The 288358-nt window shown below is 42.7% G+C and overlaps 4 protein-coding genes and 1 long non-coding RNA gene across 12 annotated transcripts; 3 read left to right on the forward strand and 2 right to left on the reverse strand.

Annotated features, from left to right (window-relative positions):
- Positions 1-102974: 102974 nt before the first annotated feature.
- On the reverse strand, positions 102975-135993 carry abhd5a (abhydrolase domain containing 5a). 3 transcript variants are annotated; one of them, XM_055634695.1, is made up of 7 exons: positions 135874-135993; positions 121116-121201; positions 119433-119805; positions 111235-111389; positions 110642-110756; positions 106740-106926; positions 102975-103501 (listed from the first exon to the last, which is right to left on the reverse strand). In XM_055634695.1, the coding sequence occupies exons 1-7, from the start codon at positions 135879-135881 to the stop codon at positions 103412-103414; spliced, it is 1014 nt and encodes a 337-aa protein (XP_055490670.1). In that variant the 5' UTR covers positions 135882-135993; the 3' UTR covers positions 102975-103411. The 3 variants fall into 3 exon arrangements, with proteins under 3 accessions (XP_055490670.1, XP_055490669.1, XP_055490668.1); XM_055634694.1 differs by lacking the exon at positions 135874-135993 and adding an exon at positions 126570-126644; XM_055634693.1 differs by lacking the exon at positions 135874-135993 and adding an exon at positions 125988-126100.
- A 388-nt stretch (positions 135994-136381) lies between these two features.
- Positions 136382-179182, forward strand: ano10a (anoctamin 10a). Of its 3 annotated transcripts, none has more exons than XM_055634692.1 (13): positions 136382-136510; positions 138551-138703; positions 142345-142527; positions 143049-143183; positions 144984-145103; positions 148604-149173; positions 153699-153754; positions 155275-155349; positions 156743-156922; positions 160996-161187; positions 162685-162813; positions 171653-171769; positions 178683-179182. In XM_055634692.1, exons 2-13 carry the CDS (start codon positions 138565-138567, stop codon positions 178758-178760), a joined length of 1974 nt encoding a protein of 657 aa, XP_055490667.1. In that variant the 5' UTR covers positions 136382-136510; positions 138551-138564; the 3' UTR covers positions 178761-179182. The 3 variants fall into 3 exon arrangements, with proteins under 3 accessions (XP_055490667.1, XP_055490665.1, XP_055490664.1); XM_055634690.1 differs by having other exon boundaries at positions 136451-136590; XM_055634689.1 differs by lacking the exon at positions 136382-136510 and adding an exon at positions 136605-136623.
- A 5014-nt stretch (positions 179183-184196) lies between these two features.
- snrka (SNF related kinase a) lies at positions 184197-219248 on the reverse strand. The gene is made up of 6 exons (XM_055634696.1): positions 219168-219248; positions 206011-206719; positions 195700-195841; positions 194919-195131; positions 190267-190398; positions 184197-187193 (listed from the first exon to the last, which is right to left on the reverse strand). Exons 2-6 carry the CDS (start codon positions 206597-206599, stop codon positions 186014-186016), a joined length of 2256 nt encoding a protein of 751 aa, XP_055490671.1. The 5' UTR covers positions 206600-206719; positions 219168-219248; the 3' UTR covers positions 184197-186013.
- On the forward strand, positions 217866-242152 carry LOC129696631 (uncharacterized). Its single transcript, XR_008723374.1, has 3 exons — positions 217866-218971; positions 238796-238876; positions 241589-242152. It is a non-coding gene; the product is annotated as an uncharacterized LOC129696631 (long non-coding RNA).
- A 13908-nt stretch (positions 242153-256060) lies between these two features.
- Positions 256061-282808, forward strand: pomgnt2 (protein O-linked mannose N-acetylglucosaminyltransferase 2 (beta 1,4-)). Of its 4 annotated transcripts, none has more exons than XM_055634700.1 (4): positions 256061-256301; positions 266519-266618; positions 278826-278928; positions 280044-282808. In XM_055634700.1, the coding sequence occupies exon 4, from the start codon at positions 280140-280142 to the stop codon at positions 281871-281873; it is 1734 nt and encodes a 577-aa protein (XP_055490675.1). In that variant the 5' UTR covers positions 256061-256301; positions 266519-266618; positions 278826-278928; positions 280044-280139; the 3' UTR covers positions 281874-282808. The 4 variants fall into 4 exon arrangements, with proteins under 4 accessions (XP_055490675.1, XP_055490677.1, XP_055490674.1 ...); XM_055634699.1 differs by lacking the exon at positions 256061-256301 and adding an exon at positions 256674-256760; XM_055634702.1 differs by lacking the exon at positions 278826-278928.
- Positions 282809-288358: the final 5550 nt, after the last annotated feature.

Raw genomic sequence — 288358 nt, forward strand, 5'->3', positions numbered from 1 at the left:
TGACTTTTGCCCTTTTGCACTTGACCTTTGTCCCTTTGCACTTGACCTTTTGTCCCTTTGCACTTGACCATTGTCCCTTTGCACTTGACCATTGTCCCTTTGCACTTGACCGTTGTCCCTTTGCACTTGACCGTTGTCCCTTTGCACTTGACCTTTGTCCCTTTGCACTTGACCATTGTCCCTTTGCACTTGACCGTTGTCCCTTTGCACTTGACCGTTGTCCCTTTGCACTTGACCTTTGTCCCTTTGCACTTGACCATTGTCCCTTTGCACTTGACCGTTGTCCCTTTGCACTTGACCGTTGTCCTTTTGCACTTGACCTTTGTCCTTTTGCACTTGACCTTGGTCCTTTGAGAGACTCTCTGCCCTCTTTAGTTCAGGCTCCTTGCCTCTGGATACCCTTGGAGGTTTTGGCGAGAAATGAGCCATTAAAGCCTCCTTACACTCCTCATACATTTTATCTGTGGGTTTTGCTGGCAACAGTAACATACGTAAGGTTTGATAACCCTCTCTTCCTAAGCCTAATATGAACCATGCTCTCTTCTTATCCTCTGCAGCAATATCATTGGAAATGAAACAAGCCTCCAAGACTTTGGTCCATTTCTCAAAATTACACCCAGAATCTAACTGGGGCACGTTTCCTACAATTTGAAAAGCGATGCTACCTGTTGCTATTCAGGTGCACTATCTTCTTTTCTCTCACTGTGTATTCTGCACTAGACATAATCCTTCTACACACTAAGAAATGATCCAGCCCACTGATTATTACTAATTCTTATAATAATAGATTTATACTATTAACCAACATTTCATGTTAATAGACATTTAGAACATTTTAACCATATTCCTGCTATGCACACAGATTTACTATTAATAACAGTGACCAATGCATTACATCCAAACAGTCCCGCTTTTACTGTGAAGGAATAGTGAACAACGCATTACATTCTACAGTCCTGCTTTTACTTTGATGGATTTCACTGGTCCAGCTTGTCAGCCTATGGACACCGGTGCCTTCTCGACCTCTCGAGCTGTCCCCACCGGTACTTTTGCTGCTGGCCTCGCCAGACCTCCACTTTTGCTGCTTTTGCTGGCTCCTCCGGGCTTCACCGTTACTTTTGCTGCCGCTGGCTCGCTGCCAAGTCGACTACTGCTGCTCTGCTGACTTGCCTGCCCGCTGTCTCCACAGCCCTCACGACCGGGCTGACTCCACTCCCGACTGGGCTGAAGTGCTTGAGTGCTGTCCTGCTTCTCTCGTGCGGACTCACTCTTTGCTCGGGGCTGGACTTCCTCTCACGTCCGGGCTTTCCCCCTCGGCCAGTCCGCTTCTCTTGCACGGCTGGACCCTCTTTTCTGCTCATGGTCGGGCTGACTCTACTCCCGACCGGATTTTCTTTCACGACCGGTCCGCTTCTCTCGCGGCCAGTTTTCGTTTACTCTGCCGGTCCGCTTCTCACGCGTGGCCGGGCTTTTTTTCCCCTCTCTGCTGGTCCGCTTCTCACGCGGCCAGCTTTCTCCCTCGACCGGGTTGACTCTTCTCCCAGCCGGGCTATGTTTCGTCGGTGGCTTCACCGGACCTGTCCGTGACCTACCCGGTACTAGGCCCTCACTCGACGTCGTTGGCAGCTCCTGGGCCTGGCTGTGGGCTACACAGCCCTGGAAAACGTCCGAAGTCGGTGGTTGCTGCTGGGCCTCTTCTGCCCCTTTTGCCTTGGCTACACCGCCCTGGAAAATGTTCCAGGTAAGTTGGCACCGTCGCTGTCCTGCTGGTTAGGCTTCCAGCTTTCGGCTGCTTTCTTCGGTGACACTTTCTTACTGCCCCACTTGTTTTCCTTGCTTCCTGTTCCGACCTTGCTTTTCTTTGGCGCCAATCCAAAACCATTTGGCGCCAAATCTTTTGGCTTGGCGCCGTTCCACTTTGTTTCCAAACACAACCTTTTTTTTCTGACAGTCCTTCTTCTTTCCTTTTCTGTTCTTTTATCCTCTTCGTGCTGTTGTTGTGTGTTTTGGTGTAACAATTCACCTAAAACTTATACAAAGACTATTCAGCTTGAGGAATTTGACAAAAAGAAAACAACTCAGTCTAAAATGAGTAACAATCCGAAGGACGACATCTTGCCACGTAGACACAACATAGAGATAGTCTGACAAAACCCGCCGACTTGTACAGCTGATGTTTTAAATGCAGTCCCCGGCATAGAGGGATCTGCAGGCCTCTCTTGTCCAGCTCGCAAACAACTGCGACACAACTCCGTATCTACAGTTTAAATTGTTAAACAATCCTGCGTGTTGCAAAACAGTCCTGCGGGTGAGTTCACAAACTCTATCTCATCCTCGTCGCCAATTGTAGTGTATTTTGGGTACTTGGAACTGACTCAAAAGAACTCTCAGATACAGGAGTAAACTAACCAGCTTCTTTATTGCTGGACGCCACCATGAGTCTCCTCTAGCGCATGCGTCCCCTCGCACAAGACATAACGCATGCTAATTACATTATATACCTTACACATGTTAAATGAGCAATTGTATACACTGCTTCCCTGGAGACTGTTCTTGAAAAGAATGAGTTTTAGACTCAGCACACCAGTGAAGCAGCAGGAGAATCAATCACATAGTACACCACTGAATTATATGTTTTGCTCTACTTTAGCATTTAGCATTACAGTCAGCAATAAATAATTGCGACAAATGAAGCAAAGTAATCGCGGAGGAATTTGAAATTGATGTTTTTTTCTCCCATTAAGAAGCTATTTACTGAATAGAACAAAGCTGGCACAACATGGGCAAAAAGCAATCAGTCCACCTGGTACACATTGGCTCCAGTTTCTATTAACTCTTCTTCAGTCACCAACTTCTCCACGAGAGAGTCTTCTTCCAAGTCATGTTTTTCATTCAAAGGTATTCTGCGTTGAGTCTTTAATTCTAAAATATATAAAAACGTACTATTTAATCAAATACTATTGGAATCTTGGAAATAATTGGCTGAATGGATTCCTTCTGAATGTATGGCTTGAAATGTATTCTCAGATTTAAATTATCTGAAATATCTTTCCGCTTGCCACTCTCTCTCCAACCACCATGAACATTTTCACCCCCAAATATTGAAACAGATGTATACTCTCCTATTGTTGAATTGAAAACTGTTTTAAATAGAGGAAGAGTTTTTTAAACTTACCATCTTGTAGATTGGTACAATTTGACAGGTTTTCACAAGTATCATCCTTGGTCACATAAGAATAGGCACTGTGAATAGAGAGAGACTATCTTATTTAGAATGGAAGTTTCGAAATATAGTTTCCATTTTATGATTCTAAGATATTCACAACTTTCAAAAGTGATAGACTTTCTTTTCAGATCACTGAAATGGTTGTCAGATCAAAAGCACATTATGGTAACAATACACACAAATCGTACAGAAGAGTTTTAAGTAATTCTTGTCAGTATTTCAGTGGTTTCTACATTTTGCAGAAACTATTCCTATCTATATGGTGGCACTGAAAATCTCAAGACAGACAGGGTACCATTTAAAAATTCTTCAATCGGGTACCCCTGAAGTTTAAGACAATTTGGAGAGCAAGCAAGGAGACAAGTGAAAACAAAATTGTTCAGGAAGTTAAGAGTCAGTCCTCAGTGTCTTGCATAATTAGGAGTTTAAAATGGTGTAGCTGTTGCTGGGAGGAGGCAGAAGCTGGCAGCCTTGACGGCTGAGAAAAACTTAACTTTCTTCCTGGTCTTCTTTTCTTCTCCACTGCATCTAAACATTAGATGGCAAGGATCAACATTACACTCAGCATGTTTCTACCCGTTGCCTCACAGTCATACACCAGAAAACATGTTTTGATATTGGAAGATAAGTTCACGTTTGCAACTCCCCTCAGTCACACTGCTTTCAATGTGATTTGACTAAAGTTCTTTCAACGTCAAACCCTAGTAAACAGTAGCACAAAGTATAAATTTGGGTCCTTATTGAGCCAGTTGGCATTCGACCGCTGCTATTTCCATTATTAGCCAAAACAGGCCCTGGATTTAAGTCGTGGAGCACAATGTTCATTATTAGACAATACATGCATACAATCTTTAATAAACATCCATTTCCACAAAGTGGCTCTACAAAGGAGATGTTTATGAAACTTCCAAGTTACTAACTACTCAAACACAAATGATTTCTAATCATTCTCAAACAAGAGGACATGATTTCAAAATTAAGGGACAGAAGTTTTGGGGTAACATGAGGGGGAACTTCTTTACTCAGAGAGTGGTAGCGGTGTGGAATGAGCTTCCAGTGGAAGTGGTGGAGGAAGGTTCATTGGTATCATTTAAAAATAAATTGGATAGGCATATGGATGAGAAGGGAATGGAGGGTTATGGTAGGAGTGCAGGCAGGTGGGACTAAGGGAAAAAAGATGTTCGGCACGGACTTGTAGGGCCGACATGGCCTGTTTCCGTGCTGTAATTGTTATATGGTTAAATGGAAAGGGTGAACTGTATTTGTTCGCATATACATTCAATTTAAATCTAGCTGGATGTTGAATAGAGCTAAAATGAGGCTGGGTACGAGTGATGTTAGAATCAGAATTTAAGGCATGTTCCATTCCCATATTGGTGAAGCTCTTTCAGTAATCAAACAAATCAAAACTTCCACTCGGCTTTCTCTTCATGAGGCTTTAACCTTTTCTGCTTTAAATATTTATCTTTCCGTTCACTCCTGCCGTAGCTATATCCTGCAACATTTTTTTTCAGGTTCAAGCAATTCGCTGCATGCACCCCACAGCAAGGTGAGAAATGTCACCACTGACTATTTTTTTCAGTTCAATAAAATGTTTTGTGATTAAGTGTTGTTTCATAATTCAATATTCTTGGTTTCATCTGGCTATATTGCAATAAGACCAATTACAACTGTAATATAATTTCTTAAGAGATTTCAAAATGAACACACGGCTTTCCATTATTTCATGCTAAGTTACAGTAGCTATTTTATTCTTGAACTCAATCAATCAAACAGTTTTATTCATCACATACACATATAAGTGCAGTGAAATGAAGTTGCCAGCAGCGGTACAATCAAAAAACACACAACACACAATAAAATTAAACACAAACATCCACCACAGCATTCTTCACTGTGGTGGAAGACACAAAGTAGTCAGTCCTCCTCCATCGTTCACCCATGGTCGGGGCCATAAACCTCCGTAGTCGCCGCTACGGACGGCCCGATGTACAGGCCGTCTCGTCGGGATGGTTGAAACTCCGATGTCGGGACGGCGACTTGGAGGTCCCGAATCGGTGCTTTCCTACCAGAGGCTGCGGCTTCAGGATGTTGTAGACTGTAGGCCGCCGGTCGGAGCTCTTCTCTGGCTTTCCCCGGAGAGGGAACCCAGACTCCAGATGGTAAGTCCACGCCGCGCCCGCGGCTGGGTCTGCAGACCGCGGCTTCAGGACGTTATCTGCCGCGGGCCAATAACCAAATAACCTTGTTTGTATACGCAATAACCTTGTCAATAACCTTGTTTGTATACGTATGTGCTCCCAGTCATACTAAGGTTCTTTCCGTTGCTAGTCACACTTAAAAGGAATTATGCTTTCCACACGCTTAAGAAAATTTCAACTTTGTATTCCTGTTCTTTTATTTTCCATCCAAAATTAGAAGCAGCACCAAGATCTGGGGTTAACCATTTTCAACCTTTCCTCAATTTACATAATTAACCCAAATTATTTATTGCTTATCTGGTTGTGGGTTTTCCATTCACAGTGCCACGTTTCATTTTACACTTCACATACTAACACATCTCAAAGATGTTAAAAATGTAAAACAGTCAATTAAAAATGAGCCAAGAATATAAACACATCTGTCTAAAGTTGGAGTGGGGAAGTTACACCCTGAAATTATCCTTATCACATAATGGACATAATGTATCTTTCAATGCAATTTCACCTCAGTGTAAAAAAGTCAACAACTAACTTTAGAAATATGATGAGGGTATATTACTGCAACTGAAGTCATTTCATCAATATTTCCTGTAATTCAGAATAAAAATGTTTTAAAATATTTGCAGAATTTCATGCAGCTTTTTAAAACGTTGGTTAGTTCTGTCTTTTTTTTTGTGAACTACATCCCTCATAATCTTTAAGTATTGCCATCAAAACCAAATAGAAATCTCTCACACACACCTGGTGATTCTGTCATACGATTCCTCCCGCTGCATGTAGGTGTGCTCATTTGCAAGTTTATCATCTACAGATTCTACCTCCATTTCTATACAATTTGCCTCTTCTTGAACCACCTCAGAGATACTGCTTGAACTGCCAAATAGATCTGGGTCATCTTCAATCACATCAAGCACAAGAGCATCTTCCTTGTAGGCCCTTATGATATCAGGTATCTCCTGAACAAAATGTTCCTCTTTACAGCAGCTGAATTCATTGTCTTCTCTTGCTTGTTTTATAATAAAAGGCTCCCTTGAAGATGGAAGCTCTTGATGGTTTTCCAGTGAAGAAGTGCCTTGAGCAATTTCCTTCCAGGGAGAATTCAAGAAGTTTTCAATATTGTCATTATTGGCTGGACACAGAGATACAAATAAAGAAGGATAGTTTTCTCCCACTTTTTCTGATTTGTTCTGAATGTTTTCTGGAGTTAATATAGGACAAACTGCATCAAATCCTTCACTTTCAGTTTGTTCATTGGGTTCATGGTGACACTGGATATCTAACTGACATCTCAATACTGCAGATTCATTCTGGTAAACAAGGTTCACCACCGGCTGTACATCATTTATTTGCTCCAAACATCCTTTGCTTGAAGTAGTTTTATCCCAAACTATCTGGTGCTCTTGGCAGTTTAAGGTTTTGTGTCCATCTGTAGCATTGCACAAAGGAATGTGGACTTCTGGTCTTTTCATCAATTCTATGGTTTCAGCAAGATGAGCAGATATATTTATCAAATTCCATTCACTTTTCCTGATTGGACATTTTATTTGTTCAACGATATCATGTGTCATTTTGGAGGAATCTGGTACATCAACTGCTGCAAATGTTTCCGCATTATCATGTGTAACTTTTTGCACTCTACTATGTTCTATTACCACAGAGAAGTGCTCCGGTGGCTGTACATGAGTACCCTGATCCTGTTCAAAAGATGCACAACTGCAATCATTTTTTAATATTGCTTTTTCTTGTGAAATATTTTTGTTAACTTGCTTTGGTTCCGGAACATCCAAGGATAACATGGCAAATAGATAAACAACATTCTCAAACAATTTCAAATATCCTTGATTGCTTTCAAAATTACTGGCAGCTTTGCAGTGTAATCCTTGATAAGATTCTGCTCGTGATTTTGCCTTGAGATTTGGTGCATCATAATGCTGTTCACCCATTTCTCCTTGTTTGCAAAACCATGCTGAACAAAACCAAAACTTTGTGCAAAGCTTTGATCTCCCAAACGGCCTAATTCTTGCACAAGTATTCAGAGAAATGGGAGTTGTTCTGGCACAAGCAAATTGTGAAATACAAGTTTTAAGGTGTGTAAGGTCACTCACCTTTTGCTCCGAGCTTTCAGAGCGTCCTTTAGGCTCATCAAATATAAAGGCATTAACAGGTTCAAAGACAGCAGTTGGTTCCACTGCCCTAACATCAGATAATATAGTTATCTCCCGTTCTTTTGAAATTCTTGTCATATCTGTTGAATTCTCTTTGCTCCCAGCTGTAGTTTTGTGGCAGGTAGATTGCCGAGCAAAATGTTTGGTAGGCCAAGATAATTCTAAAGATCCTGTTTTAGAAGGAACTTCGGAAATTTTACACTTACCAGCCTTTTCAACATCACCGGATATAGTATCAGACTCCAAACACCTATTATCAAGAGCTTTAAGATTCCTTATTCTTTTCTGAATTACTCTGGACAACTCTGATGGTCCATTTTCCAGCAGTATTTTACTATAGCCGCTGGATAATCGATTTTCTGCTGTAATCTCTGTAGCAGATTTGCTCTTGACATTACTTTTTTTGAAACATTTTAATAATTCTTCTGAAGAATTTACTTTGCTATATCCATTTGTTAGGTTACCCTGAAAAGATTCAATGGTTGATTTGATTTCTGTGTTCTTCCAGTTTCTATTATTCATATCACCCACTTTACAAACTTCGCTGTTGTGTTCCTTTTGCTGTCTCCTTGCTTGGCATCTTTTGTGTTTGGGACCTTTTAATGACTGACTGGGCACATCACCTTGATTAAAGAGGTCATATTTAGAAGACTGTGGGAGACATTCAAGTTCTTCAAACATAATACACGCGTTCTTCTGCATATCAATAGTCTCATCTCCCTGAAAAATACAAATGCAACATTACATACTATTGAATCTTACATTTCATCACACAACTCAACTTCTTTCAAATATATGCTTAATTCATAAAAATGTTAAAAATACAACAGAATGTTTGCCATTCGCAAATATGTTCCATTTGTCGACAAATCATTAATCATTAATGATAATAATTTTTTTTTTTTTTTTACATACAGGTAGTTCATGTCATAATGCATATTTCCATAACACTAGATACAAGGAGATCAATGAATTAGGGAACACTATTTGTATTACACAGGCCTAATTGGTTATAAAGCAATTTCGATCAGAAATTGGCAAACTATTTAAAAGCTACTTCACTTCTATTGACACATGAGCAACCTTATTAAACAATGTAACATACAGTCTTTAGCAATTCTAGTTTGCTGTAAATAAAATAAAGTTATTAAGAAGCCCTTTATTTTTGAAAATCCTGCAGGGAAAAATAGGTTATTGTGAGTCTGAAACTCCCTAGCTCCAGCCCTCTTTTTCTCACTGAAACCAATTTTTATAATGTGCTTTCATATAATCTGAAGTTTCTTGTAAATCGAACAACCGCATAATCATACTCCAAAATACTTTAATCATATTTCAAATTACAAACTTGGGGTAAGTCATTATCTTCATCTCATTTACCAAACAATACAATTCTCTCTGAAAACAATATATAGTCATTTAGAATTTGTCATCCTTAATGACTACAATAGTAAAGTGTTTGAGAGGCTGTTACACTAGGCTCAGCTTTCAGTGTTTGCTGACAATGCCAAGCTTCAGCACATCTGTCAGCATGTACATCTGTAATTCGGAATTTCCATTTGCCTGCAGATATCTTCTTGGACAGGAAGAGCAAAATTATATTTACACAGCCCAAAGTGCATCTTTTACTGTGCAGATCTTCCTGCAGCTGCCTATCTTTGCCTCAGTAAACATCCCACGGAACAGCACATAGCAAAGATCTATGACACACAGTTGATTGGGATGAATTTTGTCAAAAAAAAACTGTACACCTTTCCAGACCTCAATAAACACAGAGGTAAATGGCAGTCTCTTCCACACTGTAGCCACCTCAAGGGCAGCATGCATTAGGATTGAAACTCCAGCTTTCCAGGAAGGACCCTCCTCACAAAACTGTCTAGGCACTTTGAAAGTCTTTGTGATGAGATAATGTGCCAAATGATTGCGAACCGGCTCAGGAAATCATTCAATTCGATCCATCATCTTCTCCCACAGTTTCCAGGACATTTCTTGTGGACTACCCAAATGACATGGTCAATGGTATTTTTCCACATGATTTTTTCTCTAAGGGCAAGGTGACATAAACTGCTGTGATAAACAAGGCCAGGATCATCCTTTTTAAATCCAGATACAGGAAGAACTTCAGCACATTTAGTTTTTTTATTAAAGAGTCTGGGCAGCATTTACACACAACCATATAACCATATAACAATTACAGCACGGAAAACAGGCCATCTCGGCCCTTCAAGTCCATGCCAAACCGAACTAAAAAAGAAAGGTGGCCATCTGGATTAGGTACATTGTGTACATTCTCTCCATCTTCCTGTGAGCTACATTAATTTTACATCTCCAGATGAGATGGTCCAATAGCAGGGTATGGTCTTCTTCTTCTTGCGAATGAAACATAAACCAAAGGAATAGTTAGATGTCAAGCTGGGTGTTGAGCAGCCAGATTGTTGTCTCTGCGCCAATGTTTGCCAGACCCTGAGCTCCATTTGGTGGGTGCTAGAGCTGTCTGTTGTTCTGCTCTGCATTCACAGACTGGACTCTTGGCGAAGTCCCCATCTCCACATGCTGGCATTGAAACGCTCAACTCCAATACAAAGTCTGTTGAGCTTCACCCATGCTCCTCTGGGGAGGTCAGACCCTGTACAGCTTTTATCTGGTGAAGAGATGTAGGCTGTGTAATGGAGATGAGGTTGCCTTCCACTCCTGTGACCACTTGGTGGCTATCCAGTGTGCTTTGTCTCAGTTGGCTGGATGAATGCTAGGAGTTGTTTTCCATGTGGAGCAAAGAGGTGACGGGACTTCAGTCGGGGTGGCCTCTGCTCTCTGCTGATAGCCTGAAGGAGGAGGTGATCTGGGTCCATGGCACAACGAGATAGTGCCTGAGTTGCTACTTGCCTTCGGATCCCTGCAGGCAGAACGCCTGCAAGTATAGGGAGCTGCTTGATTGTAGTAGATTGAAGGCACCCAGTGATGGTTCGCAAGGTGCTGTTCAGGCTCGTGTCTACCAGGCTAGTATGTCTACTCCTACTCCATACGGGTGCGCAGTACTCAGCTGGGGCATACACAAGAGCTGAGGCAGAGGTGCGAAGAGTTGATGGACTGGCTCCCCAACTTGTTCCGACCAAACGTCGGATGAGGCCGCTACGTGCCATGACCTTGTCACGGAGAACAGCCAGGTGTTGACAAAATGTAAGCGACCTGTCCAGCTTTATGCCGAGGTAAGTGGGTGTTTGTTGGACGTCCACGCGCTTGTTGTTAACAAAGACAGCTAGCTTTCGCTTAGCTTCCTTGTTGTTTAGATGGAATGCTGTTGACACCGTTTTGCCTTCGCTCAGCTTTAGACACCACTGTCGAAGGTATACCGCCAAAGTCCCCATGTCTTGACTCAAGGAGCTTTCGATTGTCTTCCACTCTTTGTGTCTCATCAGGATGGTTAGATCGTCAGCATACCCATATTTTCCAGCGTTGGTCTCTGGGAGGTCATGGATGTACACGTTGAAAAGCAGCGGAGCCAAGACAGATCCGTTTAGGACTCTTCAGTCAACGTAACCTGCTGTCCATCACTTGTCTTAAGCACAAAGCTGCGGTTTAATATCAGCTCCATGATGTAGCGTACCATGCGCCTGTCTGGCAGCATCCCGAAGTTGCTTTGCAGTTAGTCCCCGGTGCCACAGGGTGTCATAGGCAGCTGTCAGATCTATAAGAACAGCTCCTGCCTTCTCATTTGCCTCAAAGCAGCCCTCGATGTCTTGGGTGAGGAGGGTTACCTGGTCCACAGTAGATCGACCTTAGCAGAAACCAGCCTGCTCATGGGGTAGTTGAAGGGTCTATGACGGGGTTGATACACCCGTGGATCAGCCTCTCAAGGAGTTTGTATGGGATGCAGAGGAGCAAAATGGGCCGGTAGCTTTTAGGATCATCCTTTGGCTTGTTTGGCTTCGGGAAAGCGATGAATGTTGCATGACACCAGATCTTTGGTATTTTGCACTTCTCCATGGAGGTCGACAGGTACTGTAGGATGCAGTTGGTAGCAGCGTCTCCAGAATGTAGTAGAAACTCCGGGTGCATGCTGTCAGATCCGGGGGCCTTTTCCTGCTTTCAACATCTTGAGTGCTGTGGCCATTTCCTCGGAGGTGAAAGCCATTGTTAGGTCCATATTCACTCTGTCAGTATTCCATGACTCGGCCACCTCTTTGCTCACTTTGCGCGAGAAATCACAGTCAGAGTTTGTGAATCGACCATTCTTGACTAGTTGAGATGTGATTGCATTGGTGGTCACTGGGCATTTGCTGGGTTTGGATGTAGCTGTTAACTGTGTGCCATGTTTTGTGGCTCGAGTGGGTGAAGTTAATCGATTCAACCGTCTCAATCTGGTGTTGTCGTTTCTCATCCAAGCTTGTGAGCAATGCAGTGGCAGTGGTTTCAGAATCCTCTTTGGTGCCAGCAGCAGTATGATCTTCGTATGGCTGTTGACACTCATCATCCCAACATGGAATGTAATCCCTCTGGTAGCCACGGGGGATGGTTTTCTTGCCTGCACTGATAAGCGTGTTGCAGTAGGCTTGGTAGGAAGAGTCCAGGTTGGTACTGTCTGAGGGAGGAAAGCCCGAGGCGGCTGTGTTGGTAAGTTGGTGGAACTTGTCCCAGTCGACCTTGCGGATGTTCCACTGCTTCACAGGTTTGCTCAATGTTGGTGCAACCAGTGGTGTTGTGGTGATGAGTGATGGCCGGTATTGTGACCATGAGAATTTCTCCAGAACTTGGTTCTTCGTGTTACTGGCAAAGGCCAGGTCTGGGTTTGTACCAGTGTTCCAGCAGGCTGAATGGAAGCTGTTTGGCTCCTTTGGATCATACAGAAGCGTGACGTCATTGGCAGATGCCCAATCTATGAGGCCGTTTCCATCACTATTACATCTTGAGTAGCCCCATTTGGTATGGTGGCAGTTGAAATCACCTGAGTATACACAGGGAGGGGTGAAAACTGATATGGATGTTTTAGCCACACACACTGGGGGAGGCTTGTACACATTGATGAATGGTTACGTCCTGGACCTTCACTGCAAGCCATTCCTGATCTGAGTCTTCTGCAGACTGCCCTTCTATAGCCAATGAAGTCATTGGCTATAGAAGTGTCATCTCTGATGAAAGTGTCCAGACCATATTTACTACTTGCTGTGAAAGTAGCTAGTGTGAATTCAGGAATTGCGAGTTTCTCCACTGTTTCGCAGTGTGTCTCGTGCAGGAGGATGACAGTCGCTTTGTTGACATATGCTAACTGCTCAATGATGGATATCTTAGCACTGGTGAGACCTTCGACATTCAGCTGCAGTATCCCAGCATCCTTGCCTTTGACGGCAACTGCGTCAAACGAAAAGAGCGCGAATCTTGGCTGCGACACTCAGTCTTTGTCCTATTCATGGTTTGGTTTCGTGTTATCGTCTCCACAAAGTACTCCACGAGGCAAGATTAACTGGATTAACAGGACTTACTTACTTACTGCCTATTATGCCTCCTGGCATGTAGGGCAGCAACGAAGATCCTCCACTTCTGTCTGTTCTGGGCTAACTTCTGGACACTACCCCAGGTCTGGTCCATTGTTTTAATTTCCTCTTCTACAGTTCGATGCCTGGTGATTTTTGGTCTCCCTCTTTTCCTTTTTCCTTCAGGTGTCCAGTGCAGGGCTATTCTTGGGATGCTGTCTGGTTCTCTCTTTCACCATTGACATTCGTCCTAGCATCTGTCGATAGCCCTGGAAGTCCACCACGCCCAGTAGTGTTGATTCCTTCAGTTGCTGTTTCCGTAACATATTTGTTTTACGAGACAGGGTTGTTAGCCCTGTGCTCAACTTCTAACCTGGAAGACCAGTGGATTGCTCTTCGTCTCGCCTCTACCCTTCGACCTGTCCAGCATGGGAGACCCTAACAGGAGACGAATCATAGCTCTAGGGGTCACTGAGACACACAAGCTCCCCGACCACGACAAGGTTGCAATCCAACGGGGAGGGATTAACAGGAGAGACCACGAGAAGGTTGCTGACATCTTTCCCAAGGTATGGTCCACACTTCATCACATATAATGACACAGACCACCTTCCACCTGATGACCAGGTTGTTTTCTGCTCCTACTTTAGTAGTAAGACTTGGATATTTCCATCAGCCAAGTCTTACTGTATGCCCTGGCCTCCCCAAATTAGATTCCCAACACCTTCAGTTAATCAATCCTCACAGTAAACGGAACAACGGATCAGTCAGATCAATTGCAAAAGATCATTATTTTGCTTTTTCTGCAGGTGACTCTGGTCCCCAAGGCAAGTTTAAGTTGGCAGCATATGCCAATCAATCTTCAGACCTTTTCTGCACAGAAAACAGTAAACAGCTTCAAATCAATTGCCCCATTGCCTCGTATCATCATGCTTCTTAGGTCCTCATACTTTGACTGATTGAGCAAGACAGGCTGAGAGAACAGATTCTAAATTATGAGGTAACTGTCCATTTTGTACCTATTCATTTGTTTTGAGCTACTGATAACAGCTGTTTCCAACTGTGGATTCCCGTCTCAAATACCATTTTTGAGAACGTCCATCATGAAATTTTGTCAAAAGGAATTTTCCTGGTTTAATTTGACTAAAGAAATGGCCAATCCCTGCCTTGCATGTAGGTGATCATATCCATGAGCAGCACCAGAGATCTCCATGTCAGTCATGGCACATATGGTCCAGATGCTCTAGAGCAAGTTTGATTCAATTCCCAGGCCAAAATTTTGTAATTCACATTTATCAATGGGAGGCACAGTGGCGTAGCAGTAGGGATTACTGCCTTCCAGCGTCAGAGACCCAAGATCGATCCTGACTACAGATGATTGTGTGTACAGTTTGTACGTTATCCCCGTGGCCTGCCTGGGTTTTCTCCGTGATCTTCGGTTTCCTCCCACACTCCAAAAACGTACATATTTGTAGTTTAATTGGCTTGGTATAAATGTTACAAAAATTGTCCCTAGTGTGCATGGGTATTGTTGGTCGGTGCAGACGGTGGGCCAAAGGGCCTGTTTCTTCGGTGTATCTCTAAACAAAACTAAACTAAATGGACGACCAATTTCCGATTTCCTTCTCCCCCTCTTCTGCTTGTGGATGGTGATGTTGTCCTTCCTCGTAGATTCTAACATACTCCCACCCAAAGCATAGGACTATGCACTTCCAGCAGATGTGGACCCTACCAGCCTGTTGGCTGGTATGCCTTTGTTTCTGGGAATTATATTCCTCTCAAAATAAAAGACAGATCTCAGCAGGCTAATTCTGTGAGGCTGTGACCTTTGCATCATGCAGGCCAGCATGAAAGGATCTGCGGATCCTAATATATCCAGCTGCTATGCTGCTGATCCCAGAACTCCCTCTGTGAACCTTTTGCAAGAAGCACAAGCACATCTCATCCTGCTCCATGGGAGATTCCCATTGAAAGATGATCTTGAGGATTCCAAGGAAAAAATAACGACTTGCTGGCTCTTTACTTCCTGGAGTTATTCCTCTACATGCAGCTCATCAAACACAGCAGCAGCAGATTCAGCATTTATCCTGAAATTGATACAATTGCTTCCGACTCTCGCCTTCTGAACATCTTTCAGGATCAAGAGTATTTAGAAGCACATCTTGATTGCTTTGCAGCGATGCAACTGGGAGGCAGATGTACCTGGTTCTCCTAACTGTGTATGACCTCTCGTCCTAGACAAGTCAAGTTTATTTGTCACATACACATATGAGATATGCAGTGAAATGAAAGTGGCAATGCTCGCGGACTTTTCTGCAAAAAGACAAACAACCAAACAAACTATAAACACAATCATAACACACATATTCTTTTACATAATAAATAATGGAAGGAAAAACGTTCAGTAGAGTTAGTCCCTGGTGAGATAGGCGTTTACAGTCCGAATGGCCTCTGGGAAGAAACTCCTTCTCAACCTCTCTGTTCTCACCACATGGCAACGGAGGCGTTTGCCTGACCGTAGCAGCTGGAACAGTCCGTTGCAGGGGTGGAAGGGGTCTCTCATGATATTGTTAATATTCTACCCCATGTAGGAGCAGACTTAGGCCATTCGGCCCATCAAGTCTACACCGCCATTAAATCATGACTGGTCTATCTCCCCCTCCTAACCCCTTTCTTCTGCCTTCTTCCCATAACACCTGACACTGTACTAAAACCAATTTTACTTCAATACCATCTGCAGACTTACTAATCATGCCGTGTATGTTCTCAAGATGAATAGTGTATTCAGAAAGTATTCAGACCCCTTCACTTTTTCCACATTTTGTTGTTACAGCCTTATTTTAAAATGGATTAAATTCTCTTTTTTTTTACCATCAATCTACACACACCCCAGAATGAAGAAGTGAAAACAGGTGTTTAGAAATTTTTGCAAAGTAATTAAAAATAACTAAACTATCACATTTACATAAGTATTCAGACCCTTTGCTATGACACTCAAATTGAGCCACGGTTCATCCTGTTTTCATTGATTATCCTTGAGATGTTTCTACAACTTGATTGGAGTCCACCAGTGGTAAATTAAATGAATTGGACATGATTTAGAAAGGCACAAACCTGTCTATATAAGGTCCCACAGTTGACAGTGCATGTCACAGCAAAAACCAAGAAGACTGTTCAAGGACAAGCTTTTCCAGTAAGTAAAACTCCTACGCATGCCTGGAATCCCTGCGCATGCGTGGATTTTATTAAGTCGTTAAAGTCACATTACATATCATAACATTCCTTCTTTTTCCAAAAGAGAAAAACGTACAGATGTACAATGTACGCTCACGTCCCACTTCGATCGCTGGAGCCGTATGGAGTTGTGTGGAGCTGGTCCCGATATCACGCGGGGCTCCGAAAAACTGACACTGTCCAAATAATTCCGCGCGGCAACGGCCTGTCGGCCCGCAGCCGCATTGAGGCCGTACACACCGCCTCGACGGGTGTGCGCAGCGTCTCGAGGCCGTACACAGCGTCTTGACGGCGTACGCCTAGTGCAAACTTACCGCAGACTTCGCTTGAACTTACATCAACTTGTACGGGATCACTCGACCTCCGCGCGGCCCCCGCGCTCGCCGCATTCAGTCGCATGCTGGTGGGACAGGTCCTGTACGGGAATCACTCGACTTTCGCACGGCCCCCGCTTCCGGTTTGGTCGCGCTTGCCGCAGACTGCATTGCTCGTGGGACAGGCCCTTTAATTTGTTTTATCATACTTGCAACCCCATACAGACATAACACTTGATAAGAACTAAATCAATGGGTCACATAGTCTCCAAAATACTTAGACGGTCTCACAGCTCGACTTGAGCGAGTTCTCACTGTTTTGTTTATGTCAATTTCCTTGTTTTTATCAGTTCGCTCAGTATCTGTTTTCTTTTCAGTAGGTGCCGGCTACTGTTGCAATGCCTGTGTCGCATTAGTTATGGTCGGTGTTTGATGGTCTGGCCGCGCTTTGCGTGTTGACGTGCGACTCGCTCTTCTGGTCTTGTGGAGATGTACGCGATTGCAGTAGTATATGCCAGATGGGCTGTGATCCACATATGAACGCTTGTCAAGCTGTCGAGAAACGATGGCTTTCTCCCAACTCTTCTTTCCTTGAATGAGGGGTTGCATTTGCACTGTCGCCCTCGTGAAGTGTCGAAAGGTCGTTAGCTGACTTATTGTAATTGTCAACTTGCTGCTGAATGCGCTGCTTCATGCGTTCATGCTCGTACACAACTCTGGTTCAAGTAGTCTCGCTGTCGTCGGCAGAAGCAGTGGCGGATATCCCCCCCCCCCCCCTGTTTTTTAGAGGTGGGGGACGATCTCTCCCCCCCCCCCCCCCCCCCCCCCCAATTTTTTGTAATCCGGATTTTAAAACCGGGTGAAATCTCCGCTTTCCATGAGACAGTGGGGGTGGGACTGCTGATCGAAGGCGCCGATTGGACAAGAGAGACGTCGGTCAGCAGGCAATGGGGGCGGGACATGATGATTCAGCGCGATGATTGGAGGAGGGAGGTGTCGGTCAGAGGCAGAAGTAGGAGGGTGGAACTGAGGATAGAGCGTGGTGATTGGAGGAGGGAGACGTGCTCAGGTCATAGGGTCACAATGGCAGTCCTGGACACAGACCTGCGCCTCATCCACAGCCAGGATCGATCCCGGCTGGCTCTCCGGCGCCGCAATCGCTGCCAAACCTCCACTGCGCCATCCCCATCCGAGTGCCCACGCCAGGGGGTGGCCAGAGATGTCGGGAGTCAGACGGGAGCGGTGCCCCCAGGCCCACAGCCAATGCAGAAAAGCAACACTAAACCCAGCTCAAATCTGCCTCTCCTGCTGGGTTAACCTACAGCCCTGCCTGGACTTACGGGAAATATGGCCCTGGTTTGCAGCCAGCGCGGAGAAACAGCCCTAGCTCCACGGCTTCGGACTGGTATTCTGTCAGTCCAGGCAGGGCAGTAGCTTAACCCGACGAGATAGGCAGAGTTGAGCTGCATTTAGCGCTGGATTGATATGTAATTACCGTTCACAGGGCCCACGGCTGAAGCCTCCGAAGCCTCGCGTGTGTGTGAGTGTGCGCATGCACGCGCGGCCACCAAGAAATTGTGTTCCCTCGTTCCCCCTCCATATTTTTATAGCGATTTCCGTCACTGGGCAGAAGTGCACCCTTGCGACGACTCATGAGGCGCTGAGCGGGACTTGTGCTCAGCCCTTGCCAAGGCGTATTACGATGATCCAACATAGCTAGATAGGGGTCGGATCGTGATTTGCTGCTCTTAGTCGTGATTCGCTTCGCTTCACTGTTTTGACGGCTGATTCTGCCTTCCCGTCGCTTTGCTATTACCGGGACTGCTGCACAGGTGCTCAAAATCCCATTTCCTCGCGAACTGGCGAAATGCGACCGATTATCGCTCACAACTTGTGTCGACCTGCCATATCTCGCGAAATGAGCTTTCAACTTGCGAATCACGGTTGGACTGCTCGTGTCTTTCAGCTGGTCTACTTCGACAAAGTTGCTATGGTAGTCACGCTGGCGAGATAGTCTTTCCCGTCCCATGTAAAGAGATCTGTGCCGATTTTCTCCCATGGCCTTGTCGGTAGCTCATGACTCATGAGTGTCTCTTTTTGCTGGCTCACCTCGTAGGTGCGGCACATATCACATGTAGCAATATATGCTTGATGTCTTGCCAGGCCAGACTGGGAATTCGCGTGCTCGTCGCAGGCAGCCTTCGATGCGTAGATGTGAAGAGTGTATCTTTTCTGTCATGTCTCTTAAGCATATCGGTATGATCAAACGCTCGCCCTTGAAGTTCAAACCATCTTGGACTTCGAGCTCATCCCTATAGCTGTAATAAGGCGTGAGCTGCTCTGGTAGCCTATCTCGTTCACTAGGCCAACCACTGATGATGACACGTTTCAGCATCTGTAGTGTGTCTTCTTACGCTGTTTCATCGCGAATTTGTTCAAGACACTCATCTCAAATTGGCACTGTGATACCATGTTTACGTCCTCGAATGCTTGCTCTCGGCTCTGAGTACCACTAACTGCACGCGACAGTGTATCCGCAAGGTACATGAGCTTCCCCTGACAATAGCTGATGTCAAAATCATAGCTCTGTAGGCGAAGTAGCATTCCTTGAAGACGCTTCTGCGCTTTCACTAGCGGCTTCTTTGCTATCATTTCCAGCGGCTTGTGATCGCTGATCACGTTGGTGAAACGACCAACTGTATACTGATAGAAACGCTCCATTGCAAATACCACGCCGACCATCTCCTTCTCAATCAAGGCATATTGCGATTCGGTGTCAGTTATTGCTCTGCTCGCATATGCGATGGGACATCTCTTTTGGAGCAAGGCTGCCCCCCAGTCCCTTCTTGCGCGTGTCACACTGAATCATCAGCTCCTCCTTGGGATTGCAGTATGCTGAGATCAGTGCTTCAGATACCATCTGTCAGATCTTGGACATCGCTTTGTCCTGCTCAGCAGACCACTCCCATGCTATGTCTGGTCTCGTCAGCTGTCTGATGGGCTCAAGGGTATCAGACAGGCTGGGTAGAAAACGGATCAGGTAGTTAACAAATCCAACTAGCCTCTGCACACTGTACATCTGAGGGTGCTGGCATATTGACGACATCTGCGACCTTTTTGGGGTCGGGTTACAGTCCTGTGCCAGTGATCACATGTCCTAAAAAGGGTATCTCAGTTGCTCTGAAGACAGACTTGTCCTTGTTAAGTTTGATGTATTGGTGTGCACATCGCTGAAGCAACTGCTCGAGCTTCATGTCGTGGTCGATGACCACGTCTTCCATCGCCTCCTCCTTATCATAGATGAGGATGTTGTCTGCAACGCAGATCACTCCAGGTAGCCCTTCGAGTGCTTGATGTGATTTTCGCTGGAAGATTTCAGATGATACACTTAAACCGAACGGCAATTGGTACCGGAAAGTTGAACGTTGTCAGATTGCACGATTCGTCTTCAAGTTTCACCTGCCAGAAAGCTGACATCATATCTAGCTTACTGAAGATCTTTGCTTAGTCGAGATCTGGCAAGATGTCCTCAATAACTGGGAGCGGATAGTGTTCTCGCTTTAACGCTTTGTTTAGCGGTCGTGGATCAATGCACACCCAGAGATCGCCATTCTTTTTCTCCGCGACCACGAGCTGGCTGACCCAACTTGTCGGTTCGTGAATTGGTCCGATCACGTGGTGCTCTACCATGTGCCCTAGCTCTATCTTCACCTTCTGCTTTTTCGCATGAGATAAACGTAGTGGCAGTAAGACTATGGGTTGCACTTCCTCGTCAATCTGCAGATGTGCTTCACCGGGCAGCTCTCCTAGTTTACCGTTGAACACTTCTGCATAGCGTTCTTCAGTCTTACCCGCTTTCTCTTTTACGACCGTCGACGCGTGTACACGGTGAAAGCTGTCATCATTTACAGTGATCAAATTCATTTGCTGACTAGCTTTGCTTCCTAGCAGTGGTGTGAAGTCATCACTGACCACAATCAACTCAACCTAATATTTGTGGTTTGTCTGGGGGTTGAGCAGCTTAACCCAGCAAACTCCTTCCGCGTCCAGTGGTCTTATTCCACATCATGAGCTTCTTTTGATATGGGGCTAGTGTGTGGTCTACGTCGTGTAAATATCTGCGTGGCAAGATATTCACACTCGCTCTGCTGTCCACTTGGAAGTCGAGCTGCTTCCCATTGACAAGCATCGATGCAGAGACATCATCATGTTAATTGTGAGCGTGACACTATCAATGTGCTCAGTGCTCGTGTCATATGCAAATGATATTGGCCAGTTCCAGGCTCTCCTCGTCATTGGCGAACACAAAATTGTCGTAAATCTCCAGTCCTGACGGGCCAATTGTATGGAGAAACAATGCCGTCTGGTAGGGTGGTGTTTGCCTGTCTAGCTGTGCGACCACGCTGTAGTTTGCCCAGATCCGACGCCATGTTTTCCAACCGTGGTTGATGGTTAATGGGGTCGATGGTCGTATACCATTCACGGGAGGAGGACCAGAAGTGTACTGTGGAGTGCTACCGGTGGCCGTCTGCGTCGGCTGCTGGTCGTCCATCTCCTCATCCGTCCTCGGCTCAGCTTGGTGCTGAACGGGCGTTTGCCCCACCCTTCGGGGAGCCATGTCGTTTTCCGGCAGTTTTAATATTTTCCGTGCCTTAAATGCTGCTCACTCACCAATCCTACGGCGCTTGACAGTTTCACTAGTCCTTAGTTGCTGACTGTTCCAGCCGAGAGCTTCAGATTGTGGCAGAAAAATGATTCTTTAGGGCACCACCGCTGCCACCATGTTCAAGGAAAAGCTTTTCCAGTAAGTAAAACTCCTATGCATGCCTGGAACACCCGCGCATGCGTGGACTTTATTAAGTCGTTAAAGGCTCATTACACATATCATAACATTGGAAGGAATTCGCCGTAGATCTCCGAGACAGGAATGTGTCGAGACACAGATCCGGGGAAGGATATAAAACAATTTCTGCAGCATTGCAGGTCCTGAAGAGCACAGTGACCTCCGTCACTTTGAAATGGAAGAACTTTGGAACCACCAGGACTCTTCATAGAGCTGGCCGCCCGGCCAAACTGAGCAATCGGGGGAGAAGGGCCTTAGTCAGGGAGGTGACCAAGAACCTGATGGTCACTCTGACAAGAGCTCGGAGTTCCTCTGTGGAGATGGGAAAACCTTCCGGAATGACAACTATATCTGCAGCACTCCACCAATCAGGCCTTTATGGTAGAGTGGCCGGACGGAAGCCACTCCTCAGTAAAAGGCACATGACAGCCGCTTGGAGTTTCCCAAAAGGGTTGTTTTCTCTGGTACTCTGGTCTGATGAAACCAAGATTGAACTCTTTGGCCTGAATGCCAAACGTTACGTCCGGAGGAAACCAGGCACAGCTCACCACCTGGCCAATACCATGCCTACAGTGAAGCATGGTGGTGGCAGCATCATGCTGTGGAGATGTTTTTCAGCAGCAAGAACTGGGGGACCAGTCAGGATCGAGGGAAAGATAAACGGAGCAAAGTACAGAGAGATCCTTGGTGAAAACCAGCTCCAGAGCGTTCTGGACCTCAGACTAGGGAGGAGGTTCACCTTCCAACAGGACAACGACCCTAAGCAGCCAAGACAACGCAGGAGTGGCTTTGTGACAAGTCTGTGAATGTCCTTGAGTGGCCCAGCCTTGAACCCGATCGAACATCACTGGAGAGACCTGAAATTAGCGGTGCATCAACGCTCCCCATTCAACCTGACAGAGCTTGAGAGGATCTGCGGAGAAGAATGGGAGAAATTACCCAAATACAGGTGTGCCAAGCTTGTAGCGACATACCCAAGAAGACTTGAGGTTGTAATGTGGAAAAAGTGAATGGGTCTGAATTCTTTCTGAATGCACTGTATGTGGTAATAAAGCTAAATTGAACAGAATCCGGCCATGCTGTCCATATGCCTCCGTTCACATGACAATAAACTTTCCCCAGAAAAAATAAATAAGTTCAACAAGCATTAAAGAAATTGCAGCGAATTGTGGACACAGCCCACACCATCACACAAACCAATCTCCCTTACATTTACTCCATTTATACCTCACGCTGCCTCGGCAAGGCCAGCAGCATAATCAAGGACAAGTCTCACCCTGGCCACTCCCTCTTCTCCCCTCTCCCATCAGGCAAAAAGTACAGGTGCTAAAACACACACCTCCAGATTCAGGAACAGTTTCTTCCCAGCTGTTATCAGGCAACTGAACTATCCTACCACAACCAGAGCAGTGCTGAACTACTATCTACCACAATGGTGACCCTCGGACTATCCTTGATCGGACTTTGCTGTCTTTACCTTGCACTAAACGATATCCCCTTATCATGTATCTGTATACTGTAAATGGTTTGATTGTTATCATTTAGTGTCTTTCCGCTGACTGGTTAGCATGCAACAAAAGCTTTTAACTGTACCTCAAGTACACGTGACAATAAACTAAACTGAACTGAAACTGAAGATAGACACAAAATGCTGGAGTAACTCAGCGAGACAGGCAGCATCTCTGGAGAGAAAGGAATCTGAAGAAGGCTCTCGGCCTGAAACATCAAAGTCAAAGTAAATTTTATTCATTGCATGCACATTACATGCAGTGAAATTAATTTGCCAGCAGCGATACACTTAAAAGAACACACAATAAAATTTATTATCACATACACCAATTGGTGTAGATAATTTCACTGGCCAGGTCAGTCATATAATTTTAAAAAGCAACACTCAAAAATGCATTTTAACATAAACATCCATCACAGTGACTCCTACATATTTCTCACTGTGGTTGAAGGCGAAAATATTCAAGTCCTTCCCTTTTTGTTCTTCCTTGGTCGAGGGCCTCGAGCTCCCTGTTGACGGGACGGTGTTGAGTCCCGTAGCTGGCGTCGTTGCGGACCCTCCGTGTCGAGGCGTTCAGCTCCCGCATCGGGGGGATGTCAGCTCCCCCGCGCTGGGCGATCGAACCTCGCGTTGGGGCTGGACGAACCTTCTCCAGGAGAGGCCGCTCCAATCCATGATGTTAGGCCGCGAGGGAGGCGACATGGAAAAAGTCGCCTCTCTGTAGAGTAGGAGGCCGAAAGCGGTTTCCCCCTTTCCCCTCCCCCCCCCAAATAAGGCATACCGAGAGACACCCAAACTGACACTAGACACACCAAGAAAAAAGTATAAATAACAAACACGCTGCTGGCAAGGCAGTCGTCTCGTAGCGCCCCCCCCCCCCCCCCCCCCCCCACCGCCTATTCCAAATAAATATTCCAAATCACCCATTCCTTCTATCCAGAAATACTGTCTGTTCCGCTGAGCTACTCCAACATCTTGTGTCTATCTTGACTTTAAACCAGGTTCTGCAGTTTGTTCCTACACATAAATTGACACTGTACTGAACTATCATCATAAAATATGCCTAACCTCTGCCGTCTAATCTCACACATTGCCATGCCGATAAAACTCTGTTGCTGCAAAGCAGCTACACACAGAGAGAATTTCAGCACGTACAATCATATAATCAGGCTCAGTAAGGCGCTGGTAAGGCTTCATTTGGAGTATTGTGAGCAAATTTGGGCACTATATCCGAGGAAGGATGTGCTGGCTCTGGAGAGGGTCCAGAGGAGGTTTACAAGGATTAGCCCAGGAATTTGTATGTTGATCTATGATGAGCTTTTGTCGGCACTGGGCCTGTACTCGCTTAGAAGAATGAGGGGGGACCTCATTGAAACATACAGAATAGCGAAAGGCTTGGATGGAGTGTATGTGGAGAGGATGTTTCCACTAGTCTAGGACTAGAGGTCATAGCCACAGAAATAAAGGATGTTTTTTAAGGAAAGAGATGAGGGGAATTTCTTTAGTCTGAGGGTGGTGAATCTGTGGTATTTATTGCCTCAGAAGGCTGTGGAGGCCAAGTCAGTGGATATGTTTAAGGCAGAGATAGATAGATTCTTGATTACTACAGGTGTCGGGGGTTATGGGGAGAAGGCAGGAGAATGGGGTTCGGAGGGAGAGATAGATCAGCAATGATTGAACGGTGTAGACATGATGGGACGAATGGCCTAATTCTATTCCTATCACATGACTTTATGACATATATATTGATGCATAAGAATATAAATAACATAATTATTATAGAACAGAATATAGCATATTGTTGTAGAATATAGCCTTTGTTATGGAATAGAATAGGACATAGAGTCCAGCACAGGAACTGGCCCTTCGGCCGAAAATAGCCGTTGAACATGATGCAAATAACATCCAATTTCTTCATTTTATTCAATGTTTCTTCGTAGAGACATAAAGCATGGAAAGAGGCCCTTCGGCCCACCTTTTCCAACTTCACAACATCTTTCCTATAATACGGTGACCAAAACTGAACACAATACTCTATACTCAATGCTCTGACTGATGAAGGCCAATTTACCGAAAGCCTTCTTGACCACCTTGTCTACCTGTGACACCACTTTCAAGGAGCCACGTACCTGCAATTGAATTTGGATCACAAACAATAACCTGTTTTTAAAAACACAGGAGGCATCTCTCCCACTTATTGAAACGTATAAGATTTAGACACGCTAGAGGCAGGACACGCTAGAAACATGTTCCAGATGTTGGAGAAGTCCAGAGCCCGGGGCCAAAGTTTAAGAATAAAGGGTAAGCCATTTAGAACGGAGATCAGGAAACGCGTTTTCACACAGACATTTGTCTTCTTCTTCTTCTGTCGTATGGCTTTTAGACCTGCATCTCCGTTGAGGCGAGCCAGGCCAACGTGTCATTGTCCAGGTCAATCAGACCTCGTTCACCATCCGGTGGACGGTGTTTGGGGCTACTGGTGACGATGTGCTCCACTGTCTGTGTTGGGTCCCCACACTCGCAGGAGGCGCTGTCCACGAGGCCCCACCTCTTCATCGCTACTCCATAGCGTCCGACGCCTGTCCTCAAGCGGTTGAAGGTTGTCCACTGCTTTCGGGGCAGGTCCTGGCCAGGGACGTCCATGGGGTCGTTGATGTAATGGTGTAGCCTAGATGGTTCTGCTGACTTCCACTGGTCTCTCCATCTCGTCTTGACCTAGGCGGCCTTGGAAGTGTCAGCCGCTGTTGTGCAGAGCAGCTCTTGAGCTTGCGTGGCAAAGGGGCGCCGTGACTTGAGGCGCACACGTCGTGCTGTTTCTGTGATGATCTGATGGAGGAGGCGGGATTCACTGGTCTGTGCCTTTCAAGAGAGGGCCAGCGTGGCTGCTTCTCGTCTGATATTGGCCGGCGCGATGCCAGCGAGGACGGGCAGTTGGTTTACTGGGGTGGCTCGTAGGCATCCGGAGACAGTCCGCAAGGCGCTGTTGAGGGCAGCATCCTGCTTCTTGGCGTGAGGGCTATGGCACCAGACCGGGGCGCAGTACTCGGCGGCTGAGAACACCAGCGCAGTGTCTTCGTCGTGGCTCCCCATGTGGTGCCGGCTAGGCGGCGTATCAGTGCGGCACGGGCACTTGTTTTTGCCTTCTCTTTCCAGGTGTTGTTTGAATGACAACGTTCTGTCGAGCTTCACACCGAGGTACGTGGGGACCGGCTGGGACCGTAACCGGGCGTTATCCACCATGACGTTCATCTCGCGGGTCGCTTCCCTGTTGTTGAGGTGGAACATTGAAGATGTTGTCTTACCCATGCTGAGCTTGAGGCGGCAGTTCCTCAGGTACGAAGACAGGATGTTCATGTCTTCAGAGAGGCCCTCTTCTGCTGCTTCCCAGGATGGCTTAGTGAGTAGCATGGCCAGGTCATCAGCATAGCCATACTTCTTTGACTGGGTTGCAGGCAGGTCGTGGATATAGATGTTGAACAGCATTGGTGCCAGCACTGAGCCCTGAGGGATGCCGTTCTTAAGTTTCCTCACCCTGCTGCATTGCCCGTTGCTGGTGTGTACCCTGAAGCTGCGGTTGCTCAGTATCTCCATGATGAAGCTCACCATGTGCTTGCTGGGATGGTTTCCAGAAGCTTCATGTGTAGTCCACGCAGCCGGACAGTATCATATGCAGCTGTGAGGTCCAAGAAGACAGCGTCAGCCTTCTCCCCTGCCTGGAAGCTGTCCTTTATGTCTTGGCACAGGAGGGTCACCTGGTCCACCATTGACCTACCGCTTCGGAAGCCAGCCTGTTCTTTAGGCAGCTGGGGGTCGATCACTAGATTGAGACGTGTGTGGAGGAGACGTTCCAGGAGCTTGCATGGAACGCACAGTTGTGAGATGGGTCTGTAGAGTTGTGAGTGTGGAATTCCCTGCCTCAGATACTCTGGATACTTTCAAGAGAGAGCTAGATATGGCTCTTAAAGATAGCGGAGTAAGGGGATATGGGGCGAAGGCAGGAACAGGGTACTGATTGTGGATGATCAGCCATGATCACATTGAATGGTGGTGCTGGCTCGAAAGGCCGATTGGCCTACTCCTGCAGCTATTATCAATTGTCAATAAGTGGATGATCAGCCATGATCACATTGAATGGTGGTGCTGGCTCGAAGGGCCGATTGACCTACTCCTGCAGCTATTATCAATTGTCTATTGTCTATTGTCACACGCAACGTTTAGGCCAATTATCCACAATAATAGGTGGAGTGGGCAAGAGACTGTGCATGTATTCCTCTCATGATTTTACTTATCACCCCTCATGCTCCTGCGCTCCAAGGAATAGAGTCCTAGCCTACACAGCCTCTCCCTATAGTTCAGACCCTCTAGTCCTGGCAACATCCATGTAAATCCTTTCTGTGCCCTTTCCAGCTTGACGACATCTTTCCTAAAATATAGTGACCAAAATTAAACACAAAACTCTAAATTTGGCCTTACCAACGTCTTATACAACTGCAACATGACCGCCCAACTTCTATACTCAATATACTCTTACTGATAAAGGCCAATGTGCCAAAAGCCTCTTTGACCACCTTATCTACCTGTGATGCTACTTTCAATGAACTAAGTTCCTGTACTCCCAGATCCCTCTGCTCTACAACACTACCCAGAGGCCTACTATTCACTGTGTACGTCCTGCCCATGTTAGACTTCCCAAAATGCAACACCTCACATTTCTCTGTATTAAATTCCATCAACCATTCTTCAGCCCTCCTGGCCAATCAATCCAGATCCCACTGGAATTTTTCACAATCATCTTCACTATCTGCAAAACTACCCACTTTTGTATCATCAGCAAACTTGCTAATCTTGCCCTGTATGTTTTCATCCAAATCATTGATGTAGATGACAAACAGTAATGGGCCCAGCACCGAACCCTGAGGCACACCACTAGTAACAGGCCTCCAGTCCGAGAAGCAACCTTCCACCTTCACCCTCTGCTTCCTTCCTTGAAGCCAATTTTCTATCCATTCAGCTATCTTTCCTTGGATGTATTGACAGTGGAACAATTACATTTTTACAGTGCAAATGTACAGGCCTATTGACCTAATATACCTAGATACCATGCAATAACCAAAAATTCAATAAATTAATAACACTAGTACTATTGCATAAAATTGCCCTACAAGTGCAAAAGAAAAGTTTAGAGGAATAGTTAGAGTGAATAGTGTAGATGGGGCATCGAAACATAGAAAATATGTGCAGGAGGAGGCCATTGGGCCCTTCGAGCCAGCACCACCATTCATTGTGATTATGGCTGATCATCCACAATCAGGAACCCGTGCCTGCCTTCTCCGCATACCTCTTGATTCCGCTAACCCCAAGAGCTCTATCTAACTCTCTTTCAAATTAATCCAGTGAATTGGCCTCCACTGCATTCGGTGGCAGAGAATTCCACAAATTCACTTCTTGGCGAAAATGTTTTTTTCTCATCTCATTTCTAAATGGTCTGCCTTTCATTCTTAGACTGTGGCCCCTGGTTCTGGACTCCCCCAACATTGGGAACATTTTTCCTGCATCTAGCTTGCCCAGTCATTTTATAATTGTATATGTTTCTATAAGATCCCCTCTCATTCTTCTAAATTCCAGTGAATACAAGCCCAGTCATTCCAATCTTTCCTCATATGACAGTCCCGCCATCCCGGGGATTAACCTCGTGAACCTAAACTGCACTGCCTCAATAGCAAGGATGTCCTTCCGCAAATTTGGAGACCAAAACTGCACACAATACTCCAGATGTAGTCTCACCAGGGCCCTGTACAACTGCAGAAGGACCTCTTTACTCCTATTCTCAAGTTCTCGTTATGAAATTTAAGGCCAACATGCCATTAGCTTTCTTCACTGCCTGCTGTACCTGCATGTTTACTTTCAGTGGCTGGTGTACAAGGATACCCAGGTCTCGTTGCACTTCCCTTTTTCCTAATCTGACACCATTGAGATAAGTTGCCTCATTGTTCTTGGCGCCAAAGTAGATAACCTCACATTTATACACATTATACTGCATCTGCCATGCGTCTGCCCACTCACTCAACCTGTCCAAGTCACCCTGCAACCTCCTGGCATCCTATTCGCAGTTCACACTGCCACTCAGCTTTGTGTCATCTGCAAATTTGCTAGTGTTACTTTTAATTTCATCATCTAAATCATTAATATATATATTGTAAATAGTTGCGGCCCCAGTACCAAGCCTTGTGATACTCCACTCGCCACTGCCTGCCATTCTGACTGGGGCCCGTTTATTCCTACTCTTTGTTTCCTGTCTGCCAACCAATTCTCTATCCATTTCAATACACTACCCCCAATACCATGTGCTCTAATTTTCCCACTAATCTCCTGTGGGACCTTATCAAAGGCTTTCTGAAAGTGCAGATACACTACATCCACTGGCTCCCCTTCATCCATTTTAATTGTCACATTCTCAAAAAATTCCAGAAGATTAGTCAAGCAGGATTTCCCCTTCATAAATCCATGTTGACTTGGACCAGTCCTTTTACTGTTATCCAAATGCGCCGTTATTTCTTCTTTAATAATTGACCCCAGCATCTTCCCCACCACCGATGTCAGGCTAACTGGTCTATAATTCCCCGTCATCCCTGCTTATCCAGAAATGAGAGTAACAGCCACACCACCCACTCAGATCTGCGTGGAGATACTGTTCTCCGCACTGAAAATAATTAAATCTGATTTAAGGGCTTCGATGAAAGAGGATCTGGCAGAAGCAATTTTGTTCCTAAAGACAAGTTATTAATAAATTTTAGGTATGTACTTTTGTAGCAAACTTAACTACCTATGCATTTACTTTTAATTTCTATTGCACGAGAACAATAAAAAATCCACAATAGCATAGCTACAACCATTAGACTAAAAACTTTAAGGACATGGGTTTAAAAGGTAGCCTGATGATTCATGTGGTTCTTACGAATGCCATCTTGTGCAATATCAACATAGCAGATTTAGAATTATTATACCTAGGGATCGGAGTCGGGTGTTTTGGGTGTCGACTCCACAGCCCTGATTAATACCATCCAGCTTTTGTCTCCCTATACAAAAAGGAACATCTTCTCAATTCACATTAATTTGTAATATTTCTTGTAATACATATTCATCATGTTCCCAACTAAAAATTCTTACTTCAGTTCCTCGTTTAAAACATGTCTGTTGAACGGATCTTCTGATTATCTTCTTTGCAGAAACCACATTGAGATCTCTGTTGGGATCCATCATATTAATGGAGTGCAGAGAATCACTCACAGTTGAATTCCTTTGCACAATCTTCATTCTTTGTTGAATTGCTATGAACAAGGACAGATGGAAAGATATACTCAAGACTTAAGAACACGAGACAATTCAGACAAATATCACTTTCTTACCATGTATGTTTACTCTCCAGAATATTAGCTGTCAGAATATTGAACAAGCCTAATTGCCCTTGCAACTATTTTAAATTTAAGTATATTTTCTATCCAGCAACTTTTGTAAAAATGTGCAAATTAATGCATGGGAATGGGGGAAGTTAAACAGATGGGTGCCCAGCCAGACCCAGAGTAGAAAGTGGACTGAGATATTCATAATTCTAAGTTAATTGATTTGAAACTCCATATTGTGGCAGCAGTTTTCCATTCACCTCAGACAAAATAACAAAAGCCGAGCACATAAGATTGCAATTTTGGTCATAAAACATATTTGCAGCTATTCTTGTATGTATTGTAATTACAATAATTTGTACCATTTTGCCAATGTTAGAAATTTAGCATAGTTAGAAAGCTTGAATAACCTCAATAGTAAAACATCTGATCCCTGCCACCACTTTAGAGTTTTCAGTTTCATCTTCACCATAGATGTACAATTCCTCTGCACCTCCATTTCACATCATTTACATTTCTCTCACACCAAAGAGTCCTTACATTGTCAGGCTTTCACACCTTCCTCCACACGACTCCTTCACTTTTTTTGAGCTTCCATTTTGAGCAAAAAAGAACTAATGGTTAATAAACTCCAGTACATCTGGTTCTAAGCTGCAACACCCAAGATTTTTGAGAAATTGACAGACATGTCACGTGGTAGATAGGCTAAACTTTGATGCAAAGAAATGTAATGGCGAACCTCTATGTCAGCTTTAATACGTACATTTTAAGTTAGGGTTCACAATCCCATGCAAGAATGTAAGAGAATTAAACCATAGGGAAGACACTTGGCCTAGAGTAATCAAATGGTGCAGAGACAAAGATCAGCCATTTTCCTGCATTAGTCGCATGTCTATAATTTCCTTAATATCTAAAAATTCACTAGCCTCGGACTTGAATATAGTTAGTCACTGAAGCTCCACAGCTCTCTTAGCAAAGAATTCTATAAAAGTACCTCCTTTCGGGCAAAGAAACATCTCACTCCTGCTATCCTAAGAATGTGAACTCTAGTTGTAGACTAGTTGTCATCCAGGGAAAGACATCCCTGCAACCATCCTGTCAAATCCCAGCAGAATTTAGTACATTTCAATGTTATCACCTCCTCTTCAATATGCTGAATCTCACCAAACAGGATAATCCCCCCCTTCCTGCCATCTCAACTCAAGAATCAATTTGGCAAATCTTGATTGTACTCTCTCTATCACAAGAATTTCCTTCAATAGCTTGGGAGAGAAGATGTAAACAATATACCACATGCAATCTCACCAAGGCCCCATATAAATGTCGCATTACATGTTTATTTTCACACCCAAATCTTTATGCAACAGCCAACTTACTGACTGCCTTTCTAACTACTGCTATGCATGTTAACTTTCAGGGTTTCTTATAACCATATACCAATTACAGCACGGAAACAGGCCATCTCGGCCCTACAAGTCCGTGCCGAACAATTATTTTCCCTTAGTCCCACCTGCCTGCACTCATACCATAACCCTGCATTCCCTTCTCATCCATATGCCTATCCAATTTATTTTTAAATGATACCAACGAACCTGCCTCCACCACTTCCACTGGAAGCTCATTCCACACCGCTACCACCCTGAGTAAAGAAGTTCCCCCTCATGTTACCCCTGAACTTCTGTCCCTTAATTCTGAAGTCATGTCCTCTTGTTTGAATCTTCCCTATTCTCAAAGGGAAAAGCTTGTCCACATCAACTCTGTCTATCCCTCATCATTTTAAAGACCTCTATCAAGTCCCCCCTTAACCTTCTGCGCTCCAGAGAATAAAGACCTAACTTATGCAACCTTTCTCTGTAACTTAGTTGTTGAAACCCAGGCAACATTCTAGTAAATCTCCTCTGTACTCTCTCTATTTTGTTGACATCCTTCCTATAATTGGGCGACCAAAATTGTACACCATACTCCAGATTTGGTCTCACCAATGCCTTGAACAATTTTAACATTACATCTCAGCTTCTATACTCAATGCTCTGATTTATAAAGGCTAGCACACCAAAAGCTTTCTTTACCACCCTGTCTATATGAGATTCCACCTTCAAGGAACTATGCACGGTTATTCCCAGATCCCTCTGTTCCACTGCATTCTTCAATTCCCTACCATTTACCATGTACGTCCTATTTTGATTTGTCCTGCTAAGGTGTAGCACCTCACATTTATCAGCATTAAACTCCATCTGCCATCTTTCAGCCCATTCTTCCAAATGGCCTAAATCACTCTGTAGACTTTGGAAATCCTCTTCATTATCCACAACACCCCCTATCTTGGTATTATCTGCATACTTACTAATCCAATTTACCACACCTTCATTCAGATCATTGATGTACATGACAAACAACAAAGGACCCAACACAGATCCCTGACGCACCCCACTAGTCACCTGCCTCCACCCCGACAAACAGCCATCCACCATTACCCTCTGGCTTCTCCCATTCAGCCACTGTTGAATCCATCTTGCTACTGTTGCATTTATACCCAACAGTTGAACCTTCCTAACCTTGTCAAAGGCCTTACTATAGTCCATATAGACAACATCCACTGCTTTACCCTCGTCAATTTCCCTAGTAACCTCTTCAAAAAAGTCAAGGCGATTAGTCAAACATGACCTTCCAGGCACAAATCCGTTGACTGTTCCTAATCAGACCCTGTTTATCCAGATGCTTATATATATTATCTCTAAGTATCTTTTCCATTAATTTGCCCACCACTGAAGTCAAACTAACAGGTCTATAATTGCTAGGTTTACTCTTAGAACCCTTTTTAAACAATGGAACAACATGCGCAGTACGCCAATCCTCGGGGACTATTTCCGTTTCTAATAACATTTGAAATATTTCTGTCATAGCCCCGGCTATATCTACACTAACTTCCCTCAATGTCCTAGGGAATATCCTGTCAGGACCTGGAGACTTATCCACTTTTATATTTTTCAAAAGTGTCAGTACTTCTTTTACTTTGAAACTCATAGTATCCATAGCTACTCTACTAGTTTCCCTTACCTCACATAATTCAATATCCTTCCCCTTGGTGAATACCGAAGAAAAGAAATTGGTCATTATCTCCCCCATCTCTTTTGGCTCTGCAGATAGCTGTCCACTCTGTCTCTCCAATGGACCAATTTTATTCCTCGTTATCCTTTTGCTATTAATATAGCTGTAGAAACCCTTTGGATTTACTTTCACCTTACTTGCCAAAGCAACCTCATATCTTCTTTTAGCTTTTCTAATTTCTTTCTTAAGATTCTTTTTACATTCTTTATACTCCTCAAGCACCTCATTTACTTCACGCTGCCTATCTATATATTACTAAAATTCTGTTCTTGACCGGTTTTACCTTCCTGTGCTGCGATTTCCGAGAGAACACCGCCACCTACGGCCGTCATTTTTGGCCACCTCGCTTAGCGTCCCCCTCCACTGCGTGTGTGCTGAGGATTTTTCCCGTCGATGAAATATGACAGAGATATTAATGATTTTACAAAATTCCCCATTCTCTCTGCTGCCCCCGCTGGTGGGATGGGGGAGGGACTATAAAACCAGGAAGTGGCGTGCCCCAATCAGTCTCTGCAAGTGGTGTGCCTCAATTAGTCTCTACAACATGGAGGTCTGAGCTCTGGATGACTGAACAAATGTCTACACAGCTGTAAGTACCCTTAATTTGGTTTGAAAATGAAAATATGGTTATGGTTAGTTTGAAGGGAAAAAAGAACTGCCTGCAAATGGTTGTTTGGGGGGTTTGGGTTGAGTAAAAAGGCATTCTCTCTCTCTCTCTCTCTCTCTCTTTCTCTCTCTCTCTCTCTCCCTTTCTCTCTCCCTCCTCTCCTCTCTCTGTCCCCCTCTCCCTCTCCCTTTCTCTCCTCTCTCTCTCTCTCTCTCTCTCCCCCCTCCTCCTCTCTCCCTCCCTCTCTCTCCCCCCCCCCCTCCTCTCTCTCTCCCCTATTCCTCTCTCTCTCTCTCTCCTCTCCTCTCTCTCTCTCCTCTCTCCCCCCCTCCTCCCCTCCCCCCCACCGTCCCTCCCCCCCCCCCCCCTCCCCTCCACACCACCCCCTACCCCCCACCTCCCCCCTCCCCCCCCCCCCCCCTTCCCCCTCCCCCCCCCCCCTCCCCCCCCCCCTCTCTCCTCTCTCTTTCTCCCTTTTTTCTTCCACTCCCCCCCTTCATCCCCTCCCCCCACCGTCCCTCCCCTAAACCCCCCCCCCCCTACCCTCCACCCTCCCTGCTCCCCACCTCTCCCCCTCCCCCTCCCTCCCCCCCTCACTCTCACCCTCTCTCTCTCCTCCCCCCCCTTTCCCCTCTCCCCCTCTCACCCACCCTCCCTCTTCTCCTCCTCGCCACCCCCTCTCCCTCTTGCCCCTCTCTCTGTGTCCCTGCCCCTTCTCTGTGTGCCCTCACTCTCTACCCCCCCCTTCCCAGATGTGACTGCAAGTTGGGGGCTATGCGTCAGTAGATAGGGTGGTTATGGGGTAAAAGGAGCAAATTAATAATATTCATACAATATCAAGGGGGGTAATTAGTGTGAGTGCGGGGGGGGGGGGGATAGTTAGTGTGTGTGACGCTGCATGCTCCCCGCCCCCACACACAACCGCACATTGGGGGTAGAGACCCAACGGGTCTGCACTTGGTCTAGTAATTATTGTAGATCTCAGCAATTAAAAATTATGACTTCCTTTTTCTTCCTCATTATCACATTTGGATTCCTCTGCATCATTAACGCACTGCTATCCATTTGTATTAATACCTTTCGTCACTCATAGGTTGCAGTGCGTACTTTGGACTGCACTATTATGGTCTGGTTAACTAATGTGTGATCATCTCAATATGAAGATTGGTGGATATTAAGAGAATTAAATATAAAATTGATGTAGGTAATTGGTGCAGAGATAAAATATTGTTCCCCATTTTACTGACTTCTCCTCCACACATTCTGCCTGCTGCACAATTCCATCATTTTAAAACCAAAATAGTAATTCTGTCCATTGAGCAATCATTAATCCATCCCATTACATTATATGCAATTCCACGTTACTAGTTTTGTTTAATAGCCCCACTTAGGACTTTATAGGCTTTCTGAAAGTTCAAATCATCACTGGTTCCTCACTACCAATCCGGCTAGTAACATCGTCAGGTCAGTCTCACAGAATTTTGCTAAACATTATTCAAGTGTCATATGCACTGGAAACAGAGCAATTAATTTTTTACTTGCTGCAGCTTTACAGTAACATACAACAAATTCAATAAATGACCATTTAAACTAGTTAACCAGACCATAATAGTGCAAGCCAAAGTATATAGTCGACCCACAGTCCCGTTTATATCAGCAGGTCGATGGTGGGGAGGGTCAAGAGCTTCAAATTCCTGGGCGTGCATATTTCCTAAGATCTCTCCTGGTCCGAGAACACTGATGCAATTATAAAGAAAGCACATCAGTGCCTCTACTTCCTGAGAAGATTACGGAGAGTCGTTATGTCAAAGAGGATTCTCTCTAACTTCTACAGGTGCACAGTAGAGAGCATGCTAACCGGTTGCATCGGGGCTTGGTTCGGTAGCTTTGGCGCCCAGGAGCGGAAAAGACTACAAAAAGTAGTAAACAGTGTCCAGTCCATCATCGGCTCTGACCACCCTACCATCGATGGGATCTATCACAGTCGCTGCCTCAAAAAGGCTGGCAGCATCATCAAGGACCCACACCATCCTGGCCATACACTCATCTCGCTGCCACCTTCAGGTACTTGAGCCCGAGGACAGCAACGTCCAGGTTCAGGAACAGCTACTTCCCCACAGCCATCAGGCTATTAAACTCAACTGAAACAAAACTCTGAACATTAATAGACCATTATCTTTTTATTTGCACTTTATCTGTTTATTTATTCATGTGTGTATATATTTATATAATGGTATATGGACACACTGATCTGTTCTGTATTCATGCCTACTATATTCTGTTGTGCTAAAGCGAAGCAATAATTTCATTGTCCTATCTGGGACACACGACAATAAACTCTCTTGAATCTTGAACATAGTGCAGCTTATTAAATGTCCACAGTAGTTCATTGCCAAGGCAAGGTTGTGGTTAGGATTGTGTTGTGTGGTTAGAGAGGAAAATGGTTGAAGAAGCTATTCGTGAATCTGGAGGTCATAGTTCTCCGGCTCAAATGCGTTTTTCCTGATGGTAGAAGTGAGATGAGCGGTGTGTGTTCATTGTTTTATTAGCTGATTTCTTGAGGCAACGCTTCCTGTAGATCCCTTCAATGGTGGGCAGGTGAATACCCATTATAGACCAGATAAAATGAGCCACTTTCTGCAGCCTTCTTCATTTTTTAGCAGGTTGCTGAACCAGGTCACCATGTAAGCTCTCTACCTGTGGAAGTCCGATAGCATAGAAACATAGACATAGAAAATAGGTGCAGGAGTAGGCCATTCAGCCCTTCGAGCCTGCACCGCCATTCGATATGATCATGGCTGATCTTCCAACTCAGTATCCCATCCCTGCCTTCTCTCCATACCCCCTGATCCCTTTAGCCACAAGGGCTAAATCTAACTCCCTCTTAAATATAGCCAATGAACTGGCCTCAACTACCTTCTGTGGCAAAGAATTCCACAGATTCACCACTCTCTGTGTAAAAAATGATTTTCACATCTCGGTCCTAAAAGACTTCCCTCTTATCCTTAAACTGTGACCCCTAGTTCTGGACTTCCCCAACATCGGGAATAATCTTCCTGCATCTAGCCTGTCCAACCCCTTAAGAATTTTGTAAGTTTCTATAAGAACCCCCTCAATCTTCTGAATTCCAGTGTGTCCAAGCCGAGTCTATCCAGTCTTTCAAGTCCAGTCATCTCAGGAATCAGTCTGGTGAACCTTCTCTGTACTCCCTCTATGGCAAGAATGTCTTTCCTCAGATTAGCATATTCTGCAACGTGACAAATCTCCTCAAATTTGAGGAAATAGATGATGAGCTTTCTTGGGATTTCATTCAGAAACTTGAATTCAGGAACTTGAAGCTGTTGACTTTCTCTACCACCATCCCGACAGTGAAGACAGATTCATGGACCTTTCGCATCCCTTTCATAACTTAACATAACTCCCATTATTTATAAAGGCGGGCAAAAGAAAAGAGGGCACCATGTACCAGTTTGGCTGACATAGGTAATGGAGAATAAAATATTCTAATATTTTCCTTCCCATCTCTGTCAAGCTAACTGGTCTATTTCTCTGCTTTCTTAAACAGCAGGATTATTTTAGCAAGGTTCCATTCTAACGGAACATTTCATTATTATATATTCATAATGTTATCTTTGCTACTAATATTTACTTATTCTGCATCATTTACTACAAATTTGGACACAATGTGGTTGCTTTTGTTCCTATAAAAAAAGGTTATGCTAATCATTAAGCTTTAAGCTTTAAATGTCAATCGTGGCCATTTACTATCATAACCTTAAAAGTAATTTTCTATTTTTATAGGCAACTCATCTCGTACCTTAATTGCTCTCAGTGTTTCAATATTAAATTCTGGTTTCAGATTGATCTTCAACAAAAACAGAGTGTTGGAGGAACTCAGCAATATATCATTAAATATACTATTAAGCACCCCAGCCATCAATGGTGTGAAGTAAAATATCAGTTGCCAATAAATAAATTCAATTGTATATTTTCCAGATTATATCTCTGTCCCCCTGAACTCTAGTCTGTCTGTCATGATTTAATATTGATAGCAATACATTAGAAAGAATGTTCCAACTTAGCAGACACCCTTGAACGGGTACATGGAGATGAAAATACTTGAAGTACAATTTAAATGCCATCTCTATATAACTAAGAGCTCTCTCTCTCTCTCTCTCTCTCTCACACACACAAAATCTGGTTAATTCCTATTTTCTTCCAAACGCCAGGCCATAGTAGTTTGGTTAGGTTAGGTTAGTTTAGTTTTTGGTTTTAGCTTGTGTTTTGGGGGGGGGGGGGGGGGGTTGAAACGGGGTTTCCAGTCTCTCCCTGCGGGGGAATACGAACTTTTTGTCGTATTCCCCTTCTCTGCCTCCGTCTGTGCTGAGGCCTAATGGAGCTGACGACCTCGAGGCTCCGGAGGCAGAGCACCGTCGGGACCCGCTCTGAGCTCGCTCCCGTGAGGATGGTCCGGCTCAGGGCAGGAAGAGGTTGGGACGCTCCCGTGAGGGCGGCCAGCCCGAGGGTGGAACGAGGCTTCCGTCGGAGCGGCCGAGCTCGGGAAGGTGCGGCGCTGGCAGCCCGGGGGAGGTTCGGCGCCCAAGTCCGGGGGGAGAAGCGACGCCCAAGTCGGGGCGGCCCGGTCCGGGGGGAGAAGCGACGCCCAAGTCGGGGCGGCCCGGTCCGGGGGAGGTTCGGCGCCCAAGTCGGGGCGGCCCAGCCCGAGGCTGAAGACGGCACAGTACTCACGTGAGGGTGGCTGGGACGGTGTTCTGGCGGCGGTGGCCTGAGTCCGGGGTTCGGCCGCGGGCCAGCAGCTGCTTCTGCAGGACTGGTGGGCGGCAGCTTCAACCACCCCGGGCCGCGGTGTTTGAGCCGCGGGACTATTCTTAACATCGCCCGGGGGGGGTATCGCCCCAGCGCAGAGGGAGAAGAGGAGGGAAGAGACTGCGACCTAAGACTTTTGCCTCCATCACAGTGAGGAGATGCTGGGTGGACTCACTGTGGTGGATGTTAATGTGTGTTTATTGTTGTTTTATTGTATGGTATTATATGTATGACTGCTGCAATTTCGTTCAGACTTCGGTCTGAATGACAATAAAAGGCTATCTATCTATCTATAGCCTTCCCATTTTCACTCATCCTACTCACATTTTTTCCGTGGAGGCGATAAACATCTTCCCGTCGCATTTCCACCTACATTCCCGAAGTTATTGATCCTTTAAATTTTAAAAACAGCCCAAACTCACCCACTTTGGTGGAAAAAAATCGTCACAACACACTCGCAAGGCAGGACGGGACACTCCAAGAGGGAGGGCACTCCAGCGCTCACGGTGAACGAGGAGTGGCGGCGGCTGCCGGCGCCCAACGGGAAGGGTGGTGCCGCGGACCGAGCCTGGGCTGGAGCCCAGCCTGGTTCTAGTGCTGGAGCTGGAGTGAGGGCAGAGCCCAGTCTTGGGATGGGGTCGTGACCGGGACTGAGAAAGAAGCTGCCGCTGGAACCAAGGACGAGCTTGGGTCCGGTGTCAAGGACGAACCCAGAGTGAAGTTGCGGCCTGGACTGGAGCCCAGGCAGCGGCCATGCTAGCGGCTGCTGTCTACAGCCAGTGCCGGCCCGAGTACAAGAACTAGGCCGAGTTCCAAGTCCTGGCGCTGCTCTACGACCTGGGTAGGTGCTCGGGCACAGAATGGGACTGAGGGGAGGAGGATGATGAGGGAAATGAGGGTGAGAGGAGGGGGTAAGGAGGGCAGTTGCCACGTCCCTCCACTCCTACCCCTCTCTCTCTCTCTCTACTTTACCCCCCCCCCCTGCCCCTCACCCTCTCTGCCCATCTCCCTCTACCCTCCCTCTCTACTCCTCTCCTCCCCCCCCCCCCACCCCACCCCCCATCCCTCTCCCACTCTACCTCCTCCCCCTCCCTCTCTACCCCCACCATCCCTCTCGACCCACCCTCGCTCTTTAGGGATTGAAGAGGGAGAGTGAAGGAGGAGGAGGAGGTGAGTGCTGGGGGATGAGGAAAAATGAGCCGCATCTGCGCAATTGGGGGCTCTGTGTGAGCGGTGCAATTTTGCGTTGAGGGAACAGGTTGTGTTGGGGGGAACAGGATGTGTTGGGGGAACAGGTGAGTGGTGGAATCATGCATTGGGGGAGCAGACCCAATGGGTCTGCACTTGGTCTAGTGTATAATAGAAGCGAGGACCATCCCTCTTTAGCAGTGACCCCAGCAGTGACTAGTGGGGTGCCGCAAGGCTCGATGCTGAGACCCCAGTTGTTTACAATATATAACGATTTAGACGAGGGAATTAAAAGTTTGTGGATGACACAAAGCTGGGTAGCTAGGATGCTATGAGGCTGCAGGGTGACTTGGATAGGTTTGGTGAGTGAGCAGAAGCATGGTAGATGCAATATAATGTGGATAAATGTGAGGTTATCCACTTTGGTGGCAAGAACAGGAAGGCAGATTATTAACTGAATGGTATCAGATTAGGAGAAGGGGAGGAACAAGAGATCTGGGTGTGCTTGTACATCAGTCACTGAAAGTAAGCATGCAGGTACAGCAGACAGTGAAGAAAGCTAATGGCATGTTGGCCTTCATTGCGAGAGGAATTGAGTTTAGGAGCAAGGAGGTCCTACTGCAGTTGTACAGGGCTCTGGTGAGACCGCACAAGGAGTATTGTGTGCAATTTTGGTCTCCTAATTTGAGGAATTGCAATTGAGGAAGTGCAGTGTTGGTTCACCAAGTTAATGCCCGGGATGGCAGGACTGACACATGATGAAAGAATGGGTCGACTGGGCTTATATTGGCTGGAATTTAGAAGGATGAGAGGATATCTTATAGAAACGTATATAAAATTCTTATGGGGTAGGTTATTTAGGACTGAGATGAGGAAAACCTTTCACCCAGAGAGTTGTGAATCTGTGGAATTCTCTGCCACAGAAGGCAGTGGAGGCCAATTCACTGCATGTTTTTGTTAAGAGAGAGAACTAGATTTAGCTCTTAGGGCTAAGGCAATCAAGGAATATGGGGAAAAAGCTGGAACGGGGTACTGATTTTGGATGATCAACCATGATCATATTGAATGGTGGTGCTGGCTCGAAGGGCCTAATGGCCTACTCCTGCACTATTTTCTATGTTTCTACCTACAACAATATAAAATTGTGGGAAATGGGCACTCCAGTATTCTGCTGCATAGAAGCACGATGCACCGTGAAAAGAGGTAATAACAACAAATAGACACGTCATGGGGTCAGAGTACTGTGGTTTGAAAACAGAACATTCAGCACAATTCAAAGCCCACTTGCTCGCTTTTAGCACAAATCCCACTAAAGCTGTCCTATCCATGTACCTGCCCAAATGGCTTTTAAAATTTGGCATAAGAATTTGCACATGTTGGATTCCATTCCGACCAGTCTGTCCTTAGCCTCATCCACTGCAAAAGTGTGGCTACATGTAAACTAGTAGAACAGCATTTCATATTCCACTTGGGTCCCCCACAACCCAACTGCATGAATATTAAATTCTCCCATTTCAGGTAAACCCACCAACCTCCTCATCTGTTCACCTTTCTCTCTCTCCCCCCTCCCCCCCCCCCCCCCCCCCCCCCCCCCCCCCCCCCCCCCCCAGCAAACACTTTTCCTTCCATTCTCCACAGTACCTGATCTGCTGAGATACTCCTGCATTTGATTTTTTTTTTGCAAACCAGCATCTGCAGTTCCCTGTATACCCGTCCTCTTTTTATTTTTTTATTAGCGGCAATTGTACAGAGATAAAACATTCGGCATCTAAAATTATACAATTATTGTACAACTTCATTTTGAACCTTATAGGGAGGTTTCACGGCAGTCGGGTCATGACCCATGACCTATGCTGTTGCTACGCTACTCCAAATAGATTACACGCAATGAACTGCAGGTAGGCACTTACCAGTGTTTCCAGCATAGCGGGCCCGTTAAAACCCGCTGAAATTGTCAATTTTTGCGCTGTAAATAATTATGGAAATCGGGTTAAGCGTGTGAGACATTTAGCCTACTTCAGAATTCCAAAAGTGAGGAGAAGCGAGAGCAACAACAGCCAGAAGGCTTGGCGAGCATTGGCCGTTTGCTCACTGCACTTCTTCAACCAAGGCATTATTTATGTTTTTTCTTGATTCCTTTGGCATCTAAAAAGTTTCAGAAGTGATAAATCTGGCTGTAATTTAAAAAAAATCGCCTATGGTTCTCAAGTGGGTTTTTACATACAAAATGAAAACACATCTGAAGAAAAATTTACAGCCAGATTTATCACTTCTGAGAATTTTTAGATACCAAAGGAATCAAGAAAAAATACAAATAATGCCTTACTTCATGAAATGCAATGAGCAAACACGATAATTCCCAATATTTTCAATTCCGATATCTGCACGGCCAATGTTTACCAAGCACTTTGGCTGCTGTTCTCCCTTCAGTTCTCGCTTCTCTATACCTTCATTTCGCTTCACTTTTGGAATTCTAAAGTTGGGTACATGTCTCTCACACTTACCCTGACTCCCACAATTTTTTTCAGCGTAAAAATTCAACATTTTGGCTGTTTTTAACAGGTAGGAAAGTACACGTTTCTTGCATTAATAACATATACCGGAAGTGACGGATGTCCTCCAGATGGATTTAGCGGCTCCGTGCGTCGAGCCCTATGACCCAGTGACCTTACGTGCAACCCCCCTATAATCTGAACTATGAAAATGAAAAAAAGAGAAATAAACAAGAAAGAAAAAAAGTAGAAAGTGAAAAGATAGATCGAAAAAGAACAAAAGAAAGTCCCCTAAACTACCAAAGTAGTGTGGCAGAAAGATATAGAAATAAGAAAAAAGAAAAAGGCGGAGATATACCTTGCCCCTCGTCCCCTCCGCCTTACCCAATCCTGCATCGGATTTAAATTTAAATTTGTGTTGCACCATGCTATTGTTGTAAGAATTCGGTAACGGGTGTCCATGTCTCAAGAAATTGATCTGGTTTTTCCGCCAAGACAAGTCTAATGTTTTTCAAATGTAGTGTCTCGAACATTTTTGTGATCAACATCTTCACTACATGGACTGTATACCCATTTTCTCCCCCTTCCTGCATCTGCTCATTATCCACCCCTCCCTAATTGTGGTCCCACATTGATCTTACCGTTCTGTGTTCCCTTCTTCCTAACATATTACCCACTGGTTCTATACATCACTCTCAACTTAATTTCTTATCATATTCCACCATTTGTACCTTTTTGTCTCCATTCATCAGGAGGCAGACGAATGCCACCTGCCATGGTTACTGTCTCCATCCTTCGGCCACCCACCTGACTCAACCATCAATCATGCCCTCTTTGCCTTAGGCACCGCTACTCTGGGGAAAAAGACCATGACCATCCACCTTATACTGACCCCTTATTATGTTGATAATTATCCGTATTTGGCAAAGAAAGTTCCACATGTGCCGCTCCTGATGACGTGATTCAGATTTCTCCTTCTAAAGTGTGCCCTGATGAACCACTGCCTCAAAACGAAATCTCGGCCACTACCACTCCCAACCGACCTCTGAGAGGGCCAATACTTCAGCTGGGGATAGCGAGCGATGTTGGGAGACGTTACCACTACCTCACGCCCTCACACTCCGCCAGAACGCTGCCCTTACTTGATCTGCGGAGTTGGCGCCGGCAATCGGCGGGCGTCGGGCTGGAGGTGGCAGCGTTCCGCGCCCGTTTCTTCGCGCAGCCCCGACTACTCGACATGTCCGCCGGCGAGCAGGGGCGTTTCCTATCCGCTCCAGGCTGAGCAGCGCGGCCCGCCGACATACCGAGAGCGAGGTGGCGTGGGGATGCAGGAGGCGGGGTGGGTGGTGGTGTTGGTGGTGGTGGTGCAGGGCCGGGGAATCGGGGTTGAGGCGAGAGACGAGAGACTCGAGGCCGGGCTGAGGACAAGGAGCTAGACAAACGGCGGGAGGCCGAAGGCACCAGGACGTCGACGGCAGAGGCAGGGCCGGCGAGCGAGCGAGCCCACGCACGCGGCGCATTGTGGGGTTGGGCGGGAGAGTGACGTCAGTCACTCGGGCTGGGTGGGTGGACTGAGTGAAGCCGTTGAATCTTTGGTTGAACCTGCGCCATGGCCATGGCCGCGGACCGAGTGGTGGGTCTCAACAAGGGGGTGATCCATCACTTCCTGAATGGGTAAATATTTACGCGATGGTGACTACACTACTGAGTAGGTAAATATTTACGCAATGGTGACTACACAGCAATATGTTTGTGGCTGCAGGAGTCAGTACTTTAGAAGCTATCCTAAGACACCACATGTATAAATTCATTTGCAGGATAAATTACTCTAAAAATGTGCTTATTGTGGCCTTGTCAAACATAAGGGTTAGCACTACACGAATCCCAGCTGTGGAGACACTGGTATCGTCTCGTTGTAGGACATTGATCATCTTTTAATCTGGATTTTTAACTTATGTATTGTGTTTTAAAAAATATATAAATTATGATGTTTTTATAAGTGATATACCAAGATTTTATATGTATTTATGATATTTGATATGCAATACATTTTTAATGTAATGTTGCCCCTTGTCTGGACCTTGAGTCCGTAATAAAGTTTATCATTATTATTACTGCTGAGTAGGCAAATATTTACGCCATGGTGACTACACTACTGAGTAGGTAAATATTTACGCCATGGTGACTACACTACTGAGTAGGTAAATATTTACGCCATGGTGACTACACTACTGAGTAGGTAAATATTTACGCCATGGTGACTACACTACTGAGTAGGTAAATATTTACGCCATGGTGACTGTACACTACCTGCGTGGTAAATATTTACGAAAATTACGTAAGGACACACGAAGGAGGTGGAAAAGACATATTATCGGGTAGATGCGCAGAGTCTCGTGCCCAGAGTAGGGGAATGGAGAACAAGAGGACATTGATTTAAGGTGAAGGGGGAAACCTGAGATGTATTTTTTTTCCAAGCAAAGGGTGGTGGGTGTTTGGAACGAGCTGCCAGAGGAGGTAGTTGAGGCATTAGTATTATCGCAACGTTTAAGAAACAGTTGGACAGGGTAGGACAGGGATATGGGCCAAACGCAAGCAGATGAGACTAGTCGTATATGGTCCATGCTGGCAAGTTGGGTTGGAGGGCCTATTTCCACGCAGTATGACTCTTTGACTCTGCAAGAGAGGACATGGGAAAGTAAAGCGATTAAAGTGTTGGGGGAATAAAATGGAAAAGCGAACTGATGTGGGATGTAATGTCCCCCCTTCTTTCCCTCCCCTGTTCTTTCTTCTCACTCAGCTTCCCCAATATTTACAGAAAAGGGACATTTGGCCCATTGTTTTCACAACCATTAAGAAAATGAGTTGCCCCGTTTAAACCCTTTTTTACGGGGTGGGAGATTGCAACCTTCACATGGTCCACCCTGTTTCAACAAATGTAATCAACCTGGCGTGCACAAACAGAAGATCAAACAGAACAGGTTGTCCTACAACTTTAGGATGTGCACGCCATACGCAAGAAGAAGAACCCTTTTTACAGCGCATTTTCCAGGGCAGATAGTTTCGGGTTAGTGCTGTAGATCAGTGCTATTTCTTCGAAGATAGACACAAAATGTTGGAGTAACTCAGCGGGGACAGGCAGCATATCTGGAGAGAAGGAATGGGTGATGTTTCTGGTCGAGACCAGGTCAGGTGATCGCTGGTGGGTGCAGACTCGATGGGCCAATGGGCTTATTTTCACTCTGTATCTAAACTAAATTCCTGAAACTTGTGTTATTCAATTTGATTATTGCAGTGCTGTGATGTAACTTCATCTAAAAGGATTTGAGTATAGGAGCAGGGAGGTTCTACTGCAGTTGTACAGGGTCTTGGTGAGACCACACCTGGAGTATTGCGTTCAGTTTTGGTCTCCTAATCTGAGGAAATACATTCTTGCCATAGAGGGAGTACATAGAAGGTTCACCAGACTGATTCCTGGGATGTCAGGACTTTCATATGAAGAAAGACTGGATAGACCCGGTTTGTACTCGCTAGAATTTAGAAGGTTGAGGGGGGATCTTATAGAAACGTACAAAATTCTTAAGGGGTTGGACAGGCTAGATGCAGGAAGATTGTTCCCGATGTAGGGGAAGTCCAGAACAAGGGGTCACAGTTTAAGGATAAAGGGGAAATCTTTTAGGACCAAGATGAGGAAAACCTTTTTCACACAGAGAGTGGTGAATCTCTGGAATTCTCTGCCGCAGAAGGTAGTTGAGGCCAGTTCATTGGCTATATTTAAGAGGGAGTTAGATGTGGCCCTTGTGGCTAAAGGGATCAGGGGGTATGGAGAGAAGGCAGGAACAGGATACTGAGTTGGATGATCAGCCATGATCATATTGAATGGCGGTGCAGGCTCAAAGGGCCGAATGGCCTACTCCTGCACCTATTTTCTATGTTTCTATCTATGTTTCATATTTCCACCTTAATTTTATACTACAAATCCCTTATTATAAGAATCTGATCAATCTCAAATATATAATTAACATTTAATCCTGTTTCATGTTTGCTTAATGGAAGAGAGTTCAAATTTTCCTTCAAGCTTTGCCTGTGAAAGTATTTCTTAATTTAAATCCTGAAAGGCCCATCATGATCTTTAAATTATTGACTCCTATTGCCATGATACCCAAATAACAAAGTATTTAGTTTAGACTAAAACTGCGTGTTCATTTGATGGTTTTAAGTGATCAAATCACCCTTAAACTTCTATATCTCAGGGAATATAATACATTTGTAGAATCTCCAAAACGTTTATCCTTTAGAGTCCAAGTATCTTTTTGATTAATCGACACACTCACATCTTATCATATTTCCATTTATCGTTTTGCCTATTCTCTGTGCTTGCCCAGGGCACACATACAGATGAATGCCAAAATCTCTTTTGAACTTTTACTGTTTCATACATTTTATCAATTAGGTATTTTGTATTCTTTCCAGATCAAAAAATAACTCACATTTGTTGGTCAATTAATACATTTGCACTTCACAATACCCACAGTTGCGTCTGTCTATGACATTCAGAAACCTGGATGAGTGGCTGTGACTTCTCTCTTCTAAGTTGTTAACAAATACAGTGAGTAATTGCAGACCCAGCACAGATCTGTGCATGACACCCTAAGAATTGGAACAGTCAGTCATTGTACCGACTCGATTTTTTTGTGGCTCAGCTTTTTGCCCACTATGCCAATCAATTCTGTGACCTTCAACTTGAGTTAATGGTATCTAAACATACTTTACCAAAAGCCTTCTGGCAGTCCATTGGAATAACATTGATAGATAACACCTTGTGTTCTACTCAGTGATCTCTTCAAAACAAAAATCCAATCAGGTTATTTTAGACTTGACTTTCGCTTTACTAACATATGCTAATTTTCTCAGATTAATATAAATTAAGGTGTTCAATTATATTACTCATAATAATAGACATGCTAATAATTTCCATAGATATTAGGCTAATTGAGCTATAATTCCCTGGTTTCCCTCTTGTCTTTCCTGAATAAAAATATATGATTTTACCTTCGATGTTCTCATCCTTTAAATCTTTGCTAGTAAATAATTTGATCCTGCGAAATTTGTCACGCATTATCTTCATAACTGTTACTTTGATTATGATATTTTGGCGTGCCAATAATCCTCATCGAATATATTAATTTCAAAGGTTCAGAGGCGATCGAAACTCTCGCGTCGGCGCGATCGAAGCTCCTGTGGCTTGGAGTTCCCGAAGTCAGTCTCTGACCCGAGACCGCGGGTCCCGTGATGTTAAGTCTGCAAGCACCCACGGCTGGAGCTCCGAGGTCAATCCATGGCAAGGGGATCACGGGCCCATAGTCATCCGCGGTGGAGCTCTCAAAAGTCGGTCTCCAGCAAAGGCCGCCAACTCCTTGATGTTAGGACGCAGTGTGAATGAAGATACGATACGGGGAGGGGGGTGGGTGGGGGAATCGCATCTTCATCAAGGTAAGAGATAAGAAAAAGTTTCCCCCCACCCCCCTCATAAAAAAAAAAACTAAAGAACACTAAAAACATACATTTAACACATACTTTTTAAACACAAAGAAGGAAGGGACAGACAAACTGTTGGCGAGGCAGCAATTGCTGGCACCACACGGTGAATATCCAGGATATGGTATCCTTTTCCAGCATCATAAACATCAATGCACAGCAATTATTTCAATGGATCTATCATTTCTTTATTTTTATTTGCATTATCATTGTTTAGCGATCTTCACATGGCCCCTTTGCTACTATTTTAACTCATTAAAAAATGTTTACGATGACTTCTGTTACATTTCAAAAGTAATACAATCAAATTTAAATGTTCCAATATCTTTGAATGAGGGTTATTAATAGGCAGGATGTTTCATTCTATAAATGCAAGTCCAATCCTTTTTGTTTACAAGGATTGCGCCAGAAATACTAATCCAGAGACAATTTCTAGACCCAAAAAAACATGTAATATGCAATATGTAACAAAATAAGGTTGATTTTCAGAATAAATCATTAGTTATTTCTTTAAGAAAAGTCAAAAGATTAGATAAAGCTGAGGTGCGATTCTCTTTATTGATAAAAATATTCATGTAAACCATTCGGTTTGATGCCTGTAAAATTGTTACTCTTTATAGTAACAGTTTGCACATCAGATAATCTTACAATTTTTTTAATGTTCATCCCATGAACGCGTCTTCCACACCCAGGCTGGATGTATGGTTAGGATTCTTCTCAGACCTTCAAAATAATACCCATTTTCCTTCGCAGTTGAGATTCAAGGCATCACAACCAAAGCAACCACCACTGATTGCATACTTACACATGTGGTCACTGTTGTAATGAAGGAAGCACAGTAGCCAGATATGCACAATAAATGGTAATGTGGTTATGACTGCATTATCATTTCATAAATGTTAGTTCAGTAATAAATATAGGCTGAAACAATGGAGAGAACACAAATTATAACACCACCACCAAACTGTAACTTTTCAGATCTATTTTCTTTTACTCCTGTAAAATACATTTCTTAAAAGTAACCAGTACAAACCCGGTCGTGAAGTGGAACCTATTTCCTTGTACTCCGCTGGCTTTGCATTACAAACCACTAAAGTACTTGAGGGCCATTTTTATTTTAACAGGAATTTATTAGAATTTTTTAAATAATTAACTTCCCACAAGCTGTTCACATTTGCAAACCACAAAAGAAAAAAAAGTAAAATCATATTAGAGGAGGTAAATTACCTAAAATCTTCAGATGTTCAAGGTTATTAATTAAAATTAGGGCATAACTAAAATAATTCTGCTTCTCCGGTCAGGGGACATATATTTTAAACAGGTGTGAATCAGGAAAGGATATATTTAAAACCATGAACTTTATTATTTGAACTATAGTAAAAGAATATTAGCATTGAACATACTTCCCAATGCACTGATGTATTAGTGTTGCCAGTAGTCTGGTGCAACCCTGGTGTTATGAAGTAGCCGGATGCTTAGTGGTGACGGCCTGATTCACAACACCAGCTGCAACACCTTACCATTTAGTTGCACATCACTCACGATTCCTTGACAATGGTCATCTTGCAGTCACCTTCACAAATATCAATGGAAAATAAACTACATTGTTCATTAAACCTAATAACAAGAAAAGGTCTCTGCTAGTTTCATATACAGAATAGTAAAAGGCTTGGATAGAGTGGATGTGGAGTGGATGTTTCCACTAGTGGGAGAGTCTAGGACTAGAGGTCTTAGCCTCAGAATTAAAGAATGTTCATTTAGTAAGGAGACGAGGAGAAATTTATTTTCGTCAGGGTGGTGAACCTGTGGAATTCTTTGCCACAAAGCGTTGTGGAGGTCAAGTCTGGATTTTTTTAAGAATAGATTCTTGATTAGTAGAGGTGTCAGAGGTTATGGGGAGAAGGCAGGAGAGGGGTTAGGAGGGAGCGATAGATCAGCCACGATTGAATGGCGGAATGGACTTGATGGGCTGAATGGCCTAATTCTACTATTCCTTATGCCCAAATTGAGGGCTCTATTTTGAATCGAATTTATTTATCATTGTTCATAGACTATCTTATAAACCGAGAGGTTGACTAGCAGAGGCAACCAAACAGAATGCGTCTTCGCAGGAGAGCAGGAAAAAAAAAATCTATTTGGCTAAACTTGATTATCAGATCGTCCGCAGTATATTCTTGGGTCCGATTCCGGACGTGAAAATTATGCCCCAGACGCATGTTGCAGAAGCTTTGAACAAACATAACTGGTGATATATGGACAAGGATGGTGCATTAACATGGTACTGCGGGTTAGGCACAGGGTGGAATTGGTGGGTCTTGGGAGAGAAAAACAATGGCAAGTTGAATAGTTTGATTGCTATCTGGGGTAGAGTTCTATTAAGTTGTTTTGCATGAGATATTTATTTGTGGGATAGAGCAATTGCAGTAACATCCAAGAAATAATGAAAAATATCCAGAGAGTATTTCCTGATCACAAATGAGGTTTAGAGAAAATAAGTGCTCTTGTGAGATGAATCCAGTAAGAAATGCTATCACATGATAGACAGGTACCAAGTTATTTCCTTAGTTACCAGGACCTGCAATCCTGGAATGATAATTAATGTTTTTATAAATGTTGCATGATCAATTGTATTAGATTAGGATATGGACTGACCATTCCTGAAACCAGTTTGCACGTTCACAATTTGATGTCTATTACTACTCTCTTTCCCCCCCCCCCCCAACCCCGTCAGAACCATCACGAGTATACAAACAACTTTGAAATGTTCATCTTGTATCAGAGATTTGTCTGATATTCACTGCCGTTTGGTTCTCGAAAGGAGAGCTGCAAATAAATAAAAACAAGATTTAGCATGAATACACGGTAACAATCCTGTTGACATAGAATTGAATCTCGTGCAGGAACTGGGACATTTTAATTCATGCAATTCAATAAATCTAGATTTTTTTCCTTTTTGAAAATGCTGGTTTAAATGATAGTAGCCATAAAACTATGGGATGGTTGTAATAAAAAAAAATCATCTGGTTTACTAGTGTCCTTTCAGGAAAGATATCTGCTTTCCTTAACTGGTCTGCCCTATATTCAACTCCAGGCCTATCAATGAATTTTTACTGCCTCAGAGGCAATAAATGCCGCAATGCCAGACTTCCCATTTTAGGAGTGAATTTTTTTCAAATGTGCTTAAAATACAGTAACCAGAAATTTGAAGGCAATTATCTCTGCATTGTAGCAGAGTACCTTTTTGCTCATTATTTATAGAAACTACCGATGAGACATCACTGAACTGAATCGCCCGGTATTTATTAATCAGCTTTTATGGAGTTTAAATGTGGCTGCGTGCCATTAGTCTGCAACAATGCAGTTCCCACATTTCCTTGGTAAAGACATAGTTAACCAACGATTGTTCTAGAATAATATTAGCAGGCTTGATTTTCAATGATACCAGTTACTGAAACCAAGAATAATGTGGTCATTATTCTTGTGGCTTTTCCTTTTGAGTTTCATGAATGACACATTTGATTAAGCAATATCCTTTAAAATATTTTATCACACTTTGTTAGAATTATCAAAATCGCTGTTAAATTGCTGCGGTTTCCAGTGAAAGGGTATGCGAAGGACACTGCTTAATCCTACTGATGCACCAAGTATTTCTGGAGCCGCTTCTGCAGTGTCGATGCAACATGAAAATAAATAACAGCCATTGGATGTTCAGTACATTCAGAAAGTATTCAGACCACTTCATTTTGTTAAGTTACAGCCTTATTTTAAAATGGATTAAATTCATTTTTTAAATCATCAACTACGCACAATACCCCAGAATGAAGAAGCGAAAACAGATGTTTAGACATTTTTGCAAAGTAATTAAAAAGAAATAACTGAAATATCACATTTACCTAAGTATTCAGACCCTTTGCTATGACACTCAAAATTGAGCTTAGGTTCATCCTGTTTCCATTGATTATCCTTGAGATGTTTCTACAACTTGATTGGAGTCCACCAGTGGTAAATTAAATTGATTGGACATGATTTGGAAAGGCATGCACCTGTTTATATAAGGTCCCACAGGTGACAGTGCATGTCAGAGCAAAAACCAAGCCATGAAGATGAAAGAATTGTCCGTAGATCAACGAGACAGGAATGTGTCGAGACACAGATCTGGGGAAGGGTATGAAACAATTTCTGCAGCATTGCAGGTCCCGAAGAGCACAGTGGCCTCTGTCATTCTTAAATGGAAGAACTTTGGAACCACCAGGACTCTTCATAGAGCTGGCCACCCAGCCAAACTGAGCAATCAGGGGAGAAGGTCCTTGGTCAGGGAGGTGACCAAGAACCCGATGGTCACTCTGACAGAGCTCCGGAGTTCCTCTGTGGAGATGGGAGAACCTTCCGGAAGGACAACTATATCTGCAGCACTCCACCAATCGGGCCTTTATGGTAAAGTGGCCGGATGGAAGCCACTCCTCAGTAAAAGGCACAAAACTTGGAGGCCCTTGTAGTTTGCCAAAAGGGTTGTTTTCTCTGGTGCTCTGGTCTGATGAAACCAAGATTGAATTATTTGACCTGTATGCCAGGCGTCACGTCTGGAGGAAACCAGGCTCCGCTCATCATCTGGCCTATTCCATATCCAAGTTGAAGCATGGTGATGGCAGCATCATGGTATGGGGATGTATTACAGCAGCAGGAACTGGGAAAGTAGTCAGGATCGAGGGAAAGATGAATGGAGCAAAGTACAGATAGATCCTTGATGAAAACCAGTGTGTTCTGGACCTCAGACTGGGGTGGAGGTTTATCTTACAACAGGACAACGACCCTAAGCACACAGCCAAGACAATGCTGGAGTGGCTTTGTGACAAGTTTGTGAATGTCATGAGGCCCAGCCTTGAACCCGAACGAACATCTCTGGAGGGACCTGAAAATCAACGCTCCCCATCCAACCTGACAGAGCTTGAGAGGATCTGCAGAGAAGGATGGAATAAATTACCCAGATACAGGTGTGCCATGCTTGTAGCGTCATACCCAAGAAGACTTGAGGCTGTCATCGATGCCAATGGTGCCTCAACAAAGTACTGAGTTAAAGGGCCTGTCCCACTTAGGCTATTTTTTAGGCGACTAGGCTGTCGCCACATTGTCGCTGGGGTGGCGGCTGTATGGTCCTGAGTAGTCTCCTCAGTTGCCTAAAGAGTCTGTCTAGTTGCCGCTGGATTTTCAACATGTTGAAAGTTTTTCTGAGACAGTCGGCGACAGTGGGTTTGACGCCAATGAGCGTAGCTTGACTTCTTCTGAGGTAGGTGCTATCGTAGTTGTTGCCAGGTTAACGCAAGTTGTCGCCGGTGCTGACTTTAGTTTTTTGTCTTGTTAAAGTAATGATTCTATTTTAAATTTTATGTCGAAGGGGGATCCAGTCGCCAATTTTCAGCGACCTGCTACAACCATGACAGTCGCCTAAAAATAGCATGTGGGACAGGCCCTTAATGGGTCTGAATATTTATGTAAATGTGATATTTCAGTTATTTTTTAATTACTTTGCAAAAAGTTCTAAACACCTGTTTTCGCTTTTTTATTATGGGGTATTGTGTGTAGATCGATGATAAAAAAAATAATAATTTAATCAATTTTAGAATATGGTTGTAACACAACTAAATGTGGAAAAAGTGAAGGGGTTTGAATACTTTCTGAGTGCACTGTACCCCTACTGCTGGAATGGTGTAGATCAAGGGTAAATTCTGCCTACACTTGGGGTAAATTTGTTGATTCTGGATTTGTACATATTTTTTCTCATTGACTGACTGTGTTTGGTTCTGGTATACTGATATCTGTTCACCATTTGTTCATAAATAACTGAAATAACATTGTTATGATACTATTAAAGTTGCCAGGGGTAAACGGGATGAAAAAGGTTGGGAACCCCTGGTGTAGACGTTGTGCATTTGATGAGTTCCAGTATCGTTCCCCTCTGTGATACTCTGTAAACTGTACTTAAACAAGAAAATCTTGTATGTCATCTAGTACCTTTCATCTCATAAAATATCCCAGGATACTTTGCAGAGGAATTTTCAACCATGAAATTAGGACAGATGATTAAAAATTTAATCGAAGAGGTAGGTTTCCAGGTGTGTCTTAAAGGAGAAAGGAAAGCCCTGGTTTGATGGTGTGCGTGGACGTTGGGGAAAGGGTGGAGGGAAATTTCAGAGTTTACTGAACTGAAGGTTTAGACGCCAGTAGTAATAACAACTGGTTACACAGGAGGAAAGTTTAGTTTACAACACGAGAAGAAGAAAGCGAGGCAATGGAATAATTTATAACATCCCAAGAACGTTTCCCACATGGTTATTGCTTGAAAAGATTAAAAGAGAAATCCACTAGAGAATCGATTATTCACTTTATCAAGATATTCTGTGATGTTAGCCGAGAGATAAATATTGGACCTAGGATGCCATTTTGAAGTAATAGCACAGGATCAATGTTGTCTGCCTGAAAAACCTCAATTTCATATCCTATCCAAGATTTGGTATTTCTAACAGTGCAGCACTCCCTCTGAATTTACTACAGCTGACACTTCAACTTGCTGCTGCAGTGAGTGCTGGCTTTAATATATTTGCTCCATTTCTAGGACAAAATCTCCTAACTCGGAGGCACATCTCCTTTCCACTGCGAAAGGCAGATACGGAGAAACAGCAGGCTGCATTTACAGAAACATTTGACAGAGAATTTCCCAAAGCACCACCCATTTAAGATAGATTCAAGATAGATTTAATTGTCACATGTGCCAGATGGCACAGTGAAATGAATTCCCATACAGCCATACAATAAAAATAAACAGGACTCAACACACTATAGAATTTAACACAAAACATCCCCACACAGCAGAATCAAAGTTTCCCACTGTGTGGGAAGGCACCAAAGTCAGTCTTCTTCCTCCACTGTTCCCCGTGGTCAGGGCCTCCCCAAGCGCTCCGCAGTTGCAGCTACGGGCAGGATCAGGATCAGGGTAAAATTAAGAGTATGGACCTTGGGCTCTGAAGGTGTAACCAGATTGAGAGATAAATGGAAGAGGTTACACATATTGCAGACAAAAGGAGAGGTCTTGGGGGCGGTGGGATTATAGAGGTGGAGGAGGTAAAGCTGTGGAGAGATTTAAGTATTGAATCAGCATTTCAGGTATTTGGACGTGGGGGTCAATGGGAGTTGGTCGTTGATGAAAACTAGGAGAGTGTGAGACGATGCAGACAAAGAACCTTGAACTGACGTATACATACTGTATAGGGCATGAGGATGGCTAGTAGAGCAGTGATGTACTCCAGTCTGGAGGCTAAAGGGGTGAAGGAGTGGCTAAAGTATTTGAGATTCTGATGCAAGAGCAGCTGAAATTTCCAAAGTCGTCTTGGAGTTGGATAGAACATTTTTATTCATTACAATTTACGTTATTTCACCATTAACAAAGCTACCATGTGTAAACAATTATCAATATAGTCACCAATAACATAATTAAAATTATATTTGTCATGAATAAATGATAATTATCAGATATAACATCAGTATATTAATGCAAATAATACATAATAATCATTATCAATAATATTGCCCCTATGTGTTGCCAATAGTGTTATCCAATGTTGTTAGTACCAATCATCTTCTTTATTATTAATGTTAGATGTATATTAATTACCATTAATGTTGGCACCATATCCATTATCACTTATGCTAACCATATATTTATTACCATTGATGATTGGCCTGTAATTAATACTGGTCCATTTACAAAGGCAATAATGCAGAATTTGCTATAATTAATGTTTGTATGTATGGCCATGCAATAATGCAGATACTAAATACAGTTCATTACACTGTATTTAGTATCTGCATTGGTCCTAGATGCGCCAGCAATAATACCAGCTGTGTGTTTGCTGCAATTAATGCTACCATCATTAACCATTAGCACTTCCCCTATATCCATTGTCCCTTTGCAAATAATACTGGATGTGCACTCCTATCTAACAATTTTGGACATTTTTATTACTGGTTCTGTGTTCATTTCATTATTGCCAACCCTTTCATAACTCTGAATGATAGATTCATATAAATAAATTGTCCATGTATTTGTTACCAAGAAGAGAACTGCCATGTTTGTTAAAGGTACCCTCACATTTCTTATTATGAAAGCAATTATATTCATGTTAGTCTTATTTATCGACCTGTAACAAATATAAATATCCATTAATGCAAATCATTCAATTATCAATAATAGTTCTGCACGTTATCATTTTTGCTAATCTTAAATTAATTATCAATGGATATTATTCTATATCTTTTGCCATGAAAACTATTCTGTGATCGTCACAAAGTGCATCTGATTTTTATTAAGGTCCTTTGTTCATTGTGTATTACAACTAAACTAACTAATATCTATTCTAGCTTTTTACTGATTACTAATAGTGCCTATTTATAGTTATTTATAGTTACTGTGAAATATTATCCTCACAAACTATGCTGGCATTATGCCCATTGGGCAGTTCATTTGCATTAGCTTTTTATATCCTTTTTATGCCAATGATTGATCGCCAGCTGTTTCCTGCTCTGTAGACCAAATGAATAAATTGATTAACCGTGAGTTAGCAGTTCCAAACTAGATTGGAAAACTGAATCCCAAACAGTTTTAAAGTGTGTCTTTTAATCCAATACTCTTATATATGTATGCATGTCTTCCAGCTCCAAATGTGGGAAAAGTAGGATAGATTCATACTCAGAATTTACTGGAAAACATTCATGGTCTTTGGATTTCTCAAGGCCTTCACAAACAATGAAGAACATTTTGTAATATAGACTCTGTTGCAATGAAAAAAGCAGTCTGTAGACAACAAAGTCTCACAAATGACATTAAAGTAATGACCACATTTTTATAGTGGTGGATAATAAATATTGGGCAGAAGTCTAGGCAGAATTGCCCCATTACATTTCTGAATCGGCCAGTTCCAAAATGAAGCAAGAAAATTATTGCACTGCCACAGAGATGCAACCACTCTCTGGAAGGTGCGAGATGAGAAATCTGTTTAGCCTTCAAATAGGTTGAGTAATGAATAGCCATTCATTTTGCTACAGATGACTGCCAGCTCAAACTCATTCCTGCAGTTAGAAAAGGAAACAGCACAAAGGAAACCTACAGGTATCCACAGCTGTCCATGGTTCTACTTTTCCCTGTTATGCCAGATTTCAATTGAAACCCAGCAAATGTACACTCCAGGCAGGAATCTGATAAGCCAATCCTGATAAATGTCTCAAGTAGTGCAGCCACTTCATTTGCAATGCGTTATTAATTTTGTTCGTCTGCACTTGTCAGACTGAGAGTAAAGCAGTCATGATTTATAGGGTGGGGCAGGATGCAAGAAAAAGCTGTAATGAAGGAATACACACCCAAAATCATTGCTTTTGTCTCGTATCTCTGCGGCTGCTGACTGGCCCACTGTGTATCTCTAGCAATTATACAGTTGTGAAAGAGCAAAGGGAAGAGTCTGCAGAGACTCGTACTGAACTGATGATGCATAGAGAACATTTTAGAATTTCTTCATTCTTGACCTACTTGTACAATTGCAATTTACATTTTGAGGTACCACATTTTAACAATTGGCTACCTAATAACAATAGAGGTTAGCTTTAATATTGCAATAATAATTAAAACATAATGTTGCTGTTTTATTTAAACATCCCATAGTGATTGTAATTTAATCACTCTTAATTTTAATAAACATCCCATAGTGATTGTAATTTAATCACTCTTATTTTAATATAGTTATTATGACTAGCAATATGGGTAAGTACAGATCAACAGCAGAGTGCTTAATTGGGCAGAGTGTGTGAAAAAGTAAAAAAAATCTTTAAAAATTATTCAGTGGTGAATATTGCATTTTAATCCAAAATCTTAAAAAATAAAAAAATACTATAGCTATGTACTTGAGGTCTTGGACCAGTCTTTTTTAATGAGACTCACCTGTGTGCTGTTCGACATGATCTTGGCAGTATCTTCTGATATCAGGAACTACATGCCGCTCTGCCTGCAGAATCAGATGAGTTTGCTACACCCTGGTACTGCGATCAGAGTGACACAAGGAGCATTTTATAATCTGCTGGCCTGCACCAAGTTCAGTGATGCCGAGGGGGAAAATAGCAGGCTCAGAATAGAATCTTTGCAGGTTAACCAGCTATACATCACCCTTTCTAAGAAGTGGTTCTGATCTTAAATCATTCCATGAGCAACCTGATTAGAATTGCTCACCTCCCCCATTTAAAAAAAAAAAACCCAACATGATACAGCAGAAAGGGAGGGCTTGCAAATTGATTTCTGAAATTTTCCAGCAATTTACCCCTCCCTTTCCCAGAAAATGCAGGGTTAGCTGTTTAATCACGCCACTTTGCATCAGTTATACAAGGTTTGGAAGACTGGTAAGTGGGAAATAACAGTGTCAAAGGGTGTGTGTGATCTCAGGATTTAAAACTGTTAGAACTGCAGTCTGTGTTTCAAGCAGAAGGAAATACTAAGTACTGTGCACATTTTTGGCCTCCATATTATAAACCAGATACTGACGCACTGGAGAAGATGCAAGAAAATGTTTTGAAGTTAATATCAAAATCAAGGGGTTACAGCTATTGCAAATGATTGAAGACCAAGGGATAATTTGATAATGGATTTTGACATATTGTAAGGGTTTGATAAGGGTAGGTAGGGAAGCTGTTTGCCCTTCTGGGGTAGTTCAAAACTGGACCACATAATATGTAATATATATACCAATAAATGAATATATTTATTGTACAGGAGAAACTTCATTCCCTTGAGAGTGATGAGAATGGGAAATTCCCTCTCACAAAAAGTATTTGAGGCAAAAAGCAGAAATCAATTGATGAGAAGACTAGATATGCACATGTGGGAGAAAGAAGTGGGTTGAAGAGGATTGGGAAAGGCTTATGTGAAGCATAAACACCAGTTAGGCTGAATGGCTGATTTCTGTGTGGCAGCTGCAACTCCTGTTTTAAACAAAGGTCCTTTGGAAATTCTGCTGCTATAAATGTACCAAGAGGGAAGGTACCATGTAAGAACACGAGAGAGAATTTATATCTTCATTGTGCTCCAGATGTGTCAAATTGGGAAGCAAAGTAGTAAGTTTGGTAGACAACGTTATTGCCAGCACATTATGTGGAAATCAAGAGTACGGGGCTTCATTGTGAAACGAGGAGAAGCCATTTCATCCTGCATGTTTTAGTCCAACGTTGGGTCTTCTAGAATGCCAGATCCAAATAACTAACATGTTAATGAATTCCCAGAATAACCATCAGATCCAGTTGCACTCTAGTAAATTTAAAAGGCTGAAGATGAAGATTCAGTCAACAGTTTTATGACCAGTGTGTATTTATCATAGACATGGAAGTTTGTGAGTTCAGGAGAAGAATTGTGATATTCTGGAGCAAATCAAAATTATGAAGTAGTTCATTCAGTTTTTAATTTCAAAAGCAAATTTTATTAATAAAACTACATATACAAGAAATATAACGACCAATGCATGGCTTTCTTTACATATATAGTACTGCCAGTCTACTTATTGTATTGTTAGAACATTATGTATAAGGCACCATTGCAAGCCATGGTGCCCCTTTGAACAATACACAATTATGTGTTTGAGAGGGTTTTTATTGAGCAGCATTGCAATCTTCACGTCAATGTGCTTTGGATTCAAAAAAATATATTTGGATTTAAGTCTCTTCAGTTTCATTGAAGAGACTTAACTGCAGTAATTTATGCTGATGCTTTAAACCACCACTGACTGAGTGCTTCATTGTTAGAATCCCATCTTTATACTCTAAGATAGATATTAAGCATCTAAAGGCACGGTGCCTGGCTGTATAATAATCAACATCACGAAATATAATTCTCGGATCGTTATCTGATTTAAATTGATTCAGTTAATTATATCTACAGGATCAAGCACAGCAGTGGTAGTTTGCACCAACTTGCAACACGAGGGTACACTGGAATTAGGTTGGTGTACGTGTATGGGATTTGGACAACTGGATCTGAGCAACAGATATCTTCTCATTATCTTCTTATCTTTCCTCATGATACGGGAGGTCATTTAGCCCATCGAATCAATACTGGCTCTCAGAGGAATCCTATCTATTCCATTCCTTCACTTATTTCTGTGCAGCCTGTTGTGTCTTGCATGCCCATTAACAACATTATCTCTCGCTCTCTCTCTTTGTCTCTCTCACACACCGGTTCACCTACCTGTCACCTGTAGTTGCCAGCTTACCTAACAATCATCATGTCTTTGGGATGTGGGAGAAAACCAGAGCATGCCAGGGGAGCCCTCAACACCACACAGTCATGATTAGAACATGCACACAGACAGCATGTCAGGATTGAACCTGGTTACAGAAGACCCCACTGCATATTCTGCATTCCTCCCAGATAGCAAAGATGTAATGATTATTGGTAAACTAGTGATTAGAATCCCACTCGTACATCACCAACCTAACACCAGTATACCCATACTTTCGTCTTTAAAGTACTCATCTTCCCATATGTGCTCACCCAGTGCTCTCCTCAGATGCTGGCTGACCCACTCAGTTATTCCGCCTCTTTGTCTAAAACTAGATGGTACAGGTTTAAGGCGAGGGGAGAAAGATTTAAAAGGGAACTGAAGGGCAACTTTTTCACGCAGAAGATGGTAGTTATATGGAATGAGCAGCCAGAGGAAACTATAGCTGTGGCAATAGATAGGCTGTGGCAAGTTAGATACTGTTTTGAGTGTGGGAGATTATGGTCTTTGGAATGGGATGGAACTGGGGTCAGAAGCTCAGCTTAGAATCAAATAGGATGCCAAGTTTATAAATTGTCTGCTTCCTTCAACCTCACGCAGTGGTAGGGAAGAGGAATATGGTGGAAGTCAAAGACAACACCTCTGATTTTCTCCACCTTTATCTTGTTGAAGTTAAGCAACATCCAAGAGTTGATATTGGATCCCTAAACTAGATAGTGGAAGGGTTGAGAGAAATATTAAGGAGGTAGAGTTTAGTGTTATCAGTGAACACAGGGAACCTGACTACCATTGTCTACCCCACTCCCTTTTTCTCTAAAGCTCAGGAGCTGAGAGGATGAGATTTTGGAAGTAGTCAATGGGTAAATATTTCTTCATTATTCTTCATTATTTTTCATTATTGTGTTGGTGACCCATAGTGTCCAAAGGCTTCGATACTCTTTCATCCAGTACATACTGCATTCATTTCTCATTGAAATCTCCAAACATAGCATGAGGAACAATCACCTCTTATTGAACTCCCATATCTTTACCACATTAAAATCCTCTGTATATAGTTTTAATCAATCCAATTCTCAAAGTATCTAGTCATAGAGTTATTTGGTTTAGAAACGAGATCCTAGGCCCACTGAATCACCAACGTGTACTCATCCCATTTTAGTCTCCCTACATTTCTATCAATTCTCCTAAGATTCTGCAGTTGTACAGAGCCCTAGTGAGACCACACCTGGAATATTGTGTGCAGTTTTGGTCCCCTAATTTGAGGAAGGACATCCTTGCTATTGACGGAGTGCAGCGTAGGTTACAAGGTTAATTTCTGTGATGGCGTGACTGTCATGCTGAGAGAATGGAGCAGCTGGGCTTGTACACTGGAGTTTAGAAGGATGAGAGGGCATCTCATTGAAACATATAAGATTGTTAAGGATTTGGACACGCTAGAGGCAGGAAACATGTTCCCGATGTTGGGGGAGTCCAGAACCAGGGGCCACAGTTTAAGAATAAGGAGTATGCCATTTAGAACAGATACGAGGAAACACTTTTTCTCACAGAGTGGTGAATCTGTGGAATTCTCTGCCTCAGAGGGCGGTGGAGGCAGGTTCTCTGGATGCTTTCAAGAGAGAGCTAGCTAGGGCTCTTAAAAATAGCAGAGTCGGGGGATATGGGGAGAAGGCAGGAATGGGGTACGTATTGGGGATGATCACATTAAATGGCGGTGCTGGCTCGAAGGGCCGAATGGCCTACTCCTGCACCTATTGTCTATTCAACCACTCACTTACAAATTTTACAACAGCCAATTAATCTACCTATCCACATATCTATGAGTGGCCGTATTGTCACCTTCCCCTCAGCTAACAATGAACCATTTCCTTATTAGCATCTACTTTGATCTGCCATTTTCATATCATACCCTTCCATATCTCTAGACTCCCCTGTCCTCTGATTTTCAGTCTGAAGAAGGGTCTCGACCCAAAATGTCACCCATTCCTCTCCAGAGATGCTGCCTGCCCCGTAAAATTACTCCAGCATTTTGTGTATCTTTGGGAGGATACTGGAATGAACTCATGGGGTCACAAAGGGAATGTGCATACTGCACACTGAAAGCACTGGAGGTAGGTGTTGGTTGATCCAGGTCACTCGAGCGATGGGGCATCAGCTCTACTAGCTGCAAAAACTAGCAAATAACTCTTCATATCAAGAAGATGCAGGAACAGGGTTAAATTATCAGCACTGGTTGAACAGAATAGGTTGCTATTCCCATTAGTGCATTAGATTAAGGGATGACCTGATTAAAATGTTTAAGATGATTAAATGATTCAACAGGGGATGGAGAGGAGTTATTTCCTCAGGTGGGAACCAAACTTTAAAATTAGACCATGGCCATTCAAGAATGATGTCGAGGCAGTTTTTCATCCAAAGCATGTGAAAATCTGGATGTCTCCCCCAAAGAACCCTTGTAGTTGAGGGTCAATCGGAAATTGCAGAACTATGGTTGAAGGATTTTATTGAATAAGGCTAGTGAGGATGTCAGAATTAAGACTCGTAATTGGAGAGAAGATGCAATCACAATCTTATTGAATGACAGAACAGACTCAAGGGACTGGATAGATCTGCTCGTAAACAGCAGGATGTTTTAAAAAACAAATCAACAGCCACGCATTTCTGCGTTTATAATCTTCACGTAGATCACTGTATTATACAAGCTCAATATTTCATTAAGATTCCTAACCCTCAGATGTATAGAGTTTTCAATAAAGACATTATCATATATCGAGAGAGAAGGTGAACAGCCAGCAGTAGTTGTGCACGTAGGCACAAACGGCATCGGGAAGAAGAGGAAGGAGGTTCTCCAACATGACTTCAGAGAGTTGGGAAGAAGACTGAAATGCCAGACTTCTAGGGTGGTTATCTCTGTATTGCTTCCAGTACCACGTGCTAGTGAGGACAGGAACAGGGAGATAGGGGATCTGAATGTGTGGCTGAGGGGCTGGTGCAGGAAGCAAGGATTTCGATTTATAGACCACTGGGATCTCTTCTGGGGTATGGGGTGACCTGTACAAAAGGAATGGGTTACACCTTAACTGGAGGGGGACCGACATTCTGGCAGGCAGGTTTGCTAGGGCTACACGTGCGAGTTTAAACTAAATAGTGGGGTGGAGGGATTGACAAATTGGGAGTATAAAGATGGAGTTGAAGGGGATTGGGGATGATCACATTGGATGGTGGTGCTGGCTCAAAGGGCCAAATGTCCTACTCCTGCACCTATTGTCTATTGTCATATATAATTGATCAACAAAAGATCCAGTCCTTCAGTGTACAGGAAAGGAATCTCACAATGAATCTCACTGGTTGAACTCCCTCTGAGTACCAGGCTAATTCCAGACTCCACACTTTAGGAAATAGACAAGCTTTTGAATCAGCCGCAAAAAATACTCCCCTTTTCATTGTGTCTCAATCGTATATTAACGCACTCAAAATCTTGCAACGACTCCTACAGAGCCACAATTACCCTGTTTACGTTATGGGTTGAATTGCAATCTTTATCAAACTTTTCTTTTTGTGTCTCTGCAAAATGTGATGGCAAATTGAAACCAAAGATGCAATTGGGTTATTCTGTTTACTTAATTGAAAATGTACTTGCAGCCATGCGAAATGTAGTATTTTCTGTTTCTCACCCGTTTCATGCCACTCTTGAAATTCGATTGGATATTTCTGCATTGAGTTGCATTTTTGTGCTCAATGTGGTTTTGGTCACATGTTGATCAAATTATGTCATTCTGTACGAAGCACTCCTTTTGCAGGGAAAATTAATTAGCTGTTAGTCACTGTGGACTGTGTAATGTTGCACCAGAGAGGTCAATTAGTTCTGGGTAATGTGGCACCAGAGAGGAACCCCTCCGAGCAGCATTCAGACTCACTTTCAACAGGTCTGCTGAATATTTCCAGCAGGGATTTTATTTTAGATTTCCAGCAGTTTTTATTTAAGTTTTGTATTTATCAGTTCTCTTTCAAACAGCTCTTAACAGTACCAATCCTACCCACCAATATCCCCAACGGACTCTCGTTGGGATCATCCTGATCCTCCCAGGTCCAATTAGATGGATCAGGCCGTGACTCCCACACCCACTGACTTCCTTTCTCTGGAATTCTCTACCCCAGAGGGTTGTGGAGGCGGGATCATTGAAGTTATTTAAAGAAAATGGAGATATATTTTTGAAACACGGGGAATCAAAAGCAATAGGGAACTGGCATAGAAGGGGAGATGAGGCATGGGGAAGACCACCAATGATCATATTGAATGTTGGGCAGGCTTGAGGAGCCAGGTGGCTTCTTCCACTCCTATATTTCTTCTTTGAATTCAAATATTCCACTTTGTGTAGCCATGGGAATGATGCACATCCTTGAACATCTTCCTTTGTCTGATTGATAAATTCTTCCCACAACAAAGCTTGGGATAGTCTTTTCTCAAGCATGCAAGCAATATAGTCAGCCAAGTGTGGTTGACTGAGATTAACTATGACCTCATTGCTGGGAATGTTGCACTAGGAGAGGGTGCTGATGTGATTCACATATTTCCTGTAAACTTGAAAGACTTCGTGAAGCCAGTATTCTTAGTATCTTTGCAGCGTTTTGAGATGCTTGTGAGCAGTCCAGGGTCTCAGTAGCATATCGGAATGGGATTACTGCTGATTAGTAGATTATAAAATTTACAGCATAAGATTTATGCCAGGCATGAGATCATGATTTTCAAATACCCTTCACCATGAGATGGTTGGCGAGTAATGGAAATTGGTCCACATTTCCAGGGTCTTATTAGATGGCAGTATGGTACAACAGGAGCAGGTTGGCAGAGGTATTAAAGGGAAGATACTAGCATGGATAGATTGGCTGAATGGCAGGACAAAGGGAATAAAGGGGGCTTTTCCTGGTTGGCTGCCAGTGACTAGCGGTTATCCGCAAGGGTCGGTGTTAAGGACACAACTTCATTTTGTATATCAATGATTTGGATGAAGGAATTGAAGGCTTTGTGGTAAATTTCACAGATGATACGAAGATATGTGATGGGGCAGATAGTGTAGAGGAAGCAGGAGGTCTGCAAAAGAACTTGGACAAGTTGGGAAAGTGGGAAAATAAGTGGCAAATGGAATACAGCTTAGCAAAGTGCAGTCATCCACTTTGGAATAAAAATTGAGTCAATTTTCAATGTGGGGAGAGGATTCAGAAATTGGAGGTACAAAGGAACGGGAGTGTTGGTGCAGTAATCCCAAGAGGTTAATTTGCAAGTTTAATCGGTAGTAAGGAAGACAAATGTAATGTTAATATTTGTTTCACGAGGACGGGAATATAAAAAAAAACAGGGATATAGTGCTGAGGCTTTCTTTATGGTCAGACTGCAATATTGTCAGAATGGAGTATTGTGAGCAGTTTTGGGCCCCAAATCTGAGTAGGCTGGCATTGGAGATGGTCCAGAGCAGGTTTACACGAATGATCCTGGGGATGATTGCGTTCATGTATGATGAGCGTTTGAAGGCACTGCGACTGTACTCGCTGGAGTTTAGAAGGATGAGGGAGGACCGAATAGTGAAAGGGCTGGATAGAATGGATATGGAGAGGTTTCCACTCGTGGAAATGTCAAGGCCCAGAGGGCTCAGCTCAAAATAATAGGATGTACCTTTAGATAGATGAGGGGGAATTTCTTTAGTCAGAGGGTGGTGAATCTGTGGAATTCATTGCTACAGACAGCAGTGAAGGCCAAGTCATTGGGTATTTTAAAACAGCGAATGACAAATTCTTGATTAGTAAGGGTGTCAAAAGTTAAGGCAAGAAAGCAATAGAATGTGGTTGAGAAGGAAAGATATATTAGCCATGTTTGAATGGCAGTCTCGATGGGCCAAATGGCCTAATTCTACTCTTATGACATGAATTCATGACCTCTGCTTTACGAAAATTGAGTGTAAAGCCCGTTCTCTCATACAGTATGCTTCAGTGAAGGCATTGGCAATGGCTTGGCATTTAGCCTCTAAGGGTGCATAAATGCGAGCTGCAAATCATATGGCAACTCCAGCATAGAGGTTGGGGTAACCTTGGTTCTGCTGACAGGAATCCTCGAATGTAATGCATTGCGCATGCAATTCTGATTTAATCTCTTTTATGAAGGTAAATAATTTCTTGGATCAGAACGTTTCAAATATGTTACAGTGAAACTAAGGCTGTTGGTTGGAGACTGGGACCCATGTTGTTAGTTGTGTAGCTGGAGTTGGCGACTGAGAAAGTGGTCGAGTATGTGGCCAAAACTTGAAGTCAAGACCTTTGTGGTATGTGGTAGATCACCAAAGATCAGGTCGAAGGCCTGATAAACGTTTGAATACGGATAGGGTAAGAATTGAGCAGTAAGACAGGAGGTAGGCGGTGACAAGAGCAGCAGTGTCCAAGACGACATGTCCATGAGTCCACTCCTGCGCCTACCTGAATGTGAGCATTAATACCAATGCTGCAAATCCTCGCCTCCCACCCTCTTGAAACTATTATCACTGGATTGATCATGTAATGCTAGTTTTCCAGTCCTATTACAATTCTGGTCTTACCACAGCCATTAAGAAGCCACAACGAGGAATGTAGATGGTACCTTAAAATTCAGTAGATTCAGATTGTTTATAGTTTACTAGACCAAGTAGGACCTGTTGGGCCCCGTCCCCTCAACGCGCAGTTGGGGGGGGGGGGGGGGGGGGTCGGCCTGTGGAGTCACACACACACCAACCCACACATACACTAACCACCCCCCTTGATATTATATAATATTATTCATTGGCTCCTTTTACCCCATCCACGTCCTATCCACTGACGCATAGCCCCCAAATCGCAGGCGTGTCTAGTGAGAGGAGAGGAGGGGAGCAGAGGAGGAAGGGGGGAGAGAGAGGGGGAGAGAGCGGGGGAGGGGGAGAGGGAGAGGAGGAGAGGGGGAGGAGGAGGGGGGGAGGAGGAGGAGGGGGGAGGGAGGAGGAGGAAGGGGAGGAGGAGGGGGGGGGGAGAGGAGGAGGAGGAGGGGGGAGAGGAGAAGGAGGGGGGAGAGGGACCCGAGACGGACCCGAGAGCTTGAGTACAGGGCCCAACTTGTTCGTTCTTCACTCACAGCACAGTCTTCAGCTATGATCTTTGGTCTTCAGTCGACGGGCCGACGTTTGAATAACGGGGGCAGGAGGGAGGGGTGGGGGAGTGATGTCACTCGCAGCATGAGCAGGCGGCAGGCAGGCAGATCCATCGTGACATCGTCAGAAAAACTGGCTCTTTGATTTCAAAATTTTATCAGATTTGTGAACATTTTCATTAATAACTCAAGAAATAAAGCACAACATTTTCAGATAAGGCGATTTTGGACTCCAAGGGGTAAATCTTCACCCGAATATGTAAAAACGTTACCGTTAGCGCATTGTTTTTTCAAAAAGATGTGGCAACACATACAAACAAATACACGCCCACATACAAGATCAGTTTTATGGTTATAATAAAGGATAAAGGATGCAGTTCCACTGGAGAAGATGTTCACAGCATCTGAGCCTGTGTTCGCCTTTTTGAAAGGGCATTCCAATTAGTGCTATTCCTCTTTCCTTTGGTTGTGCCATTTAAAAAAAATTCAGGCATAAATTCAATTCCCTTTTGATGTGATTGGCCTGTTGTCTGTGACAGTCATTTTGTTGTGGCCATTAAGTCTGTGAATAGTGAACAGCACCAGTAAGGGCACAGAAAGAGATATTAATTTTCTGAACACTATCCCTAACTGCTGATGCACAGATGAAAATGAGAGGGTGGTACTTCTCCCCTTGATGCAGGAGAGCTCTTGTCCTGCAATAAAACTGGCCCAGTCTGAAGGTATCAGACTCCAGCAAAATGAATCAATTCAATCTGCTCATCTCAAATCAAAGGAGAAATATGTTAGCTGGTGACTGGAGCACACCAAAGATCAATGTGCTTCTGACTTTCTCATACATATATTGTGGGGACTTGCAAAGTTCCCCTCAAAAGGAATGCTGCACATTCTTATTTTTCTAATGGAGTGATGCCAATTTTAAGGTTAGATGTTAAATTGAGATCCTGGATGTTCTCTTGAATATCCCCAGGATTATGCAGAGTAAAATGATCTCTTCTGTGCCAGTTCGTATCCTTCAACCAGAAGATAAGGAACCAAGTGAATGGTCATTTATTTCACATAAAAATAACTTAATTGGCTGGAAAATACTTAAGGTCCTTTTTGTAAAGCAGCAAGTCTTCTCGGACGTGTTTGTAATATTTGGTAGTGACATTCCACACGTTATTTTCCCAATATTGGGTGACCCTCATAAACTTCTCTGCATACATACTTCACTGCACCATTAGCTCTATTTCATTTTTAAACAGTATGTATAACAGCATTAAAAATTCCAAAAACTAATGCTGGATGAGAATTGGAGAATGTCTCTGAAACTGTATACACCGAACATTTCAACAACTAAATCTTTCTTGAATCTGAGCTGAGAGGATTCCAGATATTCCCCAGCATTCACTAGGTGATCAAAACATTATAAGGAAACATGGCCCAAAGTATACAGCATAGTTTTTACCAACAGATCGTACAACAGACTGGACTATCAAACCTGCACACCACCAAGGAGTGTGTCATCCCTTCACTCTTGCTCAGTAGCTTCTCCTCAATCCCAGTTGCTGTCCTCCACAGCTAGCTTTGGGTTATTCAGGTCAGGTTTTTCCATCTTGTTCCAAAGCTCACATGCTAATTATCTGACAAATCTAGGCAAAAGTGAAAAGTGTGGCTGGAACTGAGGTTTAAACCCAAAGTTGGTACACAAATCTGCCAAGTCATTTGAAGTTGTCAGAATAATGATATCCCTTACCATTAATCAACAATTCCATTGCCTGGATTGTGTGAAGAATGTCCCAGAGCTGCCCAAAGCCAAATCCCTGTATGGACACCACCCTTTTTAGAAAAGTAACTGAGGAAAGACTGAATAGAGGTCTCTGAATTAATGCTTTCAGAAGAGATAGACTTTATATCTGTTACAGTTGTAGTTACTGTTGTGATGTGGGAATTATAGCTAATATGTGCAGAGTAAGATCCACAAAAAGCAGTGGTAATGACAGGATAATTTGGTTTGGTCATGTTGGTTGAGGGATAAGTATTAACCTGCAGAATAAACACAAAATGGCAGAGCAGAATTAATGGTCTGTATGACCAACACTCTGCTTATGCTAATTTTAGTATGATTGTAAAATATAGAGTATGAGTTTAGTTTTGTTTATTGTCACATGTACCGAGGTACAGTGAAAAGCTTTTATTGCGTGCAAACCAGTCAGCGGAAAGACAGCTGACCCGATGTTAATCGAACCTCTTGGTGTGTATGTGCATGTTCACGGTGCATTTTGTCTCAGCACATACTTAGTGACAGTGCATTCAGTACTGTTCTCCTTTCAAGTGAGAATCAGGTCAATTCCCACTATTCTCCATGTGCCTGTGACCCAGAACTGAGAACATGAAAAGTAGAGGATTTTTTATTCATCTTTGAGAGGATCTGTAGTCACGTTTAGTGATGACAGTTTTTTGATTTCCTCAGCATTCTCGTTCTGTTTCTAGAGCTATGAGTGTTCTGACATTTCAGTCAAATGTTTTGTTTTATTAATCCGACACTTTATGAAGATGACATATGACTGATACAGCACTACAGTAAACCGCAGGGCACGAAATTAGCGGTTGCCCGGATGCCAATGGCAACCTACAGCCCCGCCGGGCAACCTAAAATCCATGCAATTTTGCCCAGCTTGGCAAGCATCCGGGACACCTATTGTTTAATTCTGAGCGGGCCCTTGCGCTCTCTCTCTCTCTCTTTCTCTCTCTCTGTCACTCTCCGTCTCTGCCCGCCACCCATATCTGTGTCCAAGTCCCCGCTCTCCGCACGCTCCTCATCCGCCGCAAGGCAGACCGCCTTACACATGCGCACTGCCACGGCCTGCACATCTTCCCCCACCACCTGCGCACAACCACGGCCAGTACCAAAGATCCTATAGCGAGGATCTTTGGCCAGCACATCATCGGCCATGGCTGTGCGCATGTGCCACTCTGCACATGCGCACTGCCACTGCAACTGGTCGGCGTCAGCCACTTTCTCCCTCCCTTTGCATTGTGGGACATATGGCCGCCATTGCTGTCCGCTCGCCGCGACTGCTGAAAACCAACGCAGAATCACTCGCTGGAGTAACTCTTGCTTCTTGGTTCCCTGGTCCTCCAAAAATATTCGAAATGGAATTTAAACAGGAGTGGACCCACCACCACCAAACTCCAAACTCTGAAAAATAACAGCCTATTGCACTTTATCTGTTAATTTATTGTGTATATATATGGTCTATAGTATAGAGACACACTGAACTTTTAACTCCTGTTCTGTATTATGTATACATTCTGTTGTGCTGCAGCAAGCAAGAATTTAATTGACCTATCTGGGACACATGACAATAAAACTCTCTTGACTCTTGACTTGGACTTAAGCAAAAATAAGGGTTCTTGGGGGGGGGGGGGAAATAAAAGCTACCTTAAATTTAGTTGCGCCTGGTTGGGTAACTATGGGAGGGTGAAGACTATTCCATGCTTTAATTGTGCGGGGGAACTCCATGGAGCAGCCAGCAACTCTGGATTGAAGAAATTGGGTGACGTTTTGGGTAGAGACCCTTCTTTAGATTTCCTCTGGTTTTAGTGTTTTTAGTTTTATTTAAAGATACAGCGTGGAAACAGGCCCTTCGGCCCACTGAGTCCACGCCGACCACCGATCACCCGTACACTAGTTCTATCCCACATATTAGTGACGTAAGTCAAGAGTGTTTTATTCTCTCGCATCCCAGTTAGAACAATGAAATCCTTACTTGCAGCAGCACAACAGAATATGTAAACATAGTACTCTGTAAACAATGATATAAACAAGAAAATAAAACTTATATATGAAAAATGAATATATAACGATACACAAACACACACACAATTTCCCTCCTGGGATTAATGAAGTTTTATCGTATAGTATGTGTGTAGGAAGGAACTGCAGATACTGAAGATAGATACAAAATGCTGGAGTAACTCAACAGGTCAGACAGAATCTCTGGACAAAAGGAAAATATTACATTTTGGGTTGGGTCTGAAAAAGGTTCCTGCACACCTTTGGAATGTGGAAGGAAACAAGAGCACACGGAGAAACCCCATGCGATCAAAGGGAAAAGGAGCAAACTCCATACAGGCAGCACCCATATTCAGGATCAATTCCGTGTGTCTGGCAACTTTATTTATGGCCAATGTACTGCCCCATAGTCTTGAACTGAATTAAAACATACAATAGCTGTAAAGGAGGACATAGTGTCACTTAGAGATTTAAGACTGAAAATGGATAGTTTCTTTTTTTCAGTAACCATAGTTATCAACGTATGATTTTTTTGTGTTGGAAAATAAAATATAGTGGCGCATCTGGTAGACTTGCTGCCTCACACGCCAGAGATTTGGGTTTGATCCTGTCCTCTGGCAATGTCTGTGTTGAATTTGCACATTCTCCCTGCAAGCATGTGGGTTTCCTCCCATATCCCAAAGGCGCTTTGTAGGTTAACTTGTCTCTGTAAAATTGCCCCAAATGTGTAGGGAGTGGGTGCGGAAAGTGGGATAACAGAACTTGCCCAGGGAATTCACATCAACTGTTATCACTGCAGTCTATGTTCCCCCGGACGCTAATGCCAGGCTAGCAATGGAAGAGCTGCAAGCTGCTATCAGCAAACATCTATCTGCCCACCCAGAGGGGGCATTTATTGTTGCGGGTGATTTCAACCACTCCGACCTTAAAACTGTACTCCCCAGGTTCCATCAGCATGTTTTCTGCCCAACCAGAGGAAACAATGTTCTAATTAGTTTACACTAATATCACTGAAGCCTACAAAGCCCTCCCCCTCCCCCACCTTGGACAGTCTGACCACCTCTCCCTGTCCCTGCTCCCCAAATACACACCTCTGATCAGACGTGTGAAACCTACCATGAGGACAGTGAAGGTCTGGCCTGAGGGGGCTGTCTCTAACTTACAGGAGCAGTTTCAGCAGACAGACTGGAGTCTCTTTGCTACTCAGTCCACCTCCAATTCACAAGTGGACATCAACTCGTACACCTCAACAGTTCTGGACTATATAAAATTCTGTACCGATAATGTCACTACCCACAAGGAGATAAAGACTTTCCCTAACCAGAAGCCGTGGATGAGCAGGGAGGTCAGACTCCTACTGAAGGCTCGCGATGCCGCTTTCAGATCTGGCGACGCTGAGGGATACAGCTCATCCAGGGCCAATCTGAAAATGGGAATTAGGAACGCTAAACTCAATCACAAACGGCGGATTGAGGAGCATTTCCATAACAACTCTGACCCCAGGCGCATGTGGCAAGGAATCAAATCCCTTGCCGATTATCAGAAAGTTAACACCCCTCCCCCAGACAACGACACCCTGCCTGATGAGCTAAACCACTTCTATGCTCGCTTTGACCGAGACAACAAAACCCCAGCCATTAAAGTTGCTCCACCCCCGAATGAACAACCTCTCAGCCTCTCCACCTCTGCTGTACAAGATGCACTGAGCAAGGTGAATGAGCGCAAAGCTGCCGGCCCCGATGGCATCCCTGGCCGGGTGCTTAGGGCATGTGCTGGTCAACTATCCCCAGTCCTCGCCGACATTTTCAATCTCTCACTGGCCCAGGGTGTTGTCCCCACTTGCCTCAAGACATCAACCATCGTGCCAGTGCCCAAACAGTCAGCTACAGGGAGTCTCAACGATTTCCGCCCAGTGGCACTCACCCCTGTCATTGCAAAGTGCTTTGAGCGGCTGATCTTGGCTCACCTCAAAGCCTGCCTCCCCCCCACACTGGACCCCCATCAGTTTGCCTACCGGACCAACAGGTCTACAGAGGACGCCATATCGGCGGCCCTACACTCTGCCCTGACCCACCTGGACCACAACAACTCCTACATCAGGCTGCTGTTCATAGATTTCAGCTCTGCCTTTAACACCGTCATCCCAGCCAGCTTGATCACCAAACTCAGTGGACTTGGCATCTCCACCTCCCTCTGCAACTGGACATTGGACTTCCTCACTAACAGACCACAGTCTGTTAGGGTCAATAACCTCACCTCCTCCACTATAACACTGAACACCGGAGTGCCACAGGGCTGTGTGCTCAGCCCTCTCCTCTACTCCCTCTTCACCCACGACTGCATCCCAAAGCACGGATCCAACGCCATTATTAAGTTTGCTGACGATACCACGGTAGTAGGACTGATCAGCGACAACGATGAGTCAGCCTACAGGGATGAGATCCAGCACCTGACCACCTGGTGTGCCGACAATAACCTAATCCTCAACTCCAAAAAGACGAAGGAGATTATTGTCGACTTCAGGCAGACCAGAGGAGGCAGTCATACCGCCATCCATATCAACGGGACTGAGGTGGAGCGCGTCTCCAGCTATAAATTCCTCGGAGTGCATATCTCGGAGGACTTGTCCTGGTCCCTCAACACCTCCAAGCTGATCAAAAAGGCACAGCAGCGCCTTTACTTCCTTAGGAGGCTCAAGAAAGCCCACCTGTCCCCCCAGATCCTGACCAACTTTTACCGCTGTACCATAGAGAGTATCCTGACCACCTGCTTCACGGTATGGTACAGCAGCTGCACTGCTGCGGACAGGAAAGCACTACAACGGGTGGTAAAAACCGCGCAGCACATTATCGGTGCCCCGCTCCCTGCCATGGATGCCCTCCACCGAAAACGGTGTCTGAGACGGGCTGGGAAGATCATCAAAGACCCCTCACACCCCAACCATGGACTGTTTGCCCTCCTCCCATCAGGGAGGCGGTACAGGAGCCTCAGGTCACGTACCAGCAGGATGAGGAAAAGCTTCTATAACAACACAATCACACTGCTGAACTCGGAGTCCCGACGATAGACTTCTCTGGTCCCTCCGTCCCCCTTTGTTTAATCATTCTGTATTTCCTGATTATTCTGTATCTTCTCTCTTTCTATTTTTTTCTTGTTTTTTCTCTTTATGTACAACTACTACGGTCTGACGCAAAACTGCATTTCGTTGTACTGATACTTGTATTTGTGCGATGACATTAAAGTTGAATTGAATTGAATTGTGTGAATGGGTAGACAGAAATGCTGGGGAAACTCAGCGGGTGAGGCAGCATCTGTGGAGCGAAGGAAACAGGCAACATTTCGGGTCGATACTAACACAAGGAAATCAGTGTGGTGGAGCTATCCAGCCAACTACAAGCATTCAACCAGAAGAAAACGTCCCTGAAACAGATACAGCGAAGCAGGACGTGGAACAGCAAGCTGAATATGAGAATGCAGCCATTATGCTGGCTCAAAATGAAAATATAGAACCAATTCAGGAGTCACTTTAATGGACAGGGAGAGGCTAAAGAGTGACAAGAAAATAATGTGGATAGTCAGAATTTTCAGCTCACACCTGGTAAAGTAGGCCAAGTCCAAGGTATTCCAGACTCAGATATAGATGATGCCAAACATAGATCTACTGTAACAGACATTGGTTTGTGGACAGAATTATCACATGAGGACGTATACCTATTGGGTAGAAAGGGGCCCCTCTCAAGTTCAACATCATTGTGGACCATTTTCAAATTCCAAGCGAGTGTATAAAAAGCAGTCTAGGTTTTGCACAAAATCTTTTTTATTCAACAAAAGTCAATGGAGAAACATATAGCCGAGAGTGGCTTGTGTATTCTCCCTCAAAAGGCCGGATATATTGCTTTGTTTGTAAACTCATTCCAAACATTGCATTTTCTGCTGCATCTTTAGCTTCTGAAGGGTTTGATGATTGGCAAAACCCCTGTCTTATCCAAACTCATGAAAACTCAGAGGAGCACAGGAATGCCACGTTGACCTACTTAACAAGAGAGCGAGGGCAAATGTTAACTTCAATGTGGGGGTGGGGGATTTGGAAGGGCCTCACAAGTGGAATAGCCGAGGTCCTCTCTTCATCTAAATCCGGCACTGGTTTTGGGTCGAGATCCACCACTGGCTCACGCACCCAATCGCCACGAGGTTGAGACCCGCAGCAACGCTGGGAGATGCAGCACCAACGTTCACTGCCTCCCTGGTCTCTCTGAGGCCTGGACCATCAAAGCTGCTGCCGATCCACACCACCACCCCAGCTGCTTTCAGACCAGTCCAACCGACCTTCACTACCAGACCGGGCTACCGATGACATCCACAACCCGCACTGTCTCCCCGGACATTTCCAGGCCAGACCTACCGACCTTCATGGCCAAGCCATGTTGCTGACGCCAGCCTGTACTGCCTTCCCAACTGCTTCCAGGCCAGATGTACTGCTGCCACCACACACAGCTTCCTCAGCCGTTTCCAGGGTGCACCTGCCATCTGCACTACTGACTCTTAACTGCACTCTGGCTGCCCATGGGCTGCGACCAATGATTCTGCTGACCTTTGCCTCTCCCCTAGCAGCCAGGCAAGGCCCTATGGTCCGTTATAATGATGGTTTGTAGTAATTACCAAACATTCATGGGCCTCTTTCAAGATATCAGTAATAAGAAAATATATATGTAAGTTAATGTGTATTAGTAAATAGAAAATTATAACGTTAGGTTTGTGAGCCATTAAAAGATTACAGCACGGAAAGAACCTTAACCTTGGAAATGCTTTCTTTTTTTCTTTCAGATAATTCAATCAAACAAGAGGACATGACTTCAGAATTAAGGGGTAATATGAGGGGGAACTTCTTTACTTAGAGAGTGGTAGCGGTGTGGAATGAGCTTCCAGTGGAAGTGGTGGAGGCAGGTTCATTGGTATCATTTAAAAATAAATTGGATAGGCATATGGATGAGAAGGGAATGGAGGGTTATGGTATGAGTGCAGGCAGGTGGGACTAAGGGGAAAAAAAAATTGTTCGGCACGGACTTGTAGGGCCGAGATGGCCTGTTTCCGTGCTGTAATTGTTATATGGTTATATGGTTATAATCTCTCTCCACTACTGCAACCTTGCTTTAGTTTAGAAATACAGTGCGGAAACAGGCCCACCGCAAATTGGAGGAACAGCACCTCATATTTTGCTTGGGTAGTTTACACCCCAGTGGTATGTACATTGGCTTCTCCAATTTCAGGTAGTCCCTGCTTTCTCCCTCCTTCCCCTCCCATTCCCAGCTCTCCCACAGCCTACTGTCTCCGCCTCTTCCTTTCTTTTACACGCCCCTCCCGCCATCAGTCTGAAGAAGGGTCTCGACCCGAAACGTCGACTATTTCCTTCGCTCCATAGATTCTGCCTCACCTGCTTAGTTTCTCCAGCATTTTTGTCTACCCGTTCACACCAGTTCTGTTAATCCACTTTCCTCACCCACTCCCTACACATTAGGGGCAATTTTACAGAAACAAGTTAACCTACAAAGCCAATGCGTCTTTGGGATGTGATAGGAAACCCACATGCTTGCAGGGAGAATGTGCAAATTCAACACTGACAGTGCCCGGGAACAGAATCAAACACAGATCTCTGGCGTGTGAGGCAGCAAGTCCACTAGCTGTGCCACTATATTTTATTTTCCAACACACAAAAAATTATACGTTAATAATTTTGGTTACAAAAAAAAAGAAACTATCCATTTTCAGTCTTAAATCTCTAGGTGACGCTATGTCCCCCTTTACAGCTACTGTATGTTTTAATTTAGTTCAAGAGGGCAGTACATGAGCCATAAAGTTGCTGCTTAAAATTGCCAGAGACCCGGAATTGATCCTGAATATGGGTGCTGTCTGTATGGAGTTATGTTTTCTCATTTATAACATTGTTTACAGAGTACTATGTTTACATATTCTGTTGTGCTGCTGCAAGTAAGGATTTCATTGTTGTAACTGGGATGTGAGAGAATAAAACACTCTTGACTTACGTCGCTAATGTGTGGGATAGAACTAGTGTACGGGTGATCGGTGGTCGGCGTGGACTCGGTGGGCCGAAGGGCCTGTTTCCATGCTGTATCTTTAAATTAAACTAAAAACACTAAAACCAGAGGAAATCTAAAGAAGGGTCTCTACCCGAAACATCACCCAATCTCTTCTATCCAGACACGCTGGCTGCTACATGGATTCCCCCGCACAATTAAAGCATGGAATAGTCTTCACCCTACCAAAGGTACCAACCAGACGCAACTAAATTTAAAGTAGCTCTTTTTTCCCCCAAGAACCCTTTTTTGCTTAAGTCCAAGTCAAGAGTCAAGAGAGTTTTATTGTCATGTGCCCCAGATAGGGCAATGAAATTCTTGCTTGATGCAGCACAACAGTATGTAAACATAATACAGAACATGAGATAAAAGATCAGTGTGTCTATATACCATAGACCACATATATATATATATATATATATACACAATAAATAAACACATAAGAGATTAGTATACAAACTTAAAGCACAAGGCATTGGGGGTTCAGTATTGATGTGGATAGAGAACTGGCTGGCAAACAGGAAGCAAAGAGTAGGAGTAAACGGGTCCTTTTCACAATGGCAGGCAGTGACTAGTGGGGTACCCCAAGGCTCAGTACTGGGACCCCAGCTATTTACAATATATATTAATGATCTGGATGAGGGAATTGAAGGCAATATCTCCAAGTTTGCGGATGACACTAAGCTGGGGGGCAGTGTTAGCTGTGAGGAGGATGCTAGGAGACTGCAGGGTGACTTGGATAGGCTGGGTGAGTGGGCAAATGTTTGGCAGATGCAGTATAATGTGGATAAATGTGAGGTTATCCATTTTGGTGGCAAAAACAGGAAAGCAGACTATTATCTAAATGGTGGCCGATTGGGAAAGGGGGAGATGCAGCGAGACCTGGGTGTCATGGTACACCAGTCATTGAAGGTAGACATGCAGGTGCAGCAGGCAGTAAAGAAAGCGAATGGTATGTTAGCTTTCATTGCAAAAGGATTTGAGTATAGGAGCAGAGAGGTTCTACTGCAGTTGTACAGGGTCTTGGTGAGACCACACCTGGAGTATTGCGTACAGTTTTGGTCTCCAAATCTGAGGAAAGGACATTATTGCCATAGAGGGAGTGCAGAGACGGTTCACCAGACTGATTCCTGGGATGTCAGGACTGTCTTATGAAGAAAGACTGGATAGACTTGGTTTATACTCTCTAGAATTTAGAAGATTGAGAGGGGATCTTATAGAAACTTACAAAATTCTTAAGGGGTTGGACAGGCTAGATGCAGGAAGATTGTTCCCGATGTTAGGGAAGTCCAGGACAAGGGGGTCACAGCTTAAGGATAAAGGGGAAATCCTTTAAAACCGAGATGAGGAGAACTTTTTTCACACAGAGAGGGGTGAAGCTCTGGAACTCTCTGCCACAGAGGGTAGTTGAGGCCAGTTCATTGGCTATATTTAAGAGGGAGTTAGATGTGGCCCTTGTGGCTAAGGGGATCAGGGGGTATGGAGAGAAGGCAGGTACGGGATACTGAGTTGGATGATCAGCCATGATCATATTGAATGGCGGTGCAGGCTCGAAGGGCCGAATGGCCTACTCCTGCACCTAATTTCTATGTTTCTAAACAGATAAAATGAAATAGGCTGTTATTTTTTCAGAGTTTGGAGTTTGGTTGTGGTGGGTCCACTCCAGTTTAAATTCCATTTGGAATATTTTTGGAGGACCAAGAAACCAAGAAGCAAGAGTTACTCCAGGGAGTTACTCCAGCTCCAGGGAGTAATTCTGCGTTTGTTTTCAACGGTCGCGGTGAAGCGGCGACCAGACAGCAATGGTGGCAAGATCTCCCACAATGCAAAGGGAGGGAGAAAGTGGCCGACGCCGACCAGTTGCCGTGGCAGTGCACATGTGCAGGGCGGCACATGCGCACAACCACGGCTGAAGATGTGCTGGCCGTGGTTGGGCGCATGTGCAGGGGGAGGATGTGCAGGCCGTGGCAGTGCGCATGTATAAGGTGACCGGCCATGCCGAGCGGAGAGCCAAGAGCCAGACACAAATGGCGGATGGAGATAGAGAGTGGGCCCGCTCAGAGTTAAACGAGAGGCGTCCCGGGTTATTGCCAAGTCGGGCAAAATGGCATGGCTTTCAGGTTGCCCGGCGGGACTGTAGGTTGCCATTGGCACCCAGGCAACCGTTAATTTCAAGCCCTGTTGAGTCAATATAAATCTTTCAGCCAATTGCTATAATACAAGGATTGTTTATCCCTTATTGTGTCAGTCTTTATAAATTGCATGTTTTATTTTTTTAAACCTTGCTCACTGTATAGAATTGGCCATATTTGACCTCTCAGTTTTACACCACTACAATTGCTCATAGCAAAACTGATTTCCACGATAATTGCAGAATTACATAATTACCTTTACATTTTAGGATTTGTATGTATTTAGACACTAACAAGAACCGATAAAGATGTGTTTATTGGCAGAATCCCATTCGAAGGATGTCTGCCTGCTAAATAATTGCCATCTGCTCCTTTTAATGATTTTATCCTGCAATTTATTCCACTTAAGAGACTCCCAAATAAAGGTGAATGAATCAAGTAGACACCCTTAACTTTCACCCCAGATACTTCCTTAATAGTTTTCTCACACTTCATGTTTTTAATTGAATTGAGTTGGTCACAAATTGGAGAAGGAGCGATGCAGATTCTGGAGTGGGAAAGGTCTTGAGGAGGAAGGAGAATTTCTGCTCCTCCTGACTTTGCAAAATACATGACCCTGCCAGATTCTGGCATCTTTTTCAAATAGCTGCTCCATCTACATTCAATATATCCTCTCAACTATCATATCATAAATAATATTCTACATTCACAGAGAACAAAATCATTTGCTCTGCGCCAAATGCAGTCTAATCAGTTTGTTTATTCACATTGTTCACTAAGAGATATTTGTATCTTCACCTCTACCCCATCCACACATTAGCATTTCAAAACATGTACCTAGCAACCTTTGGCTAATCCAATAAAAATAACATTTTATCTACATTAATACAAATCTCTTCTTCATAAATGGCAAGCAGCAGCGCTTTAATATTAGCTGTTCTGCCAAATTTCCCCACACTTGTGTCTAACTTGGTTTAGTTGGTCTCACAACCGGTGGTGAATCTACTAAAATTAGGTGTTTGACCCTGTCTTGTCAGCATATCTTCCATCAACACAAATTGATTTGTGATATAAATAAATTATAGTGACTGGAAAATATTGAGCTCTCTGCAACATTACAGTGCACAATGACAATTACTTGTCACTCTTCACTGCAACTTCATCACCAGAGTACTAGTTATCTGGGCACTTCCCTGTTTATATTTTTGCATTGCTTTCCATTGAATTTCTTTGGTTGCAGCATGACAAAGACAAAAATGTTTTTTTTTCACTTTTTTTGTTGAAGAATTCAGGAACTGCAGCTGTGCAGTTGTGAAACATATCCAGTAGTAACTGTCATATATGGCTCAATATGATGTACTTCTTTCCTCTGAAATAAATGTCCTAGGTACAAGTCATTTCAGCGCATAATCCAGTTTGCTCCTGCTCGAAAGGGACTAATGCACTGTTGGAGATAACCAAAACCAAACTGGTTTGAATAGGATTCATTAGAGAAGTAGGGTTGGAGGGTCAGATGCATGCATTTTAAAATCAGACAGAAATTACAAAATGTATGTGAGGAAATATTTTTTTCACAAATAATGGATATGATATCGAACTCGCTGCCTTTGGGGATGTTGGAGATATAACCATTCGGGGCTTTGGCGAAGAAGGGAATAGGCATGAAAGAAAATAATTGGCTAGTTTTGGACCAGCAATGCAGGGATAGGACTGGCTGGATTGCTTTCTTTGAAGCCATCTGATGGGTCAAATGGCCTTCTGCGGTGTAACAATCATGTCGTTCTATTGTGTATTTAGGTATTGAACTGGCATTATTTCTGACCTTTAAGGTGACTAACAGATTACACAGCACTACATCAGTCACAGGGAGTTCTTGGGGTTAATATTTACATCGCTTTCAATGAGGTGAAAACATCCTATCTGATCATTATCACATTGCTGAATTTGCATTATGCCATGTTTCCTACTTTACTCATCAAAATCAATATATAATAGAAACAGTATATTTCTAACAGGCAATCACTGCTTATATGAGCAAACCCCTTGAGTCCAAATTCCCTTTGAAAATAGATATTGGTATTAGAATTTTTAGGTGGACAATAGACAATAGGTGCAGGAGTAGGTCATTTGGCCATTCAGCACCGCCATTCAATGTGATCATGGCTGATCATCCCCAATCAGTACCCCGTTCAGTAGTCAGTACCAGGGGATATGCCTTCTCCCCATATTCCCTGACTCCGCTATTTTTAAGAGCCCTGTCTAGCTCTCTCTTGAAAGCATCCAGAGAACCCGCCTCCACTGCCCTCTGAGGCAGAGAAGTGGAGTTAGAAGTCTCACTGGGATATGTGAAACTCTTTTCAGGGAAGAGATACGATAAGATAGAACTTTATTTATCACAGGAGGGAAATTGGTCTGCAAACAGTCATAAAACACAACAAGATATAAGAAACATTAAATTAAAATGATGAATGGAAAGTCCAGGATTGGGGATGACAGTCTACCCCACAACAGAAAGGGGACGAGTTGTACACTTTGATAGCCACAGGGGAAAAGGATATCCTATGGCGTTCTGTGCTGCATCTTGGTGGAACCAGTCCATTCTGAAGGTGCTCCTCAGGTTGACCAGTGTGTCATGGAGGGGGTGAGCTGTATTGTCCGAAATGCTCTGCATTTTGAGGAGCATCCTCCCCTCCAAGATCACCTCAATTGAATGCCAATGTCATTAGCAAGGCTGGTATTTGTACGTACTAAAACCATACAGCATGGACATTGGTCCAACCATTCCATGTTGACCTAGATGCCCCATCAAAGCTAGTCTCTATTGCTGGCATTTGGCCCAAATTGCTCTAAACATTTATTAACTACATAACTGTCTTGGTGTCTTTTAAATGCTGTTATAGTGCCTGCCCCAAAAACCTCTGAGAGCTCATTCCATATGCCCACCACCTTCTGAATAAAACCATTGCCCCTCAGTTCCTATTATATCTTGCACCTCTCATCTTAAACTTAAATCCGCTGTTTTTTTTATTTCCCCAACCCGGGTAAAAGATGGTGCATTCACCATATCAATTCCCCTCATGATTTTATACACCTCCTCAGCCTCCAAAGAATAAAGTCCTGGCCTGCCAACCTCTTCCTAGAGGTCAACCCCTCCAGTGTTGGCAACCTCCTAAATCTTCTCTGCACGCTCCACGCTGGACAATCTTGGACTACTGCAGTCCTCTTGCCCATCCCTGTAGAATGGATTACGTATGCCCATGAAGCAGATTGCAACCAACCTACAACCTCTTCCTTTCTAAAAATTATAGATGTTATTTCAACATATTAGATTCTGTTAGGGATTAACTTGATTGATACTGAGAGTATCTCCTCTGACTGGACCAGGAGGTATAATCTCACGATTGTTCATTTGGGAGCTGGAAGAGAAATCTTTTTACTCAAAGGTTCGCGGATCTTGAAGTCTGGAACCCAGAGCATTTTCATTGCTCAGTTGTTAAATGTGTTCAAGATTGAGACATCTGGATTTTTGAAGGAATATGGTTGCTGGGCAGAAATGCGGACAACAAACAGGAATGGGTGTGATCTTAAATGATAGAGCACCCTTGAGGGTCCGAATGTCTTCCTGCTCCTATTCCAATGTTTCTTAAAATTATCCATAAATGGTTACTTGCTGCCTCTAAAGATCAGATAGCCTGCTTTCTGCTTCTCCCCATCAGGCAGCAACCTTTGTACATTTATCCAATAATAAATGATATTTTAACTTCCCTGGCAACAGAAGCTAATAACCTAATACTTCCTGAGGAGACACTCAGCTGCATTAGTTGCAAATGTCTGATTGATTTTTAGCAATGTTTCCTGAGCACCAGATCTCCCCAGACAACCTCATAGTCCGTCATTTACATGAAGGATTATCTTGGAACTGGAAAAGTGCTCTAGAGTGCATTCTAAATATTGCTAATGGACAGCAGGTAATTCCGCCGCCCCTTTTCAGGATTTGGAAATGCAGGAAATTTGGTGGCTGATTTTGTGCATAACAAGCTCACACACAACAATCTGATAATACACTGATCATCTGTTTTGGTGTGTTTTGAGGGGTGTATGTAGGTTCGGACACCAGAGGGAACTCTGGGACAATTTTATACGCTGCGAAAAGGAGGTTGCTTGAGTCTCTCATATGTGAAAGGTATCGCAGTCGGCATGGCTTTCCCTCAATAGCATGTATTATTCAAGACTGAGAACTGAGTCTAAAACTTCCAACTCAGATATGAAAGCCCATTCCTGAAACCAGAGCTGACATCCATTTTACTAAAAGTCTGATCTTGACCACTTCCTGTTCTGTATATTGATTTTAGAAAAAACGCTGCCACTTTCTGGCCATCTTACTCAGTCCCCCTCCGCTGCGCAGGACAAGAGGATTTTTCCCATCGATAAAAAATAAAAGAGTTATTGGTGTTTAAAAAATGTTGAGATTCTCTTTCCTGAAGGTCACGCCCCTTCCAGAGGGACTTTAAAACCCGGAAGTGTTGAGTGCCTCAGTCAGTGTTGCCTTTGGTTTGGAAATGCTAAAGCTGTATTGCCTTTGGTTTGGAAATGCCCAAACTGTGTAGCCTTTGGTTTGGAAATGCTAAAGCTGTGTTGCCTAATTAAAGTTGCTTCGCCTTATTAAAGTTGCCTCGCCTAATTAAAGTTGTCTTGCCTTCTATATAATTAAAAGTCTAATCTTGACCACTTCCTGTTTGCGCTTTATATTGATTTTAGAACAAACGCTACCATGTAGGGCTGTGATTTTTGGCCATCTTACTCGGAGCCCCCCTCCGCTCATCAGGTGCCGATGATTTTTTCCCATTGATGAAAAATAAGAGTTATTAGTGTTTAAAAAATGATGAGATTCTCTCTCCTGTCAATCATGCCATGAAGGCCCCGCCCCTTGAGGGGGGAGGGACTATAAAACCCGGAGGTGTGGGCATGGCTTAGTCTCTGCAAGATGGATGAGGGAGAGGTCACGACTCGCTGTCTTTAGTGGCCTTGCACCCTGCTTGAAATGGTATGAGACTGCACTTGAATTTGGTGGTCTTGCACCCTGATTGAAATGGTGAGAAACTGCACTTGAATTTGGTGGCCTTGCACCCTGCTTGTAATGGAATTTCAAGGAATAGCTGCCAGCCCACTAGCCGTGAGTGAGCTTCCAGCACTACAGGCTTGAGTGACTGAACCTCCAGCTCAAGAATCCATTCGACCCACAATGTCCATACTAGCCCTCTGGAAATCAGTCCCTTCGGTCCACAACACCCATACTAGCACTCCAGAAAGCCACTCCCCCCACTGGCCACCAAAATTGGAATTGGTGGAGAGGTGGAATATTGCGTTGGGGGACCAGCCCTCCTGTGCGATGCTGGGACCCAGCATGTCCCACTTAGTCTGGTATATTATACAACTGGCTTTGAATTGGTTAGAAATTTGGTGAGCAGGAGGCAGGAATCCATTGGAACTACCAAACTTTCAATTTTACCATGGGATTTAATCTCACAGACAGTTTTCTGACCATTGACTTTTGTGAACCTTTATAATTAGACTAGACTAAGTGGGACCCATTGGGTCCCAGCATCACACGGGAGGGCTGGTCCCCCATTATTAAACACAACATGAACATTTAACAATGTTGCCTCGACCATTGAGACCCGCGGAAGTGAGGCTTCAGATCCATTGCCTGTGAGATAGATGGCACATCTGAAAAGGAGATCGGGTTGGCTTTTTAAAAAGATAGCCTGTCACTTTCATAAAGTGGGCATTTTGATAAAAGCCAAGGTGATGAAACTCCCAACTCCATTTTGAGCCCACTTTAACCCATTTTTGACTGAAAATATTTTTTGTTCCATGGATATTGCCTTATCCAGTAAGTATTCCCTGCATTTTAAATTGTCCAGCTGATTAATCAATTATTTAAGTGTCCAGGACTTTCTATGAGGCTTGGGTGTTTTGTCCACTGTGGGGGAGAGGAAGAGTGAGAAGGGTGGTATGTAAAGTAAGGTGTTGATGTGGCAGGATTCGGGTGAATGCATGTTACTTTGATGAAAGCTGGTACAAAGCGAGGACCTCGACCTCGACCCCCACCAATTCGCCTATCGCCAAAACAGATCCACAGAAGACGCCATCACCGTAGCTCTCCACTCTGTGCTGAGCCATCTGGAGCAGGGGCAGAGCTACGTCCGGATGCTCTTTGTGGATTTTAGTTCAGCCTTTAATACAATCATTCCGGACATTCTCATAGGTAAACTGGTCACTCTCGGCCTCCCCACTGTCACATGTGCCTGGATAAAGGATTTCCTCACCAACCGGCCCCAGACTGTGAGACTCGGCCCCCACTCTCCTCCACTCGCAGGTTGAGTACCGGTTCCCCACAGGGCTGTGTGCTAAGCCCCCTCTTATACTGTCTCTACACCTACGACTGTAGTCCGGCCCACAACAACAACCGCATCGTCAAATTTGCTGACGACACTACTGTGGTCGGACTTATTTCGAAGGGAGACGAGGCAGCCTACAGAGAGGAAGTCCTGAAGTTGACAACCTGGTGCTCAGAAAACAATCTGGCTCTGAACACCAGGAAAACAAAAGAGCTCATTGTCGACTTCAGGAGGCACAGCACCGACTTAGCCCCCCTACACATCAACGGCGAGTGTGTGGAGAGGGTCAACACCTTCCGGTTTCTCGGTGTCCATATCGCTGCTGACATCTCCTGGACGGACAACACGACAGCGGTCATCAAGAAGGCTCAGCAGCGGCTGCACTTCCTGAGGGTCCTCAGGAAGCACAACCTGGACTCTAACCTGCTGCTGACCTTCTACCGCTCGTCCATCGAGAGCCTGCTGACATACTGCATTACAGCATGGTATGGCAGCTGCACCATGGCAGACAGGGAGAGGCTTCAGAGGGTAACCAGGACAGCGCAGAAGATCATTGGCTGCCCTCTCCCCTCCCTGATGGACATCTACACCTCCCGCTGCCTTAGCAGGGCAAAGAAGATCATCAAAGACAGCTCCCATCCTGCGTTTGGACTGTTCGACCTGCTGCCCTCTGGAAGGCGCTATAGGTGCATCAAATCCAGGACAAACAGACTCAGGAATAGTTGCTTTCCGAGAATTATATCTACTATAAATTCAAATTCACACATGCACTGACTACACCGCCCAACACGGACTTCCATCTGTATATATGTATATATGTCCCCCCCCCCCATCTCCCTTCTGTTTTTTTTTTGTTTTTTTTCTGTTTCTTGTTTTTTTGTGCTAAATTGTATGTATGCACTGAGTACGAGCAGCTTTCAGTTTCACTGTACATGTATAGTGACAATAAATGGCATATCTAATATCTATCTACAAAATACACCATCAGCTTTCTCAAATTCTATTTATTCAGCCCGGCCCCAGTAGCTAATTCAAAATACATATCCTTTACATGTACGAACACTAAAATCAGATACAACAGAAGGGCAGGAAGATACTGGTAGAAAGAGTGCAAAAGGTAAAACAGCTGTTGAATGAATTAAAGCTAAATGAAATAAGGCAAGAGAATGGTGGCAGGTAAAGAGTAACACGATTTCAATTTGATCAAGTAAAATAGGAATAAAAAGTGACACCAAGTCCATCAGGTTTTGTTTATAAAAATACAGTGTTTACTATAGAGAATCAGTTTTCTAGAAGGCACTGCTCCCTACACCATTATTATCTCCAAAACTAACGTCAATGGTCGCAAATTAACTAAAGTGATGAATTCACAATTTGAACGGAAACTTTTCAATTAAGTGGCTCCATGAGGCTCTTTCACTATGAAAGCGTTTTAAAAATACCTTGTAAATTTCCATGTTTAAGAAAGAACTGCAGATGCTGGAAAATCAAAGGTAGACAAAAATGCTAGAGAAACTTAGTGGGTGAGGCAGCATCTATGGAGCGAAGGAAGTAGGCAACGTTTTGGGTCGAGACCATCATACCATCCTTTGCTCCATAGATGCTACCTCACCCGCTGAGTTTCTCCAGCATTTTTGTCTACCTTGTAAATTTCAATTGTATTTTATCAATATTTAAATTTGAAATCTATGATTATGCAGGTTACTAGCGCATACCTGTATATTAAAACTCTTTTCTCACAATGATATTTTTGCTACATTCCAAAATATTTAATCAGGGTTGAGAGTTTCTGTAAATTGCCTGATCGGAAACAAACATTTAGATTTGGCACGACAGACCAAATACTCAGTTGGCCGGCTCTAAACAAATCTTAGAAACTGGCACTGGATCAAATAGTAGTTTGGCTTCAGCATAGGTTTTGAAACTGTTCTCTTAAAAAAAAAAACTTCAATGGAACTGATAGTTTGTTTTACAGCAGCGGTCAACCTTTATATTTTGTCAATGCTTATTTTCAGGAATAGGGCATCAGTGACAAGACCAACATTTATTGCCCGTGTACACTTGCCCTTGAAAAGGTGAAGGCACTGCCTTCTTGAAACACTGCAGTCCTTCTCGTGAAGGCGATCTTGAGGTGCAGGAGAGAGTTCCATTTTCAGACCCAGCAATGATGAAGGAGCAACAATATATTTCAATAGTCAAGATGGTGGGAACCTTGAGGGAACCAGCATATAATGGTCTTCCCATGTGCCTGCTACCCTTGTTTTTGATAATAGAGCTCAAAGGTTTGAAAGAAAGCTTTTTTTAGTGTTTCCACGTGTCAAGCTTTTGAGACATGTTGCCAGTGCAAATAGTGAATATTCCATTATGCTCTTGATTTCTGCCTTATCGATAGTGGAATAACCTCAAATGTAATGAGGTAAATCACCCTGTCTACCTGTGACACTACTATCAGGGAACTGTGCACCTATACTCCTAGATCCCTCACTATAGCACTACCCAGATCCCTAACAATACTGTGAAGGTCCTTGATCTGGTTTGGCTTCGCAAAATGCAACACCTCACTAATCTGCATTAAACTCCATCAGTCATTCCTCAGTCCACTTGCCCAGTTAATCAAGCTCCTGCTGTAATTTATGAAGGGGGAGGATAGTGATCTGTCTGATACGTTCGCTGTAGATATTTTATATATATATATATGTGTGCGTGTGTGTGTAGAAAAGAACAGCAGATGCTGGTTTAAATCGAAGGTAGTCACAAAATGCTGGAGTAACTTAGCGGGTCAGGCAGGATCTCTGGATAGAAGGAATGGGTGACATTTCAGGTTGAGACCCTTCAGACTCTTGGTTATATATATATATATGACCTACTTTAGTGTCATCTGCAAACTTCCTAATCGGGCCTTGCACATTCTCATCTAAATTATTAATGTAAACCATAATCAGCAATGGGCCCAACACCAATCCCTGAGGTACACCACTAGGCATAGACCTCCAATCTGAAAAACCTTCCACCACCACCTTCTGCTTGCTTCCTTGAAGCCAATTCTGTATCCAGACAGCCATCTCCCCATGGATACCATGTGTCCCAACCTTCCGGAGAAGACTACCATAGGGAATCTTATCAACGGCCTTGTTGAAGTCTATATGGATCATATTGACGGCCTTGCCCTTGTCAACCTTCTTAGTTATCTCTTTCGAAAAAAACAATCTCCCACATACAAACCTATGCTGACTATTCCTTAACAGCCTCTGTCTATCAAAATGCTTTTGTGTTATTCCTCAGAATCCTCTCCAGTAACTTACCTACCACAGAAGTCACTGGTTTATAATTCACAGGCTTTCTCTTGCTGCCCTTCTTAAATAGAAGCACATTAGCCACCCTCCGGACATCTGGCACTTCCACGTAGCTGCACCACTAGTGACATCTTGTTATTCACCCACTGGGAGAAGTCACTCCTGGATGCTGAATGCATTTAGTCCCTCTAAACCTCACCTCATTAAGATCTTGTGTGTGTGTGGGGGGGGGGGGGTGGTTTTTATTTTTTCCGGTCAGTAGTCTGTTACATGCGATGGAGATAGTGAGGTCTAGAAACGGGAGGGAGATGTCGGAAATGGCCCAGGTGAATTTGAGTGCCGGATGGAAGTTAGTGGTGAAATGGATTAAGTCAGTGAGTTCTGCATGGGTGCAGGAGATAGCACCAATGCAGTCGTTAATGTGGTGGAGGTAGAATTCGGGGATAGGGCCACGGTACACCTCGAACAATGATTGTTCGACATACCCTACAAAGAGGCAGGCATAGCTGGGGCCCATGCGCGTGCCCATAGCTACGCCTTGGATTTGGAAAAAATGGGAGGAGTCAAAGGAAAAGTTGTTGAGGGTAAGGACCAGCTCCGCAAAGCGAAGGAGAGTATTAGTAGACGAGGATTGGTTGGTTCTGCGGTCAAGGTATATCTACTACAAACCCACTGACTCCCATGGCTATCTGGACTACACTTCTCCCACCCTGCTTCCTGTAAGGATTCTATCCCCTACTCCCAATTCCTCCATCTACGCCGCATCTGTACCCAGGATGAGGTGTTCCAAACCAGGGTATCGGAGATGTCCTCATTCTTTAGAGAACGGGGGTTACCCTCCGACTTTAGATGAGGCTCTCACCAGGGTCTCCTCAATATCCCGCAGCTCTGCTCTCACTCCTACTCCCCATCCCCCTACTCGTAACAAGGACAAAGTCTCCCTTGTCCTCACCTTCCACCCTACCAGCCGTCGCATACAACATGTATACATCTCTGACATTTTCGCCACCTCCAACGGGATCACACCACTGGCCACATCTTCCCATCTCCCCTTTCTGCTTTCCGCAGAGACCGCTCCCTCCATAACTCACTGGTCAATTCGTCCCCACCACTCCCTCCACTGGTACTTTCCCTTGCAACCGCTGGAAATGCTACATTTGTCGCTTTACCTCCCCCCTCGACTCCATCCAAGGACCCAAGCAGTCTTTCCAGGTGAGGCAGAGGTTCACCTGCACCTCCTCCAACCTCATCGATTGCATCTGCTGTTCCAGGTGCCAACTGCTCTACATCGGTGAGACCAAGCGCAGGCTTGCCGATCGCTTCGCCCAACACCTCTGCTCAGTTCTCAATAACCAACCTGATCTCCCGGTGGCTCAGCACTTCAACTCCCCCTCCCATTCCGAATCCGACCTTTCTGTTCTGGGCCTCCTCCATGGCCAGAGTGAGGCCCGCCATAAATTGGAGGAGCAGCACCTCATATTTTGCTTGGGCAGTTTACACTCCAGCCGTATGAACAATGACTTCTCCAATTTTAGGTAGTCCTTGCTTTCTCCCTCCTTCCCAGCTCTCCCACAGCCTACTGTCTCCGTCTCCTCCTTCCCCCCCTCCCCCCCCCCCCCCCCCCGACATCAGTCTGAAGAAGGGTCTCGACCCAAAACGTCGCATATTCCTTCGCTCCATAGATACTGCCTCACCCGCTGAGTTTCTACAGCTTTTTTGCCTACCTTCATTAACTGGAGATTTTTTTTAAAGTCGTGCTTATCTGCTTCTTCTTTCAGAGTTTCTGGTCAATGGTGATCCCCAGGATGCTGATGATTGACATTCAGGAACTGAGTTGAATACCAGGGTTAAATGGTCAGATGCTTTCTCTTGAGATGATTATTGCCTGGCTTTTTCATGGCACTAAAGATGTTTGCACATATCAGCCCCTGGCTGAATACAGTTCAAGTTTGATGAATGCCTGCATAAACAAATCATTTGTTAAGGAGTTGCAAATGGAAGTCAATCTCCTCTCTGTCATGCGCAAAATATTAATTGGAAATTACTTCAGATCAAGTCAACAAAACAAGCTGTTCTTTTCACGTCAAAAGTAGATATGGCATGAAAGTGTGACATTGAGTAAAAAGACCTGCTCTCATTTGAATAAAGCACACTTTCAGCAATAATTTCTGCACAGTATAGATAAAGAAAATGGATGACAATGAAAATAATAAGAAAAAAATGTCCATACATAGGAAATCATCCAAAACAATAAATAAGATAATAAGATTCAAACTGCAGCATCAGTACAGATTATCATTAAAAGTTAGAAAAAAATAAGCAGGCACTTGGTACATACAAAGAAAGCATTTTGTTTCTGCTTTTTGCAAATCACATTATTGTAGATTTACACTTTAATTAGCACCCTTCGATCACTATTCCTTTGTAATCTTATCCAACAGAAATCTTGCTCTTTTTCAGTAATGCCCCCATTTCCCAAAGTCCTGAGAGGCAGATGAATAGTCCAGTCAGTCTTTCACAGTTACAGAGATTTTAGCAGCCAGTGTGACATTTACTGACTTGCAACTACAGGAGAATCCTTAGATCTGGATTTTTTATTAACATTAAAACAGGTAACATTAACAACAGGTAACAGGATTTTTTATTAACATTAAAACAGGTAACATTAAAAGGAAAGCAAGCACTATGATTATAATTTACATTTATTTGTGGAAACAAAAAGTAGAAAAATTGAACATTGACATGAATTTTCATTATTATGTGTCAGTTCAGATCAATATACACAAGTGTTAAAGGTGCAGAGAAGCAATTTGATTGTTTCTTGTAGATTTGTGCCCCTGAATGTACTGTGTTCTATATTGTTCTGAAGGGACTACTTGAAATGATGTCGCAGCACAGCTTCTATCCAAAGTGGAGGAGCAACTCAGCGGGTCAGGTAGTATCTCTGAATAGGTGACGTTTCAGGTCACAACCTTTCGGGCCAGAGCCAAAACTTCACTTATCCATGTTCTCCAGAGATACTGCCTGACACGCTGAGTTACTCCAGCACTTTAAGTCTTTTTTATAAACCAGCAAATGCAGTTCCATGTTTCTAAACATTACACTCACAATCTTGATAATCTTTCTGGTAAATCTTTGTTCCCTCAGATCTGGAGGATTGTTGACATCAGAGTATCTGACATTGATTGTCAAATCTGTTGAACCATCTCACTTGTTTGCAAGCATAACCTCTCTACCCAAAGTCAATTGGAGTGAGAGGTCAATAAATGGGTCAAAGTCAATTGGAGAGTCAATAAATCCCACACTGCTTTCTTGTTTCTCCTTTATTCTTCCCCACAATCAAGCTCACAACTGTTGACCATTTGTTCAGGCTCTAGCTCGCTTCCCAAGATTATTTCTTTCTTTCTGAATTGGTCTCCAAATAGCCTTAACATAAAACATAGCTGATGTTGGGCCGGAAAGATTTACATTGGATTTGAAACTCAATGCAGATATTTGCAAAATAATGAATCAAATCAACTATTTATAGCCAATCCCATCATTATTTACCATTAGCACCAACTACAGGAATTACTCAAGATCAGTCACACTGGCATTTCTCATTCAAACCTGAAGTTCTCTTTGACTGTGTGGCTAGGTTCAGCTCCAATTCAATAATTAAGTTTGCTGATGACACTGTGGTGGTGGGCCTGATCTCAGACAACGATGAGAAGGCCTACCGGGAGGAGGTGGCTGATCTAGCACTCTGGTGCCAGCACAACAGCCTCCTCTTGAACATCAAAAAAACGAAGGAGCTGATCATGGACTTTAGGAGGGCACATCATCCGAGGACGTACACTCCATTGAGGATAAATGGGGATCCTGTGGATAGGGTGAACTGTTTTAAATATCTGGGAGTCCACATCTCTGAGGATATGACATGGGCATCACACGCCTCAGCACTCGTGAGTAAGGCAAGGCAGCGCCTTTACCACCTCAGGCAATTGAGGAAATTCAGAGTGTCTCCGAGGATCCTCCAGTGCTTCTACGCAGCGGCGGTGGAAAGCATCTTGTTCGGGAACATTACCATCTGGTTTGGGAATTGCTCTGCCAAGGACAAGAAGGCTCTGCAGAGAGTAGTGCGTTCGGCCGAACGCACTATGGGAACTTCACTCGCCCCCCTGCAGGAACTATACAACAGGAGGTGCAACTCCAGAGCAAACAAAATCATGGGAGACCCCTTCCACCCCTGCAACGGACTGTTCCAGCTGCTACGGTCAGGCAAACGCCATGCGGTGAGAACAGAGAGGTTGAGAAGGAGTTTCTTCCCAGAGGCAATTCGGACTGTAAACGCCTATCTCACCAGGGACTAATTCTACAGAACGTTTTTCCTTCCACTATTTATTATGTAAAAGAATATGTGTGTTATGATTGTGTTTATAATTTGTTTGGTTGTTTTGTTGTTTGTCTTTTGCACAAAAGTCCGCGAGCATTGCCACTTTCATTTCACTGCACATCTCGTATGTGTATGTGACAAATAAACTTGACTTGACTTGACTTGACTAGTAGGATATCAATATTGCACTTTCTTGAGGAGTTTGTCAAAGATGAGTGAAGCATAGAGGTTAAGAAGATAACAAATGTATGCAGAGCGTTAATTTGTATAATTCTAGTTGTGATACAATATTAGGTTTATTTTGGTGTAGAAATGAGCATGTATTTAAAATGTGTAAAAGGCTATTTAGTTGTCGGAGAGCCTATGCCTGAGCCATGCATGTGTGGCCTGCAGATAAATTTGAAGGGCCCATAAAAACAGGCATTAAGCCACTAAAAACATGATAATGCTGAGACTGATGCTTTTGAAGGACTCATTTATAAACTGAAGCCAGGGAATGATGCATGCTCAAAAATCTGTAATCATTATAAATAAAAATAACATTTTTGTGGAACTAAAGCAAAGAGGATTGACCATCTTCATCCCTTCACCCACCCTCTCCCCTAGCATTCTGAAACCTGGTTGCCATATGTAATGGTTTTTCCTAAATGTATCCAATGACTGTTATTTGAAATTAAAAATAGTGAAAAATCAATCAGCTCCTGTAGCTCACCCTGAAGAAATATGACGCTTCAAATCAACTTCAGGCATGCTTTGGCCTTTTCCAGAAGGCCGATTGAAGCTCAACTAACTGTACCCAATGACTTCACTTTACAAAAATTACAGAAGCTGTAACAAGATTTACAACTGGAAGAAATAAGAGATCTCGCTAAGATGTTCAAGGGCAAAATAATAATAAATGGAAGATTTCTTCTGTGCCTTGTGTAAAATGAAACATGGAAATTGTACGAAAATGCTGGCCTCAACTTGCAATACTCTGAAGAAACCTTCATTAAACATGTTTTATACACTCACAGTCTCCACAAATAACGTAGTCAAGGTGAAATGCTCTAAGACAGAAATTAAATTAAAAATGGAGTGCCAGTGCTGAATATTTGGCAGACCTACCAATCAATCCCACTTGTTCCTCATTATCCAACCAACATTACTTTTGACTGTGTAGGAAAGAACTGCAAATGCTGGTTTAAATCGAAGATAGACACAAAATGCTGGTGTAACTCAGCGGGACAGGCAGCATCTCTGGAGAGAAGGAATGGGTGACCCTTCTTCAGACTGATGTCAGGGGAGTGGGTGGTGCAGAGATAAAATGTAGTCAGAGACAGTAAGACTGGTTGGGTAACTGGGAAGGGAGAGTGGATGGAGAGAGGGAAAGCAAAGGCTACTTGAAGTTAGAGAAGTCAATGTTCATACCTCTGGGGTGTAAGCTGCTGAAGCAAAATATTTGGTGCTGTTCCTCCAATTTGCTCTGGGCCTCACTCTGACAATGGAGGAGGCCCAGGACAGAAAGGTCAATGTGGGAATGGGAGGTGGAGTTAAAGTGTTGAGCAACCAGGGGATCAGGTAGGTTTACGTGCTTGGTCTCGCCGATATACAGGAGTCCACACCTGGAACAGCGGATACAGTCGATGAGGAGCAAGAGAACCTCTGCCTCACCTGAAGATTGTCGGGGTCCTTGGACAGAGTCGAGGGGGGAGGTATAGGGACAGGTGTTGCATCTCCTGCGGTTGCTGGGGAAAGACCTGGGGAGGGAGTGGTTTGGGTGGGAAGGGGCGAGTTGACCAGGGAGTTGCGGAGGGAACGGTCTCTGCGGAAACAGGTGGAGATGGGAAGATGTGGCTAGTAGTGGGATCCCATTGGAGGTGGCGAAAATGTCAGAGGATTATGTGCTGCAATTACATTGCTTTTGACTGGTTGTCCAGTTCCCTTCAAAAATTTCCAGAATCCGCTTCCACTGCTCTTTCAGACAATACATTCCGTTATCAGAAACACTGGTTTAATAACAACTTTGTTCAAGATACTTCTGGTTCAAACGTGTTTATTCTGTAGAATCCAATCCTCCTACTGCGGAAAAAGTATGAAAATAATATTCATCATCTGAAAATGATGAAATGTAAATTATTTGTCACTGAGGGTAAAAAAGGTAAATATGTTAGCTGTGAAGTTAATTAGCAAGGCAAGTATATACAATATTTTCTGCACTCTACTGCTTGAAGGGTGGGTAATGGTCTTCCTGACTGTCTAATCCTGCTGCTGTCCAACTTTGTTCAGTCAGTCATTCTTTTAGCCACCTGGATCCTGTGGAATTTCCTCCCTAAACTCTTCCACCTGTCCTTCTTCATCTTTAATCCAGACTTGGTCATCTGCCCCAATAACTGTCATTTTATGTTGGGTTATTTTCTGCAAATCTTCTTTGCCAATTTTAATAAATGGCACTTTATAAATAGAAGTTGTTGTTGTTGTTCTTGTAACTTACCAAATCTGCAGTAATGTGTATGCGAGTTGAGATGTGTAAGAAAGAACTGCAGATGTTGAATTAAATCGAAGGTAGACACAAAATGCTGGAGTTCCTCAGAGGGTGAGGCAACATCTGTGGCGAGAAGGAATGGGTGACGTTTCGGGTCGATACCCTTCTTCAGACGCGAGTTGAGATGACTGTTTTACAGGTACTGTATCAGCCAGAGTATTGAGTATAGAAGTTGGGAGGTTATGATGCAGTTGTATAATATGTTCGTGAGGCAACATTTCAAGTATTGTGTTCAGTTCTGGGCACCGTGTTATAGGAAAGATGTCAAGCTGGAAAGGGTACAAAGATTTACAAGGCTATTGACAGGACTAGAGTAAGGGTCGGCAACCTACGGCCCGTAACCTAAAATCATCCAGTCCGCAGGTGTTTTTTTTTTTTCGTTTTGTTTTCATGACCTGAGAACTGCAGCCAATCCCGGGGCACGCAGGCGACCTGAGCACTACAGCCAGACCTGGGGCAAGCGAGCTGACCTGGGAACTGCAGACAGTCCTGTGTCACGCAGGCAACCTGGGCGCTACAGCCAGCCCCGGGGCAGGGGAGCTGACCTGGGCGCTAAAGTCGGTCCCAGGGCAGGCGAGCCGACCTGGGAACTGAAGCAAATTAATTGAAAAATGAAAACTAATGCGAAAAACAACACCAAGTGTCACACTATGGCGATAGATTTGGCCCACCATCCGCTCATAGACATGGGTCCTGGCCCCTATGCAGAACAAGGTTGCCGACTCCTGGACTAGAGGGTCTGAGCTGCAGGGAGAGGTGTAGTAAGCTGGGACACTATTCCTTGGAGCGAAACAGGATGAGGGGTGATCTTATAGAAGTGTATAAAATCATGAGGGCAATAGATCGGGTAAATGCACAGAATCTCTTGCCCAGTGTAGGTGAATAGAGGACAGAGGTTTAAGTTGAAGGGGAAAAGATTTCATAGGAATCTGAGGGGTGCCTTTTTCACACATGGATGTGGATGTATGGAACACCAGAGGAGGTAGTTGAGGCTGGGACTATCCCAACATTTAAGAAACAAACCGGTGCATGGATAGAATAGGTTTGGAGGGATATTGACCAATTGCTGGCAGGTGAGACTAGTGTAGCTGGGACATGTTGGCTGGTGTGGGCAAGTTGGCCGAAGGGCCTGTTTCCACACTATATCACTATGATTCTGTGAGGTAGAATGATGTTACTAGGCTAAGACTTATCAAAATAGAATAACTTTTTACGTTTGTGCGTAAGGTGCCAAATTATGATGCACAGAGGATAGTAAACTAACCATTTTATCCAAACATTTTAATGCACTTTCACGTTTCCTGAGTGAGCTAATATCTACTTGAAGAACGTTTGCCAAATTTGGAATGGCTCAAATGCTGCCAAAAGTGTGCATTTGATGAGATCAGAGCTCCTCACAAGCAAACTGTTAAAAACTGTCAACAAAAAGATAATTTTCTTTATAAATTGATGTTTCTGAAACCTCTGCAATCGCAAAGGCCATGTAGGTACCCCCAAAGACTGGGCTGAAGCCTGTTGCGGTCGTTGCAATGGCCTGATATTTATAGCCAGGATTGTGTAAAAAGGCATCTGCAGATTATGCGCTCTAATTCAAATATGGTTTAACATGACCTACCTTTTCTGATGCAAGGTTTGTTCACTGTAACATATACACGATCTCACCACATAATTCTATTCCTACCTCAGAAGCATCCTTAAAATGCAAAAGAAAAACAAAGTAGCTGATAAAATATTAATTTTGCAAAGAGAGAATGGAGTGGTGGGCTTGTATACTCTGGAATTTAGTAGGATGAGGGGATCTTATTGAAACATATAAGATTATTAAGGGTTTTGACATGCTAGAAGCAGGAAACATGTTCCCAATGTTGGGGGAGTCCAGAATCAGGGGCCACAGTTTAAGAATAAGGGGTAAGCCATTTAGAACGGAGATGAGGAAACACTTTTTCACACAGTTGTGAGGGTGGAATTCTCTGCCTCAGAAGGTGTGGAGGCCGGTTCTCTGGATACTTTCAAGCGAGATTAGTTGGAGCTCTTAAAGATAGCGGAGACAGGGGATATGGGGAGAAGGCAGGAACGGGGTACTGATTGGGGATGATCAGCCATGATCACATTGAAAGGTGGTGCTGGCTCGAAAGGCCGAATGGTCTACTCCTGCACAGAATTTAATCATTTCAACACTAAGGCTGAATCCTGAGCAGGTGGATAAAGAATTGCACATTTTCTAGAGTAATATTTGGACTAATGTATTTGCAAGTTTAAAAGGAAACATGCAACAGTTTTTAGTGTATGTAGATATGAGTCTCTACCCTAGAAGTTATCCTTATTTGAAGTTAGGACGTAGATAAAAGTCAAGCATATTGGTCAGTCTGGAGTTACATAATGTTGAGAACAGTAAGGACTGCAGATTTCCTTCTATATAAGAGAATGGATATGTTTTCAATGAAAGAACAGTAGTTTTATGGTTGCCATTACTGAGACTAGATTTTTTCTATTCAAGCTCAGATTTATTTGAATTGTTCAGCTGCCATAGTGGGATCCGAACTCATGGCTCTGGATCAATGGACTAGATTTTCGCTTTTTAGTCTTGTGACTTTACCCACATGCCACTGTGCTTCACTGGTGCAACAACTAATACTGCTGCTTCACTGCTCCAGGCATTCGGTTTCAAATTTGCCCTGGTATTTCTGTCTGATTATACAATGCACATTTCCTTCATGATCACATGGTTACTTCTGGGTGCTCCAGTTTCTTTACGCAATCGCAAAGATAAGATGGTGGGTTCACTGACGACTGCATATTGCCCTTTGGTGTAGGAAGTGACAAAAGGAGAGTTCTGGTTGCAGGAATACAGGGAAATGAGAGGTGGTGGGAGAAACAACATTTTCCCATGGAGCCAGCCTACATCTAATGGGCCTAAAGGCTGCCTATCTAAGCATAACCTTTTGAGAGTGCATGTACATACGAGGGTGAGAATAATAATAAAATTAATGGATGTGCAAAACATCCAAAACCATTATCCATAATGTATTACTTTATAAAATAATTGAGTACCGATCTGGGTACACATGGAAAAGGCGAGTTCACATCTCCCGTTGCGGTCTGTCCTATGCTCTCAACTCCCCCTTTCTATAACATCTGCGGGTGCAGGCCCAATTGCGTCCCTCTCGCTCAAGATATGGAGTCAACTTAGGAAAAACTTCGGTTTACAAGGCCCTTCCATCTTGACCCCACTGCTTAAAAATCACATCTTTAAACCTTCAAGTACAGACTCCGCATTCAAAACCTGGCATAGTAATGGCATCAGTAGTATCAAAAACCTATACAAGGATGGCATTTTTTCGTCTTTTGCGGAGCTTTCGTCCAACTATAGCCTCCCAAACTCCCACCTTTTTCGTTTTTTCCAGATTAGGGATTTTGTGAAGAAGATATTCCCCCATTTCCCAAATCGTCCCCCTGAAACCCTGACCGATTCCATCCTAGCTCTAGATCCCAACCGGAAGAAATGCATCTCTTTTTTGTACAACTTGTTAGGGTCGGTTATATTGAAACCTCATACCTCATTAAAAGCTGTATGGGAGGGCGAGCTGAATACGAAACTAACAGACCAGGAATGGGACTCTGCCTTTGATTTGATCCATTCTTCCTCCATATGTGCCCGTCATGGCCTAATCCAATACAAAGTCCTTCACAAAGTCCACTACACAAACGCAAGATTATCTAGAATATACAGTTAAAGACACCTGCAACAGATGCAATCAATCCCCTGCCAACCATAGTCATATGTTTTGGTCTTGCCCCAAGCTAGCAACCTTTTGGAGGAGTGCTTTCGACGTGCTAAGCAGAGCCTATGGCCAGGCTATTCCTCCAAACCCACTGTCAGCTATTTTTGGTATTCCTCCCAACACCAGCCTCTCTGTTGCGTTGAAGCGGGTCCTGGCTTTTACAACCTTGTTAGCCCGGAGACTGATCTTGCTTAACTGGAGCTTACCTGTCCCCCGACACACGCCCGCTGGATCAAGGAGGTGCTCTACAACTTAAAGCTTGAAAAACTTAGGTTCTCTCTCAAAGGCTCTACCAAGACATTCCTAGATACATGGAACCCTTTCCTGGAACTTGTTAACTCTCTTAACTTGTGTCCGGACTCGGAAGAGGACTGAGTGCCCTCTATCACTGCTCTGTCTTATTGCAGCTGCTATCCCCTCAACCCCCTCCCTCCCCACACCCTTTTTTTTCCTTCTTTTTTTTCCATTTTCATTTTGTTTATCTTATCGTATCTGTGTGGATGTGTACGTATGTGAGTGTTGTTTGTCCCTGGGTGGCGAGGGTGGGTAAGGGTAAGGGTAAGGGTTTTGTGGGTCGTTTACATACTGTTGTACAATTATGTCCTGACTATCACTGCCTGTTATCATTGTATGTATGCAAATTGCTGTCAAATTCAAAATTCAAATAAAAAGATTTAAATTAAAATAATTGAGTACAATAGTTCATGACAAACCCAAAAAGTTGCTTTACAATTTTAACATACCACGGTTTCCTTGCCATGCCCATATAATGCAATGCATTCCCATGGATTAATGGCAGTAATTGCGACAAGGCTGCGTAACTACTGATCACTGCCCATTAATTAGTTATGACAATATGAGTGAAATATTAATTCAGATACAAAATGCTGCTATTTATCTTCTGAAGTCAGGTCTGAAGAAGGGTCTCCACCCGAAATAGCTTCCTTCTCTCCAGAGATGTGTGTTGGGTCCACTGTTGTTTGTCATGTACATCAATGATCAGGATGATGGTGTGGTAAATTGGATTAGTAAGTATGCAGATGATACTAAGATAGGTGGTGTTGTGGATAATGAAGTAGATTTCCAAAGTCTACAGAGAGATTTAGTCCATTTGGAAGAATGGGCTGAAAGATGGCAGATGGAGTTCAATGCTGATAAGTGTGAGGTGCTACATCTTGCCAGGACAAATCAAAATAGGAAGTACATGGTAAATGGTAGCGAATTGAGGAATGCAGTTGAACAGAGGGATCTAGGAATAACTGCATAGTTCCCTGAAGGTGGAATCTCATGTAGATAGGGTGGTAAAGAAAGCTTTTGGTATGCTAACCTTTATAAATCAGAGCATTGAGTATAGAAGTTGGGATGTAATGTTAAAATTGTACACGGCATTGGTGAGACCAATTCTGGAGTATGGTGTACAATTTTGGTCGCCCAATTATAGGAATGATGTCAACAAAATAGAGAGAGTACAGAGGAGATTTACTAGAATGTTGCCTAGGTTTCAGCAACTAAGTTACAGAGAAAGGTTGAATAAGTTAGGTCTTTATTCTTTGGAGCGCAGAAGGTTAAGGGGGGGACTTGATAGAGGTCTTTAAAATGATGAGAGGGATAGACAGAGCTGATGTGGACAAGCTTTTCCCTTTGAGAATAGGGAAGATTCAAACAAGAGGACATGACTTCAGAATTAAGGGACAGAAGTTTAGGGGTAACATGAGGGGGAACTTCTTTACTCAGAGAGTGGTAGCGGTGTGGAATGAGCTTCCAGTGGAAGTGGTGGAGGCAGGTTTGTTGGTATAATTTAAAAATAAATTGGATAGGCATATGGATGAGAAGGGAATGGAGGGTTATGGTACGAATACAGGCAGGTGGGACTAAGGGAAAATAATTGTTCGGCACGGACTTGTAGGGCCGAGATGGCCTGTTTCCGTGCTGTAATTGTTATATGGTTATATGATTAAGCTAAGGATGTAGACTCCATTTCCCAACCTACCTCATTGCGGCCCTTGCACTTAAAAAAAACACTTTCTATGCAGCTGTTACACTGTAATGCTGCTATTTCTTTTATCTTTGCAGTACATGCTGTACTTCCATATTGCTGGATTGTATTCATATATGTAATAATTGTCTGGATAGCATGGAAATATAGCTTTTCACTACCCTGTATATCAGTACACAGGGGTAACATGAGGGGGAACTTCTTTACTCAGAGTGTGGTAGCTGTGTGGAATGAGCTTCCAGTGGAAGTGGTGGAGGCAGGTTCGATTTTATCATTTAAAAATAAATTGGATAGATATATGGATGGGAAAGAAATGGAGGGTTATGGTCTGAGTGCAGGTAGATGGGACTAGGGGAGAATAAGTTCGGCACGGACTTGTAGGGCCGAGATGGCCTGTTTCTGTGCTGTAATTGTTATATGGTTATATGCAAAGACGCTGAGTTACTCCAGCATTTTATATCTATCCGCTATTTATCTTCTTCCTGGTTATACTAATACTTCTGTGATATGTTAATATTTGCAGTTATAATTTTAATTTCTGTCCTGTTTGTTAATCCAGTAGTAAATTATTATTAAACGGTCAATAAAAAATGCAACAAAGGAAAGTACCAATGTAAAGTTTCTTGCAACATCTCTGGTGAAGAGATCTGAATAACTTTTGATAGAGTTTTGATAGGAAGCGTTGCAATTTATCACACCACTCAAGGTGTCTGAGTATTCCACAATTACTATCTGGAGTGCAGCATTATAATAGGAAAAAAATAGGAATAATGAATATAACACTAGTGCAAAACAACCATCAAAAATAGTCACCCAAAATAAGGTCAATTGCCAATTTCAATTGATATTTTTTCAATATTGTTTATATTTTCCATCAAACCATATATTTTGAATCATTTGAACTGAAATTGTGCAAACATCATTAAATAGTTATGATTTATCAGTATTATTGCACAATATAATACTTATGGTAGAGGCAATTAAAAATAACATTTTGTATAGTAATACTAAAAAAGCACTGATTTTTACAAAGCTAGAAGGTACTGACATCAAGTTAAATTGCAAATTTTCAGCAAAGATTCCTTATATTTTACTTTTTTTCTGAACTAAAATAGTTTATATTAATTTTTTATTTGAATTTATTGCATTTGAATTAAAAAATTATAAATTAGTCAACAGCACTGAAACAATTCAGTGTAGTTATTGTGCAAAGCAGTAAATGTTTTGTGCTGTTGATTTGTTAATAAGCAGTACAGCAGTTTTCCCTGTACTACACGACTATTAGTACGCAATACAGTAAATATCCATTTCTGCCTGCTTAATGATCCACAGAACTGTGAAATTCCCAGTAGAATCTGTTAATGTACAGTACTGTAGATTTCTGGTACTCCATAACTATTAGTCCATTAGGCATCTGGTGTTGCCTATGCTGCACATTACTACAGTACTGCACATTCATAATCCTGACTGATCACTAATCTACAGTACTGCAGATTCTCATTACTGTTTGATTGAAGTCTTCTGGTTGATCAGCATAAACGTAGTGCCCAGCACCTCGAATTGCCTATTGAGTAAAGCATAAAAAAAGTACCAATGTGTTATGTTGAACAATTATTTTGAACAAAGTACGTAGAACAATTATTGAAAATTTAAAAAAACTTCAGATGCAGGAAATTTGAAATAAAAAAGAGATTGCTGGAACTATTCAGCAAGTTAGTCCACATTGGTGGAAAGAGAAATAGATTTAATATTTCAGGGACAAGACCTATATCAGAACTGGGAAAGAGCAAAACAACAAGTTTGTTTTCAAAGAAGTTGACGATGGGATTGGTGGAACAAAAGGAATATCTCTAATGTGGTGAGAGCAAATGAGTTACTGCAGCAGTCCGAATCAGATTGTGTATCAGTGTTGTTTTGCACCCTTCAGGACAGGTCAGATCGGGGGCGGGGGAGGTGGGGTTCCCCCGCCACGGGTACCATGTAAACCCGTGCTATCTGCTCCATGGTCGGGGAGTCGGCGACTAAACCATCTCCCCCACCTATTTTGCCAGGTGAGGAGGGGCCGTGGACCCCTGCAGGACCAAAAATAAGACCTGTCAAAGGGCGATGAGCTTCGAGAGAGCCAAAAGCCATCCACTATTCAGTAGAAGTGGTGATCACTGTCGTACATAGCATTGTAAGGAATGATGATAAAGCACACACATCAAAATCCTATACTTCCAGCGGCGGAATTCTGCAGGAACTGGAGGACAGAGATGTGTGGTGCGTCCGTCACCGTTCCTGTCGGAAACCAGCACCACTGCGTTGCTAATGTTTTCAATGATGATGAATGAATGGACTAGAGGTTTGATCCTTTCCACTTTAATTCCTCACCGAGTTCCATCCATATCTTGTATTAGACTTGCATTGATAACCTCTACAAGTGCTATTCCCGCCACAAATATATTTTTTCCCTCGATCTGCTTTGTATTATAATTCTAATACAAGATCTGGATGCTGGTAGACCCTGGAGAATGTTGTAGAATGGAGAGTTCTAAGAGTACGTGCATGGCCCTGAAAGCGGTGAGTCCGGTGAGAAAGAAGGTCTTCAGCACACTTGCCTTCATTGCGAAGGATATTGAATACAAAAGTTTGGACATCATGAATTAGCTATGTAAGTCCTTGGTGAGACCACATTTAAAGTACCGTGTACAGTCCTGGTTGCCCAGCTATAGATAGGATGTCATTAAGTTGCAAAGGGTGCAGAAGACGTTTACCGGGATGTCACCTGAGCTAGCGGGCTTGAGTTATAGGCAGAAGTCGGATGGGCTGCAACTTTTTCCTTTGGAGCGTGGACAGCTGAGGAGTAATCTCATTGAGGTGTACAAGACCATAAGAAGCATCGATAAATTGAATCCTATATCAGTGGGTGAAGAACCTAAAGCACAGGCTTAAGCTCAGAGGGGGGAGATCAAGAGGGACCACAATGGCATTTTTTTTAACTCAGAGGGTGTTCTGTATTTGGAATGAGCTGCCAGAGGAAGCCTTCAAAGTGGATATAATTACAACTTTTAAAAGGCATTTAGAAATATAGATGCTTAGGAAGGAACTGAAGATGCCTCTTTAAACTATAGATAAGACACAAAAAACTGGAGTAATTTAGTGGGTCAGACAGCATCTCTGGAGAAGCATCACCTATTCCTATTCTCCAAGACGCTATGTGACCCGCTGAGTTACTCCACTTTTTTGTGTCTATCTTCTGGAAATATAGATGAATAGGAACTCTTTAGAGGGTTATGAGACAGGTGCAGGCAAATAGGACGCCCAGTATGCCAGCGGTGGGTAAGGACAAAATGGATCTGATATAATGCTTTGTCACTTTTAAAGACTACAATCAGATCTATTAGAGACAAAGGATGAGAAGCTGTCAAAGATATGCCAATTTGGGAGGAGTAGTCTGAAATAAAGAAACCAAAATGAACTACAGTAAGAAATTTCAAAAGGATAAAAAATATAACAATACCATAAATACAGACATTGTTATTTAGAAACTGTTTCTCAAAATATTGATAATATATGTTATTAATCATGCATTCATAGCTATCAAATATTGATATATGATTAATTATGTAATCAGATATTGATAATGTATTTTGGTGATAATGGCCTTGAAAATAATGTTTTTAGTTTCACTTTGGAAAATTCTAGAGTTAAAAGTATGAATACAGTGACGTTCCAACAAAGGTCTTTAAGCAAAGTACCTCAGAAGTGGCATGTGATCCTAGTAGCTGAACTAAAATATTCAGATAACCAAGGTCACTTTGCCTAAACAACTAGGCTTTGAAAGCAATAACATGAGGCCAGTTCATTGGCTATACTTAAGAGGGAGTTAGATGTGGCCCTTGTGGTTAAAGGGATCAGGGGGTATGGAGAGAAAGCATGTACAGGATACTGAGTTGGATGATCAGCCATGATCACATTGAATGGTGGTGCATGCTCGAAGGGCCGAATGGCCTACTCCTGCACCTATTTTCTATGTTTCTACGACCATGAGAATATTCCCAGGGAAAACTGCATGTAACTAAAACTATCATCTCTGGAGACAAGACTGTAATGAACTGCTCTTTTTCTAAAATGTTTAAGACATATGCAGGAAGCATGTAACAATTAACCCAACTCTGAGGCCTGATTAAACATTTCCACCATGTGCCTGCCCAAATGAATGCCATTTAAAACAGGAGTTATCAGAACAAAATCACCTTAGAACATTGATCACCCAATGAATAGGTTGATCAAATAATTTTATTTTATTAATTTAATTATATTTTAAATTATTGGTTTATTTGCACTTGTTAAGAGTATATTGTGCAGAGAATGACAGAAAGAAATGAGGTTGCAAAAGATTGAGAAATCTGGCAAATTGCATATCGAATGTTGCAAGCTGTCGAAATGAGAAACTGTTTCAAGACTGAGACTTCAATAAGCTTTAAAAGCTCAACTATATGTTCATTGATTGTATGCAAGAATGAATGAGCAGAGAAAGTAAAGTAAGCATCCTCGTGAGTGTAGTTTCAAGGATTATTAGGTGAACAGATAAGAGTCTGTCTGCACTAAAGCAGGAAAATACATAACCAATACTGCTTCTTCATGATAATTTTACTCAACATTCCTTGTATAGTTCCAAAAATCCAACTTTCCACTGATAAAAAAAATGGGACAGATGGCCTAGAGAATGTTAATTTGATACGTTCCCGTTTATCGTCCAATTTCTGGAAGCATTGATACAGGAGCCTGATTAAGAATGAATGGTCTCGTTTACTTACTACTACATCAACGGAGGATTTTGGTCGCAATGCCTTTATCTGTTTACTGGAGATGCTATCTATGCAAGAGCGTGCTCCATAAATCACTGTGATGGAGATGTCCTCTTGAATCTGATTCATCCTCAAAAGCATTGGCTGCTTAGCCCAACCGAAAGGAATGGTCATATTCTTGAAAGCCGTTTCACCACTAAAACACAGGGGGGAAAGTTATTAGAGTATTCCTACAGTTTTCTTTCCATCCCATTTTTTTTTTACTACTATTCAGCTGAAGAAAGCTGCAAAGTCAACAACACTTTATTGCTGCCATCATGCAATTTAATCAATACAAGGAATTTGAATAGGATGTTAAACTGTACAAATTTACCCATCTCACAAGATAAAACAAATTAATGCACAGTGCTCTATAAAATTTCAATCATCAAAATAACTTAAGAAAGCAAATCAAGGTTAGTGAGCTTCTTGCCAGTTATATAATGCACTGAAACTCAATTCAATGATTTTCTGCTTGAAGTTGTCATTTCATTTTAAATCCAAGTATATAGCTCCACAAAATTCATCAGCAGTTTATCCAAAGAGACACAAAATGCTGGAGTAACTCAGCAGGACAGGCAGCATCTTTGGAGAGAAGGAATGGGTGACATTTTGGGTTAAGACCATTCTTCAGACTCAGACCAGCAGTTTATCCAATTTCTGGATCAATCGTGCTGCCCAAGAATCCCACCCATGTCCCACCTCCCACCCATCATCACCGATGAACCCAATCACTCCTGCATGATACTGTATAGGCTGGAGCCCCCGAACGGGCTGCCAGAATTCTCAACGGAGCCTGAGGTGGGTCACCATATCCTGGAGTCCTGAAAAAGCCAGTCACTTTCCTGGCTGATGCTCTGATCATTCTGGACCCGCTCAGCTGCTGCACCATTCCCAGTTGAAAAAACTTCAAGTCATTTTACATTAAGAATAAACAAAGTATTGTGCAACTTCATCAAATGATGTCCTTTATTGTGTTTTGTACTGTTCTTCACGTTATCCCTGTTTTTGTGTTGGCTGTGGAAGTGCTCCCCTCCATTACTCTACTCAATCTAGAGTCGGTTATAAATCCATTCAATTATATCGTATACCATTTAAAAAAATTTAAACTTCATCTGAAAAGGATGAATGGGGCTTCACCAAACAATAAGCCAATCTTTTGGTACTTCTATGAGACACTATTGATACAAATGTGCTTATCACAGCCGTTAATATTGGTTGCTGTTTTTGTAACATCACAACAATCTTTCTATTTCATCAAGTATCTCACTGATCAAGAGTATGAGATCCCAGGAATTTGGAAAAAACACAATATATGCTCTTGCTTATTATTAGTTTAAGACGTTCTACATTAATACATTTGGTTGAGAAGTGTATTAGCCAATATCCTTTCTCATAACGTGTAACTGCAGTGTAAAGAAGGTTGCTTTTACATTTCACATGATACAATTCAGTCTGAGTTCTGGCTTTTCCTTTTGAGTATTATTTAAATAAAGAAAAGCCTGGCAAGGCAATTACTGTGCCATACATAGAAATATTTATGGTTTTGGGCTAATTTGAACAATTTTGTCGGTCCATCGAAGCTTTTCAAATGCAATTATATTTTTGTTAGTTAGAGGAAAACAAATATTCATTTGTTAACTTGAGTGAGCATAACAATGACCATACAAGCTGTAGCTTCATTTCAAAATATCATGACCTTTTGCTTCACAGGGAAAAGCAGGAGGATAAATTAACCATTTAAAACAGAAAAATAATTGTAAGAAATAACGGAACATTTGTGAAAGTATAGGGAAGTTTAACACTTCAATTTAGATTAAGCTTGTCAATTGGCTGGCAAAAATAAAGTTTGTTCTTGTAAACTAAAGTGTCGAAACTAAAAATAATTGTCTCAATCGAGCATTTCAAATTTAGAATAGTTCAGCTCAAATACAAAGGACAAAGGACATTTATTGTCACGCACACCATTTCTGGTCTAGTGAAATTTTAGTTGCCATTTGCAGCACACCAATAAAAGACACCACATTAAAAAAGAATTGAACATAAAACATAAATACATCCCCCCACAATGGTTCCCACTGTGAGGGAAGGCACAAAGTCCAGTCCTCTTCCCCTTGTTCACCCATGGTCAGGCCTATTGAGGTCGCCGCAACTGCGGCCCGATGTTCGGGCTTCGGCGTCGGGAGAACACTCTTCAGCAGCTTGGAGCGTCTGGAACGGCCGCTTGCTGCCAGAGACCGCGGCTCCCGAAGTCCACAGGCCGCGCTGGTCGGAGCTCCGACACTGACGATCTCGGCGAGAGATCCCAGGCTCCGCTGTGTTCAGAGACAGCGCCACTGCGGCTGGACACTCCGCAATGACAGCTCCGCGATGTTGGGAGTCGCCGGTCTCAGTACGGCGATCCGGGCAAGGCATCTCCTGCCCGCTGCAATGGCGTCCCAGCGCTGCACCGCAGCCGAAACCGAAGTTCTGGCCAGTCCCGGCAGGAAACGCCGCTCCAGTCCCGATGGTAGGCCGCGAGGAAGGGGCGAAGATACAGCCCGGTGAAATGTCGCATCTCCGACCAGGTAGGGACTGAGAAAAATAGTTTCCCCCTCTCCCCCCCCCACATAAAAAAGATTAGACCTCCAAACGAACTTTTAACATACTAAAAAAAATTTTAAAGGGTGAAAGGACGGACAGCTGCAGGCGGGGCAGCCATACTCGACGGCGCCCCCCTCAGTAGTAAATAAAGAGCAGCTTCAGGTGCAGTTTACCATTCACATGAGCTGAAATCAGAATTGAAATAAAAGATATTGGCCACATTGGGTATTCTAATTAAAGCAATAACAAGTTTTTAAGTAAATTAGCAAATGTTGGAGTAAATTAACAAATGGCAAGTTCACAAGTTATAGGAATAGAATTAGGCCATTTGGCCCATCAAATCTACTGTGCCATTCAATCAGGGCTGATCTCTGCCTTCTAATCCCATTTTTCTGCCTTCTCCCTATAACCCTTGACACCCATTCTAATCAAGAATTTGTCTATCTCTGCCTTAAAAGTATCCACTGACATGGCCTCCACAGCCCCCTGTGGCAATGAGTTCCACAGATTAACTACCCTCTGACTAAAGAAGTTCCTCTTCACCTCCTTTCTAAAAGAGCATCCTTTAATTCTGAGGCTATGACCTCTGATCTGAGACTCTCCCACCAGTGGAAACATCCTTTCCACATCTACTCTATACCTTTCATTAATCTGTAAGTTTCAATGAGGTCCCCTTTCAACCTTCTAAACTCCAGCAAGTAGAGGCCCAGTTCTGTCAAACGTTCATCATATGCTAACCCACTTTCGTGGAATCATTCTTGTGAACCTCCTCTGGACCCTCTTCAGAGCCAGCACATCCTTCCCCAGATATGGGGATCCAAATTTGCTCAGAGTACTCCAAATGGAGCCTGACCAGCGCCCTATAAAGCCTCAGCATTACATCTCGTTTTTGTATTCCAATCCTCTTGATATAAATGGGAACATTGAATTTGCCTTCCTTACTACCAAATCGACGTAAATTAACTTTTTGGGAATCCTGTACCCGCACTCCCAAGTCCCTTTGCACCTCTGATTTCTGGATTCTCTCTCCATTTAGAAAACAATCGATGCCTTTATTCTTATTACCAAAATGCATGACTCTGCACTTTGCTACACTGAATTTGATCAGCCCCTGCTCTGCCCACTCTCCTAACCAAGGTCACTGAGGTAGATGCAGTAACTACCGGTAATTATATTATGCAGTCGTCATTTATTGTTAATTCCAATAGTTGATTTGTGCAAACTCCATCAGAGTAGAACATTAATAAAACACTCAATAAAAAAGCACAACAGTTGATTTAAGTGCTCACCTTGGAGTCTGTGCATTGCAGTGATAAATGTATTCTGTGACAGTATTTTCATCTTCACATACAGAAGAGAATTTCTGTTTGAAGTCAGGCCTTAATCGCTGAACTAGAAATGGACCTGTGATAAATGCAAAGAAATAGCATCACTGAAAAATATTGCATTCCAACAGACAAGTGTTTACATATTGCCAAATGAAAGTAGGTGATTGTCAACATCTAATTTTGCATTTAATGGGGATTTTGGGGTATCTAAAATATTACAGTTGTACAACACCTTTTAAGCCCTCAGGATAGCTCAAGGTGTTTTATAGTCAATTAAATACTTTTTGAAGTAGGGAATGTGGCAAACAATTTGTGCTTAGACTAGATAGTCTGTTTTTAATGACTGTATTCAAATATATATAAATTATGGCCAAACATAGATTATTTTACAACTATCTAAAAAACTATACATTATCTATGGGGAATGTTGCAGAGTGAAGTTACAATATAATTAATTGCACCTAAATGTACACTGCGGCAATACTAACCAATAACATTGTCTCAACTGATCATAGATATTCAATGCTTATGATTGAACAGTAAGTCTTCCTTACCCAAGGGCCCAGCAAATCTCAGACCTGCCAATGGGTTAAAAGGACTCAGGATTGCACCCAGGGCTTTTATCCACATTGGCATTGGTCTTTCCTGCTGACCGTGGTTAAGTCGCTCTGGAAATCCCCATGGCTCAACTAGAATGAGGTGCTTCACCCTGAAAGCAGCACATAAATTAAATGCATTAGTTGTTGTATATCACGGCTGCTATTTCCTACATATTGATTTCACTGATTAGTTGGGGTAAAGAAACATGCACGAATCACAAAAAAAGGAAATCAAATGATGGAAACTGTTGAAGCACTCTTTTCCACGTTTAATCATTTTCTTCTCAGGCAGTTCTGTTGGGTTAAGGATGATTTGCTTTCTCTCCCGTTTTGGGTGCTGTGATAGCTGTTGACGCTGTTTCACTGAGTTTATGTGTGTTCCCGACAAAGGGATTAAAGTGCTCACTGCCTTTCCCTCCTTCTTCATTTTGTTTTTTTCCAGGGTCAATAATTCCTTTGTGTCTGTGAGAATATAACATTATTTCAAGAAGGCATTGAGAAAATCATTAAATTATTTCATCTATCCATGTAGGTTTCAGGGTAGCCCATCTGTTTTAGAGGTCTGTTCAGGCATTTTATTATTATTTTTATTTTTATTTTATTATTTATTTCGAACAAAATAAAAGAATAAAAAGCAAGTGTGAAACAGCATACAAAAAACAAAACAAGAATATTTATAAAGTGTCATAAACAATATCTATAAATAAATGAAATCATATGTGTCCGAAAAGGAGCAGGAAGAAGCCAAAGCTTATTAATTCCCACCCCTTATTCAACTGCTTGTAATTATCTTATACAAATTTAGCAGCTATATGTACACCATATGTACACCAGCCACTATATGTACACCAAATTATTTACATTTGAACACTAATCAAATATTTACAAAGCCATACAAAAAAGAAAAAAAGAAAAAGAAAAAAAAAAACCCTCATATACTATACAGTATCTTAGTCATATATACAACCCATCACTCTATAATCACCCTTCCCAATACAATCAGTATAACAAATATCCCACTCACAATCACCGATCCTCATCCCAATATCCTTTTAAACATGAAAAGGATATAAGCCACTAATCAGAACATAAGGGAAACGTGCTAAACGAAATTTGCCCATCAATATTGGGGACATTGGTCTAGGAAAGTACACTAATAATGATTTCCCATAAGTGGAATGAAGAGGTCTGCAGAGATCGCATTAGTGGTACCTCTCCAGTGCTACAAGCTACCTGCTGCAAATAGTTCAGTTCCAAAATGTACACGATTGGGCAAGATTCTCAGTAGATCACAACTTTAGTGGCTTTTTCGAAACCTTGGTCTTTGAATGTGCTTTTCTGCAAATGGTCAAAGTCTATGCTAGAGCACATGAGGCGGTGGTGAATTTCACCACTGATGGCTGGCTTTGCTGAGAAGTGGCCCCCAAGGTATAAAAGGCGATCTACATTTTCCAGTTTCATTTTAAACCTTATGTTAGAGGTGATGTTGTACAGATTAGAAAGGGTCCTATGCTTTGTGGTTGTCCATTATGTCTTATGTTTTAATAATCGCATCAGCAGTGACAAGAACTCACACTTCGGGTATGCACAAATGCAATAGTCACCAATACAAGTGTGCACTTAGCTTAATATGCCATTTGCTGAGGCATTATGATTGTTCATTTTTCAACTTGTTTTATAACTGATGACATTCCAGAAATTTAAATTATTACTGATTTATTGCATTGGAACTATTCAATTCAATTCAATTCAATTCAACTTTAATGTCATCGCACAAATACAAGTATCAGTACAACGAAATGCAGTTTTGCGTCAGACCGTAGTAGTTGTACATAAAGAGAAAAGACAAGAAAAAAATAGAAAGAGAGAAGATACTGAATAATCAGGAAATACAGAATGATTAAACAAAGGGGGACGGAGGGACCAGAGAGTCTATCGTCGGGACTCCGAGTTCAGCAGTGTGATTGTGTTGTTATAGAAGCTTTTCCTCATCCTGCTGGTACGTGACCTGAGGCTCCTGTACCGCCTCCCTGATGGGAGGAGGGCAAACAGTCCATGGTTGGGGTGGGAGGGGTCTTTGATGATCTTCCCAGCCCGTCTCAGACACCGTTTTCGGTGGAGGGCATCCATGGCAGGGAGCGGGGCACCGATGATGTGCTGCGCGGTTTTCACCACCCGTTGTAGTGCTTTCCTGTCCGCAGCAGTGCAGCTGCTGTACCATACCGTGAAGCAGGTGGTCAGGATACTCTCTATGGTACAGCGGTAAAAGTTGGTCAGGATCTGGGGGGACAGGTGGGCTTTCTTGAGCCTCCTAAGGAAGTAAAGGCGCTGCTGTGCCTTTTTGATCAGCTTGGAGGTGTTGAGGGACCAGGACAAGTCCTCCGAGATATGCACTCCGAGGAATTTATAGCTGGAGACGCGCTCCACCTCAGTCCCGTTGATGTGGATGGGGGTATGACTGCCTCCTCTGGTCTGCCTGAAGTCGACAATAATCTCCTTCGTCTTTTTGGAGTTGAGGATGAGGTTATTGTCGGCACACCAGGTGGTCAGGTGCTGGATCTCATCCCTGTAGGCCGACTCATCGTTGTCGCTGATCAGTCCTACTACCGTGGTATCGTCAGCAAACTTAATAATGGCGTTGGATCCGTGCTTTGGGATGCAGTCGTGGGTGAAGAGGGAGTAGAGGAGAGGGCTGAGCACACAGCCCTGTGGCACTCCGGTGTTCAGTGTTATAGTGGAGGAGGTGAGGTTATTGACCCTAACAGACTGTGGTCTGTTAGTGAGGAAGTCCAATGTCCAGTTGCAGAGGGAGGTGGAGATGCCAAGTCCACTGAGTTTGGTGATCAAGCTGGCTGGGATGACGGTGTTAAAGGCAGAGCTGAAGTCTATGAACAGCAGCCTGATGTAGGAGTTGTTGTGGTCCAGGTGGGTCAGGGCAGAGTGTAGGGCCGCCGATATGGCGTCCTCTGTAGACCTGTTGGTCCGGTAGGCAAACTGGTGGGGGTCCAGTGTGGGGGGGAGGCAGGCTTTGAGGTGAGCCAAGATCAGCCGCTCAAAGCACTTTGCAATAACAGGGGTGAGTGCCACTGGGCGGAAATCGTTGAGACTCCCTGTAGCTGACTGTTTGGGCACTGGCACGATGGTTGATGTCTTGAGGCAAGTGGGGACAACACCCTGGGCCAGTGAGAGATTGAAAATGTCGGCGAGGACTGGGGATAGTTGACCAGCACATGCCCTAAGCACGCGGCCAGGGATGCCATCGGGGCCGGCAGCTTTGCGCTCATTCACCTTGCTCAGTGCATCTTGTACAGCAGAGGTGGAGAGGCTGAGAGGTTGTTCATTCGGGGGTGGAGCAACTTTAATGGCTGGGGTTTTGTTGTCTCGGTCAAAGCGAGCATAGAAGTGGTTTAGCTCATCAGGCAGGGTGTCGTTGTCTGGGGGAGGGGTGTTAACTTTCTGATAATCGGCAAGGGATTTGATTCCTTGCCACATGCGCCTGGGGTCAGAGTTGTTATGGAAATGCTCCTCAATCCGCCGTTTGTGATTGAGTTTAGCGTTCCTAATTCCCATTTTCAGATTAGAGACTTTTTTTCAGCCAGTACTTAGCTTGGAGTTCCATTGTTCTACCATAATTTGTGTGAAAAAGATGTGAACTGATTTTGTCCCTGAAAGGCTTTGCCCTAATGTATAAAAAGTGGGATTGAAAGCTTGGGTAAGTGAACAGTACAGTACCTAGTCTACTTAATACAAACAGAATGACAATGGAGTCACAGTTAAGGGAAGCACAGTTAAGAATAGGTGACCAAAGATGACAATCCTGACTAATCAGCTGCAGGACAGTGATTCGTCTGGAAATTGGTAGCAAACATGTTGTATGATATAACTTAAATAGTCAGTGGGGTCTAGGCATGAGGCGAGAAAGAGCTGGAAACACAATTGTGTGTGTGAGTGCTGGTATTGACATAAGATACCATGCCCATGAAAGGAGATGGATGCCAATGACAAAACACAAGATCCTAAGTGGTGAGAGCAAAGGAGAGGGAAGAGTAGTCATTAATGGAAATGCATTAGTTTTAATAGGCAGAAATAATATCAGTAACACTGTTCATTGTTCCTGTTACACAACTTTAAATTACAATTACTTATTTTAATCTTCCCCAAACCTCTCATTCTCAGTTACCTCCTTACTGTTCTACCTCCCAAATCAAATTGCAAGATTTTGTTACTGTGCAAGTAAATAATTTATTATTTGCCTTCTCCTGTAAATAAATTAACTAATTAATAGTTATTGTGATTATACAAGATATTCCCCCCCCCCCCCCCCCCCCCTACCTTCTCATGCTGCTGTCTGAAACATAATTACTTAGGCTATTTCCATGGAAATAATCAGATCTTTGAACATGTTGGCTGGTTATTCAGTATGGCCCGGGTTAACTAAATGGCAAATTGCAACTCTAATGTGGACCACAAGCATCAAATATTCTCTCCTGACTCACATTAATTTCTGTGTTACTAACAAAAACTCTCATTCAAACAGCTGTATTTTATTTTACTATTAAAATGTACCACAAAACTGAAATGTGGTCATTTTTATTTTTAATGCATTTTCCTACTCTGCAGCGCATGGATACCTTTCACAACAGGCAGGCGGATAGGTGAAGTCGTCAAGTACAGAAATATTTTTTGCACAGCTGGTAGGGCCATTGCGTCACAGCACCAGAAACCCAGATTGAATTCTGACCACGGGTGCTGTCTGTGTTCAGTTTGCACATTCTCCCTATGACCAGTTGGTTTATTTCGACACTTCACAATGACATGCTTGGCAGTAGGTTAATTGGGCACTGTACATTGTCCCTGGTGTACATGGGAGCAGATGGGAAAGTGGGATATCATAGAACTAGTGTGAACAGGTGATTGATGGTCAACATTGACTCAGTGGGCTGAAGAGCCCTTTTCCTTTGTGTATGACTACAACAAAAATGTCAGTACGAGCTAGAACTCAGGTTATTTGCTAATATCATATTTGATAATCGTAGGTATAATCATTCCACAGGAACCGAGTCAGAATGTTACTACATTTTATGCATCATTCTTTAACACAACTTGTGGGTATCCATGACAGTATAATAAAACCACAGGAGTGAAATTAAACTAATATGAAGATAAGGTACTAAATTCATTCCTGGGACCTGTGGGTGGCCCCTTGAAGACAGGTTTGGTAAAAAATTAGTTGAATTATTTATCAGAGAATAAATTCTGAAGAAACATAGAAACATAGAAATTAGGTGCAGGAGTAGGCCATTCGGCCCTTCGAGCCTGCACCGCCATTCAATATGATCATGGCTGATCATCCAACTCAGTATCCCGTACCTGCCTTCTCTCTATACCCCCTGATCCCCTTAGCCACAAGGGCCACATCTAACTCCCTCTTAAATATAGCCAATGAACTCCCTCTTAAATATAGCCAATGAAGAAAGACCTCGAACCGAAACGTCACCCATTCCTTCTCCAGAGTTGCTGCCTGCCCTGCTGAGTTACTCCAGTTTTTTGTCTATCTTCAGAGTGATCTCAATAAGATGTGCAAGAGTTTGAAAGGTATTGGCAAGTTCGATGCGAAGAAACAGTTTCCTCCAACAGGAAAATCTTGAAATAAGGGGTAGAGAACCAAGCAGTCATACATTTGGAAATGAAAATATATATCTGCGAAGAATTGTGGGGTATCTAAGGCCCACTCCTACTATTGTGTTACAAACTACATAATGTGATATTGGAAAATGACCAAAAGCTAGGTTTAAGGGAATATATGAAGGAATAGATAATAATTGAAGATTTAAACAGCAAATTCTTTGACATATGGAGCTGAAGATATGACTGCCAATGGTGGAGCAATTAAAATTAAAATTAAGAAGAGGCCAGAAGTAGAGGAGTGGAGAAATCAGGAAGTTATAGGGTTGAAGAAGATTTGATATTGGGAGAGGTGAGGCTATGAATGGAATTGTAAACAAACCTGTGAATTTAAAAGTCACAGAATTATTCCCAGTACTTAATACTCAGATAAAATTCAGTGCAGCCAAAATATTTGATAAGACAGTTCTGACATGTAATTAATTTCAGCAGGCAGACTTAGAAATAATTTTCAGAATTTGTGGCGGCACAGTTCATAAGTGGTAGGCCATTTAGCCCATCAAGTCTACTCCACCATTCAATCACGGCCGATGTACTTTCTTTCCCTCTCAACCCCGTTCTCCTACCTTCTCTTCTTAACCCCTGACACCTGTACTGATCAAGAATTTGTCAATTTCTGCCTTAAAAATATCCATTGATCCACAATGGTAAAGTTGCTGTTTAAAGCTGCTAAAGAGTTAGATTCAGCATATGGGTGCTATCTGTACAGTTTGTACGTTCTCCATGTGGCCGTATGGATTTTCTCTGGGTGCTCTGGTTTCCTCTCACATTCCAAAGACCAGCAGGTTAATTGGCTTCTGTAAATTGTCCCTAGCGCGTGGGGTTGAACTAATGTACGTCTGATCTTTGTTTGGTGGGGACTTGGTGGGCCGAAGGGCCTGTTTCCAAACTGTATCTCTAAACAAAACAAAAATTATTCAATTCATCACAAAATAGAAAAACAGCTATTGGAATAATAATTGAAAGCAGTGGTCAACATTTTCCAAGACTATGGAGAAATGTGTAGTACTCACTGAGAAGGAAGGTAACCTTCCACAAATGACTGAAAAAGAAAATAAATCTGAGGCCTGTTGACTGGGAATGAAACATAGAAAATAGGATGCAGGAGTAGGCCATTCGGCCCTTCGAGCCTGCAACGCCATTCAATATGATCATGAAGGGAGACCTGCACCATATACCAGGACTGAAGAGAAACCTGTAGTCCAGTGACGGGAAATGAAGAGAGGGCAGAACCACCTGATCAGAAATGAAGTGAGAACAGAAGCCCACTGACTGGGAATGAGGAAAGGCCTATGGCCCAGTTACTGGGAATGAGGAGAGGTCTGTCACACAGCGATTGAGAATGTGGGGAGATCAGCTGCCCAGAGTCTGGGAATAAGGAGAAACATATGGCCAATAAATGATAATAAAGTGAAAACTGAAGTCACACTTACGACTGAAATATCTTGTCTGCTGACAGCAACAATAGTTACCAGAACATTAAATCAGAAAACAAATTGGTACTTTGACTTTTGAACTGATGGTAACTATAGGAAGTTCTGCTTTAACACACATTATCATAGCACAAATGGATATAACATAAATTAATAATTAAGGAACATTATTTGCAATACATGGGCTGATTTGGTTATAATGCATTTTTGATCAGGAACTTGTTTCTTTGGAAATTGACAAATAGAAAAAAAAAGCTGTCTTATATTTAAACAGTACAAGGGGACTAAACTGTTTCCATGCAACCTCCCCATAGTAATCAGACACCATTGTGGCTTAAGAACACCACTGTTACTTCAATTTTGGACCTTTCTGCCCTGGGCCTCCTCCATGGCCAGAGTGAGTCCCATCGCAATTTGGAGGAGCGGCACCTCATATTTCACTTGGGTAGTTTACACCCCAGTGGTATGATCTCCAATTTCAGGTAGTCCTTGCTTTCTCCCTCCTTCCCGTCCCCTTCCCAGCTCTCCCACAGCATACCGTTCCCACCACTTCCTTTCTTCTTCCCACCCACCCCCCCTCCCCCACCCCACATCAGTCCGAAGAAAGGTCTCTACCCAAAATGTCACCTATTCCTTCGCTCCATGGACGCGTCCTCACCCGCTGAGTTTCTCCAGCATTTTTGTCTACCTTCAATTGTGGACGGTCACTGAAATTGACAAACCTATTGTCACTTGTGCAAAGATTATTTAATAAATAATATAACAGGCAGGGTTTATAATCTTTATCTTGTAACAAAAGTGAACTTGGTGCTATTAAAAAGTAACTATTTTGCAATTCTGGAACTCTTATGCCCCTAAACCTTTACCCAATTGACACATAAAGTGATTTTCTATAACATGATGTTTCTTAGGAATGCAACTATTGCATTATAACAGAACTACTTGTATTAGCAAACCATTTGCTGAATCCTTCAACTCTGACTCTTCATGTTCATTCTTCCAAGCTGTTATTTATCTAAAATGTTTGCTACCTACCTTTGCGGGTATTTAATTGTGTACGCTGCTGCCAAATACCCTCCAAAGTTGTGACCCAATAAAATCATATTCTCCATTTCCATCTTTTCCCTCCATTCCTCTATAGATTCCACAAACTGAGTTTCTGCCAGTGCAGAGTCACTGCTGAAATGTGGCCTGCTACTTTGACCAAATCCCACAAGGTCAAAAGCACAAACAGTGCGTTGTAGACTGAGAGCATCAAAATTCAAAGACCATAGTCCAACACCTCCTCCAAATCCATGTATCAGAACAAGTGGAGTTTTGTTTGGAGTATCCTGACTAAATATTAATGTCCATATCTTGTTGCCACTTGGTACCAAAACATACGCTTTCGTAAAATTACTTTGGACACCTGCAAAATATAAAGGGTATACAAATCAATCTGATTTGCTTATCTAAACACTTTCTTAATTTAGCACTTGCCGTGAAACATGCTGATGAATCAACAATCCATCATAAATTCAGACCTTTGACTTGATCTAATTTAGTCTATTTAAAACCCATTAGGCCCAAAGTCCTTTTGGATACTAAAATGAATTAGTAATGATTGATACATTTTATTCAGTGCAACCAATATGTGGCCATTTTGTTTTACTAAGTTCCCTGGAAATTAGGTACCTTAGTCTTGCATCTAATATCATTCTTATTTTGTATGAGAGATATTGAACTCCTTAATGTACTGAAAATTTCCTTCATATGCCTTTGGGACATTGAAGGAACTTAAAATTTCCTTGATGCTTCTGAAACACTCAAAGTTAATTTAAATTGAATAAGAGACCGAAAAGACCAACTAAACAAGGTATTGAAGGAAAGTCCTGGAGATTTCATTTATTCAAAGTAGTGCCAAACATTACACCAACTTAGATCTGATGTTCACTGATGATGTTGTGCTTTAAACTAGTGTTTTAAACCAGTTGAAGTTTGATGCCAAATGACAGTTTGTCCTTATCCTTTCGCCACCCTCATCATGCAAAGTAAAAGATCCTCAAAACATTCAGGGTAGGTAGATTAGATGACATGGAACAGAGACAAATATTGATTGATTGAAAGATACAGCATAAAGCAGGCCCTTTAGCCCTTCGAGTCCACGCATCTTTGGGATGTGAAAGGAAACGGGAATACTCGGGAGGAAACCCAGGCGGTCACGGCGAGAACATGCAAACTCCACACAGGCAGTATCCAAGGTCAGGTTTGAACCCAGGTATCTGGTGCTATGCGGATTTCCAGATGAAACTTAGAAATCAAATCAAATGTCCGTGATGGGGGTGGAAACTACAAGAGAATGGAAATGAGTTGGGTTGTGCAGCCCAGATTCCAGGCCACAATTCCTGGTAGCTGACCAACAGTTGCAGTAACAAGTGCTGAGAAGATCATGGTCCTTTCTTTGATTGAGGCACTCTTACTGCTCTCTCTTGAACTCTCCCACTTCTCTGAAACTTAAAGCATGTTCGCCTTCTAATTTTATTCGTTCTGAAAGTCATCAACCTGAAATGTTGACTCCATTTTTCTCTCCACAATAATCCAAATTTGAGCTAACTACATATAACTGCTGTAGAACGTATTACTTTTCTGTTCTTAATCTTTGGTGCTTTTAGTGCAGGACTGAGTAAAAAGCAAAAGATGAATATTAAATAGGCTGGAGTATTAACAATTGTTTCTTACCCTGCAACATTTTATTCTCTGCATCCTTGAGAAGGGATAACGATGTGGGACACCAAGTTGGCAGCCAACTAACAAGCCATCCTAACCTAACAAAAATAAAATTAATAATTGAGAAATATGAATATATCGTATTCAATAGCAACTGGCCACTTAAATTGTTATACATTCTATGTGCCTAAAACTGAGAATCATCGTTATGGGAACAGATTGGTCTCAACAGGCAGGAGGGTCAACTGAAGATTACAATCACAAACAAATGGAATGCTGGTTATTTTGATAAACTCTAACTCTAACGAGGGTCCAATCTCAATCCTGCTGTACACATTGAACATTGACAACCATCCATCCCTCCACTATCAAAAAAAACAACTGTTCTCATCCAATCTGAACCCACCTGGGATATAAAACACTGACTCTGCCAACATTGCAAATAGTGACAGATAGCCTATAACTTCCTCCATTCAAGTTGAGTTTATTGTCATGTGCATAGGTGCAGTGAGATACAGGTGCAATGAAAAGCTTGCTTGTAGTAGTATCACAGGTACATAGACTTAGATAACATAACATAACATAATTATACATAAATTATACAAGACAGTGAAAAGAAAAAGGCCACATAAAAAGACAGTGCAAAAGCAGAATAGAAACATGTTCATGGTAGTAAAAGAGGACGGGGTGGGTACGGGTTTGATTAGTATGGGTGTCAGGGGTCACGGGGAGAAGACAGAAGAATGAAATTGAGAGGGAAAGATAGATCAGTTATGGTTGAATGGTAGAGTAGATTTAATGAATGGTCTAATTCTGCTCCTATAACCTATGTGGAGGTGATCCATAGATGTACTGGTCCAGCCTGACAGCATCTAAAGAAATTGGTGTCAGTTGTTGAAGGTTACTTTCAGGGTGTGAACTTAGATGAACATTAACAGGTGTACTGTAACAAGGGAGCACAGTCGCTTTTATACAGACTTAGTCGGAATGTCCGGGTATTACTGTACATTATAGAGTATGAAGTCCTATTTTCTCAGTTTTACTACATACTAGACCAAGTGGGACCCATTGGGTCCCGTCCCCCAACGTCGGGGAGAGGGGGGAGCGCGGCATAACATAGCAGGTCTGGTCTCCGAACGCGGCGTTGGCGCTCACACTGGAGATAGGTGCCCCGGAGCCAATCACCCCCATCACCCGTTCCTCCAACGCAACCCGGGCCGAGCCCAGCGAGCGGGGCCCGAGCAAGTGAATAAAATGAATGAGCGGGGCCTGAATAAAAGCAAGGTCGACGGAGCGGGGGCGCCCGAGCCGAGCTAGCGGGGTTCAGGAAAGCCGCATTCATGGTTAGTACCACTCCATTGATATTATTGTACATTTTTCAAGAATGCAATCAATTGCAATACCTGCATCTAAATGTGCATAGAAAACAGGGATAATTTGAGGTCTCACTCTCTGGACCGTATAGTCATACAGCTCAGAGAAAGGCCCTTTGGCCCAATGTATCCATGCCGTTCAAGTTGCCCCATCTAAGGTTCAATTTGCCTGTGTTTGGTCCAGATGCCTATGAACCTTTCCCATAGATGTACCTATCCAAATGTATTTTTAAAGTTGTTATCGTACCTGCCTCAACTATTTCCTTTGGAAGTTCGTTCTACACACCCACTACATTCTCTGTGAACAATTGCCCCTTTGGTTCCTGATAAATCTTTCCCATCTCACCTTAAACCTGTACCATCTAGTTCTTGGTTCACCTACTCTGGGAACAAGACTCTATGCATTCGCCCTATCCATCTCATGACTTTATCTATCTATATTACTAAAAGTCTGATCTTGACCACTTCCTGTTGTTCTGTATATTTATTTTAGAAAAAACGCTGCCACTTACGGCTGTGATTTTTGGCCATCTTACTCAGAGTCCCGCTCCGCTGAGCAGGACAAGAGGATTTTTCCCATTGATGAAAAATAAAAGAGTTAACTAAAAACTGTTGAGATTCTCTCTCCTGAAGGCCACGCCCCTTCCGGAGGGACTTTAAAACCCGGAGGTGTTGAGTGCCTCAGTCAGTCTCTGCAAGATGGGGGAGCGGGAGGGTCACGTCTCTCAGTCTGATCTGATCTGTGAATAATACTGAACACATGTCTACTAAACTGTGAGTGGTTTTACTGACCTGTCAGTGCCTTTAAGGTGGTTTGAAAATATAGTTTGGAAATGCTAAAGCTGTTTGCCTTTGGTTTGGAAATGCTAAAGCTGTGCTGGCCTTTCGTTTGGAAATGCTAAAGCTGTTTTGCCTTTAGCATTTCCAAACCAAAGGCAACACAACTTTAGCATTTCCAAACCAAAGGCAACACAGCTTTAGCATTTCCAAACCAAAGCTGTGTTGCCTTTGGTTTGGAAATGCTAAAGCTGTGTTGCCTTTGGTTTGGAAATGTTAAAGCTGTGTTGCCTAATTAAAGTTACCTTGCCTAATTAAAGTTGCCTTGCCTAATTAAAGTTGCCTTGCCTTCTATATATAATTAAAAGTCTAATCTTGACCACTTCCTGTTTGCGCTTTATATTGATTTTAGAAAAAACGCTACCACGTACAGCTGTGATTTTTGGCCATCTTACTCAGAGCCCCCCTCCGCTCATCAGGTGCCGAGGGTTTTTCCCATCGATGAAAAATAAAAGAGTTATTAGTGTTTAAAAAATGTTGAGATTCTCTATCCTGTCAATCATGCCATGAAGGCCACGCCCCTTCTGGTAGGAGGGGGAGGGACTATAAAACCCAGTAGTGTGGCTGTGGCTCAGTCTCTGCAAGATGGAGGAGGGAGAGGTCACAACTCGCTGTCTTTAGTGGCCTTGCACCCTGCTTGAAATTCAAGGAATTGCCGTGGGTCAACTGCCAGCCCACCAGCACAACAGGCTTGAGTGACTGAGCCGCCAGCCCAAGAATCCATTCGGCTCACAATGTCGATTCGATACTAGCCCTCTGGAAACCAGTCCCTTCAGCCCACAACACCCATACTAGTGCTCCAGAAAGCCCCCCACCCCACTGGCCACCAATATTGGAATTGGTGGAGAGGTGGAATATTGCGTTGGGGGACCAGCCCTCCCGTGTGATACTGGGACCCAACAAGTCCCACTTAGTCTAGTACCTCTCTATAAGAGCACCCCTCAGCCTCCTGCGCACCAATAAATAAAGTCCTAGCTTGCCCAATCACTCCCTATAGCTCAAGCCCTCGAGTCTCAGTAACATCCTCAATAGTATTTTTTGCACCCTTTCTAAATGGTATCTTTCCTACAGCAGGGTGACCAAATTTGAACACAATATCACAAGTACTGCTTCTCCAATGTCTTGAACAACGGTAACATAATACCTTCGCTCAGTCTGAGTAGGCCTATGCGATCACCTGGTTGCTAAACACTTTAACTCCCCCTCCCATTCCCATACTGACCTTCTGTCCTGGGCCTCCTCCATTGTCAGAGTGAGGCTATATGCAAATTGGCGGAACTGCACCTCGAATATCTCTTGGGCCGTTCACAACCCAGTAGTATTAATTATATTTCTCTAACTTCCAAGTAACCCTTGCTTTCCCTCTATCCCTCCGTCCCTCCCCATCCTAATTCGTCGACTAGTTTCACTGCTCTCCTGATTAATTTTACTGTTTGTATACCTCGTTGTCACCTTCACCTCAGCCAACAATTAACCATTTTAAATTTCCTTGATTATCGTCTGCTTTGATCTGTCATTTTCACACCTTACATTCTCTCTGTACCCTTCCATTTCTCTAGTTTCCCTCTCCTCTGACTTTCAGTCTGAAGAAGGGTTTCAACCTGAAACGTCCCCATTCCTTCTCTCCAGAGATGCTGCCTGTCAATCTTCAGTGTAAATCAGCATCTGCAGTTCCTTCCTACATATTTCATCTGGCACCCCATTAACCACTATAAACATTCATACTCACATGCACCAATACACAATGGTTCACCACCACTTTCTCATGGCCAATTAACAATGTATAATAAATGGTGGTTCAAAAAACAAATTTAATGAATTATACCAGAAGTGCACTCGAATGCTCTGGGTGTTACTCTGCATTATAGATAAGGTGCACACTCAGTCCAACTCTCTGGGTATTACTGTAAATTGCACAAAGGAAAACCAATTGTCTTCATTCTCTGGAGAACGCTGCAAATTATATAAAAGGTATATATTTATTCCCACTGTAGGTAATACTACATATTTTATAAAGGATTTGTGCTCAGTCCCATGCTCTGGCTATTTACCCTGTATTATATGAATGGTACAGACTCACTCTCTGTAACAATTACTGTATATTACAGGCAGGGCATATACTTTGGGTATCACTACATATTTATTAAAGTCTTATTTCTATCTCTCTGGGTATTACTATACATTAAAGGGGGCATAAGCTGAGAACAACCAACTGCGATGCTGTATATATTATACAAATAGCACACGGTCACTCCCACTATGGTCACTGAAAGGTCTGAATGACAAATAAAGGAATCTAATCTAATCTAATATTATACGATGGTCTTTTACACGATGCGGCTGTACATGGTATAAAGAATGTGTATGTCCTATGTCCAAATGTGTTGTGTTGTACACGATGCGGCTGTACATGGTATAACGAATGTGTATGTCCTATGTCCAAATGTGTTGTGGCACTGTACGTTGCAAAGTGCAAAAAGCCGGTCCCAATTCATGGCTATTACTGTACGTTATATAAAGGGCGGCGGCTCAACCTGCACCGGGCGATCGCTGGCAGTTTCTGCCTGCCCGTTTAGCCGCAGCTCCGCCCGCTAAGCTCTAGTGGATCGTGTAAGCACCGGGATCAGAGCAACAAGGCGTCCGCTGCCGCACAACAAACCCTCTGTTTACTCACAGTCCCGCTCCCGACGATTCGGCCGCCATATTGTCCGGCATCTGTCGTCATCGCCCCGCCCAGCGACGTCACCGCCAGCCCGAGCCCGAGCCCGAGCGAGAACAAGGAGGTGACTGGAGGGGCAGCGCGGGAGGATTCAAATGTACTTGTTCAAGTAGAAACTGCAGATGCTGGAAAATCGAAGGTACACAAAAGGTACATCTATGGAGCGAAGGAAATAGGCAACGTTTTGGACAGAAACCCGAAGGTGTTCGGCCCGAAACGTTGCCTATTTCCTTTGCTCCATAGATGCTGCTGCACCCGCTGAGTTTCTTCCAGTTGCGTGGAAAAGCTTTTTGAGAGTGGGAAGACCTTGACAAATTAAGGGACTGAATTGTCAGGGGGAACTCGATTCTCAGAGACTACTTCGGATGTTCGGCAGGTCTTTTTATCATTTAAGAAAATTGGATAGTTTATGATGGGAAACTGCGGGTGGTTTTGTGTTCACACGGGTCCCTGGCCTGTTTCCGTGCTGTAAGTGTGTCATTCTATTTACCCCCCCCCCCCCCCCCCCCCCCCCCCACCCCCCCCCCCTTCTCCAACCTGTTGCGGTGGCGCTCCCTGAAATCCAGCATCGCTGTGTCCAGCTAAGGGATGGTGACTGGTGCAGGAGATGGTCCACTGAGCCCATCGCGTCTGCAAGTCAACAAAGAACCACTTCATTTTCTGAATGTCACAGTTCTTCAAATTCTCACCCAAGTAAATGTAAAGGTAGCCCAGGCCATCACACAAACTAGCACCCCTTTCCATTGACTTTATTTACACCTCACGCTGCCTCGGCTAGGCCAAAGATCTTATAGCTAAAAGATCTTTGGGCAAGGCCACCAGCATAATCAAGGACCAATCACACCCCGGCCACTCTCTCTTCTCCCATCAGGGAAAAGGCATAGAAGTTTGAAAATGCATCCCAGCTGTTATCAAGGAACTGAACCATTCTGCCAACAAATACCAATAATTATCTACCTTATTGGCGTCCCTCAGACAAACTTTGATCAGACTTTACTGGATTTTATCTTGCACTAAACGATATCCATTTGATCATGTATCTGTACACTGTGGATGGCTTGATTGTAATCGTGTATTGTCTTTCCGCTGTCTGGTTAGCACGCAGCAAAAGCTTTCACTGTACCTCAGTATACGTGACAAAAAACTACACTCAAATAAGCGTGACGGTTGCTTTTTGCCATTGAGCAGTTATCTCTGCACTCTGGATGACTGTTATTGTCCTCGCATTCTTTCTGGTTTTTAAAATCTGACCTTTAGCTCCTTTGTTAATGGAAATTATTCCTTCATCTTAATTAAAAATGATCCCTTCAAAATGTTGTACATTTAAGTCTCCCTCAGCCTCCACAGTTGCAAAGAAAACAACTATAGCAAATACAATCTCTCCTTTCGGGAGACACTAGAAACTGCAGATGCTGGAATCTTGAACAAAACACAAAAGTACTGGTGGAACTCAGGTTGGACAGGCGATGTTTCGCATGACGACCCTACAGCAGGAAAAAAAAACAATTTGAGTGGCTTTTCGTGACATTTTGAAGACCCCTTCAAGCAGACTCCTTCCTCTGTACTTTTAATGTAGCCTTACAATTATTTTCCTTTTTAAGCATTTATCTATTACCTTTTTGATATTCTGATTGAATTTCAACAGTGCACATATTGTAATTTTTTTTAATGTTCCCACCCGTCCTCTATTTCCTTTGCCAGCTAAACCCAGTCTGAAGAAGGGTCTCGACTCGAAACGTCACCCATTCCTCTACAGAGATGCTGCCTGTCCCGCTGTGTTACTCCAGCTTTTGTGTCTTTCTTCGGTTTAAACATAACATTACTATTACATCTAACCACATCTTTCTCTGATCCAGAGAGAACTGTCCTAGCTTAGCCATACTGTGTTTTGTTCTGATAAAATGTATTTTCTATTATGCTCAGAATTTGGAGATTAGGTGCAGCTCTAGTAAGTTTTAAATTACTTGTGAAATCAGAGAAAGCACCACAAAGTATCAGAATTTCCTTCAGTTCCCTGGAATTTGTATTTAACAGAGAACACAAAAACTATAGTGATGCACTGTGTTTCAGATGGTGGTGCTATTGTTTTGTTAGTTGTTTGTTTGCTCGCACAACTAACATTTTCTCTCTTTAATATAGTCTGAATCTTGTGCATTATACAGGAACATATTGAACAAATGTAAAACTTTCCTACATTAGGAATGGCATGCCTTTTGTGCTAACTAGGTGTCCTTGAAGTGGTTCAACAAATCTGTATGCCTTAATGCCTGCAATGATCTATATTTTATGACCTGTTTGGCTAAAACGCAAAGCTTAATTATATAGAGAGGGTTGGCACAACTTATGAGCATACTTTGCAGCCATCTTAAAGTGATAGTCATACAGCATAAAAACAAGCCCTTCAGCCCAACTTGCCCATGCCAACCAAGACGCCCCTCCACTAGTCCCATCTGCCTGCATTTTGGCCCAAATCCCTCTAAACCTTTCCTATCCATGTACCTGCCCAAATATTGTTTTACTATTCTTATATTGCCTGCCTCATCTACATCCTCTGGTAGCTTAACTAATGGAAAGACAGTTTTTGCTCACAACCTAAATGGTGAAAATTGAAAAACGTAGAACTCTCTGTTTTCTTACAAATGTTCCCCACATTATTGGACCGTGGGATTATCGTGTGGATTACAACAATTCACAGCTACCCTCCATCTTCTCAAGGATCCAGTATATGTAGATAGACACAAAATGCTGGAGTAACTTAGGAATCCAGTATATGTTGTCCAGGCCACCCCTGCATTATCACCGTTCAAATAAAATACATTTTCCATAACAGAATTCTCAAATCACTACCTAAATATTTGAGATAGGGAATTACATTTGTTATCACAGTATATATGTGAATTAATTATTTTTTTAAATTTCAACTCACATTTCTTAATGCATGCAGATGACACAGCTGTATGTTACTGAAAATCACAATATGGACTGCTCTCAAGGATGGTAACCCGATTCTCTTCCTCTCCCTCTGCTGTTACATGGTGGTCGTTTTTATTGTAAACAACGATCACTGCTGACCATAGACACAAAAAGCTGGAGTAACTTAGCGGGTCAGACAACATCTCTGGAGAAAAGGAATAGGGTTAATTTTGGGTCAAGACCTTTCTTCAGTCTGAAGAAAGGTCTCAACCTAAAACGTCACCCATTACTTTTCTCCAGGGATGTTGTCGGACCTGCTGAGTTACTCCAGCTTTTTGTGTCTATCTTCGGTTTAAACCAGTATCTGCAGTTCCTTCCTACACACCTAATCATTACTGACTGTTGCTCTTTAGGGGTTGTGGCATATAACTGCTATGGGAGCTGTAACAATGTTCACAGAAAGTTCCAGAGACAATTTGGAAAGAGCCGTTGAACAATTTGCACACACTTTCTTTCAGCTCCTTGTGTGTCACAGGTATAAATCAGCACAATCTGCAATAGAGAGTGTTAGAGGGTAAAAACACACTGAACCCTTATCCTTTAAGGAGAGCAATTTGGGATGGCAATATATGTTGGATTTGCTATTAATGCTTACATCCCATGAATGAAAAAAAATCTTTATTTCTCCATGAATAATTAAATTAGGAATAATTAACCATTGGATTATTTTGTTCCAAATTGTCTCATACTCTTCCGATTGCCTGTCTGATCTGTGGTCATGACACATTAAACATAGAATTGCAAGGCTATTTCTCTTAGCCAATCCAGAAAGGACACTTTTAACAACAGATATTTTAAAATATCATTTGAGCTATCTCATTAGTATTGAGTGAGTGATTAGCAGTTGGCACTGCTGGATTGTTTCCATTTCGTCTTTCAGACATCCCCTGGGAATTAAGTAATGGATGACTGCACTGTAAGTGCTGAGTAATTCCTGGAGCAGAAAAATAATATCATTTGATGATGCACTAAATGAATTTAGAACTTAGAAATTGCATGATCTTCTTCTGAGATTTCTAACATTGTTTGTTCACCATCTATTGTAGAATTAAGCCCACCATGCAACAAGAAGGCTCCTGCGTTATGAGGAACAAATTGATCTCAGTTTGGACAATTGGCTTTATTGGCAAGTGAGGGGATGGGTAGGTCAGCAGCAATCTTCAGATTCTCAAGAAAAGTCACCAGGTGGATGTATCAGAAGATGGTGAATGTTGGAGGAACTATACTCCAGCATGAGTCAGCACCTTCATCGCTTTAATTGAAAAGTATTGAATACCAGAATTGGTATTGATGTTGGTTAATTATTGTCATGTGTACTGATATAGTGAAAAGCTATATTTCCATGCTATCCAGACAATTATTACATATATGAATACAATCCAGCAATATGGAAGTACAGCATGTACTGCAAAGATAAAAAAATAGCAGCATTACAGTGTAATATGATCAGCCATGATCATATTGAATGGCGGTGCAGGCTCGAAGGGCCGAATGGCCTACTCCTGCACCTAATTTCTATTTTTCTATGTAACAGCTGCATAGAAAGTGTTTTTTTTAAGTGCAAGGGCGCAATAAGGTAGGTTGGGAAATGGAGTCTACATCCTTAGCTTAACCATATAACCATATAACAATTACAGCACGGAAACAGGCCATCTCGGCCCTACAAGTCCTTGCCGAACAATTATTTTCCCTTAGTCCCACCTGCCTGCACTCATACCATAACCCTCCATTCCCTTCTCATCCATATGCCTATCCAATTTATTTTTAAATTATACCAACGAACCTGCCTCCACCATTTCCACTGGAAGCTCATTCCACACCGCTCCCACTCTCTGAGTAAAGAAGTTCCCCCCTCATGTTACCCCTAAACTTCTGTCCCTTAATTCTGAAGTCATGTCCTCTCGTTTGAATCTTCCATATTCTCAAAGGGAAAAGCTTATCCACATCAACTCTGTCTATCCCTCTCATCATTTTAAAGTCCCCCCTTAACCTTCTGCGCTCCAGAGAATAAAGACCTAACTTATTCAACCTTTCTCTGTAACTTAGTTGTTGAAACCCAGGCAACATTCTAGTAAATCTCCTCTGTACTCTCTCTATTTTGTTGACATCCTTCCTATAATTGGGCGACCAAAATTGTACACCATACTCCAGAATTGGTCTCACCAATGCCATGTACAATTTTAACATTACATCCCAGCTTCTATACTCAAAGCTTATGAGTGGACTGTTCAGTTGTCTGATTGCAGTGGCCACCTGAATCTGGAGGTATATGATTTCAAGCTTTGATTTTACCTTCTGTCTAATGGGAGATGAGAGAAGGGGAATGATTGAGGTATAATTGGTAGATATAGGAGCTGCAGATGCTGGTTTAGAAAAACAGACACAAATTGCTGCAGTAACTCAGACAGCATCTCTGGAAAATATTGATTAGCAATGTTTTGGGTCCGGATCCCACTTGAGACTTCTTCAGTCTGGAGAAGGGTCCCGATCCAAAATGAAGCCTATCCGTCATCTCCAAAAATGCTTCCTGACGTAATTAGCCCATGATTACATTGGCTTCTTTCCAGAGGCAGCATGAAGTGTAGATAGAGTTGATAGGGGAGGGGACAGAGGTAGGGGAAGGTGTAGGCTGGATGATACAACAAATTAGTGATAACATCGAGTCATAGCTGACACCACATGTTCAACACGAGAGCACACGGTACCCAAGTGAACAATATGTAACATGTCTTACATGATTTCACATCTTAATGACTGCCAGTCATGTCCAACTTTTATGTTAGCATTGTATGGAAGGAATGGAGAAGAGTTTGTGCTGATTGAATATGATACTGCTTTTATCAAACATTCTAATCCTATTCCTATCCTGATCTTAACCTATCATAAATATTCCCTTAGTCCTATCCATTGCTTCCTACCTACTTAGAATGGTGAGGAGCAATAAATAGGATAGAGGGAAAATCTCTTGAAACTCGATGTGAAACTAACTTTGTTTCTCTTTCCACCGATATGGCCTGATGCATTGACTATTTCCATTAATTTCTGTTTTTATTTCAAATTTACAACATCTACATATTTTTGTTTTTTATTATTTTCTTCCTTTCCCATTTCTGACAAAGAGCTTTAACTGGAAATGTTAAGTCCATTTCACTTAACACATATCCTGCCTGACCTCCTGAGGGTTTTGCAGCATATTTGTTTGTTTTTATACCTGTGTACATTGTACAGGAGATTTGTGCTCCAGGGAAAAATACATCTTATCTCTTTATATTTTATCTCTGTTTAATATGCCCTTTTTTTATGGACTAACATTCCAAAAGAATGTTGACGTTTGTCGTAGCTGACTGCTCCTTATTCAAGACATGAGTGCGTAAACAGCTAAATTACTATGAACCTCCCTTCTTCTGAGCATTGTACAATTTAATTAAAAATAAATGTTATTCAAATTAGAAGACTTCCCAGTTATCTGTGTTGAAATCTATCTGCCACAATTTTGCTTACTCGCTTAATCTATATCTCTATAATGTTCGGCAAAGTGGGATGTTTTTAAAAGTGTGCTGATGAAAGCTAAGGATATGTACATCCCCGTTAGAGTGAAGAGCAAAGCAGGCAAACTAAAGAAAGCTTGGCAGACGAGGTAAATTGAGGCGTTGGTCAAAAACAAGAAGGATGCACGGGACAAGTATAGGCAGCTGGGATCAAGTGCATCCTTGAAGGACTTTCGGGAGCTAAGGAGTAAATTGAAAAAGGAGATCAGAAGGACAAAAAGGGGCCAGAATATAGCTGGCGGGTAGCATTAAGGACAATCCCAAAAGATTTTATAAATGCATAAGGGGGAAAAGGGTAACCAGAGAGAGAGAATGGGGCCTCTCAGGAATCAAAGTGGTCACCTCTGTGAGGAGCCACAGGGATGGGCAAGGTCCTCAATGAGTATTTCTCCTTCTGTATTCACCGAAGAGAAAGACAGTAGGGCGGAGGAACTTGGGGCAGCAAATGGTAGTGTCTTGAGAGCAGTCAGTGTCACCGTCGAAGAAGTACTGAAGGTACTGTCGTGTCTGAAAGTAGACAAATCGCCGGGGCCTGATCAGATATATCCGAGGACATTGCGCGAAACTAGAAAGGAAATTGCGGGAGCCCTGGTTGAAATTTAAATACAGGAGAGGTGGAGGGTGGCAAATGTTGTGCCTCTTTTCAAGAAGGGCTGCAAGGAAAATGCTGGGAACTATAGGCCGGTGAGCTTAATATCTGTAGTTGGAAAGTTACAAGAGTATTCTGAGGGATAGGTTATACACAGGGCCGGCCTTAGGAGGTGCGGGGCCCAATTGGCAAAACATTTGGTGAGCCCCAGGTTCCCAGCCAAGGTCTGTAGAATCATAGAAATAGAAATAAAGTCTATTATAGACTTTATATCTCTATGGTAGAATGGAAAGTAAACAAAATGTGCGCTTAAAAAGTGCCTGGACCAAACAGAACTAAGCTATATTTTAATATAAAATTGCATACGTAGGAAACGTAGGAAAGGAGAGGAAGAAGGGAGGGAGGGAAGGAGAGAAGGGAAAAGAGAGAGAGAAAGGAGGGCGGGAAGGAGAGAAGGGAGGGAATAAGGGAAGGGAAGGAAGGTAAGGGGAGAGGGCCGGCGGCAGGAGCGGATGCCGGGCGGACGGGTGTGAGCTGAGGCCGAGGTTTGTAAATGTTGCTCCAATCCCCGGCCTGGCCCTCCCTGAATTGTTCTCTACGTCTCCCCAGGGAGAGATAGGGGTGGAGCCGGGGTTGTGTGCGTGAAGTACGGCGACTGGAGAGCGGGATCGCTGCCCCGGGACCGTGAGGGAACAACCCACGTCCCCCTCTCCCCCTTCTCCATTCCCCCTCACACCCTCTCCCCATCTACCCCTTTCTTCCCCCTCCACCTCTCTACTCTCTCTCCACCCCTCTCACCCCCCTCCACCCGGGGTAGATCTACCCGAGCCGAGAGTAGATTACTCTGGCGCGGAGCCCACTTAGGCGCGGGGCCCAATTGGGAGCAATTGGTCCAATTGGCTTAAGGCCGGCCCTGGTTATACAGGCATTAGGATGGGCAAGTATTAGGATAGCCAGCATGGTTTTGTACGTGGGATGTCATGTCTCACAAATTTGCTGATTTGTTTGAAGACGTGACCAAAAAGGTTGATGAGGGCAGAGCTTTAGAGATGTACATGAATTTCAGTAAGGCATTCGATAAGGTTCTGCATGGTAGGCTGCTCTGGAAGGTCAGATTGTATGGGATCCAAGGAGAGATAGCTGAATGGATAGCAAATTGGCTCCATGTGAAGGAAGCAGAGGGTAATAGTGGAAGGTTGCTTCTCGGACTGGAGGCCTGTGACTAGTGCTGTGCCTCAGGATTCGGTGCTGGACCTGTTACTGTTTGTCATTACATCAATAATTTGGATGAGAACATACAGGGCAAAATTAGCAAGTTTGCTGATGATACAAAAGTGAGTGGTTTTGCAGATAGTGAAGATGGTTGTGAAAGATTGCAGCAGGATCTGGATCAATTGCCATGTGGGCAGCAGAATGGTTGATGGAATTTAATACTGAGAAGTGTGAGGTGTTGCATTTTAGGATGTCGAACAAGGCCAGGACCCACATAGTAAATGGTAGGCCTCTGATATTGAGTCAGTCAGAGTATTGAGTATAGAAGTTGGGAGGTCATGTTGCAGTTGTATAAGACGTTGGTGAGACCGCATTTAAAATATTGTGTTCAGTTCTGGGCACCATGTTGCAGGAAAGATATTGTCAAGCTTGAAAGGGTTCAGAAAAAAATTACGAGGATGTTGCCAGGCTATAGGGAGAGGTTGAGTAGGCTAGGTCTCTGTTCCACGGAGCGCAGGAGGATGAGGTGTGATCTTATAGAGGTGTACAAAATCATGGGAGGAATAGCTCGGGTAGATGCACAGAGTCTCTTGCCCAGAAATGAGGACCAGAGGACATAGGTTCAAGGTGAAGGGGAAAATATTTAGACAGTAGACAACAGACAATAGACTCTGTGCATCTATCTAATCTATTCCTCCCAGGATTTTGTACACCTCTGTAAGTTCATCAGTCAGTGAAAGTAAGCATGCAGGTACAGCAGGCAGTGAAGAAAGCAAATGGTATGTTGGCCTTCATAACAAGAAGAGTTGAGTATCGGAACAAAGAGGTCCTTCTGCAGTTGCATAGGGCACTAGTGAGACCACACCTGGAGTGTGGGCGCAGTTTTGGTCCCCTAATTTGAGGAGGGACATTCTTGCTATTCAGGGAGTGCAGCGTAGGTTTACAAGGTTAATTCCCGGGATGGCGGGACTGTCATATGCTGAGAGAATGGAACGGCTGGGCTTGTACACTGTGGAGTTTAGAAGGATGAAGGATGTGATCTTATTGAAACATATAAGATTGTTAAGGGCTTGGACGCGCTAGAGGCAGGAAACATGTTCCCGATGTTGGGGGAGTCCAGAACCAGGGGCCACAGTTTAAGAATAAGGAGTAAGCCATTTAGAACGGAGATGAAGAAACAGTGTGGTGAGTCTGTGGAATTCTCTGACTCTGTGGACGCTGGTTCTCTGGATACTTTCAAGAGAGAGCTAAATGGGGCTCTTAAAGATAGCGGAGTCAGGGGATATGGGGAGAAGGCAGGATCGGGGTACTGATTGTGGATGATCAGCCATGATCATATTGAATGGCAGTGCTGGCTCGAAGGGCCGAATGGCCAATTCCTGCACCTGTTGTCTATTGTCTAAATTACTTCAGCACATCCTATCCTTTTGAGCGCTGGCTGTGGTCAGCAGACTGCGCTTCGCTGGACGGAGCTGGACGACTGACGTGTGGGGCAGCGCTAGACGACCCGAATCCTCACCTCTCCATGCTGCCTGACCCGCTTAGTTACTCCAGCGTTTTGTGTCTTTTTTTTTAAATCAACCGGCATCTGCAGTTGCTTCCATCTCCCTGTTGCTGGACTTCAAACTCATCATCCAGCTCACGTTGAGGTGCGTGGGGGGGCGGGGGCGGGGCTAGACGACTGACGTTGCCGGTGGGAGGGTCGGGGTTTGACGTACAGGCGCGTGGAGGGGCGGCGGGGCCGAGTTGGGTGACGTGAAGGATGACGTATTTGAGGTGGTGGCGGGGGGCGGGGCTACACGACTGACGCTGAAGCTCCTCTATAACCTGTAGGATCTTTGGTTATGACTGAGGATGGAGGGGCGGGGCTACATGACTGACGCTGAAGCGCAAGTGGGTGGGGCCAGGATCGACGTTGAGATTGGAGGGGCTGGTCTAGATACGGGAGTGGGAGGGACATTAGTTGACTGACGTTGAGGCGGGGCTGGGCGGGCCGTGATGACTTGGATGGAGGGGAGGGTCTAGATGACACGTTGAGGCGGGGCTACATGACTGACGTACTCTGATTTCTCGAGGGCGGGCGGGGTGTGACGTTGCCGGCGGCGCCGCCGTTCCCCCCGGCGTGTTGAGCGGCTGAGCGTCGGGCTCCCTCCCCGGTGAGTGGAGCGCTGTGATACCATCCATAATTGGACAGTAAAGGCGACAGGTGCCGCCCTGTCTTCTGGTAACGGGGAAGGTCGGTCGTAATTTCGTTGACCCGAGGCTATGGGTAATTGGTACTGGGATTTATCGGTAGTGAACAGGGCTGGGCAGGACAGGACCGTGCGGCGTGGTAGGGGCCTGGAATGCCGCGCCACATACCATCTATCTCAGTGAGAGTCCTTGCTCCTTCATTACAACAGCAGGGTGGGTGTTCTGGCAGTGGGTGAGCAAAGCCCACTGTTGTTGCACCGCCTGGCTGCATCGCTGTTGGAGTGAACGAAGGGAATCCACTGAATGGTTCAGTTGATGCCCCTCCAAACCAACGCCCAACTTCCCCGCTAGAGGTTTTTGGCCCCTTCACACCCCTCTGCAAAATATCTGACATGGTCACCCCGTGAGGTCATACACGCTTCCTCCCATTCCTCTTCTGCGGTACATTCGCCGCCTGCCCCGTTAACAAAGTTCAGCACATGTTCGCTTGCTTGGTTGATATAGCAAAAGGTGCTCCCAATGCGGGCGCTTTCTCGCCACTCCCTGTGGATTGACGTTGTGATTTTTTACAATTGCCGTTGTGGCAACGGCCGCACGTACTCTGCCGATGTATTACTGAAACCCTCTGCGCTCGAAACTTCAGCTGTTACAACATGTTGCAGGCCTCACTGTAACCTGTTCCGAGATTTATTCGTCTATTGCCTTCTGCTCCATTGTACATTTGTTTGAGAAAGAACTGCAGATGCTGGAAAAATCGAACGTAGACAAATATGCTGGAGAAACCCAGCGGGTGAGGCAGCATCTATGCTTTCTCATCCGCTGAGTTTCTCCAGCATTTTTGTCCACCCTCCATTGTACATTGATACCCAGGACCTTACTTTCTTGAGTTAACATTTCTCAGACATGCTTAATCCTTTGGGATTTGTGTCTAAACCAGTCCTTTAAACTTTTATTTTCTTTTGAGTCATTTGCACATGCACTGCCTTTTTATCTACCTTGGTAACTGCAAAACAATGACTAATACCCTGGTTCTTTAATTTTTTTGTGATTTTTTTTATGATACTGCCTGTAAGGGAAATTCATTTCGTTGTCTCAAATTGAGACAATGACAATAAATTTGAATACAATACAATACAATAATTCCCTTTGCAAGCACTTCTTATTTCTCCCATCCCTTTGAGCCACTTTAAAACTCAGCCTTTCAATCTCAGTCTTATCATCCTAATCTCTAGCTTTGAGCAATTGCATTAGCCTTGAATCTTTTAGAAGTGTCCTGGTTCGCAACATGCAATATAATTGCAATTCATTATTGTTGGTGGTTGCTTGAGGAAGTTGTCGAATAGCTTTTCATTTGTAGTAATTGATGGACTTGGCAATGCCTCAAACTCAGATGTTGTATTGGGAAGATATAGGGAACATGAGTTATCTGGTGAAAAAAAAACTTGCTTTTGAGGTTGAAAGGTCTGAATTGAAGCATTAATTCTGTTTTTTCTCTCTCCATGTATGCTGCCTAACCTGCTGAGTGTTCTCATGTATTTTTATTTCAGGTATCTAGCATCCACATGATCTTGCTTTTGTAACCTCTTCCATTTTTGATTACTTTTTTAGTTTTCAAATAGTTTCCATCCCTGAGTACAACAGGAGTTCCAAGGTTATCTCATTCAATGAGCTTACCCTTGATGCATAGGTATAAACTTTGTTCATGCCATGGGGAAAAAAAGGAGATATTAACACTGAAACGCTAGTTCTTTAGTTTAGTCTTAAACAAGATTTAAATATAACGGTTGGAAGCATGATGTGCCGGTACTATAATGGAGATTGATTTGAGTGCAAGCAATGATCAACCTCATTGAGGGCCATTCTTGTTCACATGCTCTTTCCCCAGAGTGCCACCCCATAACAATATGGCCCAGCAGCAAACCCTCAGTTATGAGAATCTGCTGTAATTGGAATAGCCCACCATCATTATGGGGTTTGTTAACTGCCATTATTTACCTTTTCAGAAAGTGGCTTGAAGATGAAAAGACACAGCTCTGTTTCTGAAGACATTGAATTTATTTTCACCCCACTAGTAGTTCTGGAACTTGCGAAAGACACAAACGACAAGGCAATAGAATGGTTCACTCAAAGAATCAAAGAGAAAAAGCACCTGGGTGGTGAGTAAACAGCACATGTGTACAATGCTGTTGAATTACTAAACTTTTTGCAGCTGTTGCTGATTATTATTCATATTGAAGAGACATCAGATTTGGTAACCATATCATCTACTTTTGAGGCCCTTGTATCTGGAAGCTCACACTTAAAAGCCTTTGTCTGGTTCCTTTTAAGGCATTGATAAAGAAAGGGGAAGTAGAATGAGTAAGCTAGTGATCGTCATTAAAGGTAAACACCAAAAGATAAACACCAAAAGATATGACTAACACATAAAAAAAAAGTTGATAAGATGTTGCATAGATTATTAAACAAAATGAGAACACATGGTATTGAGGATAATATACTGGTGATAATAATTTGGGTAAGAAACTTGTCACTTGTAGGTTGCAAGGCCATGATTGGTGCGGTGCTGCAGGGACTGATGCTTGAACCTCGTCTTTTCATAATGTATAACAGTGATAAATGGATAAACTGGGGCTTTGAAGACAATTAAGATGGCTGACTCTGTAAGGAATCCAATCCTCTCTAAACTATTATTAAGGAGAAGGTGCTTGGGAAGCTGAAAGGACTGAAGATGGATAAGTCACTTGGACCGGTTATACTGCAACCTAAGGTTCTGAAAGAGGTGACTTTAGAGATTGTGGAGGCACATATAGTGATATTTCAGGAATCACTAAAGTCCGGAATGGTTCCAGACGATTGGAAAATTGCCAAATATTATCCTGTTGTACAAGAATTAGATTAGATTTTATTTGTTGTCATTTGAACCCAGAGGTTCAAACGAAATTTAGTTTCTGCAGTCATACAAACATGAAGAAGAATCAAGACACACAGAATTTACACAAACATCCATCACAGCAAACCTCCTCCCTGTGATGGAAGGCAAAGTCATATCTCTCCCTGCACTCCCCATTCTCCTCCCGATGTAAACGTCAAAGCCCCCGGCAGGCGATGGTAAATAAGTCCCGCGGCCATTAAAGCCGCGCCGGGCGATGCAAGGCCGCGCTCCAGGTCTTGATAGGGAGCAAAGCAGAATAGTGTAAACTGTAGGCTCATTAATCTGACTTCAGTGATTGGTAAGATTTTAGAGTCCATTATAAAGGATGACGTTATGGAGTACTTGATAAAATAGGCCAAAGTCGGCATGGTTTTGTGAAGGGGAGATTTTGCCTGATGAATCTGCTGGAATTCTTTCGTAAATAGCAGGACAGACAAAGGGGAGTCAGCAGGTGTTTATCTAGATTTTCAGAAAGCGTTTGATAAGGTGCTGCATGTGAGGCTGCTAAGGAAGATGAGAGCCCATGGTATCAAAGGGCAGATACTGGCACGGATAGCAGGTTGGCTGGATGGCAGGAGGCAAAGAGTGGCAATAAACGGTGTTTTTTTTCTGGTTGGCTGCCAGTGACTAGCAGAGTTCCGCAGGGGTCGATGCTGGGGCCGCGACTCTGCACGATGTATATCAATGGTTTGGATGAGGGGATTGAAGCCTTTGTGGCCAAGTTTGCAGATGATACGAAAATAGGTAGAGGGGCAGGTAGTGTAGAGAAACTCTGCAGAAGGACTTGGACAGGTTGGTAGAGTGGGCAGAGAAGTGGCAGATGGAATATTGTGTAGCAAAGTATGTGGTCATGCATTTTGGTAGTAGGAATAATGGCATTATTTTCTAATTGGGAAGAGAATGTAGAAATTGGGTGCAAAGGGACTTGGGAGTGCAGGATACTCTAAAAGTAAATTTGCAAGTCGAATTGGTAGTAAGGAAGACAAACCAATGCTAGCATTTATTTCAAGAGTGGTAGAATACAAAAATAGGGATGTAATGCTGAGGCTCTATAAAGTGCTGGTCGGGCTGCATTTGGAGTATTGTGAGCAATTTTGGGCACCATACCTGAGAAAGGGTGTGCTGGCTCTGCTGGGGGTCCAGAGGAGGTTTACAAGAATGATCTCAGGAATGAGTGAGATTTGACAGCACTGTGCCTGTACTCGCGGGAGTTTAGAAGGATGAGGGGTACCTCATTGAAACTTATTGAATAGTGAAAGGCTTGGGTACAGTGGATGTGGAGAGGATGTTTCCACTCGTGGGAGAATCTAGGACTAGAGGTCATGGCCTCATAATTAAAGGACGCTCATTTAGGAAGGAGATGAGGAGGAATTTCTTTAATCCGAGTGGTGAATCTGGAATTCTTTGCCACAGAAAGCAGTATGGATATTTTTAAGGCGATTCTTAATAGATAGATTCTAGATTCGTACGGGTGTCAGGGGTTATAGGGTGAAGGTAGAAGAATTGGGTTAGGAGGGAGAGGTAGAACAGCTATGATTGAATCTAATAACGTGGAGTTGCTTAGGGACCGACTTCGGGAGCTCCAACCGCAGGAGCTTCGATCGCCCCGACGTGGGAGCTTTGATTGCCTCGACGTGTGAGCTTCAACCACCCCGATTCTACGACCTTCGATCGCCCCGACATGGGAGCTTCGATCGCCGGCTGCGGGAGCTTCAATCGCCCCAACTGTGGTTGGCTCGACTCCCCCCTACCGCGGGAGAAAAGGAGGAAAGAAGATAAGACTTTATTGTCTTCCATCACAGTGAGGAATGGGGAGGAACCGCTGTGCTGGATGTTTATGTCAAATTTTAATGACGTAGTTGTGTGTCTTGTTGCTTTTTGGTTTGACTATGGCAAACCAAATTCCTCGTATTTTGCAAAACATACTTGACTAATAAATCACGTTTATGATTATGAATAGAGGAGTGGACTTGATGGGCCGAATGGCCTAATTGTGCTCCAATCATTCAAGACCCCTGTAACACTCAATTCCTGGGCAATACATGTCTCTGCTTGCATTTGAACTTTGATCAAACAAAATAATTTAATAGATTGCAGCTATTATAATCAGCTGATTGACCATCTACGTTAAGACCGTGTGTTGCTGTGCCCTGTGGTAGCAGCCTGTGATGCCACGCCATTGCTCAGAGAGAGTCCTTGCTCCTTCATTACAATGGGGTGAGTGTTCTGACAGTGGGTGAGCAAGGCCACTGTTGTTGCAACGCCTGACTGCTTCGCTGCTGGAATTAACGAAGGGATCCACTGGATGGTTCAGTTGGTGTTCCTCCAAACCCACGCCCATCTTCCCCGCAAGAGGTTTTTGGCCCCCTTCACATTCCCCAGCAAAATCTCTGACATCCCGTGAGATTACACACTCTTTCATCCCATTCCTCATCATCCGCCGCCTGCCCCGTTAACACTGTTCCACACAGTTTCGCTTGGTTGAAATTGCGAAAGGTGCTCCCAATGCGGGTGCTTTCCCGCCACTCTGTGTGGATTGACTTTTTATTTTTGCAATTACCATTGTGGCAACGGCCGCCCGTACTCTGCTGATGTATTACTGAAGCCATCTGTGCTCAAAACTTCAACTGTTACAAAGCTGCAGTCCTCACTAACCTTCAAGACCTATTCGCCTATAGCCCTATGCTCCATGCTGTACATTGGTACCTAGGAGGACCTTTATTTCTTGAGTTAACACTTCTCAGACATATGCTTAAATCCTTTGGGATTTGTGTCTGAACCTCCAGCCCTTCAAACTTTTCCATTCATCATCTACATTTTCATTAAGACCCTGCATGTTAAAGGATTATACCTTTTATTTCAAAGGAGCCCACTTGCATATCAGACCTTTGGATGACCAAGCTGGAAACTCTCAAGTATATCTTCTTGGAGCATCTTGGAGAAGGTTATTGGTGGGAGCGGAAGCCCTGGGTTTAGTTAAAGAGTATCAGGATGGGACTATGAGAGTCTTTACTTACCAGAACAAAGAAGACTACAAATACTTTTCAGGTAAGTCTATCATTAAAACAATATAATAAGTTGCAAATCAATTTGAATATTATGAAAGATTATATCTGTAGAAAATAATTTAGCCAGTGCCGTTACCCTTGCGTAGTAACTGAATTCTCGTGAAAATACCATAATTGGCAATTGAGGTATTCCATCCATGTATGGCAATTCTGCTGTTTTAAAAAATTCTTGTCTTTGATTTCAAGTTTCTTTACGGTGTCACTTTTTGCTATTTATTATCTTCTGCAGCTATTAGAACCATCCAAGATATCAGCAGTCTTCCAAGAGAACAGACAGAAGTACAGCACAGGAACAGATCTGACATTTCCTACATAAATCACAATATCTCCCTCTTACTGCTGCAAAACTTGCTTTTTAAAAAAAAATAATTGCCTCTTTGATAATTCACTTCCTTATCCTAGCATAGTTGGCTCAGTATTACATTTTGTTTATTTTTTTTAACCAACGTGAAATTGAACCATGGCAAAGGCAATGTATAAATCCAAATTGTTTTTTTACAGGTGACAGCTATGATTTTCTAACAATGGCCGAACGTCAGTACATTATCAAACGTGAATTAGAAAATCTGAGGGCAATAGATGAAACTATGGTTCCTGGTCACCCACAAGCAAAGCTGTATCCTGGGAAATCAATCAGTAAGTTACTTTGATTTATGATTTTTATCAATTGCTCACTCAGAAATAACAAAATGGGGATGTGGAAGATAAATAATGCAACATGGATTAGGTATCCATGTTCACCTGTGTAATTTTCAACCATCTCTGATCCATTGAATAGAAAATTTGGGTTTGTGTAATCACCTCCGTTTTGGAGTATTATGAGGGATTACCAATGAGTGATAGCTTCCGAGGTGTTTACAGATAACATATAGTGTGCTGAAGATGGCACCACAAAGGAATTTCAAACATGCAATTCCCCCTGTTTGGGAGAAGAGAGCTAGATAGGGTTCTTAAAGAAAGCGGAGTCAGGGGATATGGGGAGAAAGCAGGAATGGGTACTGATCGGGGATGATCAGCCATGATCACATTGAATGGCGGTGCTGGCTCGAAGGTCTGAATGGCCTGCTCCTGCACCTATTGTCTATTATCTATTAATAAAAACTACTTTGCTGTTTCCTGCTGGAATCTTGATAAATTCAAGAGTATTTAATCGAGTAAAAGAGTATCGAAGCAGAACAATGAAATTCTTACTTGCCGCAGCAGAACAGTTTGTTGCTTACACAACAGTTGTAAGTACAGTACTGAATGGATAATAGAAGCAAACAAAAAAAAGTTAAATACATTTAAAAAGATATAGTGCAAAACAAAACCCCAAAGTCCTTAGTTGCAACCAAGATAGTTTGAGGTTTAGTTGGTGTTTGTAATGTTTAATAATAAGCTGATGGCTGTTGGGAAGAAGGCATTCCTGAACCTGGAGGTTACAGTTTTCAGACTCCTTTACATTCTTCGTAATGACAGGATTGAAATGAGAACATGGTCAGGTGATGAGGGTCCTTGATGAAGCAGTGTGCATTTGGTATACATCTTTTTATGGTCGCGAGGTCAGTACCCATGATGGTCCAGGCAGCATCCACTTTTTTTTTTTTTTTTTTTTTTTTTTTTTTTTAAATCTCCTTCATTCCTGGCTGTTCGAATTGCTGAAACAGGCTGTTATGCAACCAGTCACGATTCTCTCTACCATACATGAGAATATTCATCACAATTCCTAACCTTCTAAGGAAGTAGAGCCTTTGATAAGCTTTCTTTATGATTACATCAATGTGCTGGGTCCAGGACAGATCTTCAGAGATATGCATGCCCAGGAACTCAAAGTTGTGGATTCTGTCCACCATTGACCCGTTGATGAAGACAGGTTTGTGGATCCTTGGCCTTCTAAAGTCAACAATCAACTCCATGGTCTGTGCAAAATTGGTGTCAGGCATGACACGGGTCACAACATTCGAATCCTATTTCAGATGCTTTCATATAAAAGTCCAGCCTGACGCTTCTGCAGGGGTCTGATAATATTGCAAATTCAAAAGTTTGGGATGTTAAATAGAAGCTCAGTCAGGTCTCTGGTAATGGTTGAATAAGTTTGCATGAGGTTGTTTTGAAGGGCAGCACTACTGCTCTAGATATATCAATCCCAGTCAATATTTTCACTATTTCAGCAATATTGTTATCTTAAAATAAAATGTTAACTAACTAATCTTCATCGTGTTCATAAAGCTTTTGTAGCACAAATTAGCTGCAAAAATATACTTCCTACGTAACAAAATGAATACCCTTCAAAGGCATGTTCGCTGTAAACTACTTTCTGGTATCCTAAAATTTAGAACGGCACCAGAGGAATGGATTTTTTTCTGAGTTTTATGTACTGCGTCATTTTGAGTTTCTCAGTGAAAATTTGCAAATAAAATTATTTATGCATTAAACGTAATTTTTGTTTTCATCCAGTTCGCCGTTTACAAACCAGTGGACTTCTCCTTCAGCTTTATCCACTGCATGATAAAACAGAATTGGAAAAGCTCAGCAGCATCTGGTATAAGCGCTTTCATGTTGCCTTGCAGCCACTCAGTAAGTCCATAAATTTGGTAAATGGTAAATCCCTATTTGCGTTTGTCTAAAATAATCGGCCTGATGCCACCAATTATGCAGCTAGGTGCATCTGAAAGAGTATTTGTTCCTTGGGTCAGACAGTCACTTTTTACAATATGTTGTAACAGCTGATTTGCTGCCCTCTGCTTCTGGCCAGGAACTACTGTGATCTGCTGTCTGGCATTTGTTTCCCTGATATTTAATTGACTGTACAGAATGGGATCAAAATTTACAGGTAGATTAAAGATGAAATGTTCGTGAAATTGCAATGCTCTAAATAATTGGAATTGATTATTCGTCAGATCTCAAGTACTGAATGGTTCTATGAATCTTAATAGTTGCTGCATTGATGATTTACATCCTTTGTACTCAATTTGTGACATGTTTCTTCAGAAATCAGTTTATCACAAAGTCTACTATAATTTGGTTGTGACCTCTATATTACCTTGGCTGGAATGTTACAGCCCACGAGGTCACCGTTTGCACATTGTGTTTTTGCTGGCTCGTTTAAAGTGTTCTGCAATTAGTACGACTACCTCTGTCTTTTCCCAATACCTGCAAATGTTTTCCTCCAAATATTTCCTCCATCCCCTTATGGAAATTACTAGTCAAACCATGCATTCCAGATCAATCTCAATGTACATCAGATTGTATCTAGAACGATTGTCCTGGGCCTAATTTGGATCTCTTTAATGCATTTCACAAATGTCTCCTATTTATTCCAGAACACAAGGAACACATTTGTGGAGACCCTTTTATAAAATAAAATGTTTGCTGTTAGTCCTGCTGCATGTCTTGGCAATAACTTGTTGACTGACACCATGTTGTCAGCACTTAATATGTTGGACTGCAACTTTGATTTGTGGTCTCATTGATCAGGAATTGCTACATACGAAAAAACAATGAAATATTATCTGACAAGTACATACAGCTAGGGCCACAATAAGGAGCTGAACTCCTTGGCTAAAGAAGTTGAATGCCAAGGTAGCCTATGAAATGAAGAGGATGAATGATATGCTGAGAGGTTTTAATGACGTAATTGCCAGTGATGTAATTGTCACCAACTGTGGCTATTCCTCTGCACCGACTACTACAAAACAGTCAACAGCCCTGTCCCCTCCACAAATATCACCATGAGGCTGTCCTGTGTCTTCGTTCCTTCCTGCTGTACATAATCAAGGTCACTGTCCTCTTTCCCCAGATTAGAGTTGCTGAGTGATTTTTGTCTGTATGTGGCCTCTCCGTCATTCCATTTCTTTTTTTTTGCCAGCATGCAGCTCTATCTCGCCAATACTTAACACAGTTGGGGTTTTTTTTGTCATTCTCAGAAAATGGAGCACTAGTGGCATAAATTCCTTGTCTGCAGGTTGCAAGTGACTTTATGAACAGTTAAATATAGAAATTAAAACTGAGTCTGAAAATCAGAGTATAAAGGTATTACAAGGCACTTGGGAGGAATGGAAGGCTAAATTGCATCTATTTTTGGGCAAGGAATCTCACTTATAATTGTGAGGGTTGATCAGCAGTGGATATTGTTGAAAGAAAAGCTGGAATGGCTACTTGGGTTTCCAGGATATGGAATCTTCAGGCTTGTCAAGGTAAATGTAAAAGAGGTGGTAGTATTGCACTGTTGATCAAGTGTCTGTTACCACAGTAATGAGGGAGGATATTTGAGAAGATCGTTCAAATTAGGTCATACAGGTAGAGCTGGGATACAAGAATAAAGTGATCACTTGCTGGAGGTGGGGGTGGGTAGACAGGGCGGGTTCTGCACCGCAAATAGTCAGCTGGAAATAAAGCAGGCATTTGTGCAGTTCAGTGAATGGTGTAAGAATGATAGGGTTATGGTAGTAGGGTGTTTCCGTGTCCCCTGGATTAACTGGGATCATTTTAGTGTGAAAGTTTGGAGAGGGTGAAACTGCATCCGGGAGAATATTTGGAGCTCATTCATTGACAGATGATCTATGAGGGAAAAGGTGTGACTGAGGAGTGCTGCAGTGGGCAGGGTTTCAGACTTTTTGACCATAGGGATTTCTTCAGGGGCACAAGTCACATGTACAAGTGGGATGGGTTGCACCTGAACTGCTGGGCACGTTTGCTGGTGCAACTTGTGAGAGTTTAAACTAGATTGACAGGGGAATTAGATTCAACGCAATAGTGAGACAGGTGGGAGGCAGGTAGTTTGTGCAGAAGTCAATTACAGCAAGTTTAATAGGATGGGGAGGAGCAAGGCAGGTAGGAATACAACTGTTAGTCATCAGCCAAACATTAGGCTTGCCAAAATCAACTGTTTGGAACATCATTAAGAAGAAAGAGAGCACTGGTGCGGTTACTAATCGCAAAGGGACTGGCAGGCCAAGGAAGATCTCCACAGCTGATGACAGAAGAATTCTCTCTATGAGAAAGAAAAATCCCCAAACACCTGTCCGACAGATCGGATACACTCTTCAGAAGTCAAGTGTGGATTTGTCAATGACCACTGTCCGCAGAAGACTTCATGAACAGAAATACAGAGGCTACACTGCAAGATGCAAAACACTGGTTAGCCACAAAAATAGGATGGCCTGGTTACATTTTGCCAAGAAGTACTTAAAAGAGCAATCACAGTTCCGGAAAAAGGTCTTGTGAACAGACGAGATGAAGATTAACTTATATCAGAGTGATGGCAAGAGCAAAGTATGGAGGAGAGAAGGAACTGCCCAAGATCCAAAGCATACCGCATCATCTGTGCATGTATGGCCTGGGCATGTATGGCTGCTGAAGTTACTGGCTCACTTATCTTCATTGATGATACAACTGCTGATGGTAGAAGCATAATGAATTCTGAAATGTATAGACACATCCTATCTGCTCAAGTTCAAACAAATGCCTCAAAACTCGTTGGCTGGCGGTTCAATCCACAGCAAGACAATGATCTAAAACATACTGCTAAAGCAAAGCTAAAAAATGATTAATTCTTGAGTGGCCAAGTCAGTCACCTGATCGAAACCTAATTGAGCATGCTTTTTATATGCTGAAGAGAAAACTGAAGGCAACTGGTGATGTCCATGAATCGCAGACTTCAAGCAGCCATTGCATGGAAAGGATATGCAACAAAATACTAAACATGACTACTTTAATTTACATGACATTGCTGTGTCCCAAACATTATTGTGCCCTGAAATGGGGGGGTCTATGTATAAACACTGCTGTAATTTCTACATGGTGAAACCAAAATGTATAAAAATGGCCTTTATTAAAATCTGACAATGTGCACTTTAACCACATGTGATTTTTTTGTTTTCTATTACAAATCACAAATTGTGGAGTACAGAGGCAAATAAATAAATGATGGGTGTTTGTCCCAAACATTATGGAGGGCACTGTATGTTCTTTCCTGAAATTTAAAAAAATAGTGATGCTGGAAATCTGAAATAAACCAGAAACAATTAGCAGATCAAGACGCAATAACTGTTCCTTTTTCTTTTTTTTTCTTGTAGATGACATCGATAAATATTTTGGACAGAACATTGCACTCTATTTTGCATTTTTGGAGTATTTCACCATTGCCTTGTTTCCAATGGCCCTAATTGGAGTGCCTTACTATATCTTTGCTTGGGAAGATTATGATAAGTATATAATATTTGCCACCTTCAACCTCCTGTGGTCGACCATTGTCCTAGAAGTGTGGAAACGTTGGTGTGCTAAACTTTCCTACAATTGGGGGACGCTGTTGATGAAGAGAAAGTTTGAAGAACCTCGGCCTGGTTTTCATGGACAATTGGGACTAAACCCAGCAACCGGGAGAAAGGAGCCAACCTACCCAAATTACAAGAGGCTGATGCGCGTCTATCTTATTTCCGTGCCTTTTGTCTGTCTGAGCATTTACATCAGCCTTTTTGTTATGATGATCTACTTTCTGATGGAGGACCTAGCCATAGCCTATAATATTGAGGTCCAATCACATTTTAGCTCCATCTTGATATTTTGCCCCAGTATATTTTACGCAGTAGTCATTGAAGTTATGAATCGCATCTACAAGTATGCTGCTGAATGGTTAACCTCTTGGGGTAAGTGTACATCCGCATCGATGACCAAAACGCTTCACGCTCAGTTCTTGCACGTATTAAAATCTTCAGACAGCTTTCACGTTATTTGAAGCAGTCAGTAATTCCTAAGGTGGTTAACAGACAAAACTGAGCAAGATGATGGGACGCCTAACAGTTTATGATCTGTTCCACACTACTGAATAGGGTGGCAGAAACACCTTTTCAAAAGAGAAAGTCATTAACATCTGTAGGGAAAAACACCAAATACCTGTGGCAGTTGGACTATTTGGCTGTTTCTTTGAGAAAGTTGGTATGAGCACCAGGATACCAAATGGTGTCCAATGCCATATGTTACTCTGATTGACTGCTAATGTGGAGATCCTGGGAAGGAAGTTCACATTTATCTCCTGTGCTGCCAATCATAGTTTGCCCACCTGTCCTTTGTAGGTTTGGATTGGGGAGAAAAAAGCATTTTAAGAACATTGGAGAAATAGGTGTCGGGGGTTATGGGGCGAAAGCAGCAGAATGGGATTAGGAGCGAGAGATAGATCAGCCATGATTGAATGGCTATGTAGACTTGATGGCCCGAATGGCTAGTTATACTCCTATCACTTATGAACTTATGATATAAGTGATTTACTGCCTCAGCAATCGGTGAGACCCTCAGCCAGTCAGCTAGCTATGCACTAGTTCCAGAATATGGAAACATTTATGAGTGCGTAAACCATTGCACGAGATTAAACTGAATCACAACACATGCAGGAGGAGGCAAATCATTCTAATGGATCTATGCTTGTGTACTGACAAACTGGGAATGTGGATAACACTTTGATCTAAATAGTGGAAGGAGCATTCAGATGAGGGGGAATTTAAAGAGACCGAATAGAGTAATATTACAGTGTACCAGTACAGGGTAATGATGGGTAGCATGTGGTTTTGGTTAGTTTGTAATATTTCATAATGTCATTTTCAGACAAGTTTGATTCTTATGAAATGCTTTGGTATTTTACTAAGTTAAAGGCTTTGTGTCAATTTAAGTTGTAATATGATCTGACGAGAGCTAAGATATTATTGCACCTTCCTTAATTGGCTCTAACAGATTATCATAAACAAATTAAATTATTATATGTGGATTGAGGTGAAGATGAGTGCACAGAATATTAGTGGAGCCCGATAATCTAGAAAAATGAAGGTGATTGAATATAGTTTGACGGTCAAGAGTTTATTAAATGTGGCTTTGAGGTGTCATCCATGAATCATTTGATGCTGTACTAATGAACATAGTTTGCCAGGTGCTGTTCTGTGGATGTTAAATCAAAACCCTGCCTTCATTTGTGAATAGGTCTCACGGCACTGCACAATTTTTATCGATTGTTCTGAACTGATGGCACTGATATCACATTAAAACAAACTTACTGCATTCAGACAGCGCTCCCAGTTTATTAACATTGTTGCCTGTCACCCTTTTGGACCATGCTCCAGTTAAAAAAATTGTCAAAATGCAATGTCCCTTTTAGAAGTTTCTGATGAAAATCGATCTAAAAAATTACCCATTTTCCTCTGCAGATGCTCGTTGCCTTGCTAAATATTTTCAGCACTTCCTGTTTTGGTTTTTTTAATAATAGAACTTTCATTTCCTGATGTGAATTGCTGATGCCATTTCTGCTGGAGGGTTGCCTTGAAATGGGAAATATTGCAACCTTCAGAACCAAGAGTCATTCCTGAAACACTCTTGCATCTTCATTAGAATTTCTTAAAGAATTTTAACAATTGGTAGTAAAAATAATATCTTCAAATGTTTAAATATGCTGCTATTGAATAAAATAGTTCAGGTTTTTGTAACAAATCGATGATGCAAGACATAAACATAGGAAATATTTTTATTTTGTCTGGAGAATCAATGTGGAGAATTGGAAAATCTGATACACCATCTACATTTTAAAGAATTTCTGTTCCAGATTAGATTTGGGTTTATTATTGTCACATGTACAGAGGTACAAAATAAACAAACTTTGTTTTGTATGCTATCCAAACAGATACACCATACATAGATACAGTCAATTCAAATTCCAGTACAATAGATAGAGCAAATGAGGAGGATACAGAGTACAGACTGGTTTTGGGGTGTGCTCGCTTTTAGGCTTCTATCTCTCCTCTGGATAGGAGCAGAGAGAAGGGGGAATGACTGCGATGGGACAAGTCTTTGATTATGCTGGCTTGTTTTCAGAGGAAGCATGTAGTGTAGATGGAATCAATAGAGAAAAGTCTGGTCTGAGTGTTGGTCTACAATCTATGTAATTTCTTGCACTTTGGCAGAACAGTTCCTAAACTAAATTATATGCAACCTGACAGTACGCTTTCTGTGGTGCATCTGCGGAAGTTTGTAAGAATCACTTGAGACGTGCCAAATTTGCTTAGTCTCATAGGGAAGTAGAGGTTGGAGTGCTTTTTTTGGCTATTGCATCAATTTGGTTGGTTCACGACAGATCATGATAATAATAATATTAATGACAAACAACTTGAAGCTTTCCACCATTTTTCCTTCTGCACCATTAATGCTGATTGGGACATGTACTCCATGCTTCCTGAAGTCAATAACTTTGTCTTGTTGACTGTGAGGGAGAGGTTATTGTCCTGACACCATTTCACTAAGTTCTCTATTTCCTTCCTGTACTCCATCTCATCATTGGCTTTGATTTGGCCCACCACAGTGGTGTCATCTGCAAACTTGTAAATGGAATTAGTGCCGACTTTGGCCGTACGGTCGTGAGGGAAGACGGTATAGTAGGAGACTGACAACGCATCCTCGCGAGGTACCAGTGTTGAGAGTTATTGTGGAAGTTGTGTTGACACCTCTCCTCACTGAATGGGGTCTGTGGGTCAAAGTCGAGGATACAGTGGTGGAATTGGGAGAAGACGACGACCGATTCCTAAGTCCCAGAGTTTGGAGATCAGTTTGGATGGGATTATGGCGCTTAAGGCAGTCCTATAGTTGATAAATCAGAGTCCAATGTAGCACTTGTCTAGGTGTTCCAGACATGAGTTTAGGGCCAGGGAGATGATGTCTACTGATGACTGTTACAACGTTAAGCAAACTACAGTGGATCAAGGCTAACTGGGGGCTGGAATTAATGTGTGCCATCACCAGTCTCTCAAAGCACTTTATGATGATGAATGTCAGAGCCATTGACAGTAGTTATTAAGGCATGCTATCTTACTTTTTTTTGGCACATGGATGGCAGTGGTCTTTTTGAAGCAAGTTGGAACCTTGGAATAGAGTAGTGAGAGATTCAAGATATCTGTGAAGACTTCTGCCAGCTGATGTGCAAAGGCCCTGGCCAGGGACTCCATTCGGACCAGTTGCTTTCTGCTGATTCACACTCGGGGAAAGTCAATCTTGCATCTGCCATGTTAACCCCATACCTGAGACTGGTGGGGTGGGTGGCATTCCACCACCAACCTTCTGTTCAAACTGGGCGTAGAATGCATTGTTCCGTTTGTTTGTATTGTTTATTATCTTTGGAATTGTTTCATTACCCTTTGGAGCAGTAATTGTGCTGATCCAATATTAACTGACTAATAACATCTAGGATGGGCAAAGCTGTATTTTTACAGAGCTTGTGTTTAAGAAGGAACTGCGGATGCTGGAAAATCGAAGGTACACAAAAATGCTGGAGAAACTCCGCGGGTGCAGCAGCATCTATGGAGCGAAGGAAAAAGGCAACATTTCGGGCCGAAAACAAGCTCCATAGGTGCTGCTGCACCCGCTGAGTTTCTCCAGCATTTTTATGTACCTTTTTTACAGAGCTTGTCTTGATCTCAGGATAGCACAGAGCATTTTGCAGCCATTAAAACAGTCACCATCTTAATTTCAGTAGTTCTTTCTGCAGAAAAGGATTTCATGATAACGGTTTGAGAATTTACCAGGCATTATGTGTGTGAAATTGGGTATTGATTTTAGTTCACGAGAGAATAGACAAGGCCCAAGGCTTAATATCTCATCTGAAAGACACTACCTACAACAGTGCAGCACCTCTTCAGTGCTGCACTGATAATATCAGACTCAATGTTTGTGCTCAAGGAACTTGAACCTATAATCTTTAAGCATCGAGGTAAAAATGCAACTAGGCGAGCCACGGATAGCAACACAAATGATAAGCCAATTAAACCTGATCTTGAAATAGTAAGTAATCAATAATAGAGCTGATGTTTTAATGTGCATGGAAATTGATTAGAATGTGGGGACAAGCTGCAATTGAGATAAATAACTACTGATTTCAGAAGGAAACCAGATGAAGGCTGACACATTAAATAAATTGAAAGATGTGGGGAAAAGGCTCAAGATAAAGGGATTGGAGGAGAGTCACGCCATTTCAACCCCAGCAGACAGACTGTGGGCTGAATGGCATGTTCCTGTGCTATATATTCGATGTGGTTCTATCATTGTTCTTCAGGAAGAAATATTTGTCCACGTTTTCTCGGGTTTTAATTGTTTGCAAGCCATTTGACTGTATGGTTGATAGATGTACTTATTCTGTGTTTGTAGAAAACCACAGGCTCGAATCATCGTATCAGAATCATTTGGTTCTTAAAGTATTAGTGGTAAGTTTAATAAAAGTGCTATGTTTCATCAAATGTCACACAGTATTCAAAAGACCCAGGCTCTGAGGTTTGGATTGAAGAAATATTGCATTGGCTAGCATTGTGTGAAAAGTTAAAAGGGTGATTTTATTGAAAAGATTGATGAGTAAAAGTTTCTTTATAAAAAGTGTGGAATGGAATTGTGTTCCACAAGATGCAGTAGATGTTAGATGTCGATCAATTTTAAATTGGACATTGGTTGATGTTTCGTGGTTTATAAAATAATATAATCTGAATCCATGGCTGGAGTGTAGACTTAAGGTGCACATCAGCTTTCATCTTATTCAATTGCAGCAGAGGTTTAATATTTCTTTGACACCCTGAGTGGAGAAAACCAGTTGATCTCAACTGGCTGCTGGCAAGCTAGGAAGTTTTGAATGCATGTTTAATCTGTTGGCAGTGCATCATTTATACTTGCACCCTTCATGGATCATCTTTAGGTAACCTAGCTCTACATTGTTGTAATAAAATCAGTTCAGCTGTGCCTCTGACGTCGAAGAACACATTGGAGGTTTTGGATTATGAAGGGGTTTGATGGGTTAGGTATGGAGTCATCCAATATAAGGGATCAAAATGTAAATTAGTCAAGCATAAATCAAATAAGGAAGTCGAAGAAAAAACTGCTTGAAAAATTATGGAAATGGAAGAGTTGAAGTTAAAAACTTGTGGCTTTCAACTGGGAACTACATTAACACAGTGAAGGAATGACTAGATAAATGTGCTCTTAGCATTAGACAAAGAGGAGTGTAAATACCAGAATGGACTGTTGGATTAAAATTAGACTGAATGGCCTGATTTTTGTCTGTAAATCTATGTAAGAATTACAACAGCTATGGTGTTTCCTGAATTTCCCCAAGTTGTAAACTGGTGGTTAAATAGTTAACAGCTTTCCTTCTCTTCTATCTATTTGTCAGTGACCAAACTTTCATGTTGAACATTGACAGTAGTGGTCTTGGGTACCACAGTGATATAGCTTTCAGGTATTTACAAATCTCTGTAGGAATATTATTTGAGTATGTGAGGAGTTTATCATCGATGGACAAAAGTGAAAGGAGGTGGCAGTGAATGTCTAGGAGGGGAAAGAAAAACAGGAAATGAATGTAACTGGTGATGCCAAATAACATCTCAAAACAGAGTTAGCCAGGCATCATCTCAAGGGGTAAAGCTCCATTACTGGTTATCCTGAAAAAAAAAATGCCTACCCACTTTGTTGCATAAAAGGAAGGTTTAACAAATCATGCAGAGGGAGAATAACGGGAAATATGGAGGCACCAAAAAATCTGATATTTCAACAAGCATTCATAATTGCTAGAACTTTCGCCGATAGGATTAATTTTTGCTAATCTCTGCTGCTGAAGCAATGGTATCAAAGTAACCACCATCAAAATAAAGATGAGGAACTAAAGTGTTAACTTATTCCAATTTAGAATTCTGTTATCCTGTTTCATTTATTTACTTACACACATTTTTCATCTTTGCAGTTCAATTTCATAAACTGTTTTGCATCCCTCTTCTACATCGCATTTGTTCTTCAGGATATGAAACTTCTACGGCAGGTAAATAATTTTGAAAGTAAGTGACTTGACATTTGCTTGTTGAGTGTCATGGCTGGACAAGTAATACAAACTTCACTTGTGTTGCATAGTCCATAGTTATTCAACATTTTGCTAAAAGTGGCTTCCCTCCACATTTGTCGTTTTAGACCATTAGTTATCCTAATGGGTAAATAACAGTCAAAGTGTACATATCCCCAATAATTTCCTCTCTTAGAATCACATTATCAAAACCATCAAAGCTTGAAGGAAATCTGCCTTGAGGCCATGGCGGTTCTCTGCAAGGACAACCCAATTTGTTTTCTCTTTTCTTGCAAAATGTTCTCTTTATTAATTTTATTTTTGGAAAGCAGCCATTGAACTGCTTCCACCACTCAGATCAATGACTAGCTGTTGTGTGCAAAGATTTCAACTCTTTTCGTCTCCTGGTTGTTTGCCACTGACTATATTCACTCTTAAGCTGATAGGAACAATCTTTATCTCATCACATTGTCCAGACCTTTTAACAAATCTAAGGTATCACCTCTGATTTGGTTAATGCTGGGGAATTAAAAAAACTGGCTCACAATTCGCTTCCTAGATCTAATGTGCTGTGTTGCGTACAATTGAAAAATTAATGCTGGAACAATGGGATTCAGAATTAATTTCTACAAATCTTTGGAAAAAAGTGGTACAAGCTAAAACCTGATTTTTGGTTGCACATATGGAGCACAGAAAATAAAAGCAAGGAAATTATGGTAAACTTTTCATCAGTTACTGGTTTAGCCCAAATGGCGTAGTATCTGATTCTTGGCCTATAGCTTAAAAATGCTCTTAAGATTTTGGAGATCCGACAGTGAAAATAAATCGGAATAGTAGAGGATGAGAGACTTCAGTTATGTGGAGGGACAGGAGCAAAAATATTAAGGAGATTTGAATTGAGGTTTCAAATGAGAAACTATTTCCACTAGCTGTGCTGCTGAAAGTGATGAAAGCAGAATAAAAGGAAACAATTCAAATTAGAATTCAATTCATCCTCAAAATAAGAATTTACATGCTTGCATGTTTTGATGGAAAGCATAAATTATGCAGCGCTTTCACAGAAGATCAAGACAAAATGGGCTCAACAGCCTCCTATGGCCTACTCCTGCACCTATTTTCTATGTTTCTATGCTGTGTGATCACATAAAATTAACATTTGAAGTCTTCCGTCTAATGATATTAAAGAACTAGTGCCATGTGCATGCAACCAAGTATATGTTGTGAACAATTGCTGCTTGGCTGATTTATACAATGCAACCCAGTTTTGGCTGGACCTCGTTAGGTCAAAGGGAAAGAGCTCTATAAAACAAAATAGATCTTTACTAAAATGTAAATTACTCAATAACTTCCCTGATTTATTTTGTGCTTGTTATAGAATCTGGCTGCCTTACTCATCACCTCACAGATACTCAATCAATTTATGGAATCAGTGCTTCCTTATTGGTTACAAAAACATCGTATCAGAAGGATCAAGAAGAAACTTCAAATAACAAGTATAGAAAAACTTCCATTGGCCGATCAAATCCAAATGCAAGGCGAAATGGGACAATATTTGGTATGTATCTGTCACAATTATAAAGTTGTGCAAAGTTTCATCAATGGCCATCAGATTCTTAATGATTTTTACCTCCGGGCTAACGTCAATTGTTAACATTGAGCAACAAGCAATTTGCTGGAGGAGATCAGGTCGAGTAGGATCTATGGATGGAAAGGAATGGTCGATGGTTTAGGTCGAAACCTTGCACCAGTCTGATCATTCAACCATTCCTTTCCATCCAGATAGTTACTCTAGATTCCAGCATCTGCAATCTTTTGTCTATTATTAATATTGAGTTCTGATATTGTATGCAAGGAATCTTGGGCTGAGTTTAAATTGACATCATGTGAGTAAGAATGGCACAATTGCCTGTGTGGAACATAGAACAGCACAGGAACAGGCCCTTCAGCCATTTATGTCTATGCTGAACACAATGTCAAGACCATCTCTTATCTGCCTGTACACAATCCACATCCATACATTCCCTTCATATCCATATGTCTATCCAAAAGTCTCTTAAATGCCACAATCCTATCTGCCTCAAACACTACCCCCGGCAGCATGTTCCATGCACACCACCCGCTGTAATAAAATAAAAATGACCTGCACATCTCCTTTAAACTTTGCCCCTCTCACCTTGAAATTGTGCCCTCTAGTATTTGATTTTTCCATTCTAGGGAAAAGGTTCTGACTGTCTATCAATGTCTCTTGTAATTTTATATACTTCTTCTTTGTAACCTCATTGTTACAGGAGTAAACAATCCAAGTCTGTCCAACCTCTCCCTGTAGCTAATACCCCCAAATAGGAGTAAATTATATCCCAATTTCTCTCCAATAGCTTCCGTACCATTGACGTGAGGCTCACCAGCATGTAATTCCATGGATTCTCTCCACTTCTTAAAAGAACAGCATTAACTCAACTCTGGTCCGCCCGGACCTCGCCATTAGCTAGAGAAACACAAAGATCTCCATTAAGGCTTCTGCAATCTTCTCTTTTGCCCCTCTCAATAACCTGGGATATATCACATTGGGTCAAGTGCTTTATTGTCATATATCAATTAAATTCTGACTTGCTGCAGCACTACAGAATATGTAAACATACTACATAAATGAGAGAAAAAAAGTTCACTGTGTATATATGTGTGTGTGTGTGTGTATATATACAAACAAACAATTATAGTGCAATAATAATAATAGTAGTCTGTTGCAGTTCTGAGCTTATTTGTTGTTGTGTTTAATAGCCTGATGGCTGAAGGGAAGAAGCTGTACCTGGACGTTACAGTTTTCAGGCTCATGTACCTTCTCCCCGATGGCAATGGTGAAATGAGCTTGTGGCCCAGGTGGGTCTCTGATGATGGTTAGCTGCCTTTTTGAAGCAGTGACTCTGAGAAATCCCTTCGATGAAGGGAAGGTCAGAGCCACTGATGGACTGGGCAGTGCTCACAACTTTTTGCAGTCTTTTCCGCTCCTGGATGTTCAAGTTGCCGAACCAAGCTATGATGCAACCAGTCAATATGCTCTCTACTGTACACCTGTTGAAGTTCAGGAGAATCCTTTTTGACATACTGAATCTCCGTAATCTTCTCTGGAAGTAGAGGCTCTGATGTGCTTTGTTTATAATTGCATCGGTGTGCTGGGTCCAGGAAAGATCTTCGGAAATATGCGCGCCAAGGAATTTGAAGTTTTTCACTCTCTCCACCATCACCCCATTGATATAAACAGGATTGTGGGTCCTCATCCTTCCTCTTCCAAATTCCACAATCGGTTCCTGGGGATTTATCCACCCCAAGAGCCCCAACACCACCACCTTAATCTAAAAATGCCCTTGCATATTACTATTCTCCACAACAGAAGTAAAGTACCCATTTAGTATCCCCAGTCTCCAAATTCACTCCTTTATCCTTGAGCCATCCTACCCGCTTCTCCGCGACGGCACGGTATCCTCTTGTCTTTAACCCTAGGTATAAAAAGGGGTTTCCAGTGCAGGGATTTTCCCCCCACCCCCGCCCCCCCCACACACACCCCCAACATAAAATAACAAAAACTTCATCTGACACTGCATCAACGCTATAGTTTTCCCTGGTTATCCTCTTGTCTTTAACCTAGGTATAAAAAGGTTTGGGATTTTCTTTCATCTGACACATCAACGCTATTGTTTTGGCCTCTCTAATTGCCCACAAGAGTTATTTCCCCCTTTCTTTATATTCCACAAAGGTCTTGTCTGATTCTATTCTCAAACATTGCAAGTGCTTCCTTTTTCATTTTGACCACATTTACAACCTCTTTGGTCATTCAAGGTTCCCTTGTTTTGCCACCCTTGTCCTTCCTCCTTACTGGAATATGCTGGCTCTGAACTTCTTCAATGCATCTTTTAAATGACTCCCGCCTGTCGGATGTGGACTTGCCTAATAGCAATTACTCCCAGTGTACCCTTGGAACCTCCTGCTTGATAATGTTGTTAATTGTTTTACTCCAATTTTGTGCCTTTTACAAGGCCCAGCCTTTTCTCTATTCAGGACAAATATGCAAACTGTTCAAAGCATTTTCTCTCTATTTTACATGCAACAATTTAATATACAGGAATATAATGTGGAACAATATCTTTACCATTCCTACTTGTTAGTCTTCTAATTCTTCACATTATTTTCCCCCTTGGAATATTCTACTGTGTTGAGACACTAGCTAATATAAGATGTTCCTCATTCCACCTTTTTCGTCATCAGTCTCTTATTCCTTTCCACTTTTTTCCCCCTCTCAGACTTAATTATTTCCTCTATTTCATGCCGTCTTCTCTTTCGCCTTTATTTCTTTGGTTTGCCCTCTCTTGCTGGTCTTTCACCAGCCCTTCCTGGGGCTTGTTCAAGTCTCCCCCTGCTCCACTTTGAAACAATACCGTGAATCTGATTGAGAGGGCATGAAACCTTAAACTCTCATCCAAAAAGTGCCCTCTTTGATTGTGGAGCACTCCTCTTCTTCATTACCATGTTAGGTAATTCAAAGCAGTGTACTCGGATTTCAGAAATGGATTAGGGAACTGAATTGGCGATTAGTGACACAGGCACCAGCAGCTGTCACACCATGGCGCAAAATGCCTGACGGAATGATATTGAAGATCTTTCCCTCAATTGGAATATTGTGTATGGTTGCAGGAAGGAAATAAAACATGTACCATAGATTGTTTATGCTCTCTGGCAGGAAATTCAATTACTAAAGTGAAATGAGGGCTTTATCCATAAGAGTCATACAACGTGGAAACAGACCCTTTGGTCCAACTTGCCCACCCCAACCAACGTGTCCCATCTATACTGGTCCCACCTGCCTGAGTTTGGCCCATATCCCTCTAATCCTATCCGACCCATGTACCTGTCTAAATGTTTCTTAAACGTTGCGATAGTACCTGCAACCTACCAAGCGATTTTTGAATAATGCTGAATTTCAAAGCTGCACAGGGTTGGGATAAAGTAAATATCGATGGCGAGATTGCAAACTTATGATTGTGTTATCATAGTTGATACCACCCTCACCTCTGACTCAGAAGGTGGTTAGTTCAAGTCTTCCTCCAAGGCCTTGAGCAGAAAACGTAGACTGACTCGCTAGTGAAAGACTGCGGTTCTGTGTTATCAGTGATGCTTTCGTTTGCATGTAATGTTAAATCATCTTCAGATGGGTTTAAGATACTGATTTGATGAAGTGATCTACACCGTGATATGGGTCACTCAACCAATCTGTTCAATGTTCTGGCTGTGGGTCATTGTGCAAATTGGCTGAAACATTCCCACATTTACAACAGTGATTGGCTGTACTTAAAAACAAACTGAAGATGGACACAAAACTGGAGTTACTCAGCGGGTCGGACAGCATCTCTTGCGAAAAGGAATAGGTGACATTTCGATTTGAGACCTTTCTTCAAAACCAAACCGGTCCAATGACTGCAGAGCACCTTTAAGACATCCAAAATACAGCATCACCCATCAATGCAGCACGGGATCTGTTGAGAATGAGGCTTAAACACTTGTAGTTCAGGTTGTAGTGTCATCTTCTGAGGCATGTGCAGTAAATGGGTTTTTAAATTTTTCTCTACTTTCTCACAGGGAACATTTGATGATTACTTGGAATTGTTTCAGCAGTTTGGCTTTGTCAGTCTTTTCTCGTGCGTCTATCCACTTGCTGCCATATTGGCAGTTTTGAACAATATCACTGAAGTCTACTCTGATGCACTTAAAATGTGCTCCGTCTTTCAACGGCCGTTCTCTGAGCCTGTAGCAGACATAGGAGTATGGTTGGTAAGTTGACGGCTTGCTATTTTCCTGGTGTATTTGAGAAGAATGAGAGGTGCTTACACTGAAATAAGTTTGCTTATGGGACGGATTGACACATGATCGATGCTGAGAGGTTGTTCCCTCAGACTGGAGAGCCTGGAGTCACAGGATCATGGTCTCAAAAAAAAGGGGTGGCTATTAAGCATTAATGAAATTATCCTCAGAGCATAGTGAATCGCTGGGACTTTTCGCCCCATAGTGAATGCCATTTGAGTATACTTAAAACTGAGACAGATAGGACTTTGGGCATTAAGAAACGTTAAGGAATCCAAGTAGGTGAGGCACAAAGCAGGGCCCCTATGAATGATGGAACGGCTTGTTTAACCAAATGCTTCCATTTTTATGTTCTTGTATTCTTTTCTGTTTCAAACTGAGTTCACATTTCGGGTGATGACCTTTCATTGGAACGCTCAGCCGTTGTTTGACATGCTGGTTGTTTCCATTATTCACTGTTCTTGCTTTATACTTATACATTGGTATTTTAGATCAATTCAAATTTAGGATTATGTTACTTTGTCAAACAGAAGCTATGAACAATAAAAGAATGCACTCCACGACTAACATTCTTCAAGCTGTCTTCAACAAATAGTCCACACACTGCCGGCCTGCAAGACATATGACTGCAATTTCCTTCACCCCTTTGAAACCTCCCATGCTTTGGCACAGATGATGTTTCAAGATTTTACTATTAAATCCTTAAGTTCTAGTTGTATGTGAGCATTGTTTCATCCACTGGTTAGTTGGTGATGCTACAAGAGTTTAAAACCCAAGAAGTAACTTACAAGGTTGTCATGTTGTGGGAGGCAGATCAGAGCAAATGCAAAGAAATGTACTTTAATCTGTTATTTGTACTCGATACTCACTGTCAAGATTTAAAGTTAAACAACATATTTGCAACTTATTTACTTTGAGTGCTTTATTGTCTTTAACAACACGACGCAGCAACGGTGGCATTTTTACATATTCCGGTAGAGATTTCAAAAATCACCACAAGTTTGATTCATTATTTCCTGAGTTTTTTACTAAAATTGTTCACCGATCTGACATCTTTTTAAAATCTAACGAGTTGCATGACGTCACAATGGCTCCTCTCGCTCACAGTCAACCGGCCTGCCGTCCGCAGCGCTCCAAGCCCTGCCCCGCCCGGCCCCACCCGAGGCCCAGCCGCCCTTCCTCCCCCTCTAACCCACTTCTCTCCCTCCTCCACCTCCCACCCTCTGCCTCTCCTCCCCCCCACCGCCTCTCCCCTCCTCTCATCCCCTACTCTCCCCTACTCTCCTCCACTCCCCCCTCTCTCTCTCCCCGTCCTCTTCCCTCCTCTCTCTTCCCCTCCAGCCCTCCCCTATTTCCCCTCCCCCCCCCCCCCCCCCCCCCCCCCCATTGTGTGTGGGGAGTAGTTAGTGTGTGTGTGACACCATTTTAATATTGTGTGTTTTATTGAACATTTTCCTAATTTTGTAGATAGCCTTTGAAACAATGGGAATTATTTCAGTGATGACGAATTGTGCATTGATTGGAATGTCTCCCCAAATTCAAGATCTTTTTCACACAAATGGCATGCAGCTTGTCTTGCTCATTGTGGCTATCGAGGTAAGTTAAACGTTTGCTACTCATGGACTTAAATGGGATGGAGTGTGCTGTATATATTCATTGAGGAATTTCTCCCCCACCATTTTTGTTATTTAATTAATGCGAGAAAGAAAAAGGATTAATGGCATCTGTGAACAGATTATTCAAATCTCACTTGGAACGGATAGACTTGGCACGTGGACAAGCAGGAAGCATTAAATAGATCATGTCTGATTAAACTGTGTTTGGCCATCTCTAACTCAACTCGGGATGGTTTATAGTGAAGAAGGTTATTACAAATTGTGGCAGGATCTTGCTCGGGTGGGTGGGCTGAGAAATGGTTAATGGGTTTAATTAGAGGGTGGTAAGTGCAAGGTGTTGCATTTTGGGGAAGCAAGCCAGGGCAGGACCTTCACAATTAATATGAGGGCTCTGGGGATATTGTAGAGCAGAGGGATCTAGGAGTGCAGCTACATATTTCCTTGTTGTGTTGTTACAGGTCGATAGGCTGGTCAAGTAGGCTTTCAGCACATTGGCCTTCATCAGTCTGAAAAAGGGTCTGGCCCAAAAATGTCACCCATTCCTTCTCTCCAGGGCTGCTTGCCAGTCCCGTTGAGTTACACCAGCATTTTGTGTCTATCTTCTTTTGAGGAAAGAAGTTATGTTACAGTTGTACAAGACATTGGTGAGGCCTCATTTAGAGTATTGTGTTCAGTTTTGATCACCCTGGATATGAAAGATGGTGTTCAGCTGGAAAGAGGGCAGAAAAGATTTGCACAGATATTGTCAGGACTCAAAGGCCTGAGCTATAGAGAGAGGTTGAGCAGTATAGGAGAATGAGGGCTGATCTTATAGAGGTATATAAATCACGAGGGGATTTGATAGGGTAAACACAGTGTATTTTTTTCTAGGTGAATGGAGAACCAGATAACATGGGTTTAAGGTGGGGGGTGGGGAGGGGGAGGAAGATTTAATAGGAATCTGAGGGGCAACATTTTTACAGGTGGGTGTATGGAAAGTGCTGCCAGACAAGGAAGTTGGGGCCGGTACAATGACAATGTTTAAAAGACATTTGGCCAAGTACATGGATAGGATGTTTAGAATGATATAGGCCAAACGGAGGCAGATAGGGCATGTTGGTCGGCGTGAGCAAGTTGGGCTGAATTTCCACACTGAAGAACTCTCTTGCTCTTTCCTCTCTCACATTATACTTATACCCTCTAGCCCTGGATCCTATCCTGGGAAAAAGACTCTGATCATTCACGTTGTCATTCAATTCATTAATACACACAATACAATTTATTTGTCACTTGAACCTCATAGAGGCTCAAATGAAATGTTGTTTCTGCAGTCATCCACACAAGAAAAAAAGACCCAAGACACAACACAATTTACACAGACATCCATCACAGCGTATCTCCTCCCCTCCTCGCTGTGATGGAAGGCAAAAAAACGTATCTCTCCCCTGCACTCCCCATTCCCCTCCCGATGCCAGAGTCAAAGCCCCCGGCGGGCGATGGTAATTGTCCCTCGGCCATTAACGCCACGCCGGGTGATGCAAGGCCACGCTCCGGGTCTTGTTGTTGGAGGCCCTGGCGGGCGCTAGCAAAGTCCCGCAGCCGTTGAAGCCGCGCCAGGCGGTGTCAGGCCCCGCTCCAGGTACTCCTCGACCCCGCGACTCGGGCGGGAGAAGTCGCCGTTGCGGAAGCCCCCGAAAAGCGGTCTCCCAGCAGGGACCCGCGGGCTCCCGGTGTCACTGTCTACCAGACCTGCGGTAAGCCTCCGAATCTCCGAGGGTCGTGTCACAGCAGCGCGCCACCACCGCTCCTCCCGCTCCGGACTCGGCCAGCTCCATGATGGTGAGTAGCTCCGCGACTGGAGCCCCAGGTCGTTCCTGCTGGAGGCCGCTCCACGTTGCAGCCCCAACGACAACGGAGACCCGACAAGGGAAAGGTCGGGTTCTCCGTGCAGGGGAAAGATTTTAAAAGTTTCCCCCCCACACACACACATACACACATACACCATCAAAAAATAAATAAAAACTACATAAAAACGGGACAAAAAATAACAAAAAGACAGACGGACTGCAGAGGCCGCTATGACGCGAGTCGCACCACCCACCGGATCTAGATGGACAATAGATGGACAAGCAAGATACCCTGCAACGATCGCTGTAACGCACCACCACTCACATGCCTCCAATTTTAGTTTAGAGATGCATCATAAAAACAATTGTTTCAGCCCGCCAAGTTTATGCTGACCATCCATCGATCACCCATTCACACTATTCCCACTTTTGCATCCATTCCCTACACGCTGGGGGCAATTTCCAGAGACCAATTAACCACAGATCTTTGCTTTGTGGAAGGAACCCGGAGAACAGGGAGAACGTGCAAACTCCACATAGACAGCGCCCAAGGTCAAGGTCGAACCTTGGGTTCTGGCACTCTCGGGTGACAGCTGCCCCACTGTGCCTCACCAATTTGAAAAACAACCCTCCTCCTTCCAACAAGCCAATTTTGAATCCAGTTGGCTAGATCACATCTACCATGTGGGGCCTTGTCAAAGGTCTTGCTAAAGTCCATATCGACAATATTTACTGTCCTGCACACATTGATCCTCTTGTTGAACTCTTCAAAGTAAAAACTTGAATTTCCATGCACATGGTCCTGTACATCAGTCCTAGATTAAGCAAATACTGGTAATCCCTGTCCCTCCGAGTCTGCTCCAGTCATTTATTTGTCACTGATGTAACGCTCACCGACCTGTTCTATGGCTTGCCCTTCTGCCCTTCCTAATTAAAGGTACAGCATTCGGCATCCTTCAGTTTTCCACTACTTTCCCCGTGGCTAAAGGTGATGCAAATATCTCTGCCAATGCCTGAGCAATTTCTTCTCACAATGTTTGAGAATACACATGGGCCCAAGTCCTGAGGAATTATCCATTTAATATTCCACTGGATCCTTCACTTTTAAATTTATCTTGGATAACTAATTTACCTTAGTTTCTTTGCTTCCTTGACCTCTCTTCAGTAAATCAGATTACAATTTAGTTACCTCCTATCCCTGCTCCCATGGTTAGACAGCCATGTTTGACACTAGAAGCTGGTTAACAGCAGGTCAGACAGGGTCTCTGGAGAAACGGTGATGTTTCGAGTCAAGATCCTTCACAGTCAAAGGAAAGGAAAACAAGAAATATAGACGCTGATGTCGAGAGATATAGAACAAATGAATGAAAGATATGCAAAAAAGTAATGATGATAAAGGAAATGGGTCATGGTTAGCTGTTTGTTAGGTGAGAACGAGTACAGACCATGAGACTCGACAAGATGACTTTAAAACTGGTATGACGTGGGGAAGGGATGGAGAGAGAGAGGGAATGTAGGGGTTACTTGAAGCTACAGAAATCAATATTCATACCACCGTGCTGTAAGCTGCCCAAGCGAAATACGAGATGCTGTTCCTCCAATTTGCATTTGGCCGCACTCTGACACTGGAGAAGGCCTGGGATAGAAAGGTCAGTGTGGGAATGGGAAGGGGGATTAAAGTGTTTGGCAACTGGGCGATCTCCTGTATCTCTTTACATCACCGTCTATATTTCCCCTGACTCTCAATCTGAGGAAAGGTCTCGACCCAAAATGTAACCTATTGCTTTTCTCCAGAGATGCTGCTTGACCCGCTGAGTTACTCCAGCTTTTTGTGTCTACCTTCGGTTTAAACCAGCATCTGCTATTCCTTCCTACACACAGACAGCCATGCTTATACTTAACAGGGACTATTATGTGCCTTGTTATTCTATTACTCTTATTATACCTGTAGAATCTCTTAAGATTTTCTTCTGCCAGAACAATCGGGAAATACATTGTCTTGCACTAGAAATTTTGAAGCTAACCTCGAAAGATTGTAGATGGTGGCTATCAATTTGGATTGGAATGGAGACCATAAGATAGTTATCATCTTTAGTTATCAAGGGAACTGATAAATAATTCAGCCACGATTGGACTGGGGAAATGCTATTGAGAGGTTGAGTGACCTATACCTTTACAACCAACTGGATACACTTTTCTGGACACTAATATTCTCATTATATTCTGCCCATATTGGGTTGGTGGACATGATAGATCCATTACACCATTTTGAAAAATGGCAGAGAAATGGTGAGACCACGTATGGAGTATTGTGTACAGTTTTGGTCTCCTAATTTGAGGAAGGACATCCTTGTGATTGAGGCAGTGCAGCATAGGTTCATGAGATTGATCCCTGGGATGGCGGGACTGTCATTTGAGTAAAGATTGAAAGGACTAGCCTTGTATTCACTGGAGTTTAGAAGGATGAGGGGGGATCTTATAGAAACATATAAAATTATAAAAGGACTGGACAAGCTAGATGCAGGAAAAATGTTCCCAATGTGGGGTGAGTCCAGAACCAGGGGCCACAGTCTTAGAATAAAGGGGAGGTCATTTAAGACTGTGGTGAGAAAAACTTTTTCACTCAGTTGTGAATTTATGGAATTCCCTGCCACAGAGGGCAGTGGAGGCCAAGTCACTGGATGGATTTAAGAGAGAGTTAGATAGAGCTCTAGGGGCTAGTGGAATCAAGGGATATGGGGAGAATGCAGTCATGGGTTATTGATAGGGGACGATCAGTCATGATCACAATGAATGGCGGTGCTGGCTCGATGTGCTGAATGGCCTCCTCCTGCACCTATTTTCTATGTTGGTACAAGTCCTCCCTGGTGTTTTGGGTAGTATTTGTACTTCAACATCACCAGAAATTGATTATCTTGTTGCTATTCTCACACTGTGCTATGGACTATTTTCCAAGCTGTACTTGTCTAATTACAGCTGTGACTACGCTTCAAATATGTTTAATTGGGCTGTAGAATGCTGAGACATCATGCTCATCATTTTTTTATGGTCTGTGCCTCAGTGTAGTGAATTTTTAAGTATCAATTCTACGACCAACTGCCTCCCTAATACATGATGACATTAGCACTTGAATAATAAAGCGCACTCCTTTCAGTTGTGATAAAGTTTGTTATTTTACCCACTAACACATTTGCTGCCAGCAGAGGGGGCCGTGGGATCACTACAGTATGTCATCAGTGAATGAGGGTTTTTCTGTAGTAAGGCATCCAGTTGCTCATGTTCAATGTTAGACTTAGCATTGAAAAATGTGTTTAATAATTGATTTAGTTTAAGTTATGGAAATGGAAGCTGTGCTACCTCACTGAAGCAATCTTGGTCATGAATGGACAGGGAAAGTAACGGTGTACATTCCAATCTAATGTGTTTGGAGAATTGTGGGCGAAAGCATTGGGATAAATGTTTATGCTTTATTGTTTTGGCTTTGATGCGATGATAATGATCTCTTTGATTATTCAATGGCATGTGGTTATCACTGGCCTTTATTGTCCAAACTTAATTGTTTCTGAACTGAGGAGCTTGCCATATCATGCCATTGGAGAGTTCAGAGTAAACCCCATCTAGCATGTGGGCCAAAGTATGTGATAACGGTGATTTCTTCCCCAGGAGAACTTCAGTGACCACAGAGGTTTTACCCTTACTAATATTAGTTTCTAATTCTGGATTTAATTTCTTGAATTAAATTTCACTGGTGGGATTTGGATTTGTCACTGTTGGAGGGTTTTGGTCTTCTGAATACAAGTATCCAGTATCTTCTTCATAATATTGTGGTACACGTCCTCAAATCCTTCCCTGCAGGTTCTGCCAGCAGCAAGGACTCCCCCGTGCATAAGCTTCATTTAACATTTGTTTAGAAATCTTATGCTAACACCTGTGCCTTGAAATTTCTCGTGTACCATTATCATATGAACTTAAATGTGAAAAGATTTGCCCACGAGATGCCTGTTAACCACCATGGAAATGCTGACTTTACCATTTTTAACAGATTAACCTTAATTTTGTTCATTTTCCTTTTTTTCTTCAATAAAAAAAAACCTAAAAAACCTTAAAATTACTTGAAAAACCTATAAAATATATATATGTGTTGTGTGTGTAAAGGTATATATATATATATATATATATATATATATGTGTGTGTGTATATATATATATATATATGTGTATGTATATATATATGTATGTATATATATATATATATATATGTATATACCTACCTTTACACAAACCTTCCCAATTTTAAGGTTTTTCAAGTAGGTTTTTTTTTAATTTTTTTTTACGTGATGAGGACAATTTCTTTAGTTGGCCCTGGAGCTTTTTGGTTACTCCTATGCGAGTGTTTCCAAAATGAGTTCAGTTTGCAGCTGCTTCCATTGGAATGGTAGTCTGGTAGCTTTGGTAAATGTTATGATAAATTAGCTGAAATCTACTATCTTGGGTTGGCCTAAAGTGCTCAATGTTTGTTGCCCTTATACTCAGCCATGATTGAATAGCGGAATAGACTTGATGGGCCGAACGGCCTAATTCTTATCCTGTCATAAGGATCATAGAAACATAAAAAATAGGTTTCATTGTTGCCATTTGGCCCTTCGAACCTGCACCGCCATTCAATATGATCATGGCTGATCATCCAACTCGGTATCCTGTACCTGCCTTCTCTCCATACCCCCTGATCCCTTTAGCCACAAGGGCCACATCTAACTCCCTCTTAAATATATCTAATGAACTGGCCTCAGCTACCTTCTGTGGCAGAGAATTCCACAGATTCACCACTCTCTGTGTGAAAAATGTTTTTCTCATCTCGGTCCTAAAAGATTTCCCCCTTATCCTTAAACTGTGACCCTATCTACTCTGCTATTCAACCATGGCTGATCCATCTCTCCCTCCTAGCCCCATTTTCCTGCCTTCTCACCATAACCCCTGGCGGCCATTCTAATCAAGAATCTATTTATCTCTGCCTTAAAAGTATCCATTGACTTTGCCTCCACAGCCTTCTGACTCAAGAAATTCCATGCTCCACAGCAGCCTTCCCCTACCCCTCCTTATCCTATCCTTAAAATCTTTCAGCCTCTCATTCTCATTGTGGTCTCTATATCATCACCAACCTTTGCTCAATTTAATGTTGGTTTGCCCAGTGCTAGCCCAAGTAAATATTTATCTTGGGGAATAAAGAGTTGGCAGAGAAATTAAAACATTTTTGACTGTTTTCCGTAGAAGAAAGTATAAAAAAACATTCTAGATGAACTGGAGAACCAAGATACTACTTTCTTTACTTTCTCATTTGTAAGTATCAGTGAAGTTCAGAACAACTAGAAAGGTTAATCTGCCTGATGACTGATGAATTACAAGAAGCCGATGATCTACATTCTAGAGGTTTTAAGGTGGTGTCCGTGGGGGTAGTTGATGCTCTGGTTATCACTATGCAACTTTTTATGGATTCTGGACTGGTTTTTGTGATTAGATTGTTGCAATTATAACCAATATTGAAGGAAGGAAGGGTGGAGAAAACTGAACCTCTGATCTGTCAGCTTCACATTGGTCATTGGAAAATCATTGGAATTTATAATATGTGGTATATTTGGATTTGCAGAAGATGCCACAAAAGGTGGGAGAATAAGGTTAGAACACATGGAATTATGAACAATACAGTGATATTCATTGAGAATTGGCTAGCAAATAAAAAAAACACCATGTGTGGTGATAAATGGATTCTTCTCGGGTTGGCAGATCTGCTGGGATTGGTGCTTGGGCCCAGCTCTTCATAGTCTATACTGAAGATAGACACAAAAGGCTGCAGTAACTCAGCGGGACAGGCAGCAACTCCGGAGAGAAGGAATGGGTGACGTTTCGGGTCGGGATCCTTCTTCCGACTTTATAGTTTACAAGACAAAGTGGTACCCAGTCACCACGGGGGGGGGAGGTGGAGGGTGAGGAAGTGCATATGTGAGCTGGGGGGGTTTGCGAGGAGGGGAGGATGATGTGGGAAAAGATGGTTTGGGGAGGAGTGTATGTGTGGGCGGGGGGGGGTAGGCAGGGGGGGTGTTGTGGAGGAGGGACAGGTGTGGGGGGTGAAGGGGGGATGTGTGCATTGTGGGGGGGGGGGTGCATTTTGGGAGGGTGTGTGGGCCGGGATCGATTGTGGTGGGGGGGTGTGTGTGTGGGAAGGGGGGGTGGGGGGGTGTGTGTGGGAAGGGGGAGGGTTGTCAGGGGTGTGTGGGGGGGCGGGTTCGGGTGTGGGAGAGAGAGCCATGGGGAGATGCAGTATCACGGGGGAGGGGGGCAGGAGCCAGCGAGGGGGACCAGAGGGGAAGGGATTGGAGGTGCGATGGGGACTCACAGCGGGCATGTGGACTTAGCCCCACCTCCTCAGGACTTTATTCTCCTCGCCCCGCTCGGTGATTAACAGCAAAGATTAACAGCGGGTGCCGGAAGAGGCATTTTTGTGGGAAACAGCTTGGCAGATGTATCTTAACATGGAAAAAAGCTTGAGTTCATGCATTTTGGCAAAAGAACAAAAAATATGGAGGTACACAAAAATGCTGGAGAAACTCAGCGGGTGCAGCAGCATCTATGGAGCGAAGGAAATGGGCGACGTTTCGGGCCGAAATCCTTCTTTATCTTTTTAGTGCAAAAGATTGGGAAATATTCATAGATCTGGTTATTCTGCTGCACAATTTACTGAAAGGTAACATGCAGATGCAACAAGCATTTAAGAAGGTAAATGGAGTTTTGATTTTTATTGAAGAAGGATTTGAGTACAAGTGTAAGCATGTCCTGCTACAATTATTTAGGGTATTGTTGAGATCGGAAATGAAGTGTGCATGTTCTTGCATGTTGGATATTGTGGAATAATTTAAAATATGCAATTGTAAATTTTACTTTTTAATTTGGAGTATTTCCATTCATGTTAATGTTTAATGTTTAAATTACATTTTGCAGCATGTCTTGTTGGCTTTGAAATTTATCCTGGCACTTGCTATCTCTGACATACCCAGTGATATCCGTACCAAAGTGGCCAGGATGGAATTTGAGTCCTTGGAGGCACTCAAGCGAAAGGTAAGGAAGGAGTTTGGCTGCAATAGTTAATAATCAATTAGATTTAAGATGTTACAGCTTATTTCTATCATGAATTTCTATCGCATATATGTTTGGCATAAGTAGAGGCTTTCTTCCTTTTTCTGCACAGTCTACCATGGCAGTGGCAAACGACCAGGGTGAAGTGTGGACTTTGAGCTTGAACTGAGTGCTGTAGGAGTTAGTAGATCACCAAATTTCTTGGTTAAATGCAAACGTTTTTATTTGTGAAAAGAGTTTATATGCATTTTATTAAGAATTTTTTAAATGCTCAATGACATGGTTTTCTGGACAGTTGGCCATACAGTTCAAGTAGTCAGAATCTGAAGAAGGGTTTCGGCCCGAAACATTACCTATTTCCTTCGCTCCATAGATGCTGCTGCACCCGCTGAGTTTCTCCAGCATTTATGTGTACCTTCGATCTTCCAGCATCTGCAGTTCCTTCTTAAACAAGTAGTCAGAATAATAAGATGGAAAATGTGATTGCTGATGTGTTTCATAATAGAAATCAGAAACTCTTGCATTGTATTGACCAGGACAGTGCAGACAGCACCAGTGCCTCTGAATACAGCCACCAGAGGGGCAGGTAGTCTCTCAGTTAAAGCACCGACTGGAAGTCAACATACTCTGCAGTTTGGGCAGTAGAAGCCCTTCGCTATGTTGATGTTGCTTATGATTTTTGTGTTTATGATGTCACCATTCCCCATACTTTGTGATTAGAATGCGTGAAGATCAATGACCTTTGAAATATGGCTTGCTGACATTTAGAAATATCAACATTTATTCATGTAGCATCGAAGTTTGCTACATAAAAATATTTGCTGAGGGGAATGGCTGGCAGTCATTCTTTCTGATTTCATGATTTCATTTTCTGAAAAAGCTAGCAGAAATGAACAATTCATTTTTTTTTTTTTCTTTTAAGTATAAATAGGAGGAAGGTAACTTAGTGTAGAGCTGGAACTGCTAGTTGTGGCTTGGGAGAAATTGTTCACTAAATCACCGACCCAGCAGAAAACCTTTTGACTGAAATAGTTGAGTGCAGACTGGCTTAAATTAATTTTTGGATCAGAATTAAAAGGTATAGGGAGACACAAAAACGGAAAGGCTCGTACTCAGCATTTCAGAATGATTCACTGTCAGGAACTTTAAGACTTTCAACATAATGAGATGCTGCTTAAGTGGAAATGTTAATTATTTATGTGCAAAGTTGTACTAAATCAATATTATTTTGTTTCTCGTGGATTCACCTTTGGTAAGGGGAATCCATGAGAAACAAAATAATATTGATTATTTCTACCCTGTCTGATCCTTTTAATTTCCAACTGCTGGAGTGACATCAACTGCCTGACCTCCACTCTCCTGCCCACTCTAGTCTTGCCCGCTCTAAATGCACAGCCCTCCATTCACACAGCAACACTCCCAACGTTGGTATCAAATCGGGAGGGAGGTGCCATTGGAGTTTGGCAGGTTGACAAATCTCAGACATCTCTTCATACCTACCCCTTGACTGTGACCCCACAGCCGAACACCAGGCCATCATCTCCCAGGTTATTACTAATCTCATTACCTCTGCTGATCTCCCCACCACAGCCTCCAACTGTATAGTTCCCCATCCCCACACTTGTATCTCCTTCCCAACATGCACAAACACGACTGCCCTGGCATACCCATTATTTCTGCCTGCTTCTGCCCCACAGAACTCGTCTCCAAATACAGTGATTTCATACTATCACCCCATTCCCAGTCCCTTCTGCCCTACATCAGCGATGCCTCGCATGTCCTTCAATTCTTTAACTCTCAGTTCCTCGGCCCCTATTAACATCTTTACCTTGAAAGTCCTGACCCTTTACACTTCCACTCGCCACCGGGAACGTCTCGAGGTCTTCCAGTTCTTTGAACAGATAATTAGTTTCTCTCTACTAACACTATCTTTGTCTACCAGAATTTATCCTCACCCGCAACAACTTCTCTTTTGCCTCCTCTCATTTTCTTCACGTTAAAGATGTATCCATGGGCACTCGCATGGGCCTGCCTTTTTGTTGGTTACATTGGAAGTCTTTGTTCCATAGGTACACTGGCATAATTCCCCTTCTTTATCTGCTACATTGACAACTGCACCGGGGCTGCCTGCTGCACTCAAGCAGAACTCGTTGATTTCAGTAGCTTTACCATTAGGTTCCACCCTGCCATCAAATTCACTTGGATTATCTCTGATACCTCAATTCCATTTCTTGATCTCTCAGTCTGTCCCCTGTGAAGGAGACCATCAACAGACATCTACTACAAAGCCACCAACCCCTGCAGTTACTACTCCTCCTCCCAACCTGCCTCTTACAAAGACACTATTCCTTACTCTTAATTTCTGTTTCTGCCGCATCTGCTCCCTAGGAAAGCATCGGCTTTCCGTTCTAGAACATCCAAGATGTAATCGTTGTTTCCCCTTGCTATCTTATCTGGATTCCTCACTTGTGTCTCCTCTGTGTCCTGTAGTTCTCCTCTTATTTCTTCTCCGCCCGGATGGAACAAGGATAGAGTTCCTCTGGTCCTTGCCTTGCATGCCACTCATATACCACACATGCCACTCGTATACCACACATTCTCCAACATTTCTCCCACCTTCAACGTGCTCCCAGCACCAGTCACATCTTCCCACCTGCACCCCTTTTCCACCTTCTAGGGGGATCATTGCCTTTGCAACTTCTTGTTGCAATGGCATCCTGGTGCCATCGCAACAACCTGGAGCTCAATGCTCTTAAGACAGTGGAATTGATTGTAGACTTTAGGAGAGCTCCCCCTCCCCTCACCCCACTCACCATCAACAACACCACAGTCACATCTGTGGAGTCTTTTAAGTTCCTGGGAACCATCATCTCCAAGGTCCTTAAGTGGGGGGCTACCATCGACTCCACAATCAAAAAAGCACAACAGAGGATGCACTTCCTGCGGCAGCTGAGGAAGCACAACCTGCCACAGGCAATGATGGCCCAATTCTACACGGCCATCGTACAGTCTGTCCTCACCTTCTCCATCGTGGTCTGGTTTGGCTCAGCCACCAAGCACGACACCTGGAGGCTGCAGCGAATTGTCCGATCAGCTGAGAAGGTTATTGGCTGCAACCTTCCATCCATTGATGAATTGTATACTGCAAGGGCCAGGAAGCGAGCGGGCAAGATCATCTCTGACCCCTCTCACCCTGGCCACAAACTCTTTGAATCACTTCCCTCTATAAGGCGACTCCGGACTGTCAAAGCTGCCACAGCCAGACATAAAAACAGCCTTTTTCCACGAGTAGTAGCTCTACTCAATAACCAAAAATCTGTAGCTTCCTTTTGCACTGGTATTTTATTTAATTCACATGTTTGTGTGAATTATGTGAAGGGGTCACAGTTTAAGGATAAGAGGGAAGTCTTTTGGGACCGAGATGAGAAAATCATTTTTTTACACAGAGAGTGGTGAATCTGTGGAATTCTCTGCCACAGAAGGTAGTTGAGGCCAGTTAATTGGCTATATTTAAGAGGGAGTTAGATGTGGCCCTTGTGGCTAAAGGGATCAGGGGGTATGGAGAGAGGCAGGGATGGGATACTGAGTTGGATGATCAGCCATGATCATATTGAATGGCGGTGCAGGCTCGAATGGCCTACTCCTGCACCTATTTTCTATGTTTCTATAATGTTTTATTATTATTTAATGTTTTATGTATCATTCTTAACTGTCACTGTATGTCATGTTGTCACTTGTGGGTGGAGCATCAAGGCAAATTCCTTGTATGTGAATACTTGGCCAATAAACTTATTCATTCATTCGTTCTTGGTACACTCATCCCTTCCCATCCAAACCACCCCATCCCCAGGTACTTTGCCCTGCAATTTCAGGAGATGTAGCACCTATCCCTATACCTCCTCTCCCGTATCCATCCAGGGACCCCATCTGTCTATCTGTATTCACCTATCCATGTTCTCCAGAGATGATGCCCGACTTGCATATTTACTCCTGAACTTTTGTCTTTTTTTTTGTATTTAACCAGCGTCTGCAGTTCCTTGTGTCTCATTATTTTATTTCTGTAGGATAAAGGTTCTGAGATAATAGATAATTGTGTATAATATGTTTGTAAATGAGTGTGATCAGGCTGTGTGAGTCCTGCTGCAGGGTGTAGGGGATTGTAAATAACTCAAAGCTGCCTGATATCTGTGATATTTATAATTTATAATAGGTGGGTCTTAATTAGGATTACGCACTTAGTATATTCTTAAACTATTAGAAGCTCTTCTGTTCATTGTAAGTGGAAATTTAGGAATAGTTGCTTTGTCAGGATGCTAGCAGATTTGTTGTGTTTCTCAGTGATTGGAGAATATGAGTGATAGTGATCTAAGTTGGGGAAAAATGTTACAGAAAGGAATATTGAAATGGTTACAAAGATTCAACTCGTTAGTTAGTGTACTTCACGAAGGAATTCTGCTTTCCTTGGCCATTCAAGCCTTGAATGTGGCTATAATTCCACACCAACATAGTTGACTCCAAACTCTTGGAGAAAGGCAATGTGGTAGTCTGACCCATGACATACCGATGCAGTGAATTCATTTTTACCATCTTATAAAAACCATATTCTAAACTGATTTTTTAATTATTAGATTTAATGAGGATATCATATTATAATGACCTAAAAATAATCCTTAATTAGTGGACTTGCATTTTGATAATGGCACCCTTATTTCCCAGGACCAGAACCTGCAAGACGAATAATGTTTAGGGTAGGAGTCATTTCACCAAATGAAACTATTCAATATTCCTGCACATTACCAATAGCCTCCAAATGCTTCTCAGTAATGCAGCTGTGTGGTACGTTATGAAACTGGGCCAAACCAACAGAGGCAATGAGATGAATGGAGCACACAATCAGGCCACTTTATATGGCAAGGAGTGAAACCAATCTTGCACAAACAAGGATGTTTTATAACTAATGTTTAAAATTTATTTGCAACATTGCATTTCTGTTTTAAATGCAAGTTTAATAGAATTGAATAAATAAAATTTGAAGTTATATGATGCCTATTACAACTTCACACCTGAAAGTGTTTTGTATGCAGTGATGCACTGTTTTAAGTCGTCACCATGGTGATGGAGGCAATGCAGCAATTAACCTGTGTGCAGCAGACTCTTCCATTCAACAAAGCACCAATGTATTGGCTGAAGTCTTTTTGGTTAAGACGAGAAGAATAATGACTCCTCTTAAACTCTGCTCTGTACATTTTTCATCTACATTAAAAAAGCAAGCATGATCATGGGTTAATATCTATAATTTAAAAAATGTCTGTGACGTTGCACAGCTCCCTTAATACATACTGGAGTATCAGGCTGGATTCTGTTATGAAAACAAACATGGAACTTGCATCAGTGGGACAAGCCGAGGCTTAATGAGGGCGGGTTATGTGGCTTTTCACACCAAGCAATATGGAAAGACGGAAGACCGAATTTTAAGTTAATACGGCGTGTAAACAGATCAAGGTTATGAACAAGAAATAAGAATGCAGAATTGAGTCCAATGTTAGATCATCCAAGATTGATTGCAGGGGTAGGCTCAATGAGCCAATTGAATGACTTTAGATGAATCTTATTTACACCACTGTGAAGTGTTGGGATAGGGGTTCTTGGTCCTGAGGTGTGAATGGAGTGTTTTGTCGCACTGGTGGGGCGTGGTAACATTATTCTTAGTGGATTGAGAAGCTGGTCAGTAGTGGTAAAGTGTTGGTCAGGAATACAGGTTTTGGACTCATCTGAGATAGATACAAGATACTTTGATTTAGATGCAATAGACTTGAAAACAAAACACAGCACAGGCATTATTCCCTAAATTAGGAATTGTTTGAATCTTAAATCTTCAGCATATATATAATTGTAGCATTTATTGTATTAGTGTCGGTAAACATAAATGAACATTTTAGACCAGAGTTCAATGACGCTTTGTGTATGTGTACCAATTGGACTTTCAGTCTCAATTTTATCCCCCAATCTTTCCCTCAATCCTCCACCATGATGCTTTCCTCAATGTTCACGTTTTATTTTACCTGCTGTGTGTCGTTGCTTCTCGTCAAATCTGCTAATTTACAGCATGTTCTATGCACCACTTTATTTGTGTTTAGCAACTTTGTAAAGAAAGAAGGGTTGAGGTATGAATACTAAGTTATGTGGCAATAATGGGCTCAGATCATCAGTTAATTTACTCAGATCTCCTCCATGTACTTCAGAGGTGCAGGATACAATGAGGCAGTGAAAAAGGCAATGTAAACAAGCAAGTCTTTGGTCTCAATAGATTTCATTTTGCATTCATAAGCATAGAAGAACTAGGCCATACAATCTCCTGAGATTGCTTTACTGTCTTATCCATTTTATCTCGTCTCCATCTTCAGATTCCTTTAATGTTCAAAATCTTATTGTCAGACTTGAATATATTCAACAACCAACTATCTATAAGCCTTTGCACAGTATCACAAAGACTTAAAGTCTTTCAAAATCTCTCCACATCTTGGTCCCAGAAGGCTGACCCCTTATCCTCAGTGATTCCTAGTTTTAGAATCTCTGGGTTGAGGAAACGGCCTCTTGGCATCCAGCTTGTCAACAGTAGAAACAAGGTTTACATGAAATGGCACCAAGTGCTGGAGTAACTCAACAGGTCAGGCAGCATCTGGGAGAACATGGATAGGTGACATTTTGGGTTGGGACTCTTCAGACTGATTGTGGAGTGAAATGTTGCAGAGGTGGAACACCAGTTCTACTGTGTTCCCTCCAAGATCCACTTACCTTTTGGTTGTAAGACGATGTAAGAGGTATTCTTGCCCTGCTTAAGGCAGGCACCACCGCATGTTGTGACTTTTTAATAATCTGATATTTGTTCCCACAGCAAATAAAGGAAGCTGATGAATCAATGGAAATGGAAGAGCAACTTGAAAAAACATGGGAAGGAAAGAAGAAAATATGAAGAGATCTGTGATTGGCCTTGAGTGGATTAAGCCATATACAAAGATTAAAAGTTGTAATAGATGTGACATTATATTCAGCAGGAAAATATCAGCATGGTGTTAAATGTATCCCATTAATACAGTCTTGCATGAATTGTTGTGATTTTGCACGAGGATAATTCGTTGTGTGGCACAGAACAAAGCATATACCAGAACAGGGTGGAGAAATATTTGAAAATTTGAGATTAACATTTGAACTACATCTACCTGGCATCATTTGGATACAGCTGGAGTAATTCTCAGTCACTGGTATTGTGCCACAGTTGAATGATAACATGTGTATAAAGATTGCTGTCTCGAACTATGTAACAAGCTTGGGTTTAAGAGAAATCATTGTACAGAATACAATAAATGAGACTGCACCTCTCACCCCATAACTTTTCTCAAATTGTGCACTAAGCAATTGCATTCTGGCTCCAAATTGTTCAGCGTTATAGGTTGTTTGCTGTAATTAAATCTGCATATAAAACTGTTAACAACTTTGACAATTTCCTAATGCAGATGTGAATGTAGACCTCAAAGTTACCCATGCACTTTCATTTGAGCAGATTGACCTGGTTCTGCTTCAGTTCTGTATTGAGGGTGCCACTGTGGAATCCCCATAATGGTGATGGGGAATCTTAAGACATTTATTTACAAAAAATGAAGAACATAATCGTGCTAGTGAGGACAGGAACAGGGAGAGAGGGTATCTAAATGTGTGGCTGAGGGGCTGGTGTAGGGAGCGAGGATTTAGATTTAGAGACCACTAGGATCTCTTCTGGGGTAGGTGTGACAAAAGGGACGGGTTGCACCTTAACTGGAGTGGGACCGACGTTCTGGCAGGCACGTTTGTTAGGGCTACATCTGTGGGTTTAAACTAAATAGTGGGGGGGGGGGGGGGGGGGGGTGGGGGGGGGGGGGGGGAGAGATTGACAAATTAGGAGTATAAAGATGTAGTTGAAGGGGAAGTGAGTACAGGAAAAGTTACAAAAGATTCTCAAATTAATGGGAAGGAAAGATTGAGAAGGGATAAGAGAGTAAGGTCAGGGCCAATTGCGAGCGGTGCAAGAGGGGAGGTGAATACCGAGGTCAAAGTGTTGTATATGAATGCGCAAAGTATAAGGAATAAAGTGGACGAGCTTGAGGCTCAGTTCGAAACTGGCAAGTATGATGATTCAGATTCAGATTCAATTTTAATTGTCATTGTCAGTGTACAGTACAGAGACAACGAAATGCATTTAGCATCTCCCTTGAAGAGCGACATAGCAAACGATTTGAATAAAAAATAATAAGTGTCCGGGGGGGGGGGGGGGGTGGTGATTGGCAGTCACCGAGGTACGTTGTTGAGTAGAGTGACAGCCGCCGGAAAGAAGCTGTTCCTCGACCTGCTGGTTCGGCAACGGAGAGACCTGTAGCGCCTCCCGGATGGTAGGAGGGTAAACAGTCCATGGTTGGGGTGAGAGCAGTCCTTGGCGATGCTGAGCGCCCTCTGCAGACAGCGCTTGCTTTGGACAGACTCAATGGAGGGGAGCGTGGAACCGGTGATGCATTGGGCAATTTTCACCACCCTCTGCAATGCCTTCCGGTCGGAGACAGAGCAGTTGCCATACCATACTGTGAAGCAGTTGGTAAGGATGCTCTCGATGGTGCAGCGGTAGAAGTTCACCAGGATCTGAGGAGACAGATGGACCTTCTTCAGTCTCCTCAGGAAGAAGAGACGCTGATGAGCCGCCTTGATCAGAGTAGAGGTATTGTGGGTCCAAGAGAGGTCATCGGAGATGTTGACTCCCAGGAACCTGAAGCTAGAAACACGTTCCACCTCCGTCCCGTTAATGTGGATGGGGGTGTGCGTGCCGCCTCTGGACTTCCTGAAGTCTACAATGAGCTCCTTGGTCTTCTTGGAGTTAAGGGCCAGGTTGTTGTCAGCGCACCATGATGCTAAGTGCTGGACCTCCTCCCTGTAGGCCAGCTCATCGTTGTTGCTGATGAGGCCAATCACCGTTGTATCATCTGCATACTTGATGATGGTGTTAGTACCATGTACAGGTGTGCAGTCATAGGTGAAGAGGGAGTAAGGGGGCTCAGCACACAGCCCTGAGGAACGGCGGTGTTCAGGGTGAGGGTTGAAGAGGTGTGCTCGTCTAACCTCACAGACTGGGGTCTGTTGGTTAGAAAGTCCAGTATCCAGTTGCAGAGGGAGGGGTCGATGCCCAGGTTACCGAGTTTGGTGATCAGGCATGATGTTGTGGAAATTACAGAGACATGGCTGCAAGAGGGCCAGGGCTGGGAACTGAATATTCAACGGTATACCTCCTATTGAAAAGACAGACAGGTGGGCAGAGGGGGTGGGGTAGCTCTGTTGGTGAGGAATGGAATTCAGTATTGCAAACAGGAGATGTGGAGTCAGTATGGATAGTACTAAGGAATTGTAAGGGTAAAAAGAACCTAATGGAACTTATCTACAGGCCCCCAAACAGTAGCCTGGACATAGGGCGCAAGTTGAATCGAGTTAAAATTGGCATGTAGTAAAGGTAATGGTTATGGGAGACTTCAACATGCAGGTTGAAATCAGGTTGGTAATGGACCCCAAGGAAGGGGATTTGTGGAGTGCTTCCGTGATGGATTCTTAGAGCAGCTTGTATTGGAGTCTACCAGGAAGAGGGCAATTCTGGATTTAGTGTTGTGTAATGACCGGATTTGATAAGGAAACAATGTTAAGGAGCCATTAGGAGGTAGTGACCATAATATGGTAAGTTTTAATCTACAATTTGAGAGGGAGAAGGGTAAATTGGAGGTGTCAGTGTTACAGTTGAACAAAGGGGACTATGGAGCCATGAGGGAGGAGCTGGCCACAGTTGACTGGAAAGATACCCTAGCAGGGATGACAGTGGAATAATAATGGCAGCTATTTCTGTGAATAATACAGAAGGTGCAGGATCAGTTCATTCCAAAGAGGAAGAAAGATTCCAAGGGGAGTAAGGGGTGACCGTGGCTGACAAGGGACGTCAGGGCCAGTATAAAAATAAAAGAGAAGTACAATTGTAGCAAAGATGAGTGGGAACTAAGAGGATTGGGTAATGTTTAAAGAGCAACAGAAGATAACTAAAAAGGCAATACAAGGAGAAAAGATGAGGTACAAAGGTAAGCTGGCCAAGAATATAAAGGAGGATAGTAAAAGCTAGTTCAGAAGTGGAAACTAAGTTACTTACCCAAAGAAAAAAAATGGATACAAAAAAAGGTTAAAATGGGAAGCGGTGATAACATTTCATATTCAGCTGGGCCAAAGGGACTCATGCATGGTTACAAGCTTTAGAGGACACATGGCTTGCAGGTCTTTACTTTCTTAACTCTACCAAATGACAACAGCTTTTAACCTAATGTACAGATTAGAAACTTGTAAGTAAAATGGAACAGAAGAGCTAATGTTCTACATGAATAATGTGCCATCAATTCAACGTCTTTAGATCATTCAGTTATACAATTAGAGCTTAGCATCGATCATCTCCCATTCATGCTGACTAGTTGTATCATGTGCTGGTTCCACTGCAGTTATTTTGGTGAAGATCCCAGTCTCAAACTTTCAGTTTTTAATCACCAGTAAGACGACAAAAGATATCGAGGCTTGCACCAGCAACATTAATGAAAATCTAACACTATTGGAGAAGATAAATGCAGTTTAGTCTTAAATGGATGTGGTGGAGATTTAGGGTGCGAATTCCAAAACTTGGGGCAGGGTAGTTGAAGACGTTCTAGATGTCTATGGAGGCCTGATAAATGATTCTTTAATGCCATTGATCTTGTAGTTAAAAACTAAAAAAAGGTGGTATGTGGAATAGAAGCCAGGAAACAGTTTTTAATTAAGCATGACATTTTTAAATTGCCAGGTTCAGTACAAACTCAAAGGCTGATAGGATGAAATTTGGATACAATTATCAGGGTTTTGGGTGAACTGAAGGTTTCATTTATTGAAACAGCAAATAAGATTGAGCATGCTCATGTCTGCCTCAGCAGAATCTGTAGGTGAAATATACAATCTTTACATTATTGTAAGCATCACAGTTTCCTGAAGGATTGATTTGAATGTCTTGCAAAAATAGTGTGTTGAGTCTCCATTTAAAATACCATTTTTGGTACATAAAACTTTGACATGTTTCTCCTGCTGGATCAGCTCATTAAGGGTATTCAGCAGTGAGGACAGATCGTCCAAAACAGCCATGGTGTACTGATATCTAATAACACCATACCCCCTTCTGGCAATATGATTTCAGGAACAGGTAGGAGAGATATAATGTGCAGAGGTTGCTTTTTAAAGTTCCTAGTTTATTTGTGGTAATGCCATTTTGAGTTTAGAAGACTAATGGCACAGGGGAGCTGTGCAGATCACTCTAATGCAGACCCGAGATTGCAGCTACTGGCATCCTTGAGCAAAAAACAAACTGCTGGAGGAACTCAATAGGTCATGCAGCGGTTGAAGGAAAAATGACAGACAATGGTTTGGATTTTGTTCAGATTACTCTAATGGTTATATAATTGTCTAAATAATTTCCACAATTTCCTTTCTTTAAACTGCCACTACCTCCTGCCAGAAAAGTGGGGATGTTTTCATAAATACCAGGGTAGCAACAGGGAAGGAACTAGTCTGTGACTTTTTATGATGAGACAGAGTCGAGGAAGGAGATAGTTTAAGCAATCTCAGCAAAACAAGAGTTCACGAGGCAGGGTGGTCTGCATCAATGGTGCTAAAGTAGAGATGGTCGGGAGTGTACGTAGGAGCAAATAAAACTCTCAATTTGCATCATAAGTTGGTTTGGCAATTCATCGGTCTAGGATCGCAAGAAATTGCATAGAGTTGTGGATGCAGCCCAGTCTATCTCGCAAAAACAATCTCCCCACTGACTCCACCTACAATTCATGCTGCCTTTGGAAAGCAACAAACATAATCAAGGACTGCTCATAACCCGATCATTTCCCATTATACCCTCTCCCATTGGGCTGACGGTACAAAAGCTTGAACACCACACTCGGGGACAGCTGCTTCCCCTATCAGGCTGTTGAACTGACCTCTTGTATACTAGGGATGAATTCCCAATCTCTAATCTATCATCTTGTTGCAGCCCTTGTACTTTTATTCCACCACAATGTAATACTATATTATACACTGTTTACTTTGCTCTTTGTACTACCAGCTGTATTTGTGTATGCTTTGATTGTACTTGCATATGCCTGAATAGAGTACAAAACAAAGGTTTTCACTATCTCAGAACCCATGATTATAATTAAACAATACCAATTGTTATCAGAGAGATAACGATAACCTTAAACTATCAAGTAAATATGGTAGTTTAAGGTTTTGTTGCCATCTACACATGTAATGAGTCAATCCCAAAATGAGCTCAGTTTTCTTTCTACTTCAATTAATTTAACATATTTAATGGTTTGAAAGTTACAACTGACTAGAAATCAGCCACTATTTTATTACACATGAAATTACCATTTTGAAGACAGGTTGGCCATGGGATGCCACATTTTCAGACTGTTACATTATTTGGTCCAATAACATTCATAAGTAGTGGTTACTCTTTTCTTTCATTGCACCAAACGATGCCGCACAACATACAATACATTACCGGTCATTCACTTGAGACAACTAGAATATATAGAATACAGACAGTTAAACAGTGGGCGTTTCCACCGACATTAATCTAGTTCAATCTGACAACTGTACACCACTGTAATTCTCCAGTACTGTGTATACACAAATTTACAGTTCTTGTACAAATACACAAGGTAGGAGTTCTAAAAGGTGCCATCACAAGGCTATACATAAAATATAAACAAAACTATTTACAATAATCCAAAAACAACTGCATCTACACAATTGCTATGAATTCCGTACACTATTTGTTATTTCCCACAATGAAAATCAAATCATTAAAAACTGGAATGCCAATATACTTTAAGAGCAACTTGAAATACCCCAACCCACCCAATTTCTCCTGCAGCATTTAATTTGGAACATACATATACTGCCAAATAACTGGATGGAAAGCGATTGCCAGTGCTATTCAGATCTATATTTCAAGGAAGCTTTTCAATATTAGAGAGGATAAATACTCCCTATTGACAAAAGCATAGCTGATTTACCTATGGAATAGGAAAGGTTTAAACATTTTCATAAACTACAGTTTAATAGAAACCATTCACAAACCATTTTTAATAAAAGACAAGTTCCCATTATAGATCAACATTGAAAATCTCTCCTAATCTGAAGCATTCTCTGCATCAGTGGAGGACCCTTCAATTACAAGAAGAGAGCAGGTAGTATTTCAAATCTCACACTGCAGGTCAGAAGCAGAAGTACTTCACATTTTGATCATAGCTACTCTTAACATTGTCCATCCAACAAAAGCATCTTATTGGCCTGCAAAGGACAATGCAATTTTGCTTTATTTCCAATCACTACACCATGGCCTATCCCACAGAACTGACAGAACAAATATATCCAAACATATATACAGATGAAGAGACAAGCTAGCCTAAGTGCAGTGCTTTCTCACTAAAGGGGCAACATTGTGTCATGGACACTAATAACCAGAAAACGTAGTTCAACCCAACCCTGTCCAATGATAGCACCTTGCTCAAGTTTGCCTTATCCTGAGTTTAAGTCAATATAGACTAACCCGCCCTAAAGTGAGCGCTCTGCAATCTTTCAACAAATTAAGACTCTCCATTATTTATTTTAGAGAGCATTTCACCAGGCTTGGAATATTGAAATGTTTTCACAAGAGCTGCAATATTTCATTTATTGCTTTGGTTCTTTTATGTCACGTACACTAGAGTATGTAATAAAACCTAATACTCTTTGATCAAATGGTTTAAACCATATAGATGTACTCTATCCTTTCATGTGCAACACAAAGAGCTACAAAGTGAACAATTTACTTAACTGCATTTAGCTCCATTAACAACATACAGCCTAAAGGCTGATGCTAAACTCCCAAGAAATTAAAAATCTGCCCCAGTTTTTTTTTCTTGTTGGAAAATTAAAGCAGCAGCGAGCAGCATGCACAAAGACCATGCATTGTCAAGATATTGAGCAAACCAATTCAAACATTGCAATAAATAATTCTGGAAGTCCATTTAGAAAGCTCAAGACTAAAATAATTTCACTTTGCTAAGAAAGTCAAAGTGTAACCAGCAAGAATAACAGTTAAATCAAGTTTAAATATATTTAAATAACTTGACAGCAGCTGGTTTGACTGGAGGAAAACAGCCCATCCTTAGGATTCCGTTGAATGTTCACAGAAAGAGTTTTCTCACAAAGAGGTAGCTGTAGAACATTATTCTTCAAGTTCATGTTGTTCTCTTTTGACATTTCAAGCACATTCAGCAGATCAGCCATTTGGTCAGAATAGGACTTGCTATTGGTCAAGGGAGAAGTTCGTTCTATAACATTGCTCGAGGTGATGCACATTTTCCAGGTTGATTTCTCATGAGTCCCAGATGCTGGTTCAATAATGTATCTACTACTGATACCTCCCTGTAATTGGGAACTAAGACATAGGCTCATCAGTTTCAGGCTCTCTACCAAATCCTCTGCCGCTTTGGGTGACTGGGAAGAATGTCCTTGGGTTGCACAATTGCGAGTTCTTGTTCCCGTGTTGTTGGTGCTCCCACTGGGATCATTGGAAGGGCTACTACCACCTTTATTGCCTTCACTTGGGCTGCTCTTGTCAACACCAGCATTCCCATCACTTGATTTACCTTGCCCGCTTCCATCTCCTCCACTCCCTGGAGGCCCTTCGCTGCTATCGCGGCGGTGCCAGGAGTAAGTGAACCCACTGTCTTTGTCAAGAAGCCGGCGACTTTCCGAATCATCATCACTGGTTTCTGAACTGCTGCAACTTGATCCACGGCCTTGACTTTTCCGTTTATGGTACCGTTTATTCACAGTACTTGGCGAAGCTATGTTCATCTTTAATCGACTAAGCTTGGGTGGTAGGTTATCATCCATGTCAAAATCATCATCAGACTCTCCTTCCTCAAATATTTGATTAAGAACAGGGGCACTCTTCCTGGTGGTAAGCCGGTTTGTTATGGAAGGTTTACGTCGCAAAACCACTGGAGTGGGAAGAGGAATTACACTTCTATCATCCTCATCATCCTCTTCATCCTCTTCCACTCTGAATAGACACGTCCTATTGTTTGCAGCAGGCTTTCCAGTTGTTCCAATTGTTGATGATTCTTCTTTCTTCACTGGCTCACCAGCTTTCATTCGGTGCCCATTAATGGTGGACTCCACAGTGCGGGCTGAGGAACAGACTCCAGTAATTGACACAGGATGGATAATGGGTGATGATGTGATGTCTTCAATATCTTTGGCCACTTCATTTGTTGTAGGCCAGGACTGCCTAATTTCAAAAACAAAGAAAAAAAGGGAAACAAAATCTTCAGTCACTTTCTTTAATTTCCTATAAGGTTTTATGGTAATAAATGTAAAATTGGATTTATTAGTTAAAAGTTATTTAATACAGAATTCATGCCAACAGAATGTTTATTGTTAAACATCCAAGAATTAAACAAACATTATTAAACAAACAAGAGTGCTTATTTCTTACAGTAAATCTATCAGCATTTTTATTTGTGCTAAAACTCAATGTTATGCAGGTAATAAAGAAAACATGAAGAACTGAATAACTACTTAAACAATCCCCAAATTCAAAGGGACACTTAATGTTGGTATTCATGGTACCAATACACCTACTGAGACACAACAGTTGAAAATACCTTGAGGTCTCTTCCATAGTCATCGTGTTTATCCAGTTCAGAAAGATCAAAATTTAGGTGGCAAATAATCAAAAGCTCCCAGCCCGATAATGCTATTTATAAAATTGTAACAACCAGTCTCTTTATATGATTAATCTAGGTGCGACTAATGCACCCACAAATGGAGAGGAAACACTCTACATAATCTGGTGCGATGAGATTACCATTTAAAATGTTGATAAATGACTGGAACCGATGACAATTATGATACTGTTGTCTCAGTTTCAGTGAACAGTGTGAAGGTCATTGATATAAAGGAGTCATTCTTGAAGTGAGATTTTCACAAATACAAGTCATGGAAAAAGCTACAAGCTAAATCGGAAGGCGCAATAAGATGTGGCTATGGCTTGCACCGAATAAATTAAAACATAAATATGAAAATATGATCATGCATTTACAAGACTTAAAGTCATCTTTCAGCCTAAAGTAATGCAAGACTGAATCAAGACACAATGATATAGATTATTGAAATTTAGAGAATCTCATTATCAAATTAAATTGGGAAAGCTCAGAAACAAAACTTGCAGAGAAAAAGGTTCACCAGAATCTGGTCCTATGGTCTTGTAGTTCTAGAATTCAACCAGTTTTTTGTTCTTCCAGTCCGAGCCTGTCAATCTTTACCACAAACCTTTCTGGTCTCTGAAGTATACTCTACAGCATTCCATATTTAACAGTTCCATTCATTTATCCCTTCCATGTTATATCTTCTGAAAGGTTGTAAATCTGTGATCTTCACAGATGCAAACCAAGTTCTACTGTGAAAACTGCCTGTCGAAATTAGATTGATTGGGGGCCTTTGATAAACCCTCAATGTGCAAACCCCTGGGTTCACAATGCATGCACTGCATGTTATAAGAATGTCTCCAATATCAAAATAAGGATCCCATGCATTTAGCCAAGGAAGACCCACAACTACAAATACATGCATTACTACTCCATCCAACTGTTGTACATAGATACTAACATAACCAAGTTTTTCTTTGTGCTCCAGCATATTATTGGCTTGATCTCAGGGTCAAACCTCAAAGGCCTTTTCTATTCAGTGGAAAACACAGACAGCCAGGGTAAAGATGCATCTTTCGGATGCTGGGGACACCAAAACATCCTCCAAATCAAACATGTAGCACCAGCACCAACATGAAAAAACCCAATCTAATGCAATTTGGGCCTTTCTGCCTTTGGTGCAACAGAACACCTGTCCAGTCCCACCACACAACAAACCAAAACAGACAAGTAAGGACACCTGAAACCATCCGGGGGAATATAACAAATAAGACCACTTTAGATCCCAAACGTTGACACCAAAAGCAAAAGTATGTTTAAAACAAGCTGTGGCATTTTTAATGATGCCTTGCACAACCTTGTAATTGTCTAAAGTTTATATGCATAGGATGAGGCGATCCTGTTCACTTCTATATTGATCTTTGCATGAGCAATAAATCTTGAAGGTCCAAATTAATTTGTTAACATTCCTACTCTTCCGAAACTGTCCTGACATAGATGACATCCTGTGAATAAATCCGAACCTATGTTAAATTTAAAACAGCATTTCTGAAAAAAATACATTATGTCCCAGTCAACCTAGATTACTTGCTTAAAACATGCCTTTGGGCATGGAGTCACAAATTATGGAGTTAGAAAGCAATCTCCAAGCTAAATGGACATTGAACCAGACTCTGCATCACCAATCCACATGCAACCACCCTAGGAAATCTTAAATCAGTCCATGTACTCTGCCTTCAAGCAATGTATTCAAAATGCTCATCACCAAGCTCCATCTAGATTTTAAAAGATACACGAGTTAGATGTATACATTTATTTCTTAAATTTTGATTTAATTTAATCCAAGATTTAAGCGCTTTATATACCAGGGTAGCGGTAGAGCTACTGCCTTACAGCGCCAGCGACCCAGGTTCAAACCTGATCATGGATGCTTGTCTCTACAGAGTTTGCACGTTCTCCCCGTGACCTGCATGGATTTTCTCCGAGATCTTCGGTTTCCTCCAACACTCCAAAGACGTACTGGTTTGTAGGTTAATTGGCTTGGTGTAAATGTAAAAATCGTTTCTAGTATGTGTAGGGTTGGGTTTATGTGCGGGGATCACTGGTCGGAGCGGACTCAGTGGTTCGCTCATGGAGCAGGGTGATAAGCACTCACGGAGAAAAGGACTCCTCAGGTGAAAACTAACTACTCAACTTTCCTTCCCCCTGAACCTATAGTAGAAGGTACATTTAGCTCTTTGCAAAGAAGCTCCTTCGTCTAGACTGGAAGAAAAATGCTGTTTCAAACACCTCTGCATAACATGTGTAAGAAAGAAATGCAGATGCTGGTTTAAATTCAGTCCTTCTCTCCAGAGATGCTGCCTGTCCCGCTGAGTTACTCCAGCTTTTTGTGTCTACCTCTGCATAACATTTAGGTATCCTAGAAGTAAGTGTTTCAGACTCCAAAACAGACACCTCTCTAATGTTACTACGTGTATGTGCATATGCACGTCCCACGCCACAGAAAATGACTACGTGTATGTGCATATGCACGTCCCACGCCACAGAAAATGACAGATCTAGAAACAAGGAATTTATATTTACATTAAAAATACACTTTGCCTCAAAGTTCAAAATATATATGTTAACCAACAAGTGCAGCCCACGTATCTGTACCTGAACTGAGCTTTGATGTGGCTTGGACTGGAAGAACGGGCGACTTCTTTCTCCTGTTTCTCCTTTAAGGTCCTTTCAGCCAGCAAAAAGTAAGTGGCAGTGATGTGATTGTATTTATTACTTTCCAGTGACCTAAAAGAACAAACAACTATTTAGAATAAGAAACGTTTTCAGCATATCCTTTGAGAAACCCCTACAACACAAGTGACCACATTTCAAAAGTAGTTAAACACCCATGTTTTACTTAAGAGTTTTTGGATGTTCCGAATATAAATAGATTTTATAGAAATTAATGTCCATTATCTTACAAATAAATTTGAGGTAGGTTGCAAAAGACTTATTTATTTAAAATTCCTTCTCACAAATAAAAATAACTATATCAAATATAGTTTGATATAGGCACACTGTGGTCTGCAGGTAGAGAAGTCTCATACGTCAGCAACCTGGGTTTGGATCGGACAATGAGGAGGCCTTTGGGTAAGACAAGCATCGAGGCATGCTACCCCCTCCGGAGCATCATTCTGGCCAATATTAGTCACACGAACAAGATAGAAGACATGAGAGCCTGTTGTGTACTCTGTTGCAGAAACATGACTCACCCCCAATTCTCTGCACATGGGCACATCAGCCCAAGGATTTTTCCATCCACCACATTGACTGGACCACGGAGTCAAGAAAAGAAAGAGGCAGCGGCATCTGCTTCTTATTGAACACTTCATGGTGTTTGGCATTGTCAATCATGTCCCATTCCTGCTCCTCCTGCCTTGAATGTCTGATGGTCAAGTGCTAACCATTCTACCTTCTCAGGGAGTTCTCCACTCTCATCCTGACCACAGTCTACATTTCTACTCAGGCAGACATCAAGCTGGCAGTTGAAGAATTGGGTACCGTGATCAACGGGCACAAATTAACCTATTCCAGTGCCTTACACTTCAGCCACGCTAGCTTGAAAATGTATCTGCCAAACTACCATTAACACATAACCGAAACACTCAACCATTGCTGTACCACCATCAGGAATGCCTATTCCTCCATCCCTCGCCTGTATTTTGGAAAATTTGACAACCTACTGAGCTCCTTCCAGCCTGCAGACAGAGACAGAAGAGCACAGCATTGGTGAAGAGGACTACAAAGAGCTAGTCAAGGAGACGGGAGGAGTGGTTTCAGGACTGCTTTGAGGACAGGGCCATGATCAACTCATCAACAATCTAAATAAACATGCCACAGTCGTCATTTCATAAAGAAATGTCTGGACGAGTATGTACCTACAAAAATATTCCTAGTTTTCCCCAACCGTAAGTCCTGGAGGAACCAGGAGACTCAATGGGCTAATTCTGTGTGTCTAAGACTGGCAATCCATCAGACAAGAAATCCAAGTATGAATTCCTGACGATGGTTAATCGATAATTGTGAGCTAATCTGGAATCACAGACGGATGCTCAACAGCTATAGCAGGTCTTCCACACCATCACCTCCTACAAGGTTAAACTAAGTAGCACAAGTGGTAATGACATATCTCTTCCAGATGAGTTGAACACCTTCCATGCATACTTTGGAAGGGAAAACAATGCCACACCTATGTGAGTTCCCAGAGCCCCTGCCAACTCCACGACCTCAGTCGCGGAGGCCGATGTTAGAGAATCCTTCAAAATGGTGAATTTACGAAAAGCGTCCAGAGAGCTAGAGTCCTGTACAGATCAAATGGTATCAGGAAATCGTTAACTGCTCAGTGGTGTGCTCGGAGGTTCTCAGCCACTACAAAAGGCATCGGTGCCAAAGAAAATCTTGGAAACCTTTTCAAATTCCTGGATGTTAACATCTCAGATGACATGCCCTGGGCCCAGCACAGAGATGCAATCGCAAAGAAGGCTCACCAGCACCTCCACTTTCCTGGAGGTTTAGAGAGATTTCGTGTCTCAGAATACTCAAACAAACTTTGAAAGATATAGTATAGAATGAATCCTGACTGGATGCATCATGGCCTGGTTAGGCAATTCCAATGCACAGGAATGCAAAAAGCTTCAGAAAGTGGTGCACTCAGCACTGCCTATTACGGGCGCCAACCTCCCCTCCATTGAAAACACCTCTGTGGGGCTTGAATGAGTCTTCTATCAACAAGGATTCCCACTTTTTGGACCATGCCCTCTTCTCATAGCTACAAGAAGGCAGGAAGTTCAGAAGCCTTAAATCCCATACCACCTGGTTCAGAAACAACTACTTTCATACAACTTCCAGGTTCCTGAAGCAACTTAGACAACCGTAACTTTATCTCGACAACGGAACATTAGGGCCCACTTATGCATTACTATATATCAGTTTTTGTTTCTTAATTATGTATTTTGCACTATGGTCTTGTTTATTTTGCACAGACGTCTTTCCTTTACTATGATATGTTCAATTTATGTGTCATTTATGTATAATATATTCTTGGATTTATCTGGAGTCTATATGCCTGTGATGTTGTTGCAAAATTTAATTGTATCTGTACCCCACTATACTTGTTAATATAACAATAAACATGAACCAAAACCTTCAGTGCTCTGTGTGGAATTTGGCTGCTATCCCTATGATTGCATGCGTATCCTTCTAGGTAAAATTATGATAGACAAAGATAGGGTAGACATTCAGAACCTTCCCCCCCCCTCCCCCGAGGTGGAAATGTTAAGACAAGAGAGCATAGCTTTAAGGTGAGAGGGGTAAAGTTCAACGGTCAGGTGTGAGGCATGGTTTTCTTCCCTTTACACAGAATGGTGGGGGCCTGAAACGCATCGGCAGGAGTGATGGTGGAGGCAGATACAATAGTGACATTTAAAAAGGTTTTAAATATGTACATGGATGTGCGGAGAATGTGGGGACATGGATCACATGCAGGCAGAGGAGGTAAGTTTATACTGGCATCAAGATCAGCATAGACACTGTGGGCCAAAACAAGTTTGTGCTGCATTGTTCTATGTTCAATATTGTACTGCAGTTTCCTACCACATCCCAATGACATACTGATTATAATATTAATGGTTGACAGTAAATCAACACTAGTTTAAGTGAATAGTGGGAAAATCAGCGGAAGTGTTAATGAACAAGTGAGAGAGGGTAGGTTAGAGCCAGAGCCAGCTTAGCCTTTGGGGGAACATGGCCACCTTCTAAATCAGAAGAAAATGTGGAAATCAACTGATGGCACACTGAGTCACATCTTTGTCAAAGTTAATGTATTTTCACCATAGCGTCACAGCATCTTGATTTTCTAGATACATTTGACAGTAACATATAAATAAAACATTTGCCATTAACAAAGCTAAATATTAAAAAATAATCAGAAATATAGAAGATTTGGCATCTGGTTCACTCTTTAGTCCAGTGTTGGTCCATTAAGCCAGTGTGCTGATTGAGTGTGTTGGTAAGTTGACATGTTCCTGCCTTCAGGTCAAAAGTGGCCAATATCAAGTGCCGAGAGTTCCCTTCTCAAAACTGAGGACAATTAGCCATTTGGAACATAATGCTACAGAATCTTGCAAAAAGTTTGAGATGCATATTGTGTTTTTGTACAAACATGCATCTGTCCACAACTTTAATATTTTTGATATTGCATTTTGTTACAAATGTGATCTAAAGAGTCAGTGGTCTTAAAATGGGGAGGCTTTGGAAATGGTGCAGTAGAGGTTTACTAGAATACTGCCTGGATTAGGGGAGATATAAGGAGAGAATGGACAAACTTGGATAGTTTCCCCGAAAACACGAGAGATTGAGGAAAGACCTGATAGCGGTATGTAAAATTATACAAAGGGTAGACAGTCAGAACATTTTCGTCCAGGGTGGAAATGTCAAAGGCTAGATGGCATAGCTTTAAGGTAAGAGGACCAAAGTTTAAGGAGATGTGTGGAGTGTTTTTTTTTTAGGCAAAGGGTGAAGAGTGCCTGAAACACACTGCCAAAGGTGGCCGTAGAAGCGAATACAATAGTAGCATTTAAGAGATTTTTAAACTGGTACATAGATGCAAAGAAAGGAGAGATATGGATATTGTGCAAGCTAGAAGAGATTAGTTTATCACGGTATCATATTCTGCACTGACATTGTGGGCCGAAGTGGCCTGTTCCTGTGCTGTATTTTTTGATTTTCTATTAATTGCATAATACTTTACACATTAGGTACTCGAGCATAATGCACTGAGCATTATTAATTATTATTCAATGACATTTCAATATTTCCAATTGCACATGTGAAACCAGATTGCAATTTTTGAAAGTCATTGAAGTTACCAACTCCATCCAGAACATCAACAAACTGATGTATTAACCCTATATATCTATGGATGCTGCCTAATCCGAGTATTTTCAGCATTTTTTGTTTTATTCTAATGACTATTTTAATTTCTATCCACCTTTGAAGATCGGCAATTATATTTTATGAGTAGAGTGGTAACGTTTTTAACATGTTATCCTGAAATGCAAATATATTTGGTGGTGATGAGGTTTCAATACTTAAATGTTTAACTCCTTTAAAAGTTTAGTATCTATTAATATATTTTATACTTTAAGTAAATAGTATTTCAAGAAATGTATACTTCAAGTAAATAGTATTTTCATAATACACTTTGGAAAAAAAAGCCAGTATTGATAATTACTTGCTTCTTGTGTGGAGGGTTCCACTATACCTACTCAATTATAGTTTCCCGATCTGCAATATCACCAAGCACCATGCGCTGGATGATGCCATTGTGCTCTTCATCAGATAGATTCTTGTAAGAGACAAGAGGTACATTGCACTTCGTTGCAGGTGAAGGATCAATTCCTAGCAGCCAGCGGTGATTCTCAATCTCCTCCAGTGAGGCTCTTCGTTTTGGATCTCTCTGCAGCATGCGATTGATAAGACTGATGGAAATAACATTAAAAAAATCATTTAACTTGTGGCCGTTTAAACGATTTGGAATCACTGCCTTCAGTGATTGAGAGAAGAGGACATCTAAACTATTGTTTTGGCCTTAAATGAAACTAGATTTCAGAAGTTCAAGAAAATCTGTGTTCAATGTTCTATTCATTACCATTCCTGAGAGACTTACTTTACTGTATTAAATGAATATGTGTGCCCAAACCTGCCGTGATCATAAGACATAGGAGCAGAATTAGACCATTCAACCCATCTGGTCTGCTCCACCATTCAATTAAGGCTGATCTATTTTACCCCTCTCAACCCCATTTTTTGCCTTCTCACTTTGACTAATCAAGAAGTGAGCCAACATTTATATATAAATGAAAAATAATATCTAAGGATATCTATTGACATCATGTCGTATTTATTTTAAATTATTGCTTTGTAATCTCCTTGTCATGTTGCACAGATGTGTTGCAGATGTTTTAAATGTAGAATCTTATTTTACATTATTTAGAATTAGTAAAGATTTACAAAATAGTATTCATAAAAACAATACCAATGACTTACTCCTTGCATTCTTTGGAGACATGGGCTGGCACTGTATACTTGCAGTCCATAATCATGGTGAGAGTCTCACTGTCATTTGCCTCTTGAAATGGAGGCTGGCCACATACCAACATGAAGAGAATAACACCCAGGCTCCAGATATCTGTAAAAATAGAGCACAAAAACTCTAAACTGTAAACCTACATATATAAAAACACATCCATGTCTAAATTTGATATAATTTTTTTCATAGAATTTTGCACTTGGATTTGTATAATATTTGCCTAAATACACATTCCAGAATACTTAATTACATTATTATTCCATAGATACATAGACAATAGGTGCAGGAGGAGGCCATTTGGCCCTTCGAGCCAGCACTGCCATTCAATGTGATCATGGCTGCTCATCCACAATCAGTACCCCGTTCCTGCCTTCTCCACAAATCCCTTGATTCTAAACATTGCAAACTTTACTTAGCAGTAAAAGGGACCATTCATTTCCTCTTAAAATAAATCCACAATGTTTAAATTAGTTGTCTTCATATATATGTATATTATAAACTGTGTGTGTGTGTGTGCGTGTGTGTGTGCGTGTGATGTGTGTGTGTTATTTTGCATGTGAAACGTATCTCCTCGAAAACCAGACGCAAAATGCTGAGATTTTTACCATTTCGGTAAGGATTTAACTTATGAGTTTAGAAATCCACTCCTTGGTCAATTATTTCCCCAGATTTTGAATAAAACTGATCACAAAACTCAATTTTTTTCAATTTAAACAGCGCTCACCAGCTGCTGACGTCACAATGCCCACATGCCGACCAATCCAGGCCCACCCGCCTCCAGGCGCCATCCCCCCGCCGCAGTGGATTAAAGCCCCGCGCCCAGCCCAAGTACGGTCGCGCCAAGCCTCCCGCAGCTGGACTCCCACACCCACCTGCCCCCCCATCTCAAAATGCTCTGCAGATCGGGAGGTCACAGCCGGTCACCGGTTTGAACATGGCAGCGGCAGTTATTGTCACGCGGGGCATTACTCCCATTACTCTGGGAAACCTGAAATTCCTCCGTTGACAGCAGGAACATGGGGAATCATCACGCGAGAGCTGCCGAGGCTCTCCACGCCACCGGAGGTTGGCCCCGTCAGAGCCGCCCGCTCACCGAGTTCAGGTCCGCCCTCTCCATCTCTCTCTCCCCATCCTCCTTCCCTCTCCCCGCTCCCTCTCTGCAAACCCAAAGTGCTGCAGTCGCACCTCTCGCAAGTCCTTTAATAAAAACCTTGCGACCCCCCTCTCTCTCCTCCTCTCTCTCTCTCCCGCCCTCTCTTTCTGCCTCTCTCTGTCTCTCTCTCTCTCTCTCGCCCTCTCTCTCTCCCCCCCCCCCCCCCCCCTGTCCCCCTACAGTACAGAGACAACGAAATGCATTTAGCATCCCCCTCCCTTGAAGAGCGCCTACATAGCAAACGATTTGAATAAATAAAATAATAATAAGTGTAAAAGGAGCAAATTAATAATATTAATATGGCAGTAACCGAGGTACGTTGTTTAGTAGAGTGACAGGGGGGGGGGGTAGAAGCTGTTCCTGTGACCTGCTGGTTCGGCAATGTCGCATGAGACCCCCCCCCCCCCCCCTCCTCCCGCATGGTAGGGGGGTAGACCCAACATGGTCTGCACTTGGTCTAGTTAAAGTTAAAAATTAGACAATTAGTTCAGAATATCTGTTCCCTCTACTTCAGAAGCAGATCTGTGATACAATTGGACTACTTCTATTTTGTTCCGGGTTCATTCAACATTTCAATTTTTCTCTGGCTACAGAAGAGGTGTCTATGACTGGAGGACAGAAAATATGCCATTATTCTAATAAGGGTAGCAATGATAAAGCAGCAACCACAACTGGTGTCTAACGTCAGAAGAACATAAATTACTGGAAGATATTATGAGCAACACTTGGAAAGGCAGAAAAGGAATGCCCAGGACGTTGATGAGACTTCTTAAAAAGTGAGTAGAGGTATTGTGGGTCCAAGAGAGGTCATCGGAGATGTTGACTCCCAGGAACCTGAAGCTAGAAACACGTTCCACCTCCGTCCCGTTAATGTGGATGGGGGTGTGCGTGCCGCCTCTGTAAACCCCTTGGTTCAGGAACAGCTTCTTCCCAACAACCAAAGGGCTCGTGAACATGACAAACACTATCTAAACTACGAACTGTTTTGGTTGCACCAAGGGTTTTGGGCTTTTATATTGCACTAATATTGTTCATTTTTAATTTATTGAACTTTCTTTTGTTTACTGTGTTATCTATGAGTTTTGTGTTTACAGACCTGTTACGCTGCCGCAAGTAAGAATTTCATTTCCCCCCATTTTCGGTACACAGGACAAATAAACGCACTTGACTTGATTCTTGAGGAATTATCAAAGATAGCATGGCTTTGTAAAGGGAATATCATGTATGACTAATTTAATCAAATTTTATGGCAGGTAGATGAGGATAGTAATTTGTCATTAGTACATTAGTATGGTTTTGAAAAAGAAAAATCACACATAGGTGACTGGGCTAAAAGTTAGAGCCATGGGATCCAGGGCTATTTCACTAGTGCAATCTAAAAATGACTTGGAGATTTTAGAAGACGGCGATTGATGGTATACTGCAATGATTGATGTGGAGTTCCTTGCTGTTTGCTATCTACCTGAATGAGATAGATATGAAGGTAGGTACGAATAGCAGGTGGCACAACAAATTAGTAGTGTTTTCAATAACGAGGATGATGCCCTCGGCTTCAGAATAATCTTAAGAATTGGTAAAATAGACGATCAATGGCAGAAGGAATTCAATTCTGCGAAATGCAGTATGACGTATTTTAGAAGAGCGTTAGTTACTGCCTGGTACTGTACAATAATGCAAGGATGTAAGGAACTTAGGTGTAGATGTCCAAGGATAACATAGGACAAAAAGGTCCTATTTCCTAGCTATATTACTGTCAGTTATAAAGCATTTTTCCTTATCTGAAGAAAGGGAAATTGTGGGTTTAGCTTAAATAAAATACATAGTTTATTAATAACAGCTCAATTCCACACTGATTAATCAGAACGTGTTCCATGACTCACGTGAAGCACACGTCAGTTGCACACTGCACCTCATTTTTGATATGGGAGTGTTCAATTCCGATAAGATGAATAAGGCGCCAATGCTTTTGGTATTAAATACTGAACACTGCATACAAAAATCATAATTAGTAACAACTGCTACAAACAGGGGAAAAAAGGTTTTAAGAATATTTTTAGAATGTGGGACAACAGGTTATATTAGTTATGTTCAGCATTCCTTCCTTTGCAAGTATGTAGTCAGAAACACCCATGGCATCTTAACAAGTTAGGACAGTCATACAGAACAAAAGCTCTCATTGCAACAAATGAAAACATGTCTATAGTACATTCCAACCACACCCCTAACAATACCTCAAGCAAAGAAACACACAATTAGAAATTACATGTTTTGGAACCCTAACATAAGGACCAAGTTGAATTTCCTCATTCAGATAATTGGAAGATTCTGGAATTCACTTAGACATATTTTGAAATAGGCAGGAGTGACATTACATAACCAATTTCATAATTCCCACCCGTATCCGGCCTTCTGTAATATCCGAGCCACTATATTCCAGTAAGTGCCCTCTAGATATTAGTCTTTTAATCGTGGAATGCAACTCATTAGAATTATATTGTACGCCAAACTGAAGCCAAAACGCACAACTCCCTGGGATTACCAAACAGCAACAAGCGGCAAAAAGACACAAAGTGCTGGTGTAACTCACTGGATCAGACAGCATCCCTGAAGAACATGGATAGGCCGAACCCTTCTTCAAATTGAAAAGATCCGATCCAAAATGTAATTTATCCATGATCTCCAGAGGCAGTACCTGACCCGCTGAGTTACAACAGCACTGTATGTTTTTGTAAACCAGCAACTGCGGTATTCTGGCACGCTGACCTCTACCAGACTGAGGCCAGGTGACAACTCACAGACATCTCCTCCTTCTTATCCTTAGACTCAAAAGATGAGCACCAAGCCTTAATCTCAAGCATAACTGACTTTGTCAATTCCAGCTCTCTGCCCTCCAAAGCCTCCAACCTTATCGTTCCCCAGCCCCGCACGGCCCGATTTTATCTTCTCCCCAAAATCCACAAACAGAACTGTCCTGACAGACCCATTGTTTCTGCTTGTTCATGCCCCACCAAATTAATTTCGTCGACTCCATCCTATCCCCCCTGGTCCAATCTCTCCCGACCTATGTCCAAGACACCTCACATGCTCTTAGTCTCCTCAAAGACTTCCGTTTTCCAGGCCCCTACTCCCTCATCTTTACTATGGATGTCCAGTCACTCTACACCTCCATCCCCTACCAGGAGGGTTTTAAAGCCCTCTGTTTCTTCCTCAGGCTGCAGAACCAGCCAATTTCAGTCCACCAATACTCTCCTCCGCCTAGCAGAGTTGCTCCTTACCCTCCACAACTTCTCCTTCGACTCCTCCAGATCCAAGGCGTAGCTATGGGCACTCGCCCTAGAAATGCCTGCCTCTTTGTAGGGTACATCGAACAATCCCTGTTCCAGGCGTACACTGGCCCTATCCCCGAACTCTACCTCCGCTACATTGCCGACTGCATTGGTGCTACCTCCTGCACCCATGCAGAACTCACCAACCTCATCGACTTTGCCACTAATTTCCATCCTGCACTCAAATTCACTTGGACCATCTCAGACATCTCCCTATCGTTTCTAGATCTCACCATCTCCATTACAGGACTTTTGACCGACATCTACTACAAACCTACTGACTCACATAGTTATCTTGACTACACTTCTTCCCACCCTGCTTCCTGTAAAGATCTATCCCCATCTCCCAATTCCTCCTTCTATGCCACATCTGCGCCCAGGATGAGGTGTTTCATACCAGTTTCATTGAAGAGGTCCTCATTGTTTAGGGTACGAGGGTTTCCCTGTTCCATTACAGACAAGGCTCTCACTTGGGTCCCCTCGATATCCCACAGCTCTGCTCTTATTCCCCTTCCCCCCATTCGTAACAAGGGCAGAGTTCCCCCTTGTCCTCACCTTCCACCCCATCAGCCGTCGTATACAGCATATAATTCTCCAACATTTTCGCCACCTCCAACAGGATCCCACAACCGGCAACATCTTTCCATCTCCACCCCTTTCTGCTTTCCGCAGAGACCATTCACTCCGTAATTCCATGGTCAACTTGCCCCATCCCACCCAAACCACCGATTCCCCAAGTACTTTCCCCTGCAACCGCAGGAGATGCAACACCTGTCCCTTTACCTTCCCCCTCGACTCCATCCAAGGACTTAAACAGTCTTTCCAGGTGAGGCAGAGGTTCACTTGCACCTCCTCCAACCTCATCTACTGTATCCGCTGTTCCAGGTGTCAACTTCTCTACATCGGCAAGACTAAGCGCAGGCTCGACGATCGCTTCGCTGAACACCCCGCTCAGTCAGTCTTAACCTATCTGATCTCCCGGTGGCGCAGCACTTCAACTCCTCCCATTCCCAATCTGACCTTTCTGTCCATGGCCTCCTTCATTGTCAGAGTGAGGCCCAATGCAAATTGGAGGAACAGCACCTGATATTTCGCTTGGGTAGTTTACACCCCAGCAGTATGAACATTGACTTCTCTAACTTCGGATAGCCCTTGCTTTCTCTCTCCTTCCCCTTTCCAGTTCTCCCACTAGTCTTATTGTCACCGCCTACATTCTACCTTTGTCCCGCTCCCTGCTGACAGCAGTCTGAAGAAGGGTCTCGACTCGAAACGTCACCCATTCCTTCTCTCCATAGATGCTGCCTCACCCGCTGAGTTAGTCCAACATTGTGTCCAACTGCAGTTTCTTTTTTCTAGCAATAAGCAACAATATTACGCTTCTACTTGTTCATGCCCACCAATGACATAGACCAAGATCAGCTATGTTAGCATTCTGGCAATTGAACATGTGACCTTCCTATTTATATGGCTCAATTATTTACCAGGAATAGGACTAAGCACAGCTGAATGTGTTCCCTTTTCAATTTCTTGCCGCAAACAAATGCTCTGATCCATCGAAAAAAAGGTTAACTTATAAGACAAAGATATAAACAAAATAGCCAAATAAGTAATAAGTTGGGCAGGTGATTTAATAACTCATTTATAACTTGTGCGCTTTAAACTTTTGTGTGCACAGCAGAAAAATGGTACAAAGATCACAATAGGTGGGGGAGCTGCGAGACGGCTGCCCTGCTGCAGCATGTTAGTCATTTCTACTTTTATTATTTTTTTTAGTGTGTCCAAATGTTTGTTTTAGTGTCTCTCGGTGTGTCTTGTGTGGGGGGTGGATGAGGGGGATCCGCTTTCGGTCGCCTCCTCGACGGAGAGGTGACTTTTTCCATGTCGCCTCCGTCACGGCCTAACACCATGGATTGGAGCGGCCTTTCCCGGAGTCGGGCCCGGAGTTTCAGCAGCTGTTGCAGCGTGGACTTTTCATCACGGAGCGGGCGAGCCCTTGCCGGGATCGCCAGAAGGGAGTGCTCCAACCGCTGGCTCCGCTGACTGTTACATCATGAAGCCGAGGTCTGCGGAGCTTCTAGCCGTGGGCGCGGCGTCCGGAGCCTGGGATCCCTCATCGGTGATCCCCAGAGAAGAGCTCCGACCATTGGCCCACGGCCTATAACATCCTGAAGCTGCGGTCTGCGGAGCTTCTAGCAGCGGGCGCCGCGTGGACTTACCATGCGGAATGGGATCCCTCGCCAGGGATAGCTAGAGAAGAGCTCCGACCACCGGCCTGGGGCCTACAACATCCTCAGGCCGCGGTCTCTGGTACACTCCAAGCCGCAGAGTGTATTCGACAGTCCCGACGAGAGGGCCTGTACATCCGGCCGCCCGCAGCGGCAACTGCGGAGGTTTATGGCCCAGACCACGGGTGAACAATGGAGGAGGACTGACTGAACTTTGTGCCTTCCACCACAGTGAAGAAAGCTGTGGTGGATGTTTGTGTTAAATCTTATTGTGTATTGTGTGTTCTTTTTTAATTGTACCGCTACTGGCAAATTTACTTCACTGCACATATATGTGTATGTGATGAATAAAATTGACTATCGACTATTGACATGTTCAGATCGCCGAGTTAATGAATGGAAATATTTGTTGACCAAACATACACTTAAACAACAAGAATGGTTACTGTTAATATTAGAGCATACTAGTAAACGAGATATTAATTTAGCTTGATCTTTAAAAAATTGCAAAGAAATCCAAGGAATAACATCTACTCAAATTTTTTTTTTTAAATTTGAGCATCGCTGGACCCATTCAAACTATAGCTCAATTGTGCTTGGGTTCACTGCTAAGTAAGACTGGCGAAAATGGAAGATAGTTTTGTTCTATTTTTATAATAACACCATGGATTGGAGCAGGGAACTGCATTTAATATATTTCATCCTGAAGCAGCATGATCCAACAGCATTCCCCAAATATATCTGTACCCCACAATAATGTTTCAGTGGCTATAATCAGTGTGAACAGACGTCACGTTGTTTTGTAACTGACTTTACAGATCAGCAGAGAATGAAAAGAACAAACATGCGCTAGTTATAACATTATCTCAGTTATAAGGCAACACAGATGCCCAGACCAATTTATAAAATTGATGGATGCAAGCTGGATTGGCCAGTCAAGTGTAGTCTGATCCAAGAATTTGACCCGAGGCAACTGTTTTATTTGCTGAGTGCATACAGCTACAAAAATCCAAGAAAGAATATTCCAAGCAATGCTTCTAAACAATCTTTAGATTTCATATAACCTAATATTTTAAGACCATATTAAAAGTTGATCAAACAAGTTGAAAACAATTTTTACATACAAACTGTTACTTAAACATAGACATAGAAAATAGGTGCAGGAGTAGGCCATTCGGCCCTTCGAGCCTGCACCGCCATTCAATATTATCATGGCTGATCATCCAACTCAGTATCCTGTACCTACTTTAGGTTACAATCTTGGAGAATCAACATCCTCAGAAATCTCTACTGCATCCACTTCAAAGCAATGAAGTAGTGACCAGAACTGCATGCAATACAGAAGCTGTGATCTAAAGTGTGTACAAAGTTCCACCAATAACATTAATTCTATAATATTCTATGCTTTGTCTGTAAAAGGAAAGCAGCCTGTATATTTTGGCAACTTTATCTTTAGGATACATGGATGTTCATGCTAAGGTTCTTCTGTTCCTTCATCTTTCATTCATTGTATATTCCTTTGCCTTCTTTCACTTTTCCCATACAGTTTAGAACTTCCCTCCTCACAATCAATTGTTTTATCATCCACAAAAGTATTTATTCTGCTCCTACATACAACTCTAAACCGGGCGGCACCATCAGCAGTGGCTGCCTCGCTAACAGTCTGTCTGTCCTTTCTTCTTTTTGTTATTTTTTTAGTATGTTAAAAAGTATGTTTCAGTGTTCCTTGGTTTGTTGTATGTGGAGGGTGGGGTTTAAAAAAAATGTTTTAGTGTTCTTTCGTTTGTTTTATGTGGGGGGTGGGAGGGAGTGGGGTTGGGGGAAACTTTTTGTCTATCTCTTACCTCGACGGAGATGCAATTTTTTTTCTGTATCGTATCTCACTCTCCACTGGGGCTTAACATAGTGGAGTTTGAAGCCTTTCCTGGAGACCAACGGGCGTTCCAAGCCGCGGGAGTCTCCTGGTCTTTAACATCAAGGAGCATGCGATCCCTTTGCCGGGGATCGAAGCTCGAAGGTCTGTGGACTTTAAAATCGTGAAGTCTCTGGTAAGACGAGGCCGACTCGGGAGCTCCATGCCGCAGAGAGTTTCAACCGCCCCGACGCGGGAGTTTCGATCACCCCGACGGGGGCTTCGATCGTCGGCTGTGAGGCCTTTGATGGTCCCGGCAGCGGATGATTTGACTGCCCCGACCACGGGAGAACATAGAGGAAGAAGATTGAACTTTATTGCCTTCCATCAGTGAGGAATGTGGAATCCACTATGGTGGATGTTTATGTTAACATTTATGTGGTTGTGTGTTGCTGCTTTTCATTTAGTATGGCTGTATGGCAATTCAAATTTCACTGTACCTTAATTGGTACATGTGACAATAAACTGACCGTGACACCTTGAAATCATCATATTATAAAAAGTACAGTACTGACTCCTACTGATAATGGCCTTCCAGCCAACACGTAAACCATTACCCATTGCCTCCAATCGCAAAAAACGGAACCAATTAGATCCACTTTCCTTTGAAATTTTTTTTGATCAACCTGCCAAGTCTTGTCAAAAACCTGCTGAGTTGTAGTAGATCACATCAAATGCATCAACTACACTTTTTCAATATGAGGAACCAAGGGAAATTAATCAATTAGTAGATATGACCCCACCTTAGCTGATTGCTGCTGTTTCCAAAAACTCTTTCAGAATGAAACCATACCATTCCTCAGAATGGATTCCAAAAAGTATGCCCAAAGCCAAATTTAAAGCAATTGACCTAGTTATTTTTTCTACCCTCTCTTTTCTTGTCCTCCTGTCAGTGACCCTTTAGATCCTTCCTAAACATATTCTTGTCTAATTGTTTTTAAACATTCTAATTTTACTCCAAGTGCAGTCTCACCAACGACTTATACAGTTGTAACATGATATCCCAACTCTTGTACTCAATCCCCTGACCGATAAATATAGGAGTGCCTGTGTCACTATTTTCAAGGGCCCTTGAAGTGAAGCGATGAGACCCGTTCAGTTACTCCATATATGATTTGAATGGGATAGGATAGATACGGAAAAGGCCAGCATTCCTCAAGCCATTTGGATTATTTTCCATATTTTAATCACAAATGGATAGGCAAATCTATTTGGATCTCCACTGCTAAATTATCACTGTCAAGTACTCTCTTCAATCCTCTTCTTTATCCACGATTGATCACATATTTAAAACAGTTGAAAAAGGAAGCCAGGCAAGTCCTTGCTTGTAGAAATTTCTAATTGGTAGCATTATGTGGATCCAGTAATACCAGTCACCATAGGTACAGGTTGCCAATTGCCTTTCATGGTTAAAAGTATTTCCTGGGTTCTGAATTTACCAAATGGTTACACATTTCTCACTATAAGAAAAGACCGAAGAAGCATCATGACTGAAAATGGTAAACATTAAACAACAGATTTTTTTTCACCCCCCCCAGTATTGTTTCAATACCAGAAGCGCCACCAAATCAAAACTGAACAGGTCATAATGGTTAAAATGATTTTCAAATCACAAAAAAAATCTTAAAAGCCCCCATTTAAAAGGAACATACCTACTGCAGGTGCATCATATTCATCTCCAAGTAGAATTTCTGGTGCCGAATATGCAAGTGACCCACAGCTTGTTGTTAACTTCTTTCCAGGTTGAAACTTGTTGCTAAACCCAAAATCTGTAAGTTTAACAATTCCTTGATGTTCAAAGAAAACAACATTTTCTGGCTTCAGATCCCTGTGAACAACATGCAGCTTATGGCAATAAGATATGGCATGGACTATCTGTGCAAAGTATTTTTTTGCTTGTTCTTCACTGAGACCATCTTCATGTTTCATGATGTAATCAAACATATCACCTCCATCTCCTAATTCCAGAATAAGATAAAGTTTTGTTTGAGTGTCAATTACTTCATATAAACGGACAATATTGGGATGCTGCACCAGTTTCATGCATCGGACTTCCTGGAACAAATGCCCTGTAGCAACAGAGTCAAGTTTTGTTTTATCGATGACTTTCACTGCTACTTTTTCTCCGGTGAAAACATGTCGTGCTAATTTTACAACAGCGAAATGACCCCTGCCCAATGTTTTATCTAAATCATATAGCCCAGCAATTTTTCCATCATATCCACGTTTAAAACCTGCCATTGTTTTGAAAATTGGCAGCGGGAGAGTTTATATCCAGTAGTTGATAAAATCTGTTAGTTTACAATCATTTAAAAATGTCGAAAGGACCCATTTTTTCCTTGCTGTTTATTATGATGAACCCTGCAATACAGAAGGAAAACATTGTTAATTCACATGTAAATACTATTGCAGCACTGTATGAATGCTCTACAACACAATATCATCAATGTCTGCAATAGAAACATTGCAATTCCAGGCTAAAAATGTTATGCACTTTTCAATTCATTGTACTCTTATCTGAAAACAAGAGAATTTATTTCACAATGATGTATTTTACGATGTATATACTTGCACACAATAAAATAGTGCCGAAAAAAGTTACCTGATCAAAGTTTCAATCTATATTACTGACTGTGCAAACTAAGCTGCAAAAAACAATGCAACTCCGTAGTATCATATAATATTCTGCATTGAAATGTAACAGGAAACTATTAAGTACTATAAATTTTGCAAAAGAAAGGCAATGCAACAAAAATGAAAATGAAACATCAAATGCTCTAATCGCAGGAATGGCATCCAAATCATTACTACACTGCATTCGTCAGACACAAAACTTGTGATGTAAAAATTACAAACCATTATGCAACACTGCAATAAAACAGAAAGTAGTGGGTATACTCAGGAGATCAGACTATATGTTTATCTTCCCACAAATAACATTTCAAGTTATTGACCATTCATCATGATTAAACACTGGACCTGGTACCATAATTGATAGAGAAAGAAGCTACTGTTATGCAACAACTACCACCTCGATGGCCTCAAAACTATGCTCCTGGCCACACTCCACATTTCATTCAATTTTCTTGAATTAATGTTGAAGGAGCTTGGTTTAGAAATGGCAGTCCCCTTGAATCAAGAGTGACTTAGAACCCACAGAACTGGTGTCGTAGTAAGATAGTTAATGAGGTTAATGTAGGAACTGCAGACTCAATCTTTGGTGGGCGAAAGTGTGGAAAGACGAGCGATAGTATGAAAGGTGGTATGTCCTTCTGTTATTTATGGTGTGCTCCCAATTCATGGAAACCCCTTGCCCATGACCTCTTAAATTGTAGAAGTCACTTGGTCTTGAGGTCCTTAATCCCATCCCATTTTTAGACGCATACAAAAGTCCAGCCTAAAAACCAAAGGCACACAAATACCATTCAGCGTGCAGTCACACAACTCCAACTGTGGCAAACTGCCCTCAGCAGGCACTTCAAAACTATTCAGATTTACCACCTGTGGGGAAGGAAGTTCACCTTCATCCTGAAAAAACACTAAAAAAGAAATGAATTCATAATCCTAATCACTTACCCCAGCAGATGTTAAGTGTTAATTCACAAACAATGGAATGTGATTTGATACACGAAAAAAGAATTTTGGAACAACATTTTTATCCAGATAACCCAATTAATATTTTTTTCATGCAAATTTCCAAATGAAGAGACACTTCAAAACATCCTAGCACATGGCCTGTGCACACGGATTTAGATCGTTCACCCCAAGCACCAATAGCTCCAGTCAGATTTTGCCCTAATTTAAAAGTCTCTTCTCAATCTCACTTATTTCATGCTTTTTTGGTCTGAAGTTCTGCCAAACCGTTTTTGCCCCTCGACTCGTTTACACCCATCCCTGTTCCTCGGCGCCTTTTTTCTGGAATGATCTCTACCAAGGCAACATTTGGTACTATAATTTCTGTAAGATCTAATAATCACCAGGATCACTCCTCTGACATACCTTGCATCATTTCCTGCGGTAAATTGCAACTGCCAGAGAACAATTGGGTATGGGGTTTTTCCCCTCATAAATCTTTGCACCACCTTCCAAATCAGCGTTGCAGAGAATCTAAATTTAAAGGTTGACTGTGTTAATCTTAAAGCCCTGTCCCACTGTATGAGTGCATTCAAAAGTTATCTCGAGTTTGGCCTGATTCGAACTCGGAGATTTATGGTAATGGCCGCGCAGGTACTCGGGGCTCTCGTGGACATTTTTCAACATGTTGAAAAATCTTCACGAGTCTTCCCGAGCTTACCGCGTTTCCCCGAGTACCTGCCGTTAGCGTTACGAGCGTTAAGAGACGTCCCCGAGCTCCGATGTACCCGCTACGTTCATTCTACGTGCTTACCATGTGTTTGATTTGTTTTTTTAAACTGGGGAGAGCTCTTGAACTCGTACAGTGGGACAGGGCTTTAAGAGTCTAAATCAAAGAACAGAATATCATCTGTACTGAACGTTTATTTTCTTTAGAGTATCTGTCAGATAGTAAATGGATTTCAAATGAAAAACTTTAAAAAATGATGAGTTATCAAGGATATTAAAATTCACATTTACCACCCGATGCATGCTACGATGTTACTAGTCTTGATAAGGATCAGTTCTTAGCAAAATGTTGACATCACCAATGATGTTTTATTTTTCAGGTTTTACAATTTAAGATTACAATTATGAATAGTGTTTAGGTACCACAGAACTTACCAAGAATAAGGAACACCGTATAAAGTTCCCTAACTAATATAATTTGAGAAAATAATTGCATCAAGCAATCTGCACAAGTGATGTTGAAACATCAGAACCACATTTCCTTTGGTTTGTTTTTCTGTTAAATGTCGTCATCTGTTATCACTTTGAATTTCTTAACTCTAGTTATTTAAAGTTCTTCCACTGAAATAGCTATTTAGCACAAATACTAAATGGTATAGCACTCAAAATCAGAAATTGAAATTTTAAATCAGAGTCATGAAGTTATGCAGCATGGAAATAGGCCTTTCGGTCCATACTGACCAAGCTGCCTTCCATAGTTAGTCCCATGTCCCTCTAATCCAGGGGTTCCCAACCATTTTCATCCCGTTTAGCCCTGGCAAATTTAATAGCACATAACAATGTTATTTCACTTATTTATGAACAACTAATGATGAACAGATACTGGTATACCAGAACCAAACAGTCTGTCAATGAGAAAAAATATGTACAAATCCAGAATCAACAAATTTACCCCAGGGTAGGCAAAATTTACCCCAGGTTGGGAACCCTTGTTCCAAACCTTTCCTATCCATCTAAACGTTTTTTAAATGTTGTAAATGTACACACACCTCTACCATTTCCTCTAGAAGCCCATTCCTCACCACCATCCCGATTGTGAATAACATGCTCATCAGGTCCTTTCATGTTTAAAGGCTGCTTGGATCCTTATCAATTCCAGATTTACAAATAATGAGCTGGTATATTGCCAACCAATTTAGAACTTTTTTTCAATTACTTTCATGAGTTGCCACATTTACCTGAAAATGAACATTTGCCTCTTAAGAACATTTGCAAATGTTCAAGCAGACTCAAGGAACTACCAGCACTTTCATGAAGAATAGTGGTGCGATAATCAAACTCTCCACATTCCAAAATACTATTTTCAGAAATAACAAATATTTTGCTCCACACAGATTAAGCCAATCTACACATAAACAACACTTTGTAATCTTTCTCAATGAACTGGTTATATATTCCTCATAACAAAATCAAAATTAGTAATACAAATGCATATATTTACACATATGGTTTAGTCATGAAATTTGCTTTAATTATAGATGAGGGTGGCTTCTAGGTCACTGTTCTTGGCCAAATATTTCTGAATATCCTTGTCCTATTGCCAATAGACAGGAACTATTTGCACTCAGTAATTATTTTCTCACTGTAACGTGGGAAGAGTGCAATTACAATTTTTGACACGACAGTGCCTTCCATAATGTTTGTGACAAAGAACCATCATTTATTTATTTGCCTCTGTACTCCACAATTTGAGATTTGTAATAGAAAATAAAATCACATGTGGTTAAAGTGCACATTGTCAGATTTTAATAAAGGCCATTTTTATACATTTGGTTTCACCATGTAGAAATTACAGCAGTGTTTACACATAGTCCCCCCCATTTCAGGGCACCAGAATGTTTGGGACACAGCAATGGCATGTAAATGAAAGTAGTCATGTTTAGTATTTTGTTGCATATCCATTGCGTGCAATGACTGCTTGAAGTCATGAACATCACCAGCTGCTGGGTGTCTTCTCTGGTGATGCTCGGTCAGGCCTGTATTGCAGCCATCTTTAGCTTATGCTTGTTTTGGGGGCTATTCCCCTTTCTTTTCAGCATATAAAAGGCATGTTCAATTGGGTTCAGATCAGATGATTGACTTGGTCACTCAAGAACTGACCCTTGTTTATCTTTGAAAAACTCCTTTGTTGCTTTTTGCGCTCCCTCCGCAACTCCCTTGTCAATTCTTCCCTTCCCTCCCCGGGCACTTTCTGTTGCAACCGCAAGAAATGCAATACCTGTCCCTTCACCTCTCCCCTCGACTCCATTCCAGGACCCAAGCAGTCGTTCCAGGTGCGACAAATATTCATCTGTATCTCCTCCAACCTCATCTACTGCATCCGCTGCTCTAGATGTCAGCTGATTTACATCGGGGAGACTAAGCGGAGGTTAGGCGATCGTTTCGCCGAACACCTCCGCTCAGTCCGCCATAACCTACCTGAACTCCCAGTGACTCAGCACTTCAACTCCCCCTCCCATTCCCAATCCGACCTCTCTGTCCTGGGTCTCCTCCATTGCCAGAGTGAGCAACACCGGAAATTGGAGGAACAGCACCTCATATTCCGCCTAGGTTGCTTGCGTCCAGATGGCATGAACGTTGAATTCTCCCAGTTTTGCTAGCCCTTGCTGTCTCCTCGCCTTCCTTAACCCTCGAGCTGTCTCCTCCCATCCCCCCCCCCCCTTGGGCTCCTCCTCCTCCCTTTTTCCTTCCTTCTCCCCCTCACCCCCCATCAGTCTGAAGAAGGGTTTCGGCCCGAAACGTCGCCTATTTCCTTCGCTCCATAGATGCTGCTGCACCCGCTGAGTTTCTCCAGCATTTTTGTGTACCTTGTTTGGGATCATTGCCTTGCTGTAGAATGAACCGCCGGCCAATGAGTTTTGAGGCATTTGTTTGAACTTGAGCAGATAGGATGCGTCGATGCACTTCAGAATTCATTATGCTACCACCCTCAGCCATTGTATCATCAATTAAGATAAGTGAGCCAGTACCTTCAGCAGCCATACATGCCCAGGCCATAACAACCCCACTACTGTGTTTCACAGATGAGGTGGTATGCTTTGGATCTTGGACAATTCCTTCTCTCCTCCATACTTTGCTCTTGTCATCACTCTGATACAAGTTAATCTTCGTCTCATCTGTCCACGACCTTTTTCCAGAACTGTGGTTGCTCTTTTAAGTACTTCCTGGCAAATTGAAACCTGGCCATCCTATTTTTGCGGCTAACCAGTGGTTTGCTTCTTCTGTTCATGAAGTTTTCTGCGGACAGTGGTCATTGACAAATCCATACCCAACTCCTGAAGAGTGTTTCTGATCTTTCTGACAGGTGTTTGGGGATTTTTCTTTATTATAGAGAAAATTCTTCTCTCATCAGCTGTGGAGGTCTTCCTTGGCCTGCCAGTCCCTTTGCGATTAGTAAGCTCACTAGTGCTCTCTTTCTTCTTAATGATGTTCCAAACAGTTGATTTTGGTAAGACCTATGGGTTGGCTGATGTCTCTGACAGTTTCATTCTTGTTTCTCAGTCTCATAATGGCTTCTTTGACTTTCATTGGCACATCTTTGGTCCTCATGATGATAAACAGCAATAGGTTTCCAAAAGGTGATGGAAAGACAAGTGCTGAGAGCTCTCTTATACCTGCATTAAGGAGGCAATTAAACACACCTGAGCAACTAGGGGGCGCCGTATGGGCTTGGCTGCCCAGTTTGCAGTGTCTGTTTTATACCTCTTTTTTGAATTTTTAGTGAGTTAAAGTGTTTTGTTTGGAGGTCTAAACTTTGGAAACTGTCCTTCAGGGTCCCTACCTGGTCGGAGAGGCAGCTTTTCTCCGGGCTGCAGTTTTCGACCCGTCCTCGTGGCCTACCAGCGGGCCTGGAGTGGCATTTCCTGTAGGGACCGGCCAGAACCTCGGCTTCAGTGGCGGCACAGCGCTGGAGCTCTATCACGGAGCAGGCGATGCCTTGCCCGGGTCGCCACGCTGGAACTCCGGTGAGCTGAGACCACCGATAAAAACATCGCAAAGCTGCAGGTCTATGGAGCAGACAGCCGCGGGCGGCGGAGCTGAACTTTACATCGAGAGCCTGGGATCTCTCACCGAGATCGCCAGTGGTGGAGCTCCATCCAGCGTGGCCTGTCGGCTTTGGAAGCCGCGGTCTCCAGGAAGAAGCAGCCGTTCCAGGTTTTCTATGCCACTGTGAGGATTCTCCCGACGCCGGAGCACCATCAACCAGCAAGAAGGGCCTGGAACATTGGGCCTCTGTAAAGTCAACTGCGGAGGCCAAAATAGGACTGACTGTGGGTGGACATGGGGATGGGGACTGGACATTGTGCCTTCCATCATAATGGGAACCATTGTGGGGGGATGTTTTTTTATGTGCTGCATTGGCAATAAGGATTTCACTACACCAATTGGTGCATGTGACTAATAAAGAACCTTTGAATCTTTGAAACACCATGACCCAAACATTATGGCACCCTGAAATGGGGGGGACTATGTATAAACACTGCTGTAATTTCTACATGGTGAAACCAACATGTATAAAAATGGCCTTTATTAAAATCTGACAATGTGCACTTTAACCACATGTGATTTTTTTTGTACTACAAATCTCAAATTGTGGAGTACAAAGGCAAATAAATAAATGATGTATCTTTGCCCCAAACATTACGGAGGGCAATGTACCTTCATAAATGTGTATAACTTATTGGCATGATTCTGTCATGTTTTTCCTCAAGTATCTTGGGTCTTAGCTCTGCATGTTTTATTATCATTTATTTTCTACACTTACACAAATTGTCATAATCACGTTGCTGCTTTGCAATTAATGACTTAAAATAAAGGAAAAACATTTCTCACTATCCAAAATTAAGAATTACTCCTATATAAGCATTTATTTTATAATGTTCACAAAAAATTAGCTATGCTTGCCCAAGAGTCAAGCAATTATCATAATTCATTTGGCAAAATAATAAGATTGGTTTTAAACTCAAAGAAGCCAGCTCTTAGCATATAGGCCATATATCAAAATGGTTTGCTTGTTAATGTGTGCATAATAAAATATTTTAAAAATTAAATGTTTCTGTAACATAACACTACAAAGCCCAATGGAAATTTCACATGACAATTTCAAAACACACGTCAGAATTGTATTCTCAAGAATCACTAAGCAACTACATGCTCTCGGATGAAAAGTGTACAATACGAGATTAATTACTATTTTGCCAGATAAATATCATTATGAAAGATAAACTTAGTCTCTTGACCTATTCTGATGAAATATAAGACTGAGATTTTCAAAATTATTCACATTGAAATGAACTGGATCAATTTTTACCATGTAATGTGTTGTCCAAATTTATAATCAATACTGTAGCTTTTAGAAATGTTCGAGAAAACTCCTCATTAAAGATTTTTCACAGAATGCAAACCCTCGGTATCCAAGGACAATCATATCAAAGTATAAGAGTGTAACAATAGTAGATCACACTAAGAGAGCATATAAAAGTCGGCATGTTTTCAGCACCATATTCTCTCCTTCATGGTTCCATGTTAAAATTGTAGAGATTTAACTTGGCCCGAAAAGCACGTTGTCCAGGGTGCATAGGTGTACATAATACCACAGAATATTGACACGGACCTGACTACAGAATTGATTTAAGAAAGCGCCATACAATTTCATTTCCCAGTGTAGTTATATGGAAATCCACATGATTTCATTTGAAGTTGAAAAATGCTTTTATAGGAATGCAATGAGTAATATTAAAATGGACATAAAGAAACACATGGTTTAGTTCAGGCAGCAAGCTGATATTTTACCTCTGAACATGTAACAGTTCGGAGGTAAAATATCAGCCTCTGACATAATTCCTTCTTACATACTTATTTTAACACAAACTACTGTCAGAAAACTATACCCCAATCCCAATAAACATTTTGATTATTTTTCAAATTAAAGCCACTGGTACATTTGTAAAACTGATTTAGTAATCAAAGTGTCAAATCTTCATATTTAATAAAAAAGGCAGCAAAGTTCAGCCATGTCTGAATGATGAACAGATCATTTCCATTGCTCACTGATTAAACCACAGATCGCTCCCCACCTTTTTTTTTCAGTAATTTAGCTGAGAATGCATTCCTGGCTTCATATCACAGCAGCTGAAGGGTGTTGTTTCCTTCATTATTTGTTTTGACTTTCGTGTGAAAATCTTTTTGGCATTGTTGCAATTATACAGCATCATAGGCTGAAGCAAACAGTAGATATGTATGCCTATTTTTACAGTTGGGCTGAGCCACTGCTGGTTAAAGGATCCTGTCAACAATTAGTAACAACTATACAAAAATAAATAAATAAATAATTTAAATTTAAAAATAAATCAGCAGTTGCTTTAAAGTTGCACCAGAATCTTACGTTAATTCAAAATAATTGTTCTGGGGGTTACATGAAGTATGGAAGGTGACAAATGTGCAACATCAGTGGCATGGATCAGGAGAGATTCACTACTCTTTTAAAGCTGAGACTGCAATGCAATTAAATTCTGGCGCCAGAAAAGGGCACAAAACACATAATGCGTTTATAACATGACATGACTGATGCAACATTTGAATTATTGTAAGTAATGCACCAGGAAAATGAATAGCTGATCACACAACATAATCAATGCCATAACTGACCTAGAAAACATCAGTTACAAAAAAGTAAACTAATTTAATGCAGAAGAAAACATCATATTCATTGTAAGCATCTGAAATATGATAAATTCAGGATGCTTCACAGTAATGCTGATTAGCTGCTGGAACTGGGAGTGAACACTCCCCTGTGTGCCTGGGTCCTGGACTTTCTGACTGCCAGGCCCCAGGTGGTCAAGATGGGGAGACATATCTCCAACCCCCTCACCCTGAATACAGGATCCCCCCAGGGCTGCTTCCTCAGCCCCTTACTGTACTCCCTGTACACACATTACTGTGTGGCCAGGTTCAGCTCCAACTCCATCATCAAGTTTGCTGATAACAGTGGTGGTGGGCCTGATCTCTGATAACGATGAGAAGGCCTACCTGGAGGAAGCAGCTGACCGGGCACTCTGTTGCCAGAACAACAGCCTCCTCTTGAATGTCACGAAAACTAATAGCCTTGTCCCACTGTACGAGTTAATTCAAGTGCTCTCCCGAGTATAAAAAAAAATCTAACTTGTGTTAGGCACGTAGAATGAACATAGCGGGTCCGTCGGAGCTCGGGGACGTCTCTTAGCGGCTGGTTACGCTAACGGAAGGTACTCGGGAAACGCGGTAAGCTCAGGAAGACTCGTGAAGACTTTTCAACATGTTGAAAAATGTCCACGAGAGCTCCGAGCACCTGCGAGCGGCCATTACCGTAAATCTCCGAGTTCCAATCAGGGCAAACTCGGGAGAACTCTTTGAATGACTTCGTACAGTGGGACAGGGCTTTAAGGAGCTGACTAAGGACCACACCAACCGAGGATATACACGTCACTGGGGATAAATGGGACTAGGTGAGCAGCTTTAAATACCTGGGAGTCCACATCACAGAGGATCTGACATGGACAACACACACTTCCGCACTGGTGAGTAAGGCAAGGCAGTGCCTTTACCATCTCAGGCAGCTGAGGAAATTCAGAGCCTCTCTGAGGATCCTTCAATCCTTCTACTGCAGGATACTGTAGAAAGTATCCTGACTGGAACCATCTCAATCTGGTTTGGCAATAGCTCTGCCCAGGACTGGAAGGCTCTGCAGAGAGTAGGGCGTTCGGCCGAACGCACCACGGGAAATACACTCCCCCCCCCCACTGCAGGACCTATACACCAGGAGGTGCAGATCCAGAGCCAGCAAGATCATGAAGGATGTTCAAGAAGGAACTGCAGATGCTGGAAGATCGAAGGTACACAAAAATGCTGGAGAAACTCAGCGGGTGCAGCAGCATCTATGGAACGAAGGAAATAGGCGACGTTTCGGGCCGAAACCCAAGTCTGAAGAAGGGTTTTTGTGTAAGATCATGAAGGACCCCTACCGCCCCAGCAACGGACTGTTGCAGCTGCTACGGTGAGGCAAGCGCCTCCGCTGACACGCTGCGAAAACAAAGATGATGAGACGTAGTTTCTTCCCACAGGCCATCAGGACTGTAAACTCTGGTCTCACCGGGGGGTGTAATTACTGTTGTGTCTTTTTAAAAAAAAATGTAAATACTGGTTCTGTTCTGTTGTTTTGCACAATCCCGCAGGCATTGCCACTTTTATTTCACTGTACATCTTGTATATGTATGTGACATATAAAGTTGACTTGATTTGAATATCAAAAACCAAGCTAGCTATTAAAGTTGCAGATTTTAAAGAAATCTTAAAGATAAGAATGATTTGTTAATTTACCACAGGTAGACAAAAATGCTGGAGAAACTGAGCGGGTGAGGCAGCATCTATGGAGGTGACGTTTCGGTTCAAGACCCTTCTTCAGACTGATGTGGGGGTGGAGGTGGAGGTGGGGGGAGCAGTAAGAAGAAAGGAAGAGGCGGAGACAGTAGGCTGTGGTAGAGCTGGGGAGGGGAAGGAGGGAGAATGCAAATTGTGCCGAGGTGTTGGGCAAAGCGATCCGCCAAGCCTGCACTTGGTCTCACTGATGTAGAGCAGTTTGGATTGGATTGGATTCAATTTTATTGTCATTGCACTTTTCAGTGCAACGAAATGGTTCAGCCTGCAGTCATAACATAGAATAAATAACAAAACACTCAACACAGTTTAAAGTCCCAATGTCATTGTCTCTTCCCTCCTTGCTCTCCCTTTGCGCTGAAGCAATCCAGTTGACACCTAGAGCAGTGGATGCAATAGATGAGGTTGGAGGAGGTGCAAGTGAATCTCTGCCTCACCTGGAACCTGCTTGGTTCCTTGGATGGAGTTGAGGGGCGAGGTATAGCGACAAGTGTAGTATTTCCTGCGGTTGCAAGGGAAAGTACTAGGGGGTGGGTGGTTTGGGTGGGAAGGGACAAATTGACCAAGGAGTTACGGAGGGAACGGTCTCTGCGGAAAGCCGAAAGGGGAGGAGATGGGAAGATGTGACCAGTGGTGGGATACCGTTGGAGGTGGCGAAAATGTCGGAGGATTATCTGTTGTATGTGACAGTTGGTAGGGTGGAAGGTGAGGACAAGGGGGACTCTGTCCTTGTTATGAGTGGGGTGGATGGGGAGTGAGAGCAGAGCTATGGGATATAGGGGAGACCCTGGTGAGAGCCTCATCTATAGTCGAAGAGGGGAACCCCTGTTCCCTAAAGAATGAAAATTAATTTACCACTGTCTGTCATGGTTGAGCATGTACATTTCAGAGTTTAGGGAAGGTATCACCAAAGGAAGGTATCAGCAATAGAAAAGTAATAAAATTAGGATTATCCAAGAGAACAGAAGAATTGGAGATATCTTCGAAAGATATTGTGATGATTGCAAAAAATAGAAAGGATAAGGCCAGCAGGAATTTATAAGATAATCTACTGCACTACTTAACCAGCAAGCAATGTGGGTCAATGAACATGGGTTTGATGAGTGATCGGTACCACATAGCATAGTTGCGCATAATTACATGAAGAGTAGGACAAGGGAGGCAGGTCAGGAATACAATGTATTAATCAGGCAAAAATAATGGCATCGAAGTACTGTCAGTAGATAACGAGCCAAGGAAGACGAAGGTCAACGTTGCTACTGAACTATGCTATGCTCCGATGCTACGAGTCAGACTCATCTAACAGATTGGGAAAGTATAGAAAGCAAATGCTGCAGATACTCGGAATCTGAAATAAACACAGAAAGTGCCGAGGATAGTCAGTAGGCATCTGTAGGCCGATGACTATTATTCAAATGTTTGGCTCTTGTATCAAGACAAGATGTATTTAAGGAAAATGAAATATTTTCATACGTTTTCGTCATTGAAATGCCTGGGCCAGCGATTGGATGGGGTAAACGAGTCAGTTAAATTGTGCCATATAAACCCCTGTATTATGGGTCCCTCAGCTGAATGTCCACAACAAGCCTGGGAGACCCAGTCCCACACCCCCGATCGCACCAGTTGCCGTGGCGACCGTAGCCTCCGGGTGCTCCGTTGCCGGCGGCGCAGGGGCCGTTTCAGGCCCCGGATGGCGAGTGACTCTCTCTCTCTCTCTCGCGTAGTGTTCGGTGGACGACGGAGGTGGCGGTGGCGGTGCTCTCTCTCTCTCTCCCCCTTCCCCAGAAGCAACAGGCGCCGAATCAAAAGCTGCAACCGAGCAGGAGATGCGAGCAAGAGGTGATGAGGAACGACACTTCCCCCCTCACCTCACCTGGCTCCGAGCGAGCACAGCTTCGCGCCCGCTCACCTGAATCCAAGTTAGCGTTTGCTCGATTTAATCCTCTCCCGCTTTAACCGCGCAGCGGTCGTGAGGAGGAGCAAAATGGCGCAGGCATGTTCCCGGCCCCTGATGCGAATTATTTTAATTCCTTACCGGCACAATTCCGTCAGTCGGTCGGTCCGTCCCGGCCGCGCAAACCGACAGCTGCAAACACAGGCGGGCGGGCGGGCGGGCTGGCGAGCGGCGCTCGAGCAACATGCGCACTGCTCCATTGCGCAGCCCGTTCTACGTCAAAGGCAGCTCGCGACGGGGGGTGGGGCTATGACGTGCGCTCCGCTACGTCACAGTGTGGTTGGTTCGGGCTTTGAGACCAATGTGGAAGACAGGCAGCAGGTTTAGACCAACTAACCTGCAAAGGCGAGGGAGCAGGTAGCTAAGGCGACGAGTAAACCGTTTGCCTTCACACGCTTTCTGCATGAATCACTTTTAACTATCGTACGGAAGTCAGATAAAATCTGCAAAATTATGCCAATCTTTAACAAAACCCGTTTCCTGTCAGCAAATGCCAAAGGTTGATGTAAAAAATGCTTCCTGTCTTGTAGCAATGTTACAAAATTTTAAGATATAAAAAAATCAAGTCTGCAATTTATCCCGTCAGATAAAGCATAAAAAGAAGTTTAATTTGACACCTAATTCACTTTCATATCGTCAGTATTAAAAAAGGTATGGCCATTTTCATACTCGGAAATTAGCATCTTGTTCCCTATTGATTTTCCATTGACTTAACTCAAAAGCTGTGATCGACAGTCAAAAGCCCATTACTTTCTTAAAAATTAAGAAAACTGAATGAAATTTTCAGTTATTATAGATTGAAGCATTCTGAAACAAATATGGAACAATCTTACTTGGATGACCTGAAATTAAAGCATATAATTAGTTAGTTATCTAATTGAAGCTAATTACAAAATTCAATTACTAGATCTAAACATCTATCCATTCCTTAAGAAAAGGTTAACATTTTTAAATAGCCTAAGTGTCCAAATAACATTCACACAAGAATTCACAATATAACATGATTTTTAAATCACATTGTCACGAATTTATTGGCCAAATGGAAGGAATTTAGTGTTTAATTCCCGTAATTTAATGGCCATTTAAATCATCTTGCGAGTGGGATTTTGTGGAACGCAATCGATTGGAACGTTGCATTTTGCGGTGAATTTAAACCCCATATTGGCAGGCTGCCGGTTCGTATGGGGCCTAAATCACCTTTTCGCAACGAGAAATTTTGATTAAAGGCATCCTAAGAAGCACGTTTATATGTAAAAATAAACGGCTTACCTTGCTTTGTCCATACGTGAGATCCGTCCCGTTGTCGGCGTTGACGGCTTTAGAAGACAAATTTTATTTTGCTCCTGCTATTAAATTATCTAACACAGTTTTTAAAAAAATTGATAAAACTGATTTCGGAGCGATTATTCTTCAGCAGCTAAACAGCCTGACAAAGATCGATTTCAACAGGGTGGAAAAAAAGGCATTTTAAACCCGCCCCCCGGCCCCCCCCCCCCCTCTCAAAGGCGCCAAAGTCAGGCACATGGCCAGTGGCAGAACTGCAGTGCCGCTGAAGGTAGGTATTGTAACATACCTATGTCTTGTCCACAAACTTATATACAAAGTCAAGTTTATTCATCACATGCACATACGAGATGTGCAGTGAAATGAAAAGTGGCAATGCTCGCGGACTTTGTGCAAAAAGCCAAACAAACAAACAACCAAACAAACTACAAACAGAATGGAACCAATCATATATTCTTTTACATTAAATATTGTGGGCGGAAGGAAAAATGGAAAAAACAGCAAATTAAAAAAAAAGCAGTAGTGTGGTACAGTAAAAGTTAGTCCCTGGTGAGATAGGAGTTTACAGTCCTAATGGCCTCTGGGAAGAAACTCCTTCTCAACCTCTCTATTCTCACAGCATGGCAACGGAGGCGTTTGCCTGGCTGTAGCAGCTGGAACAGTCTGTTGCAGGTGTGGAATGATTTTAGTTGCACCTCCTGATGTATAGTTCCTGCAGGGGGGCGAGTGAAGTTCCCATAGTGCGTTCGGCCGAACGCACTACTCTCTGCAGAGCCTTCTTGTCCTGGGTAGAGCAATTCCCAAACCAGATGGTAATATTTCCGGACAAGATGCTTTCCACAGCCGCTGAGTAGAAGCACTGGAGGATCCTCAGAGATGTGGACAACCAGATATTTCAAACAGCTCACCCTCTCCACAATATCCCCATTTATCCCCAATGGTGTGTACGTCCTCGGATGATGTGCCCTCCTAAAGTCCACGATTAGCTCCTTAGTTTTTTTGATGTTCATGAGGAGGTTGTTTTATGGTAAAATGTTTTATGGGAAAATGGCAATGATACTTTACCAAGTGTTTTATGGTAAAATGGCAACCTAAAAGCATTGTTCATGATGACTTTCAAAAGATATAAGATTCAAGAGAGTTTATTGTCATGTGTCCCAGATAGGACAATGAAATTCTTGCTTTGCTTCAGCACAACAGAATATAGTAGGCATAAATAAATACAGAACAGATCAGTGTGACCATATACCATTGAATATATGTATATATATACACATAAATAAGCAGATATAGTGCAATGGGCTATTAATGTTCAAAGTTACATTTGAGTTGAGTTTAATAGCCTGATGGCTGTGGGGAAGTAGCTGTTCCTGAACCTGGATGTTGCAGATTTCAGGCTCCTGTACCTTCTACCTGAAGGCAGCGGGGAGATGAGTGAGTGACCAGGATGGTGTGGATCCTTGATGATGCTGGCAGCCTTTTTGAGGCAGCGACCGCGATAATTCCCCTCAATGGTAGGAAGGTCAGAGCCGATGATGGACTGGGCAGTGTTTACAACGTTTTGCAGTCTTTTCCGCTCCTGGGCGCTCAAGTTGCCAAACCAAGCCACGATGCTCAGCATGCTCTCTACTGTGCACCTGTAGATGTTCGAGAGAGTCCTCCTTGACATACCGACTCTCCGCAATCTTCTCAGGAAATAGAGGCGCTGATGTGCTTTCTTTATAATTGCATCAGTGTTCTCAGACCAGGAGAGATCTTCCGAGACATGCACACCCAGGAATTTGAAGCTCTTGACCCTCTCCACCATAGATCCGTTGATATAAATGGGACTATGGGTCCCCATCCTCCAAAGTCCACAATCAGTTCCTTGGTTTTGCTGGTGTTGAGAGACAGGTTATTGTGCTGGCACCATTTGGTCAAATGGTCGATCTCACTTCTACACTCTGACTCATCTCCATCAGTGATACGTCCCACAACAGTGGTGTCGTCAGCGAACTTGATGACGGAGTTCGCACTATAACCTGCTATGCAGTCATGAGTATAGAGTGAGTACAGCAGGGGGCTGAGCACGCAGCCTTGAGGTGCTCCCGTGCTGATTGTTATTGAGGCTGACACATTTCCACCAATACGGACAGTCTGTGGTCTGTGAATGAGGAAGTCGAGGATCCAATTGCAGAGGGATGCGCAGAGACCCAGTTCTGAAAGTTTGGTAACCAGCTTGGAGGGGATGATTGTATTAAATGCCGAGCTGTAGTCAATGAATAACAGCCTGACATATGAGTTTTTGTTGTCGAAGTAGTCTAGAGCGGAGTGGAGAGCCAGTGAGATTGCATCCACCGTTGATCTGTTCTGGTGGTAAGCAAACTGCAGTGAGTCCAGGTTTTTGTCGAGGTAGGAGTTGATTTGCGCCATCATCAACCTCTCAAAGCACTTCATCACCACCGAGGTTAGTGCCACTCACTGGTCGATAGTCATTGAGGCACGTCACCTTGCTCTTCTTGGGCATTTGTATAATTGATGCCCTTTTAAAGCAGGTGGGAACCTCAGACCTCAGAAGTGCGAGGTTGAAAACTCCAGCCAGTTGGTCCGCACAGGCAATATACCATTACTAAACTCAGAAACAAATACAGAAGACAACTTCAACTCCCCCTCCCATTCCGAATCCGACCTTTCTGTCCTCCATGGCCAGAGTGAGGACCACCGTAAATTGGAGGAGCAGCACCTCATATTTCACTTGGGCAGTTTGAACCCCAGCAGTATGAACACTGACTTCTCTAATTTCTGGTAGACCTTACTTTCTCCTCCCCTTCTCAGCTCTCCCTCAGCCCACTGGCTCCACCTCCTCCTGTCTTCTTCCCGCCCCCCGCCCCCACCCTCAAATCAGTCTGAAGAAGGGTTTCGGCCTGAAACGTTGCCTATTTCCTTCGCTCCATAGATACTGCCTCACCCGCTGAGTTTCTCCAGCATTTTTGACTACCTTCGATTTTCCAGCATCTGCAGTTCCTTCTTAAACAGAAGACATAAGAGATTGCAGGTACTGGAATCTTAAACAAAACACAGTGCTGGAGGAACTCAGAAGGTCAGGCAGCATCTGGGGAATAATGGACAAGCGACCTTTCTGGTCGACAATGCAGTAGGGGAGAGAAAGTTGGAAAAGGGAGGTGGGGGGGAGAACAAAATGAGCCAAGTGATGGGTGGATACAGGTGAGGTTGGTTGAATTGGCAAATCGCTGGAGTAGGTGACAAGTTGGATCTGAGAAAGAGATTAAAAAGTGTCAGATAAGAAGAGGAGGGCTGAAATGTAAAGCCAGAAAGATGTGGATGGAAGGGCACGTGGCGGGTAGAAAGGAAATGTGGAAGAGGTATGGGAGATGAGTGTATGAAGGAGCAGGATGAGATGGGGGGAGGGGGATAAATTGGAAGTGTACTAGGATAAAGATGAAAGAAAGAGGGGAGGGGGATGTATTACTTAATGTAAGCTACCCAAGAGGAATATGAGGAGTTGTTCCTGCAGTTTTAATGTGACCCCCACTCTGGCAATGGAGGAGGCCAAAGACAGAAAGTTCACTCATCTGTACCCACACATCACTCGCAGACGTTTCCTTACTCCCACCTCTCTTTTCCAACTTTCTCCCCCTTCAATCAGTCTAAAGAAGAGTCCTGACATGAAAATGTCACCTGTCCATTTCACCCCCCACCCCCAGATACTGCCTGACCTGCTGAGTTCCTCAAGCACTTTGTGTTTTAAACAAAAACAGAATTTGCTGGAAGCACTCTGCAGATTAAGCATCATTTGAGGAAAGTGATCTAGTGAAATGTTTTAGGTTTCCCCTTCCACGTGCTTTCTGACTACTGAATGTTTATAACATTTGCTTTCCTAGGCAGTTCTCAGTGTGAGGATTGCTGAAGGTAGACACAAAATGCTGGAGTAACTCAGCGGGTGAGACAGCATCTCTGGAGAAAAGGAATGGCGACGTTTCAGGTCGAGACCCTTCTTCAGACTGATGGCGGGAGGGGGTGGAACAAAGATAGAAATTAGGTGGAGACAGTAAGACTAGTGGGGGAACTGGGAAGGGGGGGGGAAGGGGGGGGGGGGGGATGGAGAGAGAAAGCAAGGACTACCTGAAGTTAAAAAAGTCGATGTTCATACCACTGGGGTGTAAACTACCCAAGCAAAATATGAGGTCCTGTTCCTCCAATTTGTGCTGGGCCTCAGTTTTACAATGGAGGAGGCCCAGGGCAGAAATGTCAGATTGGGAATGGGAGGGTGAGTTGAAGTGCTGAGCCAATGGGAGATCAGGTAGGTTAAGGACTGCGCAGAGGTGTTCAGCAAAATGATCGCTGAGGCTGCGCTTGGTCTCGCCAATGTAGAGAAGATGACACCTAGAATAGCGGATACAGTAGATGAGGTTTGGACTTGATAGAGGTCTTTAAAATGATGAGAGGGATAGAGTTGATGTGGACAAGCTTTTCCCTTTGAGAATAGGGAAGATTCAAACAAGAGGACATGACTTCAGAATTAAGGGACAGAAGTTTAGGGGTAATATGAGGGGGAACTTCTTTACGCAGAGAGTGGTGGCGGTGTGGAATGAGCTCCCAGTGGAAGTGGTGGAGGCAGGTTCATTGGTATCATTTAAAAATAAATTGGATAGGCATATGGATGAGAAGGGAATGGAGGGTTATGGTACGAGTGCAGGCAGGTGGGACTAAGGGGAACAAAATTTGTTCGGCATGGACTTGTAGGGCCGAGATGGCCTGTTTCCGTGCTGTAATTGTTATATGGTTATATGGTATCATTTAAAAATAAATTGGATAGGCATATGGATGAGAAGGGAATGGAGGGTTATGGTATGAGTGTAGGCAGGTGGGACTAAGGGAAAAAAGTTGTTCGGCACGGACTTGTAGGGCCGAGATGGCCTGTTTCCGTGATGTAATTGTTATATGGTTATAGGTTGGAGGAGGTGCAAGTGAACCTCTGCGTCACCTGGAAAGACTGTTTAGGTCCTTGGATGGAGTCGAGGGGGGAGGTAAAGGGACAGGTGTTGCATCGCTTGCAGTTACAGGGGAAAGTACCTGGGGAGGGGGTGGTTTTGGTGGGATGGAACGAGTTGACCAGGGAGTTATTGCTGACCAGTTCTATGGATTCAATGCTGACTGATGTGGAGATTGTCCACTGTGCCATGGGTGAAGTTGGAGACACTTGATATGTAGGCAGTATGAGAGACTACTTGTTTCTGACAAAGGAACCTGTAATCTTCAAAGGCAAGGCAATTGCTCTTTATCTAGGGCTAGAGTTCCTGGAATTCGATTAAAGATAATTTTTCAAGGAATCTTTGAGAAAATCTCTGAATTGTTTCTATCCTTCTGGTAATCTCAAACTTTGACATTGCTTGGTTTAAGTGTTTGTTTTGAGGGCCCAGTGATCCAAGCAATATGCCTGCACATCCAGCTGCTGAATGTAAAGAGAGACCCAAATTGGTGGAGTAACTCCCTGCCTGAGGTAATCTGGTCTGGCTGCTGCTCCTCTGCTGACCTTCACGTTAATTGCTCAAAGCTGTACCGGGTGCGCTTTTTTAAAACTCACTCACTGAAACTCACCTTCCTTCAGCCAGTAGTAGTCATCCTACTAGTTTCACTGTCACCCCGCTTAGTTTCACTGTTTGTATCTACTCATCACCTTTTTCACAGCCAACAATGGACCATTGTGGGCTCTGCCTTTCCTTGATCATCGTTGCTGGTTTTGATTTGTTCTTTTCATACTTCATTAATTTATTCATTGTACCTTTTGATAACTCTAGTTTCCCTCTCCCCTGATTCTCAGCCTTAATTAAGGGGCTTCGACCCAAAACATCACCTATTCCTTTTCTCCAGAGATGCTACCTGACCCACTGAGTTATTCCAGCATTTTGTGTCTATATTTGGCAAGTGTAAAATAAAGAAACATCAAAAACACCACAAACAGAAGCAAAGGCATGGTCAAAAGCCAGACAGTACAAATGTGTTTTAACACTGGATTTGAAGATGGACAGTGAGGGGGCCTGTCTGATGTGCAACGGCAGGGTGTTCCAGAGTGCCGGAGCAGCAACAGAGAAGGCTCTATCCCCTCTGAGCCTCCGACTAGACCTCGGTACCTCCAGGAGCAGCTGACCAGCTGACCTGAGGGACCGGGCAGGAGCGTATGGGTGGAGCAGCTCAGAGAGGTAAGGCGGGGCGAGCCCATTCAGAGATTTAAAAACAAATAACAGTATCTTAAAATGAACTCGAAAGTGCACCGGGAGCCAGTGTAGGGAAGCCAGAATTGGCGATATGTGCTCCCTCTTTCGAGTCCCTGTTAAAAGGCGAGCAGCAGCATTCTGAACCAACTGGAGGCGAGCCAGTGAAGAACGAGCAACACCAAAATAGAGCGTGTTACAGTAATCCAGCCTAGATGTAATAAAGGCATGGATTACTGTCTCAAAATGCTGCCGCTCGTGAATGGGCTTCACCTTCGCCAGCTTCCTTAGGTGAAAGAAGCTGGACTTAACCACCGCGCATATTTGGCGATTTAATTTAAAGTCACTATCCATCCTAAAACCCAGGTTCACAACTGTTGGCTTCACGTACCTTGACAATGGACCTAAATCAACAAATGGAGGTTCACGGCAGCCATTGGGATCAAATAAAATCACCTCTGTCTTCTTTTCATTAAATCCAAGAAAGTTTAGGGCCAACCAGGACTTAATGTCATCAAGACAAGACAGAAGCGATTTTACAGAAAAGGCGTCTTCCCCCCTCAGCGGCAAATAAAGCTGGGTATCATCTGCATAACAGTGGAAAGAGATGCCATGCTTTCTAAGGATGGAACCCAGAGGAAGTATGTACAGCGAGAAAAGCAAAGTTAATATCGGACTGTGCAAGATCATACCAGACAACAATGAAAAGTTGCCATTTAGTGAGATCATGGTTGGTCATCTGCCATAGTGCAATTTTCCATATATCCACTATGTCTGTTTAATGTCTAGAAATCTCTATCTTGTACTTGTAATCAAAGAATGTGCCTCCACTGCCCCAATTGTTCATCATGAATGTCCATACTCTTCTTTGAAGACGGCAACCATGGTTTTAAACATCCTGGGTGACTGGAACCATCTGTAACTATCATCGTATGACGCTTCACAAGTTGCATAATACTTGGTTTACAATACAGATGAGGGAACATTTCTGGGACAGTGGCCGCTCTTGGTACAGTGGAGACTCCTCTATATCTGGTGCGGAGAGGGGGGGTGGGGGTCATTGTATCCTGCTGCTGATGCAGAACCATGCAAGCACAAAGAACAATTGTGTTGCTGCTGCTCCAACCTGTTTGTGCCACACTCAAAGCCACATGAAACTAACCCTTTAAAGCACCTATGTACTTTTGTTGGCAGCATTTATTATTTATCTTTTTAAATGTGAAATTGGATCTTGCAAACTATTTTACTAAGTACAATATTCTGCTTTAGCTCATCTGGAAAAGTGATTCATATGTTTCTCTGATATCCAAAGCTCCTTGTTAGGATGTGGATGTGAAACATGTACCCTCTGATTCCTTGATTTCTCATTATCTCCTATTAAGTATTTTTATTTTTTTTTCTTTTTTATTTTTTTAAAATTATTTTTATTAGAAGTAATTGTACAAGAATAAAAAATTCGGCATGTAAAATTATACGATCATTGTACAATTTTAACCTTTTAACCTGAAATTGAGAGAAAAGAAGAGAGAAAGAATAAGAGAGGGAAAAAGTGAAAAGTGAAAAGATAAGACCCCTAGACTACCAAAGTAGTGTGGCCAAAAGAGCGAATAAAGATATGAGAGGGGAAAAAAAAGAAAAAAAGAAAAAAGTGGAGTAAAGGAAGCAGCTGATTGGGTGTAACCCCATATACTGCTGGCCCTGCTGATTTCTTCCAGCACTTTGTATTTTGTTCCGGGGTTCAGCATCTGCAGTTCCTTTTTGCACTTCCTGCACTCCCCCGTTAATTAAGGTAAGGGGGAGTATGAGTGCCAGGGCAGTTTGCTGTTCTGGATGTCAGATGTGGGAAGTCATGGAGTCTGATTGCCTTCCAGACGTCCACATCTGCGCCAGGAGCGTTGAGATGGGGCTCCTAAGGGACAGTATTAGGAATCTGGAACAGCAGCTCGATGACCTTCGTCTGATCAGGGAGAGTGAGGAGGTCATAGAGAGGAGTTATAGAGAGGTGGTCACTCCAAGACCACGGGAGGCAGACAAGTGGGTCACGGTTAGGAGGGGCAAGGGGCAGAGGCAGGGACTAGAGAGTACCCCGGTGGCTGTACACCTTGGCAATAAGTACTCCTGTTTGAGGACTGTTGGGGGGGACAGCCTACCTGGGGGTAGCGACAGCAGCCGGGCCTCCGGCACAGAGATCGGCCCTGTTGCTCAGAAGGGTAGGGAAAAGAAGAGGAGGGCAATAGTAATAGGGGACTCTATAGTTAGGGGGTCAGATAGGCGATTCTGTGGACGCAGTCAGGAGACCCGGATGGTAGTTTGCCTCCCTGGTGCCAGGGTCTGGGATGTGTCTGAACGTGTCCAAGATATCCTGATATGGGAGGGAGAGGAGCCTGAGGTCGTGGTACATATAGGTACCAATGACATAGGTAGAAAAAGAGAAGAGGTCCTGAAAGGAGAATTTAGGGAGTTGGGAAGAGAGTTAAGGAGAAGGACCGCAAAAGTAACAATCTCGGGATTACTGCCTGTGCCACGCGACAGTGAGAGTAGGAATGGAGTGAGGTGGAGGATAAATGTGTGGCTGAGGGACGTGCAGAGGGCAGGGATTCAAGTTTCGGGATCATTGGGACCTCTTTTGGGGAAGGTGTGACCTGTACAAAAAAGACGGGTTGCACTTGAACCCGAGGGGAACCAATACCCTGGCGGGGAGATTTGCAAAGGCTACTGGGGAGACTTTAAACTTTTAAACGGTTGGGGGGAGGGACTCAAATAGAGAAAGCAAGTAGACAGTGTGTGAGGCAGGAGGCAGAGAAGGGAAGCACTCAGACCCAACATGTAGGGGAGAAAAAAGAAAAAGATAATAAACAGAGAATAAGAGGTAGCAATTATAGACCTGTTAGTTTGACGTCAGTGGTGGGCAAATTAATGGAAAGGATACTTAGAGATAATATATCTAAGCACCTGGATAAACAGGGTCTGATTAGGAACAGTCAACATGGATTTGTGCCTGGACGGTCATGTTTGACTAATCTTCTTGAATTCTTTGAAGAGATTACAAAGGGAAATTGATGAGGGTAAAGCAGTGGATGTTGTATATATGGACTTCAGTAAGGCCTTTGACAATGTTCCTCATGGAAGGTTGGTTAAGAAGGTTCAATTGTTGGGTATTAATGGTGGAGTAGCAAGATGGATTCAACAGTGGCTGAATGGGAGATGCCAGGGAGTAATGGTGGATGGTTGTTTGTCAGGTTGGCGGCCAGTGACTAGTTGGGTGCCACAGGAATCTGTGTTGGGTCCACTGTTGTTTGTCATGTACATCAATTATCTGGATGATGGTGTGGTAAATTGAATTTGTAAGTATGCAGATGATACTAAGATAGGTGGTGTTAAGATAAGATAAGAGATAAGATAGCCTTTATTGTCATTCAGACCGAAGTCTGAACGAAATTGCAGCAGTCATACATATAATACAATAAAAACAACAATACACACATATTAACATCCACCACAGTGAGTCCACCCAGCATCTCCACACTGTGATGGAGGAAAAAGTCTTAGGTCTGCAGTCTCTTCCCTCCTCTTCTCCCTCTGTGCTGAGGCGACATCCCCCGGGTGATGTTATAACATTCCCGCGGCTCAAACACCGCGGCCCGGGGTGGTCGAAGCTGCCGCCCACCAGTCCTGCAGACTCAGCCGCTGGCCGGCGGCCGAACCCCGGACTCAGGCCACCACCGCCAGAACACAGTCCCAGCCACCCTCACGTGAGTACCGCACCATCTTCAGCCTCGGGCTGGGACGCCGCGACATGGGCGCCAAAGCTCCCCCGGACCGGGCTGCCCCGACTTGGGCGTCGCTTCTTCCTCTGTCCGGGCTGCCCCGACTTGGGCGTCGCTTCTTCCCCGGGCCGGGCCGCCCCGACTTGGGCGTCGGTTCTCCCTTGGGCCAGGCCGCCCCGACATGGGCGCCGAACCTCCCTCGGGCTGCGAGCGCCGCACTTCCCCGAGCTCGGCCGCTCCGACGGGAGCCTCGTTCCACCCTCGGGCTGGCCGCCCTCACGGGAGCGTCCCAACCTCTTCCAGCCCTGAGCCGGACCACCCTCACGGGAGCGAGCTCAGGCGAGTCCTGACAGGCTCTGCCTCCGGAGCCTCGAGGTCGTCAGCTCCATTTGGCCTCAGCGCAGACGGAGGCAGAGAAGGGGAATACGACAAAAAGGTCGCATTCCCCCGCAGGGAGAGGCTGCAAACCCCGTTTCAACCCCCACCCCCCCAAAACATAAACTAAAAACCAAAAACTAGACTAACCAAAACAAAATAAACAACACAAAAAATACAAAACAAACGGGACTGCCGGTGAGCCGCTGCAGCCAGAGCCACGCCGCCACTCCGTTATGGATAATGAAGTAGATTTTCAAAGTCTACAGAGAAATTTAGGCCAGTTGGAATAGTGGGCTGAAAGGTGGCAGATGGAGTTTAATGCTGATAAGTGTGAGGTGTTACATCTTGGCAGGACAAATCAAAATAGGACGTGCATGGTAAATGGTAGGGAATTGAGGAATGCAGTTGAACAGAGGGATCTAGGAATGACTGTGCACAGTTCCCTGAAGGTGGAATCTCATGTAGATAGGGTGGTAAATAAAGCTTTTGGTGTGCTGGCCTTTATAAATCAGAGCATTGAGTACAGAAGGTGGGATGTAATGTTAAAATTGTACAAGGCATTGGTGAAGCCAATTCTGGAGTATGGTGTACAATTTTGTTCACCTAATTATAGGAAGGATGTCAACAAAATAGAGAGAGTACAGAGGAGATTTACTAGAATGTTGCCTGTGTTTCAGCAACTAAGTTACAGAGAAAGGTTGAACAAGTTAGGTCTTTATTCTTTGGAGTGCAGAAGGTTAAGGGGGGACTTGATAGAGGTCTTTAAAATGATGAGAGGGATAGACAGAGTTGACGTGGATAAACTTTTCACACTGAGAGTAGGAAAGATTTAAACAAGAGGACATGACTTGAGAATTAAGGGACAGAAGTTTAGGGGTAACATGAGGCGGGACTTCTTTACTCAGAGAGTGGTAGCTGTGTGGAATGAGCTTCCAGTGAAGGTGGTGGAGGCTGGTTCGATTTTATCATTTAAAAATAAATTGGATAGTTATATGGATGGGAAAGGAATGGAGGGTTATGGTCTGAGTGCAGGTAGATGGGACTAGGGGAGAATACGTGTTCAGCACGGACTAGAAGGGCCGAGATGGCCTGTTTCCGTGCTGTAATTGTTATATGGTTATATGGTTATATGGTAGGTGGTGGGTTTCTTAAATGTGTATATTTAAGACCCATCTCTTCACCTCTGCCTATCCTTAGCCCCACATCCCCCTCCCTTTTCATCTGTGCATTAATTGCCTCATATTGTGTTTTGTATTGAATTCTGTCTTTACTTTGTGTACTAGTCATGTCTCTACTATTTATTTCATTCCCCTTACATGTTTTTCCTCTTCCTGCTAAATTTTTTTAAGGTGTCCTTGAGACTCTTGAAAGGCGCCCATAAATAAAATTTATTATTATTATTATTATTATTATTATTATATTTTAATGCTAGGAGCATTGTAAGAAAGGTGGATGAGCTTAGAGCCTGGATTGACACCTGGAAGTATGATGTTGTGGCGACTAGTGAAACATGGTTGCAGGAGGGCTGTGATTGGAAACTAAATATTCCAGGATTTCGTTGCTTCAGGTGTGATAGAATTGGAGGGGCAAGAGGTGGAGGTGTTGCATTGCTTGTCTGGGAAGATATTACAGCAGTGCTTTGGCAGGATAGATTAGAGGGCACATTGAGGGAGGCTATTTGGGTGGAACTGAGAAATGGGAAAGGTGTAGCAATACTTATAGGGGTGTATTATAAACCGCGAGAATTGGAAGAGCAAATATGTAAGGAGATAGCAGATATTAGTAGTAAGTGCAAGGTGATGATTGCGGGAGATTTCAATTTTCCACACATAGACTGGGAAACACATTCTGTAAAAGGGCTGGATGGTTTGGAGTTTGTAAAATGTGTGCAGGATAGTTTTTGCAGGGATGGGGCAGTGCTGAACCTCCTGTTAGGAAATGAGACGGGTCAGGTGGCAGAGGTATGTGTTGGGGAGCACTTCGGGTCTGGTGATCACAATACCATTAGTTTCAATACAATTACGGAGAAGGTCAGAACCTGACCAAGGGTTGAGATTTTTGATTGGAGAAAGGCTAACTTTGAGGAGATGCGAAAGGATTTAAAAGGAGTGAATTGGGACATTTTGTTTTATGGGAAGAATGTAGTAGAGAAATGGAGGACATTTAAAGGTGACATTTTAAGAGTACAGAATCTTTATGTCCCTGTTCGATTGAAAGGAAAGAGTAATAATTGGAAAGAGCCATGGTTTTCAAGGGAAATTGGATATTTGGTACGGAAAAAGAGAGAGATCTACAATAATTATAGGCGGCATGGAGTAAATGAGGTGCTTGAGGAGTATAAAGAATGTAAAAAGAATCTTAAGAAAGAAATTAGAAAAGCTAAAAGAAGATATGAGGTTGCTTTGGCAAGTAAGGTGAAAGTAAATCCAAAGGATTTATACAGCTATATTAATAGCAAAAGGATAACAAGGGATAAAATTGGTCCATTAGATTGGTCAGAGTGGACAGCTTTCTGCAGAGCCAAAAGACATGGGGGAGATATTGAACAATTTCTTTTATTCTGTATTCACCAAGGAGAAGGATATTGAATTATGTGAAGTAAGGGAAACAAGTAGGGTAGCTATGGAAACTATGAGGATCAAAGAAGAGGAAGTACTGACACTTTGAAAAATATAAAAGTGGATAAGTCTCCGGGTCCTGACAGGATATTCCCTAGGACATTGAGGGAAACATAGAAACATAGAAACATAGAAATTAGGTGCAGGAGTAGGCCCTTCGTGCCTGCACCGCCATTCAATATGATCATGGCTGATCATCCAACTCAGTATCCCGTACCTGCCTTCTCTCCATACCCCCTGATCCCCTTAGCCACAAGGGCCACATCTAACTCCCTATTAAATATAGCCAATGAACTGGCCTCAACTACCCTCTGTGGCAGAGAGTTCCAGAGATTCACCACTCTCTGTGTGAAAAAAGTTCTTCTCATCTCGGTTTTAAAGGATTTCCCCCTTATCCTTAAGCTGTGACCCCTTGTCCTGGACTTCCCTAACATCGGGAACAATCTTCCTGCATCTAGCCTGTCCAACCCCTTAAGAATTTTGTAAGTTTCTATAAGATCCCCTCTCAATCTCCTAAATTCTAGAGAGTATAAACCAAGTCTATCCAGTCTTTCTTCATAAGACAGTCCTGACATCCCAGGAATCAGTCTGGTGAACTGTCTCTGCACTCCCTCTATGGCAATAATGTCCTTCCTTAGATTTGGAGACCAAAACTGTACGCAATATTCCAGGTGTGGTCTCACCAAGACCCTGTACAACTGCAGTAGAACCTCCCTGCTCCTATACTCAAATCCTTTTGCAATGAAAGCTAACATACCATTTGCTTTCTTTACTGCCTGCTGCACCTGCATGCCTACCTTCAATGACTGGTGTGCCATGACACCCAGGTCTCGCTGCATCTCCCCCTTTCCCAATCGGCCACCATTTAGATAATAGTCTGCTTTCCCGTTTTTGCCACCAAAATGGATAACCTCACATTTATCCACATTATACTGCATCTGCCAAACATTTGCCCACTCACCCAGCCTATCCAAGTCACCTTGCAGTCTCCTAGCATCCTCCTCACAGCTAACACTGCCCCCCAGCTTAGTGTCCTCCGCAAACTTGGAGATATTGCCTTCAATTCCCTCATCCAGATCATTAATATATATTGTAAATAGCTGGGGTCCCAGCACTGAGCCTTGCGGTACCCCACTAGTCACTGCCTGCCATTGTGAAAAGGATCCGTTTACTCCTACTCTTTGCTTCCTGTTTGCCAGCCAGTTCTCTATCCACATCAAAGTTAGTGTAGAAATGGCAGGGGCTACGACAGAAATATTTCAAATGCCATTGGAAGCGGGAATGGTGCCGGAGGATTGGTGTACTGCACATGTTGTTCCATTGTTTAAAAAGGGTTCTAAGAGTAAACCTAGCAATTATAGACCTATTCGCTTGACGTCAGTGGTGTGCAAATTAATGGAAAGGATACTCAGAGATAATATATATAAGCATCTGGATAAACAGGGTCTGATTAGGAACAGTCAACATGGATTTGTACCTGGAAGGTCATGTTTGACTAATCTTCTAGAATTTTCTGAAGAGGTTACTAGGGAAATTGACGAGGGTTAAGCGATGGATGTTGTCTATATGGACTTCAGTAAGGCCTTTGACAAGGTTCCACATGGAAGGTTGTTAAGAAGGTTCAATTGTTGGGTATTAATAGTGGAGTAGCAAGATGGATTCAACAGTGGCTGAATGGGAGAATAATGGTGGATAACTGTTTGCCAGGTTTGAGGACGGTGACTAGTGGGGTGCCTCAGGGATCTGTGTTGGGTCCACTGTTGTTTGTCATATACATCAATGATCTGGATGATGGTGTGGTAAATTGGATTAGTAAGTATGCAGATGATACTAAGATAGGGGGTGTTGTGGATAATGAAGTATATTTTCAAAGTCTACAGAGAGATTTAGGCCATTTGGAAAAGTGGGCTGAAACATGGCAGATGAAGTTTAATGCTGAGAAGTACATCTTGGCAGGACAAATCAAAATAGGACGTACATGGTAAATGGTAGCGAATTGAGGAATGCAGTTGAACAGAGGGATCTAGGAATAACTGTGCATAGTTCCCTGAAGGTGGAATCTCATGCAGATAGGGTGGTAAAGAAAGCTTTTGGTGTGCTGGCCTTTATAAATCATAACATTGAGTATAGAAGTTGGGATGTAATGTTAAAATTGTACAAGGCATGGGTGAGGCCAATTCTGGAATATGGTGTACAATTTTGGTCGCCAAATTATAGGAAAGATGTCAACAAAATAGAGAAAGTACAGAGGAGATTTACTAGAATGTTGCCTGGTTAGCACCTAAGTTACAGAGAAAGGTCTTTATTCTTTGGAGCGCAGAAGGTTAAGGGGGGACGATAGAGGTCTTTAAAATTATGAGAGGGATAGACAGAGTTGACGTGGATAAGCTCTTTCCATTGAGCGTAGGGAAGATTCAAACAAGAGGACATGATTTGAGAATGAAGGGACAAAGGTTTAGAGGTAACATGAGGGGGAACTTCTTTACTCAGAGAGTGGTGGCTGTGTGGAATGAGCTTCTAGTGGAAGTGGTGGAGGCAGGTTCGATTTTATCATTTAAAAATAAATTGGATAGTTATATGGACGGGAAAGGAATGGAGGGTAATGGTCTGAGTGCAGGTAGATGGGACTAGGTGAGAGTGAGTGTTCGGCACGGACTTGAAGGGCTGAGATGGCCTGTTTCCGTGCTGTAATTGTTATATGGTTATATGGTTATACCTGCCCCTCGTTCCCCCCCAACCTCACCCAACCCAGAATCGGATTTAAATCCAAATTTGTGTTGCGCCATACTATCCTTGTAAGAATTCGGTAAAGGTTGTCCATGTCTTGAAAAATTGATCTGGTTTTTCTGCCAAGACAAGCCTAATATTTTCCAAATGTAGTGTCTCGGACATGTTTGTAATCCACACCTTCACAGTAGGGACTGATGTGTGTTTCCAAAATGTAAGTATTAGTTTTTTTGCCGTTATCAGGCCATAGTTAAGGAAACAAGGTTGGGCGATCGTTTCGCCGAACACCTCCGCTCGTTCCGCAATAACCAAGCTGACCTCCCGGTGGCTCAGCACTTCAACTCCCCCTCCCACTCCGTCTCCGACCTCTCTGTCCTGGGTCTCCTCCATGACCACAGCGAGCAGCACCGGAAATTGGAGGAACAGCACCTCATATTCCGTTTGGGGAGTCTGCATCCTGGGGGCATGTACATCGAATTCTCCCAATTTTGTTAGTCCTTGCTGTCTCCTCCCCTTCCTCAGTCCCCCTGCTGTCTCCTCCCATCCCCCAGCCTTCGGGCTCCTCCTCCTTTTTCCTTTCTTGTCCCCGCCCACCCCTGCCCCCGATCAGTCTGAAGAAGGGTTTCGGCCCGAAACGTTGCCTATTTCCTTCGCTCCATAGATGCTGCTGCACCCGCTGAGTTTCTCCAGCTTTTGTGTAACCTTCGATTCTCCAGCATCTGCAGTTCCTACTTAAACATCTTTGAAATAATGTTTGCTCAGAACAGGCTTCTGACATACCTAGAGTAATCAATTCTGTGTCGGGGTCCAATTTTATTTAAGTATTTTAGAAAAAATTTCAAAAATTCCCCTCCAGAAATTATGTAACTTGATACAGGATCCCCTAATCTCCTAATAAGTATTGAGTTTGTTTTCATTCTTCTCGTTTGTTAGCATTAATTTTAAAAAAAACTGCCTATTTGCAGTTGTTAAATTCTCTTACCACAAACTACCTCAGTACTTTGGTTCCAAACCTAGCGGGGCATAAGTTGAATATAGTTGCCAATAAATCCAATATGGAATTTGAGGAAAAACTTCCTTTGGCAAAGAATGATGACAATATGAAATTCTGTCAGTGAGGGAGATGAATACCAAAGATCAATTTCAGGGGGGTGCATGAAGGTGAAAGGAATGAAAGGATGGAATAAATGAAGCAAATGGATGTTTAATGTGAAGCACAGATGGTAGAAAAGGTGTTTGGTGGTGCTGAATGATCTTTCTGTGCTGTCAACCCAAGGTAATGTAATATAAATAAAAGTGTGCATTTGTCAACCGCAGAGTGAGGGAATGATGTAACTGTGTGACTTTCTCACCACAGAACATTTGGCAATATTCCATTTTCCTGCTAAACTTATTTTGCACTAAATGTAGTTGATTCAAACAGACATAATGGGGTGAATCATCTATTAGAATTCACACAACTTTGTCATACCCTGCAGCCTGTTTCATCCCATTGCACGTCTTGGAGTACAAGTCTCTCGGTCCCAATTTCTGCAATTCACTTTAGCTTGTTCCATCAGAGTGCATCTGAATATGTCAGAATCGTGGTGGTCTTTGGTGCCCTTGAATGACATTGCAACTAGTGAATGCCCTGGAAAATGTAAACAAATTACTGCTTGATAAGTCATTCAAATGAACTTTGTTTTCCCTGCACGTTTTCCGCATTAATTTTGAACATTTTAAATCAGAAAAACATGGAAAAAATAGTATTATTAAGTGTTGACACAAAATGCTGGAGTAAATCAGCAGGACAGGCAGCATCTCTGGAGAGAAGGAATGGGTGACGTTTCGGGTTGAGACCCTTATTGAGTTGTCAGTTCATGTAGTGGAAATTTATTGCAAAGTAAGCACATGCCTTTCTCGGACAGGAGAATCTTGGAATGCTGGAGAGTGGTGAATACAGTGCAATCTATCACTGGCACAATCTTCTCCACCATCAAATGTAGCAACACGTGGTGTCGTCTCAAGAATGCAGCATCTTTCAAGAATCCTCATCATGCTCTCTTCTTGCTGCTACCATCAGGCAGGAGGTACAGAAGCCTGAGATTTCACACCACCAAGTTCAGGAACAGCTACTTTCCTACAACCACAGGTTTTTGTACAACTCTAATCCTACCTCGCTAATCAAACAGTGCAGACCAGCTCTTACTCTACCATGGACTTGTTTTCTAATTATGTTTTGCAATAATGTGGTGTTTTTATGAATCATTTGTTTTTTGTACGTTGTTTGAGTCTATATGCTTATGATGCTACTGCAAGCAAGTTATTAATTGTACCTGTACCTCACTGTAGTTGTGTACAAGACAATAAACTCAAAATTGATAGCCTGAGCACGAGATGCCTTCAGTGTAATATGTGTGCTAGTTTGCCACTTTTGGGGAAGACTGCTATCCAAGGAAGTGGTCTGACACCATTTGTTTGTGGAGCTGTTGATGAGTTCAGGCTTATGTAGTCCAGTCTAATGCTGAATATTACAACCATTGAACTCTATGCATTCAAAGTCATGTAGATACAGCAAGAATATGCCCTTCAGTTCATGCTATCATGCATTATTTACACTAATTCTACCCTAACCCATTTTATTCCCCTATATTCCCATCAACATCTTCACCTGGAATTTTACCATTCACTTTCACACAAAAGCTAATTTACATTGGCCAATTAAACTACCCATTTTTTTTCAGATGTGAAAGGAAACTGGAGCATTTATGAGAAACCCACACAGTCACAGAGATTGTGCAAATGCCATACTGACAGCCCCAGAGGTAAGGATCAAACCCAGTTCACTGAAGCTGTGTGGCAACACCTCTGCTATGCAACATTTTTTTTGTAATGTTGCACAAATCTCTAGTACAGGATTGGTAAGAGCTTGTTGCAATAATATTTTTGTTCAGTGGTCATCTTCAGTCTGTGGCTTTGAGTGTGGTTGTGGTTCTTTATGACATCAATGATGATATTAAGGATTCCATCAATTAACTCCGAGCTCTGATGTCTTAGTAGAGCTTCTGATGATACACATACATGAGCGATTATGGAATCTGTTTCAGGAATCACTGGTGGTGACCATGACACCTAGTTGTTCCAGCTGTCAGCACCTTAACACGACATAAACACTCAGCATATGGTAATCCCCTGAAAGGCATCTTTATTTAGATTGGGAAGGTCAGAGAATGAATTGAAGACAGCTTGGTAGCGATTATCCAAGGGGAAAACACAGATCATAAATTGTTCCCATTGGAAATGTACCTACATGTCATTTCCATGTCAGATGCTGGGCTGGAGCACACAAATGTTGCCTTTTGATTTTTTTTTTTTTTTTTTAATTCAATATTTTTTTTTTTTTTTTTTTATTTAACTTTTGTTAGAAGTAAGTACTCAGTAACTAATACTTGTTGACATATTACATTTCATTACATTTCATATACAACTTATTTTTTAATTTAATAGCAAAACAGGAATAAGGAAGAAAAGAGTAGAAAATAAGAGATTGACAAAGGAAGAGATAAGAAAAGAGTAGAAAAGAAGAGTGTTGCCTTTTGATGCGATGATAAACTGTAAAGTAATAAACATTGCTTATTACAACATTATGTATTAAACTTTGAGTGTTTCGTGCAGCTTTAGACTGAATGGCAGTTCAGATGGAAAAATAGGAAGGATGTTATGGTATTTTATATTCCCGGTACCTTTTAGACTTCCAATTTCAACAACGTAGAAAGAGATGAATCATCCACAGATGATTCACAACATTCTTGGGCTTTTTAATAGCGTGGAGAGCATGGGCCTACTTTTTTCAATGTAAAAATATAGTTCACAGATCTGTTAATAAATGAATCCAGTTTCCACCATCAGTTTATTTGGTCAATGTCTCGCAAACCACCTCATATTCCGCATCGGTATCTTACAACACAACAGTCTAAACATTGAATTCTCCAATGTTATTTAACAAATCCCCTCTCCTTCATCTTCCACCCACCTGGGTGAACACACATTTCTCCCACTATTTCGCCCTCTTTTTCCCCTATCCTTTTCCACCAATATCACATTGTGCCGTCACATTTCACTCCTTGCCTTATCATATATAATTTGTCTCCATTTCATCTCTAGCCTTTGTCCATTGATCTGCAGATGAGATGAAACCCCTCTCAACTCTATCACTTACCAGGCTATGTCCCATCCCCTTTTCTGTCGCAGCTTTCTTCCCCATGCTACAATCACTGATGAAGAGTCCGGACCCAAAACAACTATGTCCTCCAGAGATGCTACCTGACCCATTGAGTTACTCCAGCACTTTGTATTTCTCACTCTTGCAGACCACTTCAGTCTTTTCTTTTCCCCAGTCACAGCAAACAATGCCAGCATCCCAGCGCTATGAAAAATTAAGTTTGTACTGCCATGCTTGACTCAGTGTTGCAGTTTCGTAGTTGAGAAAATGATCAGACCATTCACCTCAGTCAGGGACTAAATTGCTAATGCTGAATTCTATGTGATCCATACAAAAATAGAAATCCCAGTGTTAATTCTGAACAGTGGAAGGTTCACATCATTGTCTTAGCTTAATGTGGCTAGACATACACAATTAACACCCAATTTTTACACTCATTTTTATGAACAAACATGTCAAAAATGTTGAACATTCATATGCAGACACCTTGCAAACAGAGGTGTTGAGATCACAGGCTTAAACAGCAGTCTATTAATCATGCCAGTAAGACTGCTGCTAATAATACATCTATGGCCAAACTGGTTGTGGACCGTTGGTTTGTAATGTTGCCAGATGCCTGAATGGAAAAAAACATCCCAGCCTCAAATCCATCCAAGTTCCATTAACGAGCCATGTGGGTGGGTTTACTGCAGAGTCTTGCAGACATGCCTTGGCTCAGCAGTACCAGATCTGCAATGGAGCATTGATCCAGCTCCAAACTTTCATAACAAGGTATGTTATTTTGGAGTCAGCTCAATCATTCATGCTTGTGGCACAAAATAATATCTCTGCAGTGCAGAAATTGTGAGTAGTTTCTTGACCATCCGATAATATTGGGAGAGTTTTACTCCATGAAGAAATGATAGTTTGATAGAATGGTTTTTAATTTCTGCTTTGTGTCATGCATACATTTTGTTTGTGGGGTGGGGTGGTGGCGGGAAGAGAGAGGGGGGATTTGCTTTGTTGAATTTAAACTCAAGTACTGGCATTAGTTTCTCATGGAAGTATCCTCAACATTGCAATGCCCACTTACCTTGCTTGATGTTAAAACATTTTTATGGTCTACCCAGCAAGACAAATGTAGACCATATTAGACGTTAATCTGTCACCTCTTCCAAAAGTGGTAAAGCATCAGAAAATCAGAACCTCTTTTCTCTTAGCTAACTAATTCATGCTTGGGAAAAATTGCAATACATATTTATGTCATACTAAACAATTTAAATAAAAATGATATGTCAAAATATTAAACTTTTTTTTCTTTTCTTGGAATCTTCAGATTACAGGAGCTTGTCAATCTAGCCTGATTTCCTCTGTTGGATGCAACTCTACTGCCAAGATTTGGAACGGACCTACCACTATGACACACTCTAAAATTCTGCTAATACTTCATCAATGTGAAACATCAACTCTGTTTCTCCTTCCATAGATGCTGCCGTTTTGAGCATCGCCAGCATTTTCCATTTTTTGGTTATCGTCTATTTTACTTTTCCAGCTATGTTTGAACCTTTCAAATTAGAAGTGCCAATAAAACAACATTTATTTTGCCGTAAGACCTTACAGAATGTCCGAAAGCAGGTTCTAACCTATTAAGTATCTTTGTTACGTGGGAAACATGGCAGCTATTTTTGAAGAAAGTTCAATGTTCCGCAAACAGCAATGCAATAAAAACAGGTAATTAGTCAGAACATAAACTGACTGCTGGAGGAACACAGCATGCCAGGCAGCAACTATGGAGGGAAATGGCTAGACCACATCTTGGATCAGGACCTTGCTCAGCCTGATCCAGTAGAGGGATAGCTGGTAGAAAGAGATGAGGTGAAGGGGTTGGGCAACAGGTGACAAGTGATTGGTGGATCCACGTAAGAAGGGTTTGATAGGCAGTTACGTCAGGTGGGGAAGAACCTACTCATCTAACCCCCACTCCCTTTCCTTCCATTCCCCCAACCCCGTCACCCTGTTCTCTATCCGTCCTCCACCTCCCTCCACTCGTTTTCCTTCCACTGCTTTACCCCCCTCCCGTTTCCCATCTACCTACCATTCCTCCCTCAAGTTATACATTTAACTGCTCACCTTCCTTTTCATCAGATTTAACCATTTGGATCGCTTTTGCATTAACTTATCTCCTCCAGCCTTGATTCATTGCTTTCTCCACACTTCTCCATTTCACCTACCTCCATCTCAACTCATCTGTCAATCAACCCCTTCCATACCTCCATCTATCACTTACCAACTCTTGCTCCCTCCCTTTCCCTCATCTCTTTCTACCAGGGTTCACCCCAATACTCCATAAGTCTGAAGAAAAAGTCAAAAACATCATCTGTTCATCTCTCTCCAAAGATGCTGCCTGACCTGCTGAATTCCTCCAGCAGTTTGTTCTTTGCACACTACTCCAGTATCTCCAGTCTCTTGCATCTAATCAGTTAGAACATTAAGGAAAGCAACCCCGCTTTTAAATCTCCAAAATGGTGCCATGATATCTTTAAAATTCCATGCAGATGGTTTCTCAGTTTAAAAAGCATCCACAAATTGGCACCAATAACAATGAAGTGCTTTCTTGGTACTGCAGTAGGATTGTCAGCCAGCATGTAATGTCCCTAACAAGTCAGGATATTCTGCTGAATATTACTTGCCACTGAGCAACAGAAGCGCCACCAATCTATTTTCTCCAGCGATACTACATGACCCGCTGAGTTACTCCAGCATTCTGTGTCTATCTAACAGATAAAGTAGATTGACAGATACTAGAGGGAAAAAAGCTGAAATGAAAAACTGGAGCTATCAATGATATAAGCAGCATTCCATCTTAAAATGGACAACCTCATACATATACGTCCCTTGATAAGTACTATTGAGCCTCATCCCTGGTGGATTAGGTGACGCACTAGAGGTAGAAAGTACCTCAATGCAACAAACGTTGCTGCATAGTGACCTAGAAACCTGTTGAACAACATTGAATAAATTCATTTTAAAGAGCATAGCTGCACAGATTTGGTTCAATACCAAATAAATGCAAAAAAAAACTGTAGTGGTCTTACATAATTGACACTAAATAAAAATGAAGCAGCTCTTGATGGATGGGTTGCAATTTGTACAATGTATCACAACCAAAGCCAGCAGGTTCACAAAACTTGACCCCAATAAAATCATCTGCAGATCCCAACTGTGGACAGGCTGCAGCTAATGAATTGTCAATTTATGGAACAGGGGATAAATAGACCACTGCAGTGAGCACCAGGAGAAGGCAGATGGGCTCCGTGGAAAAGTATTGTAATTGGTTGGATTGAAACCAGATCTATGGTGCCATCATCTGCATACAATAGGCCACGCGAAAAAAAAACTTTTTGCAAGTAAAATATTGACACATTTCAAGGAGGCATTACAATGGTCGCATTACAATAGAAAGGACGTCATTAAACTGGAAAGGTTGCAAAAAAGATTTACAAGCATGCAACTGGGCCTGAAGGGTTTGAGGTATAAGGAGAGGTTAGATAGGCTTTTTTTCCCCTGGAGTTCAGGGGTAATCTTAAAGTGTTTACAGAACCTTAATGAGAGACATGGATGATGTGAATAGCCACAGTCTTTCTCCTGGGCTAGGGGAGTCTAAAACAAGAGGGCATATGTTTAAGATGAGATAAGAAACATTTAATAGGAACCTGAGGGACAACTATTTCACACGGAGGGTGGTATATACATGGAATGATCTGGCGAAGAAAGTGGTAGAGTCAGATACAAATGCAACTTTTAAAAGACACTTGGACAGGCACTTGACAGGATAGGTTTGGAGTAATATGGGTACAGGCACAGGCAAATGGGAGGAGCTCATGGGATAACTTGGTCAGCATGTATAAACTGGGCCGCAGGGCCTATTTCCATGCTGTAAAGCCCTCTGACTCTGTTCAGACATCCTACTTGTCCCGAACTATCCTGGATAACAGCACCAACTGCCTCAATAAGTGGATATGAATGTTGCTCCTTACTTCTATAATGTTCAGAGAGCCTCTTTTATTGAATTAATTTAGAGGATGGTGACAAGTTTCCTTGAGAAGGTGCTGGAGAGCCAGGATTTTAAATTGCAGCTGGTGGTATAGGTGACGGAATGCCAAGCAATAGACCCAGCAGCAATGAAGAAACAGAATTATATTTTTACATGTCAATAATATGTTAGATTGAATGGGAACTTGCAGATGATGGCATTCCCTTGCACCTGCTGCCTTTGTCTTTACTGATGGTACAGGTCACTGCTTTTGGAAATGTATTTGGGGAGTTGCTGCTGTGCGTTTTGTGGCTGGTACTACACACTGGAGCCATTGTGGTGGGGGGGGGGGAATACATACCTAGTGGTGGATTGAGGGTTAATCAAGTGGTTGTTTTTCTCCTGGATGGTGTTGAGCTTCCTGTGTGTTATTGAAGTTTAAATCACCCAGGCATGTGAAAATATCAGGCATGGTCCTCCTGATGTGCTTTGTGGAACAATTTTGGAGATCTCGGAGGTGTGCCACTTGCCACAGATACCCAACATCTGACTTGCAATTATGACCACAATTTTATTTAGCTGCTCCAGATGAATTTCTGGTCAATGTAGGTATGTTACAAAACCTACCTGAATCGTGGCTGAGCATCTGCCCCACCCCTTGTGTGTGATTTTGGAGCTGTTTGGAGGGGGCGGGTTTAAAACCCGATTTTTACTAGGCTGTTCCAATCGCAGATGTTCAGCCTAGTAAATCATTAACAGAGAATCGCTGCAAGACCCGGTCCCAAAAGCTATTATTAGTTTTATAGGCCTCGAATAGTAGATATAATAATTTTAAAAGCTCTCGTTCAGTTCGCAATCTCTCGCAGCCCCAGGGTTTTATAAAGCAAACAATTAAAGGTATGTACCTTATTTTTACATTAAATGGGGCATGTATATAACCCTATAATTAAATTTTTCTATAGCGAGTAGCTCATTTTGGGCTTTTTATATCCCGCAGTATTTTTCTCGGCATTTGAGGGCACAAATCCAGCGCGATTTGAACGTTCTAAACCAGCGTGTTCACAGAAACCCACTAGAAAGCCGATTTAAATGGGCATTTATTTACAGCAATTGAACACTAAATTCCTTCCATTTGGCCTATAAATTAATGTAAATTAGATATTAAAATCATGTTATATTGTGAATTATTATTATTTGTGAATAATCTTTGGACACTTAGGCTATTTAAAAATGTTAATCTTTCCTTAAGAAATGAGCCTTTGATTATCCAAGATCACAGCTTTTTTGTAATGTCCATTGAAAATCAATAGGGAACAAGATGCTAATTTCCGAGTATGAAAATGGCCATAACTTTTTTAATACTTGAGATATGAAAGTGAATTTGGTGTCAAATTAAACTTATTGTTATGCTTTATCTGATGGGATAAATTGCAGACTTGATTTTTTAAATCTCAAAATTTTGTAACATTGCTAGTCAATGGTAAGCCCCACAATATTGATAGTGGGGGATTCAATAATGGTAGCCACTGATGGGGAAAGGGCAAGAAGCTAGTCTTCCATTTTGAAGCTAGCCTTTCTTTGGCTACCCATGAGTCTATTTTTGAATGTTGTCAACCTTTTCCTTCTTCGGTAAATAGCTTCATTTTCTCAGGAGCCTTAAATGGATTTGATCATTGTGTAATCAACAACTCAGCATCCCCAGCTCTGAGCTAATGATGGAAGGGAGGTCACTAATAAAGTAGCTGAAGATGGCTGGGCCAATGACATTATCTTGTCTTGCCTACAACATCGTCTTGTTGGAACTCGTCTTAAGTGCCGTGGGTGTACAGCCTGGAGGGGGCCCATGAGAGGAAGATGGCCAAGTATGAAGAGCTGGTCATAGACTGCCGCAAGCAGGGCTGGAAGGTAAGGTGTATGCCCATCGAGGTTGGCTGCAGAGGTTTTGCAGGGCAATCGCTCTACAAAGCCTTGAGTGCGCTGGGCATCAACGGAATGGAGAGGAGAAGAGCCATCAAGAACACCACAGAGGCAGTGGAGACGGACTCGAGATGACTCTGGATCAGGAGAGGAGGTGCATGGGGAGGAGCGAATGCCACTTGAACACAAGTCCTGGTCTGATTAACCATGGCCGAGTCACCTTGGTGAGGGTGTCTGATGTTGAAAGACCCGAAACAGCCAATGACCCCAGGTTACATCTGTTCAGGAGCATCAATAGATGTATTTTTTATCAATCATGATGACTTCTCATGCTCTGTGTCTTCCAATAACCACAACCCATCATTTTTCCATGAGCTGACTCCAAGGATTGGGGTTTTCTCCCCCCTTATGACCATTTTTTCCAGGTCTCTGCAACCTCTGGAATTTAACTATTTGACTAAGACTTTATGTTGAACTTTAGACATAAGTAGGTATTCAAAGTGGCATTTTACATTGGTGAACAGATTATGGTGAGTGAGTGTTATTTGATAGAACTGTTGGCACTTTCCTATATTTTCCTTATGATAGACAATAGTTGGGATTCATTTCTCTTGTTTCTCATGGATAGGATATATCTGGATAGGATATATATTTCCACAATGTTGAGTAGATGCCAATATAATTACTGTATACTGGAACAGAACGTCTGGAAGCATAGATAATTCTGAAGCACAAGTTCTCAGTATTGGAGCTGGTTTTGATGTCTGGTACAATAGTCTTTGCAATATCCAGATTTTGTTCTTGTTCCTAGACATAATGTGGAGACAGTCAAACTGATACTGATGGTGAAAACCGTACACAAAAGCAAGATGGATAATCCATTCAGTTTGAGTTCAATTTTATTGTCATGTGCAGATTAAAGGTGATCAATTATCAGTTTAGTTTATTGTCACATGTACAGAAGTACAGTGAAAAGCTTGTTGTTGCGTGCTAACCAGTTAGCAGAAAGACAACATATGATCACAATCAATCCAATGAAAAACCTTGCACGTAGGATCATCACAGGCACATACTGTAGATTTGGACAAGTGAGTCTGTGTCTACAATACCAAAACAAATTTCACATAAATTATAGGAAAGTTACACATAAAATTCTAAAAGAAACATTGTGCAAAATAAACGGGGCATTATTGCAAAACATAATAAGAAAAGAAACAATCCAAGAACTGATCTGCACAATCTGATAGACGGAGGAAAGCAGCTGTCCCTGAACCTGGTGGTGTGGGACCTCAGGCTTCTGTAGCTCCTGCCCAATGATAACAGTGAGAAAAGGGCATGGCCCACATAGCAGGATTCCTCTTAAGGCAGCAGCTCGTGCAGATGCTCTTGATGGTGAGGAGGGCTGTGCCCAGTGATGTCCTAGGCTGAGCCCTCTACTCTCTGCAGCCTCTTGCCTTCCTATTTATTGGAATTGCCATACCAAGTTTCATATGAAGAAAGACTGGATAGACTTGGCTTGTATTCGCTAGAATTTAGAAGATTGAGGTGGGGATCTTATAGAAATGTACAAAATTCTTAAGGGGTTGGACAGGCTACATGCAGGAAGATTGTTCCCGATGTTGGGGAAGTCCAGAACAAGGGGTCACAGTTTAAGGATAGAGGGGAAATCTTTTAGGACCGAGATGAGAAAAACATTTTTCACACAGAGAGTGGTGAATCTCTGGAATTCTCTGCCACAGAAGGTAGTTGAGGCCAGTTCATTGGCTATATTTAAGAGGGAGTTAGATGTGGCCCTTGTGGCTAAAGGGATCAGGGGGTATGGAGAGAAGGCAGGTACAAGTTACTGAGTTGGATGATCAGCCATGATCATATTGAATGGCGGTGCAGGCTCGAAGGGCCGAATGGCCTACTCCTGCACCTATTTTCTATATTTCTATGTTTCTATGTAAGTCAAGGTGCAACAGTCAGGATACTTTCTACAGTACATTTGTAAAGGTTTGTTAGGATATCTGGAGACTTACTGAATCCCTTTGAACTTCTAAGAAAGTAGATTTGCTGATGTGCCTTCTTCAGAATTTCTCACTGAAGATTGTTATAAATGTTTCAGCCTTTGCTTTTCTCTGAAACCTTGCTTTGTGGTCTGTTAATTTACCACATAAAGTCTTGATTTCAGCCCATTTTTTACCAACTGAAAAGATGGCAAGAACTGTAAGAAAGTTGATCTGTAAAGGAAAGCAGAGAGCACAGTACTGGAATTGTACCAAAAACTAAGAAATATGAAAACATCAGGAAATACAATGTGAAAAAGTACCAAAGTAGCATAGAAATCTTGAGATGTTTCACTGGCCTGGCATGAATGTAATGTAATCCAGACTGGGAAAAGATGAAAAGGCAAAACGTGTTTCCAATGCTTTTTGCCCTTTATATCTGAAAAAGAAGAAAAAGGCAAGTTTTACGTGAAGATGTGGGGGTATCGGTCGCTACTTTCTTGTGCAATTTTTTTTAAAGCAGGGACGATGAGATGCTAGGTACTAGCAGAATTCCTGCCATATCAGAACACTAGCAAGCTGTTGGGAAGTATGAAGCAAGTGTGCTTGTTGTAAATGGAGACCTTGAACTGTATTTGGCTGAAGTTGACACAAAATGCTGGATTAATCCAGCGGGTCAAGCAGCACCTCTGGAGAAATTGGATAGGTGATGATGATTCGGGTCGGGACCCTTCTTCTGGAACATTTTGAAATTTAACATCAAAACATTTACAGTAAAGATTCAATTGTACCTGCTTTTAAACCCCAATGTAAAATCTGTTTAATTATATACATAAGCTAATAGGAATAGCGTGGGGTAGACACGTGACAGATTTAAAGACATCACGATCTAAATTGCATTAAAATGTATTTAACGCATATCTCTTTCTGGCCATTTGTCCTGTCTCGAATGCTACAGAGGTGCTCTGAGTACCCAGCTCAAATGATGAGTTGATATTCCAGTGTTTTGAAGACCTAACCCGTATCGGACAGACAAGGCCTAATTGCCGCAGTTGAAAAGTTAGTGCAGATCCGAGATGATATGGGGTACATGTTAGTCAGTCACAACGGAAACAGCTTAAGGGTCGGGGAAAGAGCAGCTGACCAGGCAGAAGTATGTGTTAAGTACATTTTAATGGAATTTAGATCCTAATGTCTTTAAATCTGTCACATGTCCACCTTGCACTATTCCTCTTAGCTTACGTACATAATTAAACCAATTTCACATAGGGGGTTAAACGTAGGTATGCAATCTTTACTAGAAATGCCTTTATGTTAAATTAAAAATATGGCCCTGGTGCATCATTTGGATTTAAAATAGGAAATCTTTAGACACAGCAAGTTTCAGAAAATGACTAGCTTATCGCACATCTCTCTTTCCATTGATTTCAGGCCATTTTTAGAAATCTAAGAATAGATAAAATGACTAATTGCAGAAAAGTGCAAAAAGTTTATATCAATTTCAATAAAGTCAGCAAAAATCGACCTAGAATGATAACAACACACTTTCCTCTGTGACGTCCATGATCATACTTTCTGCTCTGTGATCCCACGGTCAGTTTCTACATGTTGCTGCACTGGCCTCTCTACAAGAAACTATATGTCAGAAGCACCTCAAAGTTCCTCATAAGAATGCAAGCTGATACTAAGCGAAGGGAAATGCTGGGGACAATGTCTACAACTTAGTGAAGAGTTACATTTTAATGACGGTCACTGAGGATAGCGTAAAGGTCCTGTCCTACTTAGTCGAATTTTTAAGGCGTCTACAGGTGACTAGGCTGTTGCCACATGCTTGCAGGTTGACGGCTGTATGGCCGTGAGTTGTCTGCTCAAGTTGCCTAGAGTCATAATTTTTTTCTTGTTACTGCTGGATTTTGAAATGTTCAAGACTTTTCGACGACTGTGGGCTTGACGTAGCTTGTCTTATCCTGTCATAGGTGCTGTCGTAGATTGTCGCCAAGATGACGCAGGTTGTCGCCAGGTGATGTAGGGTGATGACATCGGTGAATTCCACTGGCGACTACCTACGTCAACCGGCGACTGAATTGTCTTCAGTTGTCGCCGGCAGGGTCGTAGTTTGTCGCGGGTGGATGTAGGTTGTCGTAGGTGTGGTCATAGGTTGTCACCTGTGTGGTCGTAAGTTGTCGTATGTGTCGTTGTAGGTTGTCGTAGGTGTGGTTGTAGGTGGAAGTCCTAAGTCGCGAAGAATTGGGTCGTCGTTTGTCATAGCTTGATGTCGACTAGGTGGTAGGTTGTCGTAGACATTGACGTATGGGCGGTTTTTCGACGGCCTGCTACGACTGTGAATGTCTCCGGCAGTCGCTGAAAAAATCGCCTAAGTGGGACAGGCCCTTTAGTGGCTTAGAACTGAGAGCTTAGGTCACGGAAATGAGTGTCTTTATCTTACGGAATGCAAGAGGCTGGGTAAGCACAACAGGCCAAATTTGGAGGAAGGCAGAGCGCAGTATGCAATTAGTGAGAGAAGAGGCTCAAAATGACAAAACATGAGTGGAGCTGTAAATACATGAGAATTTCAATATCAATTGTATTGTTCCACGCAGGGCCGGCCTTAGGAGGTGCGGGGAACCAATTGGGAAAATTTTTCATAGAAATATAAATTAATAATTATAACCGAGTCACGTGTCGTGAGTAATATGATAATTCGGGGGAGAGTTCCTTTCACAGCGTACAGCCTACCACAGCTGTAACCAGGGGTAAAGTTGCGGGGAGAGCAGGAGCGTTGAGAAGGAGGGGGTCGGTTTCATGCCAGTAACTCACTCACTCACCACTGCCGCGGCTCTCCGGGCGCAGATCTACCACATTGTGGCCGCGGAGGGAAGCAGCTCGTGTGGCTACAAGCGGCCGCCATCACCGGACAGTGGAGCCGACTGCCATCTCAGCGCCTTCTGCCGCTCACCTCTGGCAGTGCTCTCCGTCTGAACAGTGAGGGGACCAGCTCAAGAGCAAAGATCATAGAGTGGAGCGGGTGATGGCTAACATCACAGTGGGCGGTGGAGCTTACTCCTGTGTCAGCGCAAACAAGGGATCAATTGAGGTTACTCACACTGACATATGGAGTAAGCTCCACCGCCCACTGTCCAGTTATCCATTGCCCGCTGACCCGCTCTTGAGCTGGATGATCCCCGGCCAACTTCCTCCTTCCCAACGCTCCTGCCCTCCCCGCATCTTTACTCCTGGACAGACTACCCACACGCTCTGAAAGGAACTCCCCCCCCCCCCAGCAGCGCTGTCCTTTTACAGCCACGTCCCACTTTACAGCCGCTTCCCATTAGCTGCTAGCAATGAGGGATAGCTTATCCCTCAGTACAGCAATATCGTTCTTGATGTTGCTGTACTGAGGGATAACAACCTCTATCTTTCTTGGCTAACAACCTAACATTTGGCCTCCAAGATGCAGGTACATTTTCTAGCAATGTTACAAAATTTTGAGATTTTCAAAATCCAGTCTGCAATTTATCCCATCAGATAAAGCAAAAAAAGAAGTTTAATTTGACACCTCATTCACTTTCATATCTTCAGTATTAAAAAAAGTTATGGCAATTTTCGTACTCGGAAATTAGCATCTTGTTCCCTATTGCTTTTCCATTGACTAACACAAAACTGTGATCGAGGACAGTCAAAAGCCCATAACTTTCTTAAAAATTAAGAGAACTGAATGAAATGTTCAGTTATTATAGATTGAAGCATTCTGAAACAAATATAAAACATCTTACTTGGATGACTTGAAATTAAAGCATATAATTAGTTAATTACCTAATTGTAGCTAATTACAAATTTGACTGTTGTGACAGAAATAGTAATAAACACCCAGACTGCCTTGAAAATTCAGAAATGTGATATTTTCAAGATCAGAACTTTAATATGTTAAAGTTGCGGTACCCCACTAGGCAGTGACTAGTGGGGTACCGCAAGGCTCAGTGCTGGGACCCCAGCTATTTACAATATATATTAATGATCTGGATGAGGGAATTGAAGGCAATATCTCCAAGTTTGCGGATGACACTAAGCTGGGGGGCAGTGTTAGCTGTGAGGAGGATGCTAGGAGACTGCAAGGAGACTTGGATAGGCTGGGTGAGTGGGGCAAATGTTTGGCAGATGCAGTATAATGTGGATAAATGTGAGGTTATCCATTTTGGTGGCAAAAACGGGAAAGCAGACTATTATCTAAATGGTGGCCGATTGGGAAAGGGGGAGATGCAGCGAGACCTGGGTGTCATGGTACACCAGTCATTGAAGGTAGGCATGCAGGTGCAGCAGGCAGTAAAGAAAGCGAATGGTATGTTAGCTTTCATTGCAAAAGGATTTGAGTATAGGAGCAGGGAGGTTCTACTACAGTTGTACAGGGTCTTGGTGAGACCACACCTGGAGTATTGCGTACAGTTTTGGTCTCCAAATCTGAGGAAGGACATTATTGCCATAGAGGGAGTGCAGAGAAGGTTCACCAGACTGATTCCTGGGATGTCAGGACTGTCTTATGAAGAAAGACTGGATAGACTTGGTTTATACTCTCTAGAATTTAGGAGATTGAGAGGGGATCTTATAGAAACTTACAAAATTCTTAAGGGGTTGGACAGGCTAGATGCAGGAAGATTGCTCCCGATGTTGGGGAAGTCCAGGACAAGGGGTCACAGCTTAAGGATAAGGGGGAAATCCTTTAAAACCGAGATGAGAAGAACTTTTTTCACACAGAGAGTGGTGAATCTCTGGAACTCTCTGCCACAGAGGGTAGTTGAGGCCAGTTCATTGGCTATATTTAAGAGGGAGTTAGATGTGGCCCTTGTGGCTAAGGGGATCAGGGGGTATGGAGAGAAGGCAGGTACGGGATACTGAGTTGGATGATCAGCCATGATCATATTGAATGGCGGTGCAGGCTCGAAGGGCCGAATGGCCTACTCCTGCACCTAGTTTCTATGTTTCTATGTTTCTATATTATCATATTATATGTAAGTCCGAAAGAGATAGGTAAATAAATTACAATTTCTAGCATTAGACCAGGTCTTTATGGAGAAGATCAATTGCTAGTTGGTACATTGGCATATCATAATCAGTAGCATCATCATATCTTCAGATTGTAACCAATAAGCAACTCTGTACACCTTGTTTTTCCTCAACTTTTCAATTTTGGCATTGTAAACTGCAAGTTTTTGCTCTTCAAACCACGCATGACATGCCTTTCTGCCCACTACATTCCCATTAAGAATGTTCTGTAGATTCTTAAGACAAAGATCATTTTTAAACACAATACTCCAGGTGCAGTCTCACTAGAACTCTGCACAACTGCAGAAGAACCTCTTTGCTCCTATATTCGATTCCTCTTGTTATAAAGGCTAACATGCAATTTCTTAGCGCTAACGGCAGGTACTTGGGAAACGTGGTAACTCGTGAAGATTTTTCAACATGTTGAAAAATGTCCACGAGTAAAATATACTCAGGATGTAAAAATTTGATACTTTTTAACACGTAGTCATACCGTAGTAGCTCGTGGGTTTACCGTAGTAGGACCTGGTGTCCTATATCACTATTGTATGTTCATGATGGAAATAAGAATACTCTGTATATTCATTACCTTTGAATTGTAGTTTTATGTAATCCTCCCATAATTTCTGAGTTCCATTTCACAATATCTATCAGACATACAGAATGTTGCAAGGTAATATCTTGCCCAAACTCAGTTGTATCTTTCTATCTCAATAAATATCACAAAATATGCCATTGTTTCAGCCACATTATGACAAAATATAGAATGTAGGTTATTTGTTATCAGTCACCCCTTCCCAGAAACAACAGTACTTAAAGAAGAACATTTGTTTTACTAATTTATGAGCATGTACCATACAGAGTCCGTTGATCCATATCCAACAAAATGTTGTGATAATTGCATAAAAGGTATTATTGTCTAAGAAATTTGGTGTGGAATGATAATCCATCTCTGTATTCATTTAGCCAAGTCCCAAGCTATACATACTTTTCCCCCACCCCCAATCCCCCTCGCCCGATCTTCATTGACCCTTGCCATTTGACCAATCTTTTACTCAGCTGCTGTAACATTTCCTTCCTATCAAAATCTCTGTGTAGCATCTCTGTCTTCCAATTCCCACTTTGAAATAAAATACAACTTTCGACTTAAAAAATTTCACAGCAGGATCGCTATATAAATGCAAATATATGGTATTTTATCCTAGTATCCCCCCTCCCCCCCCCCACCCCCACCACACAAGAAGCGTAACTAGAAGTGTTTGCATTTGGAGAAGTTCGATACGGACCAGGAATGAAAATTAATAGCTATGAATCGATTAACAGTGAGCTACGAGGTGAGATTGAAACACCTGTCAGAGGGCTATGAAACAATCCTGAGTTGACGGCGTATTGTTTTAAGTGAGCATTTTGCAGTGACCTCACCTTATATTCTGGTAAAATATTCTTTCCACGGAAATCTCCTATTTCACTTTGAAATTATATTCATTTATAACCGTTTGTAACATCAGTAACCACCTTAATGTTCGTACATTTAGTACTGGGTATGCTTGAAACAATTTATTGTAATGTGCTGTATCTTTATTTTAAAAAAAACTACATCAACCAGGTGTGAAATTTACACTGAATCGAACGATGATTGAAAATGACTAATCGCGATCCTGCTGCGAAATTTTTAAGATGGGGACAGAGATGCTACAAAAATCGGTCCAATCGGCTTAAGGCTGGGCCTGGTTCCAGGAATGCAATGAGCAGAAGGCTTAGAACTGTACAGTTGTACAGGGTCTTGGTGAGATCACACCTGGAGTATTGCGTACAGTTTTGGTCTCCTAATCTGAGGAAGGACATTCTTGCCATAGAGGGAGTACAGAGAAGGTTCACCAGACTGATTCCTGGGATGTCAGGACTTTCATATGACGAAAGACTGGATAGATTTGGCTTGTACTCACTAGAATTTAGAAGATTGAGGGGGGATCTTATAGAAACTTTCAAAATTCTTAAGGGGCTGGACAGGCTAGATGCGGGAAGATTGGTCCCGATGTTGGGTAAGTCCAGAACAAGGGGTCACAGCTTAAGGATAAAGGGGAAATCTTTTAGGACTGAGATGAGAAAAACATTTTTCACACAGAGAGTGGTGAATCTCTGGAATTCTCTGCCACAGAATGTAGTTGAGGCCAGTTCATTGGCTATATTTAAGAGGGAGTTAGATGTGGCCTTTGTGGATAAGAGGATTAGGGGGTATGGAGAGAAGGCAGGTACAGGATACTGAGTTGGATGATCAGCCATAATCATATTGATTGGCAGTGCAGGCTCGAAGGGCCGAATGGCCTACTCCTGCACCTATTTTCTATGTTTCTTTGTTTCAAGTTGAAGGTCTGCTGGAAGCATGAATAATCAAGTTTGAAGGTTAAAGGTGAGGATAGGCTGCAAGAATCAAATATCTCTGCTCCAAGATCTTTGGCAAGAATAATTGAGGCAGGGGCGAGGACAGGAACCATGGTAAATGCAGGTTGGAGATCTTAGATGTTGAGGATTGGATATAGAAACATAGAAAATAGATGCAGGAGCATTCAATATGATCATGGCTGATCATCTTAAATCAGTATTTAAGAAGGAACTGCAGATGCCGGAAAATCGAAGGTACACAAAAATGCTGGAGAAACTGAAGAAAGGGTTTCGGCCCGTAACGTTGCCTATTTCCTTCGCTCCATAGATGCTGCTGCACCCGCTGAGTTTCTCCAGCATTTTTGTGTACATCCTAAATCAGCACCCCGTTCCAGTTTGTGTAGGAAAGAACTGCAAATGCTGGTTTAAATCGCAAGTAAACACAAGATGCTGGAGTAACTCAGCGGGGCAGCATCTCTGGAGAGAAGGAATGGGTGACGTTTCGGGTCGAGACTCTCCTTCAGACTGAGATGCTGTCTGTCCCGCTGAGTTACTCCAGCATTTTGTGTCTACCCCCGTTCCTGCTTTCTCCCCAAACCCCTTAGCTCTAAGATTTAAATCTAACTCTCCAGTGAATTGGCCTTCACTGCCTTCTGTGGCAGAGAATTCAGGAGCTTTATATTCAAGGTCAGGTAAGACATGTCGGTTGTGATCAATCTGATTCAATCCGCGACTGGCGGCGGGAAGGCGGATAGAATCAGTGACGACCGAACGATGGGGGGGTTGTTACTGAATTGAGGACATTGGCCTCAATCTTTAATCTCGATTTTAAATTAATGACTGGATTTGGGGCGCGAGGGAGATTTTTCCTTTTCTACCTTTCCAAACAATTAATCAGTGTAATTGATAGATTCAGATCCCATTATAATCTGTGTCACCACATGAAAGGAGATGATGCAGCGCGCTGGGTTGCACGCAGAGTGTAGCCGTACAGTGCGTGGAGCGGCGTTGTGTGAGCGGCGGATTCACCGCTGTGGCGGCGGGCGGCGGGCCGACGTGACGGGGGCGGGGGCTGTGCTGTAGGAGCGACGCTGGGCCGGGCCTGCGATTGATAAGTCTGCAGCACAAACGCTGCCACTGTGGGAACCAGAGTAAGTGTACGACAGCAGGCGACACTCCTTTCGTGCAGTAGATACAATAAACGGGGCTCTGAAATATTTGTTGCAAAAATGTGACCTTGGGGTGTGGTGGGCGAAGCAGATACGTTAGTTGCATTTAAAAGACTTTTGGACAAGGCATATGATATGCGAGGAATGGGGGTGGATAGACACTGTGCAGGTAGATAAGTGACGGTCTTGACATCATATTCGGCACAGACAGTGGGCTGAAAGGCCTGTTCTTGTGCTGTACTGTTGTTCTATGTTCTATAATTCCACTGATAACCACAGATACAGTGTATGTACACATTTGTTACAATATAATACGCTGTGCACATTGTATCCTTCTGATCCATGCATTTCGTTGTCTCTGTGCTGTACACTGACAATGACAATTAAAATTGAATCTGAATCTGATCCATTGCCTATGATTAATGAGGTACAAGTATTTACTTGGGCGAAGTGATCGCCAAGCCTGCGCTTGGTCTCACCGATGTAGAGCAGTTGGCACCTAGAACAGCGGATGCAATAGATGAGGTTTGTCTACCTATGATTAATGATGTTTGTCTTAATGTATGTTGTGCTGAATGCAAGCTAATTGGGGGATAAGTCGATCTGTTATTCACAAAGTAACCCTGCCCCGTGTCAATTATGGATGTTGCCTCAGATGGAGAAAGGGACCAAAATGCGTGATGATGGATAGTGGCCCATTTAAGGACCTGCTGGTGCTTTTTGTTTGCAGAGAATCCACTGCTGGAGGCTTTAAAAAAAAAATGAGTGCCTTCTACTTGAGTTTTTTTCTTTTGTGCACCTAAAGAGTGCTTCTTTCACGAAGAAAGGTGGAGGAGAGAGGACTGCTCAAAAGGAAGTACATTATTTCATTGTCTTTATTCTACTGTGGCAATAGAAAAGAAAATCTCAAAACAAGCTCTTTAACTCTCAAAACAGATGAGATTGCTGGACAATGTTCTATACAAATCCGGACCAGAGAGTTTTGGTTATGAAAATCTGCCTAATTCAACGACGGGACCAGTTCCAACTTTTTTTCTCTATACTTTTTGTCTTTTATGGAAAGAAGGTAATTTCAGTAAGCCCAAATTTGAAATTGCCCTGGATGTAGGGTGGGTTGGGGAGGGGATAGAGCTAGTGCTTCATAGCAAATTGTAATTGGATAACCTGTTTTATCACCCATGTCCTAAACACTTACCTTTTGGCTTCAATTAAATAGAATATTAAGGTAGGTGGGTGGTGAAATAAAATTGGCTGCTAATCTGTTTTCACCTCATTTGTACCATTGGGCAAGAAAAACAAAACCCTTCCAAATTTTGCAAGATCCAAGAACTTGTGCCATGATATATGCTGTACAATTTAATTTTATTCCCTGCTTTAAAACAACTGATTGTAAGAAAATAAATGGATCATTTGGCTCCTTTAACCTGTTTTGCCAATAATTTAGATCATTCCAGACGTTTATCCAACTATGTTTCCTCATGCTGGTTTTCTAAGCTTTAATACACTTGCCTAACAAACTTAGTTTTGAGGTTGTAAGCCACAGAAGCTTCTTGGAAGAATTCCAGAGTTCCTTTGTCCTTTGCATGACAAATACTTCCTGACAACGGCCCAGCTTTCACAATTCTATGCCCCTTCATTCCATTAAAAAAAAAACAGAAATAGTGTATCTTGATCTACCCTGATGAATCCTTTAATCAATCATCCTGTGCATCTTAACTTGGGTAACCCACAATCTCCAATATTCAAGGGAGTGCCTGCCTATTTTGTGTAACAAATCCTTGTAGTTTAATACCATTAGTCAAGTGTTTAATTGTCATATGAACTGACAACAGACAATCTAAAATGTACTTGCAGCAGTAGAACAGTCTGTAAACACAGTACTCATAGATAACATAATAAACAAACAATTAGATAAATTAAAAGCCTCAATACTAGTGCAAACGGCCCAAAGTCCATACTACAATCCAGACAGTTAATTACTCATAGTATATTTAGTGTTATGTCGTTTTCAACAGCTTGATGGTTGTTGGTTGCGAGTATTGTGTTTGCATATCTGTTGTGCTGCTGCAATTAAGAATTTCATTGTTCTGTTTCGGAACATATGACAATAAAAACACTCTAGACTCTTGAAAGATGCTGAGCTTGAACCTGAAAGTTCAAGTCACAATATGAATCTCTGCCGGTGAATTACATTTCAACACCTTGCTTACCCAATGCCAGTACAACTTTCCTAACGTGCAGTTGTCAGGAATGAACATGTTGAATGTGATGGGGCAAACATTCAGCTCTATACAACTGTAACACAATTTCCAATCTCCCTTTCCGATGCAATATAACTGATCATTTGGACTACTTAATTTTTTGGGGGGTTTCCACCTCCAAGTCCAGTGTCTCATTCTCCCTGCTGTTATTTTTTTCACTATTTGGAAAATATTCAGATTTTGATATGATCCAGAGTAGATTGCTTAATACTTTTCTTCATTGAAGTTCATCTGCCACCATTTTGCCCCCTTTTTTAATTTGATAATGTATTTCTGCAATCTTCTGCATTTATAACCATCAGTTTTTATATCACGTAAGCAGTTTAATCAGCAACATTTTTAATACTTTGCATCTCAATCCTTTATCATAGCCTTTTATACATACAGTGAAAATCTATGTACCGAGTATAAATATGAGGGACACCATTATCCTTTATGCTTCCTAATCATTTCCTTATTCAAGCCGATAGGTTGCCTCCAATTCCACAGTGTCAAAGATTTGGAACTAATTGACAGCCGTCTCTTATTCTCTATAAGTATCTATCTTCTACATCTACCATGTTAATTACCCTACCTTTGGAGAAGGTGGTGGCTGATGTTCACTTTACTCTCCTAACTCTTGAGGGGAAAAAAATGATCAATGTATTCAAAATAAGGATATAAACTAGATTTACAGCTGTGGAGATGTTCTCTTTCTGCTGTGTGGAGTCAAGTCAACTTTATTTGTCACATACACATACAAGATGTGTAGTGAAATGAAAGTGGCAATGCTTGCGGATTGTGCAAAAAAACTACAGAACAAAATAGAACAGAATCAGCATTTACATATTAGAAAAACCCCAGCAATTTTAAAAAGACACAACACAACAGTAAATTGGTACAGTAAATTAGTCCCTGGTGAGATGAGAGTTTACAGTCCTAATCTCTGTCTCATACCATATATATTAATGATTTGGAAGAGTGAATTAGAGCAACACTAGCAAGTTTGCGGATGACACAAAGCTGGGTGGCAGTTTTAACTGTGAAGAGGATGTTAGGAGGTTGCAGGGTGATCTGGACAGGTTGAGTGAGTGGGCAGATGCGTGACAGATGCAGTATAATATAGATAAATAATATATTATAGATAATATAGATAGATATAATATAGATAAATGTGAGGTTATCCATTTTGGCTGCAAAAACAGGGGGGCAGATTATTATCTCAATGGGGTTAGGTTAGGTAAGGGGGAGGTGCAGCGAGTCCTGGGCATCCTTGTACACCGGTCACTGAAAGTTGGCTTACAGGCACAGCAGGCAGTGAAGGAAGCTAATGGAATATTGACCTTCGTAACAAGAGGATTTCAGTATAGGAGTAAAGAGGTTCTTCTGCAGATGTATAGGGCAGTGCAGCGTAGGGTCACGGGATTGATCCCTGGGATGGCAGAACTGTCATATGAGGAAAGATTGAAAAGACTAGGTTGTATTCACTGGGGTTTAGAAGGATGAGGGGGATATCTTATAGAACCATATAAAATTATAAAAGGACTGGACAAGCTAGATGCAGGAAATATTTTCCCAATGTTGGGTGAGTCCAGAACCAGGGGCCACAGTCTTAGAATAAAGGGGAAGCCATTTAAGACTGAGGTGAGAAAAACTTTTTCACCCAGAGAGTTGTGAATTTATGGAATTCCCTGCCACAGAGGGCAGTGGAGGCTAAGTCACTGGATGGATTTAAGAGCGAGTTGGATAGAGCTCTAGGGGCTAGTGGAATCAAGGGGTATGGAGAAGAAGGAGGCACGGGTTATTGATTGGGGACGATCAGCCATGATCACAATGAATGGCGGTGCTTGCTTGAAGTGCCGAATGGCCTCCTCCTGCACCTCTGTTCTATGTTTCTATCCTCTCTGTTTTCACAGCATGACGGCGGAGGCGTTTGCCTGACCGTAGCAGCTGGAACAGCCCGTTGCTGGGGTGGTTGGGATCCCCCATAATGTTACTGGCTCTGGAGTTGCACCTTCTGATGTATAGTTCCTGCAGGGGGGCGAGTGTAGTTCCCATAGTGCATTCGGCCAAACGCACTACTCTCTGCAGAGCCTTCCTGTCGTGGGCAGAGCTGTTCCCAAACCAGATTGTGATGTTGTCAGACAAGATGCTTTCTACAGCCCCAGAGTAGAAGCACTGAAGGATCCTCAGAGACACTCTGAATTTCCTCAGCTGCCTGAGGTGGTAAAGGCACTGCCTTGCCTTACTCACCAGCGTGTGTTGTCCATGTCAGGTCCTCTGTGATGTGGACTCTCAGGTATTTATAGCAGCTCATCCTGTCCACAGTAACCCCATTTATCTCCAGTGGCGTATACATCCTCGGATGTTGTGCCTTTCTAAAGTCCACAATCAGCTCCTTAGTTTTTTATGACATTCAAGAGGAGGCTGTTGTCCAGAGTGCCAGATCACCCACCTCCTCCCGGTAGGCCTTCTCATTGTTATCGGAGATCAGGCCCACCACCACAGTGTCATCAGTAAACTTGATTATAGAGTTGGAGCTGAACCTGGCCACACAGTGATGTGTTTACAGGGAGTACAGTAGGGGGCTGAGGACGCAACCCTGGGGGGGGATCCTGTGTTCAGGGTGAGGGTGCTCGATGTATTTCTTCCCATCTTGACCACCTGGGGCCTGGCGGTGAGAAAATCCAAGACCCAGGCACACAGGGGAGTGTTAAGCCCCAGTTCCAGCAGCTTCTCAGCAAGTCTGGTGGGGACTATCATATTGAAGGCTGAACTGAAGTCAATGAACAGCAACCTCACGTAGCCCCCCTTCTGGCCAAAGATCCTAGAGGAGCAAGATAGACCACTCCTCCGAAATCCAATGGACTGACGTGTAGTACGTGACGGAACGTCACGGCCGCCATTTCTTAATGCGACACGCGACTTCCGGTATGCCACCCGCTGAGATCCAAAGCAAAGATTATAGAGCTCCGCTATATCTTTGATCCAAAGCAAAGATCCTCGAGTATCTTGTAGCGGGAACAGCCCCCTCCTTTGCGTAGTTTCCCTTGCATTGTATGGTGCAGTTTCCCTTGTATTGCTTTAACACACACTGCACAAAATTAAATTTAACGTATACATATTTTATATATTTATATGAATGTGTGTCTGTGTGTGAGAGGCAAGTTAGAGATAATTAAGTTTATTCTCATGGATCAGAAGCAACTTTGATTTAAATAATCACTATTAATTTATTTGTCTTGTAAGATGATATACATAATCCATAAAGGCAATTATATATATAATTATATAATAATATATATATATATATATGCATATACGCATATATATATATACACACACATATATACACATACATATATATACACATACATATATATACATACGTATACACATACATATGCACACATACAAACACACGCATACATATGGATACATTTATATGCATACATACACACATATAAACATATGCATACATATATACACACATATACATGCATATATACACATACATGCATATATACATATATATATATTTATACATATGATCATTTTCCAACGATCAATAGATTTACGATCAGTTCCTGTGGATTGGAGGATAGCTAATGCTATCCCACTTTTCAAGAAAGGAGCGAGCGAGAAAACGGGGAATTACAGACCAGTTAGCCTGACTTTGGTGGTGTGAAAGATGCTGGAGTCAATTATTAAAGATGTAATAATGGGGCATTTGGATAGCAGTAAAAGGATTAGTCCAAGTCAACATGGATTTATGATTTTACAATGCATTTAAGCCTCTCCCATTTTTATGAGATGCATTCCTGGAATATGTAGGAAGTTTATTGTAACCTATTGCTACATGCCTGAACAATGGATGATATATCACTTAAATGCAATTGTTTTCAGTTGTGTGGAGAGACCTGTATATTGAAGATGCTTTTTGCCTCTAATATGTCAATTTACCTTAAATGTAGAAGAGCTTATTAAAATCTTCTTACAAAGACCATTAAGTATTTTCTTTCTATCCTCTTTTGGACCCAAGGCATAGCAGAGCTGCCAACTCTCACGAAGAGGTAAGGGAGGGAGAGATGGAAGGGAGGGAGAGAGAGAGAAGGGAGGGAGATCGAGAGAAGAGAGGGGGAGAGAGAGAGAGAGAGAGAGAGAGAGAGAGAGATCGAGAGAGGGGAGAGAGAGATCGAGAGAAGAGAGGGAGAGAGAGATCGGGAGAAGGGAGGGGGAGAAGGGGGAGAGGGAGAAGGGGAAAAGGGGGGAGAGGGAGAAGGGGGAGAGAGGGAGAAGGGGAGAAGGGGGAGAGGGAGAGTGGAACGATAGCACATTATAACGCGCAGCCGTCCCATTCCGACCAAAGATTATAGAGCAGAGCTCCACTAGTATCTTTGATTGCCCGCCGCCACCGAACCCCCCGGCCCACCATTGCACCCAAAGATGATAGAGCAGAGTTGTATAATATTTGATTGCACCCTTCTTCAAGGCGGGCTTGTGATCTTTGCTTGTGATGTCTTGACAATTCGAGGGATATAATGGGTAACAGCCGCCCATTCTCGGACTTGAATCTGAGCTCGAAAAATCTCGTGGTCACTGGGCCTAATGTGTCCCGCGGGCCATATTGTGGAGACCAATCCCTTACAAGAACAAAACCAAAAACGTACAGAAGTGTTAAAATTGTCTTTATTATTATGGTAAGTAAAGATCTATTAAAAATAAGTCTAATAACTTTCTAATGTACCGACAAACCCAGTTTCCCAATGGCCGTTGAAGGGAGAACAGAAAATAACATTTTCACGACAGAATATCGACTGAAAATAATAAAAATATTTTCTCACCTTTCTTTTTTATTGGGGAACCTAAAGAATGACAGGTCGGGTCGTTTAGATTTACGATTAGAATAATTGATAGCAGAGCAGTGAGATGAAATTTAGATAAGGACGCCATGACAGTGTGGGGGAAGCCCAATAAAATGCCTCAAAAAATGGCGTCCACAATCACACACGTGATACTACGCGTTTTTCGAGGAGTGGTCTATCTTGCTCCTCTATAATCTTTGCTTCTGGCTGTCAAGGTGAGAGAGAGAGAGAGCGGTGTGCAGAACCTGGGAGACCGCATCGTTCGTGGATCTGTTCGGACGGTATGCGAACTGTAGTGGGTCCATGTTGCGAGGGAGGAAGGTGCAGATGTGTATCTTGACCAGCCTCTCGAAGCATTTCATGACTACCGAGGGGAGGGCCACCGGTCGGTATTCATTCAAACATGCTGGAGAGGCATTTTTTGGTACAGGTACAATGATGGATCTCTTGAAGCAGGCAGGGACCACGGACTTGGCCAGGGAGAGGTTGAATATTGTGGTGAGCTAGCTAGCTGCGTAGCACAAGACTTAAGTACTCGCCCCGAAATGCCATCGGGGCCTGCAGCTTTCCTCGTGTTCACACGTGTTGGAGCCCTCCTGGTGTCGTGCTAGGAAAAACAAGATGGTTAAAGTCCGTAGCCCCTGCCAAAGGTGTCTGGTGTCCTGCTGCTCCATCTGCGACTCCATCCTGTCCCTGTACCTCCTTTTTGTGTCCTTCACCGCCCTTCGTAGTCGGTAGGACTCTACCTTGTAGTCATCCATATTTCAGGATGCCAGGCCGGATTTGTAAGCAGCAGTGTGAGCATTCAAGGGAACGCAAATGCACCTGTCCACCCTGGTTTTTTTCATTAGTAAAGACATTCCCCTTACCGTGGGAACGATGTTATCGGCTATTGTTGCAATGAAGTCCGTAACCGCTTCCGCGAACTCACTGATGTCACTGGAACTTGCTTGGAACATATGGAACAAGTCGACATCTGTCAGTGCATCTTGTAGCATGGCCTCTGACTGGTCGGACCACCGCTTTACGTCCCTCGTCACTGCTGCTTCCTGTACTATCCGTTGTTTATACTCCGGCAGCAGGAAAATGGCAGCGTGGTCAGATTTTCCAAAAGGAGGGAGTGAAACGACCTTGTAGCCTTTCCTGAACGGTGTGTAGCAATGGTCCAATGTTCTCCCTCCCCTGGTGGCACACGTGATGTGTTGGCAGAAGTTTGGCATGACCTTCTTGAGATTTGATTTATTAAAATCTCCAGCCACCACCATAGCCGCATCAGGGTTCTTGTTTTGGTGTCAACATAGCACATCGTGTAGGGCCGATAGTGCCACTTCTGTGACAACAGTGGTGGTGAAATGTAGACGGCTGTGATGATCACTGAGCTGAACTCACGGGGAAGGTAGAATGGACGGCATGAGATCGTCAGGTGCTCCTGATCCGGCGAGCAGGAACGAGAAAGCGTCTTAATATTTTCAGAGTAGCACCAGTTATTATTGGTCATGAAGCAGACTCCTCCACCCTTGGATTTCCCAGATTCTTCTGTTCTGTCGGCACGGTAAACAGTGAAGGACTCGGTTGGGCAGATTACCTAATCCGGCACCAGCGAGGTCAGCCATGTCTCGGTCAGACAGAGGATGTTGCAGTCTCTTATGTCTGGTCCTGAGGTCATCCAGCTTGTTCTCCAGGGACTGGACGTTCGAAAGAAGAATGCTGGGCAGAGGTGGACGGAAGGCTTGGGCTCTCAGCCTATTCCGAATCCCCCCCCCCACCCCCCGGCTTACCCCGATGCTTTCTCCGGCTTTATCTCGGAGCCGCGTTCCCACTGTTGTTGCCGCGGCGCGCTCTGTTGTTCTCTGCCGGCCACGCTGGATCGGTGAGTACAGTGTTTAAAAAGTCTCCGGTTACGTTAAAGTTTAGTTTCACGAGAGTTTCCCAGTCGTACATTGTTAGTGCTAGAGTGTTAGTACTTAGAAATAAATTTAAAATCAACATACATTAAAAATACGCGCCGTCTCCGCAGAGCTACCACGACGGTGACTGGACCCGGCCGAGCCATCTTGAGATGCTAAGTATGCATGTTCTCCTTGTCATTGCATTGGCATTCCCCCAGTGCTCTGGTTTCCACCTATATCCCAAAGATGTGTGGGTCAGTTGATTATTTGGCCATTGTAAATTGTTCTGAGCGATTGATGAGCGATTGATGGGAATGAGGGGAGAATTAAATTGAATTCATGCAGGAGTAGTATAAATGGATGCCTCATGGTCGCCATGGATTCTTTGGTCTTATGATCAGGCTTTACAACTCTGTTTATGAATGAAATTGCATATTAAACGGTGAAAGAAAGCCAGTTAATGCAGTGGGATGCATGCCACAGAGGCTTTGAATCTATTCTACAGAGGGCAATGTATCTTAATGGAATCTGGTCATATCAGGGTTGAGCTGTTGGAAGTGTTTTCTTGCTCAGTTGTGTGATATGTATATTGCGAACACACAATGGCTCTGTAATGGAATGCCTAACCTTCACCTGTACAGTGTTTTGGTTGAAGCAATAACATTTGATTTCTGCAATAAAATGATCTGCAAATGTTTATCTGTTCTGCATCTGATAATTTCTCTCCACTTTCTTTAAACCTTCAGGTTTGGGATTGGCTGAATCAATGATGCTGCAAGGTGACTGAAAGCCCTGCCATTCTTTAACTCTGTCCCAGATCTGTCTGATCTTGGCAAGCAAATACTGGTAAGGTTACAATGGACTGTTAACACCAGCAATAGATGTAGGCGTGCACAAACACACACATTCGAACGACCAATGTGTAGTTAAATACAGACAACATGTTAAACATTGAGACCAGAGATTTTTAAGATAATCTGATAGTTTAATGGTCATCATTACAAATATTAGCATTTTATTTCATTAGAGTCGTACAACACAGTACAGACCCTTCTACACAACGCACCCATGTCAACCATAAAGTTGATGTGGACAAGCTTTTCCCTTTGAGAATAGGGAAGATTCAAACAAGAGGACATGACTTCAGAATTAAGGGACAGAAGTTTAGGGGTAATATGAGGGGGAACTTCTTTACTCAGAGAGTGGTAGCAGTGTGGAATGAGCTTCCAGTGGAAGTGATGGAGGCAGGTTCATTGGTATCATTTAAAAATAAATTGGATAGGCATATGGATGAGAAGGGAATGGAGGGTTATGGTATGAGTGCAGGCAGGTGGGACTAAGGGGAAAAAAAGTTGTTCGGCACGGACTTGTAGGGCCGAGATGGCCTGTTTCCATGCTGTAATTGTTATATGGTTATATGGTTAAAAGTCACATCTAAGTTAGTCCCATTGGCCCACATTTGGCCCATGTCCCTCTAAACCTTTTCTGCCCATGTCCAAATATCTTTTAACTGTTGTCATTTAACCTATCTCAACTACTTTCCTGTTCATATACCCAGCACTCTTTGTGTGGAAAAGGTTGCCTCAGTTTCCTATTAAATCTTTCCCTCTCACCTTAAACCTATGGCCTCTAGTTCTTGATCCCCCTACACTGGGAAAAAGTTTAACACTCTCCCTATATATTTCTTTCATGTTCTTGTACACCTCTGTTAAGATCACCCTTCAACTTTGTGCACCAAGAACTAAAGTTGAAGCTTGCTCAACCTCTTCCTATGGTCTAGACCTTCAAATCCTGGCGATATCCTCATAAATCTTCTCTGCTTCTTTCTAGCTTAATGGTTTCTTTCCCATATGAGGTGATCAAGACTGAACATAATACTCCATATGCGGCCTCACCAGTATCATTTACCGTTGTAATATAATGTGCCAACTTTTATACTCTGTTCCCTGACTGATGAAGGCCAGTGTGCTGGAAGCCACCTTCACCATTCTGTCTACCTGCAATATGACCTTAGGGAACTTTGTACTTGTAAGGCTATGGGATTTAGGAGTACAACACTCCCCTGGGCCCTACCGTTCCGTGTGAAGGTTCTGCCCTGGTTTGACTTCCCAAAATGCAACACTTCACAAATCTGAATTAAACTCCATTTGTCATTCCTTAGCCCACTTGCCAGCTGATCATGCTTAAATTCACTGTCTCAGGTATCACCTAATTTAATATCAGCTGCAAATTCACATATCATGCCTTGTACATTCTCATCCAAATCATTGGTGTAGATGACTAACAGCAGTGGGCCCAGCACTGATCACTGAGGCACATCATTAGTCACAGGCCTCCAGTCTGAAAATCACCTTTCACCACTCAATGCTTCTTACCTTGAAGCCATTAAGTGTTTAAGAAGGAACTGCAGATGCTGAAAAATCGAAGGTACACAAAAATGCTGGAGAAACTCAGCGGGTGCAGCAGCATCTATGGAGCGAAGGAAATAGGTAACGTTTAGGGCCAAAACCCTTCTTCATACATGGGGGGGAGGGGGGAGAAGAAAGGAAAAAGGAGGAGGAGGAGCCTGAGGGCTCAGGGATGGGAGGAGACAGCCTGAGGGCTAAGGAAGGGGAGGAGACAGCCAGGGCTAACAAAATTACCTTGAAGCCAGTTCTGTATCTCTCCTTGGATCCCACGCGATCTAACTTTCTAGCGTAGCCTACCATGCAAAACCTTTTTTTTTTTTTTAAATAAACTATAGACTATGACTACGACTCTGTCCTCATCTGACGCCTTGGTTGCTTCTCCAAAAACTCAATCAAGTTCTTGGGACATGACCTCCCTTGCACAAATCCATGCAGACCATCCCTGATCAACCACTGAATGTCCAAATGTGTGTGCATCTTACCCTCAAAATCCACTCCAGTAGCTTTCCTACCAGAGATATTAGACTTACCAGTCTATAGTTCCCAGGTTTTACTTTGCAGCCCATTTTAAAAGGCACCAAGAATAATTTGAATTCTCCAAATGAGATGAGTTCCAAGGCCAGATTACCACTTTAGCTGCTGTAACTAGTGTCCACAAATTCCTCTGTTTATCGTATTGTCAGATAGAGATAATTTCACAAACATTATTTGAAGAAAGCTACATGTGACAAATATTTAATATCAGTTTAACAATGTCAGTTTGCAGCACCTTTGAGACCTGCCATTTTCTATGGAAAACAGAATAATGGGTACCTTTAGATTCAGAAATTATTTTTAGTATGAGACATAAGTGCACACCATCCTTGTTGTCAGAACAATAATAGCCAAGCTCTGACTATCTTCCCATTGGTTTTAGTGCCACCTACCTTAGACACATACATTTGTTTGTGGGGAGAACAGTGTTAATCTCCCCTTGTTCCCACCGTCATTCTATTTAAACAAACACTTAAAGGAGGTGCCACGTGGGAAGGTGTAATGAGTGTGTGGAGGCCAGTGTGTTGTCGAGCGGAAAGGGAGGATATCGGAGCACGAAAGATACTGAAGAGAAGGGGGGGGTAGAAGATGCCTTTGGAAAGGAATGAGTTTGAGTGGTGGAAAGGACCTAACACCCAGGATATGGGTACAAGAGCAGAGGGGCAGGGGGGTGTACAATGAAGGTAGAAGCAATAGGTAGCAAGGTGAAAAGTAAAAGTGGCAGGCAGACAAAACCAGGGCAAAAATCAAAAAGGGCCACTTTTCAACATAATTGTATAAGGGGTAAGAGCGTTGTAAAAACAAGCCTGAAGGCTTTGTGTCTCAATGCAAGGAGTATTCGTAATAAGGTGGATGAGTTGAACGTGCAGATAGCCATTAATGATTATGATATAGTTGGGATCACGGAGACATGGCTCCAGGGTGACCAAGGCTGGGAGCTGAACATCCCGGGATATTCAATATTCAGGAGGGATAGAGAGAAAGGAAAAGGAGGTGGGGTAGTGTTGCTGGTTAGAGAGGAGATTAACGCAATGGAAAGGAAGGACATTAGTTTGGAGGATGTGGAATCGGTATGGGTAGAGCTGCGAAACAATAAGGGGCAGAAAACGCTGGTGGGTGTGTGTACAGGCCACCTAACAGTAGTAGTGAAGTTGGGGATGGCATCAAACAGGAAATTAGAAATGCTTGCGACAAAGGCAAAGCAGTTATAATGGGTGACTTCAATCTACATATAGATTGGGTGAATCAAACTGGCAGGGGTGCTGAGGAAGAGGATTTCTTGGAATGTATGCGGGATAGTTATCTAAACCAACATGTAGAGGAACCAACGAGAGAGCTGGCTATTTTAGACTGGGTATTGAGTAATGAGGAAGGGTTAGTTAGTAGTCTTGTTGTGCGTGGCCCCTTGGGCAAGAGTGACCATAATATGGTTGAGTTCTTCATTCGGATGGAGAGTGACATTGTTAATTCAGAAACAATGGTTTTGAACTTAAAGAAAGGTAACTTTGAGGGTATGAGACGTGAATTGGCCAAGATTGACTGGCAATTAATTCTAAAAGGGTTGACGGTGGATATGCAATGGAAGGCATTTAAAGACTGCATGGATGAACTACAAAAATTGTTCATCCCAGTTTGGCAAAAGAATAAATCAGGGAAGGTAGTGCATCCATGGATAACAAGGGAAATCAGGGATAGTATCAAAGCAAAGGATGATGCATACAAATTAGCCAGAAAAAGCAGCATACCGGAGGACTGGGAGAAATTCAGAGACCAGCAGAGGAGGACGAAGGGCTTAATTAGAAAAGGAAAAATGGATTATGAAAGAAAACTGGCAGTGAACATAAAAACTGACTGCAAAAGTTTTTATAGATATGTGAAAAGAAAGAGATTAGTTAAAACAAATGTAGGTCCCTTGCAGTCAGAAACAGGTGAGTTGATCATGGGGAACCAGGATATGGCGGACCAATTGAATAACTACTTTGGTTCCGTCTTCACTAAGGAAGACATAAATGATCTGCCGGAAATAGCAGGGGCCCGCGGGTCAAAGGAGGTGGAGGAATTGAGTGAAATCCAGGTTAGTCGGGAAGTGGTGTTGGGTAAATTGAATGGATTAAAGGCCGATAAATCCCCAGGGCCAGATAGGCTGCATCCCAGAGTACTTAAGGAAGTAGCTCCAGAAATAGTGGATGCATTAGTAATAATCTTTCAAAACTCTTTAGATTCTGGAGTAGTTCCAGAGGATTGGCGGGTAGCAAACGTAACCCCACTTTTTAAGAAGGGAGGGAGAGAGAAAACGGGGAATTACAGACCAGTTAGCCTAACATCGGTAGTGGGGAAACTGCTAGAGTCAGTTATTAAAGATGGGATAGCAGCACATTTGGAAAGTGGTGAAATCATTGGACAAAGTCAGCATGGATTTATGAAAGGTAAATCATGTCTGACGAATCTTATAGAATTTTTCGAGGATGTAACTAGTAGCGTGGATAGGGGAGAACCAGTGGATGTGGTGTATCTGGACTTCCAGAAGGCTTTCGACAAGGTCCCACATAAGAGATTAGTATACAAACTTAAAGCACATGGCATTGGGGGTTCAGTATTGATGTGGATAGAGAACTGGCTGGCAAACAGGAAGCAAAGAGTAGGAGTAAACGGGTCCTTTTCACAATGGCAGGCAGTGACTAGTGGGGTACCGCAAGGCTCAGTACTGGGACCCCAGCTATTTACAATATATATTAATGATCTGGATGAGGGAATTGAAGGCAATATCTCCAAGTTTGCGGATGACACTAAGCTGGGGGGCAGTGTTAGGTGTGAGGAGGATGCTAGGAGACTGCAAGGTGACTTGGATAGGCTGGGTGAGTGGGCAAATGTTTGGCAGATGCAGTTTAATGTGGATAAATGTGAGGTTATCCTTTTTGGTGGCAAAAAAACGGGAAAGCAGATTATTATCTAAACGGTGGCCGATTGGGGAAGGGGGAGATGCAGCGAGACCTGGCTGTCATGGTACACCAGTCATTGAAAGTAGGCATGCAGGTGCAGCAGGCAGTAAAGAAAGCGAATGGCATGTTGGCTTTCATAGCAAGAGGATTTGAGTATAGGAGCAGGGAGGTTCTACTGCAGTTGTATAGGGTCTTGGTGAGACCACACTTGGAGTATTGCGTGCAGTTTTGGTCTCCAAATCTGAGGAAGGACATTATTGCCATAGAGGGAGTGCAGAGAAGGTTCACCAGACTGATTCCTGGGATGTCAGGACTGTCTTATGAAGAAAGACTGGATAGACTTGGTTTATACTCTCTAGAATTTAGGAGATTGAGAGGGGATCTTATAGAAACTTACAAAATCTTAAGGGGTTGGACAGGCTAGATGCAGGAAGATTGTTCCCGATGTTGGGGAAGTCCAGGACAAGGGGTCACAGCTTAAGGATAAGGGGGAAATCCTTTAAAACGAAGATGAGAAGAACTTTTTTCACACAGAGAGTGTTGAATCTCTGGAACTCTCTGCCACAGAGGGTAGTTGAGGCCAGTTCATTGGCTATATTTAAGAGGGAGTTAGATGTGGCCCTTGTGGCCAAGGGGATCAGAGGGTATGGAGAGAAGGCAGGTACGGGATACTGAGTTGGATGATCAGCCATGATCATATTAAATGGCGGTGCAGGCTCGAAGGGCCGAATGGCCTACTCCTGCACCTAATTTCTATGTTTCTATATGCCAATGTTATCACAGAGTTGAAAATGAGTGCAACTGGTTGTGAGGATTCCAGGTCTGCAATATGAGGAGAGATTAAGTAGGCAAAGCTTCTAATCTCTACGGTTTAGAAGAATGAAAGCAGATTTTATTGTAACATACAAATATCTAATGGGTTTGCTCATCAGTTTGAAGAACTGACACTATCCATGTTCGCCAGGGATGCTGCCTGACCTCTAGTGACTAGCATTCTTCCTGATAGATTGAATGGCCAACTCCTGCTCCTAGTTCTTGTGTTCTAAGTGTTGTTAACTACCAGGCAGAGTGTTCAGCTGTGAAATCCAGTTCTGATGCCTGTATACAGAATCTTCAAGATGAGAATGACCTCATAAGTGATAGGAGCAGAATTAGGCTATTCAGCCCATCAAGTCTACTCTGTCATTCAATCATGGCTGATCTATCTCTCCCTCCTAATCCCATTCTCCTGCCTTTCTCCCCATAACCTCTGACACCCGTACTAATCAAGAATCTATCTCTGCCTTGAATATTGTCACTGCTCAATAATGTTATCCACTCCTGAAAAGGGTGTCAATAGTGAACTAATAGTGAACATGTCAATGTGTAATCGTTCCTCAATGCCGAAAAAAAATGGTGCAATGAAAAGGGCAGCCTGGCGAACTAGTGTCAAATTTCTTATAATATACACTGTAAAGGTCTTTTCAGAGTTTACAAGAGGAGTCGGGATGTACTGGTGCTCTAGTACTTTTATATTGTAGAAATAAGCACAAACTTAGTGGTATTTGCCCCTTGTAGAGGCACCAAACGTGGTGAACAAATGGGTTACTTTATTCAGGCAGAATAGGTTTGTTATACATGCACGTTGGTCCTCTAACATAAAGTTGTTGTTGCTGCTGTGTGGCTGTTGCCTCGTGGGCTCGAGCTGAGCCCCTGCTGAGGTGGAAGGGCTCACCCCTAGAGAGAAGAGAACTGGTCAGCTCGAAGTAAGAGAGAGAGGAGAAAGTTGTCCCAAGGTTTGTTATATATCCCAGGACACACCCCTGTACCCCGTGACAACACCTCTGTGCCATTGCCCAGTCACGTGACCGACTGCTGAGGGTTCGTGTAGCTAGTGGCCCAACCACTGGGTGCCGCCACAGGACCCCCCCCCCCCCCCACTCCCCCAAAACCAGAGGCAGGAAAACGAGCAGGCCGACAAAACACGGCAACCTGACTCGTAAACTAACAGGCAGACCGTGAGGGCGGAAGTCGAAAAGGGATGGAATGTGCACGAGCATGGTCGCGGCCGGCTCTTGCATGAAGGTCGGGGGCAGTCCAAAAATACTAGATTTCCATGCATACAGCATAATTTAAAAAATTGTGGTTGGATTAAATAAATGGAGATAATTGATTGAAATATAAAGCATGGAAAGCAAGTCCTAGTTCCCACTGTGTCCACACCTACCATTGATCACCCGTTTACACTAGTTCAATGTTATTCCACTTCTTCATCCACTTTCTGCACATTAGGAGCAAAGTAGAGGCCAGTTAACCTACAAACCTGCACACGTTTGGGATGTGGGAGGAAACCCATATAGTCATAGGGAGAATGTGCAAACTCCACACAGACAGCACCCGAGGTCAGGATTGAACCCAGGTCTCTGATGCTGTGAGGCAGCAGATCTATCAGCTGCACCACTGTGCCGCCCACTGATCTGTTAGTTTGTATAAATTGGTGGGATAGAATTATATAGGAAAGAGCTAATTACATAATTATGATGTAATTTTCCGATAAGACTGTATTTGAGCATAGTGTATAGTTTTGGTACTGTATCACAAAGAATATATTATCCTTTGGAGAAGCTTTGCACAACATTTGTGAGGATGTTATAGGACAACAACAAAAAAAATAGAGAGAGTACAGAGGAGATTTACTAGAATGTTGCCTGGGTTTCAGCAGCTAAGTTACAGAGAAAGGTTGAACAAGTTAGGTCTTTATTCTTTGGAGCGCAGAAGGTTAAGGGGGGACTTGATAGAGGTCTAAAATGATGAGAGGGATAGACAGAGTTGACGTGGATAAGCTTTTCCCACTGAGAGTAGGGAAGATTCAAACAAGGGGACATGACTTGAGAATTAAGGGACAGAAGTTTAGGGGTAACATGAGGGGGAACTTCTTTACTCAGAGAGTGGTAGCTGTGTGGAATGAGCTTCAATTTAAGGTGGTGGAGGCAGGTTCGATTTTATCATTTAAAAATAAATTGGATAGTTATATGGACGGGAAAGGAATGGAGGGTTATGGTCTGAGTGCAGGTAGATGGGACTAGGGGAGAATACATGTTCAGCACGGACTAGAAGGGTTCGAGATGGCCTGTTTCCGTGCTGTAATTGTTATATGGTTATATTATATGGAATCGGTGTGTATATACACAGGTGTATATTCCCTTCAATATAGAAGTTTAAGGGTTAATCTGATACACCCTTAAATATTTTTTTAAGATCTTTAAGATGGAATTGACAGGCTAGAGTGAGAGAGACCTACTCTGCTGGGGGGTGAATCCTGCATGTTGTGGTTTTTATGTTGCTTTAAAACCAAAACTAGGTCATTCAGAACAAACATTACAAAACACTTTTTCTTCCAGTGTAGTGCTCTCATCCACAAAAAAAAAGTTGTAGATATTGACTTTAAGATCTGGGATTGATAGAATTTTGCTTCTACAACAGAAGTACTGCTTTGCAGATCTGATCATCACTAAATACAACGGACATGTGAACTCATTAAATTAAAAAAGCTGCAGAAGAGATTCACAGGATGCAAGAATTTTATTTTTCAAAGGAGACTATGTTTTAGTTTAGTTTAGAGATACAGTGCTGAAACAGACCCTTCCACCGAGTTCACTGACCAGCAATCCCCTCATATTAACAATATCCTCCATACACTAGGGATAATTTACACATACACCACGTGTACATAGAAAATATAGGTGCAGGAGTAGGCTATTCGGCCCTTCAAGCCAGCACTGCCATTCAATATGATCATGGCTAATCATTTAAAATCAGTACCCAGTTCCTGTTTTTTCTTCATATCCCTTGATTTCTTTAGGCCCAAGAGCTAAATCTAACTCTCTCTTGAAAATATCCAGTTAATTGGCCTCCGCTGCCTTCTGTGGCAAGGAATTCCACAGATTCACAAATCTCTGGATGAAAAGGTTTTTCCTCATTTCAGTCCTAAATGGCCTACCCCTTATTGTTAAACTGTGACCCCTGGTTCTGGACTCCTCCAACATCGGGAACATTTTTCCCGCATCTAGCCTGTCCAATCCTTTAAGAATTTTATGTTTCTATATAATTGCCTCTCATCCTTCTAAATTCCAGTGAATAAAGCCCAGTCGACCCATTCTCTCATCATATGTCAGTTCCGCCATCCCGGGATTTAACCCAGTGAACCTACGCTGCACTCCCTCAATAGCAATAATGGCCTTGCTCAAGTTAGGAGATCATAATTGCACACAATACTCCGGGTGCAGTCTCACCGGGGCCCTGTACAACTGCAGTAGGACCTCCTTGTTCCTATACTCAAATCCTTTCGTAATGAAGGCCAACATGCATTAGCTTTCCTCACTGCCTTTTGCTGTACCTGCATGCTTAAGTACAGTGTGGTGTGGACTGTAATGGGTCAGGTGACTTTATTTCTAGTTTAGTTCTAGTTTCACAGTGCGTGCATTGCAGCACCATCTCCAGAATAAAATGTACCCAGAAATCTTTGCAAAGCTGCAGCATTGCAAATTTAGGTCGGGCAATACAAAGAAGTTATTGATTGACTGGCAATAATCCTGGAAAAGAAGTTGGGCACGAAGCTATGGGAAAATAGTTTAATGTCTGGCTCAGTAATATCAAATATCCCTCATCTTCATCACAAAATATGTGCAAACCTAGAATATCAGTACCTAATAAACGTCCAACATTCTTCAATACCTCTACTCGTGGACCAGTGCTGTTACATCTGTGCTGAAGGGAAAATGGAGAGCTGTTGAATAAGAAGAATCTGCAAGGGAGAGGGGGAGGGGGGGGGGGGGGGGGGGGGGGGGTGTGTGAAACGGGAAGAAACGGGAAGAAGCCTCTGTTCACACAAGGCTAAGAAAGCTGAACATTCAACCTATTTTGATGTGAGGAGTGGCATGGAAAAGTCCAAGAGAGTTGAGGTGCTGGAGTAAAGGGCCGGTCCCACGAGCATGCGACTCCATGTGACAAGCGCAACCTAACATGGTCGCTTGAGCCGTACGGCCTCGCGGGGCCGGTCCCACTTCGATCGCCAGAGCCGTATGGAGTTATGCGGAGCTGGTCCCGACATCGCTCGGGGCTCCGAAAAACTGACCGTGTTCAAAAATTCCGCGCGGCAACGGCCTGCCGGCCCGCAGCCACCTCAACGGCGTACGTTACGCGCGAACTTCCGCGGACTTCGCTCACACTTCATGTCACTCACCCGACCTCCGCGTGGCCCCCGCTTCTGGTTAGGTCGCACTTGCCGCATGGAGTCGCTTGGGTCGCGCTTGCGGCATGGAGTCGCAAGCTCGTGGGACAGGCCCTTTACTTAGCCGGTCACTCAGCATCTGTGGAGAAAATGGATAGGTGACGTTTCAGGTCGGGACCCTGCTTCAGATGGTTACCATTCGGTGAAGCTATGACTGAGGTATAAAATATGGAGCTGTCATGAGAAGCATCCCAGGAAACCTGTGAATCTATGAGAAAGATAGGCAGCGAATGGGTGTGCAGCCATATGTCGTTCTATTCTGAGCTCACTAATGCAATCATCATTGACACAAATAGCATTCATGACTAAAACTTTTGTTGTACTTGAGAAAGAAACATTTTGCACTGTTTTATTCATTCTGGACACAATGAGGGTTCTCAGCTCTTTTCAGTGCTAACATTTGCTGCTTGGCTGTGAAAAAGTTGACCTTGTTTTTATTCCTACCCTTGTTCTTGTCTCACAGGGAGTTGGAAGAGTACCCATGTGATCAACTTTGGGAGGCCAAAATTATGGGAAATCATTTTAAAAACAATCGGCAGCTTGAGTAGAATAAGAGCGATGCATATTTAAAAAGAAAACATCCAGCACTTCCAGTTTTAATACTGATCTAATGTAGGTGAAGGTGGAGAGACCCAAATATTGAAGTTTGGTTAAAATTAAAACATCTTTAAAATAAGGATAAATCTAACTGTTCTGAAAAGGGTTGTATAATACAGCAGAAAATGTGAGATTAGAGCTGGTAGGGGCATGAATACTGAAATGTACTGCAGCATATTTTGTAGTTGGGAGAAGGTAGGTTAGTCCACTGCCTCTTGTCTGCAAATGAATAATGCTTTTCATATAGCAATGTTACAAAATTTTGAGATTTTAAAAATCAAGTCTGCAATTTATCCCATCAGATAAAGCATAACAATAAGTTTAATTTGACACCAAATTCACTTTCATATCTCAAGTATTAAAAAAGTTATGGCCATTTTCATACTCGGAAATTAGCATCTTGTTCCCTATTGATTTTCAATGGACATTACAAAAAAGCTGTGATCTTGGATAGTCAAAAGCCCATTTCTTAAGGAAAGATTAACATTTTTAAATAGCCTAAGTGTCCAAAGATTATTCACAAATAATTCACAATATAACATGATTTTTATATCTAATTTACATTAATTTATAGGCCAAATGGAAGGAATTTAGTGTTCAATTGCTGTAAATAAATGCCCATTTAAATCGGCTTTCTAGTGGGTTCATGTGGAACGCGCTGGTTTAGAACGTTGACATCGCGCTGGATTAGTGCCCTCAAATGCCGAGAAAAATACTGCGGGATATAAAAAGCCCAAAATGAACTACTCGCTATAGATAACTTGATATATAGGGTTATATATATGCCCCATTTAATGTAAAAATAAGGTACATACCTTTAATAGTTTGCTTTATAAAACCCTGGGGCTGCGAGAGGTTGCGGAGTGAACGAGAGCTTTTAAAACTATTATATCTATTATTCGAGGCCTATAAAACTAATAATAGCTTTTGCGACCGGGTCTTGCAGCGATTCTCCGTTAATGATTTACTAGGCTGAACATCTGCGATTGGAACAGCCTAGTAAAAATCGCGTTTTAAACCCGCCCCCTCCAAACAGCGCCAAAATCACACACAAGGGGTGGGGGCAGATGCTCAGCCACGATTCAGGTAGGTTTTGTAACATACCTATTTCATATGAATAGTTTACTGCAAAATGTAATATTCAACAATTACATGATTCTATCGTCTGTTGCTGTTGCTGTTTTGACCTTAAAGATAGCAGAACGAAATGTGTCAATCCCTTTATGTGTTTGTATTTGTAGATCATAGCTCTTTATTCATACTTGTGCAACAATATTTTGTTAAACCATGTACCATTTATTTCTAGTTAATCAGAATGACAATCCCTTCTACCTACAATCCAATCTGAATTCCCACGCCTATGGCCTACACATCTATGGGATACTTTGCTGTTGAGAGAAAAACTTCCTGTAAGAATGCATCTTCATTTATATGGTGGGAGTCAATAGAAGGGAGGGGTGGGGGGGGATAAGATTTGCGTCTATGAAAAATCATGTTACAGACAAATTCAAGGAAAGCAACTGCTCCCTAGTGCAGAGGTACACTGTTCTGAACTCTGGCAAAGACGCCCAAGGGTCTTGCTCCTAGTGGTGGATCTGCCACCTTATCACTATTGGTCCTGGAGGCTTCCTAGAGAGGAGAGAAAAGGAATGATTTCTTTTGGTCAAGGAGACCATTTTGCTTCCCAGGCATTCTCCCATTTTGCATCTGATTTACACATCTTATTCCACTCTTAATTTGCATCAAATTCCATTGCTCATCACCCTTGGCTCATTGACCTCTATTGGCTGATCTAGCATATATTATAATTCTATTTTATATTATAATTACAAAATTCTCATGCTGGTTCCAACACATTCTTTGCCACATCCCTCTGTCAAGTCCTGGCTTCGAGTTGTGGAGAGATTCAGCATGGAAACGTGCCTTCAATTCAAATCCCTTGATCTTCACTTCCAATCACTAGTCTGTTTCCTTTATCATCGTTACTTTTTTGAATATCTTTCATTCATTGTTCTTTATCTCTCCACATCACTCTCTATATCTCTCGTTTCCCTTATCCCTAACCAGTCTGAAGATGGGTCTCGACCAGAAACGTCACCCATTCCTTCTCTCCAGAGATGCTGCCTGTCCCGCTGAGTTATCTCAGATTTAGGTCTATCTTTAATTTACACCAGTATCTGCAGCTCTTTCCTACACCTTCAATCACTACTCCATTGGCAACCATCCTTTGGCTTGCTAACCCAGGATTTTTTTTCCTGACAGCTCTCTGCCCTTCCAATTAGATTTAATTACCAATAACACATCCTTATAGCTTTAAAAAAAAAGACTTTGTGGTTTGGTTTCAAGTTTCCTTTTGCTACTTGTGCTACTTGTGCTGCTAGGAATGTTTTACTAAATGGAAGGCAGTATATTAATACAAATTTTCAAAGCTCCCTCTTTGTCTCCTTTTGAATGCCCTCCTGTTAAGGGATGCAATTCAATGTTTTGTAATAAAACTGTTGCCTAACAAAACTATCTTTTTAAGGGTCTGCACTTCTGCCTTGAGAGGGGCCACGTTGCCATCTCCGTGCTGTTGTACTCAGCACTCAGCGAGCGCTCCATTTATAAATCAAGCTGCAGAATGAGCATCGCAATCATTTTCAACGCTCTGCTTGTATCCATCCTGGCTGCAGTACTGTGGAAGTATGTCAAGTTGTGGGAGCATGCCACTTCACTAGAGGAAGAATTGTTGCTCTCCCAGCAAACCCAAGAGTTGTCCCAAGTGAAGATTGACTACCATGCTGCCCTGCAAGCTCTTACGGAAAATGGCACTAGAATGGTTTGCACAGGGAAAATGCATACTGAGCGGATCTGTCGGTTTGAGTCACTCTGCTATACCACTGAGGCGGAAGAGTTTGTCTTCTTCCATGGCAATGCCTCTGTACTGCTGCCAAACCTGGGCTCGCGCCGGTTCCAGCCCGCTCTGTTAGACCTGACTTCAGTCGAAGATCACACTGCACAATACTTCAATTTTGTGGAACTGCCTGTTGCTGCACTTAAGTTCATGCATAAGCCAGTCTTTGTGCCGGATGTTGCACTGATCATGAATCGTTTCAATCCAGACAACCTCATGCACATCTTTCACGATGATCTGCTCCCAATCTACTACACAATGCAGCAGTTCCCAGACTTGAATGAAGATTCTCGATTGGTCTTCATGGAAGGGTGGAGTGAAGGGTTGCACTTTGAGCTGTACAAATTATTTAGCAACAAACAACCTCTTCTGAAGGAACAATTGAAAAGTCTTGGAAGTTTGCTTTGCTTTACAAAGTCTTACGTTGGGTTGTCAAAAATGACAACTTGGTATCAATATGGTTTCATCCAACCTCAGGGACCAAAAGCAAATATTTTAGTATCTGGAAATGAAATTAGGCAATTCACACAATCACTTGTGGAAAAGTTAAACATTACTGCAGGCTCCAGTGGCGAAGAATATATTGTGCTATTCAGTCGCACAATCAACAGGTTGATTTTGAATGAAGCAGAATTAATCCTAGGTCTGGCGCAGGAGTTTCAGATGAGGACTGTTGCAGTGTCTTTAGATGATTATTCCTTTGGAGATCTTGTTAGGCTGATTAGCAGGGCCTCAATGTTGGTCAGCATGCATGGATCGCAACTGGTGATGGCACTGTTTCTGCCCCGGGGTGGTGTGGTTGTTGAACTCTTCCCTTATGGAGTGAACCCAGAACATTACACACCCTATAAAACGTTGGCATCTCTCCCGAGCATGGACCTTCAGTATGTTGCCTGGCAGAATACTAAGGAAGAGAATACTGTTACCTATCCCGACAGGCCCTGGGAACAAGGTGGAATTGCTCACCTTGAAAAGGCTGAGCAAGAACGCATAATGAAGAGCAAAGAGGTTCCTCGTCACTTGTGTTGCCGAAATGCCGAATGGCTCTTCCGTATTTATCAGGACACCCTGGTAGATATTCCATCTATGATGACCGCAATTCATCAGTCGGTGATTTCCAAACCACCTCTCGGGAAGCTTAAAGCAAGAAGTATAATACATCCTGGGAAAGTGAGAGAATCCATGTGTCAAGCGTCTGTCCAGAGCGCCAGTGAGGCAAAGTTGTCGATTTCATGGCAAGTACCTTGGAATCTGAAGTACCTCAAAGTAAAGGATGTGAAGTATGAGGTTTGGATCCAGGAACAAGGTGAGAACACATACATGCCCTACATCTTGCCTCACCAGAACTACACATTTGTAGAAAACATTAAACCATTTACAACTTATTTGGTTTGGATAAGGTGCATCTTTAATAAAAACCTCCTCGGTCCATTTGCAGAGACGCTGACTTGTAACACATAAGGCAAGATTGCTGGGTGGGCAAAGAAGAAACATCCTGTACTTCACTACGTTGTGTGGCTCAAAAGTGTGTAATTCAATATTCTGTTAGCCCTGTAGTTGAAAAAGTGTGAACTGATCTTAAATAACGAGTTATTTTGGGGCTTTAAGCACAGTTGTGATCTGATGCATGAAACGCAGTTCAAATGACAACTGATCTGATTGAAATGAAATCCGCTCTGGTTGTGATGGCTCGCACTAAAGCTTAGTATTAAGCATTTTGACTGGCTTTTAGTAAATGTTGGAAATGACTAAGGCATTAGAAGTTTGGTGTTGATGGTTCAACTGTGAACATTAATGGTGCCACTGCATCTTGTATTATGTGATCCTGTGGAATTGTGAGTGTTTAAAACCTCATAAAGAAGCCACTGCTGGAGTTTTGAAATAATATCAGTTACCCTGTTCTTGTGAATGACATCTATGTATTACGCACCAATTGAGCAAAGTGGGAAAATAACAGCTAAAGGTTCATCAAGAATCACGAGGCAGAGCTGTTGAGAGTGTTGAGCATGGTTCATGTAATCCAAGACACGGGCAATAATGCATATGTGCCAGTGTGGAGATTATGTAAAGTGAACCTGGTGGTTGTAATATTTTGTGCTTTTGTAAAACTTGTTTCGATCCAACAGCAATTCTCATTGTAACAACTTGTTCTCTCCAATTGCAAACAACTTCATTCCTGACTGGTGGAAACAATCAGTGGCCTGTGAAACTGACCCTAATCCGAACCCACCTTCAGATGCTAGGAAAGTACCCTCTTCACCCTTTCTGGTCCTAATCTTCATAGATTCATTGTTCCACAAGATAGACACATGTCTGTTACCATCAGTTTTCCATTGAACATTTTAAAAAAAAAAACCTCTTGGTTCTGAAATTCTGTTAGTGTCTTTAATAAAAATAAAAAAATAAAAAAATAAAAAATCAGTTTTCAAACTATGATCTTTTAATCTTCTTTCAAATTACTGCAGCTTTGCGGAAAAATGCATGCAACTGAACACGGGACATTGACGTGTATGAAGATAAACATTTTGTCCAGGAGCAGAGACCACAGAGGTAGAATATGAGAAAGACTCATGGAAGTCACTGTAGAAAGCAGGAAGCTGCTTTCAAATTGTTCCTGAAGCAGGGTTTCAATCCGAAACATGGACTTGCACCTTCTGTCCCCAAAGGGTTCCTCGAGCATTCTGTTTAAATTCAAGATGTAATCTTCATTGGCTGTATCTCCAAACCAACAGAATTTACCAACACCACAGCTAAATATAATTGTAAAATCTTCACTTCTATGGTATATCCTTGCTCCACATGAACAATTATGTGTTTAATCTGAGTGGATTAGGTGCAAATGTGGATCTGACATATATCTCCCTAGTCTGGTGCCTGCATTGGAAACCACAGAGCAGAGGGTAAGGGTTTTTTTATTAAATCCCCAAGATTGGCCAAAATACCACGTCTATTGCTGGAACACCTACTGATGAAAGCCTATGATCCTACGTGGTTTAAAATGTTTCATTGGCAAGCCATTCAGCACATCAACAGTCATCACAATGTGACCTCCAACAGAATAGTCTTCAATAGGCTAATTGATCTTGTGAAAAAAAAATGTTTGGATACCAACAAATTTCTGGTTTCCACAGACTTGGCAGGTGACAAAGTGAGTTGCATGGATTTAATTTATTATGACAAATTTAGAATCGGCATATTTTCTTTCATGAGGAAACTTGAAGATAAATGATTTACCTTATACAGGAGAATGGGAATTCTGCAGCTGGCGACCCCCTTTCCTGGCTTCCCAAACATTTTCCAACATCTGCAAGGCACAGGTTGGGATTGTATTGAAATATTCTCCATTTATCTAGATGTCCATCGGCACACAAGAACCATTCAGGACAAGGCTATTTACCTATTTGACAAGCATGAACATTCACCCCCTCATCTACAAACTGAGACATTGACAGCACTTCTTAAATCTGTGACCTCCACTGCTTTGAAAGACAAATGTAGCAGGTGCATGGGAGCACCATAGCTTGCAGACCCCCCTCTAAGTTGCATACCATTCCAACTTGGAAATATACCACCATTCTATTATCACTGGATCTAATCCCTAGTTGAGTTAATGACATGTTTAAAGTATGATAACTGCAATCAATATTGGATCCATGAGTTAACCTGATGCAAGATGAAATTCACATCTTATCTACATTCATTGCTGCCCAGACTTAATGCTGATCATTCCTGGTGTCAATGCAATAGGGACTCCATGTGTTCATGGATCACAGGAAATCATCACCTTTGCGATGATGTTATTGATCTTACCAGAAGTTGAATTTAAATATTGAATGTGTATTGTTGTAATTGTCCTGCAGTCCAATACTCAAGGAAAGGAATTTTAACCCTCAATTGCTTGCTTGAAATTACTGTACTATTTCAGTATGTGTTGATATGATGTTCAATAGATAATAGGGAGTAGGCCATTCGGCCCTCCGAGCCAGCACCGCCATTCAATGTGATCATGGCCGATCATCCACAGTCAGTACCCCGTTCCTGCCTTCTCCCCATATCCCCTGACTCCGCTATAAGAGCCCTATTGAGCTCTCTTGAAAGTATCAGTTCAAAAGTGTTTTGAACTGAAAGTATTCAGTTCAAAACACTACAGATAATCATTTGCTACTCAATTTGGATTGTTGGGGTAAAAGCTGATATTTTTTCCCAGTATTCTTCTGACATCACAGTCATCAAATTCCATAAAACCGATTTGTAACTTCCTTTGAGATCACCTGAAGTTTGGTAAGACATATTTTAAAAATATCAAAGGTATACATTAGCAACCAGAGAAATTAATTTATGAGATTACTTTTGTTGGAGGAGCAAACTCTCTGTGAGTTGGGTGGGAAAGGATGAGTGCAATCAAGGACTTGTGGAGAGAGTCGGCAGAATCAAAAGCAGAAAGGGATGGGGATGAGAAGTTGTCACTAACGGTGAGATCATATTGAAAGCCGCCCCCTCCCATGGTATCCCCTGCAACCATACAAATTCCTACACTTCTCTCTCTCTTCTATCCATGGATCCAAGCAGCTCCTCCAGGTGAAACAGAAGTTCACGCATTCGTGATTTGGCCTTTACATCAGTGAGACCAAGCAGAAATTCGTGACCATTTCGTCAAACACTTGCACTCTGTCTGCCAAGACCTGCTGGATCTCCCAGTTGCTAAACATTTTAAATCCCCTTTCCATTCCCTTACTGATCTTTCTATCCTTTGCCTCCTTCATTGGCAGAGTGGAGCCACTGGAGGAACAGCACCTCATATTATACTTGGGTAGCTTGCAACCTAACAGTGTGAACATTTAATTATTTAATTTCATGCAAGAACCCATCCACCCTACACTCTATCTTTCCCAAGTCCCCCCTCCCGAGTATGGACAGATTCCCACCATCTCCCACCTGCCAGTCGCCATTATCCTTCCTATAATTGAGCTGGTGAAAGTATGATCCTTTGCTTATCATGGTTAAAGTGAGGTCTCTTATCTCTCAAGTGGACATAAAATACCCCATTGCACTACTTGTTATCCTTAAAACAGTATCAGCAGCTGATTATTACATTACTGCTTGCCGGAGCAGTATTGGCTGCCATATTTCAGCACATTGCAGACTTCAATAGTACATCACTTGCTATACTACATGTACTCTGCTGCTACCATAAATATGTATTTTTAAGTCAGCATGCTGAGTGATGTAGGTGTGAGTTTGGAAGTGAAAATGGTTCTACAATCTTTCTCCTTTCATCCTTAGTGTGACAATTTGTTTTATTGAAAAGTGGTGTCAGAATACATTTGGTGAGTCTCTGCACTTCCTTCCTTGAATGGTTCATACTCATTGTACTCCTGATTTACGAGTCACATGTTGCGTTAGATGCTTGGCTTACAGAATGTCTCTCTGTAGATAGTGATGAACTACTTGGGTCATTGTGTTTGTAAAATATTTGGGTAACTATCCAATCTAGCACATGGAAGTTAATGGAGGGCACCAAGGAGCCATCCAATCTCACTCATGAAAGGATATCAAGGATCCTGGGAGTGTGCCAGTTTACAAAGTATTCAATGAAAGGCCTGATCTAGAAGCAACCATCATTGCCACTGGCCAGTGATGCACCCCAAAATATCAACAGCATAGGACGTAACATTGAAGATAAGGTTGTCAAACTATTGCAAAGGATTTTATTGTTGGTCAGCAGCAGGTAGTGTACATGTAATGGCAAGTTACTGTGTGGATGGAGACTGTATTTCCTATTTTAGGTGCTGCTCATGCGTGATTGCTGAATAGCAGTCTATTGTTAACATCGAACATAGAACAGTACAGCACAGGAACAGGCCACAGGCTGCAAGCTTCAGGCCACAACGTCTGTGCCGAACAATATCTCTTCTGCCTGCATGGGATCCATATCCTTCCATTCCCTGCAAATCTATGTGCCTGTCTAACAGTTTCTTAAATACTATCAGCTTCCACCACCATCACCACCCATGAGAGCATGTTGCAGGTACCAAAAAAATACTTGCGCCTGCATATCTTTTAAATTTTGTCCCACTCACCCTGAACAGATGCCCTTTGGTCTTGGACATTTCCACCCTGGGAGACTGTCTTCCCTACCTACGACTCAAATGTTATATATTTCCATCAGGTCTGTCCCATCCTCCAGGTAAAACAAAAGTGTGTCCAACTGTTCCTTGTGGCTAATATCCTTTAATGCAATCAACATTCTGGTAAACCTTTTCTGCAGTGTTCTATACAGTTACACTAATAGTCACTTATGTAGTGACTCTCTTGCCTCAAATGAATTGTGGTTACTTTTACATTGAAGGAACCTACTCTGTCATATTGATTGTAGTAATATTGATTGAAGGGTCAGTGTTGCCGAGGAGACTGGAACCTGCTCCTGCACTCCATTGCTCTTCTTTAAGGTAGTGAGAAGTTTTATATCAAACTAAACGAGGTCTTGAAGCCACAGTTTAATATTGCATTTGAAAGATGTAGTCAAGTTTCTGGAATGGAAATGCTGATTCAAAATGAGTCAAGGCTAGCTTCTTATGATTGGGCCTAAATTCTGTGATGTATCATTGATTGAATGTGAATGTTGGTAAATGACATCAATTACAGTAGATCAATAAAGAAAATCACTTCCGTTTACCTAGCTCCTTTTCTTGGCCGCTCAATATTCCAAAGCATAGCAAGAGTAAATAACACTGGGATTAGAAGACTAATAACGTTCCACTTGCTCTGGTAGCACAATGAACCTACGTGAACATTAAAAAAAAAATCATCAAATTCAGCAATTTTGAGAGCCAAGCATAATCAATATTTTCAAATGAATGTGAAAGTGCATAGAAATAATGCAAAGCTGCTGTACTGTGAACATTCTGAAATGTCTATAATATGTCTGTTTTGTAATGTATGTTATTTTTGTTTTGCTCTGGGAAATGTCTATTTATTGATAAATTGTATTGTGATATTGGTCGGGTTGTCAAGAAATGCACAAAATATATGGTCATTTTGGTGTGGCAGGCTATTTAATATTGTGTCCAGATACATTTGCACATTTTGATTCTTTCAGTAAAATATGAGCTGAATGCAGTGTGATTTTTTTTTAATTCATTTGCACCGTTGATAGAAATCTCATGTGACACTTCTGTTCTGGATTATTAAATATTAGACAATTCAAATTTCATCTGGATTCTGATCTATATTTCTTGCCTATCTTTTCAATATGCAAATTTAGATTGAAAGTTTGAATTGTTTCAAAGGACTTTGGCAACATACTCAAACTGTATTTATTGAATAAATTGCAAGATGCAGTTTTGCAAAAAGACCCCCTGCATCCTCAACCTCTTCCCTAAAGGTGATTGCTGACATTTTTAAATCCTCATCCTTGTTTTCAAAATCCCTCCAAGGCCTTATCTCTCCTTATCAGTGCAGTATTTTCCAGCAGCACAGCACTCAGATCTCTGGTATCCTACACTACCACACTGCTGAGCATCCTTGATTTTAATTACTGTGGGCCATGCCTGTACCTCCCACAGCACTAATCCCTCTCTGCTGTTCTACCTCTTTTTAAGCCCTGCCTTTATTATTAATATTATTATTGGCTCCATCAGCTCCTTTGTCAAGATGTGCTTTAAAAAAAATATTGGTCTGATGTGTCCTGCAAGTCTTCAGCCATTTATGAAGCTGTGCAAAAGACAAAGCTGCACATTTGCAAGAACATTTGACCCTAAGTGCTGGTGGAGTTGTTTCTTTATCCAAAATCTCCTCACCTGAACATTCTGGCTTTTAGAATATTCTTTTAACTGTTCACCTTTATATTAACAGAGGCAAAGGGTCCAAATCAAACAATTGTTTTTTCCTAATTTGTTACTTAGGGCGTAGCTGGATTAATGGATGCACTTCTGGGCAGTGCATTT

The sequence above is a fragment of the Leucoraja erinacea genome, chromosome 4 (genome assembly GCF_028641065.1).
Source record: "Leucoraja erinacea ecotype New England chromosome 4, Leri_hhj_1, whole genome shotgun sequence".
Taxonomy (NCBI): Eukaryota; Metazoa; Chordata; class Chondrichthyes; order Rajiformes; family Rajidae; genus Leucoraja; species Leucoraja erinaceus.

Excerpts from the sequence above, each read along its gene's own strand:
- abhd5a (XM_055634693.1), bottom strand. The coding sequence starts at position 126,028 with ATGCCGGACAATATGGCGGCCGAATCGTCGGGAGCGGGACT. Across the intron at positions 110,757-111,234 it reads GAGATTTGCTGGGCCCTTGG|GTCCATTTCTAGTTCAGCGA; the intron begins GTAAGGAAGACT and ends CATTTATCACAG. Across the intron at positions 106,927-110,641 it reads TGCAATGCACAGACTCCAAG|TGGTGAAACGGCTTTCAAGA; the intron begins GTGAGCACTTAA and ends CCTGTGTTTTAG.
- ano10a (XM_055634689.1), top strand. Across the intron at positions 161,188-162,684 it reads CAGACATAGGAGTATGGTTG|ATAGCCTTTGAAACAATGGG; the intron begins GTAAGTTGACGG and ends CTAATTTTGTAG. Across the intron at positions 162,814-171,652 it reads TGCTCATTGTGGCTATCGAG|CATGTCTTGTTGGCTTTGAA; the intron begins GTAAGTTAAACG and ends TACATTTTGCAG.
- snrka (XM_055634696.1), bottom strand. The coding sequence starts at position 206,599 with ATGGCAGGTTTTAAACGTGGATATGATGGAAAAATTGCTGGGCTATAT. Across the intron at positions 195,132-195,699 it reads GTCTCCAAAGAATGCAAGGA|TCTTATCAATCGCATGCTGC; the intron begins GTAAGTCATTGG and ends TATTTCCATCAG. Across the intron at positions 190,399-194,918 it reads GATCGGGAAACTATAATTGA|GTCACTGGAAAGTAATAAAT; the intron begins GTAGGTATAGTG and ends TTGTTCTTTTAG.
- pomgnt2 (XM_055634700.1), top strand. The coding sequence starts at position 280,140 with ATGAGCATCGCAATCATTTTCAACGCTCTGCTTGTATCCATCCTGGCT.